At 47.3% G+C, this 288358-nt stretch overlaps 1 long non-coding RNA gene across 1 annotated transcript; it reads left to right on the top strand.

Moving 5' to 3' along the window:
• The first annotated feature begins 273431 nt into the window (after window positions 1-273431).
• On the top strand, window positions 273432-277170 carry LOC146857639 (uncharacterized). The gene is made up of 5 exons (XR_014979936.1): window positions 273432-273544; window positions 273646-273734; window positions 273837-273900; window positions 273996-274087; window positions 274557-277170. It is a non-coding gene; the product is annotated as an uncharacterized LOC146857639 (long non-coding RNA).
• Window positions 277171-288358: the final 11188 nt, after the last annotated feature.

Below are 288358 nucleotides of genomic sequence, written 5' to 3'. Positions count from 1 at the left end.
CCTCGATGTTGGTGAGGGTTTTGCCGTGGGCATGGAGGACATTAAGGATCGCAGCCTGACCAACCTGCAGTTGCCGCTGGATGTCCACAGACTCTGCATTGGCGGCAGCAGTGGAGACAGGGGCAGGGGGTGCGGTGCCTGGCAGGAAGGAGACATGCTGTGACCGGGCACGCTGGGAAGGGACACGAGCAAGTGGGAGGCGGCTGGTGGAAACTGAGGGGGCGGTGCGAGGTGTTGTTTCGCTGTCAGCTGCTGGTGCAGCCTCCGCCCACTCGGAGACATCGTCCCCGGACCTGTCAGCTTCGTAGTCTGATGTGCCAGTCGACAGGTCCTCGGCCACACTCTCCTCCGCCTCTGTACCACTCGATGTGCCAGACCCGATGTCACGGCTGGCACTGGTGCTCGGTCCCTCCGCCTGGTCTGTGTCCATGTCTCCCTCCGTGTCCCCCGACGATGCTGTGGGCAGGGTGGAGAGACAGAAATAATCAGACATCTGTACACATCTGTCACATGAGTCCAATCCACATAGGTAACATTGCATGGCCTGAAAAGGAAGATCCCTAACATCTACTGAACAGGGTACCGATGTAGGGCATGAAACACACAGTTGGTTGAGCCACCATGCCACTGAAATACCATGGAGAGCATGAGACAATAGCTAAACACAGGAAAAGGAGTCTGACATAGCACCCAGGCCCTGGGGACAATCCAGCACTGCATCTGCACCACACAGCGTTGGCGAAAATACCGATGACCAGGGACCATATCCATGAACTTGAGACACATGCTGCATAGGTAATGCTGAAAACATGCACAACATGACTCTGTCACTGCACATTGCGTGTGTGTCCAGACACATCACACACTGCCCAGACCCAGCAAGTGGTAATCAGGATTTAACACATAGGCATTGCCCGCCCCAACAAGACCCTACACGAGGCAAATTGTTGAGACACAGGTGGCACCAACATCTCATAGTCTGGGTGATACACACAGGGGCAGCCAAAAAGCGAGATTGAACGCCAAACAGCCAAGGTGCGCCTGTACAAATAATGTGGTACCAGTGCCCATCCTCAGATGAGTATAGCAAGACACACAGGCACTGGCAACTGTGAGTATGAAGAAGGACAATCATGTCAGGCTGCACAGTGGACACCTGTACAAAATAGCATGTCTATATACATGGTGACAGGGGACAATGGCAGAGAGCACAACTTACGCTGTAGACACTGACAGTGGCCACGTTTATGATGACACATACACCACTGAGGAAAAGGTGCCCCAGGGGACAGTAGTGGGCACGCAACTACATGCTACTGAATGGTAATGACTGCAACACACGTCACCATCCCTGCACTATGTGTATCGCACACTCATGCACATCATGTCACAGGCCACTACATGGGACATGCGCGCTGTAAGGCATGACACATGAGAGACCAACTCCCATGTCTGGAGTCAGCATCAGTGCCAACTGATATGGAACCCACATGCAGTGAACTTGACAGTGCACAGGCAATGTCCCACAACCTGTTACACACCACCCCCACACATGATGCTACAGACATTGTTCCCGTGGACAAAGCGCCAGCCTACATTACCCTGTGAAGGAGTGACTACACACAGACCAGGGAACACATTGCAAGGAGGGGAAGGGTGGCAGGGGCACAGCGCTATACTGGGGCAAACAGGATCTGCACAGCACCTTTAAACCCTGCCAGTGAATTCATGCTACTGTGCCCTTACAAATGCCGGTGACACACAACAAACACACATGTACCTACCCCCTTCCGGCTGCTGCATCGCCTGTAAGCGCCTCTCCAGGTCTGGAAAGACCACTGGCAGCACACGCCTGTGGAGGTGGCTCAGACGGCGGCGGCCGCGGTTCTTGTGGCTCTCAGGTGAGTCCCCCAGCAGGAGCCGTGCAATCCTCCGCGTCCAGCACCGGATATCCTGCCAGCGTTTCCTCACCTGGGGCAGGCTCCGCCTCCGACCATCCACACGCCTCACGGCACTGACGGCGGTCAGCCAGATCTGCTCCTTGGCAGTGGCGCCTACCTGTGAGGAAGAACAAGTGACACCACATCAATACACCAGCCACATGTCACAGAGAGACATATGTGTACAAATTAGCTGGTTACAACACGGCATGTCATGCAGCCAACGCATTGCACCTTTGTCATAGGGACATCATCCCCTGGTGAGGGGAAAAAGCACTACGTGCCACAGTGTGTACACAGGTGGAATGATGGCAATGTCACAATCAATGATCAAGGCTCACACTGTGCATCACACCCACCCCTCCTGTCTCAGGGCACTGCTGGTAGTGATAGGCACACACCCCTCCTGTCTCAGGGCACTGCTGGGAGCACTCTGTACCCACCCCTCCTGTCTCAGGGCACTGCTGGGAGCACTCTGTACCCACCCCTCCTGTCTCAGGGCACTGCTGGGAGCACTCTGTACCCACCCCTCCTGTCTCAGGGCACTGCTGGGAGCACTCTGTACCCACCCCTCCTGTCTCAGGGCACGGCTGGGAGCACTCTGTACCCACCCCTCCTGTCTCAGGGCACTGCTGTTAGTGATAGGCACACACCCCTCCTGTCTCAGGGCACTGCTGGGAGCACTCTGTACCCACCCCTCCTGCCTCAGGGCACTGCTGGGAGCACTCTGTACCCACCCCTCCTGTCTCAGGGCACTGCTGTTAGTGATAGGCACACACCCCTCCTGTCTCAGGGCACTGCTGGGAGACATCAGGCACCCCCCCCCTGGGACCCCCCCGACAGTACATGGCATGTGTGTTACACCTGGACGCAATGGCAGAAGTCACAGTCACAACATAGGGACAGTCTGTGGCAGTGGCCTATGCACTCACCTGATACCCTGGTCGCCCATACAGCATGGGGTACTGTGGGAGGATCACATCCAGCAGAGCCATGTTCTCCTCCAGGGTGAATGGCTGTGTCCTCTCCACAGCCCTTGACATGGTTCCAGAGAATCAGTAGCAGCAGCTGGGTCGACGAATGCAAAGATGTGCAGGCAAGTGCTCCCTCATGGGACCTGGCTGCCTTATATGTGCCCTTCTGCCCAGTCTCATGCACAGGAGTACAGAGAGATTGGTCACTCACATTTGCATCCTATGTTTCCACCAATCCCTACAAACCTAGCAGTCTGTGTGTTCTCTATCGGTTTCATTCTCCTGCATGATGTCAGCCCCACAAACACATTGCAACAAAGTAGACAAATTCCAACTGACTTCTGCTGTGCACCTTCCAGAACAATTTCGAATTTTGAACTTGGTCTCCATGACAACCAGCATGCATGTAGGCCTTAATACTTGTCCCCTATGTAATTTGGAGCATCACACACAGGTACGGTGCGTGTGGGGGCCCTAGGGCACCCCAAATGCATGGCAACGGCCCGTACATGCATGCCTACCCTCTCCATCACTATGGGTCTGCACGCGTATGCGTACCCGTAGTGGTACGGACCGTACACTCGCATCTACGCTCACTATCACTATGGGTCTGCACGCGTATGCGTACTCGTAGTGATAGTGAGCGTAGATGCGAGTGTACGGTCCGTACCACTACGGGTACGCATACGCGTGCAGACCCATAGTGATAGTGAGCGTAGATGCGAGTGTACGGTCCGTACCACTACGGGTACGCATACGCGTGCAGACCCATAGTGATAGTGAGCGTAGATGCGAGTGTACGGTCCGTACCACTACGGGTACGCATACGCGTGCAGACCCATAGTGATAGTGAGCGTAGATGCGAGTGTACGGTCCGTACCACTACGGGTACGCATACGCGTGCAGACCCATAGTGATAGTGAGCGTAGATGCGAGTGTACGGTCCGTACCACTACGGGTACGCATACGCGTGCAGACCCATAGTGATAGGGCCGTACACTCGCATCTACGCTCTCTATCACTATGGGTCTGCACGCGTATGCGTACCCGTAGTGGTACGGACCGTACACTCGCATCTACGCTCACTATCACTATGGGTCTGCACGCGTATGCGTACCCGTAGTGGTACGGACCGTACACTCGCATCTACGCTCACTATCACTATGGGTCTGCACGCGTATGCGTACCCGTAGTGGTACGGACCGTACACTCGCATCTACGCTCTCTATCACTATGGGTCTGCACGCGTATGCGTACCCGTAGTGGTACGGACCGTACACTCGCATCTACGCTCGCCATCACGATGGGTACACATACGGCAGCACTCCCACAGTGATTTGGGAACATGCACAGGCCCTCTCAGCAGCAGTACGGTGGATTTTACACATCACTGTGGTGATAGGCGACACACATGTAGGAATAGGGCGGACATACTTGTCCATGGATGGACATACTTGTCCAGGAATGGACATCAAGGCATCGTCTGTGCATTACCACATGTGTGGGGCACAGGTGTCACAGGCTGTGATGTGGAACATGCCTCCTGAGTGGAGAAGGCACCAGATGTATGATGAGATGTGTACATGTGTACTGTGTGAGGGTGCAATGTGTGCCAGGCATGCCCTTGACTCCTTTGACATGTGTGCATGTGGGACTGCGCACTTGGGGTGAGCGTCACTGGCATGGCACCGACACCAACACACGGAAGTGTCCCATGATGCCAGGTACAGGGGTCATGACACATGACTTATCACTACCCACAGTGCACAATGTGACTATGCCATATATGTGTCCGGGATTTACATCAGGTTGATGTTGTAGCACCCTCAAAAGCTGCAGCCGTTGCAGCAACCAACATGTGGCTGTGTGTAGATTGTCATTGCACACTGTTCCCAACACCATGCCACATGTGTTCTCGGATGTGAGGTGCACATGTATGCAAGGGACACGGAGTAGCGTGACAAGGCCATGTCAGCAAACTCACAAGGAATGTGTGGTGAGTCATGACATGTGCACCTTCATGGCAAGGTGTGTGGGCTGGACTAGTGTAATGTCATGTGACCTGTGGCTCAAGTGTTCCGCTGCCAGTCTCTGCAATCGGCATCACACTTCTGCTGATGTGTGGGTGTATGTCACTCCTGTCTTGCGTCGGGCAGTGCACTTGCACTGGGACACAGCTATTTCCATGGCGTGGCATGGGGAGGTTCTCAATCACCGTGTGTAGCTGGGTCTTGGAAGGAGTGTCACCTTGCATCCATACGTGTCCTGGGCATGTAGCACATGCCTGACTCCCTATGTGGCATGTGTGTATTGCCAGATTTACATGTGCTCAGTAGACATGAGTTGTTCTCGTAGTGCACTCACTCTTCCTTGTCACTTCCAAATTACTGCAGAGCGCCTCCTGTTGCCCGAAGAATTCCAGACTTGGCCACCATGCAGGAGAATGACAGGATCCGGCTCTACCGCTTCACCCAACCGTTGATTCTGGAGCTGACGGCGAGACTGGCACCACACCTGCAACCGCAGCACAGGTATCCTACGGCACTGACACCCCAGCTGAAGGTAATGGCTGCCCTACATTTCCTTGCCACGGGTACCTTCCAAAATACCATAGCTCATGTTGGTGGCATGTCCCAGAGCATGTTCAGCGGTGTGCTGCATGATTTCTTGGAGGCCATGTTGATTCACCTGGATGACTTCATCAAGTTCCCAACCCCTGAACAGATGACTGAGGTCAAGCGTGGTTTCTATGCCCTGGGAGGGATGCCCCATGTCATTGGGTCCATAGATGGGACACATGTAGGTTTGGTACCACCACACGCACGGGAGGTGGCGTACCGCAATCGGAAGCACTACCACTCCATCAATGCCCTTGTGGTGTGTCTGTCCAACATGGTGATTTCACATGTCTGTGCTCGTTTCCCAGGATCAGCACACGATGCCTACATCATGAGGCGTAGCGGGATGCCTGATATGATGATGCAGCTGCGCAACGAACGAGCATGTGTTGTTGGTGGGTACAGTCTGTCTGTCCTGTATTCTGTTTGGCCGAGCAGCACTACCGCTTCGCCAGTTCTAACGATATCCATGTGCTTTCCATTTAGGGGACGCTGGCTATCCCAACATGCCTTGGCTGCTGACACCTCTCCGCAACCCCATCACGCCGGCCCAGCTCCGCTACAACACCGCCCATGGCCGGACAAGGCGAGTGATAGAGAGGACGTTTGGCATGCTGAAGAGCCGATTCCGGTGCCTCCACAAGACCGGCGGCGCACTCCCATATGCCCCGGCAAAGGTTTGCAAGATCTTCATGGTCTGCTGCATGCTGCACAACATGGCAGTTGAAAGAGCTGTGCCACTCATCCTGAATCAACATGACGAGGACCATCCACCCGTGGAGGACGAAGGGCTTGGCAATGGGGCTAGTGATGTGGAGGATGTGGAGCCGCAAGAGGACATCCGGACTCGGCTCATACGCGACTTCTTTGCTTAGTGGTGAGTACCAGTGTCTGAGTGTGCACGCCTTGGTCCCCGTGTGGCATGTGTTGTGATGCGTGTCTCCACCTGCATGTATGGCACGTGAGTCAGAGGTGTGCGTGGGTGTGTCACTGGAGTGATGGTGGCAGTGATGGTAGTATTTCCCCACTCGTAATTGTGACCTAGCATTTTTTCATCCATACATGTGTCGAGTCAATGCACATGCAAGTGGCTGTGCTCTGTGTGGCTGACTTCTTGTGTGTCTCTCTTCCCCAGGTACCTGCGCATGCCGTCTTCTGGTTGCATTGTTGTGGCACTGCTATTCCTCATGGACATGGCATCGTGGGCTGACTCAGCGTTACAGGCACGGACACGTTTGGAAGTCTCCATGGGGTAAGGGATGCATCTGGGGTGTATTGGGTGTGGCAGTTGTTCACGATGTGTGCACACTGGCCAGGTCGGTGTTTGGTTCCTCTGCAGACATGTGGCATCCCCATGGGACACAACATGCAGCTGGGTACACCTGAATAGATGGGCTGCCTGGTTGTCAGTCATCAGTGATGGGATAGTGGATTGTGATGAAGGCATCAATGTGTGTGACACTGCCCTCGGACACATACGGTTAACATTGTCTTGACATGGCGTGGGACTTCCACATCAGCGGATGTATGGTGTATGGCAGTCTCTCCGTGAGCAGCTGTGGGTATTTAGCTGTTAGCCGACACTTGTGTGCCAGTTCCATGGCTATCACGCATTTGTGCTGCAGAAGGGGGGTGCCAGTGTTTGAGCCACATGTTACTCCACATGATGTGTTCATGTGTACTTCAAGTTGCCTCTGCAATCCCAAAAACATGACTATTAAAGGTGTCCCTATGCCTCCAAGGTGCCTCTGCTCAGTCAATGCTGGTGTGTTGGCACGGTGCATCCTGCATGTCTGGCATGGTATTCCCAGATTGTGGCTATGTGTCAATGTGTCGAGTGGCAAGATGCAAGCTGTGTGTGTGTGCTGAGACTGTGTATTGGGCATGATGTCCATGACTGTGTGGGTAGTGTGACATGTGCCATCCCCATGCATCCAACGTTGTCCAGGCCCCCATTCTCTGCATCCACCGGACTCAAGCTTGCAGGACATGGTTCTGCCACCTGTCTACACGTACCTGGGTGCCCCCCAGGACACGGGCCAGGTTCCCTGACCTCTGCGGATGACTGTTGCTGTACTCAATGTGTCTGTCAGCACGGTTGTTCGGCCACCCCCTCAGCTGGTTCTGACCATCACGGGTGTGTATGGTGCTCCATGTCTGTCTTGCCTAATAAACTGTGACCCATGTGTCCTGTGCCAGACTCAGGCCCCAGGGTGTGGATGGTTGAAGTGAACAGATGACTCAGGCATGTTTAGACTGTACAAGACACATGTTAGGTAATAATGCTACCAGCAGGCATCTACTCTTAATAGTGTGATTTATTATGGGGGGGGGGGGGGGGGACAAAGTGAGGGGCTTTCCGGGATTAGGGAATCCAAAGTTCAGTAGGGGAGTTGGTGTCCTTGCCATTGGAAATCCTCAGAGTCCATGCCACAGTCTTTGTCAACATTGGTCAGCCAGTGACCAGCAGGGCCATGTGGCAGAGAATGTCTCTTGATGCTGTGATGCTGTTGCTCCAGTGGGCCAGGTGCCAGGCCAGGTGTCCTGGGAGATGGTGATGTAGCAGCCACCCTCACGGTCCTTTCCGTGGACGACCCGGCTTCCTGCGGGGAACCTCAGCAGCAGGCCGTGACGACGTCTGGGATGCTCCGTCGGATGTTTCCTCCTCCTCCTCATGATCCCTCCCTGTGGGTGGTGATGTTCTCCGCCTTCTGGCACAGGGAGGGTCGGCCATGGTGTCGGCCATCCGACGGAGTTCAGCGTGAATCCCCTGGGACGCCGTCACTTGCTCAGCCTGTCTGTCCTCCATCCTCCGTTGGTGTAGCTGTAGACAGGCTATTAGCTCCGCATGTTGCTGGGCCTGCTGGACCTTGATCCCCTCGAGGACGGACACAACCTGGGCCATGCCCGTGGTGTCCTGCCGGTATGAGTCCAGGATGTTACGGACATGTGAAAATACCGGATCCCCAGCCAACTGGTCAGGCTCGCGCCTCCGCCGTCCTCCACTCCCACCACCCCTGCCCACTTGCGTCTGGCCTGCACTTGTGGGCACATCGGGTCTCCGGGACCCCTGAGGGGTGGCATTGGCGTTGTCGCCTGCCTCCTCCTGGGTGCCCGGGACACCGTGTCCCTCCTGGCGAGCCTGGCTGCATTGTGGTGTTGGGGCAGGGATCCTGGGTGTCTCCTGGGATGTGGCAGGAGTGGGGGTGGTGGTTGGCACGGTTGTACCTGACGCAGGTGCTGCAGGTGGTTGGACACCAGAGGGGCCAGGTCGGTCGGGGTCGTCCGCAGAGTGGTGAGAGTGGTCGCTGCCGGTGGGATCGGTCTCCTGCAGATCCGGGTCCTGTGAGTGTTCCCCCCCAGTGTTGGGGGGTGCAGCACGACGTTGACCTGTGTGTGAGAGAGAAAATGTTAATTTGGATCCATGCAACATCCATGTTTCATCCGTTACAAAGTTGGCACATTTCCTCTTGGAATTAGGATCTGTCTTGCATTCCACTCACAGTGCACTTGTGCATGTGTGTGTCCCTTGGGCACCAATTTGGCCCCTTTAACTATGTGTGGCACAGTCTTACTTGCTGTGTCAAGTGTGACTGCAGTCAGCAGTGGAGTGTGCATGTGTGCCGAGCTATGCATTTGCGCCTTCCTTGTAGCACTGTACATGTGCACATGGAGTGGATCCACACACTCATATGATGCAGGTGGCTGTCCTTGTGCTCGTGTACAGGTTGTGACATGGCCCTGCGTTTTGCCATGATGAAGAGGGGGGGTTCTGGCACTGGCCACCCTTGTCTACATGCACGCAGTCCACCTGCTGACGAGCAGACATTCCCACACACCACAGGACTGATTTGCTCTCCCTGTGTCTCCCTCCTTCTCTGTCCCCCTCTCCCTCCCTCTCTGTCCCCCTCTCCCTCCCTCTGTGTCCCCCTCTCCCTCCCTCTGTGTCCCCCTCTCCCTCCCTCTCTGTCCCCCTCTCCCTCCCTCTGTGTGTCAGCCTCCTCCCTCTGTCCATCTTCCTGTGTCTCCCTCCCTCTCTGTCCCCCTCTCCCTCCCTCTCTGTCCCCCTCTCCCTCCCTCTGTGTGTCAGCCTCCTCCCTCTGTCCATCTTCCTGTGTCTCCCTCCCTCTCTGTCCCCCTCTCCCTCCCTCTCTGTCCCCCTCTCCCTCCCTCTGTGTGTCAGCCTCCTCCCTCTGTCCATCTTCCTGTGTCTCCCTCCCTCTCTGTCCCCCTCTCCCTCCCTCTGTGTCCCCCTCTCCCTCCCTCTCTGTCCCCCTCTCCCTCCCTCTCTGTCCCCCTCTCCCTCCCTCTGTGTCCCCCTCTCCCTCCCTCTCTGTCCCCCTCTCCCTCCCTCTGTGTGTCAGCCTCCTCCCTCTGTCCATCTTCCTGTGTCTCCCTCCCTCTCTGTCCCCCTCTCCCTCCCTCTCTGTCCCCCTCTCCCTCCCTCTGTGTGTCAGCCTCCTCCCTCTGTCCATCTTCCTGTGTCTCCCTCCCTCTCTGTCCCCCTCTCCCTCCCTCTGTGTCCCCCTCTCCCTCCCTCTCTGTCCCCCTCTCCCTCCCTCTCTGTCCCCCTCTCCCTCCCTCTGTGTCCCCCTCTCCCTCCCTCTCTGTCCCCCTCTCCCTCCCTCTGTGTGTCAGCCTCCTCCCTCTGTCCATCTTCCTGTGTCTCCCTCCCTCTCTGTCCCCCTCTCCCTCCCTCTCTGTCTCCCTCTCCCTCCCTCTGTGTGTCAGCCTCCTCCCTCTGTCCGTCTCCCTCCCTCTCAGTCCCCCTCTCCCTCCCTCTGTGTCCCCCTCTCCCTCCCTCCGTGTGTCACCCTCTGTCACCTTGGCCCAGCTTCCTGGGCACACACTGTTAGCAGATCTTTGAGTGGCCCTTGGCCTGTTGATGTGAGTTTGTTTCTGATCTCCAGGCACCCATTTTGTCTGCTGTGTGTCTGTGCGCTGCTGCTGTGGTGGTGTGTGCTGCCACTCTTTCACACTGTTGGCTGTTCATTAGCTGCTGGCATGTGCAAAACAGTGCCTTCACCCCCATGTGTTGATGCAAGGCATCCGCCATTTGCTGGCAAGTCATTCCTGTGTTGGGACACAGTGTTTGTCTGGCTGTGACCTAGGCCATATGGGCAGAGGGCATTGTTGTCTGCTTTGGAGTCGCACTATGTGATTCTTGGTGCCCAGCCTCCCGACATCCGGGTTACCGTGTCATGTGTTGTTGTCTTCTGTGGCCTGTGACTTGACATTGTCCAGCTGGGTGCATGGGGCATGGTGGCAGCAGTGGCATGTGCCTGCTCATGGAGTGTGGTTGAGTAATGCGATGGCTTGTGGTGGTTGCGTGCCTGTTATTAATTTTGGTTGTGGTTGCAGTTCCCCCCATGTGAGGTGCGTTGTTTGTGTACTCACCCGGGTCTCGGAGTCCTTCTACTCCTTCAACTGCCTCCACCGGCAGTATGGCCATCACCCTCTCCTCCCAGGGATGGTACTGTACGGGTCTGCGGGAGGGCCCTCCTCCGGTGGCGTTGGCCTGGTCGTGTTCCTCCTGTCTCTTGGCTCTGACCCTCCTCCGCAGATCGTACCACCTGTTCTGGCAATCCTGCTTGGTCCTCCTGGTGTCCGCAACAGCATTCACAGCATCGACGATGGTCTGCCACATGGCTGTTTTGGCTGCCTGGCTGGTGCTTCTGACCAATGTTCCAAAGATCTGTGGCTCGACTCTGAGGATTTGATCAACAAGGACCTCCAACTCTCGGTGACTGAACTTTGGATTCTTGGTAGTGGGCATGGTGAGGGGTGTGGGTGGGGATGGTGTGGGTGTGGGGGGTGTGTGGATGTTGGGGGGGGGTGTGGATGGTTGTGTGTGTGTGTGAATGTGATGAGAGGGTGTTTGTGAGGGTGGTCGTGTGAAGGTGTGCAAGTGTAAGATGTGGTGTCGCTTGTAGTCTGGTTCTGTGGTGTCTGGCAGCAGTGGGTCTGTTGCAAAGGCTCATGGTTTGTGTGTGTGGGCCCTTTTTATTGGTCCATGGGTGGGTGTGGCAGTGTTTGAATTTTGGGTGGGTGTGTTATAAGGAGTGGTGGTGTATTGGGCCTCTGTTTGTTTTTGACAGTTGCAGGTCAGTGATTGTGTTATTTTAGTGGTTGTTGGCCATGTTTAGTGGCTGTGTGCCTTTCGAATGGTGTATTGTTGAGTTGTTTTGTTTTGTCCTTGTTGTGTACGTGCGTTTTGAGCGTGTGTACGGTGTGTACATGGGCCATTTGGTTGTACGATTTGGTCCTTGTGTGTGGCTTTGTACGACTCGTACATGCGGTTGTGATGTTGGGGCATGGGGTGCGCTCCGTACTTAGGAGGTTGTGTTGGGGGTGCGCCAGGAACGTACTGGGGTGGGGGTACGACTGGAACGTACTGGGGTGTGGGTAGACGGGGCTATGACACGTCCTGGGGTGGGGGTGTGGCTCGCACGTACTGGGGTGTAGGTACACGGGGGGTACGACACGTACAGGGGGGGGGTGTACATGGACGGTGGTACGACACGTACTGGGGTGGGGGTACGACTGGAACGTACTGGGGTGTACATAGACGGTGGTACGACACGTACAGGGGTGGGGGGGTGTACATTGACGGTGGTACGACACGTACAGGGGTGGGGGTGTGGCTCGAACGTACTGGGGTGTAGGTACACGGGGGGTACGACACGTACTGGGGTGGGGGTGCGACTGGAACGTACTGGGGTGTACATAGACGGTGGTACGACACGTACAGGGGTGGGGGGGTGTACATTGACGGTGGTACGACACGTACTGGGGTGGGGGTGCGACTGGAACGTACTGGGGTGTACATAGACGGTGGTACGACACGTACAGGGGTGGGGGGGTGTACATTGACGGTGGTACGACACGTACTATGGTGGGGGTACTACTGGAACGTACTGGGGTGTGGGTAGACGGGGCTATGACACGTACTGGGGTGGGGGTGTGGCTCGAACGTACTGGGGTGTAGGTACACGGGGGTACGACACGTACTGGGGTGGGGGTACGACTGGAACGTACTGGGGTGTGGGTAGACGGGGCTATGACACGTACTGGGGTGGGGGTGTGGCTCGAACGTACTGGGGTGTAGGTACACGGGGGTACGACACGTACTGGGGTGGGGGTGCGACTGGAACGTACTGGGGTGTACATAGACGGTGGTACGACACGTACAGGGGTGGGGGGGTGTACATTGACGGTGGTACGACACGTACTGGGGTGGGGGTACGACTGGAACGTACTGGGGTGTACATAGACGGTGGTACGACACGTACAGGGGTGGGGGGGTGTACATTGACGGTGGTACGACACGTACTGGGGTGGGGGTACGACTGGAACGTACTGGGGTGTACATAGACGGTGGTACGACACGTACAGGGGTGGGGGGGTGTACATTGACGGTGGTACGACACGTACTGGGGTGGGGGTACGACTGGAACGTACTGGGGTGTACATAGACGGTGGTACGACACGTACAGGGGTGGGGGGTGTACATTGACGGTGGTACGACACGTACTGGGGTGGGGGTACGACTGGAACGTACTGGGGTGTACATAGACGGTGGTACGACACGTACAGGGGTGGGGGGGTGTACATTGACGGTGGTACGACACGTACAGGGGTGGGGGGGTGTACATTGACGGTGGTACGACACGTACTGGGGTGGGGGTGTGGCTCGAACGTACTGGGGTGTAGGTACACGGGGGTACGACACGTACTGGGGTGGGGGTACGACTGGAACGTACTGGGGTGTGGGTAGACGGGGCTATGACACGTACTGGGGTGGGGGTGTGGCTCGAACGTACTGGGGTGTAGGTACACGGGTGTACGACACGTACTGGGGTGGGGGTGCGACTGGAACGTACTGGGGTGTACATAGACGGTGGTACGACACGTACAGGGGTGGGGGGGTGTACATTGACGGTGGTACGACACGTACTGGGGTGGGGGTACGACTGGAACGTACTGGGGTGTACATAGACGGTGGTACGACACGTACAGGGGTGGGGGGGTGTACATTGACGGTGGTACGACACGTACTGGGGTGGGGGTACGACTGGAACGTACTGGGGTGTACATAGACGGTGGTACGACACGTACAGGGGTGGGGGGGTGTACATTGACGGTGGTACGACACGTACTGGGGTGGGGGTACGACTGGAACGTACTGGGGTGTACATAGACGGTGGTACGACACGTACAGGGGTGGGGGGGTGTACATTGACGGTGGTACGACACGTACTGGGGTGGGGGTACGACTGGAACGTACTGGGGTGTACATAGACGGTGGTACGACACGTACAGCGGTGGGGGGGTGTACATTGACGGTGGTACGACACGTACAGGGGTGGGGGGGTGTACATTGACGGTGGTACGACACGGACTGGGGTGGGGGTACGACTGGAACGTACTGGGGTGTAGGTACACGGTGGTACGACACGTACTATGGTGGGGGTACTACTGGAACGTACTGGGGTGTGGGTAGACGGGGCTATGACACGTACTGGGGTGGGGGTGTGGCTCGAACGTACTGGGGTGTAGGTACACGGGGGTACGACACGTACTGGGGTGGGGGTACGACTGGAACGTACTGGGGTGTGGGTAGACGGGGCTATGACACGTACTGGGGTGGGGGTGTGGCTCGAACGTACTGGGGTGTAGGTACACGGGGGTACGACACGTACTGGGGTGGGGGTGCGACTGGAACGTACTGGGGTGTACATAGACGGTGGTACGACACGTACAGGGGTGGGGGGGTGTACATTGACGGTGGTACGACACGTACTGGGGTGGGGGTACGACTGGAACGTACTGGGGTGTACCTAGACGGGTGGGGGTATACATATACGGGGGGTACGTGTCGGACGTACGGGGGCTGGGGGGAGTGTTGGGCGCGTATGCGGGCACATGTCTCCATGGTTGCTATAGGTGTTCGGTGCGGACGGTGTTTTTTCCATACGGTTGTAGGCTCGGACGCACGGGATGGATCGTGATTCCTCGGTCGGACTTGGATTTTTACGTTTGTAAGGTAAATCGTCCGAGGACGTGTCGGACACATTTTCCGACCCGAGGACGTGTGGGGAATGATTCCCGGTGCGGTTCGTATGGACTTTTTACCATGCGAATCGTGATTGCCAGTTCGTACGGCACTTGTACGATTCGTACGGTAAAAAGACCCGATACGAGTCGCACGGGGGAATTTTTTACCGGATCGTGATCGGCACCCTAGTGTCAGAAGAGAAGGCTTGAAATTATCTATCTTTCAAGAAAGAGGTCAGCCAAGCTGCAACTGTTCCCTCAAGGTCTGCTGTTCTCAGTCCGTCGACAAGGAGGAGATGGGACACAGTATCAAAGGCTGCGCTGAGATCCAACAGAATCAGAGCGGCTGTACTGCCCTCATCCATTGTTGCACTCAAAGTATATTGGGATTTGTAGTTCCTCATTAACATGTGTTTTGGGTTAATAGTTAAGAATAAAGTGATTTAGTGAACAACATGAGGAATATTCAAAAGGCCTACTTTAATAGAAGTATCGAAGTACCGCAGGCAGGGTCCAGATTGCACCCCGCTGTTGCCAATAGTCCCAAAACGTCATGAGGATTGAAATAGGTTCTGAATTGTGCTAATGCATATGGACTTTTTGCGACAGACAGATTTATTAAGGTAAGTTATTAAAGATGCGTAACGTTTCTAAACATATAAATCTACGGTCTACGCGCCAATGGAAAATTAGTGATAGTGCATGGCAAACACGTTGTTGATTGACCTCAACAGTGTACACACTACTTTTATGCTTTTTTAATTTGCAATAGCAGACTGTGACGAATTATGAAAAAATTCAAGACGAACAAATATGTGACAGATTAAAAAGTACCGGTCAAAACTCATTAGAATAACACCAGTTCAAAGACGACTTCTCAGTCTCACTGCTGTATTCCAACAAACATTTATTTACTCAAGAAACCTAAGCTCCATAGTTCCAGACTGTAAGCCCAGCATCCACTGAACGTGCCTTTCTGAGTTTTGAATTGAATTGATATAAAATATCAGCGGCAGCGGGATCAGGGAATGCAGCTGCCCTGGCACCCGCAGGGTGCCCTAGAAGGTCGGGCCTCTAGTGTAGGGGTGGGCGGAATTTGTGAAATTCACTTTCGCAAATTATTGTGAAAATGTTAAAAATCTCCGCGAAGATGCGGAAGTTTTTTTCCCGCACGTTCGCGGTATTTTCTGCGTGGTCGATGCTCGCCAACTTACCCATGCGGTTGCTCGCGGGCGCGGCCATCTTGTTTTCACTTGTCTCGCGGTGCATGATCACGAGAAGAAAGACGTGATCGCGTGACGAATAACATTACTGCAGGCGCGAACTGTCGCGAGACAGCGCAAATGGCTACCAACAATCCAACATCTCCTGGAGAACGCGACCAGACCGGGAAAACTTGTCTGCGAACGTGGGGATTCAGGTAAGGCGTTTGCACGCAGGCGAGAATGTATTATTTTACAGCGCGAGCAAGCAATAAAATTTCCGGTAACATGCGGATTGCGGAAAGTTTGACATTTTTGCGCTCTCCGCGGAACGCGAAAATGTCAAATTATCGCAATTTCCGCAAGCGGAACGGAATTTTAGCCCAGGCCTACTCTAGTGCCAGCAAGGCACCGGCCCACCCCCCTTCTTCTAAGTATGGGGACCCCTCAGGGAGGAGTCCCCGTACTCTGGCAGCCAGGGGCTGCGGCGCGCAGAGCGTGTCATTTCTGGAGCGCGAGGAACGGGGGTTCCCCCACCCACTGGTCTTCTTCTTTTGCGCCCTGGATACGCCGTCTGACACACTGGGTTCCCTGGTCAGGCGACTCCTTGTGTGTCTTCGTTTGCCTCGTTTGAGGTCTATTGATCGTGACGTCGGTTTTCGGTTGCGGTGAGTGCGGGCTAGGAGGGGCCATTGGCGGGGGCCTAACAGCCTCCCCTTTCTTTTCCACTATTGAGGACTCTGTGGTCCCGACCCCCTGGTTGTTCCCTGGTCGGGGGCTTGAGGCGGTCCTGGGTTCCCGGGTATTGAGTTGGGTGGGAAGGGGGGTTCTGGCTCCGTGGCTGGTAACGGCCGTGCGACTCGTAATAGAGCAGGGTGTCATTAGGAGTCCCTCTGTCTTGCAAGTCCGCAGCTGCCTTTATCTTCGCTGCAACTTCCTAGTTGGTTGACATTGCAAGGTGCAGAAGTACTATTGCAGGGGAGCGTTGGCACCGTGCGAGTGGCATGGATGTTGGTCCGCGGCCTCACTGCTGCCCGGCCTCCGACCTGTTGTTGGAAGGCAAGCTGGGGTGGATGCCCTGTCTCATGGACATTGCGCAGTGGTAAGTGCATGCTTTGCATTTAAGGAGCCCTGAGCCAATCCCCGGCATCTTCATTTATGCAGATGAGGTTGCAGGTAAAATCTATTTCGCCCGCGTGTCCCTCCTTCCTGGGTGCCAGTGGGTAGCCTTGCCCCGCATGGGCACCGTGTGTCTCAGCGACCTGGGGGGGCTGATTGCAATGTCATCATCCTGTGTCGGGGGTCATCCTGCGGTTGGTGGACAGCGAATGCCACGTGGCCCTCCTCCGGGGGCCCCAGTGGGTGGCCTCGCACCGCGCGGTGGCATTGACTGACCCGGCGGCAAGGGGGGCCATCTCTGTGTCGGGCGCATCGGTCACTGGGGTAACCCGGGCACGGCGGCTATTGATGCGGCTGTTTGCTCGTCGCCTCCTAGGCAGCCTAGTGTAGCGGTTTGTTTGGTGCTTTGAGCCCATGTCGCTGGTCATCCAAGTCGTCCCACAACCTTGACGCCTTTGGGTCTTGCCCCTCGGGAGCTGCTGAATCCATTCACCGGTGAGGCATATCCATTCCCTCCTCTCCTGCCCGGTTCTACATTTGGGGCTGTGCTACTGGCCGCCTGGGGGGGGTTGGTCGGGCAGCTCCCGTTTACTCGGAGGCGTCGCCGCCGGGGTGCCCCGGGGGGTTCTGTGGAGGCTGGGTCGGTCCCGGGGGGTGGTTTTTGAGCCACTCCCTCTCCGTGCAAAGTGGGGGGGTGGATAGGGCCTACGGGGCCCATGACTGCGGTTGGTCCCCCGACTCTACAGCCAGCTCTCAAGGGGTGCCTTGGTTTGTAGTGTCATGGACATTACAGCGGTCATGTTCGCTCGGGTGAGGTGGGGCGCAAGGCTAGAGCAGCCGACGATAGCACTGTGAAAGTGGGCCGAGACGGCTGCCTACCCGACATCCTGTATGTAAAAATGAACACGCCATGTTGGTGATTTATAGACCTGAAAATCGAGTCACTCACTTAAATTTCTCAGAAGCAGTGATGGGTGCTACAATGGCAGGTTTGAATTATGCAACGACTGTCGGATCTGTGTCGGGGTATTCTGCAGGGGGGGCGCTAGGCCTGTGTGCCGCGTGGGGTACCAAGGATTCTGGCGGCATTGGGTGCGGAGGTTCATGCGGGGGCACCATCCATGGAGGTTTGGACCCGGAGCCGCCTGCTCCGGTGCCTGCTCAAGCATGCGGCGATCCCCCCGCGCCGTAATGATGTGCAATGCACCATGCATTCAAGCCCTCTGCCCCTGTGCAATAAATGTTGGTGCTTCTGCAGGTGCGACCCCCCCCGCCGGCTCCTCTCTTTTCTGCTGGCGGCCCTGTCTCCTACTCTCAACCCGTAGGCCATCAGGGCCACGCCCCGGGGGTGGGAGCCTCCCATAACGCAAGCGTGACATCGCTTTGGTTGAGGGAGCCGTGTTATTTCAAAAGGCACATAATAGGGTTTTTCTCGCGGATACTCCCCATCACATATTGCAAGTAGTGAGCTGCCGACGTGGAGCTGGTATGCCAGTTTCGAACACGGCGTCCGTACATCATCCTGCGATTCTGGACAAATCCCTCATCTACCTTACCTACAAAAGCATTTGTTTCCGCAGTGGGTGCCGCGAGTTGTGTTTCAGGCAGAAGGAAGGGCACAGGGGGAGAGACATGTGCTCCTTCTGCTAAGTGAAAAGTCCAGTTGCGCGGCAAACGACGAGGCACAGCGGTTGCCATGGCAGCAAGTTATCCAGCTTTGCAGTGAAGGCCCAGACCAGTTCACTCCATGAAAACAAGGATAATAGTTTACCACACTGTGACGCACAGCGGTTGCCATGGCAACACATTAACTCCTGTTGCCAGTGTGGGCCCAGCCAGCCGCTGCGTTTATATGAAGGCTAAAAGTTTACCACACATTTACCACTTATGGTCTCGCCCCTGCGGCTCTGCCTTGAGTGGGGGGGGGGCACACGGAAGGTAAGGGCAGAGGAATGGAAAGCGAGCTGGGTCCGAGGAATAATTTATGTATCCTCTGCATATGTATAGTTGCTAGGATTTAGCATTGGGCAGTCATTGCAGATCATCCACTCACCGGGGTGGCGACAGGTATCTCCGGAAAACGCCAGCCGGGCTGGCGGCTGGTGAGGGCACCATGTGCCCTTCGAGCCAGCGTGGGTAGGGCACCGCAACCTTGGTGTCTGTTCAGTCAGGCGTCTCGGACTCCGTGAAAGTCAAGTTTTCGTGCATTCTGATGTCTTCAGCGTCCAAGAAGTATATTTCTTAACGTGGGAACACCAGCTGAATATCAAAGGTCGTAAACAAGTGGCAGCGTTGCGATAGGACATAATTCGTAGATTAGCTGTATAGGAAGTTGTTGTATTACCGTTGAGGGCATAGAGTTCACGCCACAAGGTGGCACTGCTCCACGGTTTTCCCAAACATACACTGACGGGAATTTGTTACATGACTACTGTCTGGCAACTTTATCCTCCATCCCAAGCATTTTGCAGATGGAAAGTGAATAAAGTAATGGATGTGTAAATTCTCCAGTTGTCTCGAAGGTATGTGTGGCATTCTACACTGAGATGTTGCTAAGTAACATGTAACATGACCATGTCACATTGGAATCCCTGAGGTTATAGATTGTTGTAAATAGGAAAGTTCTGTAAAGTCAGTTGTCTGGAGTTATGCTGGCTGTTGGATGGGATCTTCTTTCATGGAATAAACTCACTACAACTTTATACCTGAATATCTGATTCTTTGGATATGGAGAATACTTCACTGGCGTAGTTTCCCCGCGCAGGATATGAACCTGCGCGGGGAAACCCCAATGAATCCGTTTTGAGGAATTTGTGCACATATAACCTTATGGTTAAGGTGGAGAAGTGCAAGTTTAGATCAAACGACATCAAGTATCTGGGACATAGTATTTCTGGGGATGGAGTGAAACCTAAATCTGATTTAATTGAGACCATTACCAGGATGTGTTCTCCCTCTGACAAAACTGAATTGATGAAATTTCTAGGCATGATAGAATACTATGCTAAATTTGTCATGGACTTTGCTGTGGCAACAGCGAACATGAGGCGGTTGTTGAGGAAAGGTGAAGAATTTGTATGGTCTGAGATGTGTGAGAATGAATTTATAGCTATTAAAAAGAAGCTTAGTCAAGCTCCTTCTTTAAAAAGTTTTAACCCTGCAAGTAAATCCATCTTGGTGACTGATGCGAGTGAAAAAGGTCTGGGAGCAGTTCTGAAACAACATGGGACCGATGGCATGCGCACAATAATGTTTATGTCAAGGAGTCTCAGAGATCCTGAGACACGATATTCAGTGGTGGAAAGGGAAGCTTTAGCGGTATCTTGGGCGGTCAAGAAGTTAAAGAAATTTTTGTGGGGTGTTGATTTTGAAGTCCATACAGATCATAAACCCTTGATTGAAATATTCAGTAAGAAAGGGTTAGACCTTATTTCTGGAAGGATAACTAAATGGATTATTGGCCTACAGGAATATAATTTTAATATAAAATATATTCCTGGCATTGAGAATGGAATTGCAGATGTGCTTTCACTCCTAGTTCCAAAGAGTAGTGTGTGTGAAGACTGTTCTGATGATGATGAGGAGGATGAAATAGTGTGCGTAGTAGATCATAATATTATTTCAGAAGAAAGGTGGTTGAAGGAATTAAAAGGTGATGTGACATTGAGTGAAGTGACATCTTTATTAAAGAAAGGGTGGATGTCTAGTAGAGAGGGGTCTGAAGCCACAAGATCTTTTTGGAAAATACGTAATGAATTATCGGTTGATAATAACTTGCTGTTTAGGGGAACAAGATTGGTTCCTCCTGCTAGCCTTAGAAAAGAATTAATCGATCTAGTGCATGTGGCACATTCAGGTTTGTCAAAAAGCAAAGAGAGACTTCGCATGTCATATTGGTGGCCTGGAATGGACAACATGATAGAGAGAATTATTAGGGACTGTGTTACTTGTGCTGTGAGTGATAAAAATAAGAGTGTTCATGTGCAACCTATGGTCTTGAGGAAACGCCCTAATGGTCCATGGCAGGAAATTGCATTGGACATTGTTGGTCCTATTCATGAGAAAGGTTCGCAGATTTACATTTTGGTTGTTATTGACATGTTCTCTAGGTGGCCTGAGATTTTCTTTCTATCGTTGATCAATACTTCTAAGGTGATTGAATGCTTGAAACTCCTATTTGCTAGAGAAGGGTTCCCAAAATCAATATTGTCGGACAATGGTGTCCAACTGGTTTCGAAGGAAATGGAACAATTTTTAAATGATAGAGGTATTATTCACAAGACCTCTGCTCTCTAATGCATGCTAAGGCTAGAAGATGAGAAGGCTAAATCAAGAAAGGCTTATTTTGATGTGAAAAATGCAGTAAAGAAAACTAAAGTAAATGTTGGTGATTGGGTCAGGATTAGATGCCCAGGGTTGTTGGGGAATTCTGGGTCAAAATTCATGAAGCCCATCAAAGTAATTAAAACATTTAGTAATGCTATCCAAACGCAAGACCACAGAATTTGGAATTTGAATAGAGTTTTTGTATGTAATAATATGCTAAACTTAAATGAAGAGTTAGTTTCTGCTAAGGATGTGGAGGACAAGGAGTTAAACTCTCAAAGAAAGTCTTCAAGAATGGTTAAAAAACCAAGTTATCTTGCTGATTTTGTTTGAGGTAATTTTGCAGCTTTTATTCTAGGAAGGGTGATGATGGGCTAGGTACAAAGGTTAGGTACAAAGGTTAGGTTGTGTTAAGATAATCTAGAGGTTAGCTTTATATTAAGTTCTTTTGGAGTTTTAATAATCTGATGTGCTTGTAGAGTTTTAATAATTTGATGTGCTTGTATGTTCTAATAATTTAATGTGCTTGTATGTTCTCTTATGAGGAAGGGAGATGTGTGGCATTCTACACTGAGATGTTGCTAAGTAACATGTAACATGACCATGTCACATTGGAATCCCTGAGGTTATAGATTGTTGTAAATAGGAAAGTTCTGTAAAGTCAGTTGTCTGGAGTTATGCTGGCTGTTGGATGGGATCTTCTTTCATGGAATAAACTCAATACAACTTTATACCTGAATATCTGATTCTTTGGATATGGAGAATACTTCAGTATGTTTTCCCGTAGACCATCGGGTGAGTTCAGCCTGCAATTCGGAAGCAACGGCACAATTGCATTAGTAGTGTTTACTTAATTATATTGCCAGGTAGGTGAACTGGACCTCAGCGGTCGCCACGTCGATGCATTCTGGGCAAGGTCATGAAGTAGCCCTTCAGCGACACTGTGACGGTCTGAATTGATCACCCAGGGTGACCTCTTCAGAGGCACTATGCTTTGGCCGGTCAGCAGGCATTTGCGCTTCACAGTATTATGAGGGATGGTAGGTCCGGGAAGGCGGGATGGCCTTAAACTGGAGCGGTGCCGGGGGCGCTTTATGGTTGAAATAGGGTGAGGTGCCGGGTGCGCCCAATGGCCGAAAAATGATGAGGTGCGCTGTGGCAGAAAGGTCTGGGCAGTTATGTTTTATGAAACCAACAATGGCTCAGTGAGCTGAACGCTCTTAGGGGGAACCTGAGGTGTTTTTGCAGGTCAAAAGTTCGATTCCTCGCAGGTTTGAATCTGTGACTGACACCTGTGAATAGCTATAGCAGACAATGACCTGAATTGGTGTTGAGCAAGCTTAGCGTCTGTCCTTCTCCCCAGTAACCAAAGGCAATTGCAGCATTGCAGCTTGCAAGGTAAACTGGTAAAGACAGAAGATTGACAGAATTTTGGACATTTCTGGTATTAAAGTCGCTTTGTATGGCAGGCGCGTGGCAGAGGTACATCATACAGTGGTGCGGGTAGGTGCACCAGGCCACGTGAACGATCGAGGTTGCAAGGATAGATAGCTGGGGGGTCACTGGGAACAGCGATCCCGTAGACAGACCGCAATTTTTTTGCCCCGGCGAAGCACACTAATACCCCTGGGTCGAGTTACATGCACGATGCCACAGCTGGTATGACATGGTATGACCTCCAAATGAAGGGTAGGAAGGTCCGTGGACCTCTTCGCTAACTAGTATTCCCCTCATGTCGAGGCGGGTGTGATTTCTCATACGGTATCAGGTTCCACTCCTGCAGCAGTGGGGAGTTGAGAGAGAGCACGGCACAGCGTATCGGTGCTGCTCTGAACCTGGGGCACGTGCAGAGGATGCATTGCTATGGTTTGGGAGCGGTTTTCTCATGCCAACTACTGTTCTGGCCGATCGGGGCACATATTGTCAGAGGCTGCAAGACACCATTTATATCAATGTTATTTACATTAAAAGGGGCCCAACGAACAGACAATAATGTGCACAATGCATTCCGCACTCTCGGACAGGGGCAGGACCAGTGTGGAATTTGAACTGATTGGACTGTGCTGTTAGTCCTCTCAAAATTTCACTTGCATTCATGAACGAATGAGGCCCCATGCACTGAGGGAAGGGTAGATTCAAAGATACGTCTGCGTATTTGGAAATGCCCTTGTAGGTATTTACAAGGTAGCCACAGTTGTTGCTTCATTACCTCATGCAACTACCAAATGGTGACAAAGTGACATTAGGACTTAGTCACCCTAGAATGATATGCACAAACTGGCACACGGTGCGTTAGGGTTGTGTCACACAGAACTGGGGGGTGTCTCATAGGGCACACTCACTGTCTGTGGTAATGGTATGGGATAATTATTGTTTTACTCTAGGAAACTGATCTTATGCCCAGGTTCTGTCTGCCTTTGCCACTGGTTACCAGCCCAATAGTGGGAAAGAACAATTTTACACTTACTCTGGGAATTACAATGCAAATAGAGGCGCTGCGAAATGCTGAGACTGCATGGGGCAATTTGGTTTGAGGGCCTTTATGAGGAACATCTGCTGGCACCATATAGAAACAGGTACCATGTACACTGGGTGGGCATTCCTCTGCAACCAAGGGCAGGTTTCAGGTTGCTTCAGTTAAGACATGTTCACCCACGTTTTAGCCAGGGCAGCAGGCGGGTGGTGGTGGTAGTTGTCATCGAACAAGTGTGCTGCAGTGCCAAAAAGTTTGGGAAACACTGCGGTAGAGCCAAATGGTGACAGGGTATTATAGACCATTTTGCATTCCCAATATTCAGGAAAGGGCAGGTATTTGGACAAGATGTTCCCCTCTGGTTCCCACAGATTTGTCTGCCCCCCGGGTTATCCTTCAATGGGCTAGAACCTGAGACTGGAAGGGGCATCTTCTGCTACCGGTGTCCCAAATACGTTGATAGTCAACGCTGGGGTAAATGTACCAAGAAGGGCATGATTACTACTTGGGTTTTCCCTACGTTTTGGGGTCAAACTAGGTGTGAGCATTAAGTTTAGAGTCCTTGGGAAGCATCCAGCATTCCTTCAATCCAAGTAAGGGTAGTTAGCGATAGATAAGTATACGCGAGTGGGTAACAGACACCGGCTGTTCAGCGACATCGTGCCCCGGGGGCACGCGCGCGTCACAAACACAGAGCAGCAACCAGAAGGGTGCTAAGTGGCAAAAACCAGTAAATAGGTTTAAGATGTGTGTCTCGGGCATTACAGCTGTGTGAAGCCAGTATCATTTAGAGGTACGCCCAGGTGAAAATTGGGTGCTTCTTAAGGTTCTCATGACCAATACAGTTTGTGGTATCTCCCAGCGGATCCACTGAGAGTGTACTGCAGCTAACATGAAACTGGGAATCTGGGATTCCGACACTTTTGCGAGTTTGGCAGCAGGCGGGTGGTTGTAGTTGTCAGCTAACAAGTGTGCTGTGGCGCAGTAAAGTTTGGTTAACACTGCGTTAGTGCCATAGGGCGACAGGGTATCATATACCTTTTGGAGTCCCAAGATTCAGGAAAGGGCAGGTGTTTGCACATTTGTCCCCCCCTGGTTCCCACAGACTTGACTGCTCCCTGGTTATCCTTCTATGGGCTAGAACCTGAGACTAGAAGGGGCATCTTCTGCGACCGGTGTCCCAAATATGTTGATAGTCAATGCTGGTGTAGATGTACCTTGAAGGGCGTGATTACTTTGCGGCCTGTCCCAAGTTTTGGGGTCAAACTGGATTGGAGTATTAAGTCCACAGTCCTTAGGAATTATCCAGCTTTCCTTCAGTCCAAATAAGGGCAGTTAGCGATACATCAGCGAGTGGGTAACATACCCAGTTCTCAGCGACTTCATGCCCCGGGGGCACGCGCACTTCACATAAACACAGAGCTGCAACCAGTAGGGTACCAAGTGGCAGCATCCAGTATATCGGTTGAATATTGTGTCCCTCTGGTCTACAGCTGTGTGGATCCGGTCTCATTGAGGGGTACGGCCAGGTGGTAATTGTGTGCTTCTTAAGGTTCTCATTACCAATACGGCTTGTGGCAGCACACCACGCAGATTGTTTAAGGGTCATCCTGGGCCGCATTTACTCAGCCCAGTAGTGGCGTTACAGCTGGGTGGAGCCAGTCCCATTTAGTGGTACGCCCGGGGGAAAATGGCGTGCTCCTTAAGGTTCCCATGACCTAGGCAGTGTGTGGCCTCTCCCACATCAAGTGTTAGGCACTGGATTACAGACAGTGCGCCCTTATCGAATCGGACAGATTCTCTGAGCGGGTATGCCTAGGGTGCTTCACCAGAGGGAGCTGAGCGTTTGAAATTCCCATAAGGAATAAGGGATGCAGGGCAAGTGCGGGAGGGCAGCCGTGGTCATTGTCTCATACGCCTGTTATGGACATGCCTGTGCGCATGGATTTAGCAAGTAAAGGGACCGTGCCAGGGTTAAGCATAATCCCCCTCCCCCGTATAGACTAAACTGGCAAGCGGGGGAAGGAACGGTCTTCTAACATGTGAGCTGCTGTCCCAGAGATGGGAGACACATGTATCCAGTCACACACGGTGCTAGATGGGCGGCTGCCAGTGTGATCAGCAAATAGGTGGGCCATCGTGTGCCAGGGTGTCTGAAACTTTCCCGCCCTGAGTGGGACGGGCTGAGTCATGTGACGCAGTGGAACTTTGCGGCGTGAGGTGAATAGTGCTTGGCACAACTTCACAGGCACAAAGGGCGTTTTTGTTTCATCAGACACCAGCTGATCCAAGCTAACGTCTAGGGCTATTGGGATATAGATGGGGCATCGATAACCAGTAGGGATGTTCTCTTTCATCTAGATTTGCAGGAGGCTCTAGACAGGAGAGTTAGCAGGCAAGACTATAGCTATTTTGATGGGGGGCACTGGCGGCGACGATGGCCGCCTCCAGAGCTGTGGCGGAGTTACAGGGCGATCTGGAAGCAAATGGATACCGAAGGGTACCTCTGCGCGGCACCATAGGGGGTGCTAGAGCCCAGGAGCCTCATGGGAGGTTCCTGGAAAACCGTGTCGGTGCCCCGTTAGTCCTTCTGGCGGTTGTGGGCCTGAACCACCGGGGGCTTGCCTTCCTACGCTCCGCCCTGATAGGGGCATGAGTAATAAGGGACCGTGATCCGGGAAGAGGATCACCGAAGGAGCAGCACAGATGGGGTTAGCCCCAGTGCTGCTTGGCTCATCAGACGGGCAGGCGGCCCAGATGGTTGCCTGCCCTTGGATCGCCCGTAATATAACCAACCATATTACATAACGGTGTATGTAATAAACCTGCAGCAGTTTTTACCCAAACTAAATTTGTGTGGTGTGTTTTATTTATGCGTAGAACATGCATGCTATTGTGGGGGGGGGGAGTGTTGCCTACTGCTGGTGCTAGACAGCCTGCGCGGGACTGGTCAAGAGGAAATCCAGGTAATGTGAATAGTCTTTTGTGTGTGTCTTTGCCTTACAAGGTTTCCATCACGTGAACACAATCTTCCTCGCCAGTAGTGGTGGAGAGGAGAGGGGGGCGGGGCAATGGGACAAGAGCTCCATTTGGACTGATCAGCGTAAAAACCAGAAGTGATAAAAGCAAGGTGATTAAGGCTAAAATCGCGACAGGCCACAGAACACCAACAGCCAGCCAGGGTTTCAGAATGACCATCAAATAACATTATCCCCTTTATTTTGCTATGCATATTCCTTGCGAATATCCTGAACATGTGACATCTAAGTGCTAGTCAGCACCCTGATACTGTAGGAAACAGCCTTCATCTTTAATTGAGGACCGGCCAGTGTGTATTGTAACATGCCTTCTGGCATGTTTTTTTGTGTTGAAATGCTATTTTGCTTTGCTGCTTTTTTGGAGTGTGTGAAATTGTGTAATACTCAATAAAATTTCACAAAAATTCTAAGAAATTTTACAGAATTGCACTTTTTTGTGTGAAATGTTGTTGCTGGTAACTTGCATGAGTTTTCTTATGTGAGAGCATTCTTGGGTTAGATTCAGAGTTTGTCAGACGTGTTATTCCATCACAAACATATCTAAATCACGACCTTCGGTTACCTGCACTAGACTTGTTAGAGCAGAAATTGTCACTAGGCAGGGCGTTTTCTTTGCAAACCATCTCCGATGCAAGGAACTTAGGGGCATATTATCAAGCCAGGCGATAAAATTATCACCACTCTAGCGGCAGAAATCTGCTGCTAAAACGGCGATAATGGGCTTGTTAATATACTCTATGGAATTCCAATTGAAGCCCATGTTAGATGTCCTTCACATTTAACATGGGCTTCAATTGGAATTCCATAGAGCATATTATCAAGCCCATTATCGCCATTTTAGCGGCAGTTTTCTGCCACTAAAGCGGCGATAATTTTATCGCCTGGCTTGATAATATGCACCATAGATAGAATTGAATAGAGCAAAATATCAGTAAATTGTGGACATTTTAGGGAATTTTGCTTTTGTAATTTAAATGACTCGAGACCTTGACTGAGCCACTTATTTTGTGATTTAACGTGTTAGCATGCATCATCAAGCTATGTTGCCACATCATGCAATATAAATACTGAGATTAAACATTGTTTATTACGCTGAGTCCTACACTTCCTCATCGCAGCCATTACATGAGCGGGCTACACACCCCTGGAAACAGGTGCCGTACAAGCAATCTCATCCCTTTTCTAGATTATTGCCTATAAAAGGTATTAGAAATATTACCTGCTGTGTTTACTCCTGTCTCCCTAGTGTAGCACCCATTTTACTTGCTTTTCATATAGGTGGTGTTTGACAAACCTCCTTGTTTTCTCTCTCTGTACCATATTCCGATATTAATGCTTTGATTGCTCAGGGTCTCTACATTGTAGAGTTTGCTTGAGGTTCTGCAGGGCATGTGGCCTTTGTGAGCTGTTTTGCAGGATGTCACAGGAAGCTTTGCTGTTTAAGTGTAAGCGTTCCCTTCTCCACCCTCATCCTCTTAACTCCAGCGCTTCCTCGCTTTATGAGAGTAGATCTCTACGGGATGCTGTGGAATGAGTAAGAGGTGATGACACTTGTGGTCTGACTCTTTCCAACTGCTTCTGACAGGTAAACTGCAGAGTGGGTCTTGGTGGCAGGAGCACAGATGACTATGAAGTAACACAGATTCTTGTCATACAACTGCATTGAGTGTGAGTGTAGTAAAGTTTGCCACTACCTCTTTGGTTGCATGATCCTTTTTTCCGGGCATGTGGCACTTGCTGGCGGTCTGTGGCTTTGGTGATTAGAGTGAGCGGGAAGTGCTTATCAATATCCATGAATGTGTCCACTGAGGGCTCTATGCCCTCTGTCCTGTTCATGGTAGATAGTATCTTTCATAGTTAAAGCTCTATAAGCATCTTCACATGGATCACACTCGTCCCTTCATCCTCTTTCTTTGTGTACACATCCTACACATCCTTCATGTGCCCCTTGCAGAGGCTACGCAGCTTCTAGTCCTGCGATGTCAGCTAAACAGCGGTGTTTAGTCAGACTCATTGAGTGTGTTTTTGAACTAGTGGTTCCTATTTGCACCTGTCACTAAAAAACCAAGCATGGGCATGGATGTTGCTTCTGAAGTTCCAGAGGATGGCATGTATGACACTGTGGAAGGTAACTCACTGGGTGAATGTGTACTTGGAGAAATGCTGGCCAAGATCATGGCCAATATCAGTGCTAACTTGGGGCACCAGTGTGTCATTTGCCTGCTTGTCTTCTGGTTGCTGAAGCATCCAGCAGGTAGGAACCTACTGGAGTGCCTGGCCTTCCACTCTTATCAATCATCCGGACACTGATAGCAAAGCACTGGGCAGAACCCATGGACACAGTAGGACTCTGTGAAGGACAGAATTTAGATCCTCCTGTGGAATTCAAGAAAGATTTTTCTGAGATTCTGAAACCTGATTTTGCAACTGGGCTGGGGGACGACTATTGCCTCAAGGCATACCTCTGAATTAATGGGGGAAATCATTTGAAGAACCATATTTTGACACTTATATATCTCAAACTGTGTAGCAACTCTTTCCTCACTTTCAGGCCCAGTCGGCTAGTTGGAAGAAGATGCAAACTGTGTTCCCATCTTCAAAGTCATAGAAAACCAACCACTGTTTCCCTCAGATATTACTGTTTCAGCAGTACTCACCCATCATTAATACTAGTTGAGAATACAGAAGAGTGATGCATGTCAGAAGTTTCTATTCCTTAAATTGCCCTTTATGTGTCAGAACCTTAGAGAAGTGGTTACGCAGTCTGCATAGAACCCAGAAATGACCCCAGAAGCCACCGGGAGATGTCTTACTACACAAGTCTAGCCTGCTTCTCAATTTGCCAGCCACTGTTGTTTTTCCCCTTGACAGTTGAGGAAAGTGAGGGGTTCATACCAATCTGGTAAAGGGTGTTCCTCCTATACTCCCATCAGGGATCTCTGATGATTACTGAAGCATTCCAGTGCGAGTTGGCAATGTAGATCTCCTTCCGTGGGGACTGTCGAGGCCTCACCTCACTTGGAGACTAATGATCCTGATTACTTGGTTTTACATAATTCCAAGGTGGCTAAGGCATAGATTTTACTGAGTTGTTCTCAAATCAGGCACATTCCGGCATGATGAGCGGTAGAAGAGCATTATTGATGGAGAAGATTGTTGCGGAGATCTCCGTATGGTGAAGTGATGTATAGTATATAGAAAACTGTAAAGTTAATAACATTTGGGAAACGTCAGTAAAAATATTTTTACAGGAAATGTTAATGTATATCATTTTATATATTTATTTTAAATTTAGAACAAACTTGAAAAAATGCCACAGCACTATTATTTTAGGAGAAGCACTCTCCAACAATTATTAAATGATAGATTTTTTAAGAGACCGGTGTCAAGATTTACAAAGGGCTTGCATTGCCCTTGTGTCATGCAAGGTGATGCAAAGCAGGGGGCGCTAGGTGGCGCACATGCAAGATGGCCGCACACCTGTGAGGCTCGGGAAGCTTGGCGATGAAATCTGGAATTTCTCCTCATATCTACCAGCTATAGTTACAACCTGCCACTGTCTACTTGCTCGCTGGACCACCCGGTCACACTGGGGAAAAAACTGCGGCTCTCGCAAATTCAGGCGGTCACCTATGGGACTTTACGTGCTGCGGGCGCAGAAGCAGGCGCCATAACTGGAGACCTGGTGGGCTGCTGCACCTCTAGCCCAGGGGATGCCACGTGGGGATAGGCCTGACCTTCAGCGGATCCATGCCGGAGCTTCCCTGCCACACGCAAGCCTCTTTCGTGCTGGTGTGCTCCCTGCCGCGCTGCTGGCACTTGCATTTCTAGACGCCTGTGTCTGCAATCGGCGGAGAGACGGTGAGGCACACGCAAGCTGTGGGGCATTAATCCTTGGCGCGAGGCCCGCCATTTCCTCACCCCATACAACTGCAGCAGGCGCGTGAGTGAAGGCGTGCGAGGTACACTCCTGCCCCCCCGGGGATATTGCTGCCAGATATGCCGTTCTATTTTGTTTTTTATTTGGGACCTGCTACGCACCTCACCAACCCGGGAGACACATCGGTGAGTGAATGCCTGACATATTTTTCCCCGCACTGGCCCTTTATGATCGGCCTGCACAGCCTCTGCCCTGCTTCAGTGACACTGCACCGACTGCCCTCCATTTCCATGCTGCTACCACGAAACCCTGCATGTCCACTTCTACGCAGTAGGAGACCGGCAGCACTGCTATCTACACTGAGCTCACACCAATGCTTATCTGTCCCTAGACATTGATGAGCAGACATTTTGCCACCCACCAAGTCTGTTCCAAACCACATGACTTTACGTGTGGCCTGCTTTCAGATACTCGCTCATCACTCCTTGCGGCGCGCTGAAGTTAGGGGCATTTTTGATCGGTGGGAACCCAAGCTGCGGTTCATTTTTAAATGCGCTGACTGAGCGGGAGACTGCACACTGTTGCCTGCCTCCAGGCGGTGGATTCCTTATTCCTGCCACTGCGCTTCTCTACGATATTCTAACTCCCGGTGACACCCCTTTCTCCTATCCTGCTGTGCAGCTTCCTGCACTTGCAACGCCTACATTACGTCCAATTTGATGTCTGGGTGACATCTATCCGCCCATACTGCTACATCGCCTGGGCATTCGGAGAGGTGCAATGGGGAAGCCCGATGGCCGTCAGCCTAAACTGACCTTTAACACCAAAAAGGCCGCAATGCGATCAGCCTCTGCGGACACTGAACCCGTCAATATGGACCAAGCACAACCACCCTCACAATCTTCTGAAGATGAAGTTAAGACGTTGCTCCTGGCTGTCCAGCATTGTCTGTCAGATCTGTCCGGGAAGACGGATACAATGAACAATCACCTGGAATTTCTGGTACAAAAAGTAGACAAGCATGATGGGCAATTGAAGGAGGCTGAATGCCGCATATACAAAAATGAAGACACCACTTCTCAGATGCAAGCTCAGGTAACGCAAATGGACAAGTTATTGAAAGTCATTGCGGCTAAGAACGAAGATATTGAAGCCATGAGTCGTCGCAATAATGTTCGTATAATAGGCATACCTGAGAGTACGAATACAAGGCGCATGGAGGACTATATTGAGCGTCTTCTAAAGGGCTCCTTTGGTGCAGATTCTTTCTCACCGCATCTAGTGGTTGAGTGCGCACATTGCTCCCTAGGGCCGCGGCCTCCACCACGCAAAGCCCCGAGACCCATAATTGCCCGACTTCTTAATTACCAGGACCGTGATTTTGCACTTCAGAAGTCCCGCAAACTAAAACCACTGCAATTCGAAGGGAATACATTCACCATTTATCCAGATTTCACTCTGGCGGTACAGGAGGCATGCCAAAAATTCCTCACTGTTAAGCAGAAACTTCGCAAGGCTCAAATAGAGTATGCCCTCCTATATCATGCGAGGCTTCGGATTACACACGATGGCGAACATGTCTTCTGCACGAATCCGCAACAAGTGGAAGATTTTCTAAAAACTGTCTCGAACCGCTCGCCGCACCACGACCGCACATCCAGATCTCCTTCACCATTCAGGGGCTGAGCGGGAGCAGTGGGTCACATGCTGTGATCGCCCGTTGCAAACCACACTCGCCCTTGATGAACTGCGCCATATTGTAACGAGACGCTGCTACCCTACGCATCATTCACCTCTCTCTGCTGGGACCTTTGTCAACCCCCTCCAGATGGTCCTTTACTCCTGCAGAATGGTCACGAACAGATAAGTGGCCTAGGGGCTTTGATCATTGACTGTGGTATAGATGCATGCTTAAATTGCCTCGTTGTATTGTTTGTAGATCTAACTGACACATTACCAAGCACCCTTCCCCTCCACATCACTCTCCCCCCCAAATGGGTTGACACCTGGGGACTGCAGTGCAGTTAGAGTTGTGACACGGGAAGGGATTACTGCCCCCCTGGTACCCACCCCATGGGAGATCCCCGCGTTATATTTATCTTTCTGCTTTTTATTGTTGTGTTTTTTCCTTGCTCTGCTGGCCTATTCTGGCTAGAGAAGGTTGGCCGCGATGTTGGGAGATGTTGGGTGTGCAACAATATGCACGCACGATTGGGGTGCCGTTGTCGGTGAGGGTGGTATTGATGTTAGTAGTTTGTTCTGATGCTAACTCATTGTGGGTTTTTTATTTGGGCGGAGGGGATGGGATGGGAATGTTCTTTATTGCTTTGTTACATATTGGACAACTGCAGCTCGACATGCCAATTATTATGTGAATGGACACATTACCTTTCGACAACAACATGCTCGCCATACAGCTTCATCATACCTGCTATGACAACACAAACTGACCAACCTTGCATCAAATTAATCACATGGAATGTCTGGGGTCTTCGTGACACTCGTAAACGGAGACAAATATTAGCGTATTTAGATAGGCACCACATACAAATTGCTTTGCTCCAGGGAACACACATGGACCCTCGACGCCCTTCCTGCTACGGCAGTAAATGGGCCTCTGCACAAGCGTTTTCCTCCTACTCGACATACTCATGTGGCACGCTTATATTAGTTAAGAGAAATACACCATTCATACTGGGTGGCACGTATGGCGACCACTCTGGCCGCAGCTGCATACTCTAGGGTTACATTGGGCACACATTCGATCACCCTAGCTTGTAGTTAAGGTCCTAACTTGGATGACCCTTACTATTTCACCACTCTCTGGGGACACATACTTAAAATAGGCTCCACACATGTCATATGGGGTGGGGATTTTAACACGGTTATATGCCCGACCATGGACCGATCCAACCCCCTTCATCATCATTATACCAACGCTCAAGAGGCCCTGTCTGGCCTGTTTACGGAACATGGACTTGTGGATACTTGGCATTATGTACACCCCACTGATAGGGAAGGCACCTTTTATACAGCAGGGCACACAACCTGGTCTCGGTTAGATTACTGGGTCTGCTCCCGTGGAGTGACCCTCTGGATTCAATCTGCTAAACACTTGGCTCGCACATACTCAGATCATGCGCCGGTGTACCCAGAAATAACTCCCCCTAACTCAATTGCCACCCCACGTTTCTGGAGGCTGGTACTGGAAGCGCTTTTGGATACTGTCTTTCAAGCTGAAATAGGGGAAGAAATTACGGATTGTTTTACTAGGAATAAGGGCTCTGTCGAACAGGTGGGTACGCTTTGGGAGGCTTTTAAAGTTACTGTCAGGGGCATATGCATGTCCAAAAGCTTTGGGGTGCTCTGTGACATTAGGACAAACTTATGCCGCCTAGAGACCGAGATCAAACAACTTGATATGGATATGTGGAATGCCAATTCAGGTGCCCAGCAAGCCACGCTCTGTGAAAAGCTCACGGACTACACTGCTACTGCAGACCGGGAGGTGAAGTTCGGAGGCAAATATTTCACCGCCCATCGATACGGGGAGAGTGAGAGGCCTGGCCGAGCATTGGCGAATGCTATCAGGCAACCTCATTTTTCTAGCTATATCTTAGATGTGATAGATGGTGAAGGGATACGCCATAGGGATAGTCTTGACATATTAAACACATTTGCTGCATACTATACAGACCTATATAGCTCGCAACGCACCTCCCCCCGACTTCACTCAATACTTAGAAGATATAGCTCTTGGGTGGCTAGGTGACTCTCAGCGAGAATTTTTAGCAGCGCAATTTGAAGATGATGAGCTGCGGGAAGCCATCATGCAAATGAAGTCAGGGAAAGCACCGGGTTCCGATGGCTTTCCCATTGATTTTTATAAAACTTACATCGATCAGCTGCTCCCAGTATTGAAAGAGGTCTTGTTTTCCCATAATGTGGTGTGATGAGGATGCTAAATATTTGGGGATCCACGTCACGGCTTTTTGTGATGAGATAATGCGGCTCAATTATGGGTGTGCAATGGAACACGTCACAGGCTGTATCAATCGATGGATTGCCCTTCCTTTAACTATGGCTGGTTGCATATCCCTTATCAAAATGGTAATTCTCCCCAGATTTTTGTATCTATTCCTTAATATTCCTTATGACCCTGGACGACACTTTTTCGCCTCCCTACAATCGGAATTGATTCGATTGGTGTGGGGCAGTAAGCAACCGCGCAAACTGTGGGACACACTAATGCGGCCCTACTCACATGGAGGCTTCGACATACCTAACTTTGAATTATACTATATATGCGCTCAGGCACATTATGCCCATTTTTGGTTTCATCCACCTCGCTATACTCTACATGTCGCCACTGAGCATTGGCTTTCAGATCCTGTCCCACTAGATGGCATACTCTTTCTAATGTTGAGCCTCGAGGGCGATGTCCAACTTCCGTAGACTGTACGATAGAAGCCTGGTCCCGCATATTAGACCGCACTCATGCGCCCTGTCTATACTCCCCCTCCTTCCGCGCACCTGTCACCCAGAGATGTCACTATTACAAGAAGGTCTATTTAAGAAATTTGCGCGTACACGAAACATTCATTGCTGGGGAGACCTATATGTTAGTGGCAAATTCTGCTCTCTCCAACCACTATGCCCTGACCCACCATCTACCATGGAAACATTTTTATATGCTCGCCTTCATCATGGAATTGAAGCCTGTAACCCTGCATACCACTCTGAGCTCGCCACACTGGCCCCTCTGCATCGCGTCCTGCATGCATCCACTGCCTCACACTTGGTGTCCACACTCTATATATTGATGCTAAATATCCTCCATGCGCAGCTCGTGATAAATGGGCGGCGGGATTGGGACAAGACCTCACTGACGCACAATGGTTATTCTGCTGCAAGCAGACGGAGCAGGTCTCCTCCAATATGAGACTCCAAACTATCCATTATAGGTTCCTACATCGCAGCTACTGCACTCCGGTTAGACTCAATAACTGTGGCTTGCGGGACACAAGCAGATGTGACAGATGTAAAACAGAGCATGCTGAATTCCTGCACCTTGCTTGGGAATGTCCAGAGGTACATACCTATTGGCGTCAGTCCTCACGGCTCTGGACTCTATGACTTTCATGCCTATTTCTCGATCTCCACTTATAACCCTCCTAGGATACACTGAACAAATCCTTGCCAAGAATCGTAAATTTGTGTCCTTTTGTCTTGTACTGGCTAAGCGACGAGTGGACTGCAGATGGGGTCGGGGACGAGCGCCCAAATTTAAAGATTGGCTAGGAGATATGATTCTATGGCAGAACCAACTTTGCACTTATGCTGAATTACTCCCTCGCTCCTCGCGTCCTCGAGATATTTGGGGTCCACTTCAGACATATTTGCTGGAATATCCTGTCAACACTACAGACGTGTCCTGAAGCCTGGTCCCACTTCCCTAGGATTGCTCCAGCCAGCGCATGTTGTGGTCTTCCCTTGCGGTAACCCTGCAGGGTCATACTTATTTTACCGATCTACCCTGACGTTCCAAATATGCTGCAGTTTGCTACGGCGACTATGAGAATGTTTTTGTCTCTTTACTATTCCTTGGTAATGTATGATTGTCCTCACTGCTTGATTATATTTGTTCCTGCTGATACGTATGTAATCTGATTTATGATAATTCATATCTGCTCATGTTATTGCTGTATATTCACTACTCTTGCCGAAACTGTGATTGTATGCCATTGATGAAAAGTTCAATAAAAAATTTAAAAAAAAAAAAAAAAAGTGATGCAAAGCAACACATGCCCTTAAATGAGATCTACTAAGCCCCGCAAAGCCACCTTGTGTTGCTCTGCGTGGCTTAGTAAATCCAGAGCACTGCAAGGTAGTGCAAATCTCTGCCTTCTGTTACTCTGCATTGGGAAGGTGTTCCATGGATGGAGCATGGGTGTTCCCATGACTTTTGATGCAATCCCAGATTTACTAAGGATTGCATCAAAATTGTATGCTTTTCCAACATAGGAATAACGAGGAGAAATATCTTAATTTCTGCCCGTTATTTCCTCTTTCTTCCAGTGCTGCATTGTGCAGCACAGGTAGGAAGAGGAAAAGGCCTCTAAGGATTGTTTTTGATAAGGACGGTATCCCTTCCTGCACAAAAAATATCTTATCTGTAATGCATGCACCCTTACATGATGGTGTAAGGAAGCCTGCTTTGGTGCTAGCCAGCACTCAGTGCACCAGCGCAGAGAGAGAGAGACCAGGAATGCATCATATCTTAGTAGATATGGCGCATGCCTGCTCTCTCTCCCTGTCACGCAATGCTGCACAGTGCAGCAAGCTGTCCTGCTGTGTTGTGTGACATTTTGCTACATCTACCCCCAGGTACATGAGACATCTGGCAGGCACAGACCAGTGCTCAAGCCACTGCAGTTCTTAAATCCTAATGATAGATTATGGACCTGATTCACAACGGTAAATTACACTTTTCAGCAAGTTTACACTTCGTAGTAAGTTTACTACTTTCGGTATTCACAAACTCCCACTGTAAAAGTGCCACAAAAGTGAAAGTTACATTTCTCCCTCCATAGAGCAGGGGCAATTGGCTTACTCTTCTGTGGATGGGTGATGCTCCTCCCTAAACCCCTTCCTGTTTCTCCCTGAAACCCTCTTACTCCACTCTAATCACATCCTCTTTAGCAGTAAGTCTGACCCTTTTCTCACCCACTTCCCTGTTTCCTTCCCATATTTACTACTAAAATATATTCTTACATGTGCAGAGGCTCTGCAGTCGAGGTGGGAAACTCCACACACTAAAGTATAGGCAGAACATACATTTTGTAGAACGTTTTTTAGTACTTTGCTTAGTACTACAAAACGAACTACAAAGTGCAGTTTGAGAATCAAACCCTAAGCGTTAACTTAAATTAAACAATGGCAAAGCTAAACTGCTAAGAATTAACAAAGCAATACACAGCACACCCCCCTTCCTAAATTTGAACAATGTAAACATTCTGAGAAATTCGTAACTCCATGATGTGACCATTGAATGTACAGAAGATAAAAACTCTAGGGACAATTCCTTGCATATATCTAAACGTCCAATTTTTTGGGTCTTCTTTCGACTCGAAAATGGGTTTCAACACTCACACTTTTATTAGAATCAACAGGGCTACTGAGTGAACCTTTCCCAAGATCCCCACCAGCATGCCAGTGCTTCCTTTTCAATAGTAGAGTACGTGTTTGCATCTCCTTTCAGTTTAACAAGTTTATTTGCATAGTTAAATAAAACCATTGCAATACATATATCCCCCGTGGAAGAAAATCCATCAAGTATAGCAATAAAACTTCTATGATCTATCATTTCCTCATTTATTGTTAAAACCATTCATTAATAAAGAAGTGCGCAAATCTGCGGATAGGTGTTCCATTATTAAAGTAATAATCGACCAAAACTCTAAGCTGAGTAAAAACCGATTACAACCACCAGTTATTTTACCGTGGCATACCTGACCATTCGCCTAAAGACTGAGTACAGAGGCAGAAGAGGATAGGTGGCGTGTGGCTACTATAACCTTACGGCTTGGATCAATGGGTAATAGAAAAAAGTGCTAGTGATCTCCGCCAATAAAGGAGGCATGCTGTGCAAAGAGGTTAGTTTAAAGTGCAATAATGGCAGTCAGAAAACAGTGTATTTAATCTCTGAATGATATGGTATATCCAACTCTTATTATTCATGCCACAATTGGTTAATGCAATATGAAAGTGCAAATGTGCCTTAATTTTGTAAAGCCCCTGCATATCACCCCTTTAATTATTGCCATAGGTGCCCCAATGGCTGCGCTGCCGCCCTACTCGCTGGGACTCGCTGCTTCTTTATGTTCCGCGGCCAGTACCTCATTGTCCATTGTCCTAAGAAATATTACCAATGCACAGTTCAGTCTTAGGTCAAGGTCCATAGGATTAAAGCATGCAATAGAGGACTCTCTGCATGATGTTATCCCTCTCTTGATACAGTCTTTGCATTGGATTTTCCGATGATCATTCAGGGTAGCTTTGCAGACACAACACATGAAAAATGCCCTCTGCTGCTTGTCCTCAGAGCCTGCAGAGGTCCCCGCTTTCCTTTCTTCTCCTAGGCAGATTGCGTTTTGATACAGGCAGTATACCCAGTCTGAACTTCAAAAACTGCTCCCTGGTGTCATTGTTATAAGGTAGCGCCAAATACCCGTGGGGGGGGGGATACCTTTGTGTAATTGCTGAGTGTTAGCCAGCCATGGCTTCTCCTTGCCAGCAACTGCTTGCCTCCCAGAAGAGACAATGCTTTGGCATTTCGTGTTATTATTGTTTTCAGTTCGCTGTGGCTCAGATATGCGGCCCATATTGATGAAAGACCAAGGGTGATGAGTGACTTTTGTACCAAAGCTCTCATGGGCCAAATGTTTCCAGCCAAAGGTGGTGGCCCAAGGCCCCGTTTTAGCGAGTTTAAGACTTTGGCAGCAGTTCACAAAATTACCGTGCCTGCCCAAAGTTTGTTTTACGAGGCCAAAATCCAACCTACTTTGTGAAGGAGACGTGTATACTGGCAGGTGGAAAATAGACTTAAAGATTCTTGAGACTGTGTTTACCAGTAACATGCTGTCCCGACCCCTGAGAGCCTCACTCCCATAGGCCACTGTAGGGAGAACTTTGGCTTGTGCCACGTGCAGGATCTGGCAGAGCGAAGAACCCTTCATCTTCCTGTGCAGCAAGCCCAGTCCAGCCGGAAATGCTTTGTCTTTTTTTTTATTTCTTCTATTTGAGTTGCAAAACTTTGTTTAGAATTAAATAGTACTCCAAAGTATTTGAACACATTGGCTGATTCCACCCTTTCATTTCCCAGTTGCCAAGTGTAGTTGTTTAATGTTTTCTCTTGAAATGTTAGAATATGCATTTTGTTCATGTTTTCGGTCAACCCATTGCTGCTGGAGTATTCTAAGGTTGCTTCCAAAAGACATTGCAGCCCCACTCTTGTCCTACTGACCAGAACAAAAATATCTGCATACAGAATATTTGATAGTAAAATTTCTCCCATTTTTGGCGCACGACTGTTGACTCTGTTTAATAAGGGAGTTAGGTCAGAGAGGAACAGGTTAAAAAGGGTTGGGGCCAGCACACATCCTGTTTTAGTTCTTCGCTTATTGGTTTCATTCTGGACAATCGGGAACCATTCCCCAGTTTCATCCTGATCAACGTGTTTGTATGCAGCATTTGTTGTGCTCTAAGATGGCTGCCAGGCATTTTCCAAGTTGCAAGCTTTGACCATAATTTGTTGCTGCTCACCCTGTCAAATGTGGATTTATAATCTATAAAACATAAGTGGGCAGGCTGTTTGTAATACATTGCCTAGTCGCTCAGCAGGGCGAGGGTCATGATGTTAGTTATTGACCCTGTTTGCTTACTGAAACCAGACTGGTTTATTGGGATTGTGTGATTTTCCTAAAACCATGTCTGTACTTCCTCCAGAATGGTTTCTGCAAAGTATTTTGCTTCGCTGTCTATCTGCGCCACTAGGCGGTAATTGTCAGGCTTACCTTTCTCTCCCCCTTTGGCTATTGTTGAGATCACTGAGCCATTCCATGAGGCAGGGACTGTGCCGCTTTCTAGGGTAAAATTATAGAGTGGTTCTAGCTTCTTTGCCCAATGGGATGGAATTTCCATGAAGATTGCTGGTGTGATCCCATTTTGACCCAGGGCCCTTATTTGGCATCCTTTGGAAATTTGCTTTTCGATGTTCTGCAAGCAAATTGATATTTTGAGTTCTGTCTGGCTTTTTGGAGTATGCGAGGATTTAAATCTCGAGATAGTATTTAATGAAAAAATCGTAGAGTGGCATGATCAAAATATATGGAGACAGCTCCCATCGCCTCACAGGAGAATCGGTGACAGGGATGTGTGCCTTTTGGATGCCCCTGCTGGAGCTCGTATTGCAGAGCTCAGGAGGGTCTTCTCAGGTCTGCTCGCTGGCCATGCCCCCTCAATATTTTTTAATATAACGTTTTTATTGGAAGCATATGGTGGCCACGTTTATGCAATGGCATATTTTCATTTTTTTTCTTTTTGTGGCAGATGAAAAACTGTTACCATAGGTGCCACCTAGCCAAGGCCAGCTGTATTGGTGTAGCCAGTGCTTCTTGCTCTATGTCGCCACGCTACCTGTGAACAATACATCAAATGTTTGTTAACTTCCCCCATCAGTTGCCCGTCAGTTCTTTCGATTCGTCTCCTCCTCTTATCTTGCATTATTGCCAGCTAAAATTACCTCAAACGCACGCAGTCAAATTTTCATGAACCCAAAGTTGCTTCACTACTTCACATGTAATTTATCATCAGAAATAGATGGTATTTCCAAACCACACCCTCCGTATCTTCTGTGGAGACCTACCTACACCACGTATAATAGTTCTATGTGTTGTAGTTTTCCGTACAGTGCCCACTCTCGAGATTTTAAAAGTTATAGCTCCTTTAATCCTGAATATGGGTTAAGGGAAGCATTGTGAGAATGGCATGTTGTATTTTCTAAACAGATTGGATGCTTCTCAGGTTTGGTTCTCTGGGCCCCATTTGTACCAGTGGATGCTATTGAGATCCTCCTTAAATAGGACTCATTTTATTCAGGAATTGATCTTTGTGGATAGGAAACAACGGTTTTATTCACCAGTGGTGATTTCTGAAATATTGCCATACTCGTTCTCATATTCTACAGCTCTTTCTGCGGCCAGTGAAATAGTCAAAAACAATCAATGTACCATTAGCTTCCTGTAGATAAACAACATTGTAGCATTTTTGAACCTCTGGCCTTAATTGGCTTATATGTACATTATACTGCAGGGATATCAATGTGAATGTGTGCACAATATCACACGCTAATGTGTCTTCCAGGTTAAAGTTAAGGCAAGTATTATTACACATTAGTCATACATTTGTAGTGGATGTATTTAAATCTAAAAAGGATCTAGCATAGCACTTCAGAAACTCTCTAGCAAATTTCAAAATTGTAGAGTCTTTATAGATGAATAGTTTTGTTGGGGAACTATGGTCATTTCCAGATATAGATTAAGTATATATTACAAAAACAGTTAAACACAGATCTCTCCATACTATTAACCCTGCTGTCTTAAGTGGGATTGCTAATTTATCCTTCAAGCATTCCGGGGCTCCCATAGAGTCCCAAATAGGAGCTAGACTACAGTAATAATTACGCCCAGTACACTGCTTAATTCTGAGCCACATTCATGCGGCGGCCAAAAGGACCTTCAACCTTATTTTCTTGAAGTACTTTTGATCCCCGATCTTAAAAAGGAAACCCTCAAGTGGTAATCCCGCCCCCTTCAACATCTCAGCGAACATAGTACGCTAGGAGAGAGATCTGTAGGAGATGGGTAGAGGCTGCACCCCCAACTCATTCAGATTGGTTATCTCGCTCTATAAGATTTCTAAGATAGATCTGGGCAGACTACAGAATAGTAAGAGGGAAGTAATATGGGAGGGTTTGCTTAATTGGTCTCAGCATTAGTTATTTTGTGGTCAACTTCTGGGGATATATGGTGTATGTTGGTCACGTTTTCGAGCTTAAAACATCTTCTCTGATCCTATGATTATGCCTCGTTGGATACTCTAGGACCGGGTCGGGTCTCGTTGGGCGATCAAGTTACCACCTTGTACGGACCTTGACCAACAGTCATTTGTGGTCTTCCATTACACAAGAGTGAGACCACCTCTTTTCTATGAAAGGGGCATGCAAATTTTTGTGGGATTGTCACATACCGGTAGGCGGGCATTGTTCTCCGGGCCCCTCCAGCTCAAGTGCCTACGTCTCTTGGTATCGAGTCACGGTATAGACATCCTACTTTTTACCAAATGCGGTCTGAGGCGGATGAGGATTAAAAAAGAAAAAAAACTGAAATGAAAAAACAGTTAAACACACTGGTTTACCATTTCTCCCTTTAAATAACAAAGTAAAGCACAGTCTCAGTGTTTGTTACATAAAATTGGCCTCATTTGCAATATTTTGACGCATGGCAGCGCAGCAAGCCTTCTTGCTATGCTGCCTTGCTTCAAAAGTAAAAGGCAGGAATGTGTTGCATCAACAAGATTCGGCTTATTTCCGTCCTTCTTTCCCTGCACCAGCGCACAAACAGCAGTCATGCACCAGTGCAGACACTCTTGCAAAATGACGCAAGGGTGTCTGCGCTGAAGGGATGATTGTTTTTGTGGAGGAAAGGAGACCATTAAAGGCATGTTCCTCTTTCTATGCGTAGAACATGGAAAGAATTAGGAGAAATATAGGTATTTCTCCTTGTTGTGTCTCCTTACTCCTCCCCTGGGAGGTGTAGGAATCAGACGCATTCCCAGGTTTACCAAATGTTGTAAATGTGGGAATGCGTCAAGTTCCATGGATGTTGCGTGGGAACCCCCACAGCAACAATCATGCAATGCCCCTGTCACGCAGAGTTATGAGTGAAAGGGAAACATATTTACAAGGCCATGAAAAGTCATGCGGGGTAACTTTATATGGTCTTGTAAATGTGGGGAAGCCCATTGCACCGCCGGTGCATAAAAAAAGTGATTCCCCTGGCACAATGGGCTTATAAATAAGCCCCACTATATTTTGCTCTGGACTACGCTGCTTGCCCTGTAATGCACCAATTTACACAAACGTGACTTTGAAGCAGCTCAGCAGTGGCAGTTGCTCACAAAAGTTGCACCAACACTCAAATGGCAATTGCATTTGTGTGCCTATTTGAAGCATGCCTATACAATGCAGAAATATTTTGGTACCACTCAGTCATGACAAGTATTTGTATGACTATAGCTAGGTGCATGAAGTCCAGTGTGGCCTCTCCACCACTGGAATGGAAGAGTTTTTTATGCTCCTATTCGATAGCATCACTTAGAGATTGGATCGCATTGCATTGCATCCGTCAGCTTGTTTTATAGAATATTTGCACGTACAGAAAAAGTCCTGCCTCTGAAATGCCTCCAGGGGCCACAAGAGAATTGATGAAAAGATGATTGCTAAATGTTGGTTGTCTGGGTGGTAAATCGGTCATCCTCTCTTAAAGTATTACAGGAAATCTCCATAGATTAATTTGTGTGTTGTAAGCTGGTCTTTAAATTTAATTCTGGCCTCAACTGGGAGACAGTGTTGCTTATATAAAGCCCACACTATGTGTTTGCTCGATTAGATAATTAAAATAGCGCAGCTATGTTCTGGGCCACTTGAAATTCCAGTAGGTTTTCATTATGTGTTCCAATCATAAGCACGTTGTAGTAGTTCAAATTCAACCCTGTGCTGCATCTAGCAATTGGGGACCTGTTTTGTTTAGTTAATAAAGGACAAAGGACAAACTCTTCAGGGTAGGCTTAGATGGTAGTTTATGGATCAATCTATAGAGCTAGATTCCCATTGCATTGCTCTATAAGAGTCAAAATACACTGACTGTGCCTTAATCATTTCCTTGAGTTCATTTTAGATAACCACTTATTAGAATATTGGATTGTTGGGTGCTCCTTTGAAGACCATGAAGTGACTCTGGGCTAATAATGGCTGGTACAAGCCCTCTGCTCCAACATTCCAATGTTTGTCTCTCTTTTTCTACCTTTTTAATTAAGAAATTTCTACCCTCAGTGGGTTAAATGTTAAAATTGCCTTATAGCCCTTCTGCCTCAGGCTATTCCGAGGCTCAAGCCAATAAATTGGGCTTAACAACGTCTACAGCCCTTGGCAGTTGGCAATAAGGCCATAGTAAGACATTTATCTAAGCTGTATCCCCTTTGCTGCTTCACCAGAGCCAGTCAGTAAGAAATCTCATCTAAATTAATTCAGACCCAGTCACCTATCTGTTCTATGATTGAAAAATGTTCATACACTGGATCCTTTGAAAGGTGAAACCCCACCCATTGGCTATAGTTGTGAAATACCACCTTCCTTTCAAGTAATAAGTAATAAATTGGTTGTAAGTAGATATTAAATAATAACAGTAAGAGACAAGATGTCACATCCCTTGAAGATGTGAAACTGGATAGCGAGGCTAATCCCACCTTTTCCCCTTATAGATTAATCCATCTCCTCCAGATTAAGTGATTTTATTTCTGACAAAACTTTGAAGTGAACAGCATGACTTCTCTGATTCATTCTTACTGTAGGGTTTAGAGTACTAAACAGCTATTTGTATTTGTTGCTGCATCAACTCACTTCAAGTGGAGGCCATCACAGGGATGGTGGCCTGCTGGGTCACAAGGCCGCCATGTTTGTGATTGGCTTTCAATAGTAAACTTTATTTTTTTTAAATGCAGCCCATTTACTGTAAGGGAAGTGGGAACTCAATTAAAAAGAAAATTTTACTTAAAAAAAAAAAAAAAGCTTGTTTGAGAGGATGGGCTACCACCTCAGTTGGGGGGCAGTAACTTCTCAATGGTTTACAACCGCTATTTCGACTGCTACTTCGGTCCTAAACCGTGCATACATTTGGATAGGAACATCTGTTTGGAAGCAAACCCTACAAACACTCCCTTCCAAACAGTGATTCCTAATTTATTTCTAAACTCCTTTTAGGAGTCGGAAAAAAGTTACCAACTCCTAAAATGCATTCAGTACATTGCAAAAAGTATGTTTGACCCTAAATGTTCTTCACAATTTTCCATCATGTTCTTTCAACACATATCTATCTCTATTTTGTGTTTCTTAGTCTACTGTCTCATCCACTGTTATTTCTATTTTTTGGTTTCAATTTCCACACAGCCGTTTTCATTATTTTATTATAACATAAATGCTAGCAAATATTCTAGAAGCATAGGGCCTGTTTACGATGGCAGGGAGACCGCAACCGAGGGCTGTCGGTGGCGATCTCCCTGCCATCGTAAACCAAGTTTACCACCCGCCCGCCTGTCACGGATCCAACGGGCTCAAATAGTACGTTGGTCCATCGGAGCCAGAGTAATGCCTTCAATGGTGGCAGTGCCTACCAGGCACCGCCGTAGGCATTATGATGTTCCGCCGGCCCATGAACCCGCCATGAAAAGGCTGGCAGAAAGGGACATTGGGGGCCCCTAGTGGGCCCCCCTTACCCCTTGCCCCCCTGACACGGGACCTGGGGGGCACCTATGGTGCCCCCTTACATATTCCTTCACCTTGTGGCGGGCACTGCATGGTGCCTGCCAAGTAGTGCAGGGATAATTAAAGTGTCCCTATTTTGCATTGCAGCGGGTGCTGCCGCTAGCAGCACCTGCGACAATGCAGACTATAGGCATTGTGACCGGCGTGGAGGCGGTTGCATCGTAATGCCTACTACGGGACCGCCGACAGCCTGTCTGGTGGTCTTGATTCCCGATAGGGTGGCACGCGGACATAAGTCCGCCTGCCATCGTAATCACCCCCACAGTTTCAGAGTTAGTGGCAATTTCTTAAGATAATTCTCTAAAACAGAGACAGTCAGATTCTTTCTATTCTGTTATTTGTTTTCTTATTCTTGATATTGGCTTTGTCTAGCACCATAGTATAGAGGATACTATAATCAGATTAGTCTCTGAAAATATCACAATTTTAGCTGGAATGAGATAAATCAATCTAGGATCTTGCCCTTTGTATTATTTGAGGTGAAGTGGCAGTTTTTATATCCTTGGACCCTCTGCCCCCTGTCTTTAGAGATGCCAGTATCATTCTCAGCATCTGATGGAGGAGATGATATAGGGTGCTGATGGTGGTATTTGGAAGACTGGGTTCTATGTTTATGATGTTCATAAATATTTTGGTGACTTTCAAAGTAAAACTGTTTTTCAACCTCATCGTGTTCTCAGTGGTTCTTCCTCTGCTATTGCTCACCACATTTTCCAGGCTGACAGAGCCTATAAGAGAAAGCAAATTCTTGTGAAGATAGAGATTTTTTATGCATCAATGCTTCTTGTTTAAGTACAAATAGTGGTGACAGTGGTCAAACAGTTCAGCTCGCACATCACAAATTCAGGGTACGTATAATGACACAGTTTCAACATGTGCTCAAATGGACATATAACACTATGTCACCTATCTTGTGTTTAACAAATTTAAGAAAGACAAAACCTTCGAATATTCATAACATAATAAGATTTCCAGAGCACCACATAGCTAAAGTATCATGGTCCATTAATCCAACAGGTCCAATAGTTGTCTTCAGAAAAACTGGAAGTTAGTAGGGAATGGATTAAGGTCCAAATAAGAAGACACTGTGTAGTTCTGTAGTTCCAAAAGCTTTTATTTCTTAAACACTCAAATTGTTTGGAACCAAAAATGAAAAAGCCAACACGTGTTTTGTCGTTTGATGACTTTTCAAGGCTCAAAATTCTTACGGAGCCAACATGCTCCAAATAGCATTTAGCACTGGAAATGTTTTTATTCAAGCGAGCCTCAGAGCCCAAGGACTGGAATCAATTTATAAAAGATGAATTCTCAACTGTGAATTTTACAGTTCTCAGAAGGATTCTGAGTACATCAAAAAAGTGCTGAAGTCAGAAAAGCAACATCATAGTGAAGAAGTTGCTACATCGATGGCTGTGATAAGCCTATAATTATCATTTATTTCGGTTGCAGCACCGTTCCAAGTCCCGTCAGTATGCAATTACCCTTTTGTAACTTACTTTGCTATTTAATATTTTATATTGTATTACTGACTTTTTGGATGATAATTAGCACCATTTTATTCTCACTATTATAGGGATGTCTTCTTATAGGATGCCTGATTTACAATGTCTTTAATTTGGTATAACCACTGTATCTCAGTTTCTTGTGTTACATGCCAGTCCACATGCCATAAAGCAATTTCTGGTCTGTTGCTTGTCATGTGGTGTATGTGGTACACAAATGTATGTAAGATCACATCAATCCCCTTTTAGGGATCACCATGTTAGCGAAGAATTCTCAATAGTATGGGCAACCGTGCTAGCGTGTGACCCAGACAACAGAATTAGTAAGTGTAGGGGGATATTGTATATCATCCACTGATATCCTCACTGTTGTGTGTATACTTATTATGCATTGGTACCTTCATTAACCTGTGACATTTGTCCCAACTTCTTTTATTAATTTAGCCTTGCTTCAGCGTTGTACTAATTTTACTTTTATTTAGCACCAGATATGAATATAATGACATTTGGTGAGGCCAAGCATGTGATAGTAGCACAAATGTTCAAAACTCTTGGCATAGCAGTAATTTAGTATTGCATGACATTGCAGCCCATGCTTCTGTGCTTTTGCTCTCATCCTCTACCAGGTCACACCCTACTCAACCCCCTCTTCCAGTTGATTCTGCAGATGGTACGTAATGGTTGTTTCAGCTTGTGTGGACCCTCACTATCATATCCCTACCAAGATGTAACCCAAAAAAACAGGGCTTTGGAATCCACATTTGTGCATGTCAGCCACACATTAGTACCAGTAAGAAACCCAGGGTTTAGCATCAGGGTACTCTTTACCACAACAATGGCACACACCAGTCTAAGTATTTCTGTTATTGCTTGAGCTCCAGGAGTGTGGCCTTTCATGAACAGCTCCCTTATCAAGACAGCGAAAGACTTGGAAATATAGAAACTTCATTAGATGGAATGTGTGACACACTCTTCATTGAAGGAAGCCCAACTGCTGTAAAGAAGATAACCAGGAAGCTGTGTAGATTCTGAAAGCAACCTACATCACCACGGTCAAGCTAGGTACCCAAAGCTGCCCTGGCAAATGTGTCAACCCAGCCCCTGTTTGGTGAATAGTGAGTCAAGCGAGCGAACCTAACCACTACATGGAGGGTTGGAGGGGGTTCCCATCCCCAGAACATTTGGGCGAAAATGGGGCATGCTACAACACATATTTTAGTATAAATTCAATTGTATTAGCTTTTAAACTATAGTAAACGATGACCTTACAGTGCACCAGGACAGGGCAATCTTTTTGAGGCCCTTCAAAGATTCCTTCACTATCACCTTCCAACAGTGCCCCGTATCTGTTCATTTCCCCTCTCTCATATGTATTTCATTTGTGGTATAGTGCCTCTCATTCCAGTGTAGGGTGTCGAAGCACTTTATATCACACACATGCAGAGACAATGAATCATCCATGTGTAAATCAGTATATACAAAATGTTATAATAGACAAAGGGGATTACAATGTGTAGGAGTCATGCGTCATCCATACTGATAGGCATTTTCTAAGAGTGCTTGGTCTGGAGAAGCACAAACTCAGGATTCATAATGTAAAACAGTGGTTAGGATTGGCTTTCCTAATAAGAATTTATTTCTACCCAAAGAAACCATTAGCAACATTAGGCTAATGAAAGACTGGGGGAAAAAATAACTTTCTAACCTGTACCATGTAGTTTTCATGCAACTCTTTGATGACACTTCATAGCTCACTGTGCTAGATGATGATTGTAACTTATGAACTGTACAGTAATAAAGGGATCTGTGTGACAAAAGCAGTAACCCACTAAGCTATGCACATAAACTACTGTTCTGTGATCTGCATGGTACACATCCTTTGCAGCAGGCATATTAACCCTCTGCGCTACCTTAGAGGAGTCAAAACTGCCACTCGACAAAATACTCTCTCCAGCAGGTACATTAATCACCAGAGTTATCGTGACACTTTTATTGTTGCCTCAAAACTCCTAGATCTACAAAGAACTCTACAGCGGGTGCTTCCAAAATTGCTGCACTGCTACAAAAATGCCCCCAGTAACCAAACCACCCCCCACCCTTCCAGACTCCTGAGGAAACAACTGATGCCGGGTACAGCCAGTACAACCATGTACATCACCTTTGTCAGGTACGGGTAGAGGGTTCACACTATGGCAACTGTGGACTGCCCTTCCTCTATTCCTATCACTCCCGCCACCACCCCCAGTTTGTCGCACTAGTTATCCTAACGAACCTTGAGCTTGCTCACACTGCTTTCCTGGCCTAGAAATTGTTGGTGATTGCTCGTGCTACCCAAGCGTTCATACAACATAAGGCAAGGCAAAAACTGTGCAGGAATTGCGAAGATATCCACACTTGTATACATTCCTGTAGCCTTACTGTGGCTGACCAAAGGTTCTGTATATGTGTGTAACATGGGGTGCAGGAAAGACCAAAATTGGCCCTTTTATTGTGTTACTTCCAAAGAATTTTATCACAATCATGTGGACTAAAGAACTAAGTCCGATTGTGATCCCTGCACGACTGCTGCCTTGCTATATGCTGCAGATCCGAAGCCCTATGCATTACACGATGGTAGTCCTATACATCACATGGCACAGGGATCTTTATGAGTGAGAACCAGTGATGATCTGTTGACCTTTTCTGTAAACTTGTGCCTAACTACCATCTCATCTGCTGCCTTTGTGACCAATATTAGGCTTCTGACTTTGTTGGGTGGGTTTAGCAAGTGGTACTGGAATTAAGTCTATGAGACAGACCATGCTCAGGACCTGCATGGGAGAGTGTAAAGAGCATGCATCTGCTCTCACTCATTAGCGAGCCTCCCTGCCATCCAGCAGGACTGCGCACCATTCTGCAGCATCACTACCTAAGTTCACATGACGTCAGGTGATATGAGACCGAACAACTCGAGTAATTTGTTGATGTAACTGTACTGTCCGCAAGCAGCTACCTGACCACAGAAAAGCATGTAGTTGCTTATGCGGGGCCTTTACAAGAATAAAGAATAAAGGAAATCTATTTACCTAATTTCGGCTCATATTGTTTCCTTCTATGGATATGTGCATTTCATATTTGTAATATTTAGTAATGTGTTAGAAAGTTAGTACTTTTTAGGTTTGGGGTTAGCCAAGACCTTTTGAGTTTATTCAATTATGTGTATAATATACTTACATAAAGGTTTTTTTAGCTATCTCTCTTCAATCATTGATCAGTTCTTGTGCCTCTCACATTTTGCTCCACCCTCTACAGTATACAGTATGGGGCAATGGGTCTGCCTACTTCAGCCATAGGCTAACTTCCCTTTGAATGGCTGCATTTAGCACTTTTAAAACGAGAACATCCACACACAAGGTAGTTCCCTTCAGTGCCAGTGCTTTTATTTTTCCATTATTACTTTAGTGTTACCTGTCTTTGTAGGGCTACCAGGTGAGAGCACAGTGCACATCCCACTTCCACATTTATCAGTTCCTGTCTTCTGCCAATGCTGTTGTTAATTCCTTTTGAGGTGGCCTTTGTCTATTTATCTGATTGCTGCTTTTTCATACCATACCAGCAGCTCACATGAACACTGAATATAACCTCTTTGCAACTGTAAGGGCCTTATTCCAGCAGGACATCGGTGGTGGGCCTACCAACATCTACAGAAGCATTCTGACTGCCGGATTCAGATCCTACGGCAGGAGGCATTGAGCGGAGGGACCGACCGGTGCTTTTCTGACAGGCTCAAGGAGCCCATCGGGGCAGCGGTGGGACCGTAATCCCTACAATAGGGGCGGTGCCTGCTCAGGCACTGCCATAGGGATTACACTGTCAGTTTTCCTCTGCCATTTTATGACAGTCCAACCGCCATGAAATGGCAGACGGAAAGTAACTTTGGCGGCCCCAGCAAGGCCCCCTCCCCACTGGGCCTCCGCTATGAGGCCTGGGGGGCACTTGTGGTGCCCCCCAAACACCCATGCACTGTGTGCCAGGCACCACGTGGTGCCTGGTACACAGTGCATGGATGTTTCAAAATATGCCTTTTTCAATTGCAGCTTGTGCTGTGGTCCTTTTACGGGCCACAGCACCAGCTGTAATTGAAAAGGGTATATTTCTGACTGACGTGCTGGTGGTCGCATTGGAATACGTGGGGTGGTGAAAACGCAGACTACTAATCGGGCAGTTGCACTCCCACTGCGCTATCAGTCAGACGCTTGTTGGACAGCCATCATAATAAGCCCCTAAGTTTTAAACAGATCTTTTTATTCATTTTCAGTATAAAACAACACAAGTACATTCGGTGTCAAAGGTTATGCCAAGGGTACAACAAATAACAGATGCAGTCTCCACTCCAACCCTGGGTCGTGCCAGCCGGTCTCCGAAAAGGACCCACTGGGGTATTAGCTGTAAGTATGTAACAGGGAAAACGCTAATCAGGGAGGAAGTGGTGGGACTGGGAAGGAGGGGGGTGGAAGATGAAAAGGGGAGAGGACAAGGAGGTGGGATGGTGTGACAGGGTCGCATTGGCATTCCCAGTTCCCCTAACTTGTGTATGGTCTTAGTTCTGGTATGAATCAAAAAAGTTGAAGGGCCCTGAGCCTTTGTAGCGTGAGGCTATGAAATTCAAGCTTGGACATATAATCTATGAGTGGCTGTCATAGGTGGGTGAATTTTTTGTCTGTGTTTGCTAAGCTGTGGGTGATATGTTCCATGGCTAGGGTCTGCTTCATCTTGTGTAACCATAAGGATGAGGATGGATGTTCTTTTCTCTTCCAGTAGATGGCAGTCAATTGCTTACCTGCTTCTGTCATGTGACGTGCGAGGGTCCAGTCTGAGCCTGTTATACCTGTCATATCAGTCCCACGCATCCCCAGGAGGACTAAGGAAGGATCAGCGGGGGTAGGGTATCCCAGGGTGGCTTTGAAATGCCACAGAATTTCTTTACAGAACAACTGGATAAGCATACAACCTCACCACACATGGTTGAAAGTTTCAATCTTTTGGTTACACTGCCAGCAGAGGTTAGAGGTCCTGGGGTACATACATTGAAGTCTGGCGGGCGTGAGGTACCATTGGACCATCATTTTACACGCCGCCTCCCTCTGCGGGTTGCTGCATAGGGATTTTGGTATGGTCACCCACAAGTGCTCCAAGTCCTTGGTGGATATGTACTTTCCCCAAGTCCATCACCAATCTTGTTTGGTGTTGTGAGTAGCACAGGTTTTAGAGTCTTGGATAGTGCGGTAGGTTTTAGATATTAGCCTCTTTGAGCCCTCAAATGCTCGGACCAGCTTATCAAAATGGGTTAATGGTCTAGTGTCCGCCACTTGATTGAGGGGTGTAGTACCCAGTGTCTAAGCAGGCAGTACTGGAGTTGAGACTTCTCTGTAATATGGAATTCCTGTTTGCACTGCTGAAATGATTTAATGACATCAACCCGGAAGAGGTTGTCCCTGATCCTACAATCTCCCTTTTCCCACTCTGTGAAGGTAGCAGGGTGGATGGCTGGGAGGGGAGTAAAGTCTGGGTTTCTAGCAACTGATGTGTTTGGGAAATGGAAAAGTTGCGAGTCCCTTTCTCACAGCTATCTGATCTCAGAGGTCTAGGACCGTCTTTGTGGGGGCATTGATATAAGCTCTTTTGGGACGTGTATGTCTCCGTAACCATGCTAGGTCCCACAGTGGTCAGCAAGTCGCTGTCCAATCCATGTGCAGCCACGTAGTGTAAAGAAAACTCTACCCCGACAACCCATCCCCTCTCACTGCCCTAAAGCCTAAAACACTGCCCCTTTACTTACACTACCCCCTATCCCCGTGCTGTCCCTTAAACTACCTCAACCCCTTCCACTGCCCCATTACTTCCACTTACCGGACCCCCCATCCCCCGAACTGTCTCTTAAACTACCACAACCCCTTCCGCTGCCCTGAAATCTACCCGAACCCCAGCCGTAAAAAACTACCCCGACTTCTCATCCCCCCCACTGCTCTAAAGCCGAAAACCCTGCCCCTTTGCTTATACTACCTGACCCCGCCCCCAACCCCGTGCTGTCCCTTAAACTACCACAACCCCTTCCGCTGCCCTGAAATCTATCCGAACCCCAGCCGGAAAAACTACCCCGACTTCTCATTCCCCTCCCACTGCTCTAAAGCCTAAAACCCTGCCCCTTTGCTTCTACTACCTGACGCCCTGACCCCTGTGCTGTCCCTTAAACTACCCCAACCCCTTCCACTGCCCTGAAACCTACCCCGACCCCCCAGCCCCACTCACCTCACCACGGCGTCTTCCTGCTTCCGTCTTCAATGTCTTCTGTCCCTGCTGCAGGTCATAGACATAGAAGTAGGACTACGGTTTGCAGTAACCATCGACATAAAGGTAGGACTATTTGACAGCTGCCATGGACATAGAAAAAGGACTATAAAGACAGCTCCCTCCACAGACCGAGATGAAGCATTACAGACGACAAATCAGAGGTCTTTTATTGGCTGTAACCATTAATTCCATTTAAACAGACTTTGCCTCAACATTTGCTATAGTTGGTGACCACGGCTTTAGTGCTGGTGGCGCCCTGTGCGACAGTGTTTGTTGGCGCCCCCCCAAGACCACCTCCACCACGGATTCTCTCACTAGCACCCTTTAACAGTGACCAAGTCTCCATAACCACACTCTCTCAGATGCATTGAATTAGTTATATAGCGCCACTCATACCAGTGTAGGGTGTCCGAGCACTTCGCATCACACACACATTACACAGAGACAATCAATCATGCATGTGTAATCAGTGTATAGGAAATGTTACATAAGCCAAAGGACTAAAAGTGTAGGGAGTCACATGTCATCCATACTGGTAGGCAGTATAGTTTAAGAGTGCTTTGTGTGGAGAAGCACAAACGCAGAGTTGAAAAAGAAACAGCATAGTTGGGAGTTTTCTTTAATAATAAGAATCGATTTCTAGCCAAATTATCCCTTTTTGCAACATTAATCAATGCTCTAATAATGTATACTTTGCAGTGTGTATGCAGTTCTAGGATGAAAGTTAATAGCTCACTATTCTATATCAGGACTTTAAGTTATAAATTGCAAGTAACAAAAGGATATCTCTTTTGAAAGCAGTAATCTGCTGATCTGTTTACATCATACGCACTCTGTAATCTACTTGGTACAGGTTCTTTGCAGCAGGCATGTTAACCCTCTACACTAACTTCACCGAAGTCAAAACTTCAACTATACAAAATGCTGATCTCTCTCCAGGAAGATTATTAATCACACGAGTTATCTTGACATTTATGTGAGGCCTGGTAATTGCTGGGGGTAAAGAAACGCTGCAGCAGGTGCTTCAAAAGCATAATAAACTTTAAAACACGGCGCCCCCAGGAAGCCAGCACCCGGTGCGGTGGCACCGCTCGCACCGCCCTAAAGCCGGCCCTGGACACGAAGTACAAACAGGTTACTGTTTCTAAACAAGGATATAAGCAGGTCCTGCAAGTAGGCTTTTACAAAATAAAGACATTCAAAGACGCACTGCCATCAGTAGCTGTTGGAGCAGGAGCGCTGCATTAACAAACAAGGTATCTCTGGAAGCACCCTAAGTGACCGGCATTCAGGTGTGAATGTATGCAGATTGCATCCTTTGACTTCTTGGCCTGGAGACAGAGGTCACATTCAAAGCGCTGAACCTCGCGCTGTGGAATGAAAGGAGCACCTCTCCCCACCCCCCATCCCATTCAAAGCCCGATTTCGCTTCCTGCTACAACGCTCACCTAAACGTCACGCTTTAATCAGTGCAAAGAGAGCATGCACGCGCATGCTCAAACAACCGAAACAAATGAAAAACCGGGACATTTGTATGTTTAACCCGGACACTGTTTAAAAACCCGGACATTTCATTGAATTGGAGAAAAGTGTCGGGACACGGGGACACTTCTCCAAAAACGGGGACCGTCCGGGGAAAACCGGGACGTCTGGTCACCCTATCCCTGCAGCAGCTAGACCGCCCACTGCCTTAACCGCGCATATGTGTGGTTTAGCCATAAGGGTGGTTAAGGCAAGCGCGGTTGCTCTTGCGTGTTCCCTTTTGTTTCCCTGTGTGTATTATTACATTCCTGCTTGTTTCTCTCCCAATGCACAGCACTCCATTAAATGTGTTTACCTTGTGCTTTAGAAGTATCCACGCATAAGTACAGGCATAACGAACCCTTGGAATTCCCCATCAGCAGTATTTGTCTCTGCCACTCGTAACATTTTAAACAAATGCAATCTTTTGATCTTCTTTGACAAATACTCCCTTTGTGTATGATTAGGTTATTAAATATCTATTAGCCACATCACTGCCAGATACCGGCTAGAGTAGACTGATTAAAGCGCATTTCTGCTGTGACTCTCTGAAACGTTATTACACACATTTCAAACCCGCGATTCAGACTACAAAGATGCCTGCTGCTTAATTAACTTTCCTTCTCATTGAACCAAGGCCTCTTTTGTATGGCCATCCTCGAGAGTTTGCCTTCAGTCCCGGCTCATCTCACGACAAGTCTTAGTCCACTGTCAAACCAGGGGGGACTCTTCGAACATTCGGGGAGAGTCAGATTTCAGGATTTGAACCACGGGAGTCTCATCCATGATAGAGACTGTTATTGGCAGTTTCGTGGTCTGTCCACACCGGACCTTGGATGTACCATGCTCCCTAGATTAAAGTGTTACAGTAAACAGCTGTTGAGCTGTTTCTGCAGGCTCACCTTCTACTGTCCTTCCTCGGGAGTTCCGGACTCATCCACGGGTACATGCAACGGGCCATCACTACCCTCAGTCTACGCTAGTTTCACTGATGATTAGGAAATTCAAAGCCCAAATATTTTGGAAGACCTATAATCCTTGTGTTATTTCATAACAGAATTTGCGGTTATGGTTTTTAGCTCATTTTGATGGGCGGCCATTAGTCTGTCATCGCATTGAATCCTCCTCGCAGTTAACCTAAGAACTTGATTTAAAAAACAGAGAAGCTGTGTTGATGGTGTATGCGCAGGCTAGACTTTCATTGTCTCCAGACATTAGCAACTGCTTATCCAATCTTGGCATTATTCCTTTTTTATCTATTGTTTTGCAAAAGTACAAAATGATTTTAACAAACATGTTTTCAATTCTCCTGTGCAGAGTCTTGTAAGCTCTGCGGCCTCCCTCTTTTCTACACTGAAAGTAAACAGTACCTCTCCATGCCTGTGCCATTGTCTGGAAGACGGATTGCAGACGTTGAATTGCATGTCCCTTTGTTCAGTGAGACCACAGCAGGAACACATAATTCATTGCCAAAGTTTAACATCTTGGCAGAGAGGGCGAGGCACACATTTTAAAGAAGCACACTTGATACTGGGCAAAGCTGAGGGGTGGTATTTAGAGTTAATCTGTATATCCTTACTGCCTCGGAGCGAGATAATCTTTCTGAAAATGAAAAAAAAAATATTCACTTTTGATTTGATTTGCTGTGAGGTTGAGCCAAAACGAATTCCTACAAAAATAATGTACTGTTCCTGAACGACCAGAGAGGGACTGGTCCTCCATCACTTGCCCGCTCCAAAACTGTTCAGCATCCTGGCCTCAGAGATAAATATACTATTGGGTTCCAGTGAGCCGGTCTCTGGCTGAAGTCTGTCACTTGGGTGCCGATCACGATCCGGCAAAAACCGGGTACGAACCGTCGGACGGAGCATAATTTCCGTCCGACGCGTACCCGGTCGTCAATTTTTACAAACAAGGAATTACGATTCACACGGGTACACCATTACCGTACGAATCGTAAAAAAGCCCGACCGACCAAAAAAAACCTACCAATGCGATCCGGAAAAGCGCAGACCTGACGTCGGGACGCTCGCAGCCAGCCATTCACGACCCAGGAATTACGATTCGCACCGACGTCACCCCGCACGGTGAATATTTTGCGGCAGCCAAAAACTGCCGGGAAATCAGGACGACGCGAACAAGGACAACCAGTACGCGACGGACAGACGACGACGCGAACAAGGAGGACCAGTACGCGACGGACACACAGGACGACGCGACCAAGGAGGACCTGTACGCGACAGGACGACGCGATCAAGGAGGACCCGTACGCGACAGGACGACGCGATCAAGGAGTACCAGTACGCGACGGACAGACATGGACCCGAACCTACGAGTCATCCCTGCCCTCATAGCAGTCCACCTCCTCTACAGGTTACGACGCAGACACCGCAGAAGGTCAGAATAACTAAGGGAGGGGGGAAAGTGGGGTGGGGTGGGGGTGGCACGACCAGGGCAGGCCACAAAACAACCACATAAGTCACACACCACACATGGCCTGGACATACCTGACTCCCATGCCCTGGTCACCACGAGGGGGTGGGGGCGTGTCCTGATAAGCCAGCGACCGCCACAACGGAAGTCCGTCACCACGCGAACCGGCAACACAACCAGACAGGTACGTCCCGTACCCACGCCTGAAGAGCGTGGGTACGAGTCGTACCACACCCACACACACGTCACCCCAACAATGGCGGGACGGATCGTACCCACGTGGCAAAGGCCTGGGTACGGCCCGCACAAGCATCACATACCGTGGGGACGGATATGTACGGACCCTACCCCCACCCCGTATGCATGGAGCGTACCCCCACCCCAACAGTGTAAGTACGACCCATACCCCCACCCGCGTATGCATGGAGCGTACCCCCCATGCCAACAGTGGAAGTACGACCCGTACCCTCACCCGCGGACCCACGGACCGTACCCCCACCCCAACAGTGTAAGTACGACCCGTACCCCCACCCGCGTATGCAAGGAGCGTACCCCCCACCCCAACAGTGTAAGTACGACCCGTACCCCCACCCGCGGACTCACGGACCGTACCCCCACCCCAACAGTGTAAGTACGACCCGTACCCCCACCCGCGTATGCAAGGAGCGTACCCCCCACCCCAACAGTGTAAGTACGACCCGTACCCCCACCCGCGGACTCACGGACCGTACCCCCACCCCAACAGTGTAAGTACGACCCGTACCCCCACCCGCGTATGCAAGGAGCGTACCCCCCACCCCAACAGTGTAAGTACGACCCGTACCCCCACCCGCGGACTCACGGACCGTACCCCCACCCCAACAGTGTAAGTACGACCCGTACCCCCACCCGCGTATGCAAGGAGCGTACCCCCCACCCCAACAGTGTAAGTACGACCCGTACCCTCACCCGCGTATGCAAGGAGCGTACCCCCCACCCCAACAGTGTAAGTACGACCCGTACCCCCACCCGCGGACTCACGGACCGTACCCCCCATGCCAACAGTGTAAGTACGACTCGAACCCTCACCCGCGTATGCAAGGAGCGTACCCCCACCCCAACAGTGTAAGTACGACCCGTACCCCCACCCGCGGACTCACGGACCGTACCCCCCATGCCAACAGTGTAAGTACGACTCGAACCCTCACCCGCGTATGCAAGGAGCGTACCCCCCACCCCAACAGTGTAAGTACGACCCGTACCCCCACCCGCGGACTCACGGACCGTACCCCCACCACACCAGTGTAACTAGACTCGTACCCTCACCTCGAATGCATGGAGCGCACCCCCACCGTGTATGTTCCAAGCGTACATATCCAGAAATAGGAGGTGTGTGTGCAGAGTCCACCCAGCAGTGCCCAGAGGCAGGAGGGGTGTGTGCCTATCACTCCCAGCAGTGCCCTGAGACAGGAGGGGTGTGTGCCTATCACTCCCAGCAGTGCCCAGAGACAGGAGGGGTGTGTGCCTATCACTCCCAGCAGTGCCCAGAGACAGGAGGGGTGTGTGCAGAGTCCTCCCAGCAGTGCCCAGAGACAGGAGGGGTGGGTGTGGAGTCCTCCCAGCAGTGCCCAGAGACAGGAGGGGTGGGTGCAGAGTCCTCCCAGCAGTGCCCAGACACAGGAGGGGTGTGTGCAGAGTCCTCCCAGCAGTGCCCAGACACAGGAGGGGTGGGTGTGGAGTCCTCCCAGCAGTGCCCAGACACAGGAGGGGTGGGTGCAGAGTCCTCCCAGCAGTGCCCAGAGACAGGAGGGGTGTGTGCAGAGTCCACCCAGCAGTGCCCAGAGGCAGGAGGGGTGTGTGCCTATCACTCCCAGCAGTGCCCAGAGACAGGAGGGGTGTGTGCCTATCACTCCCAGCAGTGCCCTGAGACAGGAGGGGTGTGTGCAGAGTCCTCCCAGCAGTGCCCAGAGACAGGAGGGGTGTGTGCAGAGTCCACCCAGCAGTGCCCAGAGGCAGGAGGGGTGTGTGCCTATCACTCCCAGCAGTGCCCTGAGACAGGAGGGGTGTGTGCAGAGTCCTCCCAGCAGTGCCCAGAGACAGGAGGGGTGTTTGCAGAGTCCACCCAGCAGTGCCCAGAGGCAGGAGGGGTGTGTGCCTATCACTCCCAGCAGTGCCCTGAGACAGGAGGGGTGTGTGCAGAGTCCTCCCAGCAGTGCCCAGAGACAGGAGGGGTGTGTGCAGAGTCCTCCCAGCAGTGCCCAGAGACAGGAGGGGTGGGTGCAGAGTCCTCCCAGCAGTGCCCAGAGGCAGGAGGGGTGTGTGCCTATCACTCCCAGCAGTGCCCTGAGACAGGAGGGGTGTGTGCAGAGTCCTCCCAGCAGTGCCCAGAGACAGGAGGGGTGGGTGCAGAGTCCTCCCAGCAGTGCCCAGAGACAGGAGGGGTGGGTGTGGAGTCCTCCCAGCAGTGCCCAGACACAGGAGGGGTGGGTGCAGAGTCCTCCCAGCAGTGCCCAGAGACAGGAGGGGTGGGTGTGGAGTCCTCCCAGCAGTGCCCAGACACAGGAGGGGTGTGTGCAGAGTCCTCCCAGCAGTGCCCAGACACAGGAGGGGTGGGTGTGGAGTCCTCCCAGCAGTGCCCAGAGACAGGAGGGGTGTAACACATGTGTGTGAGGCCGGAATTACCCACATCCATACTGCCTACAAGGGAACATGTCCCCATGAACTCATGTCAACAGACTCCACACACAAGTACAGTGATCACCAAGGATGCCACGATTGTTGCAGGTGGAGACATGGCCATGCATGCATGGCCAAAGTAGAAGGGCTCCGTCACACACACAGCTCATGTAGACACTGCTCTGCGCTAAACATTGTGAACACCCTGCAGGGAAGAAATCTGGGTACACAGAGGAAGGAATACACCCTGGGACAATTGCACCATGCAGTAACTGCTTACATGACCAAAGGAAGTTAGCCAACACCTTGTGATGGCACACAGATCCCAGGGTCCCCCCAATGAGCAGAACACTACTACATATCCCACACACCCAAACCCGTAAACACCACCCAAAACCATGTAGCAGCCCCACCAACACCAATACCACCATAGCAGTAGTGTGATAATGAAAACAAAATTAAGCTTTATTCAGCATGAGCACAATGTCCGTGGATCGCAGGCAGTTCAATATTCACAAAGCCCATAGGGCAGTCAATGATTCGCAGCTGGATGGGGGACACAGTGGGATGCGTGTCCCCTACCTTGCCTGCACAGTCAAATGACATCGTCTTCCATACTGGTGAGGGCATCAGGGGGGGGGGAAGCACCAGGCACCGCAGGGACATCAGGGCAAAGGGGCGTCGTTGTGGGTGCAGGGATGGAGGACTCAACCACAGGGGGTGTGTCATGGCCAAAGGCGGAGGCCAGGATGGCACTACACACCTTAGCAAGGTCCTCCAGGGACTCCCCTGCACCCGAAGGGACCTCATGCCCCAAGGAGGGGGGGGTCAGAGGGATGGGTCGCAGCGCCACCGGGGGAGGGTGGAGACAGGGGGGGAGACTCAACCACCCTGACCGAGGACTTCCTTGACCGCTTGCGTGGTGGTGTAACTGTGGGGCTCAGGGACAGAGCGGCCATGAAGGAGTCCTTGGGGGAGATGTGGCCAGGAGAGCTGAGGGGAGGGGATTTGGAGGGAGTGGACTGGGTGGAATGCGGACTCCCACTATGGCTGCGTGTCACACGTTTGCCCCCCGACCCAGTGGGTGTGCCTACCTCACCCAGTGTGTGCGTGTCAGGAGGAGTGCGGTGGACCTTCCCTGCTGGTGTGGTGCCTGTGTCTGTTGATGTGGGTGCATGCCGACGTCTGGGTGTACGTGGGACAGGCATGGGAGTGGGAAGTGTGGATGGGGCAGGGGTAGGTGGGGGGAGGTCGCGCTGCAGGAGACCCACTGCTGCAGTCAGTGTGGAGTCTATGGACCTCAGCAAGTTGCGTTGGTCAGCCTGCGATGAATGAATGCCCTCCAAGAATGCCTCGATGTTGGTGAGGGTTTTCCCGTGGGCATGGAGGACATTAAGGATCGCAGCCTGACCAACCTGCAGTTGCCGCTGGATGTCCACAGACTCAGCATTGGCGGCAGCAGTGGAGACAGGGGCAGGGGGTGCGGTGCCTGGCCGGAAGGAGACATGCGGTGACCGGGCACGCTGGGAAGGGACACGAGCAAGTGGGAGGCGGCTGATGGGAACTGAGGGGGCGGTGCGAGGTGTTGTTCCGCTGTCAGCTGCTGGTGCAGCCACCGCCCACTCGGAGACATCCTCCTCGGACCTGTCAGCTTCGTATTCTGACGTGCCAGTCGACAGGTCCTCGGCCGCACTATCCTCCACCTCTGTCCCACTCGATGTGCCAGCCCCGATGTCACGGCTGGCACTGGTGCTCTGTCCCTCCGCCTTGCCTGTGTCCATGTCTCCCTCTGTGTCCCCCGACGATGCTGTGGGCAGGGTGGAGAGACAGAAATTAATCAGACAGCTGTACACATCAGTCACATGAGTCCAATCGACATAGGTAACACTGCATAGCCTGAAAAGGAAGATCCCTAACATCTACTAAACAAGGTACCGATGTAGGGCATGAAACACACAGTTGGTTGAGCCACCATGCCACTGAAACACCATGGAGAGTATGAGACAATAGCTAAAGACAGGAAACGTAGTCTGACATAGCACCAAGGCCCTGGGGACAATCCAGCACTGCATCTGCACCACACAGCGTCGGTGAAAATACCGATGACCAGGGACCATATCCATGAACTTGAGACACATGCTGCATAGGTAATGCTGAAAACATGCCCAACATGACTCGGTCACTGCACCTTGCGTGTGTGTCCAGAAACATCACACACTGCCCAGACCCAGCAAGTAGAAATCAGGATTTGACACATAGGCATTGCCCGCCCCAACAAACCCCTACACGAGGCAAATTGTTGAGACACAGGTGGCACCAACATCTCATAGTCTGGGTGATAAACACAGGGGCAGGCAAAATGCAAGATTGGACGCCAAACAGCCAAGGTGCGCCTGTACAAATAATGAGGTACCAGTGCCCATCCTCAGATGAGTATAACAAGACACACAGGCACTGGCAACTGTGAGTATGAAGAAGGACAATCAGGTCAGGCTGCACAGTGGACACCTGTACAAAATAGCACGTCTATATACATGGTGACAGGGGACAATGGCACAGAGCACAACCTACGCTGTAGACACTGAGAGTGTCCACGTTTATGATGACACATACACCACTGAGGAAAAGGTGCCCCAGGGGACAGTAGTGGGCACGCAACTACATGCTACTGAATGGTAATGACTGCAACACACGTCACCATCCCTGCACTATGCGTATCGCACACTCATGCACATCATGTCACAGGCCACTACATAGGACATGCGCGCTGTAAGGCATGACACATGAGAGACCAACTCCCATGTCTGGAGTCAGCATCAGTGCCAACTGACATGGAACCCACATGCAGTGAACTTGACAGTGCACAGGCAAGGTCCCACAACCTGTTACACACCACCCCCACACATGATGCTACAGTCATTGTTCTCGTGGACAAAGCGCCAGCCTACATTACCATGTGAAGGAGTGACTACACACAGTCCAGGGAACACATTGCAAGGAGGGGAAGGGTGGCAGGGGCGCAGCGCTATACTGGGGCAAACAGGATCTGCACAGCACCTTTAAACCCTGCCAGTGAATTCATGCTACTGTGCCCTTACAAATGCCGGTGACACACAACAAACACACATGTACCTACCCCCTTCCGGCTGCTGCATCGCCTGTAAGCGCCTCTCCAGGTCTGGAAAGACCACCGGCAGCACACGCCTGTGGAGGTGGCTCAGACGGCGGCGGCCGCGGTTCTTGTGGCTCTCAGGTGAGTCCCCCAGCAGGAGCCGTGCAATCCTCCGCGTCCAGCACCGGATATCCTGCCAGCGTTTCCTCACCTGGGGCAGGCTCCGCCTCCGACCATCCACACCCCTCACGGCACTGACGGCGGTCAGCCAGATCTGCTCCTTGGCAGTGGCGCCTACCTGTGAGGAAGAACAAGTGACACCACATCATTACACCAGCCACATGTCAAAAGAGAGACATATGAGTACAAATTAGCTGGTTACAACAAGGCATGTCATGCAGTCAACGCATTGCACCTTTGTCATAGGGACATCATCCCCTGGTGAGGGAAAAAGCAGTACGTGCCATAGTGGGTACACAGGTGGAATGATGGCAATGTCACAATCAATGATCAAGGCTCACACTGTGCATCACACCCACCCCTCCTGTCTCAGGGCACTGCTGTTAGTGATAGGCCCCCACCCCTCCTGTCTCAGGGCACTGCTGGGAGGACTCTGCATCCACCCCTCCTGTCTCAGGGCACTGCTGTTAGTGATAGGCCCCCACCCCTCCTGTCTCAGGGCACTGCTGTTAGTGATAGGCCCCCACCCCTCCTGTCTCAGGGCACTGCTGGGAGGACTCTGCATCCACCCCTCCTGTCTCAGGGCACTGCTGTTAGTGATAGGCCCCCACCACTCCTGTCTCAGGGCACTGCTGTTAGTGATAGGCCCCCACCCCTCCTGTCTCAGGGCACTGCTGTTAGTGATAGGCCCCCACCCCTCCTGTCTCAGGGCACTGCTGTTAGTGATAGGCCCCCACCCCTCCTGTCTCAGGGCACTGCTGGGAGGACTCTGCATCCACCCCTCCTGTCTCAGGGCACTGCTGTTAGTGATAGGCCCCCACCCCTCCTGTCTCAGGGCACTGCTGTTAGTGATAGGCCCCCACCCCTCCTGTCTCAGGGCACTGCTGTTAGTGATAGGCCCCCACCCCTCCTGTCTCAGGGCACTGCTGGGAGGACTCTGCATCCACCCCTCCTGTCTCAGGGCACTGCTGTTAGTGATAGGCCCCCACCCCTCCTGTCTCAGGGCACTGCTGTTAGTGATAGGCCCCCACCCCTCCTGTCTCAGGGCACTGCTGGGAGGACTCTGCATCCACCCCTCCTGTCTCAGGGCACTGCTGTTAGTGATAGGCACACACCCCTCCTGTCTCAGGGCACTGCTGGGAGACATCAGGCACCCCCCCCCCTGGGACCCCCCCGACAGTACATGGCATGTGTGTCACACCAGGACACAATGCCTGAAGTCACAGTCACAAGATAGGGACAGTCTGTGCCAGTGGCCTATGCACTCACCTGATACCCTGGTCGCCCATACAGCATGGAGTACTGTGGGAGGATCACATCCAGCAGAGCCATGTTCTCCTCCAGGGTGAATGGCTGTGTCCTCTCCACAGCCCTTGACATGGTTCCAGGGAATCAGTAGCAGCAGCTGGGTCGACGAATGCAAAGATTTGCAGGCAAGTACTCCCTCATGGGACCTGGCTGCCTTATATGTGCCCTTCTGCCCAGTCTCATGCACAGGAGTACAGAGTGATTGGTCACTCACATTTGCATCCTATGTTTCCACCAATCCCTTCAAACCTAGCAGTCTGTGGGTTCTCTATCGGTTTCATTCTCCTGCATGATGTCAGCCCCACAAACACATTGCAACAAAGTAGAAGAATTCCAACTGACTTCTGCTGTGCACCTTCCAGAACAATTTCGAAATTTGAACTTGGTCTCCATGACAACCAGCATGCATGTAGGCCTTAATACTTGTCCCCTATGTAATTTGGAGCATCACACACAGGTACGGTGCGTTTCGGGGCCCTAGGGCACCCCAAATGCATGGCAACGGCCCGTACATGCATGCCTACGTTCACTATCACTATGGGTGTCCTCGCGTATGCGTACTCGTAGTGGTACGGACCGTACACACGCATCTACGCTCACTATCACTATGGGTCTGCACGCGTATGCGTACCCGTAGTGGTACGGACCGTACACACGCATCTACGCTCACTATCACTATGGGTCTGCACGCGTATGCGTACCCGTAGTGGTACGGACCGTACACACGCATCTACGCTCACTATCACTATGGGTCTGCACGCGTATGCGTACCCGTAGTGGTACGGACCGTACACACGCATCTACGCTCACTATCACTATGGGTCTGCACGCGTATGCGTACCCGTAGTGGTACGGACCGTACACACGCATCTACGCTCACTATCACTATGGGTCTGCACGCGTATGCGTACCCGTAGTGGTACGGACCGTACACACGCATCTACGCTCACTATCACTATGGGTCTGCACGCGTATGCGTACCCGTAGTGGTACGGACCGTACACACGCATCTACGCTCACTATCACTATGGGTCTGCACGCGTATGCGTACTCGTAGTGGTACGGACCGTACACACGCATCTACGCTCACTATCACTATGGGTCTGCACGCGTATGCGTACTCGTAGTGGTACGGACCGTACACACGCATCTACGCTCACTATCACTATGGGTCTGCACGCGTATGCGTACTCGTAGTGGTACGGACCGTACAAATGCCTGTACGCTCGCCATCACGATGGGTACACATACGGCAGCACTCCCACAGTGATTTGGGAACATACACAGGTCCTCTTAGCAGCAGTACGGCGGTTTTTACACATCACAGTGGTGATAGGCGACACACAGGTAGGAATAGGGCGGACATACTTGTCCATGGATGGACATACTTGTCCATGGATGGACATACTTGTCCAGGAATGGACATCAAGGCATCGTCTGTGCATTACTAAATGTGTGGGGCACAGGTGTGACAGGCTGTGATGTGGAACATGACTCCTGAGTGGAGAAGGCACCAGATGTATGATGAGATGTGTATAGGTGTACTGTGTGACGGTGCAATGTGTGCCAGGCATGCCCTTGACTCCTTTGACATGTGTGCATGTCGTACTGCGCACTTGGGGTGAGCGTCACTGGCATGGCACGGACACCAACACACGGAAGTGTCCCATGATGCCCGGTACAGGGGTTATGACACATGACTTGTCACTACCCACAGTGCACAATGTGACTATGTCATTTATGTGTGCGGGATTTCCATCAGGTTGATGTTGTAGCACCCTCAAAAGCTGCAGCCGTTGCAGCAACCAACATGTGTCTGTGTGTAGATTGTCATTGCACACTGTTCCGCACACCATGCCACATGTGTTATCGGATGTGAGGTGCACATGTATGCATGGGACACGGAGTAGCGTGACAAGGCCATGTCAGCATCCTCACAAGGAATGTGTGGTGAGTCATGACATGTGCACCTTCATGGCAAGGTGTGTGGGCAGGCCTAGTGTAATGTCATGTGACCTGTGGCTCCGGTGTTCCGCTACCAGTCTCTGCAATCGGCATCCTACTTCTGCTGATGTGTGGGTGTATGTCACTCCTGTCTTGCGTCTGGCTGTTCACTTGCACTGGGACACAGCTATTCCCATGGCGTGGCATGGGGAGGTTCTCAATCTCCGTGTGTAGCTGGGTCTTGGAAGGAGTGTCACCTTGCATCCATACGTGTCCTGGGCATGTAGCACATACCTGACTCCCTATGTAGCATGTGTGTATTGCCAGATTTACATGTGCTCAGTAGACATGAGTTGTTGTCGTAGTGCACTCACTCTTCCTTGTCACTTCCAAATTACTGCAGAGCGCCGCCTCTTGCCCGAAGAATTCCAGACTTGGCTGCCATGCAGGAGAATAACAGGATCCGGCTCTACCGCTTCACCCAACCGTTGATTCTGGAGCTGACGGCGAGACTGGCACCACACCTGCAACCGCAGCACAGGTATCCTACGGCACTGACACCCCAGCTGAAGGTAATGGCTGCCCTACATTTTCTTGCTACGGGTACCTTCCAAAATACCATAGCTCATGTTGGTGGCATGTCCCAGAGCATGTTCAGCGGTGTGCTGCATGATTTCTTGGAGGCCATGTTGATTCACCTGGATGACTTCAACAAGTTCCCAACCCCTGAACAGATGACTGAGGTCAAGCGTGGATTCTATGCCCTGGGAGGGATGCCCCATGTCATTGGGTCCATAGATGGGACACATGTAGCTTTGGTACCACCACACGCACGGGAGGTGGCGTACCGCAATCGGAAGCACTACCACTGCATCAATGCCCTTGTGGTGTGTCTGTCCAACATGGTGATTTCACATGTCTGTGCTCGTTTTCCAGGATCAGCACACAATGCCTACATCATGAGGCGTAGCGGGATGCCTGATATGATGATGCAGCTGCGCAACGAACGGGCATGTGTTGTTGGTGGGTACAGTCTGTCTGTCCTGTATTCTGTATAGCCTACCAGCACGACCGCTTCACCACTTCTAACGATGTCCATGTGCTTCCCATGTAGGGGACGCTGGCTATCCCAACATGCCTTGGCTGCTGACACCTCTCCGCCACCCCATCACGCCGGCCCAGCTCCGCTACAACACCGCCCATGGCCGGACAAGGCGAGTGATAGAGAGGACGTTTGGCATGCTGAAGAGCCGATTCCGGTGCCTCCACAAGACCGGCGGTGCACTCCCTTATGCCCCGGCGAAGGTCTGCAAGATCTTCATGGTCTGCTGCATGCTGCACAACATGGCAGTTGAAAGAGCTGTGCCACTCATCCTGAATCAACATGACGAGAACCATCCACCCGTGGAGGGCGAAGGGCTTGGCAATGGGGCTAGTGATGTGGAGGATGTGGAGCCGCAAGAGGACATCCGGACTCGGCTCATACGCGACTTCTTTGCTTAGTGGTGAGTACCAGTGTCTGAGTGTGCACGCATTGGTCCCCGTGTGGCATGCGTTGTGATGTGTGTCTCTACCTGCATGTATGGCACGTGAGTCAGAGGTGTGTGTGGGTGTGTCACTGGAGTGATGGTGGCAGTGATGGTAGTATTTCCCCAGTCACAATGATGACCTAGCATGTTGTCATCCATACATGTGTCGAGTAAATGCACATGCAAGTGGCTGTGTTATTTGTGGCTGACTTCTTGTGTGTCTCTCTTCCCCAGGTACCTGCGCATGCCGTTTGCTGGTTGCATTGTTGTGCCACTGCTATTCCTCATGGACATGACATCGTGGGCTGACTCAGCGTTACAGGCACGGACACGTTTGGAAATCTCCATGGGGTAAGGGATGCCTCTGGGGTGTATTGGTTGTGGCAGTTGTTCACGATGTATGCACACTGCCCCTGTCGATGTGTTGTTCCTCTGCAGCCATGTCGCATCCCCATGGGACACGACATGCAGCTGTGTACACCTGAATAGATGGTCTGCCTGGTTGACAGTCATCAGTGATGGGATAGTGGATTGTGATGATGGCATCAATGTGTGTGACACTGCCCTCGGACACATACGGTTAGCATTGGCTTGACATGGTGTGGGACTTCCACATCAGCGGATCTATGGTGTATGGCAGGCTCTCCGTGTGCAGCTGTGGGTATTTAGCTGTTAGCCGACGCTTGTGTGCCAGTACCATGGCTATCACGCATTTGTGCTGCAGAAGGGGGGTGCCAGTGTTGGACCCACATGTCACTCCACATGATGTGTTCATGTGTACTTCGAGTTGCCTCTGCAATCCCGAAGACATGACTAATAAAGGTGTCCCTATGCCTCCAAGGTGCCTCTTCTCAGTCAATGCTGGTGTGTTGGCACGGTGCATCCTGCATGTCTGGCATGGTATTCCCTGATTGTGGCTATGTGTCAATGTGTCGAGTGGCAAGATGCAAGCTGTGTGTGTGGGCTGAGACTGTGTATTGGGCATGATGTCCATGACTGCGTGGGTATTGTGACATGTGCCATCCCCATGCATCCAACGTTGGCCAGGCCCCCATTCTCTGCATCCACCCGACTCAAGCTTGCAGTACATGGTTCTGCCACCTGTCTACACATACCTGGGTGCCCCCCAGGACACTGGACTGGATCCCTGACCTCTGCGCATGACTGTTGGTGTACTCAATGTGTGTGTCAGCACGGTTGTTCGGCCACCCCCTCAGCTGATTGTGCCCATCACGGGTGTGTATGGTGCTCCATGTCTGTCTTGCCTAATACACTGTGACCCATGTGTCCTGTGCTAGACTCAGGCCCCAGGGTGTGGAAGGTTGAAGAGAAAAGATGACTCAGGCATGTTTAGACTTTACAAGACACATGTTAGGTAATAATGCTACCAGCAGGCATCTACTCTTCATAGTGTGATTTATTATTGGGGGGGGGGGGGACAAAGTGAGGGGCTTTCCGGGATTATGGAATCCAAAGTTCAGTAGGGGAGTTGGTGTCCTTTCCATTGGAAATCCTCAGAGTCCATGCCACAGTCTTTGTCAACATTGGTCAGCCAGTGACCAGCAGGGCCATGTGGCAGAGAATGTCTCTTGATGCTGTGATGCTGTTGCTCCAGTGGGCCAGGTGCCAGGCCAGGTGTCCTGGGAGATGGTGATGTAGCAGCCACCCTCACGGTCCTTTCCGTGGACGACCCGGCCTCCTGCGGGGAACCTCACCAGCAGGCCGTGACGACGTCTGGGATGCTCCGTCGGATGTTTCCTCCTCCTCCTCCTGATCCCTCCCTGTGGGTGGTGATGTTCTCCGCCTTCTGGCACAGGGAGGGTCGGCCATGGTGTCGGCCAACCCGACGGAGTGTAGCGTGAATCCCCTGGAATGCCGTCACTTGCTCAGCCTGTCTGTCCTCCATCCTCCGTTGGTGTACCAGTAGACAGGCAATTAGCTCCGCATGTTGCTGGGCCTGCTGGGCCTTGATCCCCTCGAGGACGGACACAACCTGGGCCATGCCCGTGGTGTCCTGCCGGTATGAGTCCAGGATGTTACGGACATGGGAAAATACCGGATCCCCAGCCAACTGGTCAGGCTCGCGCCTCCGCCGTCCTCCACTCCCACCACCCCTGCCCACTTGCACCTGGCCTGCACTTGTGGGCACATGGGGTCTCCGGGACCCCTGAGGGGTGGCATTGGCGTTGTCGCCTGCCTCCTCCTGGGTGCCCGGGACACCGTGTCCCTCCTGGCGAGCCTGGCTGCATTGTGGTGTTGGGGCAGGGATCCTGGGTGTCTCCTGGGATGTGGCAGGAGTGGGGGTGGTGGTTGGCACAGTTGTACCTGACGCAGGTGCTGCAGGTGGTTGGACACCAGAGGGGCCAGGTCGGTCGGGGTCGTCCGCAGAGTGGTGAGAGTGGTCGCTGCCGGTGGGATCGGGCTCCTGCAGATCCGGGTCCTGTGAGTGTTCCCCCCCAGTGTTGGGGGGTGCACCACGACGTTGACCTGTGTGTGAGAGAGACAATGTTAATTTTGGTCCATGCAACATCCATGTTTCATCAGTTTCAAAGTTGGCACATTTCCTCTTGGAATTAGGATCGGTCTTGCATTCCACTCACAGTGCACTTGTGCATGGGTGTGTCCCTTGGGCACCACTTTGGCCCCTTTAACTATGTGTGGCACAGTCTTACTTGCTGCGTCAAGTGTGACTGCAGTCAGCAGTGGAGTGGGCAGGTGTGGCGAGCCCTGCATTGGCGCCTTCCGTGTAGCACTGTACATGTGCACATGGAGTGGATCCACACACTTATATGATCCAGGTAGCTGTCCTTGTGCTCGTGAACAGGTTGTGACATGGCCCTGTGTTTTGCCATGGTGAAGAGGGGGGGTTCTGGCACTGGCCACCCTTGTCTACATGCACGCAGTCTACCTGCTGACGAGCAGACATTCACACACGCAACATGGCTGATTAGCTCTCCCTGTGTCTCGCTCCCTCTGTGTCCCCCTCTCCCTCCCTCCGTGTGTCAGCTTCCTCCCTCTGTCCGTCTCCCTCCCTCTCTGTCCCCCTCTCCCTCCCTCTCTGTCCCCCTCTCCCTCCCTCTCTGTCGCCTTCTCCCTCCCTCTGTGTCCCCCTCTCCCTCCCTCCGTGTGACAGCCTCCTCCCTCTGTCCGTCTCCCTCCCTCTCTGTCCCCCTCTCCCTCCCTCTCTGTCCCCCTCTCCCTCCCTCTCTGTCGCCTTCTCCCTCCCTCTGTGTCCCCCTCTCCCTCCCTCCGTGTGTCAGCCTCCTCCCTCTGTCCGTCTCCCTCCCTCTCTGTCCCCCTCTCCCTCCCTCTCTGTCCCCCTCTCCCTCCCTCTCTGTCGCCTTCTCCCTCCCTCTGTGTCCCCCTCTCCCTCCCTCCGTGTGTCAGCCTCCTCCCTCTGTCCGTCTCCCTCCCTCTCTGTCCCCCTCTCCCTCCCTCTCTGTCCCCCTCTCCCTCCCTCTCTGTCGCCTTCTCCCTCCCTCTGTGTCCCCCTCTCCCTCCCTCCGTGTGTCAGCCTCCTCCCTCTGTCCGTCTCCCTCCCTCTCTGTCCCCCTCTCCCTCCCTCTGTGTCCCCCTCTCCCTCCCTCTTTGTCCCCCTCTCCCTCCCTCCGTGTGTCACCCTCTGTCACCTCGGCCCAGCTTCCTGGGCACACACTGTTAGCAGATCTTTGAGTGGCCCTTGGCTTGTTGATGTGAGTTTGTTCCTGATCTCCAGGCACCCATTGGGTGTGATGTGTGTCTGTGCGCTGCTGCTGTGGTGGTGTGTGCTGCCACTCTTTCACAATGTTGGCTGTTCATTAGCTGCTGTCATGTGCAAAACAGTGCCTTCACCCCCATGTGTTGATGCAAGGCGTCCGCCATTTGCTGGCAAGTCATTCCTGTGTTGGGACACACTGTCTGTCTGGCTGTGACCTAGGCCATATGGGTAGAGTGAATTGTTGTCTGCTTCTGAGTTGCACTATGTGCTTTTTGGGGCCCAGCCTCCCGCCATCCGGGTTACCGTGTCATGTGTTGTTGTCTTCTGTGGCCTGTGACTTGACATTGTCCAGCTGGGTGCATGGGGCATGGTGGCAGCAGTGGCATGTGCGTGCTCATGGAGTGTGGTTGAGTCATGCGATGGCTTGTGGTGGTTGCGTGCCTGTTAGTGATGTTGGTTGTGGATGCCGTTCCCCCCATGTGAGGTGCGTTGTTTGTGTACTCACCCGGGTCTCGGAGTCCTTCTAATCCTTCGGCTGCCTCCACCGGCAGTATGGCCATCACCCTCTCCTCCCAGGGATGGTAGTGTACGGGTCTGCGGGAGGGCCCTCCTCCGGTGGCGTTGGCCTGGTCGTGTTCATCCTGCCTCTTGGCTCGGACCCTCCTCCGCAGATCGTACCACCTGTTCTGGCATTCCTGCCTGGTCCGTCTGGTGTCCGCAACAGCATTCACAGCATCGACGATGGTCTGCCACATGGCTGTTTTTGCTGCCTGGCTGGTGTTTCTGACCAGTGTTCCAAAGATCTCTGGCTCGACTCTGAGGATTTGATCGACAAGAACCTCCAACTCTCGGTTACTGAACTTTGGATTCTTGGTAGTGGGCATGATGAGGGGTGTGGATGGTGGGGGGGGTGTGGATGGTGGGGGTGGTGTGTGGATGGTTGTGGGTGTGTGGGTGTGGTTGTGCAGGTGCGTGTGTGTGTGAATGAGATGAGGGTGTGTTTGTGAAGGTGGTTGTGTGAAGGTGTGCAAGTGTAAGGTGTAGTAAAGGTTGAGGTCTGGTGCTGTGGGTTGTCTGTGGGGTCTGGCAGCAGTGGGTCTGTTGCAAAGGCTCATGGTTTGTGTGTGTGGGCCCTTTTTATTGGGCCATTGGTGGGTGTGGCTGTGTTTGAATTTTGGGTGGGTTGGTTATAAGGAGTGGTGGTGTATTGGGCCTCTGTTTGTTTTTGGCAGTTGCAGGTCAGTGAAGGTTTTGTTTTAGTGTTTTTTGGCCATGTTTAGTGGCTTTGTGCCATTCGAATGGTGTATTGTTGTGTTGTTTTGTTTTGTCCTGGTTGTGTCCGTGCGTTTTGAGCGTGTGTACGGTGTGTACATGGGCCATTTGGTTGTACGGTGCTGTCCTTGTGTGTGGCTTGGTACGACTCGTACATGCGGTTGTGATGTTGGGGCCTGGGGTGCGCTCCGTACTTAGGAGGTTGTGTTGGGGGTAGGACTCGAACGTACTGGGATGTACATACACGGTGGTTCGACACGTACAGGGGTGGGGGTAGGACTCGAACGTACTGGGTACGCGGTGGTACGACACGTACAGGGGTGGGGGTAGGACTCGAACGTACTGGGGTGGGGGTACACGGTGGTAGGACACGTACAGGGTTGGGGGTACGACTGGAACGTACTGGGGTGGGGGTACACGGTGGTACGACACGTACAGGGGTGGGGGTACGACTGGAACGTACTGGGGTGGGGGTACACGGGGGTAGGACACGTACAGGGGTGGGGGTACGACTGGAACGTACTGGGGTGTGGGTACACGGTGGTACGACACGTACAGGGGTGGGGGTACGACTGGAACGTACTGGGGTGTGGGTACACGGGGGTAGGACACGTACAGGGGTGGGAGTAGGACTCGAACGTACTGGGTACACGGTGGTACGACACGTACAGGGGTGGGGGTACGACTGGAACGTACTGGGGTGTGGGTACACGGTGGTATGACACGTACAGGGGTGGGGGTACGACTGGAACGTACTGGGGTGGGGGTACACGGGGGTTGGACACGTACAGGGGTGGGGGTAGGACTCGAACGTACTGGGTACACGGTGGTACGACACGTACAGGGGTGGGGGTAGGACTCGAACGTACTGGGGTGGGGGTACACGGTGGTAGGACACGTACAGGGGTGGGGGTACGACTGGAACGTACTGGGGTGGGGGTACACAGTGGTACGACATGTACAGGGGTGGGGGTACGACTGGAACGTACTGGGGTGGGGGTACACGGGGGTAGGACACGTACAGGGGTGGGGGTACGACTGGAACATACTGGGGTGTGGGTACACGGTGGTACGACACGTACAGGGGTGGGGGTACGACTGGAACGTACTGGGGTGTGGGTACATGGGGGTAGGACACGTACAGGGGTGGGGGTACGACTGGAACGTACTGGGGTGTGGGTACACGGGGGTAGGACACGTACAGGGGTGGGTGTACGACTGGAACGTACTGGGGTGTGGGTACACGGTGGTACGACACGTACAGGGGTGGGGGTAGGACTCGAACGTACTGGGATGTACATACACGGTGGTTCGACACGTACAGGGGTGGGGGTAGGACTCGAACGTACTGGGTACACGGTGGTACGACACGTACAGGGGTGGGGGTAGGACTCGAACGTACTGGGGTGGGGGTACACGGTGGTAGGACACGTACAGGGGTGGGGGTACGACTGGAACGTACTGGGGTGGGGGTTCACGGTGGTACGACACGTACAGGGGTGGGGGTACGACTGGAACGTACTGGGGTGGGGGTACACGGGGGTAGGACACGTACAGGGGTGGGGGTACGACTGGAACGTACTGGGGTGTGGGTACACGGTGGTACGACACGTACAGGGGTGGGGGTACGACTGGAACGTACTGGGGTGGGGGTACATGGGGGTTGGACACGTACAGGGGTGGGGGTAGGACTCGAACGTACTGGGTACACGGTGGTACGACACGTACAGGGGTGGGGGTAGGACTCGAACGTACTGGGGTGGGGGTACACGGTGGTAGGACACGTACAGGGGTGGGGGTACGACTGGAACGTACTGGGGTGGGGGTACACGGTGGTACGACACGTACAGGGGTGGGGGTACGACTGGAACGTACTGGGGTGGGGGTACATGGGGGTAGGACACGTACAGGGGTGGGGGTATGACTGGAACGTACTGGGGTGTGGGTACACGGTGGTACGACACGTACAGGGGTGGGGGTACGACTGGAACGTACTGGGGTGGGGGTACACGGGGGTAGGACACGTACAGGGGTGGGGGTAGGACTCGAACGTACTGGGTACACGGTGGTACGACACGTACAGGGCTGGGGGTAGGACTCGAACGTACTGGGGTGGGGGTACACGGTGGGACGACACCTACAGGGGTGGGGGTACGACTGGAACATACTGGGGTAGGGGTACACGGTGGTACGACACGTACAGGGGTGGGGGTACGACTCGAACGTACTGGGGTGGGGGTACACGGGGGTAGGACACGTACAGGGGTGGGGGTACGACTGGAACGTACTGGGGTGTGGGTACACGGGGGTAGGACACGTACAGGGGTGGGGGTACGACTGGAACGTACTGGGGTGTGGGTACACGGTGGTACGACACGTACAGGGGTGGGGGTACGACTGGAACATACTGGGGTGTGGGTACACGGTGGTACGACACGTACAGGGGTGGGGGTACACGGGGGTAGGACACGTACAGGGGTGGGGGTAGGACTCGAACGTACTGGGTACACGGTGGTACGACACGTACAGGGGTGGGGGTACGACTAGAACGTACTGGGGTGTGGGTACACGGTGGTACGACACGTACAGGGGTGGGGGTACGACTGGAACGTACTGGGGTGGGGGTACACGGGGGTAGGACACGTACAGGGGTGGGGGTAGGACTCGAACGTACTGGGTACACGGTGGTACGACACGTACAGGGGTGGGGGTAGGACTCGAACGTACTGGGGTGGGGGTACACGGTGGTAGGACACGTACACGGGTGGGGGTACGACTGGAACGTACTGGGGTGGGGGTACACGGTGGTACGACACGTACAGGGTCGGGGGTACGACTGGAACGTACTGGGGTGGGGGTACACGGGGGTAGGACACGTACAGGGGTGGGGGTACGACTGGAACGTACTGGGGTGTGGGTACACGGTGGTACGACACGTACAGGGGTGGGGGTACGACTGGAACGTACTGGGGTGGGGGTACACGGGGGTTGGACACGTACAGGGGTGGGGGTAGGACTCGAACGTACTGGGTACACGGTGGTACGACACGTACAGGGGTGGGGGTAGGACTCGAACGTACTGGGGTGGGGGTACACGGTGGTAGGACACGTACAGGGGTGGGAGTACGACTGGAACGTACTGGGGTGGGGGTACACGGTGGTAGGACACGTACAGGGGTGGGGGTACGACTGGAACGTACTGGGGTGGGGGTACACGGGGGTAGGACACGTACAGGGGTGGGGGTACGACTGGAACGTACTGGGGTGTGGGTACACGGTGGTACGACACGTACAGGGGTGGGGGTACGACTGGAACGTACTGGGGTGTGGGTACACGGGGGTAGGACATGTACAGGGGTGGGGGTACGACTGGAACGTACTGGGGTGTGGGTACACGGGGGTAGGACACGTACAGGGGTGGGGGTACGACTGGAATGTACTGGGGTGTGGGTACACGGTGGTACGACACGTACAGGGGTGGGGGTAGGACTCGAACGTACTGGGTACACGGTGGTACGACACGTACAGGGGTGGGGGTAGGACTCGAACGTACTGGGGTGGGGGTACACGGTGGTAGGACACGTACAGGGGTGGGGGTACGACTGGAACGTACTGGGGTGGGGGTACACGGTGGTACGACACGTACAGGGGTGGGGGTACGACTGGAACGTACTGGGGTGGGGGTACACGGGGGTAGGACACGTACAGGGGTGGGGGTACGACTGGAACGTACTGGGGTGTGGGTACACGGTGGTACGACACGTACAGGGGTGGGGGTACGACTGGAACGTACTGGGGTGTGGGTACACGGGGGTAGGACACGTACAGGGGTGGGGGTACGACTGGAACGTACTGGGGTGTGGGTACACGGGGGTAGGACACGTACAGGGGTGGGGGTACGACTGGAACGTACTGGGGTGTGGGTACACGGTGGTACAACACGTACAGGGGTGGGGGTAGGACTCGAACGTACTGGGATGTACATACACGGTGGTTCGACACGTACAGGGGTGGGGGTAGGACTCGAACGTACTGGGTACACGGTGGTACGACACGTACAGGGGTGGGGGTAGGACTCGAACGTACTGGGGTGGGGGTACATGGTGGTAGGACACGTACAGGGGTGGGGGTACGACTGGAACGTACTGGGGTGGGTGTACACGGTGGTACGACACGTACAGGGGTGGGGGTACGACTGGAACGTACTGGGGAGGGGGTACACGGTGGTACGACACGTACAGGGGTGGGGGTACGACTGGAACGTACGTGGGTGGGGGTACACGGGGGTTGGACACGTACAGGGGTGGGGGTAGGAGTCGAACGTACTGGGTACACGGTGGTACGACACGTACAGGGGTGGGGGTAGGACTCGAACGTACTGGGGTGGGGGTACACGGTGGTAGGACACGTACAGGGGTGGGGGTAGGACTCGAACGTACTGGGGTGGGGGTACACGGTGGTAGGACACGTACAGGGGTGGGGGTACGACTGGAACGTACTGGGGTGGGGGTACACAGTGGTACGACACGTACAGGGGTGGGGGTACGACTGGAACGTACTGGGGTGGGGGTACACGGGGGTAGGACACGTACAGGGGTGGGGGTACGACTGGAACGTACTGGGGTGTGGGTACACGGTGGTACGACACGTACAGGGGTGGGGGTACGACTGGAACGTACTGGGGTGGGGGTACACGGGGGTAGGACACGTACAGGGGTGGGGGTAGGACTCGAACGTACTGGGTACACGGTGGTACGACACGTACAGGGCTGGGGGTAGGACTCGAACGTACTGGGGTGGGGGTACACGGTGGGACGACACCTACAGGGGTGGGGGTACGACTGGAACGTACTGGGGTGGGGGTACGCGGTGGTACGACACGTACAGGGGTGGGGGTATGACTCGAACGTACTGGGGTGGGGGTACACGGGGGTAGGACACGTACAGGGGTGGGGGTATGACTGGAACGTACTGGGGTGTGGGTACACGGGGGTAGGACACGTACAGGGGTGGGGGTACGACTGGAACGTACTGGGGTGTGGGTACACGGTGGTACGACACGTACAGGGGTGGGGGTATGACTGGAACGTACTGGGGTGTGGGTACACGGTGGTACGACACGTACAGGGGTGGGGGTACGACTGGAACGTACTGGGGTGGGGGTACACGGGGGTAGGACACGTACAGGGGTGGGGGTAGGACTCGAACGTACTGGGTACACGGTGGTACGACACGTACAGGGGTGGGGGTACGACTGGAACGTACTGGGGTGTGGGTACACGGTGGTACGACACGTACAGGGGTGGGGGTACGATTGGAACGTACTGGGGTGGGGGTACACGGGGGTAGGACACATACAGGGGTGGGGGTAGGACTCGAACGTACTGGGTACACGGTGGTACGACACGTACAGGGGTGGGGGTAGGACTCGAACGTACTGGGGTGGGGGTACACGGTGGTAGGACACGTACAGGGGTGGGGGTACGACTGGAACGTACTGGGGTGGGGGTACACAGTGGTACGACACGTACAGGGGTGGGGGTACGACGGGAACGTACTGGGGTGGGGGTACACGGGGGTTGGACACGTACAGGGGTGGGGGTAGGACTCGAACGTACTGGGGTGGGGGTACACGGTGGGACGACACGTACAGGGGTGGGGGTACGACTGGAACATACTGGGGTGGGGGTACACGGTGGTACGACACGTACAGGGGTGGGGGTACGACTGGAACGTACTGGGGTGGGGGTACACGGGGGTAGGATACGTACAGGGGTGGGGGTACGACTGGAACGTACTGGGGTGGGGGTACACGGGGGTAGGACACGTACAGGGGTGGGGGTAGGACTCGAACGTACTGGGGTGTACATGGACGGTGGTATGACACGTACAGGGGTGGGGGTAGGACTCGAACGTACTGGGGTGTACCTAGACGGGTGGGGGTGTACATACACGGGGGGTACGTGTCGGACGTACCGGGGCTGGGGGGAGTGTTGGGATGCGTATGCGGGCACATGTCTCCATGGTTGCTATAGGAGTTCGGTGCGGACGGTGTTTTTTCCATACGGTTGTAACCTCGGACGCACGGGATGGATCGTGATTCCTCGGTCGGACTTGACTTTTCACGTTTGTACGGTAAATCGTCCGAGGACGTGTCGGACACATTTTCCGACCCGAGGACGTGTGGGGAATGATTCCCAATGCGGTTCGTATGGACTTTTTACCATGCGAATCGTGATTGCCAGTTCGTACGGCACTTGTACGATTCGTACGGTAAAAAGGCCGGATACGAGTCGCACGGGGTAATTTTTTACCGGATCGTGATCGGCACCTTGGTGCTGAATCCTGACGCATGTGAGTGACACAAGTATACCCCTTGAATATTATTTGGTTCCACGGACAGAGCAGAAAATAGAGAACAACTGAATCTTTGTAGCACTGTCTTTTCAAGGTCCCTCAAAAAGTAGTCTGCCCTACACTGTTGATTTGTTTCAAACTATGACGCTAACTTTAAATGTCAGCAGTTTGGGTGAAAGCAAGGCGAGGCAGTACCAGTTTACCAACTCACTTCTGACATGCTTGAGAAGGGCAGGCTCTGTTTCCCTCCCTTTAAAAAAAATATACATATGTCTCTTATGACTATCCATACTCCATATTGACACCACCCAGAGAAAGAACTGAGAGCCTGAACCAAATGAATATTTATAAACTTTTAAGATATTTCTGCTTCTCTGAAGCAAAACAATCTGTAGACCTGTGGAAAGGAAACATTAACCAACATAGGGAGCTGTCTGTGAGCTTTGTCAGAGTGTGGCCTGTGTTGCAAGTGAAGGTGTGTGGACGGTCACTGGTGCATGGAGGTGCTGAGAGCACTTCCTGTTTAGATAGAGAGAATGGTCGAAGCCATCGTATGGAATTGTTACGAGGCCACCATGCTGAGCTCAAGAAGGGTCAACTGTTGCAGAGACTGTCTCTTCACAAGACAAGAACTGAGACAAAAGGGTTCCAGGTCCCTGATCATGAATGACTAAGGAATGTGGAAGACAAGTGCAGCTGGGATTCCAGTCATGGTGCTGGCTTTGTGCGCTTTGCTTAAACGATTGCTTCTACAACCATTAGATTAAACCATAGTTTCCGAAAGAATTAGATCAGCAATGTCTGACTATTTCAGCCAGCACTATTGTAAATGTAGGATTGCACTGCAGTGATGTACAAAATATAGGCCCCTCTTTGATATTTCTGGAATGATGGCCGAGTTGCAAGAATATTTACTTATCTTTACATTTTTGTAACCTGCAGAGCCTAGTAAAACTTGGTGGAATTTGCTCAGGAAAAAATTTAAAATTCCTTGTTCTCCGTCAGAACATAGAAATTTCTTTACTGCACCCAGTCAATATCACACTCTCTAGATCATTGTTGACTAGGTGCGGGTGTAGGGCACAAAACGTAGGCCAAGGGAGAGTGAGGACCTAAGAGGTTTGACATTAATGTCATCACACATCCCAGTAACTTTCTGCAACATTTCCAGCAGCCAAATGCTAGAGTACAAAGGCAGTAATGCTCGATGGGAATAAAGTAACCACCATTTATTCTCCATCTTGACCAGAGCTCTGCTGCCTCAGGCTGGCTTTATGATATACAAATACCCCATGCATTCATACATACATACATATGTATGTAAAAATTCAGGAAAAGGGCTGCTGGAAATGCATTTCTTGTGTGCGCAGGGTCCCCCACATTTCTTGCACCTCAAAATTCTACCTCAAAAGAACGCTCACATTTGATGAATTGGAGATGGTGTTAAACCTTAATTTCATGACACAATGTGTCCCTGAGGTAAGGCACCTCCCACTACATCAAAATATCAGAAATTCAATTGTGAGAAATTGGGTTGTTGGCTGTGGGACGTGAAAACTAATTCAAGCAACATCTACAATCCTTGTCAGGCTGAACCACAAAAATTCACTAACTTAACCTGTGCTTAATCCTCTGGTAGCTAGGCACAAAAGCAGTCAGGCTTAACTTAGAGGCAATGTGTAAAGTATTTATGCAGGACACAAACAGCAATACAGAAAACAGAACACAAATAATCCCCCACCAATTAAGAAAAGAAGAGTAAAATGAAAAAATATATTTGAGACAAAAAACAACAAAGGTCCAATCAGTAGAACTGAAGATATGAAATTTTAGGGGTTTAAAGAAAAGTTACGCTAAGAAGCATAAAGTGCCAATTGCAGTTATCTGGTCTTGGTGGACTGGGTCCAAGCCACAAGTTTAGGCTGACCATAATAGAGCACAGGCTGGATGCAGGACTGGATGTGTCCTTGTGCATGAAGATGCGAAGTCCGAGCATTGCCACGCATGACATGGGAGTTGAGGAGCCATCGAATGGAGCTGCGATGCGTCACACTGAGTTGAGGTCACTGGAGGCGTTGATGGGAGCTAGTACTTAAATTGAGGCCTCGTTGACAAATGTTTGGAAAACTAACAGTATTATATGTTAAAGGAAATTTGTACAAAAAAGAAAATTTGACCAATATGTGTGTGTACATGTGCAATGAAGAGTAAAACTACATTCAGTACATTGTTAAAGATGCACCAAAACATAAATGCACAACATATTTAACAGTTTTCCTCCTCTGTGTATTCTATAATCACTAAAACTCACATTAATACAATTATAACATACCCTTCATCACTTTCTATTTCCTTCAAGGTGATTCTTCCATCAAATTGAGCTGATTGTAAAATTGATTACTGGAATCCTCCATTTCAAATTCTTATTGATTTCTCTTGGATGGACCTCTTTTCTCTTTATACCCAACTTTTAGAAGCAGCAACCCAGAAAATCTGAATAAGAGAAACAGGACAATTACACAAATCAAAACAATGATTACAGGCATCAAAAACAACCTAAACATACCACCATCCAAACTATCAAACTAGTCACCAACTTTGCTAAATCCATTTCCTATCTCACTAACCCAGGAACCTACTGTTTCCCACAAGCCATGCTCATTTAAAGCTTGGACTTCACGAGAAATGTAAGTGTTGTTTGACACTTTGGGGCCGATTCCGGCCGCAAAACGAACCGACGACACGGACCCGGACCGAATTCCGACCGACATGGACCAGCGCCGTACGGCCCGTGCAGTACGATGCAACGCGTGTGAATTACAACCGACACGTACGGAATACAAGCCGTACGACCGAGCCGTAGGCAAAATAGTGATCCTGCCGGAAAACCGATGCGATTTTCACCGACCGACACAAACCCGGAATGAACCCGGCCGACCCGTACCCGCGATGTACGATTAGCGCAGTACGATGCAATGCATGTAAAACCAGACCGACTCGCACGGAGACCAAGCCGCACGACCGAAACGCACAGAGAACTGGGCACACAATCAATAGAGACCGCCGCGACCGACGCGTACCAAACACAGAAGACAGGCAGCGTGAATGAGGCGGAGAAGCCCGCACGAGACAACAGCAGCAGCGTCCATTTCCGTCACATGAACGTCTCTTTCATGAATACAAAACACAAAGGAAAAAAGACATAAAAAGTACCAAACAAGCAATGACAAAGCCAATAAGTACCAAATAAAAAAACATGGGACAAAGACACACCCAAAAATCCAACTATATAAAGGACTACAATCACTACCATCATCCCTTGTAAACAGGAGGCACAGCCAGCAGCAAACACCAGTACACAGCAACCACAGACACACTCACAACTCACTCATCACACAACTAACAAACCATCAGCACCTCATACAAAAGCACACACACATACACACAGCAAAACCAACACCAACCCACCATCAATTGCACCCTCATGCACACATCACTCACCACCACCACCCATCACCATGCCTCCAAAGAAGAATCCAAAGTTCACAGATAGTGAGTTAGAAGTGCTGGTAGACAAGATCATCAGAGTAGAGCCACATTTGTTTGGTACATTGGTTCAAAGGACCCCCATCTCACAGAAAACCAAGATGCGGGTGAGGATTGTGGACAAGGTGAACGCCCAAGCACCAGCAAGGCGCACAAAGGACGACATCCAGAACAGGTGGCATGACGTGCGCAGGAGGGTCAAGAAACTCACCGAAAAAGATCACGCCCTGAGTCATTGCACCGGCGGTGGCCCTCCTGCCAAACCAGTCTACTTCAGGACCTTGGAGGAGAAGGTGCGGGTCATCCTACCACCAGAGAGCGTCCATGGCCTAACACACATCCCAGAGCCTGGTGAGTACACAAACAACATGCCCAAGATTGTGTGGCAAGGGGACAGTGAAACCATGCACCGCAAGCAAAGCTACACTAACCAATAGATAATCAGCCCGAGATGTGTATGCCAGTCACACAAACACAATACCTGCCATCTCAGAGTGACTGGGAACTGTGTCATGACATGCACCAACCTACAAACAAATTGAGCAAGCCAGTGGCACTAAGCCAAATACACCCTGCCAGAGAATTTGCCACCACAAACACACCACCTCACAGTGCAGCTGACTGTCATGAAGGAATAGTGGGGATGCAGGTGAAGTGAGTGTAGCCAAAAGCATGATGGGGCCTGTAGTCACAGATAATGCACACCCTCCTGATTGGCCCATCAAGACCTCTCAGAAACATGCCCACATCACAGGGAGTGGAAAATGACTGACAAGATGGCTGACAGTGGGTCCTGTTGTGGGGAGCACAAGGCCCTGCTAGGGGTTGTGTGCAAATCAGAAGCAGGACACCACTGACTGACATCCTGAAAGACAACTTGCACTCCCTACAATGGAAGCATGTTTCATGATGGGAAGGAGGACTGACAGCCCTGACCATACTAATCAGCATGGGGAGACACCTCCCCCTCAACACAAACTCCACACATCTCACCGGGTACAATGCATTGACACACACCTCATTGAAATATCAGCAAAAGATACCCCGTACTGGGTGCTGCTGTGTGAAGCACAGGGGCTCACTTGGGACTTGTAGCCAAACAAACACCAGGATTTCACAGTCCGCCATCTTGCCATTGCTGTCACACCCCCTCACAGGGAAGCAGAGTCAAGAGGGAGGAAGTATGGGCATGCTGGGAAGGGGGGTGTAGCCAAGAGTATGATGGGAGTCACAGTCACAGACAACCTACACCCACCCACATGGCCCAGCAAGATCAAACTGAACCATACTCACCTCACAGGGAGGGGAAAGGGACTGACAAGATGTCTGACACTGGGCTCTATTGTGGGGAGCACAAGGCCATGCTGGGAAATGGCCAACAACAAACATCAGGACTACACAGTCAGCCATCTTGCCATTGCTGTCACACCCCCTCACAGGGAAGCAGAGTCAAGAGGGAGGAAGTATGGGCATGCTGGGAAGGGGGGTGTAGCCAAGAGTATGATTGGAGTCGCAGTCACAGACAACCTACACCCACCCACATGGCCCAGCAAGATCAAACTGAACCATACTCGCCTCACAGGGAGTGGGAAGGGACTGACAAGATGTCTGACACTGGGCTCTGTTGTGGGGAGCACAAGGCCATGCTGGGAAATGGCCAAGAACGAAATCAAACTCTGTCTGTGAAAAGCTGGGAAAAAGCAGTGTACAGGCAGGCATCTGTTTGAAAAGTAGAAAATGTCATGTTTGTGAACCAACGATGCATGTAGAAACATAAATCACATTGTGTGTCTCTTCCAAACACAGGTGGTGCTGGGCACCCAGCACCAAATGACGAGGCTACCCAGGCCCAGACTCTGGTGGACACTGAGCTCTCTGGTCTGACTCTCTCACTGTCCTCTTCGGATGACGACGACCAACCTGGCCCCTCCGGTGTGAGCCATCATGCAGCACCAGCAGCATCAACATCTGCCCCCCCGTACCCACACCTCCAGCATCTGGACACCGAGAGGGCACCCCCGCCAACACGGACAGACCAAGGACAATCAACACCCACAGCACAGGGACACAGGACCCCCCGGAAGCTACAGCCAACACCACCAGCAACACCACCCAAGGGGTCCCAGTGTCACCTGTGCGTACCGCCGCTGGTCCTGCCCGTGTGGACAGGGGTGCTGGGAGGGGTGGGAGGCACAGGGCGCGCCTTGCAGAGGGGTCTGGACTGCATGATGACCCCCAACGCAACACGAGCAACACGAGCAGGTCACCCACCATGCCCGCATAGAGGCCAAGTGGGATGACATCACTGCGGTGCATCAGGACATACTACAATGCCTCCGCCAGATCAACACCAACCTGTCCACACCCCCCTGTGTGCCCACAACATCTGTCGCAACACCATCTGCCAGCGCCACAGGGAGGGAGGAGGACTCTGACGGAGAGTCCCCTGCACTGCAGAGGCCTGCACATGAGGATCCCCCCGGAAGAAGAGGGGTCTTCCGAAGAAGGACATGTGAGAGGCAGATGTCCCAGCACATCCCCCAGGGCCTCCAAACCTGTTCTGGACAATGTTCTTTGTGCGCAACCCGTTCACCTTGTCCAATCGCACACAACTCGCCCACATGACATGGAGGGTTTATGTTGGGCCAATGTATCAGATGACTGTGGACTTTACTCTGGACATTTCATCTACCAGCACTTCCAACTCCAATGTGAACTTTGGATTCCCAAACCACTGTACAGCACCCACCATCCTGTGCACTTCCCTCACAAATGTATGTAAATAAACTCACCAGTACACCATACTTGCCTCTGTTGTGATTCCAACTTGTCATGTTCAGGGAGATGTCGATCTGCCACACAACACAGTGCATGCCAAATACTGCAACAATGTGACCAACGTAAGGTGAGTCATGGGGACATGACACATGTGAGGGACACACACCACTATGGCAACACAAAACATACTCACCATGGCCATGTTACTCATCACACACAATGACGTTGACCTGAAACACATTTTCATGCACAGACACAACACCAAGCCCAGTCAGTGGTAACAAGTACACAGGTGAGGTAAGCAGATGTCACTCAGATGTGGGAAGACAGACAACACACATAACAAAGCATAGCACAGGTTCATTACACATCAGCAACACGTTTATTCCACACTAGTTGCACGGTAATTCTACGTAACAGTGGACACACGCTCCCAATGTGTTGGAGAATGGAAGTCCAGGGATGTGTGGTACATCAGTTGATGGGAATTGTCAACTTCCACACTGGTGTTGGCTTCTGGGTGTTGGGGGTCAGTGTTGACCACACAACAGGCAAAGTACCCTGGGAAGGACAGACAAGATCCAGTCAAAAGCACAGAAGCACAGGAGAGAAATGCAATAAACATGCACAAAACATGTTGCAAAACACCTACACAAACACTAGTTAGCAGTACTACCCTATTGTGGAGTACACACCACCTGAATGGACACATCACAGCATGCATCCAGTCAAGTGGCACACAGACACACTCAGACAGCAACAGAGCCGGCTCAACACATTCCAGGCTACCTCCATACATTCACATAACAACCCTGTAAACTCACATTCAGGTGAAGAAGTTGTTGATGAGCTGGGAGCGGAGGGCCCCTCCGGTCTTGTCCAGGCAGCGAAAGCGGCTTTTCAGGAGGCCGAATGTCCACTCAATCACCGTCCTGCTCCGACCATGTGCCTCATTGTAGCGCAGCTCGGCTGGTGTCACAGGGTTTCTGAGGGGTGTCAGCAACCACGGCATGTTGGGGTATACGGAGTCACCTACACACACAAAAATTAACAAGTAGCTGAGTTTTGTAGGAGTGCAGAATACAACAGTGACAAACACACACAATGAGAAACAGTCAGTGCACACCAACAAGCCAGGCATGCTGAGCTGGCATCTGTGACATCAGCGTTGCAATGCTACTACTCCTCATAATGTAGGCATCGTGCGCCGAACCAGGGAACCATGCACACACATGTGTGATCGACATGTCAGCAAGACAGACCACCAGAGCATTGATCGAATGGTAGTGCTTCCTGTTCCAGTATGCCTGCTCATGTGCCTGTGGTGGTATCAGGGCAACATGTGTCCCATCAATAGATCCAATGACGTTTGGCATCCTCCCCAGTGTATAAAAGGCATCCTTTATTTCAGGGAGTTCAGCTGGGTTCGGGAACTTGATATACAGGCCGAGGAATTGCAACATCCCCTCCAAGATATCGCGTAGCACCCGCCTAAACATCGTTTGCGACATACCACCAGCAGTAGCCACAGTGTACTGGAAGGTACCGGTGTCAAAGAAGTGCAGGGCTGCCATCACCTTCACCTCTGGGGTCAGTGCTGTGGGGTATGTCCGGCCAGGTAGCAGATGTGGCGCCAACTGCTCCGCCAACTCCGCAATCAGTGGCCTGGTGAAGCGGTACCGTCTGATGCAGTCGCGTTCCTGCATGGTTGCAAGGTCTGGGAACGGACGATTGACAGCTGGCGCCCTGCAGTACAGAGATGCACAAATGAAGATTGTCAGTTCATCCACCCATGTGGTCATGACCACGATCACTATCACATGTTAGTTCATGACATTACACAATGTACTGAGGTGTGTGCTGTTGGGCATGGATACATAAGTCACCTACAAGACCACCACCTCACATCTCAATTCCATATGTCCACATGAGTCCCATGTAGTGCAATGGCCAATCATCTGGCTGTGTCACCCAACCTATGTGCTGCTGCAACGTTAAAAAAACACACCACAGTGACAATTGAGGCCACATGTCTCCCAGGCATCACAGATCTTTGCCATGTAGAAACCCAGGCTCCCTGTATTGCCACATCAACACAGCAATGGACATAGCGTAACACGTACACACCACAAGGCAAGTGTAAGTCCCACAGGTAGTGGCCACTGTTGTTCCTGCCGGCCCTACATGTACGTCTCTTAGACACACACCCCATCAAGGTTGATGCATATACCACATCTGAGACACAACATGCACACAGACTGAGGGTGCACATTAGTATTGTGGCTACAGGTCTCACTGCGACGTACATGCCATCACCCCCAGGACTCAGGGTGTATGTGACATGTCCTAAACATATCCAACCTGACACTGTGGCCTTGACTCATGCCCATTACTGTCCAATTGCACATCACAGTGGTAATGTGCACAACACACAAAGGATTCTGCCCCCATGTACACGTGCACAGCCTGGGAGTGGCTGCACAAAGTGCCAGCTAAAAAAACAGCTGTGGCCCCCCCAAACACCCAGGGAATGCAGCCTTACATGCCATGGGACACTGTGTGGCCAATGCTGTAGTGTGGCAGGTGTGCACAGGTGTCCATGGCCAGTATATGTGTGTTGCATCCGTATAATCGTCACACTAATGAGGTCCGACGCGGGTGACAATGCGTACGCATTGCACGGGTCATGTCCGAGCCGTGCGTACGCTTTGTCATTGAATGCAATGAGGTCCGACGTGGGTGACAATGCGTACGCATTGCACGGGTCATGTCTGAGCCGTGCGTACGCTTTGTAATTGAATGCTATGAGGTCCGACGCGGGTGACGATGCGTACGCATTGCACGGGTCATGTCCGAGCCGTGTGTACTCTTTGTCATTAAATGCAATGAGGTCCGACGCGGGTGACAATGCGTACGCATTGCACGGGTCATGTCCGAGCTGTGCGTACGCTTTGTCACGAAATGCAATGAGGTCCGACGCGGGTGACTATCATGCATACGCGTCGGACTGGCATGGTCCGAGACAGATGTACGCCTTGGCCATTAAATCGTATGTAGACGGGTGCATGTGTATATTCAAAATACGTTTTGTACAGTCAGTTGAACGAGCCGGGCGCACCCATTGGCTCTGGACTGTCATGGAGATGGATGCGGATTCAAAACTTGTACGAGTTGTGCACTGGAAATTCAGTTGGATGCCTACAACAATGTAACATATACCACATCTGAGACACAACATGCACACAGACTGAGGGTGCACATTAGTATTGTGGCTACAGGTCTCACTGCGACGTACATGCCATCACCCCCAGGACTCAGGGTGTATGTGACATGTCCTAAACATATCCAACCTGACACTGTGGCCTTGACTCATGCCCATTACTGTCCAATTGCACATCACAGTGGTAATGTGCACAACACACAAAGGATTCTGCCCCCATGTACACGTGCACAGCCTGGGAGTGGCTGCACAAAGTGCCAGCTAAAAAAACAGCTGTGGCCCCCCAAACACCCAGGGAATGCAGCCTTACATGCCATGGGACACTGTGTGGCCAATGCTGTAGTGTGGCAGGTGTGCACAGGTGTCCATGGCCAGTATATGTGTGTTGTATCCGTATAATAGTCACACTAATGAGGTCCGACGCGGGTGACAATGCGTACGCATTGCACGGGTCATGTCCGAGCCGTGCGTACGCTTTGTCATTGAATGCAATGAGGTCCGACGTGGGTGACAATGCGTACGCATTGCACGGGTCATGTCTGAGCCGTGCGTACGCTTTGTAATTGAATGCTATGAGGTCCGACGCGGGTGACGATGCGTACGCATTGCACGGGTCATGTCCGAGCCGTGTGTACTCTTTGTCATTAAATGCAATGAGGTCCGACGCGGGTGACAATGCGTACGCATTGCACGGGTCATGTCCGAGCTGTGCGTACGCTTTGTCACGAAATGCAATGAGGTCCGACGCGGGTGACTATCATGCATACGCGTCGGACTGGCATGGTCCGAGACAGATGTACGCCTTGGCCATTAAATCGTATGTAGACGGGTGCATGTGTATATTCAAAATACGTTTTGTACAGTCAGTTGAACGAGCCGGGCGCACCCATTGGCTCTGGACTGTCATGGAGATGGATGCGGATTCAAAACTTGTACGAGTTGTGCACTGGAAATTCAGTTGGATGCCTACAACAATGTAACATATACCACATCTGAGACACAACATGCACACAGACTGAGGGTGCACATTAGTATTGTGGCTACAGGTCTCACTGCGACGTACATGCCATCACCCCCAGGACTCAGGGTGTATGTGACATGTCCTAAACATATCCAACCTGACACTGTGGCCTTGACTCATGCCCATTACTGTCCAATTGCACATCACAGTGGTAATGTGCACAACACACAAAGGATTCTGCCCCCATGTACACGTGCACAGCCTGGGAGTGGCTGCACAAAGTGCCAGCTAAAAAAACAGCTGTGGCCCCCCCAAACACCCAGGGAATGCAGCCTTACATGCCATGGGACACTGTGTGGCCAATGCTGTAGTGTGGCAGGTGTGCACAGGTGTCCATGGCCAGTATATGTGTGTTGCATCCGTATAATAGTCACACTAATGAGGTCCGACGCGGGTGACAATGCGTACGCATTGCACGGGTCATGTCCGAGCCGTGCGTACGCTTTGTCATTGAATGCAATGAGGTCCGACGTGGGTGACAATGCGTACGCATTGCACGGGTCATGTCTGAGCCGTGCGTACGCTTTGTAATTGAATGCTATGAGGTCCGACGCGGGTGACGATGCGTACGCATTGCACGGGTCATGTCCGAGCCGTGTGTACTCTTTGTCATTAAATGCAATGAGGTCCGACGCGGGTGACAATGCGTACGCATTGCACGGGTCATGTCCGAGCTGTGCGTACGCTTTGTCACTAAATGCAATGAGGTCCGACGCGGGTGACTATCATGCATACGCGTCGGACTGGCATGGTCCGAGACAGACGTACGCCTTGGCCATTAAATCGTTTGTAGACGGGTGCATGTGTATATTCAAAATACGCTTTGTACAGTCAGTTGAACGAGCCGGGCGCACCCATTGGCTCTGGACTGTCATGGAGATGGATGCGGATTCAAAACTTGTACGAGTTGTGCACTGGAAATTCAGTTGGATGCCTACAACAATGTTGCAATTCCAAGTGTTCCATGAAGGTGAAGATTTGAACGATGCGGTAGGCGTGTACGAGTCATACTTTTAAATGGATTGGCCAGATCATAGAATGCAAACGTGTTGGACCTATCACTTGGGACACATGGCACAGATTCTGCCTCTGCAGCACAGATATAAGGCTGGCTGGTTCCCAGGGAGCTCACTTGCCTGCACTACATGCTACTGGACCACATCCCTGCTACCACTGCTGCTGTCTATGCATCCTCTGGCTCCTGCTATGGCACGTACTCTGGAGAGGGCCCCAGCCTTCACTGAGGAGGAGAACCAGGTCCTGCTGGATGGGCTCCTTCCAGAGTATAGAAAGCTCTATGGGAAACCAGGGGAGCAGGTGAGTGTGCAGTCCACTGCCTTCCTAATTATGCATGTTGTCTGACTAGCAGTACTAGCAGTGTGTACACCAGTGGCAAGCATTTTCAATGACTACTTTCATCTCCCAAAGTGTGTAGGTACATGCAATGAACAGTTTTCCTGCTGCTAAAGTGCATTATTGCAAGCTTAAACTATCCAGGCATTGTTAACATGTCAGACATGCATGTGCTTTTGCAATCCCCATGGTTGCACTACCTGTGTAATTTATTTCCCTTTATGATGATGACATGTCTATCCAAATGTGTGCTGCAGCAATCTGGGGCATGTGTCTTAATGTACTTTTCACTTTGTCCTCCTCACAGGTTGATGCCCACCAGAAGCAGGCGATCTGGCTGACCATCGCCCGGGCTGTTCGTTCTGTGGGGTCTACAAGCACCGGATCCGTAAATGCCAGAAGAGGTGGCAGGACCTTCGGGGCTGGACCCGGAGGATAGCTAGAGTCCAACTGAAGCTGTCACCTCCACGCAGGAGGGGTGGACACTTGACCCTGACTCCCCACATGCTCCATATCCTGGCGGTGGTCTTCCCGGACCTGGATAGGCAGCTGAAGGCCAGACAGCAGCAGGAAGGGGGTGAGTCCATGTTTGATCTGTGTACTATGTCTGACATGCAAATAGCAGTCTTTTGTCCTGGTCACGCTTCCACATTACGTAGCTCTTGTAGTCCCAAACTCAGGTCCCTCATTTGTGTGATGCACCCTCCTCATCTGTTCCACAGGTGTGGCCCCTACAATCTGTTGCTTGTGTCACTAGGGCACTGTGTCCCTGCAGTCAGCTATGCTTCAGGTACCGGTCAGCATCAGTTCCCGTGAATCTGTTGTGTGTTTCATGGGTGGGTCAATTGTTTACACAATGCCTGAGATCTGACATGTGATCTGTGTGTGCCCTTGAGATGTGTACCAATTGCTGGTCTGACTCGCAACATGTGGCTGGGGTATTCCACACAAACCCATGCAGCAGGGGACTCCAATTTTTGGGCTTCAGGAGTATGTATAGCAAGTATGTCATACTTGCTTAGCCACCTGACTACTGTCCAGGGCCAAACACTGTTTCACTTAGTCCTGGCCAGTCATGCCCCCTCAAGGGCATTTAGAAACACTCTGTAATCCCACTCCTGTGTATGAAATTGCAGGTTGTGCTCAGTGACATGTGCCCTCAGGTGTCTGCCTCTGTGTCATTAGGGTCTGGCTTGTTGCTACGTACAACTGGGGTGTCCATGATTCAGAGGGTCAGCATGACTTCTGCAATGTGACTGTGAGAGACAAGACCTGTGTGACATATAGGTGTGTGATCATCTGACAGCGCACAATGGTGTATGCAACTGTGTCCTTCATGCAGCTGGGTTACATGCATGGCAGACTGTGATGTGTTAATGTACAGGGATTAGTGTTTGCTGCCACTCATATGTCTGATTAACATGATGTGGGGTCTTCAGGGTCCTGGATATGTTGTTTGCATGGGATGGGCAAGTGCGCCGGTCATCTGCTGAGTTTGCTTTACCCCAGAGCGAGGATTGTGAGTCAGTGCATATTGTTGTTGTGTGGATGCCCTGCCCCTGTGACAGGAGACAGTGTATCATCAGTTCAGGGTGTGTGGTGTTGAGGGTGGACTGATGTGAATGTTTGCATAGGTGGTCCCCTAGCTCCCGTTTGTCCATGGATGAGGGGCCATACTGAGTGATTTGTGTTTGTGTATGTGTGATGTACGTTTGTGGCACAGGACACATGTCTGGGTTTCTCAGTTTGTACGACATCTGCCTTTGTCATCACAGTGGAGGTGTCATGCATGCTTATGTCACCCCAATGTCTGTTCCCTGGGGGTAGTGGTGTTGTGTGTCAGTCTCTTGCTGTGTTAGTTGGTGTTCATTCCAGCTTGTGTCACATGTGTCTGTTGTGCTCCCTCTCATCTCCCAATGCCTGATTGCCCACTGAGGGTGTCCCAATGATGGTTTACTTTTGTATGGCTCTGTGTCCACATCTGTGTCACTGTGGTTCAGCCCCCCTCATGTGTTTTGTAGTTGCCTGTGGATACTGTGACACACACAGACACATGTTGTGTCCGATGTGCAGTGTGAGTTTGCCTGTTTGTGTTTGTGCATCTGCACCAGTGCATTGGTATTGCTGTTGTGGGCCTTTGTCTGGATGCTGTTTTTGTGATTTTGCATGCTGTCCCTGTGAGTCATTTCACATCATTGTCCACATTCATCCTGGTTGTTGGGTGCCATTGCTGGCATGGAATGTGAGTTTGGGAACTGACACCTACAGTCTACACATGTTGTTTTGATTGGTGTGTCTATTTTCGAGATGTGTGCATGCTTGGTGATGGTCACTTCTGCTGTTGTGTCATTGTACGCTGTATGCATTGTCAGCCCCCATGGGTGGTGCTTGTCTGCACATGACTGAGAGTGTGTTATGTTTTCACAGCACTGTTAGCCTCACCGCATCTCTGTGTGTATGGGACACAACCACTAGTTTGCCCCAGAAGTGTTTGATGTGTTGGGAGCAGGGATCATACATGCTGTTTGTTATTTGTAGCTTTGACCATGATGACACTTACCTTTTGGTCACTGTGATGAGGGGGGTTTAGTCCCCATCACCACAATGCTCGACATCTGCTGCATTTTGGGAGCCCCCACTTAACTTCTGTTCTACACAGTGAGGGGGTGTTCTTTTTACATTGCCACAGTGCTATGGTGGTGCTTGCCTTGTGTATGTCCCACTCATGTGTTGGTCACACATGTGCTGTTACTTACATTGTATGCTCACTGTTGTGGGCATTTGTCACAGACTACACACTGTTGTCATGATGTTAAGGGGGATGTATTTTGCGGACATACCTGATGTTGGAGTATGCTGGATGTGTTGCGCATCACCCATCCTATGGCTGGGGGTGGCTGTAGTGATGGGCAACATAAGCCCTATGGCTGGGGGTGTCAGTAGTGATGGGCAACATAAGCCCTATGGCTGGGGGTGGCAGGGGTGATGGGCAACATCAGCCATATGGGTGTGGGTGGCAGTGGTGATGGGCAACAGGTCCCCTATGGGTGGGTGTGGCTGTAGTGATGGGCAACATAAGCCCTATGGCTGGGTGTGGCAGGGGTGATGGGCAACAGGTCCCCTATGGGTGGGGGTGGCTGTAGTGATGGGCAACATAAGACTTATGGCTGGGGGTGGCAGGGATGATGGGCAACATCAGCCATATGGGTGTGGGTGGCAGTAGTGATGGGCAACAGGTCCACTATGGGTGGGGGTGGCTGTAGTGATGGGCAAAATAAGCCCTATGGGTGTGGGTGGCAGTAGTGATGGGCAACAGGTCCCCTATGGGTGGGGGTGGCTGTAGTGATGGGCAACATGAGCCCTATGGCTGGGGGTGGCAGTAGTGATGGGCAACAGGTCCCCTATGGGTGGGGGTGGCTGTAGTGATGGGCAACATGAGCCCTATGGCTGGGGGTGGCAGGGGTGATGGGAAACATAGTCCACATGGGTGTGGGTGGCAGTAGTGATGGGCAACAGGTCCACTATGGGTGGGGGTGTTAGTGGTGCTGGCCATGCAACCCCTATGGCGGGCTGTTGTTAGTGGCCAGGATGTGGATCCCCTGTGTGTGTGTGTGTGCCATTTTACGGGTACGTGTCGTTTGTTTGTGTTGTAGGTGTCTGACTTACCGCCTGTGCCATCGGCGTCGGTCCCTGAGCCGGTCATAGATGTAGAGTACTGGTATGACCTGCGCGATGGTATTCATGATGTGTTTGTGTCGTACACGCTGCTTGTTGCTCCGTCTCGTACCCGCTGCAAGCTGGTCAGTCTCGTAGCCGTGGATTGAGTTGTGGCGCGAATCATAGCTGATATGCTTGTTTTCCGGATGCTGTGACGTGCTGACAACCCGTCCGGCATGTAGGAAGTACGCATCGTACTTGTGATGCCGGAAACTGCTATGGATACTGCTTCTGGGCGACTCGGTTCATCTTTAGGAGTTACGGCTCGGACGGAGAATGGGGCTTGATTCACAGCCTACGTGTCGGTCATGTTTTTGGCAGTTATGCGCATCGTACTTACTCTACAGAACGGACCCGCTCCGGGTACGTGTCGGTCACTCGGTAAGGCTACGTACAGCTGTGCGACCGGCTATCGGAATCGGCCCCATTGTTGTTAATAACCCTACTATTATTTGGTATGAAGTTGCAGCACTCCCTAACCTTCAGAAGAAGCATATCTGACAGTAAGCAGTTTTGCATTATCATTGCTCACATTGCTTTTAATTCAGAATTGATCTGTGTTAGGCCCCTGGCATGTTTAGCAGCAAGCCAGTTCACAAGTAAAGACAAGCGTCTGATTTTCACATCATCCATAGCCACACCAGGAGATAGAATCACAGCTCCTAACATTTCAAATACAATATGCCCCAAACCATGTTTCCTTCTTTCAAACCAACACTATCATTCTCTCCATTGTCACTATAAACCATGGACATACTTAAGCAAAATTACAGGAGCCTACCCAATTAGGATAGGAAACAGATTGAAATAAATAGTCTTACCAAACACATAATACATTTCTCTCCAAATCAGTACTTAAACAATCAGGAAATCTCCATTTGACGCCAGTCTCACTGGTTTACCTATTAGCACTTCATGGGCTGAAAGACCAGTTTTTTATGTGATGTACATCTGATACTCATCAAAATAAGGGGAAGAGCACCAGGCTACTTTAGACTAGTAGAGACACACAGCTTATTTTGCATGGTCCCATTCAAACTCTCAACTACACAGGTTGATCCAGGGTGATAAGTACTAAGAAACCTGAGGCCATTCTGGAGAGCTGTACAAATCCTTTGCAAAATTTCATTTTTAAAATGAGAACCATGATCCTGCTCAATAGAAGTCAACAGTTCAAAATGGGATATTACCTTTCTCAGCAGAAACGTGGCAACTGTCATGCTGTCTAATCTCTGGGTGGAATAGGCCTACAATAAGCAGACAATCACAAGAATGTACTTAAGACCATTGTAAACTGTCATCTCTATGAAATCTTCTTGAAGTATGGTAAATGGATCTTCTGATTTGCCAATATGGTTCTCAAGAACAATAGTCTTCTTACCCAAATTATTTATTTGACAAACTAGGCATCGATGACATAAATCTTCTGTAACACCCCTGAATTTAGAATTCAGTCCATACTTAGTAAAGATTCCTGTCATAGCATCCCTTCCCCGCATGTGACTGATTATGCCAAGATCTGGCCATACTGTTCAACATCGAATCAGTGAAAATATATTTATACTCAGGAGTGATCCACACGTCTTGAAAATTCTTTTTTGCAACCCCACATTTCACACCTTCTTTTCTCAACCTGTGGATTTTCTCCTGGATGTCCCTCAGTTCACCCAAGAAAGTCTGTATTGGCTTTAGCAAGCAATATTTTCCATCTTCTGCCCTGTCAGCAGAAATCTCACCTGATTCATTTTGCTCCATCTCTTGAAGCATAATTAGCATAGTTAATATTGCAGTTTCATTCTAAAGTGCACAGTGTCTAGCTACCCAGTCTGCATATTTATTTGCTAATGTGCCCATGTCTCTTCCAGTATTACAAACAGTACACTTGACCACTGTAATTTCCTTTAGCATTTGTAATGCTTCCAACAAATCAAGAATATGGGAACCGGAGGCGTGGCTACGCGTCGGCGAAGATGGACGCGCAGTGAAAGAGCACGCAGTCCCTAGCTCCCACCGCCACATAAATCCGCCTACAAAATCCGGAAAAGAGGTTGGAAGGTTCAGCCAGACTATGGAGAAACTGTCGGTGCTCCATCAGTCGAAGGCTGCCATCACCAGCAGCTGTGCGAGGCCGGAGGCGAAAACACTGCTTGGGCCCGAATGCGAGCTGCGCTCATGAGTGAGGGGTGGAGCTGCACAGGAGATTGAGAGCCACAGCAGCCAGGACATGGAGGGTGTGTTGGTACGACACGTACAGGGGTGGGGGTACGACTGGAACGTACTGGGGTGTGGGTACACGGGGGTAGGACACGTACAGGGGTGGGGGTACGACTGGAACGTACTGGGGTGTGGGTACACGGGGGTAGGACACGTACAGGGGTGGGGGTAGGACTCGAACGTACTGGGATGTACATACACGGTGGTTCGACACGTACAGGGGTGGGGGTAGGACTCAAACGTACTGGGTACACGGTGGTACGACACGTACAGGGGTGGGGGTAGGACTCGAACGTACTGGGGTGGGGGTACATGGTGGTAGGACACGTACAGGGGTGGGGGTACGACTGGAACGTACTGGGGTGGGGGTACACGGTGGTACGACACGTACAGGGGTGGGGGTACGACTGGAACGTACTGGGGTGGGGGTACACGGTGGTACGACACGTACAGGGGTGGGGGTACGACTGGAACGTACGTGGGTGGGGGTACACGGGGGTTGGACACGTACAGGGGTGGGGGTAGGAGTCGAACGTACTGGGTACACGGTGGTACGACACGTACAGGGGTGGGGGTAGGACTCGAACGTACTGGGGTGGGGGTACACGGTGGTAGGACACGTACAGGGGTGGGGGTAGGACTCGAACGTACTGGGGTGGGGGTACACGGTGGTAGGACACGTACAGGGGTGGGGGTACGACTGGAACGTACTGGGGTGGGGGTACACAGTGGTACGACACGTACAGGGGTGGGGGTACGACTGGAACGTACTGGGGTGGGGGTACACGGGGGTAGGACACGTACAGGGGTGGGGGTACGACTGGAACGTACTGGGGTGTGGGTACACGGTGGTACGACACGTACAGGGGTGGGGGTACGACTGGAACGTACTGGGGTGGGGGTACACGGGGGTAGGACACGTACAGGGGTGGGGGTAGGACTCGAACGTACTGGGTACACGGTGGTACGACACGTACAGGGCTGGGGGTAGGACTCGAACGTACTGGGGTGGGGGTACACGGTGGGACGACACCTACAGGGGTGGGGGTACGACTGGAACGTACTGGGGTGGGGGTACGCGGTGGTACGACACGTACAGGGGTGGGGGTATGACTCGAACGTACTGGGGTGGGGGTACACGGGGGTAGGACACGTACAGGGGTGGGGGTATGACTGGAACGTACTGGGGTGTGGGTACACGGGGGTAGGACACGTACAGGGGTGGGGGTACGACTGGAACGTACTGGGGTGTGGGTACACGGTGGTACGACACGTACAGGGGTGGGGGTATGACTGGAACGTACTGGGGTGTGGGTACACGGTGGTACGACACGTACAGGGGTGGGGGTACGACTGGAACGTACTGGGGTGGGGGTACACGGGGGTAGGACACGTACAGGGGTGGGGGTAGGACTCGAACGTACTGGGTACACGGTGGTACGACACGTACAGGGGTGGGGGTACGACTGGAACGTACTGGGGTGTGGGTACACGGTGGTACGACACGTACAGGGGTGGGGGTACGATTGGAACGTACTGGGGTGGGGGTACACGGGGGTAGGACACATACAGGGGTGGGGGTAGGACTCGAACGTACTGGGTACACGGTGGTACGACACGTACAGGGGTGGGGGTAGGACTCGAACGTACTGGGGTGGGGGTACACGGTGGTAGGACACGTACAGGGGTGGGGGTACGACTGGAACGTACTGGGGTGGGGGTACACAGTGGTACGACACGTACAGGGGTGGGGGTACGACGGGAACGTACTGGGGTGGGGGTACACGGGGGTTGGACACGTACAGGGGTGGGGGTAGGACTCGAACGTACTGGGGTGGGGGTACACGGTGGGACGACACGTACAGGGGTGGGGGTACGACTGGAACATACTGGGGTGGGGGTACACGGTGGTACGACACGTACAGGGGTGGGGGTACGACTGGAACGTACTGGGGTGGGGGTACACGGGGGTAGGATACGTACAGGGGTGGGGGTACGACTGGAACGTACTGGGGTGGGGGTACACGGGGGTAGGACACGTACAGGGGTGGGGGTAGGACTCGAACGTACTGGGGTGTACATGGACGGTGGTATGACACGTACAGGGGTGGGGGTAGGACTCGAACGTACTGGGGTGTACCTAGACGGGTGGGGGTGTACATACACGGGGGGTACGTGTCGGACGTACGGGGGCTGGGGGGAGTGTTGGGATGCGTATGCGGGCACATGTCTCCATGGTTGCTATAGGAGTTCGGTGCGGACGGTGTTTTTTCCATACGGTTGTAACCTCGGACGCACGGGATGGATCGTGATTCCTCGGTCGGACTTGACTTTTCACGTTTGTACGGTAAATCGTCCGAGGACGTGTCGGACACATTTTCCGACCCGAGGACGTGTGGGGAATGATTCCCAATGCGGTTCGTATGGACTTTTTACCATGCGAATCGTGATTGCCAGTTCGTACGGCACTTGTACGATTCGTACGGTAAAAAGACCGGATACGAGTCGCACGGGGTAATTTTTTACCGGATCGTGATCGGCACCTTGGTGCTGAATCCTGACGCATGTGAGTGACACAAGTATACCCCTTGAATATTATTTGGTTCCACGGACAGAGCAGAAAATAGAGAACAACTGAATCTTTGTAGCACTGTCTTTTCAAGGTCCCTCAAAAAGTAGTCTGCCCTACACTGTTGATTTGTTTCAAACTATGACGCTAACTTTAAATGTCAGCAGTTTGGGTGAAAGCAAGGCGAGGCAGTACCAGTTTACCAACTCACTTCTGACATGCTTGAGAAGGGCAGGCTCTGTTTCCCTCCCTTTAAAAAAAATATACATATGTCTCTTATGACTATCCATACTCCATATTGACACCACCCAGAGAAAGAACTGAGAGCCTGAACCAAATGAATATTTATAAACTTTTAAGATATTTCTGCTTCTCTGAAGCAAAACAATCTGTAGACCTGTGGAAAGGAAACATTAACCAACATAGGGAGCTGTCTGTGAGCTTTGTCAGAGTGTGGCCTGTGTTGCAAGTGAAGGTGTGTGGACGGTCACTGGTGCATGGAGGTGCTGAGAGCACTTCCTGTTTAGATAGAGAGAATGGTCGAAGCCATCGTATGGAATTGTTACGAGGCCACCATGCTGAGCTCAAGAAGGGTCAACTGTTGCAGAGACTGTCTCTTCACAAGACAAGAACTGAGACAAAAGGGTTCCAGGTCCCTGATCATGAATGACTAAGGAATGTGGAAGACAAGTGCAGCTGGGATTCCAGTCATGGTGCTGGCTTTGTGCGCTTTGCTTAAACGATTGCTTCTACAACCATTAGATTAAACCATAGTTTCCGAAAGAATTAGATCAGCAATGTCTGACTATTTCAGCCAGCACTATTGTAAATGTAGGATTGCACTGCAGTGATGTACAAAATATAGGCCCCTCTTTGATATTTCTGGAATGATGGCCGAGTTGCAAGAATATTTACTTATCTTTACATTTTTGTAACCTGCAGAGCCTAGTAAAACTTGGTGGAATTTGCTCAGGAAAAAATTTAAAATTCCTTGTTCTCCGTCAGAACATAGAAATTTCTTTACTGCACCCAGTCAATATCACACTCTCTAGATCATTGTTGACTAGGTGCGGGTGTAGGGCACAAAACGTAGGCCAAGGGAGAGTGAGGACCTAAGAGGTTTGACATTAATGTCATCACACATCCCAGTAACTTTCTGCAACATTTCCAGCAGCCAAATGCTAGAGTACAAAGGCAGTAATGCTCGATGGGAATAAAGTAACCACCATTTATTCTCCATCTTGACCAGAGCTCTGCTGCCTCAGGCTGGCTTTATGATATACAAATACCCCATGCATTCATACATACATACATATGTATGTAAAAATTCAGGAAAAGGGCTGCTGGAAATGCATTTCTTGTGTGCGCAGGGTCCCCCACATTTCTTGCACCTCAAAATTCTACCTCAAAAGAACGCTCACATTTGATGAATTGGAGATGGTGTTAAACCTTAATTTCATGACACAATGTGTCCCTGAGGTAAGGCACCTCCCACTACATCAAAATATCAGAAATTCAATTGTGAGAAATTGGGTTGTTGGCTGTGGGACGTGAAAACTAATTCAAGCAACATCTACAATCCTTGTCAGGCTGAACCACAAAAATTCACTAACTTAACCTGTGCTTAATCCTCTGGTAGCTAGGCACAAAAGCAGTCAGGCTTAACTTAGAGGCAATGTGTAAAGTATTTATGCAGGACACAAACAGCAATACAGAAAACAGAACACAAATAATCCCCCACCAATTAAGAAAAGAAGAGTAAAATGAAAAAATATATTTGAGACAAAAAACAACAAAGGTCCAATCAGTAGAACTGAAGATATGAAATTTTAGGGGTTTAAAGAAAAGTTACGCTAAGAAGCATAAAGTGCCAATTGCAGTTATCTGGTCTTGGTGGACTGGGTCCAAGCCACAAGTTTAGGCTGACCATAATAGAGCACAGGCTGGATGCAGGACTGGATGTGTCCTTGTGCATGAAGATGCGAAGTCCGAGCATTGCCACGCATGACATGGGAGTTGAGGAGCCATCGAATGGAGCTGCGATGCGTCACACTGAGTTGAGGTCACTGGAGGCGTTGATGGGAGCTAGTACTTAAATTGAGGCCTCGTTGACAAATGTTTGGAAAACTAACAGTATTATATGTTAAAGGAAATTTGTACAAAAAAGAAAATTTGACCAATATGTGTGTGTACATGTGCAATGAAGAGTAAAACTACATTCAGTACATTGTTAAAGATGCACCAAAACATAAATGCACAACATATTTAACAGTTTTCCTCCTCTGTGTATTCTATAATCACTAAAACTCACATTAATACAATTATAACATACCCTTCATCACTTTCTATTTCCTTCAAGGTGATTCTTCCATCAAATTGAGCTGATTGTAAAATTGATTACTGGAATCCTCCATTTCAAATTCTTATTGATTTCTCTTGGATGGACCTCTTTTCTCTTTATACCCAACTTTTAGAAGCAGCAACCCAGAAAATCTGAATAAGAGAAACAGGACAATTACACAAATCAAAACAATGATTACAGGCATCAAAAACAACCTAAACATACCACCATCCAAACTATCAAACTAGTCACCAACTTTGCTAAATCCATTTCCTATCTCACTAACCCAGGAACCTACTGTTTCCCACAAGCCATGCTCATTGAAAGCTTGGACTTCACGAGAAATGTAAGTGTTGTTTGACACTTTGGGGCCGATTCCGGCCGCAAAACGAACCGACGACACGGACCCGGACCGAATTCCGACCGACATGGACCAGCGCCGTACGGCCCGTGCAGTACGATGCAACACGTGTGAATTACAACCGACACGTACGGAATACAAGCCGTACGACCGAGCCGTAGGCAAAATAGTGATCCTGCCGGAAAACCGATGCGATTTTCACCGACCGACACAAACCCGGAATGAACCCGGCCGACCCGTACCCGCGATGTACGATTAGCGCAGTACGATGCAATGCATGTAAAACCAGACCGACTCGCACGGAGACCAAGCCGCACGACCGAAACGCACAGAGAACTGGGCACACAATCAATAGAGACCGCCGCGACCGACGCGTACCAAACACAGAAGACAGGCAGCGTGAATGAGGCGGAGAAGCCCGCACGAGACAACAGCAGCAGCGTCCATTTCCGTCACATGAACGTCTCTTTCATGAATACAAAACACAAAGGAAAAAAGACATAAAAAGTACCAAACAAGCAATGACAAAGCCAATAAGTACCAAATAAAAAAACATGGGACAAAGACACACCCAAAAATCCAACTATATAAAGGACTACAATCACTACCATCATCCCTTGTAAACAGGAGGCACAGCCAGCAGCAAACACCAGTACACAGCAACCACAGACACACTCACAACTCACTCATCACACAACTAACAAACCATCAGCACCTCATACAAAAGCACACACACATACACACAGCAAAACCAACACCAACCCACCATCAATTGCACCCTCATGCACACATCACTCACCACCACCACCCATCACCATGCCTCCAAAGAAGAATCCAAAGTTCACAGATAGTGAGTTAGAAGTGCTGGTAGACAAGATCATCAGAGTAGAGCCACATTTGTTTGGTAAATTGGTTCAAAGGACCCCCATCTCACAGAAAACCAAGATGCGGGTGAGGATTGTGGACAAGGTGAACGCCCAAGCACCAGCAAGGCGCACAAAGGACGACATCCAGAACAGGTGGCATGACGTGCGCAGGAGGGTCAAGAAACTCACCGAAAAAGATCACGCCCTGAGTCATTGCACCGGCGGTGGCCCTCCTGCCAAACCAGTCTACTTCAGGACCTTGGAGGAGAAGGTGCGGGTCATCCTACCACCAGAGAGCGTCCATGGCCTAACACACATCCCAGAGCCTGGTGAGTACACAAACAACATGCCCAAGATTGTGTGGCAAGGGGACAGTGAAACCATGCACCGCAAGCAAAGCTACACTAACCAATAGATAATCAGCCCGAGATGTGTATGCCAGTCACACAAACACAATACCTGCCATCTCAGAGTGACTGGGAACTGTGTCATGACATGCACCAACCTACAAACAAATTGAGCAAGCCAGTGGCACTAAGCCAAATACACCCTGCCAGAGAATTTGCCACCACAAACACACCACCTCACAGTGCAGCTGACTGTCATGAAGGAATAGTGGGGATGCAGGTGAAGTGAGTGTAGCCAAAAGCATGATGGGGCCTGTAGTCACAGATAATGCACACCCTCCTGATTGGCCCATCAAGACCTCTCAGAAACATGCCCACATCACAGGGAGTGGAAAATGACTGACAAGATGGCTGACAGTGGGTCCTGTTGTGGGGAGCACAAGGCCCTGCTAGGGGTTGTGTGCAAATCAGAAGCAGGACACCACTGACTGACATCCTGAAAGACAACTTGCACTCCCTACAATGGAAGCATGTTTCATGATGGGAAGGAGGACTGACAGCCCTGACCATACTAATCAGCATGGGGAGACACCTCCCCCTCAACACAAACTCCACACATCTCACCGGGTACAATGCATTGACACACACCTCATTGAAATATCAGCAAAAGATACCCCGTACTGGGTGCTGCTGTGTGAAGCACAGGGGCTCACTTGGGACTTGTAGCCAAACAAACACCAGGATTTCACAGTCCGCCATCTTGCCATTGCTGTCACACCCCCTCACAGGGAAGCAGAGTCAAGAGGGAGGAAGTATGGGCATGCTGGGAAGGGGGGTGTAGCCAAGAGTATGATGGGAGTCACAGTCACAGACAACCTACACCCACCCACATGGCCCAGCAAGATCAAACTGAACCATACTCACCTCACAGGGAGGGGAAAGGGACTGACAAGATGTCTGACACTGGGCTCTATTGTGGGGAGCACAAGGCCATGCTGGGAAATGGCCAACAACAAACATCAGGACTACACAGTCAGCCATCTTGCCATTGCTGTCACACCCCCTCACAGGGAAGCAGAGTCAAGAGGGAGGAAGTATGGGCATGCTGGGAAGGGGGGTGTAGCCAAGAGTATGATTGGAGTCGCAGTCACAGACAACCTACACCCACCCACATGGCCCAGCAAGATCAAACTGAACCATACTCGCCTCACAGGGAGTGGGAAGGGACTGACAAGATGTCTGACACTGGGCTCTGTTGTGGGGAGCACAAGGCCATGCTGGGAAATGGCCAAGAACGAAATCAAACTCTGTCTGTGAAAAGCTGGGAAAAAGCAGTGTACAGGCAGGCATCTGTTTGAAAAGTAGAAAATGTCATGTTTGTGAACCAACGATGCATGTAGAAACATAAATCACATTGTGTGTCTCTTCCAAACACAGGTGGTGCTGGGCACCCAGCACCAAATGACGAGGCTACCCAGGCCCAGACTCTGGTGGACACTGAGCTCTCTGGTCTGACTCTCTCACTGTCCTCTTCGGATGACGACGACCAACCTGGCCCCTCCGGTGTGAGCCATCATGCAGCACCAGCAGCATCAACATCTGCCCCCCCGTACCCACACCTCCAGCATCTGGACACCGAGAGGGCACCCCCGCCAACACGGACAGACCAAGGACAATCAACACCCACAGCACAGGGACACAGGACCCCCCGGAAGCTACAGCCAACACCACCAGCAACACCACCCAAGGGGTCCCAGTGTCACCTGTGCGTACCGCCGCTGGTCCTGCCCGTGTGGACAGGGGTGCTGGGAGGGGTGGGAGGCACAGGGTGCGCCTTGCAGAGGGGTCTGGACTGCATGATGACCCCCAACGCAACACGAGCAACACGAGCAGGTCACCCACCATGCCCGCATAGAGGCCAAGTGGGATGACATCACTGCGGTGCATCAGGACATACTACAATGCCTCCGCCAGATCAACACCAACCTGTCCACACCCCCCTGTGTGCCCACAACATCTGTCGCAACACCATCTGCCAGCGCCACAGGGAGGGAGGAGGACTCTGACGGAGAGTCCCCTGCACTGCAGAGGCCTGCACATGAGGATCCCCCCGGAAGAAGAGGGGTCTTCCGAAGAAGGACATGTGAGAGGCAGATGTCCCAGCACATCCCCCAGGGCCTCCAAACCTGTTCTGGACAATGTTCTTTGTGCGCAACCCGTTCACCTTGTCCAATCGCACACAACTCGCCCACATGACATGGAGGGTTTATGTTGGGCCAATGTATCAGATGACTGTGGACTTTACTCTGGACATTTCATCTACCAGCACTTCCAACTCCAATGTGAACTTTGGATTCCCAAACCACTGTACAGCACCCACCATCCTGTGCACTTCCCTCACAAATGTATGTAAATAAACTCACCAGTACACCATACTTGCCTCTGTTGTGATTCCAACTTGTCATGTTCAGGGAGATGTCGATCTGCCACACAACACAGTGCATGCCAAATACTGCAACAATGTGACCAACGTAAGGTGAGTCATGGGGACATGACACATGTGAGGGACACACACCACTATGGCAACACAAAACATACTCACCATGGCCATGTTACTCATCACACACAATGACGTTGACCTGAAACACATTTTCATGCACAGACACAACACCAAGCCCAGTCAGTGGTAACAAGTACACAGGTGAGGTAAGCAGATGTCACTCAGATGTGGGAAGACAGACAACACACATAACAAAGCATAGCACAGGTTCATTACACATCAGCAACACGTTTATTCCACACTAGTTGCACGGTAATTCTACGTAACAGTGGACACACGCTCCCAATGTGTTGGAGAATGGAAGTCCAGGGATGTGTGGTACATCAGTTGATGGGAATTGTCAACTTCCACACTGGTGTTGGCTTCTGGGTGTTGGGGGTCAGTGTTGACCACACAACAGGCAAAGTACCCTGGGAAGGACAGACAAGATCCAGTCAAAAGCACAGAAGCACAGGAGAGAAATGCAATAAACATGCACAAAACATGTTGCAAAACACCTACACAAACACTAGTTAGCAGTACTACCCTATTGTGGAGTACACACCACCTGAATGGACACATCACAGCATGCATCCAGTCAAGTGGCACACAGACACACTCAGACAGCAACAGAGCCGGCTCAACACATTCCAGGCTACCTCCATACATTCACATAACAACCCTGTAAACTCACATTCAGGTGAAGAAGTTGTTGATGAGCTGGGAGCGGAGGGCCCCTCCGGTCTTGTCCAGGCAGCGAAAGCGGCTTTTCAGGAGGCCGAATGTCCACTCAATCACCGTCCTGCTCCGACCATGTGCCTCATTGTAGCGCAGCTCGGCTGGTGTCACAGGGTTTCTGAGGGGTGTCAGCAACCACGGCATGTTGGGGTATACGGAGTCACCTACACACACAAAAATTAACAAGTAGCTGAGTTTTGTAGGAGTGCAGAATACAACAGTGACAAACACACACAATGAGAAACAGTCAGTGCACACCAACAAGCCAGGCATGCTGAGCTGGCATCTGTGACATCAGCGTTGCAGTGCTACTACTCCTCATAATGTAGGCATCGTGCGCCGAACCAGGGAACCATGCACACACATGTGTGATCGACATGTCAGCAAGACAGACCACCAGAGCATTGATCGAATGGTAGTGCTTCCTGTTCCAGTATGCCTGCTCATGTGCCTGTGGTGGTATCAGGGCAACATGTGTCCCATCAATAGATCCAATGACGTTCGGCATCCTCCCCAGTGTATAAAAGGCATCCTTTATTTCAGGGAGTTCAGCTGGGTTCGGGAACTTGATATACAGGCCGAGGAATTGCAACATCCCCTCCAAGATATCGCGTAGCACCCGCCTAAACATCGTTTGCGACATACCACCAGCAGTAGCCACAGTGTACTGGAAGGTACCGGTGTCAAAGAAGTGCAGGGCTGCCATCACCTTCACCTCTGGGGTCAGTGCTGTGGGGTATGTCCGGCCAGGTAGCAGATGTGGCGCCAACTGCTCCGCCAACTCCGCAATCAGTGGCCTGGTGAAGCGGTACCGTCTGATGCAGTCGCGTTCCTGCATGGTTGCAAGGTCTGGGAACGGACGATTGACAGCTGGCGCCCTGCAGTACAGAGATGCACAAATGAAGATTGTCAGTTCATCCACCCATGTGGTCATGACCACGATCACTATCACATGTTAGTTCATGACATTACACAATGTACTGAGGTGTGTGCTGTTGGGCATGGATACATAAGTCACCTACAAGACCACCACCTCACATCTCAATTCCATATGTCCACATGAGTCCCATGTAGTGCAATGGCCAATCATCTGGCTGTGTCACCCAACCTATGTGCTGCTGCAACGTTAAAAAAACACACCACAGTGACAATTGAGGCCACATGTCTCCCAGGCATCACAGATCTTTGCCATGTAGAAACCCAGGCTCCCTGTATTGCCACATCAACACAGCAATGGACATAGCGTAACACGTACACACCACAAGGCAAGTGTAAGTCCCACAGGTAGTGGCCACTGTTGTTCCTGCCGGCCCTACATGTACGTCTCTTAGACACACACCCCATCAAGGTTGATGCATATACCACATCTGAGACACAACATGCACACAGACTGAGGGTGCACATTAGTATTGTGGCTACAGGTCTCACTGCGACGTACATGCCATCACCCCCAGGACTCAGGGTGTATGTGACATGTCCTAAACATATCCAACCTGACACTGTGGCCTTGACTCATGCCCATTACTGTCCAATTGCACATCACAGTGGTAATGTGCACAACACACAAAGGATTCTGCCCCCATGTACACGTGCACAGCCTGGGAGTGGCTGCACAAAGTGCCAGCTAAAAAAACAGCTGTGGCCCCCCCAAACACCCAGGGAATGCAGCCTTACATGCCATGGGACACTGTGTGGCCAATGCTGTAGTGTGGCAGGTGTGCACAGGTGTCCATGGCCAGTATATGTGTGTTGCATCCGTATAATAGTCACACTAATGAGGTCCGACGCGGGTGACAATGCGTACGCATTGCACGGGTCATGTCCGAGCCGTGCGTACGCTTTGTCATTGAATGCAATGAGGTCCGACGTGGGTGACAATGCGTACGCATTGCACGGGTCATGTCTGAGCCGTGCGTACGCTTTGTAATTGAATGCTATGAGGTCCGACGCGGGTGACGATGCGTACGCATTGCACGGGTCATGTCCGAGCCGTGTGTACTCTTTGTCATTATATGCAATGAGGTCCGACGCGGGTGACAATGCGTACGCATTGCACGGGTCATGTCCGAGCTGTGCGTACGCTTTGTCACGAAATGCAATGAGGTCCGACGCGGGTGACTATCATGCATACGCGTCGGACTGGCATGGTCCGAGACAGATGTACGCCTTGGCCATTAAATCGTATGTAGACGGGTGCATGTGTATATTCAAAATACGTTTTGTACAGTCAGTTGAACGAGCCGGGCGCACCCATTGGCTCTGGACTGTCATGGAGATGGATGCGGATTCAAAACTTGTACGAGTTGTGCACTGGAAATTCAGTTGGATGCCTACAACAATGTAACATATACCACATCTGAGACACAACATGCACACAGACTGAGGGTGCACATTAGTATTGTGGCTACAGGTCTCACTGCGACGTACATGCCATCACCCCCAGGACTCAGGGTGTATGTGACATGTCCTAAACATATCCAACCTGACACTGTGGCCTTGACTCATGCCCATTACTGTCCAATTGCACATCACAGTGGTAATGTGCACAACACACAAAGGATTCTGCCCCCATGTACACGTGCACAGCCTGGGAGTGGCTGCACAAAGTGCCAGCTAAAAAAACAGCTGTGGCCCCCCCAAACACCCAGGGAATGCAGCCTTACATGCCATGGGACACGGTGTGGCCAATGCTGTAGTGTGGCAGGTGTGCACAGGTGTCCATGGCCAGTATATGTGTGTTGCATCCGTATAATAGTCACACTAATGAGGTCCGACGCGGGTGACAATGCGTACGCATTGCACGGGTCATGTCCGAGCCGTGCGTACGCTTTGTCATTGAATGCAATGAGGTCCGACGTGGGTGACAATGCGTACGCATTGCACGGGTCATGTCTGAGCCGTGCGTACGCTTTGTAATTGAATGCTATGAGGTCCGACGCGGGTGACGATGCGTACGCATTGCACGGGTCATGTCCGAGCCGTGTGTACTCTTTGTCATTAAATGCAATGAGGTCCGACGCGGGTGACAATGCGTACGCATTGCACGGGTCATGTCCGAGCTGTGCGTACGCTTTGTCACGAAATGCAATGAGGTCCGACGCGGGTGACTATCATGCATACGCGTCGGACTGGCATGGTCCGAGACAGATGTACGCCTTGGCCATTAAATCGTATGTAGACGGGTGCATGTGTATATTCAAAATACGTTTTGTACAGTCAGTTGAACGAGCCGGGCGCACCCATTGGCTCTGGACTGTCATGGAGATGGATGCGGATTCAAAACTTGTACGAGTTGTGCACTGGAAATTCAGTTGGATGCCTACAACAATGTAACATATACCACATCTGAGACACAACATGCACACAGACTGAGGGTGCACATTAGTATTGTGGCTACAGGTCTCACTGCGACGTACATGCCATCACCCCCAGGACTCAGGGTGTATGTGACATGTCCTAAACATATCCAACCTGACACTGTGGCCTTGACTCATGCCCATTACTGTCCAATTGCACATCACAGTGGTAATGTGCACAACACACAAAGGATTCTGCCCCCATGTACACGTGCACAGCCTGGGAGTGGCTGCACAAAGTGCCAGCTAAAAAAACAGCTGTGGCCCCCCCAAACACCCAGGGAATGCAGCCTTACATGCCATGGGACACGGTGTGGCCAATGCTGTAGTGTGGCAGGTGTGCACAGGTGTCCATGGCCAGTATATGTGTGTTGCATCCGTATAATAGTCACACTAATGAGGTCCGACGCGGGTGACAATGCGTACGCATTGCACGGGTCATGTCCGAGCCGTGCGTACGCTTTGTCATTGAATGCAATGAGGTCCGACGTGGGTGACAATGCGTACGCATTGCACGGGTCATGTCTGAGCCGTGCGTACGCTTTGTAATTGAATGCTATGAGGTCCGACGCGGGTGACGATGCGTACGCATTGCACGGGTCATGTCCGAGCCGTGTGTACTCTTTGTCATTAAATGCAATGAGGTCCGACGCGGGTGACAATGCGTACGCATTGCACGGGTCATGTCCGAGCTGTGCGTACGCTTTGTCACTAAATGCAATGAGGTCCGACGCGGGTGACTATCATGCATACGCGTCGGACTGGCATGGTCCGAGACAGACGTACGCCTTGGCCATTAAATCGTTTGTAGACGGGTGCATGTGTATATTCAAAATACGCTTTGTACAGTCAGTTGAACGAGCCGGGCGCACCCATTGGCTCTGGACTGTCATGGAGATGGATGCGGATTCAAAACTTGTACGAGTTGTGCACTGGAAATTCAGTTGGATGCCTACAACAATGTTGCAATTCCAAGTGTTCCATGAAGGTGAAGATTTGAACGATGCGGTAGGCGTGTACGAGTCATACTTTTAAATGGATTGGCCAGATCATAGAATGCAAACGTGTTGGACCTATCACTTGGGACACATGGCACAGATTCTGCCTCTGCAGCACAGATATAAGGCTGGCTGGTTCCCAGGGAGCTCACTTGCCTGCACTACATGCTACTGGACCACATCCCTGCTACCACTGCTGCTGTCTATGCATCCTCTGGCTCCTGCTATGGCACGTACTCTGGAGAGGGCCCCAGCCTTCACTGAGGAGGAGAACCAGGTCCTGCTGGATGGGCTCCTTCCAGAGTATAGAAAGCTCTATGGGAAACCAGGGGAGCAGGTGAGTGTGCAGTCCACTGCCTTCCTAATTATGCATGTTGTCTGACTAGCAGTACTAGCAGTGTGTACACCAGTGGCAAGCATTTTCAATGACTACTTTCATCTCCCAAAGTGTGTAGGTACATGCAATGAACAGTTTTCCTGCTGCTAAAGTGCATTATTGCAAGCTTAAACTATACAGGCATTGTTAACATGTCAGACATGCATGTGCTTTTGCAATCCCCATGGTTGCACTACCTGTGTAATTTATTTCCCTTTATGATGATGACATGTCTATCCAAATGTGTGCTGCAGCAATCTGGGGCATGTGTCTTAATGTACTTTTCACTTTGTCCTCCTCACAGGTTGATGCCCACCAGAAGCAGGCGATCTGGCTGACCATCGCCCGGGCTGTTCGTTCTGTGGGGTCTACAAGCACCGGATCCGTAAATGCCAGAAGAGGTGGCAGGACCTTCGGGGCTGGACCCGGAGGATAGCTAGAGTCCAACTGAAGCTGTCACCTCCACGCAGGAGGGGTGGACACTTGACCCTGACTCCCCACATGCTCCATATCCTGGCGGTGGTCTTCCCGGACCTGGATAGGCAGCTGAAGGCCAGACAGCAGCAGGAAGGGGGTGAGTCCATGTTTGATCTGTGTACTATGTCTGACATGCAAATAGCAGTCTTTTGTCCTGGTCACGCTTCCACATTACGTAGCTCTTGTAGTCCCAAACTCAGGTCCCTCATTTGTGTGATGCACCCTCCTCATCTGTTCCACAGGTGTGGCCCCTACAATCTGTTGCTTGTGTCACTAGGGCACTGTGTCCCTGCAGTCAGCTATGCTTCAGGTACCGGTCAGCATCAGTTCCCGTGAATCTGTTGTGTGTTTCATGGGTGGGTCAATTGTTTACACAATGCCTGAGATCTGACATGTGATCTGTGTGTGCCCTTGAGATGTGTACCAATTGCTGGTCTGACTCGCAACATGTGGCTGGGGTATTCCACACAAACCCATGCAGCAGGGGACTCCAATTTTTGGGCTTCAGGAGTATGTATAGCAAGTATGTCATACTTGCTTAGCCACCTGACTACTGTCCAGGGCCAAACACTGTTTCACTTAGTCCTGGCCAGTCATGCCCCCTCAAGGGCATTTAGAAACACTCTGTAATCCCACTCCTGTGTATGAAATTGCAGGTTGTGCTCAGTGACATGTGCCCTCAGGTGTCTGCCTCTGTGTCATTAGGGTCTGGCTTGTTGCTACGTACAACTGGGGTGTCCATGATTCAGAGGGTCAGCATGACTTCTGCAATGTGACTGTGAGAGACAAGACCTGTGTGACATATAGGTGTGTGATCATCTGACAGCGCACAATGGTGTATGCAACTGTGTCCTTCATGCAGCTGGGTTACATGCATGGCAGACTGTGATGTGTTAATGTACAGGGATTAGTGTTTGCTGCCACTCATATGTCTGATTAACATGATGTGGGGTCTTCAGGGTCCTGGATATGTTGTTTGCATGGGATGGGCAAGTGCGCCGGTCATCTGCTGAGTTTGCTTTACCCCAGAGCGAGGATTGTGAGTCAGTGCATATTGTTGTTGTGTGGATGCCCTGCCCCTGTGACAGGAGACAGTGTATCATCAGTTCAGGGTGTGTGGTGTTGAGGGTGGACTGATGTGAATGTTTGCATAGGTGGTCCCCTAGCTCCCGTTTGTCCATGGATGAGGGGCCATACTGAGTGATTTGTGTTTGTGTATGTGTGATGTACGTTTGTGGCACAGGACACATGTCTGGGTTTCTCAGTTTGTACGACATCTGCCTTTGTCATCACAGTGGAGGTGTCATGCATGCTTATGTCACCCCAATGTCTGTTCCCTGGGGGTAGTGGTGTTGTGTGTCAGTCTCTTGCTGTGTTAGATGGTGTTCATTCCAGCTTGTGTCACATGTGTCTGTTGTGCTCCCTCTCATCTCCCAATGCCTGATTGCCCACTGAGGGTGTCCCAATGATGGTTTACTTTTGTATGGCTCTGTGTCCACATCTGTGTCACTGTGGTTCAGCCCCCCTCATGTGTTTTGTAGTTGCCTGTGGATACTGTGACACGCACAGACACATGTTGTGTCCGATGTGCAGTGTGAGTTTGCCTGTTTGTGTTTGTGCATCTGCACCAGTGCATTGGTATTGCTGTTGTGGGCCTTTGTCTGGATGCTGTTTTTGTGATTTTGCATGCTGTCCCTGTGAGTCATTTCACATCATTGTCCACATTCATCCTGGTTGTTGGGTGCCATTGCTGGCATGGAATGTGAGTTTGGGAACTGACACCTACAGTCTACACATGTTGTTTTGATTGGTGTGTCTATTTTCGAGATGTGTGCATGCTTGGTGATGGTCACTTCTGCTGTTGTGTCATTGTACGCTGTATGCATTGTCAGCCCCCATGGGTGGTGCTTGTCTGCACATGACTGAGAGTGTGTTATGTTTTCACAGCACTGTTAGCCTCACCGCATCTCTGTGTGTATGGGACACAACCACTAGTTTGCCCCAGAAGTGTTTGATGTGTTGGGAGCAGGGATCATACATGCTGTTTGTTATTTGTAGCTTTGACCATGATGACACTTACCTTTTGGTCACTGTGATGAGGGGGGTTTAGTCCCCATCACCACAATGCTCGACATCTGCTGCATTTTGGGAGCCCCCACTTAACTTCTGTTCTACACAGTGAGGGGGTGTTCTTTTTACATTGCCACAGTGCTATGGTGATGCTTGCCTTGTGTATGTCCCACTCATGTGTTGGTCACACATGTGCTGTTACTTACATTGTATGCTCACTGTTGTGGGCATTTGTCACAGACTACACACTGTTGTCATGATGTTAAGGGGGATGTATTTTGTGGACATACCTGATGTTGGAGTATGCTGGATGTGTTGCGCATCACCCATCCTATGGCTGGGGGTGGCTGTAGTGATGGGCAACATAAGCCCTATGGCTGGGGGTGTCAGTAGTGATGGGCAACATAAGCCCTATGGCTGGGGGTGGCAGGGGTGATGGGCAACATCAGCCATATGGGTGTGGGTGGCAGTGGTGATGGGCAACAGGTCCCCTATGGGTGGGTGTGGCTGTAGTGATGGGCAACATAAGCCCTATGGCTGGGTGTGGCAGGGGTGATGGGCAACAGGTCCCCTATGGGTGGGGGTGGCTGTAGTGATGGGCAACATAAGACTTATGGCTGGGGGTGGCAGGGATGATGGGCAACATCAGCCATATGGGTGTGGGTGGCAGTAGTGATGGGCAACAGGTCCACTATGGGTGGGGGTGGCTGTAGTGATGGGCAAAATAAGCCCTATGGGTGTGGGTGGCAGTAGTGATGGGCAACAGGTCCCCTATGGGTGGGGGTGGCTGTAGTGATGGGCAACATGAGCCCTATGGCTGGGGGTGGCAGTAGTGATGGGCAACAGGTCCCCTATGGGTGGGGGTGGCTGTAGTGATGGGCAACATGAGCCCTATGGCTGGGGGTGGCAGGGGTGATGGGAAACATAGTCCACATGGGTGTGGGTGGCAGTAGTGATGGGCAACAGGTCCACTATGGGTGGGGGTGTTAGTGGTGCTGGCCATGCAACCCCTATGGCGGGCTGTTGTTAGTGGCCAGGATGTGGATCCCCTGTGTGTGTGTGTGTGCCATTTTACGGGTACGTGTCGTTTGTTTGTGTTGTAGGTGTCTGACTTACCGCCTGTGCCATCGGCGTCGGTCCCTGAGCCGGTCATAGATGTAGAGTACTGGTATGACCTGCGCGATGGTATTCATGATGTGTTTGTGTCGTACACGCTGCTTGTTGCTCCGTCTCGTACCCGCTGCAAGCTGGTCAGTCTCGTAGCCGTGGATTGAGTTGTGGCGCGAATCATAGCTGATATGCTTGTTTTCCGGATGCTGTGACGTGCTGACAACCCGTCCGGCATGTAGGAAGTACGCATCGTACTTGTGATGCCGGAAACTGCTATGGATACTGCTTCTGGGCGACTCGGTTCATCTTTAGGAGTTACGGCTCGGACGGAGAATGGGGCTTGATTCACAGCCTACGTGTCGGTCATGTTTTTGGCAGTTATGCGCATCGTACTTACTCTACAGAACGGACCCGCTCCGGGTACGTGTCGGTCACTCGGTAAGGCTACGTACAGCTGTGCGACCGGCTATCGGAATCGGCCCCATTGTTGTTAATAACCCTACTATTATTTGGTATGAAGTTGCAGCACTCCCTAACCTTCAGAAGAAGCATATCTGACAGTAAGCAGTTTTGCATTATCATTGCTCACATTGCTTTTAATTCAGAATTGATCTGTGTTAGGCCCCTGGCATGTTTAGCAGCAAGCCAGTTCACAAGTAAAGACAAGCGTCTGATTTTCACATCATCCATAGCCACACCAGGAGATAGAATCACAGCTCCTAACATTTCAAATACAATATGCCCCAAACCATGTTTCCTTCTTTCAAACCAACACTATCATTCTCTCCATTGTCACTATAAACCATGGACATACTTAAGCAAAATTACAGGAGCCTACCCAATTAGGATAGGAAACAGATTGAAATAAATAGTCTTACCAAACACATAATACATTTCTCTCCAAATCAGTACTTAAACAATCAGGAAATCTCCATTTGACGCCAGTCTCACTGGTTTACCTATTAGCACTTCATGGGCTGAAAGACCAGTTTTTTATGTGATGTACATCTGATACTCATCAAAATAAGGGAAAGAGCACCAGGCTACTTTAGACTAGTAGAGACACACAGCTTATTTTGCATGGTCCCATTCAAACTCTCAACTACACAGGTTGATCCAGGGTGATAAGTACTAAGAAACCTGAGGCCATTCTGGAGAGCTGTACAAATCCTTTGCAAAATTTCATTTTTAAAATGAGAACCATGATCCTGCTCAATAGAAGTCAACAGTTCAAAATGGGATATTACCTTTCTCAGCAGAAACGTGGCAACTGTCATGCTGTCTAATCTCTGGGTGGAATAGGCCTACAATAAGCAGACAATCACAAGAATGTACTTAAGACCATTGTAAACTGTCATCTCTATGAAATCTTCTTGAAGTATGGTAAATGGATCTTCTGATTTGCCAATATGGTTCTCAAGAACAATAGTCTTCTTACCCAAATTATTTATTTGACAAACTAGGCATCGATGACATAAATCTTCTGTAACACCCCTGAATTTAGAATTCAGTCCATACTTAGTAAAGATTCCTGTCATAGCATCCCTTCCCCGCATGTGACTGATTATGCCAAGATCTGGCCATACTGTTCAACATAGAATCAGTGAAAATATATTTATACTCAGGAGTGATCCACACGTCTTGAAAATTCTTTTTTGCAACCCCACATTTCACACCTTCTTTTCTCAACCTGTGGATTTTCTCCTGGATGTCCCTCAGTTCACCCAAGAAAGTCTGTATTGGCTTTAGCAAGCAATATTTTCCATCTTCTGCCCTGTCAGCAGAAATCTCACCTGATTCATTTTGCTCCATCTCTTGAAGCATAATTAGCATAGTTAATATTGCAGTTTCATTCTAAAGTGCACAGTGTCTAGCTACCCAGTCTGCATATTTATTTGCTAATGTGCCCATGTCTCTTCCAGTATTACAAACAGTACACTTGACCACTGTAATTTCCTTTAGCATTTGTAATGCTTCCAACAAATCAAGAATATGGGAACCGGAGGCGTGGCTACGCGTCGGCGAAGATGGACGCGCAGTGAAAGAGCACGCAGTCCCTAGCTCCCACCGCCACATAAATCCGCCTACAAAATCCGGAAAAGAGGTTGGAAGGTTCAGCCAGACTATGGAGAAACTGTCGGTGCTCCATCAGTCGAAGGCTGCCATCACCAGCAGCTGTGCGAGGCCGGAGGCGAAAACACTGCTTGGGCCCGAATGCGAGCTGCGCTCATGAGTGAGGGGTGGAGCTGCACAGGAGATTGAGAGCCACAGCAGCCAGGACATGGAGGGTGTGTTGACTCCCGTGACCAGGTGGACCAGCAGTAAGAAAACAAGAGGTGGCGGTGTGGGGGGAATCATGGAGTGCCTGCCGCTGTGGCACTGTGCAGACAGGTGTGGAGGCCACCCCAGATGGAGTGTGGCAGTATCGTGGAGCATGGCTTAGGCTCGCCAGAAAACCCCAGGCTCAATTGAAAGCCGCAGTCCGGACAAGGACACAAAATAAGTAAGGTGGGCTGTGTGATTTGACCCCCCTGGCCCCCAATAAAAGAAATGGTGCATACAGCCCTAAACTTCCTTTAAAAAGGGCACCCTGTGGGAGGCGGGTGCCTGGGAACTATCGTGAGTGCACATAACTCGAACAAGGCACGGCTCGGCCTCTTACACCACAAGTTTTCCCAGCAGGCCCTCGGCACCCTCTCATCCCGGACAGCATAAAGGGGGTGTTGAGGTATTATTGTGGACTGCAACTGCCTCCCAGAAAATAGAACGCAAATTTTACATATGTGGGGCCCTATCAGAGAGGCCCAGTGCGCCTACTCCCTGAACTGAAATACAACCGCAGAAGTGGGGGACAATCGCACTGATACGAATCAGAGTTGGGGGCCAAGGCGAGAGTGGGCGGCCTAACAGGGGGCTTGCGCACTGAAAAGTCGCTGCTCTAAGATCAGCAAGCTGCAATACCCAGACATTTCATTAAATATTGTGAGCAGAGTGCAGAATTGGAACAACAGGTAGGATCCACATCATTGGAAAGCACCACTTTTTTGGATTGAGAAGGTCGTGCCTTCCTCCTGGGGGAACCCCGACAGGCTGTGTGGGGCACAAAAGATTTGTGCCCCAGGGGCAGGAGGCATGTAGTACCCCCGGGGGTAGGGAAACCGATATGGGGGCTCGCAGGTGGCCCATTCCCCCCCATTGGTCGTGCAATTAAGTATTGTCCAGGAGCAGGGGAGCGAGGCGCACTCACCAAACCAAAATGGAAAAGTATGCCTCCTTGAAGACCGCGGACACTGACAGATATTAAATATGCGCCCAGAAGGGGTGTGGATGACCACTCCCAGAAGGATATCATGGATGCCATCACTGGTGTACGGGCGTCGCTTGAGGGTAGGATGGACTCTATAACAGCCGAAGTAACACTAATAAGGGCCGACCTCCAGAAAATATGAGACAAGGTTAAAATGATGGAGACAGTCACATCTGACCTCTGCCATGATTCTAAGTCAATGCAGCAGCAAATCAAAGACCTGCAAGTAAAATGATGGAAGACAAGCTGGACTATTACGAAGGGAGGCCATGCAGAAACAATGTTTTAATCCTTGGGGTGCTGGAACGAGCAGAGGGGCCAACACCTGATCCTTTTGTGTAAGAACTGATCACTCAAACACCTACAGCCCAAGAATCTCTCTACTTTCTTTTTGGTAGAAAAGGCGCATCACATCCCCGGGGGCACCTCCCCTGCCACTATTAGCTCGCCTTTTCAACTTTAGAGACTGAGATGTGGTATTACAAACTGCCCGCACTGCCACGCCTATCAAGACAATAGCGTAGTTACTTTCTTCCCCGACTTTACTGTACTGGTGCAAAAACAGAGACGCATCTTTCTGGACATCAAACATGGGCTTAGAGAAAAAGGACCTAAATACTCCATGTTGTTTCCTGCAAGGCTGTGGGTTGAGGCGGAGGGACAGGCCTGGTTCTTCGACACCCCGTAGTGGGCTCAGGAGTGGCTTGATGAATGGCGAAGGGTCAGTGGGAATGGCGCCAGGCAGAGAAAAGATCAATCACTGAGGAAGTTGGCAGTGCCAGAGGTACAATCAAAGTGAGAACACGAAGGATAAGACTAGAAATAACTGGTGCTGAGCACTGATTTGCTGACTGCAAAGCAGATTCGGAGAAGGCTCCAATCACAGATCATCGCAGAAGGAATGCTCAACTACTACGTCTTCCTAACTCAAGAATGAGTGACTTTCAGTCTAATTGCAGTGGTGTATACAGGGTGGGATCTCACTCTTCTTTTCCTTTAGTACCTTAGGTAATGGTGGGAGCAAAGATATGGGGACACTTTCTTTGTTAAATTTTCAAATGGGGTGACAAGCACTCTGTATAGTTGGGGATAGGGGACATTTTCTGCCCAGATTGCAGGGAAGCAGGGAGGGGGGTTCGGGGTTTCAGTTAGTTCTTAGAGATAGTTTAGATGACGCTGATTTACAAAGAGAAAGGGTAACATGCAATTCCTCCAGAACAAACTTTGGACTGAATCCAACAGCCTGTGTCCAGGTATTATTCACACATGCGAAAGGGATCTTGATGCTAACACGGCCGTCTATTGCACGAAATGAAAAAGGTAATAATAATGATGAGTCAGACTGTAAAAGACAGCATTAAACTCCTGTCTTGGAATGTGAATGGCATGGGGGATAAGCTCAAACGAGGAATAGTGCTCCAATACATAAAGAGACACTCACCGGATGTAGTTCTCCTACAGGAGATCACTTGGTAGGAAACAAATGTGAGGCAATGACTAAGTGGGCTAACAAGCTAGTGGCCCATTCTGCATTCACTACTGGATCCAGAGGGGTAGGCATCCCGATCAGGAAAAACTTTCCATTGATAATTGAACACACATGGACCGACAAACATGGGTAGATACATCGCAATTTCAGAGACAAGGGAGGGCACTACACTTATATTAGTATCTACATACGTGCCGCCGGGCCTCCAAGCGATGGCTTTTAAAGATTTGGGAGATCTATTGCTCACACTTCCCGAAGGGAGACTGTTACTGGGAGGAAACTTTAACTCAATATTCTCGGGGCGACTAGATCATCAACCCCGAAGGGAGGCTCTACCCTCCCAAACACAAATCCGAGACTTCATAAATGCTATGGGATTGGCCGATGTGTGGCGAATCAGACATACCACGGACACCCAATTCACACATTACTCTGGGGCCCAGGAGTGCCTTTCCAGACTAGATTACATATTTGTACCCTCGGACCAGGTAGGACCAAAAAGGAGGTGCACCACTTGGCGAGGGCTGTATCTGACCTTTTCCCCGTATGGGCACAAGTGGAGACAGGAGTACGACAGTCAGGGAGAGTGGCACCAATAAATCCCTGATACTTGAAGAACCGATCAATCAAAAAATCAGTGATAAGAGAAATAGGTTTGTACTTGCAAGAAATCAAAGGATCGGTCTGCGAGGCTATTAAAACAGTGATCATGGGCCACGCAATCTCCCCAGATAGCCGGGGTCCGTAAAGAGAAAACCGCTAAGCTTACCAGGTTGGAAGAGGAAATCTTACACCTGGAGGAGAGAGCGTGAAGAGATGAAGTGCCAGAGGTCAAACCTCTGCTGGAGATTAAAATTAAAGAATACTGAGACCTCGCCACAGATGCGGCTCGGGGCAACATAGGGCCTCGCTGTGTCGAGGATATGAAGCAGGGGACAAAGCAGGGAAATTATTGGCGTGGCTTGATAGAAGCGAACAGTCCAATAGAGTGGTGGCTGAGTTGAGGACCAAGTCGGAGTTACAATTGACTGAGTCACAAGAAATAGTAGACGGATTTGCGGATTACTTTCAGAACATATATAAATCACACACTATCTCCACAGGTGAGGATGCAGACGCCATATTGTCGGACTTGTCTCTTCCCACCCTCTCTGAGGAAGACTCCGGCAGGTTAGATGGCTAGCTCACACTTACTGAGGTGGAACGAGCGATCGGTGAACTACAGTCGGGAAAGGCAATGGGTCCCAACGGTTTACCCATTGAACTATAAAAGCTAGCCCCCAGCAAAATAGCACCGCACTCAGCTAAGATGTTTGTAGAGAGCCAGGAGTGGGGGGGACGCTTCCAGTTGATCAAAGACTGGCAACTATAGTGGTCATCCACAAGAGTGGTAAGGTCAAAAGTACATGCTCCTAATACAGACCGATATCCTTGCTCAACACAGAAGTTAAGATTTTGGCCTAATTATTGGCCACCCGACTCCTCGAGGTTATAACGAAACTGTTGCACCCTGATCAGTCTGGCTTTATGCCATTCAGAAATGCCTCACTTAACCTTCGATGGCTGCATGGTGTAATTGGCAGGACTGAGACACTGAGCGAAGACGCAGTGGTGGTATCATTAGATGCCTCCATGGCGTTTGACATGATAGAACGGCCTTATATGTACGCAGTCCTAAGAACAATGGATTTTGGCCGGAACTTCATCAGCTGGGTTAAGCTTTTGTATAGTGCGCCGCAGGTGGTGGTTATCAACAGGAAGTCAAGAGTGTTTACCCTAGAAAGAGTAACTAGACAGGGCTGCCCTCTCTCCCCACTGCTCTTCGCGCTGATGCTGGAACACTTCGCATGAGGATAAGGAAAGACTCAGTTATGAGGGGATTGCAATAGGCAGAGACATGGGAAGATCGTATCTCCCCGTATGCAGACAGCATACTTCTCTACCTCGCATCACTGAGATCCTCTATAACTAGAGCACTTCATATTTTTACAAACTTTGTAATTACTCTGGGTATACCATAAACTGGTCCAAATCAGTCTTTTATGTTTTGAGGGGCAACTTTCCACTGCTGTCTCGGGGGTACATAATAATGGAGGCAAAAGAAGGTTTTAAGTACCTCAGCATCTATGTCACCAAAGATCCAGTACAATATTATGAGCAAAACCTTCTGCCCCCACTGCTGAGACTTAAGAGCGATGTTCGCCACTGGAGGTCTGTCCCACTGTGACTGCTGGGGCGTGCTGCATTATTTAAAATGATGACACTGCTGCGTTTCTTATACATATTGCAAAAATTACCAGGACCGGTCCACGCAGGCTATTTCAGGAGTATTGAAGGTGCACAGAGGGAACTGTTGTGGGAAGGTAAACCGCCACAGATAGCGACTCAGAAACTAACAAGGGGATGGTATGATGGCAGCATAAGATTCTCTGACATCAAAAGATATTTCTAGGCGGCACACTTAGCACATATTAATCCATGTATTTAACCCCTTCCCCGCTCATGACGGAACCGTTCCGTCATGAGCCACGGTTGAGCTGTGCTCATGACGGAACGGTTCCGTCATGACACGCCCGTTGGCGGCCGCTCCGCCTGCGCGGCGCTGTTTCCCCGCCTGTGCGGGGGGACAACGCAAATGGGCGGAGTCATGACGGAACCGTTCCGTCATGAGCACAGCTCAACTGTGGCTCATGACGGAGCGGCTCCGTCATGAGCACAGGCCCACCGCGCTGCCCCCCTGCCCCCCCCCAGCGCTGCAGCGGAATGTCCGCAGCAGCGAAGGGGTTAATAATCCAATGATGACCCCGGTTACAGAATGGATAGATGGCTTCTTCTAGATGGGACCTATTCCAAAGTGCTCTATGCAAAGTCGCCAAGTACTAAATTAACGGGAGCAACCAGGCATACAGTTCAAATATGGCAGGCACACAGTGAATAAAAGTATGGTATGGGCTGGGAAAATAATGCAGGCCACTCCCCTGTGGGATTCAAAAGCGTTGGGCACTTTGAGAAACACAAGGGGCTTTGCTGGCTGGGACCTGATCGGGACCTCCCGGGTGGGTGACTTATTGAAAAAAAGTGGAGAGATCCCCTTTGCACAGCTGCAAAACGAATATGAAATGGCCAGTACAGAAACTTTTTGATACTTGCAGGTCCAACATGTGCTACAGGCGGGTATTCCAAAGGGTCAAACGCTCCCCGAGGCCTCCCCATTAGAGGATAAGATTCTAGAAGAATACATGCCAAGAAAGGTGATCTCTATGACATATCGAAAGTTGGTCAATAATATGCCAGATCCCCTCTTACAACTCCGTAAACACTGGGAGAGAGATAACACAGGGTTGGGAGTTAACGACTGGCAGGAAGCCCTTGCATCCCCTAAGGAGGTAGCAATTACATCGAGATTAAGGTTAATACAACCCAAGGTGCTACGTAGAACATATTTATCAAGTACGGTTTTAGTAAAAATGGGTTACAGGGACGACCCTGGGTGTGGTAGAGATTGTGTCCTAGAAGGAATATTTATTCATATCCTCTGGGAGTGTGTTCACATTCAAAGTTATTGGACAGTAGTGACCCGGTGTATGGAAAGTGTACTGGGGAAACAGGTAGAACCGAAGATAAATCTATGTCTCCTGAATGTGTGGGACCCCACTGATTTAAATGAGAAAGAGAAGGCCTGGGTGGCGCTGGGGATGACTGTAGCTAAGGGAAACACAAGGCGAGACTGTGGAAAGCACGCAAAGCACCTACGTTAGTAACTTGGAAGAAAGATATGGATTGGTGCATGGTAATGGAAAGAACAGTATATGAATCACGAGGTTGTCCCAAGAAATGGTCACATATATGGGCTAAATGGAACAAATACAGAGGGAACTTCTGTGAGCCACCGCAGGTATTGCAGCATCCTGAGCCTGACACGGACTGAGAGCAGATAGATAGATCAGTAGGATTAGAAGCTGGGATAGGGAGGGGGAACATGACTCATTCAAAAATATATTGTCATTTGTACTGCATGGAATTGCAATTGTATTGTATCAGAGATGTCATCAATAAAAATAATTGTTAAAAAAAAATTATAATATGGGAACCATTCCTGATGGGGATTACAGATTATGTCATAAAACCCCCTTTTGACCACAATTACCCGAAGCCATGCACCACTCCAAAACCATACCGGTTGTCTGAATAGATTGCCAGTGCAATCAACTCTGCCACTTGTGCTGAAGTTACATTGGGCAGGTGTGATGCTTCAAGAATTTCAGGGATATACTTCATAGGCAGCCTTTATTGCTCCACAATAGTCCCTCCAAAAAAGGATCTGCAAACAGAATCATATCAGCCATTTTAAGAAAAGTTTCTCTGAAGTCTGGTTTTGGTTTGATCCATAACTCGATGACATTAATACAGACATGCTCTGGCTCATCATCATTGTAGGAAGCTGCCTGTTTATATGGTATACCAAAAAGAGGTATACCGTGCAAAGAGTCCAGGTATTTCCTTATTAGTGGAGAGTGATTTGCTCTAGCATTCCCAAGGTGCTCTTTTAGGGGGTAGAGTGGTCGAGCAGCCTTAGGCTTATCAGAGAGGAGTGACATATGTTGCACACGCACAGACAATAAATGATATACACGACTCAATAAGGAGACCCACATCAATTTATAAAAACTACCCTTTATATAACTATAGGCACCAAGATCAATATAATCAGGGAGTTTTTTTTAAAAAATAGCAGGCCTAAAGAAAACTGATTTTTGATACTTTGAATTGTAATTGAAGCATTTTGTGGCAATGTTACCCTAGGAAGGAAACATACCCTGCATGTGGTCACAGGACCACATACCCAGGACTTAAGGTGAGTATGGGGCAAGGTCCAAGTCAGCACCAACAGGTCACCTCAGGAGGCATTGGGCTTCTGGTGCAGAGGTGTGTTTTTCAGCGTCTAGTGATTTTGATACTTGAAATCGTAATTGAAGCACTTCACAGTTAGCCTATGAAAGAAAAACATGTTTTTGCATTTGAGCACTCAACAGCAACTTTCAGGATCAATCTACTGGACTTAAGGTGTGTATGGGTCAGCATCAACAGTTCACTCTGGGCAGCATTAGGGAAGCGGGGGCAGCGGTGCCTTATGGCGTCGGGTCCATCTAAAAAGAGGCTGCAACCTTGGACTGGGGGACTAGTCGGGCTGAACCAACAGGGTAGGCTGAACTCTTGTGAGGCTCTGCTACATGGGAACACCTTTGGTTCTCTTCTCTAGGGGCCATGGGTGACAGGTGCGGAGGTGTCTTTAGGCAGCGGGCTTTCCTCACCTGGAGCACTCACGGTAAAGGGTGCCTGCAAAAACAGGTTGCAGGCAGTGTTCAAGAGTCCACAGTGGGCAAGTCCAAGGTGGGCTTTGTCTATGGATGTCTGCAGGGCCACGCTGGCACCATTGGCCTACTTCAGCTCGAGCTAGCAAGAGCTGGTGCAGTGGTGCTTTTTTGTGTCTGTTTTTTTCATTTCCGGAGTCTCACAGTCTTCTTTGGGGTGTCTGCAGGATGCAGGGAAACAGCTCCGTAGAAGTCCCTGGTTCTTTGTTGAAAGCAGGCAGGCAGGCCTCCCAGGCTTTGGAGGCACAGCAGCTACAGGACAAGATGACTTTTGGCAAACTCTGTTGGGAATAGCAGACAGGCTGGCAGGGCTGGCACTGGGTCAGTTGCTTCTTCCACAGTCTGTGATTTTGTGGCTCTTCATTGTCCTTCTTATTCACAGGTCAACAGGAATCTGATTTCCTGGTGCCAGGGGCCCCCTTCATACTGAATGTAGGGGTGTTTGCGGATAATAGGCCAATGGGACACATACCCTCAAGGTTACTATGCCCCCTATATGACCACTTGCTGGGGGAAGATGGCATAACCCTGTCCCTAAGATCCTAAATTTGCCATCACCAAGATGGTCACTTATGAAAAGTTGCATCCATGTCGTGTTTTCACTTTTGTGTGCACACAGACATGCAGTATGCAGTGGCAGTTTGGATGCACTTGGTGAGGGGTCACCTAGGTGGGTACAATATATGCAGCAGCCCTTGGGGACGCTCTTTTACCTCAGGCCCTATGTATTGGGGGTACCATTTACTAGGGACTTACAGAGAGCACTAAAGGTATTGCAATTGGAGGAAACTATTGCACCGTTTTGGGAAAGAGATCTGACACTGCGAGGGGACCTGGTTAGCCGGAGCCCAGTGAACTTTCAATCTAAATCAAATCAAATTCAAGGCAAAAAGTGGGTAATGACCATTACAAAAAGGCACTTTCCTACAATCATCATCATTGCTCTAGTCTTTGTCTTCATTGCTCTCTGAAACAAGATACATTATTTCAGGATTCATAAAACTACACCCTTTGATAGAGATGTTCTCAGCTGACTGTGTTTCTTGTTGATATGTGGTCATTTGACTGTTTGTCATTTAATCAGTCCGGATACGGGTTGGCAAAATCTCAGCTGAAGTGGAACAAACACAATTAGTGTATGTCCCGTCACAATTCCTTCATTTTGCTCAATTGCACTGTAAATAGCGGCAACCGCTTTCAGGCAACCAGGAGGAGCTACAGCTACTGCATCCAACACAGCTGATAAGTAGGCTATTGGCCCCATAACTCCACCATGTTTTTGTGTAAGAACAAACAATACATATCAGCCTTTCTCATGACAGATGAGATAGAACTCCATTTTATAATCAGGCATTACAAGGGTGGGTTCATTACATAATTTTTTTCTCAAAACTCAGATGGACTCAAAACATTTGTCAACAAATGGTACCGGATCTCTGTTATCACTTTGGGTTAGCCTTGTTAAAGGTTTTGCAATTAATGAAAAGTGTGGAATTCACTGTTGACAGTAGCCAACACTTCCCTGGAACTTCCTCACCTCCTTCTGGATGGTTGGAGGACCATCTTCAGAATTGTAGAAACAAGTTCTTTTGAGACTTTCCTTGCCTGCTTCTCAATGTGACGATCCAGATAAATAACTTCCTTCTTACAGTATTGCATTTTTGTATGGTGAACCGTGTGACCATTGACAGCTAGATGTTTCAAAAGTGCAAAAGAGCCAAGTTTACAATCTTCTTTTGTCTGAGATGCCACTAATAAGTCATCAACATATTGCAACAGGACAGAGTTACAGGGCAACTGCAAACTCGCCAGATCTTTCAGCAGGATCTCAGTAAAAATCAAAGGACTGTCAGGATACCCCTGTGGAATTCGACACCAAACCAGAACCTTATTTTGCACTGAAATGCAAAAAAGAATTTACTATCCTCATGCAGAGGAATGGAGATGAACGCTTGGCCTAAGTTGATAAATGTATACCATTTTGCATCTGTTGGAATCTGGAACAAAATTACTTCAGGATTCAGTATCATCAGACAACATGGAATCACAATTTTTATTATTTTTTAAAGGTCATGCTCAATTCTACATTTACCACTTAGTTTTATAATGCCCCATCATGGGAGAAATGCAAGGACTACCAAGCACTTACCGCAGAACAGATCGTTCAATTTTTTTTTCAGTGACGGTCTTCATTCCTTCTCCCAAACTGCATTTGGTTTTACATTAATCTTAACAAGCTTTGCACTTTTTATCTCTTTTCTTGTGAAACCCCACACCTCATCTTTGACAGTATGTCCTAAATCCAGTGGCAGATCATCTTTTTTCAGAAATGAGAATAAATGAACTCTTGAATCTTGTTGTTTAATTTTAAACACTGAGCCTTCATCCTGGGTTTTAACCGTTACACCATCTGGCACACAATAAATTGCACAATTCATCTTGCAAAGCAGGTCTCTGCCCAACAGATTTAAAAGACCTAGATCACAAAATGCAAACTGATAATTATCCTCCATTGCTCATATTCTAATGGGAACATATGCAGTAACCTTGTTGACAATCTGTTTATTGTTAATGTCAACAACTTGGACTTCTCTTCCCAAGAGAGGTAGGTTTGGAACCTCAACAGAATAAACCCTAGAGTGGGTAACTCCTATTTTAAATATGTTAAATAAAAAAAGAAACAGGGTTGCCACTCACTTCACCATCTACATAAGAGTCATTATGATCTATCTCCAGGACAGCACCAAGTAAGCAATGCTCTTTACTTCTCAGGCACCTGAAAATCATTATTCAGAATCAATGGATTCTGCTGGCACACTGGATTGGGTGGCATTTTGTTTCTCATGTTTTGCTGTATCACTGGAGCTACTGGCATATTCATACAGAACTGTTATTGTGTTTTGCACATTATGCACAGAAGTTGATTCTGATGGGGCTACTAGCTTTTGCCTGGATCTGATTCACATTGTGCTGCATCTGGGGAACAAAATCATTCTGGGTCCAATTTGATAGAATAACAGTGAAACTCTGCTGTGAGGTCTCATCAATCCCTGTGCGACTCCTTGGTTGATAACCAATTGCAGTGCAACTTCTATGTAAATCGAAAAACAATTGTACATCCTTTATCAATAAACACACAAAATTTACAAAATAAATCTTGTCTGCTCAACTTAAATAGGAGAAAATCAGTAAGTTAGGAGAAAACAAATCTTGCAAAAAACAGAAACAAGGCCAGTACCTCCACGGCACTTGTCGAACTCAATTCAAACTACAGCAGACTCAGGTCCAGCAGCAATTCACCTTTGACTAGTGTATTTACTCAAGTGCACCAAGAACAAATGATATCAACCTAAATTAGACAATTAACCCTCTGGAAAAAGAAATTGGCTCAGAAAATCCCTATCGGTTTGCATGTTGCACCTCGCAAAACACACTACCTTTAATGTAGACAAGGTCAACAATAACATCTCGAGATCTTGGAGATCTGATTACCAAACTAACTAATGAAAAACAAAACTTTTTGACAGAAACCAGAAATTAGAATACATTACAATCACAGTGATCAAACCACCAATTGAACACAGAATCAACGCTGCATAACCAAAAGCTTCACACATAGCAAAACAACCCATCATGCAATACAGACATTAAACACCGCCCTATTCAAACTTACAATTTGATTTGCTCAGATACAGCACCGCAAGTCAAGAACTCAGCACAAATCCACGAGAAAAATCCACACCGGAATGTCCACTAAAACTGGGGAAGGACAAAAAGGGGAATCCTTAAAGCAGAAAACAGGTGCTCTTAACTCACAACCCTCTGCTACCACAAATGTACAGACAAGGGGGTCCTCCGCAATTCTTGCACTCGGAAATTTTACCTCAACATAACACCGACAGTTGATGAATCAGTCGATGTTAAAGCGCAGTTTCATGAGGCAATGTGTCCCAAGGTAAGGCACTTTCAAAAACATCTAAATATCAGAAATGCTGTCAATTATGTAAAGGGGTCGCTCAATAACTAAGTTCTAGATCAGTAGAATACATTTAGGAGTTTTATTACAAAATTCTAACAATGCCATACAGAACAATTTCATGACGACGCTCAGCAAATTGAGCATTACAGAGTAGAGCAAAATCAATTATAGTCTCAAGTGGGCAGTAAAATCCATAGAAATAATGTACAGGCATCTTTAATAGAATCTCAAAGTCTTTGGGCCAAAATAAAGGGTTTAGGTAGGGAATCTTCTATAGAACACAACAGAAAATTAAAATTCATCATGCTGTGAACAAATGTACTACATTATTAGCAGATCAGAACACTGTTTCTGCAATAGTTAAATTGCCTAGTATAATGCCACTACATGAATATTGAGTCTCCCCACTCTATGCTAATGTCATCCGGCGATGGTAGAATAAACTAAATGGGTGAACAACAGCAAGCTCCTGTGAGTGATTAGGGGATAGTTAGCTAATGGAAGGACCTTGGAGATAGTTAGAATTGTGTGGCCATGCTGGGGATTAGATCAGATACTTCGTTATTCAGTATACAAAATATAACCATAAAATATAAAATACATTTGAAAATTCACATAAAATCAGTATTGGAAAACATCACAATAGGTATTTTTATTTAGCAATAATCAGTTTGTATGTCTGTCACAAAAGCCATACACACATACCTATTGCAGGGGTTCAACAGTTACCGTCCCCAAACCAGCCCGGGCTCAGTATCATTAACAAAAGTGCAACTGCACACAGAAAGTTAGTCAAAATGGGGATTAAAGCATATACTACAAAATCTTGCAAACCAGCCTATGATAAAAAATATATATAAACACAAGATATTGCAGGTGCAGCCAAGGGCCATGTCTCTCATTATAAAGTGCCTTGTGCAAATGTAAACACAGATATCTTTACAAAGGACCCATGTCTCTCATTATAATGTGCTTTATGTCAATGTAAACACAGATAGCAGAAAGAGCCCTTTGCAAAGTACAAACATAGCCCCAGAACAGGATTGCTTTGTCTCATACCGCATGTAGCATGTGGAGTGTTTATTTCCCCACTAGCTTCCTCTAACGAACAGCAGCAGAAATATAAGTATAGACCTTCAAGCAAATGTATTCTGTCTGTAACAGCTGCGGATAAAAAAGGGCTGGTCTGCGCCTTCTAATATTCTAGAGCCTAAGTAGTGGTATTAAAAACTCTTTCCTCAGTACAATATATAAGTTACAAAAAAAGAAAAAATGTAGCAAGGACTGATTAGTAAAGAAAGTGCACGGGCAAGGTTCTAGTAGGGTATCATGGTATGCAGTGCTGGGGTATGAAACCAAATTGTGAGCTGTACCAAACCTGAGTCTGATTAAGTAAAATCTTTGTGAGTCTGTGTTAGACCTGGCACCTTGGCGTGGGTCTCCCTTCCATTTTTTGCTGTTGCCTCATGTGTTTTTGCTGGTGTTAGATGCGTTGGGCACTGTGCCACTGCTGTCCAGTGCCACAGTGCAAGTGCTCCCTATTTTAAATTGATCTATGGATAAGTGATTCCATGATTGGCTGGTTTGGGTTACCTGTCAGACCCTAGTACAGTGCACCAGGAGTGCCCTGGGCTGGTAATCCAAATGCTGCTGGTGGGCTTGCAGCACCGGTTGTGCCACCCACAGAAGCAGTCTGTAAAAGTGTGTCTAAGGCTTGCCATTGCAGAGCCTGTGTGCAGTCTGGTACTGCCATGCTGACTGGGCAAGTGCACCCACTTGCCAGTCCCTAAACCTTCCTTTTTCTTCATATCAGACACCCCTATGGTAGGCCCAAGGGCAGGGTGCATTGTAAGTATAAGGTAGGACAAGCCCTGATGTGTGTGGCATGTCCTAATAGTGAATTACAGCCATTTTCGTTTTTCACTATTCCAAGGCTACCTGTTCCCCATAGGCCAGAATGGGCAGTTTGATTATTACATCTTATAATCCTAACTGACTCAGGGAACATGGTAGAAACTCGAGTTTAGTATGCCTGAACTCAGAATGATGAAATACATCTTTTAGTGAAGTTGGTTTTAACATTCTGTGTTTGAAAATACCCCTTTTAGAAAGTAGGTATTTTCTTGTCTAACCATCCAAACCTGCCTCTGCTAGGCTCTGTATTCCTTGTCTGGAGTTTGAGTGACAGGCGCTGGGGAAATTCCAGGAGACAGCGCGAGTCAGCACAGGGCTGAATAGAGAGATCTGCATCTAGATGGGTGGGAGGAGTTGCACCTGGGACCTGAATAGGGCTGTGCCTTCCCTCCACAATGCTGGCTCCACCTCCTGTGGTGCATCTGATGTCTCTGCCCTGCACTCTGAAAGGAAAGAAGGAGTCTTGTCAACAAAGTGCTCCAGGACTGACCAGAACTGGTTTGGACTAGGCAAAGGCCTCTCTGCCTTCAGAGAACAAAGAGAAACTGGGTATAAATATTGGGACCCAAACCCAAGAACTTTAGATCACTTTGGGAAACAAGAAGAAACCTTTGCTGAGGAGTAGAACCAGAAGAAACTGAGGAGAGACTATCCCTAAGCTGAAGTGCTGTTTGGGGGATTGGCCTGTAGTGGTTGCCTGACTGCCAATGAAAGGAGAAAGGACTTTGTGTGCACTTTATTCAACTTGTGAAGGATCTCCAAGGGCTTGGAAAAGAGCTTGCCTCCTGCTGAAGTCTCAGGGACAACAGACTTCACCCACGAGCTCCCCAAGAGTTCTTTGAAAGTGGCAGCTGTTTTGCGAGGCTTTCTGAGGGACTGCGTGTTGCAAGGAGCTGGAAGCGCGACTCATGAGCAAGAAGTGTGTCGCCGCACTGCTGCTGTCGCTTCACAACGAGAAAGCGCCTTGCATCGCCAGAGAAGAGGATCGGCGTCGCATCAGATGCCGCCGCATCACCGTGAAGCGTGTCACAAGGCCTGTCGCGGCCCAGAAGAACCGTTGAGTCATCGTAGGTTCCCCGAAGCGCCTCGCTGGAGAAGAGGATCGACGTTGCATCAGACGCCGCTGCATCACCGGGAAGCGTGTCGAGAGGGCTTTTCACATCCCGCATCATTGTTGAAACAACTCGCATCGCCGGAGAAGAGGATCGACGTCGCATCAGACGCTGCCGCATCACCGGGAAGCGTGTCGCAGGGCCTGTCGTGGCCTGAATCATTGTCGAAGCAACTCGCATCGCCAGAAAAGAGGAGCGACGTCGCATCAGACGCCGCATCACTGGGAAGCGTGTCACAGGGCCTGTCGCGGCTCTCATTGTTGTCGAAGCAACTCGCATCGCCGGAGAAGAGGATTGACGTTGCATCAGACGCCACCGCATCACCGGGAAGCGTGTTGCAGGGCCTGTAGCGTCTTGCATAGTGTCGCACCAAGAAGACGCCATCTTTGTTTCTTTGCACCAGATCTTCAACGCATCACCGTCCTTGCAACACTTTCGTTGTCTTGCGTTACGCATCTTAAGGTACATTGAACTCTGAGTGTCGCATTTACCATCTTAAGAGAACTAAACTAATTCTACCACTTTAAGTACAGTATTGTTGATTTTTGTCGTTTATGGTCTTGTGATAATTCTATATAAAGAATACTTATTTTTTATATAAAACTTGTGTTGTGTCCATCTGCAGTGTTGTCATTTGATTACTGTATTTGTTCACAAATGCTTTACACACTGCCTCTGAGATAAGCCTGTCTGCTCGTGCCAAGCTACCAAGGGGGTGAGCAGGGGTTATTTGAGAAGTGTACCCCCTTAACCTGACTAGATGCAAGGGTCCCTATTTGTCACAGGTACCTACCTATGCCAACTAGAGACCCCCAAATCTAACATTGGTGGTCAGCGGTGAGGATTCTGGACTTGCATTTGTGACTCATGTACAGTGATTGGTGAACACTACTTGTTAGTGCAGACCAAAACGCGACCACATACTTTTGGTAGATTGTTTTTTCTGGGACTTTCTATTGTTGCAAAGAACTGCCAAGTTTAACCACCATGGAGAAAGCAGCATCCATAGCATCTGTTGATCTTGAGTGGGAAGAGGTGAAACTGAAATTCTACACTGTCAAACAGCTGAAGCACTTTTGCAGGAAGTTCAAAGTTGCAATGACCGGTCTCTCCAAGAGGGATGAGTACCAGAAGGGGCTGAGGGCCTGGGTCGCAGCTCTGATGATGGGTCGCAGCTCTGATGACGAGGAAGAGGTTGAGAATATAGAGGAGCAGCTGGGTGGGCCAGTGGGTCCAGGGGGGAGAAGAGTAACTTCCCCAATAGGTAGCAGTATTTCTGCCAAAAGCCTGTCTCCAGAGGAGTTGGAGGACAGGAAAGAGTGTAGGATGCATGAAATGGAGCTGACCAAGCTCAAGTTAATCGGGCAGTTGGAATTTGAATTGCAAACTATGAAATTAGCCCTAGAAGAGAATAAAATGCAGTTTGAACATGAAAAGGTTTTGAGGGAGCTGGAATTGAAGGCCAAGAGCTTAGAGATTACTCCCTCTGGTGGCAGCACACCATCATTGCCTGTTGAATCCAGGGTGTATATTCCTAAGGATGTGGTTAGAGAGTTTTATAAGAATGATGACATTGGGCAGTGGTTTAAGGCCTATGAGGTAGCCATGTCTTCCCACCGGGTCCCTAAGAAGGATTGGGGAGCGAGGTTGTGGGGGTGGTTCCTTAGTAAGGGACGGGATACACTGTTAGACTTGCCTTCTGATGTCCATAATTCTTATAGCCCATGAAAGATGCATTAATGTCCAGGTATAGTTTGACCCCTGAATTGTATAGACAGAGGTTCAGAGGTTGCAAGAAGATAGAGAGCAGTACCTGGGTGGAATATGTCACTTTTTTCTGCAGAGCATTGGATGGTTGGGTGAAGGGTAGCAAAGTTGATGATTTTCAGGGGCTCCTTGATTTGATTGCATGGGAGCACTTGTCAAGTAATTGTTTTCCAGAGCTACGCGAGCACCTGATTGATAGTAGGCTGACTAATCCTAGGAAGCTTGCTGAGGAGGCGGACCGCTGGGTCAGTACCAGCGTCCACAAGGGTCACGTGGGAGATTCAGCCAAGAGTGGGCAGGGTTACCAGCAGAAGAGTGGGGGGGACAAGGGTAAACAGAGGGAGTTCCAAAGAAGGCCCCAAAGTAGTCCCCAAGGGAACCAAGGGAAAGGTTCCCAGCTTCCCCCCCAGAAACCATCAGGGGCCCGACAGGTCCCCCTGCTCAAGGGGGACCCCTGAGATGCTACAAATGTGGGGACCTGGGTCATAAAGCAAATGATCCCAGGTGCCACCATATTGGAAAGACAGCACCCCCTGGTGCAGCCCCCCGGCAGATGGCTAGTGTAGCCCTGGGGGAGGAGATGGGTGCCCAAGGTGGGTGGGGTCCCGCAGAGATGTCCCTTGTCTCTTTAGGAGACGGTGAGGTGGTTCCCAGGACCCAACTGCCTGACACCACTAAGAAATACAGGCAGTGGGTGACCATCAATGGCCATAGAGTGGAGGCTCTGAGAGATACAGGAGTCAGTGTGACAGCTGTCAGGTGTCACCTGATATCTCAAGAGCAAGTTGTCCCCAATGCATTTTACCCAGTTGTTGCCGCTGACAACACAGAGAGCCACTGCAAGGTGGCTCAGGTTCCCTTTGAGTGGGGGGGGGGTCTCTGGTACTCTTCAGGTAGCTGTGAGGCCTGCAATGCCTGTTGACTGTTTGTTAGAGGACGATCTGAAAAGCTCACCTTGGGCGAAGGTGGAGTGAAGTGCTCATTTGGAAATGTTGGGTCTGCCTGACTGGGCGTGTGTCACTACACGGTCCATGGCAGCCAGTAGGGGTTCTCAAGAGGACCTGGAGCCTGAGAGGGGGGCCCAGGTGCCTGCCTTAGAGAGAGGAGGCAGGGGGCATGGGAAACCGGTCCCCGAAGCTCCCACGGTCCAGGAGGAAGCAGACTTTGAGGGGGATGCCCTGGAGCCTACAGGGGAACAGGTAGCTGAACTGGGGGACCTGCCTGAGCTAACCTATTGGCAGCAAGAAGGAGGACTCTCCAGGGAGGAGTTCTGTGAGGAGCAGAACAAGTGCCCTTCTCTCGTGGGTCTGCGGCAGCAGGCTGCAGACCAGGCAACAGGTGATCAGTCTGGGTCACATTGGGTCTACTGGGACAATGGTCTCCTATATAGTGAGCCTAAGGTTGCTGAGCCTGGGTCAGCCCGTGTGCTGTTGGTACCCCAGCGCTTCAGAGCCTTCCTACTGGGGCTGGCTCATGATGTGCCATTGGCAGGACATTTGGGGCAGGACAAGAACTTTGAGAGGCTTGTCACCCACTTTTATTGGCCCCAAATGCGCAGGCATTCAGACACTCACTGCAGGACATGTCAGACTTGCCAGGCAAGTGGAAAGAGTGGGAGGAAGCAAAAGGCTCCTCTCCAGCCATTCCCTGTGGTCAGCACCCCCTTTGAACGGGTAGGTATTGACATTGTGGGGCCACTGGACCTCAAGACAGCCATGGGCAACAGGTTCATCCTGGTCTTGGTGGACCATGCCACCCGGTACCCGGAAGCCATACCTCTGAGGACAGTGTCGGCCCCCGTGGTGGGAAGAGCACTGATGGGAATTTCCTCCAGAATGGGATTCCCTCGCGAGGTAGTGTCTGACCGAGATACCAACTTCATTTCCAAGTATATGAAGTCCCTGTGGCAGGAGTGTGGGGTAACCTACAAGTTTACCACTCCTTACCACCCCCAAGGAAATGGGTTGGTTGAAAGGTTCAACCGAACCCTGAAAGGCATGATTATGGGTCTTGAGGAACCTATGAGGCGTAAGTTAGACGTCCTTTTACCATGCCTACTCTTTGCATACTGTGAGGTGCCACAGAAATCTCTAGGGTTCAGTCCCTTTGAGCTTCTCTATGGTCACCCAGCGAGAGGACCTCTGAGTCTGGTAAAGGAAGGCTGGGAGCAATCTCCCAGGAAACCTCCCCGGGATGTATATAGCTACATGCTGGCCTTCAGAAACCAGACTAGGCGTTTCAGGCAACAAGCTGAGGCGAATCTGGAAGCCAGCCAGGAGGAGATGAAGCGGTGGTATGACCAGAATGCCACTCTGGTAGAGCTTCAGCCTGGTCAGAAAGTGTGGGACCATGCCACCCGGTACCTGGAAGCCATACCTCTGAGGACAGTGACGGCCCCCGTGGTGGGAAGAGCACTGATGGGAATTTCCTCCAGAATGGGATTCCCTCGCGAGGTAGTGTCTGACCGAGATACCAACTTCATTTCCAAGTATATGAAGTCCCTGTGGCAGGAGTGTGGGGTAACCTACAAGTTTACCACTCCTTACCACCCCCAAGGAAATGGGTTGGTTGAAAGGTTCAACCGAACCCTGAAAGGCATGATTATGGGTCTTGAGGAACCTATGAGGCTTAAGTGGGACGTCCTTTTACCATGCCTACTCTTTGCATACTGTGAGGTGCCACAGAAATCTCTAGGGTTCAGTCCCTTTGAGCTTCTCTATGGTCACCCAGTGAGAGGACCTCTGAGTCTGGTAAAGGAAGGCTGGGAGCAATCTCCCAGGAAACCTCCCCAGGATGTATATAGCTACATGCTGGCCTTCAGAAACCAGACTAGGCGTTTCAGGCAACATGCTGAGGCGAATCTGGAAGCCAGCCAGGAGGAGATGAAGCGGTGGTATGACCAGAATGACACTCTGGTAGAGCTTCAGCCTGGTCAGAAAGTGTGGTCATGGCCCCAGTGGGGCCCTGCGTGCTCCAGGATAAGTGGACCGGATCATTTGAGGTTGTGGAGCGCAAAAGTCCGGTTACCTACTTGGTGGACTTGCGGTCTCCTACGAACCCCTCGAGGGTTCTGCATGTCAACTGCCTTAAGCCCCACTTGGAGAGGTCCCAAGTGGGCAAGCTCTTAGCGACAGATGGTGGAATGGAGGAGGAGACTGAGCCTCTTGCGGAGTCCGGACCTCCTGTTGGCGACAGAGCAAGATGGGTCAGTGGATGGTGTCAACCTCTCTTCCACCCTGACCCCTGAGCAACAGAATGACTGCCGTCAGTTGCTGGGACAGTTTTCTGATCTATTCTCCCTGATTCCCGGTGTCACTGATTGGTCCGTCCATGATGTGGACACTGGGGATAGTACACCTGTGAGAGACAAAACCTACAGGGTGACTGACAGGGTGAGAGCTTGCATCAAGGATGAGGTCTCCAAGATGCTTGCGTTAGGGGTGATTAAGTCCTCTAACAGTCCTTGGGCCAGCCCAGTGGTCTTGGTCCCAAAGGCTGCCGCACATGGTGCCACGCCAGAACTCTGGTTCTGTATGGACTACCGAGAGCTCAATTCAGTCACCAGGACTGAGGCGCACCCCATCCCCAGAGCTGATGAGCTCATAGATCGGCTAGGGGCTGTACGGTATCTCAGCACATTTGACTTAACGTCTGGGTACTGGCAGATCGCCTTGACTGATGGGGCAGGAGAGAGGTCAGCATTCTCCACACCAGATGGGCACTGCCAGTTCTGGGTAATGCCCTTTGGGATGAAGAATGCCCCTGCCACCTTTCAGAGGTTGGTCAACCAGGTGTTGGCTGGACTGGATGAGTTCAGTGCCGCCTACCTGGATGACATTGCAGTGTTCAGCGCCAGTTGGTAAGAACATCTGCTCCACCTCTGGGAAGTGTTGATGGCGCTGCAGAGGGCAGGCCTCACAATCAAGGTGAGTAAGTGCCAGATCGGGCAGGGTTCCGTGGTGTACTTGGGACACCAGGTTGGGAGCGGCCAGATGGCGCCCCTGCAGTCCAAGATTGAAACCATCCTGGCTTGGGAGCCCCCCAAAATCCAGACAGAGATGAGAGCCTTTTTAGGACTTACGGGTTACTCCAGGAGGTTTGTCAAGGAGTATGGCAACATTGTTGCACCCTTGACCGCTCTGACTTCCAGGAAGCAGCCCAAGACAGTGATTTGGACTGACACCTGTCAGGATGCTTTTGAGGCCATGAAAACTGCTATGTGCACAGCACCCGTGCTCCTGGCACCCAACTTCTCCGGAGAGTTCATAGTAGAGACGCTTCAGAGCATGGTGTGGGGGCTGTTTTGTCACAGATGAATGAGGAGGGCGTAGATCAACCCGTACCCTTCATCAGTATGAGGTTACTTCCACAGGAACAGAGGTGGAGAGCTATTGAGCGTGAGGCATTTGCTGTGGTCTGGGCACTGAAGAAGCTGAGGCCATACCTGTTTGGGACTCACTTACGGGTTCAGACAGACCACAGGCCCCTCAGATGGTTGATTCAAATGAGGGGTGAGAATCCAAAGCTGTTGAGGTGGTCCATTTCCCTACAGGGGATGGATTTCACGGTGGAACACCGCCCTGGTACAGAACACGCCAACGCTGATGGTCTGTCCAGATTTTTCTGCCTTAGTGATGAGAACTCCCAGGAGGTAGGGTAGTTCTCCCCACATTTCAGCTGGAGCGGACACGTGCTAGACCTGGAACCTTGGCGTGGGTCTCCCTTCCATTTTTTGCTGTTGCCTCATGTGTTTTTGCTGGTGTTAGATGCTTTGGGCACTGTGCCACTGCTGTCCAGTACCACAGTGCAAGTGCTCCCTATTGTAAATTGATGTATGGATTAGTGATTCCATGATTGGCTGGTTTGGGTTACCTGTCAGACAGTAGTACAGTGCACCAGGAGTGCCCAGGGCTGGTAATCCAAATGCTGCTGGTGGGCTTGCAGCACCGGTTGTGCCACCCACAGAAGCAGCCTGTAAAAGTGTGTCTAAGGCTTGCCATTGCAGAGCCTGTGTGCAGTCTGGTACTGCCATGCTGACTGGGCAAGTGCACCCACTTGCCAGTCCCTAAACCTTCCTTTTTCTTCATATCGGACACCCCTATGGTAGGCCCAAGGGCAGGGTGCATTGTAAGTATAAGGAAGGACAAGCCCTGATGTGTGTGGCATGTCCTAATAGTGAATTACAGCCATTTTCGTTTTTTACTATTGCAAGGCTACCTGTTCCCCATAGGCCAGAATGGGCAGTTTGATTATTACATCTTATAATCCTAACAGATTCAGAGAACATGGTAGAAACTCGAGTTTAGTATGCCTGAACTCAGAATGATAAAATACATCTTTTAGTGAAGTTGGTTTTAACATTCTGTGTTTGAAAATACCCCTTTTAGAAAGTAGGTATTTTCTTGTCTAACCATCCAAACCTGCCTCTGCTAGGCTGTGTATTCCTTGTCTGGAGTTTGAGTGACAGGGGCTGGGGAAATTCCAGGAGACAGCATGAGTCAGCACAGGGCTGAATAGAGAGATCTGCATCCAGATGGGTGGGAGGAGTTGCACCTGGAACCTGAATAGGGCTGTGCCTTCCCTCCACAATGCTGGAGCCACCTCCTGTGGTGCGTCTGATGTCTCTGCCCTGCACTCTGAAAGAAAAGAAGGAGTCTTGTCAACAAAGTGCTCCAGGACTGACCAGAACTGATGGACTAGGCAAAGGCCTCTCTGCCTTCAGAGAACAAAGAGAAACTGAGTATAAATATTGGGACCCAAACCCAAGAACTTTAGATCACTTTGGGAAACAAGAAGAAACCTTTGCTGAGGAGTGGAACCAGAAGAAACTGAGGAAAGACTATCCCTAAGCTGAAGTGCTGCTTGGGGGATTGACCTGCAGTGGTTGCCTGATTGCCAAAGAAAGTTGAAAGGACTTTGTGTGTACTTTATTCAACTTGTGAAGGATCTCCAAGGGCTTGGAAAAGAGCTTGCCTCCTGCTGAAGTCTTAGGGACAACAGACTTCACCCGCCAGCTCCCCAAGAGTTCTTTGGAAGTGCCTGCTGTTTTGCGAGGCTTTCTGAGAGACTGCGTGTCGCAAGGAGCTGGAAGCGCAACTCACGAGCAAGAAGCATGTCGCCGCACTGCTGCTGTCGCTTCACAACGAGAAATCGCCTCGCATCGCCTGAGAAGAGGATCGACGTTGCATCAGACGCCGCAGCATCACCGGGAAGCGTGTCGCAGGGCCTGTCGTGGCCCAGAAGAACCGTTGAGTCATCGCAGGGTCCCCGAAGCGCCTCGCATAACCGGAGAAGAGGATCAACGTCGCATCAGACGCCGCCGTATCACCGGGAAGCGTGTCGCAGGGCCTGTCGCGGCCCGCATCGTTGTCGAAGCAACTCGCATCGCTGGAGAAGAGGATCGACGTCGCATCAGACATCGCCGCATCACCGGGAAGCATGTCGCAGGGCCTGTCGCGGCCCGCATCGTTGTCGAAGCAACTCGCATCTCTATAGAAGAGGATCGACGTTGCATCAGACACCGCCGCATCACCGGGAAGCGTGTCACAGGGCCTGTCGCGGCTCGCATCATTGTCAAAGCAACTCGCATCGCCGGAGAAGAGGATCGACGTTGCATCAGACGACGCCGCATCACCGGAAAGCGTGTAGCAGGGCCTGTCGCGGCTCGCATCGTGTCGCACCAAGAAGACGCCATCTTTGTTTCTTTGCACCAGATCTTCAACGCATCACTGTCCTTGCAACACTTTCGTTGTCTTGCATTATACATCTTAAGGTACATTGAACTCTGAGTGTCGCATTTACCATCTTAAGAGAACTAAGCTAATTCTACCATTTTAAGTATAGTATTGTGGATTTTTGTCGGTAATGGTCTTGTGATAAGTCTATATAAAGAATACTTATTTTTTATATAAAACTTGTGTGGTGTCCATCTGTAGTGTTGTCATTTGATTACTGTATGTGTTCACAAATGCTTTACACACTGCCTCTGAGATAAGCCTCTCTGCTCGTGCCAAGCTACAAAGGGGTGAGCAGGCGTTATTTTAGGAGTGTACCCCCTTACCCTGTCTAAACGCAAGGGTCCCTATTTGTCACAGGTTCCTACCTATGCTAACTAGAGACCCCCAAATCTAATAGTCTGAAAATGGGAATTTAAGGTACGTTTCCATTGAGTCAGTAGAGACAGGAGGAAGATATCAATTTATCTTCTTCTTTCAGATCTCTTTCCCTTGTGGCTGTTGTTCACATGCAGCTTGAATTTCTTGTTTAATTGGTTTTTTGGTGATATTAGCCATTAGTAATGAATTCTGATAGCAATCTTCTCTCCCTAACATGGCACATTACTACTTCACATATCTCAACCACGTAAAAGCTGAGGAGATAAATCTTTTCCTCTATTTCCAGATTGCCTCATACCCTCTCACAACTGGCGGCTATGCGATTGAATCCACAATCGATTTACCTATTCTAGGCATGGGCAGCGTTTGGTTATAATTCATTTATCCTTTAATGATGAGCACATTTCTGCCATATTGATTACCTGATGGGCCTCACCTGTGTGTTTGCCCCTAGGCACTTAAATTATTGTTTCCACGTGAGTGCGGCTGATCGAAATATGTTTATAGTTAATTTCCAAATGGCAACTGATTCTCTCTCCTTCCCTCCCTTCCTTCTTTCCTCTTCGTTTTTAGTTCAGTAATTTTCTCTTGCCATAGCCTAACACATCTCAGACACGATTTGTAATGTCCTGATGGTCATCATGTAATTGTGTAAGGATTGAAACATCGTCAACTCTCTCGCAGTAACCCTATTTATGTATTGCTTAAACATTGGGGCAGAAATGCTGCTGTAAGTTTTTTTGTGAATAACAATTTTATTGATTTATGTCACACATTTATTACCTGAGTCCTTTTGTTTATAAAATGTTCTGCCCTTTATATTGTGTGTCTATACCTACCGATTTTGATGTATTTGTTTAATAAATGGGTTTTTAATTTGTCTAATCGACATTGAATCTGGGTATAATTGTTGTCCCCAGTAAAAAATCCTATACATGTTTTGTTTAGGGACCCTTGTTCCTTTACAGCAAATAAAGAGCGCAGGATCTCTGTGAGATGGTTCTAAAAAATGACCATTTGTCAAATGGGTCTCTATGAAGGCAGCTCTTTGGCTCCATCCTCAAGATGAGAGCATAATAAAGCCTGCAGTGGCATCGCTCTTTGTGGATGTCGACGCCACACAGGGTTCACCAACCAAACTACTGGACCTACGCTGCCACCAAGAACCTGATTAGATAAAAGACCTTTCTCAGTGTCCCCTACAAAGCGACAAGATGGGCTAGTAAGTCCGAGCCATTTCCGGTCCAGAGCCCCATTTCAAGACTCTATGCCCGTTGTAAAGGTGGGCGGTAAGGGGGCAGCCTCCAAAAATGCCGGTGTGCAGGCTGCTACCTCTCCATTCCCCTGCCACATTTTGCGTGAGGGTGAAGACAATGTTCCTGAGGAGTGGAACAGCTGCCGGCCTGGTGATAAGACCCAACATGCAGGAGGACATGATGCCAGTGTACATCGTGGTGGAGGGGCTGCCAAATGAAGGACCTGCCCACCAAATGCCATCACCACCAGCTTCCTTTCTGTCCATGACTGCCATATAAGCTATGGCTGTCCTAAACATAAGGGTCCTTTCAATGTCCCGGCACATGATGGGTATTAGTTGTGTGATTTCTAAAGACAGTCCCTTTTTTTGGGGCGGCAGTCTTCAGCAGTGGTGCGGCTAGCCACTTTGCGGTGGCTAGCGTGGCGGTCCTTGCTTTTGCTGCCCTGCGGCAAACACATGTAAGAGCGGTGTGGGAGGAGGCCGCTGCCCCCAAAACTCGTGCTGCTCCGGCTAGACCCCACCCCCCATTTATATCCCACTGGTCTTCAGGAACCACCAAGTGATGACAGGTCTGCCATGTTCGCACTAGAGAGAACCAACCTGCCACGTCATTTTCACCTCCTGAAGCATTTTGAGGAAAAATATCATTCAACTCTAGATTATGTGGCTGACCTGTTGCTGCAATGGGGCTATCCCTCCTCAACAGGGGGTCTGTGGATAGATATATATATACATGATGGCCTCTGTTTTGATAGCAGCGGGCAGGCTGGGACATTTGTAATCATAATAAATGGAAATGTGAATGACGAATGTGTGGCACCTTAATTACACCCACTAGGTTTAAAAGCATCCTTTGTTTCAGCGCGCACAGTTAATGTGGCTGTCGTCCTCCCTCAGCATGTGGCATGTGAAGGTAAGTAATGTTATTGCTCAACAAATACGGTGCAAAGACAATGCTTCTGTCTGTGTCACATGGACTTGTGTATGTATGAATCACTCTCAGATGGCACTCCTTTTGCGCAAAGAAAATATTTTTGAAACAGATCCGATTATTGTTAACTGACTGCTATATCTTCAGAGACATTTACAACCACATCATTAACAGAGAAAGCCTGCAGCTGTTCCCAAGACAGACCATCCCAGATTGCAATACCTATGTGTCTGTGCCGCTCATGGTAGAGAGAAAAGTGTAAGCAACTTGACACATATTACCGTCCCATGAAGCCACTGAGCAAAGTCCTGCAGTGTCCTTCAGCATACAAACACGAGGGTCCACATCATGTTGATTGCACCTGGAACAGGACATTTCGCACTGCTTCATGCCATTGTGAAGCAGCACCCAGCATGTTTGCAGGCGGTTTGCACCAAAGACCAGACGAAAAATGATATTTGTACAGATGGACCATTGAAATAAAATAAATTTTTGCTGGAGCGAATATTATTTTCAGACTGATGCAACACTGTCTATCACAAGTGCAAAACAGCCCAGCACCAGTGCAGAAGTGCCAATCACAGGTGCAGTTTACATTACCTGGCCAACAACGCCGAGGAGAAATTAGAAGAACACAACGCTTCTTGTACAGATAAGCACAAATCAGGAAACCTCTAGGCAGCTAGTTGCTGCATAAGTGCTTAAGGGGCGGGGGTACTTACTAGTGCACCACAGTGGCAAATTGTGAAAGGGCATTCAAAATGAAGGAAGGATGGGTCAGCCTGCTGCTGCCCGTCTCCTCCGTATCCCCCCAAATGGTGTGGGACACCAAGGAGCAGCCCCACGCTCTGTTTCCAACTGGTACAGCTGGGGCCTGGACCGCCCCTCTGAGCCCCATTGCATTTGGTGGGACATTACAGAGCTGGCACTTTGCCCTGAACGCACTTGCAAACAAGATGCAGGGCTCTAAAATACGAAGGGGGAGATTTACTAAGATTTTTTGCCATGTTTGCATCAGAAAAGTGACGCAAAATGGTGCAAAATCTTTTTTTCCTAATTTACTTTCGAGCGCTAAACTTGCTTCGCGCTGGAAATAACGTAAAAGTAATGCGAAGCAGCGCATTACCCTGCTTCGCATTACTTTGCGCCATGGGGGTGTGCCAAGGGTGGAGCATGGTGGTTCTATGCAACTAACCAAGTTTTCTCACACTAAACCCAATTTACCAAATACAGTAGATTGGGTTTAGCGTGAGAAAGCTGTGCTCTTTTAAACTATGAGCAAGGAAGGACAAATGCATTCATTTCTCCTTCCTTTTCCAACTCTGCATGCTTGCCGCTCTGTGCAGCATGCATACAAAGTGGGAAACGCTTTCCCTCATGTCTAGGCATAGTATTTTGTACAGGAAGATCCTTCCTGTACAAAACCTATGCTGGACTCACACACATACACACCCTAGCGCTATGGCGCTAAGGTGGTGTGTAATGCACAGCAGCTGTAATCAGTGCCAGCACAAAGGAAAGGGGAGGAGAGAGCCATATCTTTGAAAATATGGAGCTCTCCTGCTCCCTCTCTGTCGTACAATGCAGGGCAGCCTCGTGGAAGGCTGCGCTGTGTTGCGTGGCAATTTGGTAAATCTCCCCCGAAGTATGTTGCGGCCCATGGAGGAGCAGGGCAGCTTATAGCTATCCTGGAGTTCCGTTCGAACTTGAGAACAGAGGGGCATATTTATAAGCCCCTTGCGCCGCTGGTGCGTCAGTTTTGTGACGCACTGGTGCTGCAGTGTGGTGCTCCATATTTACAAGGACACGTAAAGCCACCCTCACCCGCGGTCGGTAGTAGGAGTACCTGCAGGGCGGTGATGTGGGGAGGGGGTGGGGCAGGGTGGGGGTAGTAAACTATGGATTACGGAGGTTTACAGGTAACTAAACATATAAATTAATAAAAACGAATTTTGTTGCGTGCACTGCATCCCCAAATGCGATGCAGTGCACGCAACAAAATTCGTTTTTATTAATTTATATGTTTACTTACCTGTAAACCTCCGGAATCCATATTTTACTACCCCCCACCCTGCCCCTCCCCACGTCACCGCCCTGCAGGTACTCCTCCTACCGACCGCGGCTGGCCACCCTGCTTGCCTTTTCATGTCCTTGTAAATACGGCCCCTTTTCACTCAGCACTTTGCGTGAAAGGGTCGTTCCATGGGTGCTGCTGTGGGTGTTCCCACGCAACACCCATGGATTCTGCTACATTGCCAGATTTACAACGTTTCATAAACCTGGGAATGCGTCAGAATCCTATGCTTCCCCAGGGGAGCGGTAAGGAGGCACAAAGAGGAGAAATACTTTTATTTCTCCTCGTTTTTCCTCTATTTATGAGTGTTGCATTTTACAGCACATATAGAAAGAGGAAACACCTCTCATGATTGTTTCTCTGCAGGAAGGTGTCCCTTACAGCACAAAACCAATCATCACTGCAACGCAGGCACCCTTGCAACATGGTGCAAGGGTGCCTGCATTGGCACATGGCAACCAATTGTGCGCCAGCACAGGGGAGAGCTGAGGGATACATCATATTGTTGTAAATATGACACATATTGCTCAGACAGTAACGCAGTGCTGAGCAGCCAAATGGCTTGTACTTTTTTGCTAAGATGGCCCAGTGTGCTGGAAAACCTATGACATGCCCTGCTTCACCGTGCCTCTTGGGACTCGAAGATCCATTGGGCAGTGGAGAAGAAACAAATATCATTGAGCTCTGTTCCCAGTTTTGAAGATGCTAGCAGCTTGTATCTTCCTTGCTCGTATGTAGTTCACAAAATACTTTGGAACATGGGAGACAAAGAAATATGCCCTCCATCCTTGGGCAAGGGTTGGTTGTCCTTTTAAATGATACCTTTGAACAAGCTGGGGGGAATAAATATATATCTAATACCCTCGGTAAACACTTGGGGAAAATCCGTATGCTACTCCCACCGTTAAGGCAAAGTTGGGGTAGACTGAAAAACGACATCCTGCCCTTATGCAAAGTGGAGGGAAGGCAGGCAATGGGACAACCCTTATCCGTGGGCAATGGGGCACTTTAAATATACCCCTCTACCTTGGGTAAGGTAGAGTGTGGGACACCACCCTCACCAATGGGCAAGATGGGGGTAGATTAAAAAACCTTTATACCTTCACAATTTAAAAAGTGGAATAATTAAAGGGAAGCAATGTCCCTCTTATTGTGGTAGGCAAAGCAAAGCAAGCGAGGAAAATGCATTATCATTGATAATGTTTTGTTGCTTTATTTGTTGAATAAAGATTTAAATATGCATTGGGAAAGCCAATAGGTCCTGCTACAAGAGGGATTTTGTCTGAGTCTATTTTTTTAGCTATGTTATACAGCAGTGCACAGTCGTGCAACATGGCTCACTCGAAGTACAAAAAAAGTGCCATGGTGCTTTCTCATGTAGGTGAGACCTATTGACTTTGAGAGTGTTATTTTGTTCTTTCGGAAGGATGCAGGCAACAACGTGGGAGGGGACAAGGCAGGAGGAGGCAAGCTACAACCCAGAGGGCGGGGCAAACGATAACATCAGGACAAATAACAAACAACGAGGCAGGCAACAAATGACTGGGCAAACAACAATCGAAGGGGCCAGCAACAAACAACTGGGGATGCAACAAATGACAGGGCAAGCAACAAACAACAGGGCACGCAGCAAACAATGCCACAGGCAACAAACAACAGGACAAGCAGCAACGCGGAGCGGGATGGGGGATGGAGATGATGTGCAAGAGATACCAAATTGTTAACAACAATATCCACCACACATATTACCCAGTGCAGTGGAGTAACAAAAGTTTAAGGGGCCCCCTGCAATATACACAGAGGGTCCCCTGCTCCGGAGGTGGAGATTCCGGCTCGATGGTGGAGATTCCGGCCCGATGGTGGAGATTCCAGCCGGAATCTCCACCATCGGGCCGGAATCTCCACCTCCGGGCCGGAGTCTCCACCATCGGGCAGGAATCTCCACCATCGGCCTGGAATCTCCACCTCCGGGCCAGAATCTCCAGCCCAAGTGTGGACATAAAGTTAGTATGAGTATGTGCATTCTGTGAATACCAAAAGGAGTAAGTGCCTTCTGTGAATACCAAAATGAGTAAGTACCTTCTGTGAATTCCAACATGAGTAAGTGCCTACTGTGAATACCAAAATGGTAGTAAATTTAGGATTTTGTAGTAAGTTAGTTCTGTGAATCGGGCCCTCCATTATTAAAATGAGTCCCTCGGTCTGACTCCAGAGAAACCGTAAATCGAACCACGGTATGAGTTCTTCCAACAGCAGTTTGGCTACAGTGAGACTGTCAGTCCTCCGTGTTGGATAGGCTTCTACCCATCAGGAGAAAATGCACACCATGACAAGGGTATATCTCAGTTTGTTACAGACAGGTTTCTCGTTGAGGTCCATCTGCATTCTTTTAATGGGCCTCTTGATCTGGCTGTGCAACTCATGGTTACTGGTGTTATTCTGCCTATATTCATTTGTTGGTAGGTCACAAACCCATGGCACAAATCCCCAGCCTTAACCCTGAATTGGGGATTGAACCAATTCTGTTTGAACAATCTAACAATGGCATCTCTCCCTATGTGTGCAGGATCATTAAAATGTCTAGTAATTGGGAACAGCAAACTGCCAGGCAACACAGGTCTTCCATCAGCTGTGACATAGATCTCATTTGGATTCTTGATACATCCTGCTCTGACCCATGCTTGTTGTTCACCTTCTAACATTTCCTCCTGTAATCTATTAATTTCCTTACTAGTATCAGCCACAGACTACAGAATAGCAAAATTTGCGTCCTAATAAGATTAGTTTGTGCATTCCTCCTTAAATGCACACGCCACAGTGGTGCAATACCAAGCAACCTCATTGGCATATCTATTGCCAGATGTTACATAATCATTTTCTCTCCTGTGGACTACGCATCTTACTATAGCAACTTCCAGTGGCAACTGTAAAGCCTCCAATAGTTGCATCACATTATCCCATTCCAGATGAAGTCATGAATCCCCTCTGTAACCACAACTGTCCGAAGTCATGGATCACACCAAAGCCATATTGACTGTCAGTAAATATTGTCACCCTCAATTGGTCTGAAAGACAGCAAGCTCTAGTAAGAGCAACCAGTTCTGCTACTTGTGCAGAAGTGACCCATGGAGCCAGGAGGCTTGCACTACTTCAAGAATTGTCCAGACAGCATAAGCTTCTCTCATGCTCCCCATGTTGTCTCTTAAGCACAGGCAAATATAGCAATAGTTGGGCTCATCATGGGGTTCATCCTTAATATCAGGTCTTGGCTTGGTGCATAAAACCATGATATCGAGATAGTCATGGACCTCCCCATCAACTTCATTTTTAGGCAAAGGTAATAAGGGAGCTGGATTAAGGGTCGAACACCTCTTAAGAGTATTACATTTTTAACATCAAAAATTAATTTCTCATACTTTGTGAGCCTGCTATTTGTCAGGCATTTAATTTTGTGCATGTGAACAGGACCATTAATGCAAGAGGATGTCCCATGACTGTACTCTCACTTCTATCAATACTGACACCAACCCCTGCAACTGCTTTAAGGCAGCCGGGCAGTCCTGTGGCTACATGGTCAAGGGTGGTCAAAACGTAGGCCACAGGTATACTGTAATTACAGGTTTACTGTAATTGTGCAATCCCAGTGCCTGGGCACGACAGAGACTATCTCTCAGCTCAAGGAATGCTTTCAAGCAATCGTTGCCCCATGGAAGCGGATCATGCACATCTTTGTGTGTCAGCCTCAGTAAAGGCTTGGCCATTGGAGAAAAGTTGGGTACCCACTGTCTACAGTAGCCCACCATTCCCAGAACCATTCTGACTTCCGTCTGCATGTTAGGCGGATTCATTTTCAGGATAGAAGTAATTCTCTTTTTTGACACCTTCCTTGCTCCTTTTGGACAGTACTCCAATTTGCTAGGGCACAACTTGTGTCCATTCTTAAAAAAATCATTTATCAAGGTTTGTATCCTGTTTACAGGCTTCTTGTGAACTTTACGCTCCTAACAGAGTTATAGGTCAATTTTAAAGACTCAATATTTTTCTTCAAGAACTGATTGAAAATTGAAGGGCTCTCAATCTACTCCTGTGGAAGTCGGCACCAAGCCAGAACATTATTCTGGAACCCAAATGAGAAAAGTAATTTACTTTCCTCATGCAAGGCATTAGAGCCAAATGCTTGACATAATTCTACCACCGTGAACCACTCTGCAGCACACGGAATCTGGAATAATATTACAGCTGGATTCAGTACCACAGGACAACATGGAAGAACAATTTTATTGATCTTTCATAGATCCTGTACAAATCTATACTTGCTGTTAGGCTTCTGCAAGCCCATAATCTGCAAATACAGAGGCTTTCCATTATCTAATGTAATGTAAATTTATTTTGTTTAGAGCACGATTACCCGAAGGTGTCTTAGCACTGGAGGATGAACATCAGAAAAAACATCAAGACTATAGCAGGACACTAAACTTTATTAGGTGATTCAACAAAAAGCCAGGTTTTTAGCTGCTTTCTAAAATGTAGCAGATTGGATTTGGAGTGTAGAGTTACAGGCAAAGCATTACAGAGTCTACGAGCACAGAAGGAGAAAGTCCTGCCACCCCATCTAGCTTTTTTTATTCTGCGGACAGTTACCAATCTGGCTGAGCTCAAGCTCAGGTTCTGGCTGAGAGCAAACAAGGAGAACTCTTTCTGAAAGTATACTGGTCCTGTCTGATGAAGAGCCTTATAGACCAGACACAGTGCCTTAAAATCTCTTTCAAAGTCCCTTGTCGAATCCTCGATTCAATCTTTGGGGGAATTCCAGCTACTGTCTCGTGTGTGAAATTGTATGGTGGAATTCTTGGATTCTCAGCATTGGGTTTAATTATTATTCAGACAGTTTCTACACTTTTAATAAGTTCGATGTCTATTCCTGAGAAATCCCACATTTCAGGTTTCACAGTATCTCCTGAATCGGAGGTAAATCCTCTACTGTCCTCACATGGAACAGGCCTGCCACTGCCCCTTGTATAGCCATTTAACATTCTCATCATGTGTTTGGAACTCAACACCATCTGGGTACGTACTATACAGTGTGCCCTGGCGGCACAATGAGTGTGTGCACCTGCTTTGAGTGCCCCTGGGGCACAATGGTATTATAGAAGGGGCCCGGACTCTTGTGCGTCCCCTTGCGCCATTGCTATCATGAGAGGGTGTTCCTGCATTTGCATGGGACGTGGTCCCATGCAAATGAGGGAATCAATTTGCCTCCACGCCCATATAACCAATGCAGGTTCTTCTTCTAAAGGCAGCCCTCTGGAGGTGCAAAGGGGGTCCTGTGGACCCACCCAGACATACCCTTCCAGGCTACTGCTGTCACTCACTGCACCCGCCTGCAGGGGGATCTCTAATCCCCTAAAACAGTGCTGATTGCCTCCTGCACAGTGAAACACAGAGCAGTTTTTAAGCAGCTGCCCCGTATTTCACTTGAATGCACTGCCCCCAGGGCAGCGTGAGTTTGTGGCTGCCCTAGGGAAAGCTCATTCACTCTAATACGGTGCACTTTCCTTGTTTGCGCCTGGTGCACCTTTTGAAAGGTGTCCCATGGCGGAAACAAGAAAAGTGTGCTGTGTCCAGAAAATGGCCACAGGTGTCCAGCGACAGTGCAATTTAACTCCCCATATACCATTTCAGGGTTCTCCTAACCACTATTTTGTTTAAACATTTGTAATAACCATTCATAATAGGAAAGCACTGATTCTTCAGATTCTTGGTTCATTTGATCTTAATCCAATCAAAACCCCTTGCTGGAACTTTTCCCTTCAGAAATGTATTGACTTCATCATACAATGTCATCACCGTATGAGATGGTGTATGAGTCTGTGGATTCATCTGTGATTTTTCCGTATAAGACCAGTTTACAGCTATCTTACATTCAGCCCATAAATCACAATGTCAAAAAAGGAATTCAAATCTGTCTACAAAACCTTTTGAATCTTAACAAACCTCCCAACGTTGGTGTACCATTGGGAAGGATTCTCTCTCATCTTGGAGAAATTGTTTGTAAACGATGCAAGATCTCCTTGACTCGTTGGCACATGAACATACCCTCCACCTGGTAGCTCTCTTATAGGGAACGTCTGAGCCTTATTTCCGTCTCCGGGTGCTGGAGGGAGTTTTCCATCCACCCACACACTATCTGTCTTCTTCTTTTTCTTTCCTTGTTTTTTTACTCACTAGCTCTCCAACCTGTCAAAATCTCTCCATTTGCAAATGCATTTAACCCCTTGTGTGCTCATGACCAGCCCAGCTAGTCATGAGGGACAGTGGAGCTGTGCTCATGACGAGTTGGGCTTGTCAAAACGGTCGCGTTCCATCCATGCGCGATTGATTCCCCGCCTGTGCGGGAGAATCAATGAGTGGGCGGAGTCGTGACGAGCTCAGCTCGTCATGAGCACAGCTCCACTGTGCCTCATGACGAGCTGGGCTTGTCACAAGCACAGCGCCGCCGCCACCCCCCCCCCCCCCCCCCCCGGCCGCAGGGGAATTACCCCCACGGCAAAGGGGTTAACTAATTCAGAAATATATAACCTTATCCCTGAGGATTACATAGTGATAATCACATCATGGTCTAGTTAATCTTTTTCTGCAAGGGAAGACTTCTAGAAAGATCTATGTCATGTTTTCTTGCCAAGTCTGATAACTTTTCATGTGTCATGGCCAGTGGCGACTCCTCCTAAAGTACGGAGGAGTGTCGCCCGACCTGCTGCGTGTGCAGCAGGTAAATGTAAATTTATAAAATGGCCGGCAGGATTTCTTAGACAGTGCGGAGTACGTATGTCGGATTGGCCGGCTGTCTTGCGATGGCCAGCCTGACATGCACACTTCAGACCGCACTAATCCCAGCAGTGTTGAACTGCCGTTGGATTGCAGCACAGGCCCCTAGCCTCAAAAGAAGAGCAGCTCCAGGATTGTCTAGGTTCGTGTTGGCTTTCACTTTTGTAGGAAGTAAACTCCTTTGGCCCAGAGAAGACCCTTCAGCCTCACGGCTCCTCCTGGCAAAAACATTAATAAGTGTATTATGATGCTCTAAAGAGAAGAACAACCAGAGAGAGTGAAGACAGTGCCACATTGGAAGGGACAGTCTTATCCGAGGATTACGGTTTAGAGGAATTTCTTAATTGTAGCCTGGGTTAGGGAGGACGGTGGCGGCTTTTGTTACTGTCTTAAGCAGGGATTTCCCCAAACACTGCATAGATCAGGGTGCAAAACTGCGTGCACCTCACTTGTGACACGCTCACATATAGTGGTAAGAGACTGTCTCGAAAGGGGGAGTGGGTTGGGTCGAAGTGACTTAGAGCTGTTAGGCTTCCAATAACTGCAACAACAAACTGAGCTGCATGTCAGGCAGGAGATGCATTGTAGACCCAAAGGGTAGCCAAGGTCTGAAAAAATAAAGGGTACTGGCAGCCATGATCAAAGTACATAATTTGAGTCGGGGTAAGAAGAGGGTGTAACAAGTCAGGATTCAGGTGCATCTGTGAAGCTGTGCATGGGGTCTCGGAACTAACACAGAAGGGAGTGATCTGCATTGCACCAGGTGCTTTGGCCTCAGTATTATAGGAGCAGGGATGGATTTAAAGTGACGTGCATTGGGACATCCATCTGCGAGATGTGCTCAGCATTGTATGTGCAAGGGGTTCTGCACGTACAGCACAGAGATGCACTGGAAAGACACGTTCAGGGTTTACTTTATTGGTTGATTTACTTTGGTGAGTTGTACAGCACAACATAGGGGCATATTAACAAGGGCTTTATCTCCGCTTCTTTGGCTTTAAAAGCCAAAGAAGCGGAGATAAAAATATCGCCCTATCAACAACAGGGTGCTAAGATGCAAAATCGCATGTTAGCACCCTTTATCACTACGCTTCCCTTTGCATCTCTAATGAGATGCAAAGTGGGCGTTCCAGAGCAAAATAATAGGAGAAATGTAGCTAAGCGACATTTCTCCTATTATCAATCTTCACGCTAACCCTGTTAGAGACAAAAAAGCAGCGCTAACCACGGTTAACGCTGCTTTTTTACGTCTTCTATTTTTCAGACTTAGCCATGTAATCCAATGGGAGGTGGATTACATGGCTAAATCCACCATGGGCTATCAACAAGGATATCCCTATCCTTGTAGGTTTATCGCTGCATTACCAGCGATAACCTCCCAAAATGCCGCTATCGCTGGATTTTTTATCGCCTAGGCGGTTACTGTTGTTAATAACGCGAAAACCAGGCGATATTATCCAGCGATAGCGGGCGTTAACAAAATTAACGCTAAGCGCCCTTAGCGTTAATTTTCCCTGTTCCTTGTTAATATGCCCCATAGTGCCCTATAGCAGATTGCTTCATTATGTTGAATGGCCTGATCAGTGATTAGTAGCAGATGGTGTTGTGTGGGCTCCATTCACAAGTAGGGGTGGATAGCTGTCCCCTCTGTGCAGGGGGTAGAAAGGGTACCAAGGAACCGAATGATGGAGAATTGTCAGGCACCTGCATGGGGCGCAGCACAGGAGGAGCTTGGGAAACTACTGGAGATGGAGGAGTTTCGACAGAGCAAAGAAAACAGTCAGTGCTAGAAGGGCGTGGGATGATAAAGGGCAAGACTGAGGTGCATCAATTCACATCAGTGAACGCTCAGTCTTAGGAGTTCAGGCAGCAGCTCAAGACTGAGGTGCATAATTTGAGCTTATACTTACTCTTCAATGCTAACATTGCAGTCAGAGGCAGCAGACACATTAGCAGGCCTTACGCAGTGCCTCAGAAACAGAACAGGCGTCTGGCCAGTGTGTCAGGGTTTGGGTACATCAGCAGTATTTAATTTATGCAGGTGGTTGACTGTGGTCGGGATTGGCACTGATTTTTGGGGACCAGGACTGATTTTTCATCATTTAACTTTGACACAGTGTGAAATACAGAAAAGAAGAAAATGGGGAAATAAGTAGGAAGAAAGAAGCGAGAGCCTATATACATATATGGGGAGAAAGATAGATAGTGCTTCATGTTACAGTTCTTCCGTTTCCAGATGCTGTAATTAACATGTCATTTGTGAATAAAATGGGATGAGTAGTTCTACTGCTTCGAACACCTAGCTCCCACCTCTGCCCACCCCAGGCATTTTTGGTCATTGGTTGTCCCCCAAATATTTTGGGTACCAGCCGCCAAATGTCATGGCTGTAAGCCTAGTGAAGTCTTTACTCACATATTTCAGTGTGAATTCTTGATACAGAGTCACATGTGAAAGGTCTAAACATTCGATAATCTCTTTCAATTCTAACTCTGCTTTTGATACATCTATTGGTCTAATTTTACCCAGACTCGTGGTTGGTGACTTGATTTCATCTGTGTCTCCTCTCTTGGGGATTCTTCAAACCATGGGGGGGAAATTTGCATCATCAATAGGTCCCATTCCACTCTAGGCAATTGGTGCCATGAAGACAACTCTTACTCCTTCTTTCACGGCCCCTACATTTTGTGATAGGCTCCAATCAGCAAGCAATTAATTCTGTGATGTTGAAAAAACCCTGTCATAGCCACTCCACTTACAGTACCTTGAACTGTAGGAATCAGTGCAAAAGTCACTGGGGCAAGTACAACGGGAACAACTGAAGTCTGAGCTGGTAAGGCTTGGGGCATCGGTGCAGGAATAGGCACAAGAGGTGTAGGAACAACCGGGGCAGTTACAGTAGTAGCTGTCTCAGTTGGTGCAACTGTACCAGGAAGAGTTGGAGCTGTCCCTGAAATCTGAGTCGTATTCGGGTCAACAGGGGCTGCGACAGTAGTACTAGCAGTAGCACCAGTTTGATCTGTAGACTGAGCAGCACATAGTGATGGACATGAGGACAACAAAGCATCTAAGAGGCCATCACTAGAGTCAATGTCAGTGCTAGACTTCTCTGAGGCATTGATGTCTTTGTCTTGAGGTACTCTTATCTTTTTAGACTTTTCAGTCATTAATGCAGGATACATCCTAGTTTCCTCAACAACACATTTCCTCCACTTATGCTGTTCTTGATCCCACTTAGCATCTGCATAATTGCATGCCACTCTCTTAGCTTCATTATGGTATTTATCTTTCTCCTTTGCATGTGCAGCATGCTCCCAAGCATTCAATGCCTCATACCGTGTGCATCTGTGGGAAGGTTTCATGTCAAACAATATTCCCCTCAAGTTCTCAATAACACTCACAATAAATGTGCCTTGCTGAGGGAATTGCAATGGCCCTTCTTCTCTCGGTGATCTTATACCATTGATGAAGCAAGAAACACAAATGAAGCGCAATCAGAGAGCAAGGGACCCCCTCTAAAAGGCATATAAGGTCTGGGAGTTAGAGGGGAACTGAACAGACAAATATGAAACAAGAAAAACTCCCCTGTGACCTATATTTCTTTTTCAATGATTAAATCTGGTATGGGTATCAATACATAAAGAACATCAAATCTTTATAACATACAGAAACACATTTTACTTTTTAAAGTTGTATTTATTATTCTTGTTGACTTCTTCTTTACTTTACCGGTGCATTAGATGCCATTTTTTGAAGAGATAACAATTTTTTTTCCTTTTTTATTAAAAAAAAAATAATATATATACATGAAATCAATTTGTTATACAAGGTTAAATACAAATTTGTCGGCGCCCAATTAAATAATCAATCTTCTATTCAACTCATTCATTCCTCACAATCATACAAGACACATATACACATCTAGATTTAATGGGAAACACAAGATGTAAACCGTTTCCACAAAGATAAGAAAAAAAACACCATAAGGTCTGGACACACGAGGTTGACGCGCGTTTCGGTGGGTTAACACAACACGTAAACCACCTTCATTAGGACTTTGTCCAAATTGGGTATAGTGTCGCACAGGCAGGCAAATGAGCAGGGGGAACAAGTTTCCTGTGTTATAAATTCAAAATCGAAGAATGGAGCAACGGAGTCTTCGTAACTGGTAAATATCAGTGGACTTTGGACACGTGACCGTCAGCATTTCTTGTCTGAATTAGTGCAAGACCATAGCAGGAGTTTAGTCACGAATATTATGAGTGAATATATTGCCGGATATACTTCTGTGTGTTATATGCTCTCTGACTGAGAGAAGTTGTCAGCCACAGTAAGAGATATTGACCCCTCAGTGTGGTCCACGATACTCAATAGCGGTAGCCTCCGATAACAATTCCAATATTCACAAATGGGTCCTTCTTACTGCTCTGTGTCCCTCCATTGCTCACAGGGGAGTTTTTCTTGTTTCATACACAAGTGAAGCCCTACATTTGTCACAATATAATGACAAATTTTTCCTTATGGCGGAGCTTCCTTTCCCCCACGGATGGGAACTCACACATTGCCCCTCATCAGATCTCAGGGGCTCTAAAACATTTCAACAATTTAGTAATGAAAATAAACTAAGTCTAAATATACATGGGTTTAGTTCAAAACACAATTCAATACAGAGACACACTTGTATCTAATCCCAACCTCGTTCTTTTCTCTGTGGACCTATTACAGCAGGACACTTAAGAATACAACAACCAATTCTAGTGAGACCCTTTGCACCAACTGTCCGATCCCAGGGTGGCACTCTCTGATGGAATCCTCACTCAATCATAGCAGTTCACCCTTCTTTACAATCTTCTGTACGTCAACTTCTACAAACACTAAAGCAAGCATAATAACAAATAATTATTGCTTGCTCCACAGAAGAATTCAAGGTAATCACTCACATAAGAAACAGGAATAAATAACACTTTCCAACTTCGATATACACAGATGAAATCTCGAGCAGCGGGAAAACAACTTGACTAATGTAGCTTTCCCTCTGCGCAATGGGGTCTACTAGCAGCAATCACTATTAGTACACTTACAACAATCAGTTACAGTTACCTAACTCAATTGTGTGGTTGGGCCGACACCACAAAACCTAGCAGACAAGTTAAACTATAATATACTCTTATCTATCCCGGGATATTGGAGTGCTGCAAGCCCAATAACAACTTCAACAGTTCATCATCAAAAGTATGTGCACATTTACAGAACTAGGCTATAAACAGCACTGCAACACAAAACACACAACTTCGACACAACACCATAAGTTTGACATAAACAATTGCGAGGCACAACCCTATTAATACTCACTCCTCTACCACCGCAAACGCATTTTGGAACCGCCAAAAGCCATCAATCTTCAAAGTTGTGCCACAGACTTTAGGGGCATAGGCAATTTGGGCTGGCGCAAGGTCCAATCAGGTCTAGAATTTCTGGACCTTTCTAGCTCTTTCTCTCCCATGACAAAACCATCACTATGCTACAACTAGATGGACCGGGGATTCTTAAATGTCACATGTCAGGTATAATCATCATACAAACACTACCACTGGTCATATGGACCTTTTCTCGTTGATGTGGAGAGAGTGTTAGGAGCAATCATTTACGTACATTTCCATAAACCGTGAAGATCAATGGGACTCCACAGGAAATGGCAAATAGATTTGAATAAATTTTAATAGATTTCCATTGTATTCCTTGGTTGTAGTATTTGTGTTATCATATGATTTCTATTTGCCAACATTTAGTTTCCTGCCCACAATCTGCTTCAGTCCTCTGCTTCTGCCCTTGCTTCCTTTCCTGCTTTCTTTAATTTAATTGTATGTGTTTACCTCTTACCTGTAAATCTCCTCCCTTGCAGAGAACACAGACCCCAGTTGACCAGGTCTTGTTTAGATCTCACATAGCTAGTCCCCGACATTTTCTGGAAGATTTAATCTGGAGAACAAGAAGGCCTCTGAGGGTGGTTTGTGGCTCCTAATTTTCTTGGGTACTGTTTGGCGGTTAACTCCAATGGGTAGCTTAGTGGCTGCCTGGTTATCCTCACCAGGAAACAGAATTCACTGAATGTAAATCTGAGAGGGAGCTTTACATAGGACTCTATTTCCAGATGGCAGTAGATCTGGAGATCTCCAATTGCTTCTCATTATTGCCTTGGGGTATCTGAAACATGCTATTGCCTATGCAAAAGAGAAAAGCCCTATGCCCCGGCAATACTGTATAGGGGCCTGCACACATAGCGGGTGCATTTATGGCTAGAGGATGGGATGGAATGAAGCTGGTCTCGGTACAGTGGGAGAATTATTCTCTGAAGGCTCAGGTGCAGGAACTAATAGAACAGTTTGGCCTACACAGGGTCTTCTCTATGGCAGAATAGGATGGTATTTAAAATTCCTTGGAATATTCAACACATAGTACCGGATTCAAATGCTCTCCGCCAAATGTTGCACACTAAAGAACAAGTTACTTACCGTCGGTAACGCTTTTTCTGGTGGATACAGTATCTGCCTGTGGATTCCTCACCTTTTGAATTACCCCTGCGCCAGCATTCCGCGGAAACTTTTTTCCTAGCTCTCCCACGAGGATGCCACAAAGACACGGCTCCGCTCGCGACTCCGTCTGACGTCATCGGAGCCACAAATAGACCCTGTCATCGTGCTGATGTCAGTTCCACCCATTTATTTCATGCCTCCGAGGCGAACGGGTGGACCAACATCATAATTGAAGTATACACAGTATACAATATAAACATAGATACACACAGCATAAAGAATAAAAGGAAAAGCAAAAACAAACTAGGCATTTCCTATGAACAAAACAAGGCATTTAAAATATACAGAAAAACAGCCATGTTAAATAAATCATAAAACCTTTGGTATACGAAGGTGGAAAACGGGGAGGCGGGTGGGTCAGTGAGGAATCCAGAAGCAGATACTGTATCCACCAGAAAAAGCGTTACCGAAGATAAGTAACTTGTTCTTCTGATGGATACATCTGCCTGTGGATTCCTCACCTTTTGAATAGAATCCCACAGCAGTCCCACTCCCAGAGGAGAGTGTCCACCAACCTATACCAAAAAATCTTGAAGCACAGAGAGTGCAAAATGGCCTTCCCTCCTAACCTCAGAATCCAAGCAGTAATGCTTCGCAAAGGTATGGAGGGAGGCCCAAGTTGCTGCCTTACATATATCAACAACAGGAACACCTCTATACAGAGCAGAAGAAGAAGACTTAGCTCTGGTAGAATGAGCTTTGATACTTTCAGGCGGTCCTTCTTGGCCAAGGCGTAGCAGATCTTGATGCACAAGAGGATCCACCTGGAGAGAGTCTGCTTGTGCACAGCCTTGCCTTTCATTCGCCCAACGTAGCCCACAAAGAGCTGATCGTCCAGCCTCAGATCCTTGGTTCTGTACACATAGAAACTGACAGCCCTCTTAGGATCCAAGCGATGAAGTCTCTCCTCCTCCTTGGAAGGGTGAGGGGGAGGATAGAAGGTAGGTAAAGTAATGGATTGCCCAAGATGGAAAGGAGTAACCACCTTAGGTAGGAAAGCAGCCCTGGTCCTGAGAACTATCTTTTCTGCATGAATGGTCAAAAACGGGGGTTTGGAACTAAGAGCCTGAAGCTCACTTACCCTTCTAGCCGAGGTAGTAACGATCAGAAAGACCGTTTTGAAAGAAAGAAGCCTCAACAGACAACTATGAAGAGGCTCAAAAGGAGAACCCATTAGAAAGAACAAGATTTAAATCCCACTGAGGAAAAATTAAAAGAGTGGGAGGAAACCTACTAGTTAGGCCCTTAATGAACCTCATAACAATAACAATGGGGGACTTAAAAAATAGATGGCTGGTCCTGCAAACATAGAAAAGCCAACAAAGCCAACACATGTCCCTTTACTGTAGACACAGCACAGCCCTGCTGGGCCAAAGTAAGGGAAAACTTAAGAATGTTAGACAAACTGGCTTTAAAAGGATCAATAGACCTCTCTCCACAACATTTAACAAATGTAGAACACCTAGAGGAATAAACCAATTTGGTGGAGTGTCTCCTGGATGACAAAATAACATCCACCACATCTGGTGGGAGAGAGAAAGAACTCAGGTTGCCCCGTTCAATCTCCAGGCATGAAGGTGCAAGCTCTGGAGATGGGAGTGTAGAACCCGCCCCTGCGACTGCGAGAGGAGGTCTGACCTGGGAGGGAGACGGAGTGGTGGGTGCGATGAGAGGTGAAGTAGATTTGTGTACCACACCCTTCTTGGACAATCCGGAGCAATCAATATGACTTGGGCCCGGTCTTGGCGAATCTTCCTCAGAACCCAAAGAATCAAGGGTATGGAAGAAACGCGTAAAGGAGCTGTGAACTCCAATCCAACTGAAACGCGTCCCCCAAAGCTCCCTGCATCGGAAACTGAAGACTGCAGAATGACTGGCACTGCGCGTTCTCGTGAGTGGCAAAGAGGTCCAACCGAGGAAATCCCCACATCTTGAAGACAAGACGGACTACCTCTGGATGAAGCCACGACTTGTGATTGGCTGAGTAATGCCGACTGAGACTGTCCGCTCGTACATTCAGCACACCGGCCAAATGATTTGCAAACACACAAATCTGACAGCCAAGAGCCCAGGACCAGATTCGCAGAGCCTCTCTGCAGAGATGAAACAACCCTACACCTCCCTGTTTGTTGATGTACCACATCGCTGTAGTGCTGTCCATCACGACCTGAATCGACTGACCGCGAAGGGACGGAAGGAAGGCCTTTTGTGCCAAACGAATAGCCCTCAATTCCAGAAGGTTGATGTGAGGCAACCTCTCCTCTGGAGACCAAAGACGTTTGACCTCCAGATCCCCCAGATGAGCACCCCACCCTAGAGTGGAGACATCCGTGATCACTGAGGACACCGGTGGAGGAAGTTGAAAGGGTTTACCTTGAGACAAGTTGCCCTGAACATTCCACCAAGACAGATCCGCTGCAGTTTCTCTGGAGATCCTGACTGACTCCCTGAGATCCCCTGCTGATACCACTGTCTGCGGAGACACCACTGAAGCTCCCTCATGTGCCAGGGTGCGTGGTTGACCAACAGAATGCAGGCAGCAAACAGACCGAGCAGGCGTAGGACCTTCAGGACTGGAACAACCGCTCCATCGTGAAACAAAGGAATAATTTCCCGAATGTTGAGAATCCTCTGCAGAGGAGGAAATGCTCGACACACTGTAGTATCCAGTACTGCCTCTATGAACAGGTTGCGCTGTGAGGGCACCAGGTGAGACTTGTGTACATTTATCAAGAAACCCAAAACGTATAACAGCCGCGCTGTTACCTGCAGATGATGAAGCACCTTCTCCGGCGACTTTGCTTTGAGCCGCCAGTCGTCCAGGTAAGGGAAAACAGGAAACTGCGGGCTTTCTGAGATGAGCTGCCACCACCGCATCACCTTTGTGAAGACTCGGGGTGCGGAAGTAAGTCCAAATGGGAGGACCGCAAACTGGTAATGTTGGGACCCTACCGTGAAATGCACGGTAGGGTAGGCTGCCCTGGCAAACACACCATACATCGCATTAAGGAACTGCAATGGATCTGTACCAGGCCCAGGAAAGGATAGGAACGGAGCCGTATCCTTATCCTCACAAGGCCGTGTAGGCGCCAGTGAAGTAGAGCCTAAGACTGAAGTCACTGGTACAGGCACAGTAGAAACCCTTGGTGCCGGTGAAGAGCTCGGCCCAGAAATACCCTTCGGCGTCAGTGAACGTGCCGGAGAACCTGTCGGTGTCCGAGAACGTACCGGAGTCACTGGAGGAGAAGGAGAAGGTGATGGAGAAATGACATCTCTAGTACGATGTCTCGGAGCCGGTGAGGACGATCTCGAAGCCCTACCCTTCGACGAATGATGTCGGGAACCATGGCTCCTCTTCTTCTTGTGCTTCTTCGACTTTGAAGCATGTGAAGTCGACGACCTCTTTTCTGCTTCCTTGCCTTTGCCATGAACAACTTGGCCTCACGCTCCTTCAAGGCCTTTGGGTTCATCTTCCAACAGCTGGTACAACCATCGACGTCATGGTCTGAAGATAGGCACCACAAACAGTCGTCGTGAGGGTCCGTGATCGACATATGACCCCTGCATTCTCTACAAGGTTTAAACCCTGACTTCTTTGACGCCATCACACTGCCACTTCCAAAGGAAACAGCAAAAACAAAGTTACTATCAAGAAATCAATGGAAAGCCCCAGAAAACCGTTATGCGTCATCGGCACAGAAAAAAGGGAACTCAGCACGTCAACGAGGTCTATTTGTGGCTCTGATGACGTCAGACGAAGTAGCGAGCGGAGCCATGTCTTTGTAACGTCCTCGTCGACGTGGGAGAGCTAGGAAAAATGTTCACGTGAAATGCTGACGCAGGGGTAATTCAGAAAGGTGAGGAATCCACAGGCAGATGTATCCATCAGAAGGATATGGCAGAGGGCTAGTCATCTTTTAGATGCATGTCTTTAGACATTCATCCCTTTACCACGCATGGGCCTGATTCAAAAAGGTAAACTTAGACGTTTGGTCTAAACTTAGATGAAATGTCTAAGTTTATGACTTGGGAATTCAGAGAGGGCATGCCATTTACGAGTAATGTCTTTATGTCCGTATTCAGGGCGGAGATCTGGCTCAGGTGCAAACATGAAGATAGTACTCATAAATGCCCATTGTGAATTCTGAAAGTCGTTAACTTAGACGTCTGGTCTAAAATTAGACTAAATATCAAAGTTTACCTTTTTGAATCGGGCCCCATGCCTTTACCATGTATCCTTTACTAAGTATGTCTTTACCGTGCTGATACCTTTGCCATGCATGCCTGCACCATACAGGACATTAATATATATATATATATATATATATATATTTAAAATCCATTTTTCAGCTAACTATTCATACAACAATGAATAGCTGCTTTGCACTTACACGTTATTATATAATTTTATTATATTTTAACACTTTTTACTGGGTGAACAACAATGCCTCTTTAATTCTACATCTACCTCGACAATGTACCAGTGTAACAACAGGTGGACAAATAACCCCAATACTATGTCCACTGAGCCAATAATTTTCTCAAGTGTAATGAAGTATCTCTTTTAAAAAATTGTTTTTAAAAGTATCTGTTTTAAATTTAAGATCTTTTTAACAAATGGATAATATACTCTTGATATTTAACACTGAATCAATTGGAAACCCTATCAGGTTATTTTACGCTGCATTTAAGCCATGATTTTAAGTGAAATAACTATTTAAGGTTAACCTGTTTTTGCATCTTTGCACAGCTCATTCGAATGCTATTTGCACTATGTTTTCATTCTGCTTGCACTGATCTAATAATGTAAATCTTGTTTGCATAAATGGACGTGATTGTCCCTGGAAAGGTAATTGACAGTTATCACACGAACATGTGTGTTATTCTAATACTGTTTTCTTGGCTAGTCCCTGTTAGAAAGTAAGCGCATTGTTGTTAATGTAATAATTTGGTTTAAAGCACTGGCACTTTGAAAGACACTTGCACTTTAAAAACAAAAAAAAAGCAATTAAAAAAATGGTTTAAAAGTCATGTGATTCATGACGAGCGCGTCATGTGATCAAGGCCCTCCGGGGCTGAAACGCGTAATGGCTGCTACACCGCTGTACTGAGGGGAAAATAAACGAAATTTTACTGCTGATTCTTTGTGGTCTACGCTCCTTTTGTCAAAGGGATTGAAGGAACTTAAGAGGAGTTCGGGTGATATATATATATATATTAACCCTGGGCGCGACACTACGCTTCGCCCACGTAGTGTACGTAGCGCTGCCTGCTTCGCAGTTTTCGAAGTAGGCAAAGCAGGCAGCGCCTACGTACACTACGTGGGCGAAGCGTAGCTGCCTGCCGCCCACCACCCGCCTCCCGCCCGCCGTACTTTTAAAAGCTCGAATAAATTTATAATAAAGCAAATTAGGCACTTACCTGACGCGCGGCGTCTCCCGGGGCTCCCTCTTCCTGTTTTTCAATTTTCCTGACAAATGCGCATGCGCGGACGCCCGCGCATGCGCATTTCTCGCAAGAAATGCGCATGCGCGGGCGTCTGCGCATGCGCATTTGTCAGGAAAATTGAAAAACAGGAAGCGGGAGCCCCGGGAGACGCCGCGCGTCAGGTAAGTGCCTTTAATTTGCTTTATTACAAATTTATTTTATCTTTTAAAAGTAGGGTGGGTGGGTGGCGGGTGGCACGTAGTGGGGCTACGCGAAGCGCGTAGTGTGCGTAGATTTGGGCACACTACGTGCTGCTTCACGTAGCCCCACTACGCCCACTACGCCCACCCTTAATATATATATATATTCACAGAAAAAAACATAGGTTTCAGTCACGTTATAGTTAGGAATTAGCATTTAAAAAACCTCAGAAATTCACTGAAAAAACCATAGGTTTCAGGGGTGTTATAGTTAGCTGGACTTTTCACTTGTACAAAACCATTGAAATTCCCCCGTTATAGTTAGTTCAGCTAACTATAACTCGCACGCCCGCAATGCACTGCTGATGACGTCACATATTACATCACTCATGACATGGTCAGTGACATCACTCATGACATCACTGATGACATCTCAAATGACATCACTGATGACATCATCCAGTGAATGTGTGTTTTTCTGAAAATTAAATATGTTTTATATATGTATATCTCAAGGTCGATGGAAGAATAAATGGGTATATAAGTGTCTAAATGGATGATTTGTTTTTGAAAAATTGATTGTGTAACTGACTGATTAAGTGTATCATAGTGAATACATGGCTTAGTGAGTAATGTTTAAATATGTAAATATCTGTATCAGTCTCTCACTTTGTGTATAAGTGGCTGCATGGGTTGGTGAGTAGCTACATGGGTGTCTATATAGGTTATTAGTTGGTTTTTTGAGTATCAGTCTGAGTGTCTGCATGGTTCGGTGGGGGGTATTACGTAGTGCATAGGTGCATGAATGAGTGACTCACTCTTTGTATGTGTTGAAGACAGCATGTGTGCAGGACTGTATGGGTGGATGAGTGTGTGTATGGGTGTGTTAGTGAGTGAATGACTGTCTCAATAGTGTCTTTATGAGTAACTACATATGTTTTAAACTAGTATATGTGACTATTGTTGTATATAAGTGAGTATATGTGAGAGTGAGAGATTGAAAGAGTTCCTGTATGAATAAGTATGTGTTTCTATAAGTGATTGTTTAAAAGACTAAGTATGTGTAAGTTTCCGTAGAAGTAAGTGTGGTGGTGTGTGTATAACTGTATATGCAAATAAAGGTATGTTTGATTCTTTATTAGCATGAGTGACTATGTGTGTGAGTAACTCTATGGATGAGTGGCATTGTGTAACAGGATGTATAGGTGTATGAGTACATATGATGAGTGAATACATGTATGAGTGACTGTATAGGACTGTTGGTGAATGAGTGGATGTGTATGTGGATCTTAGAATTACTGAAGAGGTTGTTGTAACTGGTATTGGTATGTCCATTGTTTTGAAAAGTTTAGTCTCTATTTTTGAATGTGTGTATCAAAGGTTATATTAGGGTGAGAGGAGGTCTGCCACTCTATCACAAGGATGATGTCATCAGTGATGTCATTTGAGATGTCATCAGTGATGTCATGAGTGATATCACTGACCATATCATGAGTGATGTAATATGTGACGTCATCAGCAGTGCATTGCGGGCGCGCGAGTTATAGTTAGCTGAACTAACTATAACGGGGGAATTTCAATGGTTTTGTACAAGTGAAAAGTCCAGCTAACTATAACACCCCTGAAACCTATGGTTTTTTCAGTGAATTTCTGAGGTTTTTTAAATGCTAATTCCTAACTATAACGTGCCTGAAACCTATGTTTTTTTCTGTGAATTTCAAAGGTTTTTTAAATGCTAATTTCTAACTATGCCTACAGAGATAGGACATGTGAAGAAAGAAGAAAAAATGCACAGAAAGAAAAAAAAGAAGTGCAGAAAGAAGCAACAGAAGTCTTCAAAGACGAAGAAAAGTGCAGGAAGAAGGATAACGTGCAGAAAGAACAAAAAGAAGAGCAGAAAGAAGCCTTGTTGCAAAATCATCCTGTACCCTCAACTTTTTCAGACGGATACTGGTGGTAACTGAGTCTGACTAACCAGTCCTAGAGCCAGTGCTATGTTAAAAGACACTTACAATACAGTGAAAACACCTACATACACTAGGGAACATTATGCGTTGGGGTCCCCCTGTGATTAGCATGACCTCCTCTGTAAGCCCCTAGGGCAGGGGGATTAAAACTACCTCTTAAAACAGGCCACAGGGCGTTTTTGCACACGTTAACTCAGGCCCCGTCCCCTCCCTTCACCACTGTGTAAACACGCCCTGTGTCCGTTTTTAGTTGGGAGATTAAGTTCATTTGAATCCTGAGGGTCCCTAGGGTCCAACTAGCCCACTAGGTACCTCCAGTAAGTGCCACAGAGCTGCGTTGCAGAGAGGTGTAAAAAGTGGCACGGCCTGGACCACCTCTCTGCAATGCAGCTCAGTGGCGCTTACTGGAAGCACTTGGTGGGCTAGTTAGCCCCCAGGGGCCCTCAGTATTGAAGGAAAATGATATCCCCAATTTAAAACGTGCCATAGTGCGTGTTTGCACACATCACCTCAGGCCCCGTCCCCTCCCTTCACCACTGTGTAAACGCGCCCTGTGGCTGTTCTAAGTTGAGAGATTAAGTCCCCTTGAATCCTAAGGGTCCCTAGGGTCAAACTAGACCACTAGGTACCTCCAGTAAGCGCCACAGAGCTGTGTTGCAGAGAGGTGTAAAAAGGGGCTTGGCCTCAGAATACCTGTCTGCAGCGCCGCTCCCTGGTGCATACTGGAGATGCCTGTTGGGCTAGTTGGTCCTCAGGGACCCTCAGTATTGAAGAGGAATTAATTCCCCAACTTACAACTCGCCAGGGGGCGCATTTGCAGAGTGCTGCAAGGAGGGGGCGTGGCCTCCGGCACGATGCCAGTCTTTTATTTATTTTAATTTTTTAAGAAGGGGGGCTGTGTGGTTCCCCTTCTTATTCTAATTTATTGGCCCTGATGACCCCATCCCCCAGGGCCTGTCTCCTAAATATATTTTTTTGACCCCAATCCCCAGGGCCGGCCACTGTTTTTTATTATTTTTAAAAAATATATATTTATAGACACACTTAGGACATGCTGGACAAACCGTACGTACCTATCACCATGAAGATTTGCGTGATATTCATTAAAACGCGACTTTGCATACAATGAATCCACGTGGAATGTATTTACACCACTAGTGAAGCTCTGACATGTCTGATGCCCTACCGTGCCTAATCCCGGTAGACACCCTTGTCGTTTATTTATACAAACATGGGTAGCTATTGACGGGCACATTTAATACACATGCACACCAAGCCAATCAAAGGGAATTCGACAAAAATTCGACCAAAACTATGCAAGAAACCCCCCTCACGGTTAATAAAACACACATCCACTGCCGGATGTGTAATACTTTTTATTTTACTCTCTGGAAAAGGGACGAACATCACTTGAGAGTCACAGCGCGCTCCTGGCAGAGCCCAATGCTGTGTTACACCCACCATTGCCTGCTGAGTGCAACACACCTCTGTGTTGTAGTCCACTAGCTAGTGCATATGCTATGACACTCTCTAGCCCATGTGCACTGTAACACCACCCCGTGAATATGTCATGCCACACTTGTCTTCGCACGGGTTTTATTGCCCCATCTAACGTGCCTTCCTTGATGCCTATGTTATAACGCACAGTGCTATGCCATACATATTACAATCTGGGATCCATATCTTTGTCACAGTGCATATGCAACGTTACACTCCCCAGCACATATTTTATATTACAACTTTAGAGACTAGTTAGGTTACACAACACTGCCCTGTGCATATTACACTCCAAGGCGCATATCGCATAGCACGCGCTAGTGCCTGTGCTATCTCGCGCTCTCCAATGAATCTGTCATTGCGCACAATGTATTGCATATTATATTTCACGCCCGGTTCATCTTATATCACACTTTTTGGTGCATAGTTTATACCATACACTATATCTAGTTTTCATTTTCAATCGTGCTCTCAGGACTATGTTCTATATAACACTGTGTTCACCTACCCTTTTCACGGGCATTACATTTTGCGATAGGGGGTGGAGGGTCAGGGGGTGTTTCTGCCAAGTGAGCCCTGAGTCACAGTCACAAACATCCTCTTCTTCCTGAATAAAAGTGAGAATATGCTGCATACTTGTTCATATTTTAAGTAGTTCGCACAGACACACGTGTTAAAAACAATAAGGTTCCTAATACCCGCCTACTCTGAACAGTTAGCTTGCTGCCCCATCCCCCTCCTCCCTATCCTCTGTTGTGTGAATCCATGGACTAGCCTCCTCCATCCTGCCATGCATGGTCTGATGTGCTGCCACTGCCCTCAATTTAGTATGATGTACAAGTCCACTCCTCCTGCCCTCCATTGCCCAATTCTATCCCCCATCATTGACCTCCTGCTTAAACTCTGTGCTTAGCTTGCTGCCCCTATTCTCCTTCCCCCTGCCCTCCGATGTCTTTGTGTATGCCCCTGCTCCATCCTTTTTGCCCACCATGTTCCATGGACCTGCCACTCCTATCTACTCTGAGTGTTCTGTTGAGCTGCTACTCCCCTCCCACCTGCCTAGCATTGTCAGATGACTGTAACCTGTCCCTGCCACCTCCACCCTGCCTGTCCACATGCCATGCCCCTATCCTCTTCCTCCTGTCCTACATGGTCCATTGTACTGCCACACCCTTCTGCCCTCCCCGGTCTGTTGTGCTGCAACTGCTCCTCCTGCCTGCCTCGTGCGGTCTGTTGTGAGGCCTCTTCCCCTGAACTTTCTTGTCTGTGCACAGGTCCTGACCCTCCCTTCTATCCTCCATCGTCCTTTGTGCATGCCCCTGCACCCTCCTTCTTGCCCATCATAGCCATTGTGCTACCACTAACCCTCCCACTTGCCATGCATGGTCTTCTGTGCTGCCATGGCCCCTCCCACCTTCCCTGTGTGGTCAGTTAGCTGCCCCTGAACCCCTCCCACCTTCCCTCCATGGTCTGTGTGTATGCCATCACAGTCTCACTGTTGCTCTTCATGGTGTGTCTTGCTTCTAGTGCCCATCCTGCCTGACCTCCATGGCTATCTTGCTGCTCCTGCCCTGCCCCCTTGCCCCCAGCCCTCTGTTTACATGTGCAGACCCCTACTCCCTCCCTCCTGGCTTGTCTGTTCCATTGTAATGTCCCTGATCCGTCCCTCCTGCCCTTTATGGTCTATTATGCTGCAGCTTTCTCTCCTGTCTGTCCATTATGGTCCTGCCTCTTGCCCCTCTGTTCTCTGTTGTCCATGTGCATGGTCCTGTCCCCTCCCTCTTGCTTTCTATGGATTGTTGTGCTGCACTTCCGTCCCGCATGCCCTGTGTGGTGTATTGTGCTGCTGCAAACCCTGATGCCTGCCCTGCAGGGTCAGTTTGGTGCACCTCTCCATGTCCCTCCTGTCCTCTGTTATCCAAGTCCATGTCCCTACCCCATTTCCTTCCATGATCCAATGTACCATACTTGCGAACATTTTGAACTTGGTAAGAGGGAGATTTTGAAAAAAAACTGGGGTATTGATTTTCCCCTTTGAGTTACATTGAAAAAGAGGAGATTGCAGACAGGAGACAGATAAAATAAAGCCCATTTGAGCTTAAAAACATTGGACGTTTCCTGGCTGAATCGGGTCTGTTGGCATGTATGGTTGTACTACCATTGCCTCTTCCTTCTGCCCACAATGGTCTATTACATTGCCACAGCCTCTCTTGCAAGTCCTGTATTGTTGGTTTGTTGCCCCTGCCCCCCTTTCCACTGCCCTCCATAGTCTGTTGTGCTGCCACGGCCCTTCCTGCCTGCTCAGTGTGGTTAAATTGTTGCCTTTGCACCCTCCTACCTGCCTTCAATTTTCAGAGTCCGTGCCCCTGGCCTCTGCCTCTCAACAGTATTCTAATGAACAACTAGATTGCTAACATTCTATATTTATTACAAAAGTGTGGAACGCCTGACGTCATCTTGATGTAATCAAAACTGTAATACCTAGAGCATTTCCTTTAGAAATTACATATATGAGAGGGTCTTATTGGCATCAAAATAATGGTTAGTGCTCTAAAAGACTAAAATAAGGACATATTTTCTGAGTTTTCAAATAGCGAGAAAGCACTTTTAAATTATTTGTTTCCTTTATGTTTTTTTATCCAGTTGACCACTTGATTAAATGTTGCACTTAGGGGAGTGGATGTGGTGTTACTTCCAGAACTGCAGACTTTGCAACTGGGGAACCAGGTTGGAGTTTCTGCTTCAGCACGACATTCTGTGATTCTGGTCAAATCACTTAGTCTCCCCATGTCTACAACCAAAATGAATTTGTTCTTGTGTGATGTAACCAATGCTCATGTAAAGCACTCCAATACCTGACAAGTCTGCACTATATAACACTGCAAAAACACAAAATAATAAGTGTTTTGCACACTTCTGTCATTGGGTTATATTTGGGCTACATCTGGGTGATTTTGGGCTACATTTGGGCTCTTTTGTCTCCGGTGGCCATCTTGGGAGATTTATTTGTTATGAAGTTTCCTAATTTCCTCATGTACTGCAGTCTCCTCAGTAGGAAATGCTTTCAGTTTTTTACTTTGATTCCATCATGAAGGTATTCAGATATGTCACACATTTGCCATAAATTCTGAATGTTAGCACTCTAGTTGCTCATTAGATCACTGTAGTAAAACCACTGTTCACCATGGAAGTCTGCTCCTGGTATTAAAAGTGCATGTTTCAGTCTGCATGTCAGAATTTTTTAATGAAATAGAAGAGGATTTGAGAAGTCACTCAAAATGTGCCCTCATTTTCTTTCTTCAGCATTAATCATAATTTCTATGGCAAAATGAACCCCCTCATTGTGTTCCTTTTTAAATTAAATGTTTTAAGTGTTACCAGTTTATTCCAATCAAGATGGCTTCAGGTGTGCCATACTTTTGTCATAATGAAGACAGTAAGCGCTCTAGTTGTTTTTAAGAACACTCTGGGACATTCTGTCATTGGGCTATACTTGGGCTACATCTGGGTGATATTTGGGCTACATTTGGGCTCTTTTGTCTCTGGTGGCCATCTTGGCAGACTTATTTGTTATGAAGTTTCCTAATTTCCTCATTTACTGCAGTCTCCTCAGTAGGAAATACTTTCAGTTTTTTACTTTGATTCCAAAGGCATTCAGATGTGTCACACATTTGCCATCAATTCAGAATGTTAGCACTCTTTTTGCTCATTAGATCACTGTAGTAAAGCTACTGCTCACCAGGGAAAACTGCTGCTGGTATTGAAAGTGCATGTTTCAGTCTGCATGTCAGAATTTTTTAATGAGATAGAAGAGGATTTGAGAAGTCACTCAAAATGTGCCCTAATTTTTCTTTCTGCAGCACTAATCATACTTTTTATGGAAAAATGAACCCCCTCATTTTGTTCCTTTTTAAATTAAATCTTTTAAGAGTTACCACTTTAATCCAAGCAAGATGGCTTCAGGTGTGCCATACGTTTATCATAAGTAGGACTGTTAGCGCTCTAGTTGTTCTTTGGAACACTCTGGGAAGCTGCAGTAGAACACAAAGGAATCAACTGACAGTCTCTGCCCTTGTTGGATGTACATGTTTTACTGAGAATGTCAGACTTCATTCTCACATGACTGAGAAAGATAATGTGAATTTACAGAAAATAAGCTCTCAGTTTAGCTTATAGATCACCTTCCAAACCTCTGTGGGAAAAGCATGAGAAAATATTTTTCTCTCAATCATGATATCCCAGCAGAAGGCTTTTTCACATGGTGAAATCACCTTAGAACATACCACAATTCCTAAAATGAGTATGGTACCATCAACAAATGATTTATAATGTAACTAAAGTCTTAAAACCTTCTATTAACTGCAATGCTTTTTAATGAGGTGCTATCATGTATATTGGTCCCAAGATGGCTGCCAACACTTCTTGGATGAAGTGCTGACAGCCAATCAGATCTCAGGATGAGATGTGTGGTTAGGCTCCGCCCAGATATATATATGATTTTACTTTTGATTTTCTCAGGAACTACTGAACAGATTGACACCAGACCTGCAAAAGGCACATCCCTGACCTGAGGACTACCTCTCTGCCAAATTTCAAGTAATTCTGTTCTGCTGTTCGGGCTGTACCTTGGACTAAAGGTCCCTATGGAAAATTGCATGGGGAAAACGGGACCCCCCTTTTTTCTCAGCCCCCGCTTGACGAATCCCCCCGAGACTTTCAGGGTAGGAGCGGAGCGGAGCGCCCCACCTATTTTGAAAATTTTGCAAGGATTCGTCAACTGGCGCCAAAGTTATTCCAAATAGAATGTTGCGGATTTCCTATGGAAACACGGTCCTAACTATAACTATCTACTGGCGACCGCCAGTAGATAATATATATATATATATATATATATATATATATATATGCACACCACCATCCTGAAGTAATCGACGTCTTGATTACACCAAACAGGTACGGACCACCGCATGGATAGTTAATTCTTCATTTTTATTTCATTTTTTAGCAGATTCAAAAAAAGTGCAAATGCAAGTGCACAATGCAAAATCAATACGAGCAAGTGCCCAGCATGACGCGTTTCGACTGCACACAGGCAGTCTTGTTCACATGACGCGCTGGACCTATCAGTGCACTTAAATAATAAATTTTAAAAAAGCACATGATTACCATTGCCCAATCATAGGAATTAGAGAATTAAGTTGTAAAACTGGTTTTGATGGTACCTCCCACAAGGGAGTCGTATGTTGAACATAAATAAGAAGCTAATACAGTACCAAACAATAATAAGAACATAGTGTTTTTATATTATGTAACCAGCCTATACAAATTCTTTTTGAAGGATTAGAGCCAAGGTTATTTACACACTTCTTGGTGAAGAATCTCTATTGGAAATAAATTTCCGCCAAATAAGTAACCACAATCACTGGCCTAAAACACAAAAAATATATGTATCAGATTCCGTATGCATGGTAAATCATTGTGTGCAAAAATAGTGCAAAAAAGTGATCTAGTGCTAAAGTGCATAATCATAAAATTTCAGTCAATCGAATGTAAACAATCAAACATTCAAAAATAGCAGCAGATAATCGACGTCCCTCATGTAGTTTCCTTATCTTAAATCTTTCAGTTAGTATCATCACGTTAAGTTGTCACGTCCCACTCTTCAGTATTAATACCCAGATGTTTCTATTGGCAAAAAAAGGAAAAATAAAAAGGAAAAATAAATTTACATATGTTTGGAAGCTAGTGATCATTTACTCATCACAGACACAATGTCTTAAACTAATTGGAGTTAGTTTTGAGTTATAAAGAGCCCCGAAACCAAATTGCCGGTCAGGATTGAATAAAACTGACAACTATTTAAGGAAATCATCCAACAAATCCAATAAAATCGGGGGTGTAAATCTTTTCTACTTCCTAAAACAAAACATAAACTAATGTGGGTATTTAAGAAGATATATAAAAATTCTTTTAATATATTTTATTATCAATAGCTATCGGTCAAGACAGAATGCATTATTTTTCCAAAAACTATAATATATAGAAAATAAAAACTGGACAAGATTCCCCAGGCTTTTAAACTGGCCAAAAGCTACTATCACCACTTAAGAGATCTAAAAAAATCTTTAAAAGTTTTTTTTTAAAAATCTAAAACTTCCAGAAAACTTTAGTCATAAAAAAGTAGATAAAAACCATTGATAGTAAATTTGGGATCCAAGATAGCATATTGAGTAATGTTAAAAGCCAGTTATTTATTAAAGAAAATTGTGCAAATCATCGCTGTTATTAAGACCGTTAGGCATTTTAGTGTCAAGTAGCAAAATAAATTCCGTTTCAATTTGTCTCAGTCTTTTTTCTCTATTGCCACCTCGAATATTCTTGGGCACTGCACTGATAACAAAATATTTGAGATCCTCAAGATTGTTGTTATGAACAAGTTTAAAATGTCGTGCCACAGGATAATTAGAATCTGAATTTACCACAGCTCTAAGGTGTTGTAGAATCCTATTAAAAACTTGCAATTTTGTGCTACCTACATACAATAAATGACAGGTGCACTCTAGAACGTAAACGGCATGATCTGTTCTGCAAGTATAATGTCCTTGTATTTTAATAGGTTCACTACCAAATGCAGTTAAATATTCAGTAGTATTTCTGCCAAACTTGCAAGCACGACATGAACTGCATTTAAAAAATCCTGATCTCAAAGTAAGCCAGGTATTAGAGATTGTCACTTCAGGACTATTTCTGACTAATGCATCTCTCATAGATGGAGCTCTTCTGAAAGTTAGACTGGGAAGTTTTGGTAAGACTTGTGACATGGAAACACGGTCCTAACTATAACTATCTACTGGCGACCGCCAGTAGATATATATATATATATATATATATATATATATATATATATATATATATATATATATATATATATATATATATATATATATATATATATATATATATATATATATATATATATATATCAGCGCGTCTCCTTCCTGCACCAGAATACGACTTGTAGATATATAGATATATATATTTCCTACTGGCGGTCGCCAGTAGGTAGATATAGTTAGGACCTATTTTCCATAGGAAATCGCAACATTCTATTTGGAATAACGTTGGCGCCGATTGACGAACCTTCGCAAAATTTTCCAAACTTTTGGCCTTCTACGGTCCGCTCCTATGCTGAACGGAATTACACCAAATTTGGCAAAGAGGTAGTCCTCAGTTCAGACTCGTGCCTTTTGCTTAAATGGTGTAAATCCGTTCAGTAGTTCCTGGGAAAATTAAAGTTAAAAAGATAGATATATCTATGGCCTCGGAGGATCCGAGCACCATCCCCGCACCCAGCGCGCACCCTGCCGTGCACGAGCTGTATTCTAATTGGCTGTCAACACTCCAGATCAGGAAGTGTTGGCAGCCATCTTATGCCTCGGTAGAACCGAGGCACAAGAAACCTAAAAAACAAATGCGAAAAATGCGACAAGGGGGCAGGGTAGAAACACCCTGACCCCCTAGGCCTGCTCAGGGGGTCCCACAAGGACCCCCAGGGCCAAAAAAAGATTTTTTTTAAAAAAAATCGCGAGATTCGGGCACCCAGCGAGAATTTCGGCCAAAAATTTTAAAAAAATTCAGCGCGGGCTACCGCACTGAATATTCTATTTTGCCCCCGGGGGCCAAATCCCGGGGGCATAATTTAAAAAAAAAAGTGTGGGGGGGTCCCAATCCCCCCACACTGCCCCGGGGACCGCCACCCCCCCCGGGGCTCAAAGATTGAATATGGGGGGGCTCACGGCCCTCCCGCAGCCCCGGGGACCGCCACCCCCGGGGCTTTATTATAGATGGGTGGGGGGGCTCAAAGGCCCCCCCAAGCCCCGGGGACCACCACCCCCGGGGCTCTATGTCAATGTATGCGGGATGGCTCATGGCCCCCCTGCAGCACCGGGGACCGCCAGCCCCCGGAGCTGGGTTGCAGAGTGTTGTAAAAAGGGGCGTGGCCTCTGAACACCTTTCTGCAATGCAGCTCCCTGGCGCACACTGGAGGTACCTGGTGGGCTAGTTGGCCCCCAGGGGACCTCAGGATTGAAGAGGAATTAATTTCCCAACTTAAAACGCGCCACATGGCATGTTTGCACACGTCACCTCAGGCCCCGTCCCCTTCCTTCACCATTGTACAAATATTCCTCTAAAATTCCTCTAAAATATTTGTACAATGGTGAATGAAGGGGGCGGGGCCTGAGGTGACGTGTGCAAACACGCCCTGTGGTGCGTTTTAAGTTGGGGAATTAATTCCTCTTCAATCCAGAGGTCCCCTAGAGGCCAACTAGCCCACCAGGTACCTCCAGTAAGCGCCACGGAGCTGCGTTGCAGAGTGTTGTAAAAAGGGGCGTGGCCTCTGAACACCTTTCTGCAATGCAGCTCCCTGGCACATATTGGAGGTACCTGGTGGGCTAGTTGGCCCCCAGGGGACCTCAGGATTGAAGAGGAATTAATTCCCCAACTTAAAACGCGCCACAGGGCGTGTTTGCACACGTCACCTCAGGCCCCGCCCCATTCCTTCACCATTGTACAAATATTCCTCTAAAATCAGACGAACTACGAATTCCGATTTACTCACCTGTAATCAGGAGAGAACCCAGGACTGCTTTTAGCGCAGCACTGACTCTGAAAAGTAATTCTAAGCGTACTTACCAGTAACTTGTATTTCCTTCCAAAGGAATCCATTGTCTGGTTTTCAGCAGAAAAGCTTCGAAGTGTCTATTTTCACAAACTAAAAATATTCCTAAAAAATCGTCTCTATGACTTAAACACATTCTTTCAACTGTTTACAGGAGGTTGGCCAGTGCTGGATCCAGGATCCACCACTGAGTAAGAGACACACTACTTACCTGCTAAGTGCAATTTCTGCCATAGGATAACATTGGTGATTCTATGTGAAAAAAAGTCTAAGTGTCAACTTTTAAAATACAATAATATCCCTTACAAAAAACTACTGTAACCAAAACGCTTTTACTCAACTGTTTACAGGAGATGTCCAAGGACTGAATCTAAGATCCAGTCCTGTGGTTAGAAAAGTAATCCATAAAGTAACTAATTGCCTTTAACTAGAAATTCACATTGAGCTCAACGTTGCTTTGTGTTTGAAATTGTGTTGCCCATTGCAACAACTGTAACTACTGTACTCAAAAGTCTGTTGCCTATTTGCCAAGTATTTAAACTAAAGTAATTCATTCTGAGAAAGTATATTTTGTATTGTAATGTATAATGTAATTATAATGTAATTAAAAAAATATATCTAAAAATAAATAGTTTTAAAAATGTAGTAAATCAGTATAAAAAAAATCAGTATAACAATTAATACATTAAAAATTGTCATTTACAAAACCTTTGAAATTCACTGAAAAAACCATAGGTTTCAGGCCTGATATAGTTAGGAATTAGCATTTAAAAAACCTTTGAAATTCACTGAAAAAAATCCATAGGTTTCAGGCCTGATATAGTTAGGAATTAGCATTTAAAAAACCTTTGAAATTCACTGAAAAAACCATAGGTTTCAGGCCTGATATAGTTAGGAATTAGTATTTAAAAAACCTTAGAAATTCACTGAAAAAACAATAGGTTTTAGGGGTGTTATAGTTAGCTGGACATTTCACTCGAACAAAACCATTGAAATTCCTCCGATATAGTTAGTTGTACTAACTACATCTCACGCGCCCGCAATCCACTGCTGATGATGTCACATATTACATCATTCATGACATGGTCAGTGACATCACTGATGACATCTCAAATGACATCACTGATGACATCACTGATGGCATCATCCACGTGACAATCAGATACACCTCATCATACACTAGTATAACCTTTCATCACTCACTGTAAAATACAGAGTGCCAGATTTAAAACCATTGACACACCAATACAAGTTTCTAAACACCCACTCAGTGATTCCTAGATCTATACACACATCTAATCACTTACCTATAGATTCACTCATACATGCTGTCAATGATCAATAGAACACTATCACTTGTACACCTATATCGACATTACACACCAGCACACATCCTAATCACTTATGAAGTCATCCTACTCACTTATGCAAACAATGGATCATACTTACTTTTACTTACCTATACACTTATAAAAACACCACTTCATCTATTCATATAGATAATAAATCATACTTAGTGTGTTATAAAAACACTATTACAAGTATACAGTTATCCATACAGTCACTCATACAATCACTGAGTCATATATATACTTATTTATATACAACAACTGACACATACACTGGATTTTATTTTCCTAGTTTGTTGGACATGTACCATTGAGACATATATTGGCTCATCACCACACCCATAAAGATATTCACTCACCCAAACAACTGTTATAACATGTAGTTTTAACTTCATATACCTACTGAATCAACTATTCACACATCTTTGGGCAGTCACACCCCCCCCACCGAACCACACACACATTCACTCTCCCATACAAATACTCAGTTAACTAATCAACAAATAATATAGACTTTCACATAGCTAGTAACCAACTGGTGCAGCAGTTTACACAACAACTTACAAAGTGATACAGATATTCACACAGTTTAGTCACTATCCAATATATTTAGTGAGACACTATAAATTAGTCAAGTAAACAGTCAATCACACTGCTACTAAATCCTCCATCCAGATATTTATATTTATATATCCACTCATTCTTCAATGCAAATTGCTATATATATATATAATACATATTTAAATACCGAACCAAACCACATTCACTGAATGATGTCATCAGTGATGTCATCAGTGATGTCATTTGAGATGCCATCAGTGATGTCACTGACCATGTCATGAATGATGTAATATGTGACATCATCAGCAGTGGATTGCGGGCGCGCGAGATGTAGTTAGTACAACTAACTATATCGGAGAAATTTCAATGGTTTTGTTCGAGTGAACTGTCCAGCTAACTATAACACCCCTAAAACCTATTGTTTTTTCAGTGAATTTCTATCGTTTTTTAAATGCTAATTCCTAACTATATCAGGCCTGAAACCTATGGTTTTTTCAGTGAATATAGATATATATATAAAACCTCCACGGGGAAAATCAAGTTAAATTAAATGGTTCCCCTGCATCCCCGGGGATCGGGGCACTTTAAAAATATATATGCGAGCAGGCAGGTGCCCACCCTCAAGAGGTAGTTGTTTGCTTTTTCTTGGTAGAAGCTGACAGCTCCCACAAAGCAAAGGCAAACATACCTCCGCTTTCTGCAAGCTGGAGCTCTGGCTTGCAGAAAGCGGAGTTTTCATCCGTTTCCCTGCACACAAATTTGCACACAAATTTGCCTGTGTTGGGAAACAGATTAAATAAATTGCTCTGACAGACAGGGAGCTGCCTTTCAGCAGTCCCTTGTCCGCGGGGGTCATGAGGCTTCCCCAGTGGTCCCACTGCACACTGGGTGTGTCTGTGATTAGATATGTTTGTGCCTGAGTGGGTCTGTAACTGAGTGCATGAGTGTCTGAGTGGGTCTGTGAGTGGGTGTGTTAGTCTCTGAGTGAGTCTGGGAGTCAATGCTTGAGCCTCTGAGTGGCTCTGTGAGTAGGTGTGTGAGTCTCTGAGTGGATATTTGAGTCGATGCATGAGCCTCTCACGTGGCCCCCCTCCCCGTAGTATAATTGCCGGACCCTGCAGGATGGGGTTCCCTGGTCCGAAATCGACTCTGGGAGGGGGCCCGTGCAGTCTCTGTCCCCTAATGAAAATTCGAAAATAAAGGTCAGAAGGGTACAGAAAGAGGCAAAATAAAGGTCAGAAAGGAGCCGAAAGAGGCAGAATAAAGGTCAGCAATGAGCAGAAAGAGGCAAGATAAAGGTGAGAAACAAACAGAAAGAGGAAAAATTAAGGTGAGAAAGGAGCAGAAAGGGGCAAAATAAAGGCCAGCAACGAGCAGAAAGAGGAAAAAAAGTGATCTGAAACGAGCAGGAAGGTGTAAAATAAAGGCCAGCAACAAGCAGAAAAAGGCAAAATAGAGAACAGAAATGAAGAGAAAGAGGCAAAATAAAGGTCAGAAATGATCAGAAAGAGGCAAAATAAAGGTCAGAAACTAACAGAAAGAGGCTAAATAAAGGTCAGAAATGAGAAGTAAAATGGCACGAAAATGAGCAGAGAAGCAAACATAACTCTGCTTTCTGCAAGCAGGAGCTGTCAAACAGTTCTGGCTTGCCGATAGTGGAGTTTTCATCTATTTCCCTTCATGCAAATTTGTGTGCAGGGAAACAGATTAAAACATTGCCTTTACAGACAGTGAGCTGCCTTCTTGGGGGGCCCTATCTGTCTGAACAATGTCGGCTCCTGCAAGATGTGAGGAGACGGCTGGGCCCGCAGGGGCCTTGAGGTTACCGCACGTCCCATTGTACACTGGATGCCCTAGGGGGATGCAGGTGAATTGCTGGGTACCAGGGAATGGGGTTCCCAGGGCCAAAATTGTCCAGGGAGGGGGCCACATGGCCCCACTTCCCATAGTAAAATGGCCAAGTCCAAGGGGATAAGGAACCAGGGGCTGCAATTGGCTCTGGGACGGGTGCTGTGCCACCCCCCTTCCCTGACGAAAATTAGATAATAAAGGTCAGAATGGAGCAGAGAGAGGCACAATGAAGGTCAAAAAGGAGCAAAAAGAGGCAGAATAAAGGTCAGCAATGAGCAGAAAGAGGCAAGGTAAAGGAGTGAAAGAAGCAGAAGGAGGAAAAATAAAGCTGAGAAAGGAGAAGAAGGAGGCAAAAAAGAGGTCAGAAAGGAGCAGGAAGAGGCACACTAAAGGTCAGCAATGAGCAGAAAGAGGAAAAAGGAGATCAGAAACAAGCAGAACGAGGCAAAATAAAGGCCAGCAATGAGCAGAAAGAGGCAAAATAAAAGTCAGAAATGAGCAGAAAGAGGTGAAATAGAGGTCAGAAATTAACAGAAAGAGGCAAACTAAAGGTCAGAAATGAGAAGACAAAAGGCATGAAAATGAGCAGAGAACAAGAAGAACACACTCAGATACTCATGCATCTACTCACAGAAAAACTCAGATACTCTCACAGCCACCCACAGACCCATTCAGATACTCATGCACCCACTCACCGATGAACTGAGACATGTACACCCACTCACAGACCCAGTCAGAAACTCATGCACACTTATGCACCCACTTACTCATACTCTCTCATCCACTCAGAGACCTATTCAGAGACTCATGCATCAACTTACAGACCCACTCAGAGACTCACTTACACACCTACTCACAGAGCTACTCAGAGGCTCAAGCACCCACTCACAGACCCACTTAGAGACTCATGCACCCACTCGCAGACCCACTCAGATATTCATGCACTCGGTTACAGATCTACTCAGACACACATGCATCCAATCACAGACCCACTTGGAAAGTCATGTACACACTCAAAGAATCACTCAAAGACTCATTCGCCTACTCACAGACCCCACACAGATGCTCATGCAGTCACTCACAGACCCACTTAGACACTCACACATCCACTCACAGACCCACACAGAGACTCATGCACCCACTCACAGACACACTCAGGCACTAACTCAGATACTCATGTACCCACTAGGACACTTGTGCATACCCTCACAGACCCAGTTAGACACTCATACACCCACTCACACACCCAGTGAGACATTTATGCACATATAGCCAGACCTACTCAGACACACACACCCAGTCACACACCCATTGAGACACTCACACACTGTCACACACCCACTGAGACACTGCTGCAGTCACTCACACACATATTTTTAAAGGTTACAGGTTACAGTTAGGACACAGAATTTAAAAAACCTTAGAAATTCACGGAAAAAAACTAAGGGTACAGAGACACTATAGTTCAGAAATAGAATTTAAAATCTGTTTAAAAAAGAGCAATAAGTGTATGGTAGTGCCTGGATGATTGCATGGCTTCATATGTAAAGCTTGAGTGAAAGAGTGAATGGGTAGTGCATAAGTGATTGTATGAGTGCATCACTACTGCTTGTGTGATTGGAGTAGTGCAAAGGTGATTGTAGCAGTGCACGTGTTAGTGCCTGGGTCATTGAATGAGTACATGGGTAGATACTGGATGATTAGAGTACTGTAAGGAAAGTGCATAGTGAATGTATAAGTGCTTGGGTTTTGGCAGAGTGATCGGATAAGTACATGGTGCTGGCTGGGTGATTGGAGGAGTGCATGGGAAGTGACAGGAGGAATGCTGGACTGCATGGGAACTACCTGGGTAATTGGAGGAGTGAATCAATAGTGTGTAGGTGGTTAGAGGTCTGCATGGGAAGTGCACAGGTGATTGTAGCATTGCACGTGTTAGTGCCTGGGTCATTGCATGAATACATGGGTAGTGACTGGATGATTAGAGTACTGCAAGGAGAGTGCATGGTGAATTTATAAGCGCTTGGGTATTGGTAGAGTGATTGGATAAGTATATTGTGCTGGATGGGTGATTGGAGGAATGCATGGGAAGTGACAGGATGATTGCTGCACTGCATGAGTACCACCTGGGTAATTGAAAGTGTGAATGAGCAGTGTCTAGGCAGTTAGAGAATTGTATGGGAAGTGCACAGGTGATTGTAGCAGTGCACGTGTTAGTGCCTGGGTCATTGAATGAGTACATGGGTAGTGACTGGATGATTTGAGTGCTGTAAGGAAAGTGCATGGTGAATTTATAAGTGCTTGGGTTTTGGCAGAGTGATTGGATAAGTACATGGTGCTGGCTGGGTGATTGGAGGAGTTCATGGGAAGTGACAGGAGGAATGCAGGAGTGCATGGGTACTACCTGGGTAATTAGAGGAGTGCATGAGCAGTATCTATGTGGTTAGAGGACTGCATGGGTAGTACACAGTTGATTGTAGCAGAGCATTAGTTAGTGTATGGGTCATTGCATGAGTACATGGTTAGTGACTGGATAATTACGGTTCTGCAAGGAGAGTACATGGTGAATTTATAAGTGCTTGGGTATTGGCGGGGTGATTGGATAAGTACATGGTGCTGGATGGGTGATTGGAGGAGTGCATGTGAAGTGACAGGGGGATTGCTGAACTGCATGGGTACTACCTGGGTAATTGGAGGAGTGAATCAGTAGTGTATAGGTGGTTAGAGGTCTGCTTGGAAGTGCACAGGTGATTGTAGCAGTGCACATATTAGTGCCTGGGTCATTGCATGAATACATGGGTAGTGACTGGATGATTAGAGTACTGCAAAAAGAGTGTATGGTGAATTTATAAGGGCTCTGGTATTGGCGGAGTGATTGGATAACTACATTGTGCTGGATGGGTGATTGGAGGAGTGAATGGGAAGTGACAGGGTGATTGCTGCACTGCATGAGTACTACCTGGTGTAGGAGAGTAGGATCTGCACTTATGTTGCCCCCACTTTTTTTCTGATGTATACACTGGTTTCTGGCTATAGTCTGGCTGGGCCCCTGCTAATCAGGGCCCCAGTCTCTCTGTTCTCTCTAAACGACTTGGTGTGGATATTAGATGCAATGTGGTACCTTATGAGCCCCTAGTATATGGTACCTTAGGTACCTAGGGCATTGTTACTTCACAGGCCTACCAGGGGCTGAAGCATGTATTATGCCACCCCTGGGAAGCAGACTCAATCTGACACCACAGGCCTGCTACAGCAGCCTGTGTGAGGTAGTGTTAGCACTCCTCACTGAGGTATAGGTTCCTATATCTCACCATACACACACACATATAAACCTATCAGCCACCTCCATGGCAGGCCCTATCAATCCTGAGGGCAGGGTGCTTGGTTTACTATGTGAGGTGGTGCCTCTGCATGAGCAGGTCCCCTCTGCAGCTACCAGATGCTATTCTCTATGACTGTTTGTGGATGCGGTTAAACCATATACTCTTAAGTGCATTATAACCCAACGGTAAATGCTAACTTTGGAATGACTGCATCAGAACATGTCGTGTTTGGTGTCAAACAACTTGGAATCATACCCCCACACCTGTAACTGGTGTGGGACTATGATCCCACCCTTCTAGAGGGGACGACATGTACCCACTGTACTTAAACGACAGAAATTTGAAAGAGCCCTGGCATCACAAAATGGATGCCACCTGCACAGACACTGGGCTGCCCTCCTGCTGCTGACTCAAACTCGCATTGGAGGAGGCCCAACAAAAGGCATCCTGTCACAGGGAGGTGTCACCGCCTTCCAGAAAGGATTTAGTGTATTGGAGCTGGGTGGGTGCACTCTTAGAGTGCTTTGAAGTCCTGCACTGGGGGAGCAGTAGGCTCCTCTGTGCATATGCCAGCTCAAACCGGTTCAGGGGCTACCTGTCCCTGCTCTGGGGTGAAACTGGACAAAGGGAAGTGGGTGTAACCACCCCCTACCCAGACCCTCCTAGAGGAGTGGTCATAGAGCTAGTCTCTCCCCTATCTTCACTATAAGATAGCAAGCTTTGCCATTGCAAATCAGATAACCCTGGACGACGCTCTACAAAGAAGAATCCTTGCCCTTTGACGTTCCACTACCTTTGGAAGACAGAAGAATCTCCCTTGGAGTCAAGGAGTGACTCCCCTGCTTGCCTGGCACCAAAAACCTTAATCAACAGTTGCAATCTTTCCCGCTCCCTTCGGAGTTCGAAGTCCCTGCTGCCCTGGAAGTGGATTTCCTGACTTCTCGACGGCCATTGTGAGTCCCCAGCAAAGCTGTGGTGAGTGGACCCCACGAGTGACGAGGAATAGCAATACCCAGGGACCGTGCACTATTGTCAAGTGCAATCCCTTCACGATGTTCTACGAACTTGTGCTTTGGGCCATTTATGGCCCAAGCCTCCAGCAGGTTTTGCAGCAAAAATCCGAGGCCTACCCTGTCCCGAGTGATCGTGGGCTCCTGGGAAGCATTTCCTGAAGAGGCGTCTTTGCGATCACTTGCCCATTGGCTTGTGGGTCCCCTAAAGACTTTTTTATCAACTAAAAGGGTTCTCCTGGTTGCTCAAGGCCTGCCCTCACTCACCTTTGCTGGGTGAGTCCCTCAGACCTTGCTGGTCAGCACCATTGACTTACTTCAGTCTACACAAGACTTGCAGTTGCCAAGGCTTGTTGGCTCCAATCTAGTTGCCAATACTGTCATCAGCTGCAGACGTCATGGTACACTCTGAATCCAGCTGCTAGTCATCGTCAATCCTTCCTGGACCTCGTGAGCGAAGAGACAAAACACCATTGACGACCTGAAATCACGCAACATCTGTGGTCATCCATCTTCCTGGCCACCGGTCACTGGCAAGTGACTTTGAACACTGTCCCTTCAATTTTCAGGTCTTCTGCATCTTGAATCCACCCTTGGATTCCAACGGACACTTCTACAGTCGACGCAAGCAGCAAATCTTCTTTGGTCTCCATAGAAAACAGCGACCCGACACCAAAGACACCTCTGCACCCGGCTTCCCTGGGTGAGGTAACTCGTGCATTCTGGTGCCCTAGTGTGTGTTGGCCCTCAAATTACTTACCTTGTAAGTGGCTTACTTGTTGACTTCCTCGAAGTATCCTAAAATTTTAAAAATCAAACCGCGACTTGCTCCATTGTAATCAATACGGAACCCGCGGCTGTGTTCACACACTGCACGCGTCTCCCGTGGGCCTGTTACTTACCTGCTAACACTGCAGTAGTGAAGCCCCAGCGATTCCCCAGGCCCTAGGCCTTGTCATTTTCCAAGTCGACATTGTTATACCATTTTTTTAGTATATGGTCTGGTACGCCCCTAGGGCTCCAGCCATATTTGTGCTTAATTTATTGTGAATCGTTGACATTTGAATGTGTACCTGGCTTCTAATCTCATAAAGAGATTAGTAGAGTGTGTCTAGTGATAAATACATATATATTTGATATATATACCTGTGTGGTGCCCTTTTCATTTGGTAAATCAAGAGATTATAAGGTAAAACAATCTGCTTTACATTCCTCAGAGACTTAGCCTAAAGGCTGCTCTCCACAGCTAACACTAGGATAGCTTTCTTTAAAAGGTTATCTTAAACCTATCTACCATAAGAGTCGAATTGGACTGGTGCAAGGTGGCCACTATAACTAGTGACCAGCATATGCCAGGCCAACTTCTCACACCTGGGTAATTGAAAGTGTGAATGAGCAGTGTCTAGGCAGTTAGAGGATTGTATGGGTAGTGACTGGATAATTAGTGTACTGCAAGGAGAGTACATGTTGAATTTAGAAGTGCTTTGGTTTTGGCACAGTGATTTCATAAGGACATGGGACTGGCTGGGTGATTACGGGAGTGCATAGGTAGTAACAGGGAGATTACTAAACTGTATAGTTAGTGCTCAAGGGATTGTAGAAGTGCAAGAGTAGTGCCTGGGTTATTGCATGAGTACATGACTAGTGACTGGATAATTAGAATACTGCAAGGAGAGTGAATGGTGAATTTATAATTGCTTGGGTTTTGGCAGAGTGATTGGATAAGGACATGGGACTGGCTGGGTGATTGGAGGAGTGCATAGGTAGTAACAGGGAGATTACTGAACTGTATAGGTACTGTTCAAGGGATTGTAGAAGTGCATGAGTTAGTGCCTCGGTCATTGCATGAGTACATGGGTAGTGACTGAATAGTTAGAGTACTGCAAGGAGAGTGCATGGTGAATTTAGAAATGCTTTGGTTTTGGCGCAGTGATTTCATAAGGACATGGGACTGGCTGGGTGATTGGAGGAGTCCATAGGTAGTAACAGGGAAATTACTGAAATGTATACTTACTGCTCAAGGGATTGTAGAAGTGCATGAGTTAGTGCCTGGGTCATTGAATGAGTACGTGGGTAGAGACTGGTTGATTAGAGTACTGCAAGGAGACTGCATGGTGAATTTATAAGTGCTTTGGTTTTGGCGCAGTGATTACATAAGGACATGGGACTGGCTGGGTGATTGGAGGAGTCCATAGGTAGTAACAGGGAAATTACTGAAATGTATACTTACTGCTCAAGGGATTGTAGAAGTGCATGAGTTAGTGCCTGGGTCATTGCATGAGTACTGCAAGGAGAGTGCATGGTGAATTTATAAGTGCTTGGGTTTTGGCGCAGTGATTAGATAAGGGCATGGGATTGGCTGGGTAATTGGAGGAGTGCATAGGTAGCAACAGGGAAATTAATGAACTGTATAGGTACTGTTCAACGGATTGTAGAAGTGCATGAGTAAGTGCCTCGGACATTGCTTGAATACATGGGTAGTGACTGAATAGTTAGAGTACTGCAAGGGGAGTGCATGGTGAATTTAGAAATGCTTTAGTTTTGGCGCAGTGATTTCATAAGGACATGGGATTGGCTGGGTGATTGCGGGAGTGCATAGGTAGTAACATGGAGATTACTAAACTGTATAGGTAGTGCTCAAGGGATTGTAGAAGTGCAAGAGTAAGTGCCTGGGTTATTGCATGAGTACATGACTAGTGACTGGATAATTAGAATACTGCAAGGACAGTGAATGGTGAATTTATAAGTGCTTGGGTTTTGGCAGAGTGATTGGATAAGGTCATGGGACTGCCTAGGTGATTGGAGGAGTGCATAGGTAGTAACAGGGAGATTACTGAACTGTATAGGTAGTGCTCAAGGGATTGTAGACAGGCATGAGGTAGTGCCTGGGTCATTGAATGAGTACATGGGTAGTGACTGGATGGTTAGAGTACTGCAACTAGAGTGCATGGTGAATTTATATGTGCTTGGGTTTTGGCGCAGTGATTAGATATGGCATGGGACTGGCTGGGTGATTGGAGTAGTGCATAGGTAGTAACAGGGAGATTACTGAACTGCATAGGTAGTGCTCAAGGGATTGTAGAAGTGCATGCGTTAGTGCCTGGGTCATTGAATGAGTACATGGGTAGAGACTGGATGATTTGAGTACTGCAAGGAGACTGTATGGTGAATTTATAAGTGCTTGGGTTTTGGCACAGTTTTTAGATAAGAACATGGGACTGTCTGGGTAATTGGAGGAGTGCATAGGTAGCAACAGGTAAATTAATGAACTGTATAGGTACTGTTCAAGGGATTGTAGAAGTGCATGAGTTAGTGCCTCGGTCATTGCATGAGTACATGGGTAGTGACTGCATAGTTAGAGTACTGCAAGGAGAGTGCATGGTGAATTCATAAGTGCTTGGGTTTTGGTGCAGTGATTAGATAAGGACATGGGACTGCCTGGGAGATTGGAGGAGTGCATAGGTAGTAACAGGGAAATTACTGAACTGTATAGGTAGTACTCAAGGGATTGTAGAAGTGCATGAGTAAGTGCCTGGGCTATTGCATGAGTACATGGGTAGTGACTGGATGATTAGAGTACTGCAAGGAGAGTGCATGGTGAATTTATAAGTGCTTGGGTTTTGGCGCAGTTTTTAGATAAGAACATGGGACTGTCTGGGTAATTGGAGTAGTGCATAGGTAGCAACAGGTAAATTAATTAACTGTATAGGTACTGTTCAAGGGATTGTAGAAGTGCATGAGTTAGTGCCTCGGTCATTGCATGAGTACATGGGTAGTAACTGAATAGTTAGAGTACTGCAAGGAGAGTGCATGGTGAATTCATAAGTGCTTGGGTTTTGGTGCAGTGATTAGATAAGGACATGGGACTGCCTGGAAGATTGGAGGAGTGCATAGGTAGTAACAGGGAAATTACTGAACTGTATAGGTAGTACTCAAGGGATTGTAGAAGTGCATGAGTAAGTGCCTGGGCTATTGCATGAGTACATGGGTAGTGACTGGATGATTAGAGTACTGCAAGGAGAGTGCATGGTGAATTTATAAATGATTTGGTTTTGGTGCAGTGATTAGATAAGGACATTGGACTGAATGGGTGCTTGGAGGAGTGCATATGTAGTAACAGGGAGGTTACTGAACTGTATACTTACTGCAAGGGATTGAGTTAGTGCCTTGGTCATTGCATGAGTACAAGGGTAGTGACTGGAGAATTAGAGTACTGCAGGGAGAGTGCATGGTGATTGTCAGACGTTGGCCTGGTATATGGTGTCCACTAGTTATAGTGGGCACCTTGCACCACTCCAAACAACCCCTTATTGATGATATGTCAAGGAAAACCTTTATTGAAAGCTATCCTAGTGGTAGCTATGGAGAGCACCCTTCAGGCTAAGCCTTGAAGGAATTTAAAGCAGCTTGTTTTACCAGTCTATAATCTCTTGAGTGGCAAAATAAAAGGAGACCACACCAGATATATATATAAAATGTATGTATTTATTACTAAACACACCCCTCTAGTCTCTTTATGAGGCTAGAGGCAAAAGTACATAAGTTACTTTTCAAAATATTACAGTAAAGTAGCACAATAGACATTAGGCCCTAGGGGTGAGCCAAACCATATACTAAAATAGTGGTATAAGAACCATGACTTAACTAGACGCAAGGCCTAGAGCCTGTAGAATTGCTGGGACCCCAAGGAACCACCCACGGTATAGGTAGTGCTCAAGGGATTGTAGAAGTGCATGAGTTAGTGCCTGGGTCATTGCATGAGTACATGGGTAGTGACTGCATAATTAGAGTACTGCAAGGAGAGTGCATGGTGAATTTATAAGTGGTTGGGTTTTGGCGCAGTGATTTCATAAGGACATGGGACTGGCTGGGTGATAGCGGGAGTGCATAGGTAGTAACAGGGAGATTACTAAACTGTATAGGTAGTGCTCAAGGGATTGTAGAAGTGCAAGAGTAAGTGCCTGGGTCATTGAATGAGTACATGGGTAGAGACTGGATGATTAGAGTACTGCAAGGAGACTGCATGGTGAATTTAAAAGTGCTTTGGTTTTGGCGCAGTGATTACATAAGGACATGGGACTGGCTGGGTGAATGGAGGTGTCCATAGGTAGTAACAGGGAAATTACTGAACTGTATAGCTAGTGCTCAAGGGATTGTAGAAGTGCACGAGTTAGGGGCTGGGTCATTGAATGAGTACATGGGTAGAGACTGGATGATTAGAGTACTGCAAGGAGACTGCATGGTGAATTTATAAGTGCTTTGGTTTTGGCGCAGTGATTACATAAGGACATGGGACTGGCTGGGTGATTGAGGGAGTGCATATTTAGTAACAGGGAGATTACTGAACTGTATAGATGGTGCTCAAGGGATTGTAGGAGTGCATGAGTTAGTGCCTGGGTCATTGCATGAGTACATGGGTAGTGACTGGATAATTAGAATACTGCAAGGAGAGTAAATGGTGAATTTATAATTGCTTGGGTTTTGGCACAGTGATTGGATAAGGACATGGGACTGGCTGGGTGATTGGAGGAGTGCACAGGTAGTAACAGGGAGATTACTGAACTGTATAGGTAGTGCTCAAGGGATTGTAGAAGTGCACAAGTTAGTGCCTGGGTCATTGAATGAGTACATGGGTAGGGACTGGATGATTAGAGTACTGCTAGGAGAGTGCATGGTGAACGTATAGGTGCTTGGGTTTTGGCGCAGTTATTAGATATGGCATGGGACTGGCCGGGTGATTGGAGTAGTGCAAAGGTAGTAACAGGGAGACTACTGAACTGCATAGGTAGTGCTCAAGGGATTGTAGAAGTGCATGAGTTAGTGCCTGGGTCATTGCATGAGTACAAGGGTAGTGACTGGATAATTAGAGTATTGCAAGGAGAGTGCATGGTGATTGTGAGACGTTGGGCTGGTATATCCTGTCCACTAGTTATAGTGGGCACCTTGCACCAGTCCAAACAACCCCTTATTGATGATAGGTTAAAGACAACCTTTATTGAAAGCTATCCTAGTGGTAGCTATGTAGAGCAGCCTTCAGGTTAAGTCTTGAAGGAATGTAAAGCAACTTGTTTTACCAGTCTATAATCTCTTGAGTGGCAAAATGAAAAGAGACCACACCATATATATATATATATATATAAAAGATATGTATTTATTACTAAACACTTCCCTCTAGTCTCTTTATGAGGCTAGAGGCAAAAGCACATAAGTTACGCTTCAAAATATTACTGTAAAGTAGCACAATAGACGTTAGGCCCTAGGGGTGAGCCAAACCATATACTAAAATAGTGGTACAAGAACCACAACTTAACTAGACGCAAGACCTAGAGCCTGTAGAATCGCTGGGACCCCAAAGGAACCACCCAAGGTAGTGACACAGGGGACCCATGGGGGCCATGTGCAGTGTAAGAACACAGCCGTGAGCTCCCGTTAGCTTCTATGGGGAAAGTCGCGGTTAGATTTTTTAAAGATAAAGGGCACTTAGAGATGGACTGGGACCAAACCCTCTTGGACTTAGACATTTCTAGGGTCAACACCCACGGGAGCACCGGAGTACTTGAGTTACCTCACCCAAGGAAGCTGTGTGAATAGGTGTCAAATGGTGTCGGGTCGCTTTGAAGTTTTCAATGGAAGCTGGCGAAGAAGTGCTGCTGCCGGGAAGATGCGAAGTGTCCGAAGAGATCCAAGCCTGGATCGAAGATGTGAAGAACCTGAAAGCAGAGGGGAAAGAGTCTGGGTCACCTGCCAGTGACCAGGAGCACGACAGTCGAATGCCCACCGATGTCGGGTGCTTTAGGTGAGATGATTGAAAGCTTGCGTCTTCAGCCACGAGGACCAGGAGGCGTCGAGGACAACAGGAGCTGATTTCGAGCTGTCCCACAAAGGATGTTGAGTGCTGCAGCGTCGGTATCTGGACTGGACATAACAAGCCTTGGCAACAGCAACCCATGCAGGAAGAGAAAAGATGCTTCGGTGCGGACCAGCAAGGTCCTGGAGACTACCCAAGTGATGGAGAGTCAGGGCACATCTGGAGCAACTGGAGAATCCCAATTATAGTCAGAGTTGCCTTCACAGGGACCCACCAGTCAACGTACCAGGGATCGCGAAGGAGCCTCGAGCGAAGACACAAAGCGCTTGCTCACGGAACACTCGTGGATTGTAGGCCAGCAATCTTTTGTGTAAAAGGTGCTCGTAGTCTGGGCTACAAGTCAACCAATGCACAGCCTCAATGGATGTCGAGAAGCTGATGCACTTGCAAATGTGCACGGTGTCCAGGGGTTTCGGTTCCACGGCACCCAAAATGGCTACGGGTCACAACTTTACTGGGGACTCGGGTCAGCCTCTGGGATGTCTGGAAACCCACCTCATGTGTTGCAAATTCTTCGGCGTCCGGCAGGAGCTTCAGAGATGCAGACCGGACAGATGCGTTTTTGGTGCCTGACAAGCAGGAGAGTAACTCATTTGCTCCAAGGGAGATTCTTCAGTCGTGTAGATCGTCGAAGTTCCTGGATTTCTGCATCAGAGTTTCGTCCAGGTGTAATCTAAAGTCCTGTAGCCAGGGGTTCCTTTCTTATACCCAAGGAAGGGGCTGGACATACTCTGGGGACCCACCTATGGGAGGGTCAGGAAAGAGAGGTGGCTACACCCATTTCCTTTGTCCTGTTTTGCGCCAGAGCAGGGGCTGGTAGCCCCTGCAACCAGTTTGAGCTGGACTATGCACAGGGACACCAAATGTGTCCCCAGTGCAGACTTCAAAGCACTCCTGGAGTGCACCTACCCAGCCCTAATCCACTAAGACCTATCTGGGAGGTGATAACACCTCCCTGTGACAGGAAACCTATTGTCCAGGCCTCCCCTGCCAGAGTTTCGGTCAGCAGCAGGAGGCCAGACTGATGTCTGTGGCTGACAGCATCCATTTTGTGATGCCAGGGCTCTGTTAGCTGGTACCGGGTATACCGGTGCTGTCATGTCTCTCCCTCTAGAAGGGTGAGATCATACTCCCACACCAGTTACTGGTGTGGGGGTATGATTCCAAGGTGTATGACACCAAATATGACATGTTTCCGTGCAGCTAGTCCAAAGTTAGAATTTACCGTTTGGTTATAATGCACTTAAGAGTATATGGTCAGGCTGCATCACAGACAGCCCCGGAGAAGAGATTCCGAAGGTTGCAGAGGGGCTCTGCTCATGCATGGGCACCCTCTCACACAAAACCAAGCACCCTGCCTTCAGGGTTGATAAGGCCTGCCATAGGGGTGACTGATAGCTTTATATGTGCAGTGATAGGGTGAGATATATTAAACTTATATCTCGGTAAGGGGTGCATGCACCACCTTACCCAGACTGCAGAAGGACTCTGTTGGGCAAGTGCAAACCTGGGACCAAAAGGTTCCAAATCTGCCATGTCCCTCCAGTGTTCCACCCAAAGGGACCCAACCCCCAGCTGTAGGGAGCCAAAGATTGACCCTGAGAGCAAAGTGCAACTCAGTCATGGAAAGAAAGGCATCTATGGTGACCAGTGATCTAAGGAAGCTGAGACCAACTTTATTAGGGCCTCATTTCTAGGCCTGGGCTAAAATTTCGTTCCGTTCACGGAAATTGCGATAATTTGACATTTTCGCGTTCTGCGGAAAGCGCGAAAATGTCAAAATTTCCGCATTCCGCAGCTTGGCGATAATTTGTTTCTTGCTCGCGCTGTAAAATAATACATTCTCACGCGCGCGCGATCGCCTTACCTGAATCCCTGCGTTCGCCGACAAGTTTTCTTGATCCGGTCGCGTTCTCCATGAGATGTTGTATTGTTTTTAGCCATTTGCGCTGTCTCGCGACAGTTCGTGCCCGCAGTGACGTCGCGCGATCACGTCTTTCTTCTCGCGATCATGCACCGTGAGACAACTGAAAACAAGATGGCCGCGCCCGCGAGCAACCACATGGGTAAGTTGGCGAGCCGCAACCATGCAGAAAATCTCGCGAATATGCGGGAAAAAACTTCTGCATCTTCGCGATATTTCCGCGTGTTTGCGATAATTTTTACCATTTTCGCGATAATTTGCGAAAGTGGATTTTGCAAATTCCGCCCACCCCTACTCATTTCCCTACTCAGACACCTCACCAGCCTTTTACTTTACCAACACATACCACATGTAGTAATTCCCCATGGTGGAGACCCTCTCATACCCTTAGGGTGAGGGATAACTTTGTGGAACATAAGACAGGGGGTAACCATGCTAGTGCAGGTACATCCTTATATGGCCACTTAGTCAATAAAGGCTCAACTGGGCAAGGTTAGCCTTATTTATAAGTGCTTTGGTTTTGGCGCAGTGATTACAAAAGGACATGTGACTGGATGGGTGATTGGAGGAGTGCATAGGTAGCAACAGGGAGATTACTGAACTGTATAGATGGTGCTCAAGGGATTGTAGGAGTGCATGAGTTAGTGCCTGGGTCATTGCATGAGTACATGGGTAGTGACTGGATAATTAGAATACTGCAAGGAGAGTAAATGGTGAATTTATAATTGCTTGGGTTTTGGCACAGTGATTGGATAAGGACATGGGACTGGCTGGGTGATTGGAGGAGTGCACAGGTAGTAACAGGGAGATTACTGAACTGTATAGGTAGTGCTCAAGGGATTGTAGAAGTGCACAAGTTAGTGCCTGGGTCATTGAATGAGTACATGGGTAGGGACTGGATGATTAGAGTACTGCTAGGAGAGTGCATGGTGAACGTATAGGTGCTTGGGTTTTGGCGCAGTTATTAGATATGGCATGGGACTGGCCGGGTGATTGGAGTAGTGCAAAGGTAGTAACAGGGAGACTACTGAACTGCATAGGTAGTGCTCAAGGGATTGTAGAAGTGCATGAGTTAGTGCCTGGGTCATTGCATGAGTACAAGGGTAGTGACTGGATAATTAGAGTATTGCAAGGAGAGTGCATGGTGATTGTGAGACGTTGGGCTGGTATATCCTGTCCACTAGTTATAGTGGGCACCTTGCACCAGTCCAAACAACCCCTTATTGATGATAGGTTAAAGACAACCTTTATTGAAAGCTATCCTAGTGGTAGCTATGTAGAGCAGCCTTCAGGTTAAGTCTTGAAGGAATGTAAAGCAACTTGTTTTACCAGTCTATAATCTCTTGAGTGGCAAAATGAAAAGAGACCACACCATATATATATATATATATAAAAGATATGTATTTATTACTAAACACTTCCCTCTAGTCTCTTTATGAGGCTAGAGGCAAAAGCACATAAGTTACGCTTCAAAATATTACTGTAAAGTAGCACAATAGACGTTAGGCCCTAGGGGTGAGCCAAACCATATACTAAAATAGTGGTACAAGAACCACAACTTAACTAGACGCAAGACCTAGAGCCTGTAGAATCGCTGGGACCCCAAAGGAACCACCCAAGGTAGTGACACAGGGGACCCATGGGGGCCATGTGCAGTGTAAGAACACAGCCGTGAGCTCCCGTTAGCTTCTATGGGGAAAGTCGCGGTTAGATTTTTTAAAGATAAAGGGCACTTAGAGATGGACTGGGACCAAACCCTCTTGGACTTAGACATTTCTAGGGTCAACACCCACGGGAGCACCGGAGTACTTGAGTTACCTCACCCAAGGAAGCTGTGTGAATAGGTGTCAAATGGTGTCGGGTCGCTTTGAAGTTTTCAATGGAAGCTGGCGAAGAAGTGCTGCTGCCGGGAAGATGCGAAGTGTCCGAAGAGATCCAAGCCTGGATCGAAGATGTGAAGAACCTGAAAGCAGAGGGGAAAGAGTCTGGGTCACCTGCCAGTGACCAGGAGCACGACAGTCGAATGCCCACCGATGTCGGGTGCTTTAGGTGAGATGATTGAAAGCTTGCGTCTTCAGCCACGAGGACCAGGAGGCGTCGAGGACAACAGGAGCTGATTTCGAGCTGTCCCACAAAGGATGTTGAGTGCTGCAGCGTCGGTGTCTGGACTGGACATAACAAGCCTTGGCAACAGCAACCCATGCAGGAAGAGAAAAGATGCTTCGGTGCGGACCAGCAAGGTCCTGGAGACTACCCAAGTGATGGAGAGTCAGGGCACATCTGGAGCAACTGGAGAATCCCAATTATAGTCAGAGTTGCCTTCACAGGGACCCACCAGTCAACATACCAGGGATCGCGAAGGAGCCTCGAGCGAAGACACAAAGCGCTTGCTCACGGAACACTCGTGGATTGTAGGCCAGCAATCTTTTGTGTAAAAGGTGCTCGTAGTCTGGGCTACAAGTCAACCAATGCACAGCCTCAATGGATGTCGAGAAGCTGATGCACTTGCAAATGTGCACGGTGTCCAGGGGTTTCGGTTCCACGGCACCCAAAATGGCTACGGGTCACAACTTTACTGGGGACTCGGGTCAGCCTCTGGGATGTCTGGAAACCCACCTCATGTGTTGCAAATTCTTCGGCGTCCGGCAGGAGCTTCAGAGATGCAGACCGGACAGATGCGTTTTTGGTGCCTGACAAGCAGGAGAGTAACTCTTTTGCTCCAAGGGAGATTCTTCAGTCGTGTAGATCGTCGAAGTTCCTGGATTTCTGCATCAGAGTTTCGTCCAGGTGTAATCTAAAGTCCTGTAGCCAGGGGTTCCTTTCTTATACCCAAGGAAGGGGCTGGACATACTCTGGGGACCCACCTATGGGAGGGTCAGGAAAGAGAGGTGGCTACACCCATTTCCTTTGTCCTGTTTTGCGCCAGAGCAGGGGCTGGTAGCCCCTGCAACCAGTTTGAGCTGGACTATGCACAGGGACACCAAATGTGTCCCCAGTGCAGACTTCAAAGCACTCCTGGAGTGCACCTACCCAGCCCTAATCCACTAAGACCTATCTGGGAGGTGATAACACCTCCCTGTGACAGGAAACCTATTGTCCAGGCCTCCCCTGCCAGAGTTTCGGTCAGCAGCAGGAGGCCAGACTGATGTCTGTGGCTGACAGCATCCATTTTGTGATGCCAGGGCTCTGTTAGCTGGTACCGGGTATACCGGTGCTGTCATGTCTCTCCCTCTAGAAGGGTGAGATCATACTCCCACACCAGTTACTGGTGTGGGGGTATGATTCCAAGGTGTATGACACCAAATATGACATGTTTCCGTGCAGCTAGTCCAAAGTTAGAATTTACCGTTTGGTTATAATGCACTTAAGAGTATATGGTCAGGCTGCATCACAGACAGCCCCGGAGAAGAGATTCCGAAGGTTGCAGAGGGGCTCTGCTCATGCATGGGCACCCTCTCACACAAAACCAAGCACCCTGCCTTCAGGGTTGATAAGGCCTGCCATAGGGGTGACTGATAGCTTTATATGTGCAGTGATAGGGTGAGATATATTAAACTTATATCTCGGTAAGGGGTGCATGCACCACCTTACCCAGACTGCAGAAGGACTCTGTTGGGCAAGTGCAAACCTGGGACCAAAAGGTTCCAAATCTGCCATGTCCCTCCAGTGTTCCACCCAAAGGGACCCAACCCCCAGCTGTAGGGAGCCAAAGATTGACCCTGAGAGCAAAGTGCAACTCAGTCATGGAAAGAAAGGCATCTATGGTGACCAGTGATCTAAGGAAGCTGAGACCAACTTTATTAGGGCCTCATTTCTAGGCCTGGGCTAAAATTTCGTTCCGTTCACGGAAATTGCGATAATTTGACATTTTCGCGTTCTGCGGAAAGCGCGAAAATGTCAAAATTTCCGCATTCCGCAGCTTGGCGATAATTTGTTTCTTGCTCGCGCTGTAAAATAATACATTCTCACGCGCGCGCGATCGCCTTACCTGAATCCCTGCGTTCGCCGACAAGTTTTCTTGATCCGGTCGCGTTCTCCATGAGATGTTGTATTGTTTTTAGCCATTTGCGCTGTCTCGCGACAGTTCGTGCCCGCAGTGACGTCGCGCGATCACGTCTTTCTTCTCGCGATCATGCACCGTGAGACAACTGAAAACAAGATGGCCGCGCCCGCGAGCAACCACATGGGTAAGTTGGCGAGCCGCAACCATGCAGAAAATCTCGCGAATATGCGGGAAAAAACTTCTGCATCTTCGCGATATTTCCGCGTGTTTGCGATAATTTTTACCATTTTCGCGATAATTTGCGAAAGTGGATTTTGCAAATTCCGCCCACCCCTACTCATTTCCCTACTCAGACACCTCACCAGCCTTTTACTTTACCAACACATACCACATGTAGTAATTCCCCATGGTGGAGACCCTCTCATACCCTTAGGGTGAGGGATAACTTTGTGGAACATAAGACAGGGGGTAACCATGCTAGTGCAGGTACATCCTTATATGGCCACTTAGTCAATAAAGGCTCAACTGGGCAAGGTTAGCCTTATTTATAAGTGCTTTGGTTTTGGCGCAGTGATTACAAAAGGACATGTGACTGGATGGGTGATTGGAGGAGTGCATAGGTAGCAACAGGGAAATGACTGACTGTATAAGTAGTGCTCAAGGGATTGTAGAAGTGCACGAGTTAGTGCCTCGGTCATTGCATGAGTACATGGGTAGTGACTGGATAATTAGAATACTGCAAGGAGAGTGCATGGTGAATTTATATGTGCTTTGGTTTTGGCGCAGTGATTAGATAAGGACATGGGACTGGCTGGGTGACTGTAGTAGTGCATAGGTATTAACAGGGAGATTACTGAACTGTATAGGTAGTGCTCAAGGGATTGTAGAAGTGCATGAGTTAGTGCCTGGGTCATTGCCTGAGTACGTGGGTAGTGACAGGATGATTAGAGTACTGCAAGGATAGTTCATGGTGAATTTATAAGTGCTTGGGTTTTGGAGCAGTGATTAGATAAGGTCCTGGGACTGGCTGGGTGATTGGAGGAGTGCAAATGTAGCAACAGGAAAATTTCTGAACTGTATAAGTAGTGTTCAAGGGATTGTAAAAGTGGCATGAGTTAGTGCCTCGGTCATTGAATGAGTACATGGGTAGTGCCAGGATGATTAGAGTACTGCAAGGAGGTTGCATGGTGAATTCATAAGTGCCTGGGTTTTGGCGCAGTGATTAGATAAGGACATGGGACTGGCTGGGTGATTGGAGGAGTGCATAGGTAGTAACAGATAAATTACTGAACTGTATACGTAGTGCTCAAGGGATTGTAAAAATGCTTGAGTAAGTGTCTTGGTCATTGCATGAGTGCATGGGTAGTGACTGGATAATTAGAGTACTGCAAGGAGAGTGCATGGTGAATTTATAAGTGCTTGGGTTTTGGCGCAGTGATTAGATAAGGACATGATAATGGCTGGGTGATTGGAGGAGTGCATAGGTAGTAACAGAGAGATTACTGAACTGTATAGGTAGTGCTCAAGGGATTGTAGAAGTGCATGAGTTAGTGCAAGGGTCATTGCATGAGTACATGGGAAGTAACTGGAGGATTAGAGTACTGCAAGAAGAGTGTATGGTGAATTTATAAGTGTTTGGGTTATATCGCAGTGATTAGATAAGGACATGGGACTGGTTGAGTGATTGGAGGAATGCATAGGTAGTAACAGAAAGATTACTGAACTGTATAGGCAGTGCTCCAGGGTATTAGAAGTGCATGAGTTACTGCCTGGGTCATTGCATGAGTACATGGGTAGTAACTGGATGATTCGAGTACTTCAGGGAGAGTGCATTGTGAATTTATAAGTGCTTGAGTTTTGGTGCAGTGATTAGATTAGGACATGGGACTGGCTGGGTGATTGGAGGAGTGCATAGGTAGTAACAGGAAGATTACTGAACTGTATAGGTAGTGCTCAAGGGATTGTAGAAGTGCATGAGTTAATGCTTGGGTCATTGCATGAGTACATGGGTAGGGACTGGATAATTAGAATACTGCATGGAGAGTGAATTTATATGTGCTTGGGTTGTGGCGCAGTGATTAGATAAGGACATGGGATTGGCTGGGTGACTACAGGAGTGCATAGGTAGTAACAAGGAGATTACTGAACTGTGTAGTTAGTGCTCAAGGGATTGTAGAAGTGCATGAGTTAGTGCCTGGGTCATTGCATGAATATATGGGTAGTAATAGGGAAATTACTGAACTGTATAAGTAGTTGTGTGAAGTAGGCCTGGTATATGCTGTCCACTAGTTATAGTGGGCACCTTGCACCAGTCCAAACAACCCCTTATGGATGATAGGTTAAAGACAACCTTATTTGAAAGCTATCCTAGTGGTAGCTATGGAGAGCAGCCTTCAGGCTTAGTCTTGAAGGAATGTAAAGCAGCTTGTTTAACCAGTGTATAATCTGTTGAATGACCAAATGATAGGTGAACCACACCAGGTTTATATATAAAATGTATGTATTTATTTCTAAACACACCCTACTAGTCTCTTTATGAGGCTAGAGGTAAAAGCACATATGTTACACTTCAAATATCACAGTAAATTAGCACAATATACGATAGGCCCTAGGGGCGGACCAAAGCTTATACTAAGAAAGTGGTATAAGAACCACGACTTGACTAGACACAATGCCTAGAGCCTGTAGAATCGCTGGGACCGCAAGGAACCACCCAAGGTATTGGCACAGGGGACCCACGGGGTACGTGTGCAGTGTGAGAACAGAGGTGCGAGCTCCCATTAGCTTCTATGGCGAAAGTCGCAGTTAGAATTTTAAAGTTAATGGACACTTAAGAGTGGACTAGGGTCAAACCCTTTTGGACTTAGATGGTTCTAGAGCCAACACCCACGGGAGCACTGGAGTACTAGTGTTGCAGGGATTCTGCTTATGCGCAGAACTATGCGGAGGAACCCAGGCCCTCAGTGAATTGCGGTGTACCAAAAACTCACCTCAAAACCCAGAACCCCTTATCCGGCCAGCATCAGTGTCCCATTCGTTATCCGAGGTTTAGCTCGGCGGTCCCAATGTATAGACATCCCAGAACAAGCGACTTAGTATATTTCTCAGGAATGGTGGGAATCAGAAATACCTTTTCGTAATTATTCTCGTACCAGTCCACAACAGAATAAACAGAGACACGGTAAAAGTTTAAAGAGTTTATTTTATAAACCTCGTGTTCTAAGATGCAGCAGTTTGGCTAACATTAGCAGACAAATGATTAAAATCAAAACCATCAGCATAGTTACAATACCATAGAAAATGAAAGGAGTAATCATACTAAAATGACAGTGGATCTAAGCCACCTTCCTTTCTCTAACACACTAATAGTATTGTTAGACTAATAAAAGGTCTCTAGGCTTGAATGGGGAACCCCATACCATAAAGATCAGCTCAGAGAGTTCACATCACAGGACCAGCTATGCTCTGCTCCTAGGAACGCTCTTCTTCCAATTGTAATGAAAACATGTAACACTGCAATATTAAAAGCGGCAAGATGGCCTTCTAACATCTAACGCGGTTATGCTAACTTAGCATTGTACATATGTAGATAACGCTCTTCACTACACCCCCCCTTGATGGCACCACTAACCAGTAGGGGCGCACTTGCAAGAACGCAGAGTTCTAGTTTGATAGAACGGAACCTAGAGGCATGAAATGTAAGTCCACATAAGGTAAGTGAAAAAGTTCGAAGAAAAAACAAAAAGAGAGAAAAAAGTGAAAACGGAGTAAAAAAACATGTAGAGGATTAAAAAAAACATCATTGAAGGACGCAGGATGAAATGAAAATACAACAGTCAATCCATCAATGTATAGGCACAATAAGTTGCAACAGCTTCCAAGAGAAAATCATTGGAACGTTCTGCAAAATTATCTGCCATCCAGTTCAGAACGGGGAAGGAACATACATGCTCCTCAACCACCGGAGCTTCCAGCACCAGACGAGGACAACTGGCGTGTTCCTCAAGATAATTTCTCGCTAAGAAGTCAATCGCAGCCGTTCCGATGTCCCAATTTCCAAGAACTCCATGCGCTGCTGCACAGGCTATAATCCCGACACCAGAACAGTCCAACTCATGAGCCACTAAGGGGCTCATTAGCCGATCATAATCCGGGTCAGGAGACACCGAGTTTGACAGACACAAATCCAGAGCCCATTGGAACGGACAATCTAGGCAATGAAAGACTGGCTGCACACAAGTAAAGTAGGCAAACTGGAAAGACAATCCATAGGCTACACTCAAAGTTGCCAATGGCAAAGTGCCATAGTATTCAAGCATCCGGTCACGAAGATGGAGCAGCCGGGACATGCTGTCATGTGACGCAAGTCGTGCATCCATAGCGCAGGGCGCAGATCAACAAAAGTATTCCAGCTATGAGGGCGAGAAGCAAAGGGAGACCTCCGAAGACGCTGGAAAAAATAGAATGAAAAAAGGCCGGGATCACTCCAAAAATAGTTTGAAAAGAGGTCACGTGGCCGGAGCCCACAATTTAAAAAAATGAGCAATGCCACTTGTGGACGAGGCATTAAAGATAGTCTGAATCAGAGTCCCAAAATGAAGTGGTAGATCAGTATTCAAAAGCGCTTGCACCTCAGTGCGCGTGTTTGCTACGTGAAGGACAAATGTTTCCCGGGATGAAGTCAACCCGACTTCTTTCTGAGACAATAGAGCCCTTATTCTGCTCATCTTGTTGAACTCTGCTTTCAAGGTTGGAATGGAAGGCCAGATGGATACATCGAGCCGGCCATGCGGGGGTGGGAATAGGACGTTATTACAGCAAACTACCCTCTGTGATACAGTCACTATGTAGGGAATTCCCACTAACATCTCACAGCAAGCTTCATTATTTAACAGCAAATAACTACCGTTAGCAAGCAGCGTAAAAGACGCCGTTATAACTGGCACAGGAATCCCTTTCAGGACGCAAGCTAAATTAGGGGCGTTCACATTACATGCACCATGCAATTGAATGTGCCTACACAAAACAGAGTGATCCGGAGTGGAAGTGCACACTTCACCTTTCAAGTAAACCTCCTTGCCGACTCTCACACATCTATATGTGAAAGGGAGTGACCAAACTTCGTGCAGGAAGGCGGTACCAAGTTGTTCATATCTGCCTAACGCATAATGTTTCATGCACAAACTAAACTTAAACAGGGGGAACGGTAACGTGATCAACCCATGTACAAGCCACACAGCAGAATTCAATTCAGCAACAGAGAAAGGCAAAGGTTCTAACTTTTCAATGTGTAGTAATGAATATGTAGCATCTTTCATGGACATTAACTGCTGTTTTGCAGTTAAATTAAAAGGAAGGAACAAAGATGAAATATTCATGTAATCCCAAGGGACTCTCCCTGGGCCCGATTCACAGAACTAACTTAAGACAAAATCCTAAACTTACTACCATTTTCGTATTCACAGAAGGTACTTACTCATTTTGGTATTCACAGAAGACACTTACTCATTTCGGTATTCACAGAAGTTAGGAGTCCGAAGTTTAGGACTCCTTAATGCCTTCTGTGAATACCGAAAGTCTTAAAATTAGGATTTTTCTCAGTTTAGGAGTCCTAAACTTAGGAGTCCTAACTATACTACTACTAAACTGAGAAAAATCCTAATTTTAAGGCTTTTGGTATTCACAGAAGGCATTTAGGAGTCCAAAAGTTAGGAGTCCTAACTTTACTACTACTAAATTGAGAAAAATCCTTATTTTAAGACATTCGGTATTCACAGAAGGCATTTAGGAGTCCTAAACTTAGGAGTCCTAACTATACTACTACTAAACTGAGAAAAATCCAAATTTTAAGGCTTTCGGTATTCACAGAAGGCATTTAGGAGTCCTAAAGTTAGGAGTCCTAACTTTACTACTACTAAACTGAGAAAAATCCTAATTTTAAGACTTTCGGTATTCACAGAAGGCATTTAGGAGTCCTAAAGTTAGGACTCCTAACTTCTGTGAATACCGAAATGAGTAAGTGCCTTCTGTGAATACCAAAATGAGTAAGTGCCTTCTGTGAATACTAAAATGGTAGTAAGTTTAGGATTTTGTCTTAAGTTAGTTCTGTGAATCGGGCCCGTAGCCTTTAAAGTTTGCAACGTCCATGCAAACTGCATAATAGAACGCAACTGATTTTGACCATGATACAATACAGACAAATCATCCTGCACAATGTCTACCACAGATGATACAATATTATCTAAGGTATAAATTCTAGAAGAGAGGGTGTTAATACTATTATCTATTACAGCCAACACTTTTTCCATATTGGCTTGATCAATAGCACGTAATCTGGATGCAGCCTCAATTTGTGATAACTTCCAAACTTCGTTATAAACCGCATACACCCATCGTTTGGGCCTGCCAACTGCAGGACCCTTAACAAAATCATTCAAATCTATTTTGTCATTTAATCGTGCTAAATGAAGTTTAACAGACGCTCAAGTGGAATGTTGCAGCCAAGACAGGCATAACTTCCCTACTGAGTAGGTAGTTACAGTGTGAGAAGATTCAAAACGGGGGTCCACACGAACCTGTGTATACCCCTGCTTTAAATCCAGAAACCTATGTTGACAGGAGTCTGAACTCGTTTGCCACACCAACCACCCATCCGGATTCAATTCAGAAATATTGAAGGACGTGTTGGAAACCTGTGTCTGCAACATAGCAAGAGATAGATCCGTATGATTACCCCAATTGGGATAAGCACCCACATCCGGAACGGAGGGAAAATTGACGTAGACAATCCAAACCAGGTTGCCTGAAAAATCGAGGAATTTAAAAACAACATATGATTCGGGATAAGACAGGCACGATGCAAAGCTTCTGTTCCCTGTACTTGCCATCGTTTGGAACCCCAAACCGATTTAGGATCGACTGTAGCTTTCCACAGATCATATCCGCCAATTGCCAACTCGTCCATAAAGGACTTGGAATACAACAATTTGGTGTGTGTCAGTCTAACTTTAGAAGCAGACTCAGGCGCAACTTTAAAATAAAAGGAGGCCGGATTGGACATACTAAAATCAGAAAAATAAGTGAACTTTTCCACTAACGTGGCAGAGCTGCCCATCCTAGGGGCGGGGAAGTGTTCCCATTGTGTATAATTTACAAAATTTCTAAACGTATTTGCTTTGTGTAGGAAATGCGTGCCATAATGTTGATAACAAAATTGCTCATCATAATTAGCAGTATCTAAATACAAATCCTCAGCATCAAATGCAGCATAATATTTCAAATCAGAAAACAGTGCTTCTATGGCTTGAACATCTCAATCATCTGTGTGAATGTTCTGCTTAACGACATCACCCATAGAAACACAAAATACATTTGGCACATTAATCACTTCAGTGGGGCCATGAATTTGAAATTTAACGGCATCCCAAGCGATCTCATCACGTACAGGCCAGGCAGTAATGTTCACAAAAGTCTGGTCCCTCTCCATAATGTGTGACGATGAGTGGGGGGACAAAGTTGCATTAATTAGTCGAATCGTAGACCTTTCATTCAGGTAGTGTCCATTGATAAGTCAAAAAAACACTACCACAAAGCCAATGGACATAAACAAAAAAAACACATATGAGCACCAGCCAAATATAAGTCCAAGGGGGTATTAAAAAATGTCTTTTGAACCAAGCCACAAAAAGTGAAACTTTGGACGGGGCAATGGAAGTCACAGAACGAGAATCAAAAAAGTCTTGTGAGAGGGCAACTGTGGTGGATTGTAAAACAGGCAAGGTAATATCCGCAGGATAAGCATACTCAACTTCTTCAAGCACACCACTAGGCATTTGTGGCAACAAGGGACCAGTAACGGCATGCATCTCGATGGCAACATCAGGGACTGTGTCAGAAGCTCAGGCCACAACAGAATTTCTCAGCATCGAAGGGCAGGAAACCGCCGGAGTCATACTAAGAAGAATCGGCCACTCGCTGTAGTTTGACATTGTCAATCAAAATGTACCTGTTATCCTTTCGACCAGGAAGTGGAGGTAAAATGAATGTTCTAGTACCCTGCACTCCAAGCACAGGAACCGGTGCACGATAAGAGGGGCCAAACTCTTTCTTGTTCTCCACCTTCTCACGGACCTGATCACCAACTCGAGGTAGCCAGCCGACTACCGGAATCTGAATTTCAGCTTCAGATGAGGAGGGTACGTGTTCCTTCGCTAGACTGAAGATTCTGCAATACAGCACAGTGTTCATCTACGTCAAAGGGTGCGGCTGACGCCGCCATGTCTAGACCATCAAGGTCTGGAACAAACATCCGAACACCAAAGAGCATCATGCATGGGTTCCGCCCACCCAGAGACCTTCTAGGGAGATTGTTAAGTGCACGTTGTACGTCATACAAGTGGGCTAGCCAGTTCCGGCCAGTACCCAAAACTCTGTCTGTCAAAGATTGCTTTAAGTCACGGTTCATTCGCTCCACTACACTATTACCCTCAGGCCGGTATGGAGACGAAAATTTGACTTGGACCCCCAAATTTCTCATGGCCTCATTGTACGCCTTAGAGGCGAACGCCGGGCCCTGATCAGAATGAAAGGTACCACATGCAAAACTCCCAACAAAGACATGCAAATCTTTTATGACAGTGTGAGAATCAGCACTCCTTTGTGGCCACACCCACAGAAAACGTGTGCACGAATCAACTGCAACCAAGATGTATTTGTACGCAGTATCAGAGGTAAAAGGACCGCAGTGATCTAAATAAACACAACCCAATGGTTTATTAGAAATGTACAACTGAGTTTGTGGTGGGCGCGCCGCAGTCGAAGGTTTAATCTGCTGGCAAATGTCACAATTAAGAACATAAGCTCTGGCTTGTTTATACAAACCGCACCACCAGTAACGTTGTTGTAACAGAGATACAGTAGCTGCAACGCCGGCATGCGCGGACGCCATGCCCTCGTGAGCCGCTAATATCAAAGAAGGTCTGCAGTCTGCGTTGGGAATCAATCTGTCACCAACATCATTAATCCTCACTAATGGGACTTTATCAGGACTTAAGCGATAATGGTAACGAGCAGGGAAACCTCTCGGAGGCTTCGTTCCCTGCTCTGTAGCCGCAATAGCTGCCAAGATGTCATCATCGATCTTACTTTTGGATCTTGTAACTGCTGCTACTAAATATATCGCCACGGCTGTTTTTGCTGCCTCGTCAGCTAGGCTGTTGCCGACAGCATGGACACCAACTCGTTGGTGACCAAGAGTGTGAATTACATTCACTAGAGGCAGACGTTCTTTAAGATCTGCCACTCGAACCCAAAGCAGTTTATGCTTAATCGTGCTACCTTTGGAATTATGGTAGTCATTCTGAGACCAAAAATGTAGATTGTCGTTGTAACATTGAACACAATAAAAGGAGTCACTCACTATAAGGGTAGTGACTCGGGGATCAGCAAACTCTAGCGCTAGCACCAGAGCACGAAGCTCCGCCAACTGCGCGGTACAATCACCCAATGACTGCGTATGCACGACATCGGACTGGAATTCTCCATTTACGAAAGTACCGACTACAATTGCGCAAGCCGCTGAATAGGCGTGCTTTGATCCAGTTGTGGGTTGCGCAGAACCGTCAGTGTATATGACACAATGGTAATCCTCGAGCGGGCGCAAGGACAGAGGAGCCGGATGAACGAATTCATACTGCAAAATCTCTTGAGTCTGAAGTGCCGCGTCAAAGATAAAAGTGACATCCGGCGAGGTCAAGGAAGTGGCCCATTGTATCCACCTTGGATGCAAAGCTTTAGAATTCGGTACACTCGCTTTTGTCACCGCCTCAAGGGCACGATAGGGTGTTACCACCAACATGCGTTTTCCTTGCGACAGCGCTCGTTCTTTCAGAATCGCCATCTGCACTGCTGTCAGAACCTTCTAGACAGCGGAAAAACGCAGTTCAGCTGAAGTGTACAAGTGAGATTTGTAAGCAATGGGGACGGTGTCGCTCTCATTGAACGTTAAGTATGTGAAACCAACTGCGCCGGGCACTATTCTTATGACCAGGTTAGTGTGGTTATCACGCGTCAGTAAGTACTTAGAAGCAAGAAGATCAGCTTGCAATAACTGCAATATAGCTGAATGCTCTGGCAGCCAACAAGATTTGGAAAAAGTAGGTTGTATGAAGGCGTAAAGCGGCTTGATACGGTGGGCATAATCCGGGATGTAAGTTCGACCGAAATTCAAAAAACCCAGCAGGGATTGTAATTTCTTCAGTGAAGTAGGAGCACGGAGGCATGCGCACTTCTCTAGAAAGTGCGGAGCCAATCCTCGACCTTCATTGTTGAGTTCGTACCCCAAGAACAACACTGTATATTCCGCATTGTGACTTCGCAAAGTTGAATTTGTAACCGAAGTCTGCAAACAAAACAATAATGCGATCAACGCGACGAAGATGCGGGTCCAACTCGTCATCTGTGAGATAAATGTCATCCACGTACGAGTACGCATCCGGGTCTATACCCTGCAAGAGGGAGACCACACGAGTAGCAAAGACTCCTGGGCTGTTCTTATAGCCCTTTGGTAATCTTTTGAATTGTTTTTGTTTGCCACCAGAGGTGAACGCCGTCCACTCACTACTAAGAGAGGACAGGTTATGGCTGTAAAAGCCATTGGAAATGTCAAGTGTGGTTTTAAACCTCTTTCTCACGAGACTATCGACGAGAGCCGAACTGTGGATGTTCTCTACTGCACAGGTCCGGCAATGAGAGTTTAAGTGCCGGTAATCCAAAACTAGGCGGTACGACCCATCAGGCTTCGTCACAGTGAACAAAGGATTATTCATAGGTGACACACATGTTTCGATTACTCCTTGATATTCCAATTGTTCAAGGATTGACACGACGTGAGGTCTAGCTTCACGACGCATGGGGTATTGGGGTTGAGGTTGGGGCGTAGTCCGCAACGGAATCTCATGGCCGGGAGACAATTTATCCCAGTCCACCTGATTTCAATATAACGCAGGCGCTTGCACCTGAGCCCATTCCCCGGCGTACTTTTTAGCTAGGACCTTAGGCACTGTGTGTGCAAAGGACGGGAGGATTACCTCCTCCCCTCTAGGAGCATCTAAAACGAAAGCCGGGGGCCAATCTGCCTCCGCCAACAGAATATCATAGGTAGTGGTCAGATTATCCCCAAAAACCCCTTGAATTGTACGTTGTATGTCACCTTCAATTTGAATGACTATATTATACAGTCTATCAGGGGGAGACACCCGAGTGTCAGCAGTTTCAATATTCACAAATATATCAGTTGCTGTTGCCACCAGATAGGGACGCAGTGCTTGTCGCACTACTGTAACTTCCGCCGCGCTGTCTAGCAGCGTTAGCGCCCATGTCAGGTTCTGAAGCTGCGCCGGACCATCTGAGGCATACCTCGCTGTCAGTGCAGCAACTTTCTTCTTCTGAAACGGGGGTCTTTGACGTGCAGAGTCCTCTTGCTTGCCTTTGCCGTCAGTCTGTCGGGACTGCTCACGTGCTTGCGGGGCACCCCGACTTTTTCCAGCGCCTCCGCCACCGGTGTGTGAAGCCGATGTTTCCTGTGAAGAACGAGGAGAACGTTATTCAGAAACCTGAAATCGATCAGGTGACTTAATAGTAGCACGATCACGCAGATCATAAGTGCGTTCACTACCTGACTGTACTGGAGAGGCAGGACGAGACCCCTGTTTCTGTTGCTGCTTCTCCTGTTTTTTCGCCCGCCAACTTTGTTTTGGAAAATTAGGGCGTTCGTCCTTACCAAACGAGTTTGCCTTTGTCTGCTGTATTAAATCAGGTTTCTTCACAGTTGGTTTAACACCTAAAGTGCTACGACCAACTTGTTTATAGGCGTTCGCGATAATTTTCGCGAATTCCCTCGGCTTGTCGTCTTCGTTCACTGCGTCTAATTTATTAAGCACTTGGAATTGCATAGCATCTCCTTTGAGGTTGCCCAATATCATGGTAGCAACCACATCGAACACTCCGACAAGCCGCATTCCCAACTCAACAGCAGCCTCCGCACCATGATTCCCCTGAACACGTTTTATAACGGAGGGCAGTACCGACAGAGATGGAGTGCCAAAGCACTTCGAGTATGTCGCTGCAAAGACCTTACCCCAGTTCTCACAATCGGCCATATCTGGGACTAAGTCTTTCGGCAAAGCGATGGTAAGAATCCTGTGTTTCTCCACAGGAGTCGTACGCGGATAAACCGTTTCTATCTGGTCAAATTTCTCAGCAAGCCAATAAGGGAAATCATCCCTATTTTGGGGTCGCTTGCCCACAACCGAATTGACCATAACAGGCCTAATAACCACCGCGTGGTGGTCCGTCGGTTGTCCCGCAACAGCAGTAGCGACCACCTGCACGTTGCGTGACACGTACTGCACTAAAGCCCTATGTACTGTAATAAGGGCAGTGTGCAGTACACGCAACTCAGCCACCGTCACCTGTAGGTAGCGGGGATGAGGCGTATATCCAGCCAGTACCGGCCATGTGGCCCCTGCAATCGACAAAGGGCCCATTCTCGCCGGTACAACCGCATGGGGAAGGGCGCCATTAAACCAAATGCTATGCTGCCAGGCAGAAATAGGAATTTCCTGAGTCCTATATGGCGTATAGTTGGCTGGTATCTGCGTGGCAGTATAGGTGTGGAACGTATCATCGTCTTCACTCACTGCCGGCAAAGTAACCCAAGAGTAGAACAACTCAAACGGAAACAACGCATCGGCACTTACCACAAAGATCACAGCCATACCATCGTCCGGCACCCCATACTGCGCCAAATGACGTTTCAGGGGTGCCCAGCTATGAGCCAGAATATCGACCGCCATGAGGACACTAACAGTAAATCTACAATATATCAGTAGCACTAGGGTTCAGATTAAATAACCTTTTTAATGATCAAGCTTGAAGGAACCTATGTAGTCGAAACACAGGTAGGTCAAACCGTCACTCCCGTTATCCGGAAACCAGAGTGAGGGTGTTGTGGACTAATCCAAGCACTACTAAGGCGTCTCAAATCAATAGACCAAACGTTAGGTGCGCCATGTTGCAGGGATTCTGCTTATGCGCAGAACTATGCGCAGGAACCAAAAACTCACCTCAGAACCCAGAGCCCCTTATCCGGCCATCATCAGTGTCCCATTCGTTATCCGAGGTTTAGCTCGGCGGTCCCAATGTATAGACAACCCAAAACAAGCGACTTAGTATATTTCTCAGGAATGGTGGGAATCAGAAATACCTTTTCGTAATTATTCTCGTACCAGTCCACACCAGAATAAACAGAGACACGGTAAAAGTTTAAAGAGTTTATTTTAAAAACCTCGTGTCCTAAGATGCAGCAGTTTGGCTAACATTAGCAGACAAACGATTAAAATCAAAACCATCAGCATAGTTACAATACCATAGAAAATGAAAGGAGTAATCATACTAAAATGACAGTGGATCTAAGCCACCTTCCTTTCTCTAACACACTAATAGTATTATTAGACTAATAAAAGGTCTCTAGCCTTGAATGGGGAACCCCATACCATAAAGATCAGCTCAGAGAGTTCACATCACAGGATCAGCTATGCTCTGCTCCTAGGAACGCTCTTCTTCCGAATGTAATGAAAACATGTAACACTGCAATATTAAAAGCACTCGACTTTCAGGTATTTGCAGCTGCGTGCGTGTTATGGCTAAACTAGTGGGCCGATCAGAAATACCTTTTCGTAATTATTCTCGTACCAGTCCACATCAGAATAAACAGAGACACGGTAAAAGTTTAAAGAGTTTATTTTATAAACCTCGTGTCCTAAGATGCAGCAGTTTGGCTAACATTAGCAGACAAACGATTAAAATCAAAACCATCAGCATAGTTACAATACCATAGATAATGAAAGGAGTAATCATACTAAAATGACAGTGGATCTAAGCCACATTCCTTTCTCTAACACACTAATAGTATTATTAGACTAATAAAAGGTCTCTAGGCTTGAATGGGGAACCCCATACCGTAAAGATCAGCTCAGAGAGTTCACATCACAGGATCAGCTATGTTCTGCTCCTAGGAACGCTCTTCTTCCGAATGTAATGAAAACATGTAACACTGCAATATTAAAAGCACTCGACTTTCAGGTATTTGCAGCTGTGTGCGTGTTATGGCTAAACTAGTGGGCCGATCAACCTGAACTCAACAACATGCACCGTCTAGCGACCCAGACTGTTTCTTTTACACTGTGTACAGACCAAGGTCGCTGCTCACTGTTTGGGATGTTAACAACAGACAGTTCTCATGTGAAGCAAAGTCGAGTAAGCATTTCTCAATTGAATAACATGTGACTACAGTGTCGTGTGCAAAAGCAGCAAAAGTGGCAAGATGGCATTCTAACATCTAACGCGGTTATGCTAACTTAGCATTGTACATATGTAGATAACGATCTTCACTACACCAGTGTTACCTCACCCAGGGAAGCCGGGTGCCTAGGTGTCGAATGGGGTCGGGTCGCGCCGTCGTTTTCAGCGGCAGGAGACTGAAAAGTGCTGATGCCATAAAGAGGAGAAGTGTCTGAAGAGATCCAAGGCTGGATCGAAGATGTGAAGAACGTGAAAGCAGAAGGGACAGAGTCTGTGTCGCTTGCCAGTGACCAGGGGCACGATAGACGAATGCCCACTGACGTCGGGTGCTTCAGGTGTGAAGAGGGGAAGCTTGACTCTTCATCCACGAGGACCAGGAGGCGTCAAGGACAACCAGAAGCTGGATTCAAGCTGTTCCACAAAGGATGTGATGTGCTGCAGTGTCGGTGCCCGGATTGGACACAACAAGCCTTGGCAACAGCAACCCACGCAGGAAGAGAAAAGATGCTTCGGTGCGGACCAGCAAGGTTCTGGGGACTCCCCAAGCAATGGAGAGTTGGGGCACATCTGGAGCAACCAGGGAAGTCCAATTAAAGTAAGAGTTGCCTTCACATGGACTCACCAGTCAACAGACCAGGGATCGCGAAGGAGCCTCGAGTGAAAACACAAAGAGCAGGCTCATGGAACACTCATGTAGCCTAGGCCAGCATTATTTGGTCTAAAAGGTGCTCGGGTCTGGGTTACAAGTATCCCAATGCACAGCCTAACGGAACGTTCAGAAGCTGATGCACTTGCAAATGTGCACGATGTCCAGCGGTTCCGGTCCACGGCACCCACAAGGACTACAGGTCCCAGCTTTGTGGTGGACTCATGTCCGCCTCTGGGAAGTCTGGAAACCCACCTCCTGTGTTGCAAATTCTTTGGCTTTCGGCGGGAGCTTCGGAGATGCACACCGGACAGATGCGTCTTTGGTGCCTGCCAAGCAGGGGAGTAACTCCTTTACTCCAAGGGAGATTCTTCAGTCATCTAGTCATGTAGATCGTCGAAGTTCTGGGATTTCTGTAACAGAGTTTCATCCAGGTGTAATCTAAAGTTCTGTAGCCAGGGGTTCCTTTCTTATACCCAAGAAAGGGGTTGGACATACTCTGGGGACCCACCTATGGGAGGGTCAGGAAAGAGGGGTGGCTACACCCATTTCCTTGCAACCGGTTTGAGCTGGACTAAGCACAGGGACACCAAATGTGCCCCCAGTGCAGACTTCAAAGCACTCCTGCAGTGCACCCAACTAGCCCTAATCCACTAAGGACTGTCTGGGAGGTGGTAACACCTCCCTGTGACAGGAAACCTATTGCCCAGGCCTCCCCTGCTGGAGTTTCGGTCAGCAGCAGGAGGCCAGACCCATGTCTGTGGCTGGCAGCATCCATTTTGTGATGTCAGGGCTCTGTTAGCTGGTACCGGGTATACCGGTGCTGTCATGTCTCTCCCTCTATAAGGGTGGGATCATACTCCCACAGCAGTTACTGGTGTGGGGGTATGATTCCAAGGTGTTTGACACCGAACACTACATGTTTCCGAGCAGCCAGTCCAAAGTTAGCATTTACCGTTTGATTAAAATGCACTTAAGAGTATATGATCAGGCTGCATCACAGACAACCCCGGAGTAGAGATTCCGAAGGCTACAGAGTGGCTCTGCTCATGCATGGGCACCCTCTCACATAAAACCAAGCACCCTGCCTTCAGGATTGATAATTCCTGCCATAGGGGTGACTGATAGGTTTATATGTGCAGTGATAGGGTGAGATATAGTGAACCTATATCTCAGTAAGGGGTGCATGCACCAGCTTACCCAGGCTGCAGTAGCAGATCTGTGGTGTCATTTTGGAGGGCTTCCCAGGGGTGGCATAATACATGCTGCAGCCCATAGTAGGCCTCTGGGGTACCTATGCCCTAGGTACATAGTATACCATATACTAGGGACTTATAAGGGCACCCCTGAATCCAATCTATGGTGTACCAAAGGTACATGGGATCAATTTAGAGACGAAGCAGCTAGGCTGGGGTCCTGAATAGCAGGGCCCCAGCCAGACTAATGTCGAAAAACAGTGAAACATCAGCAAAAAGTGGGGGTAACCATAAGAAGCAGATCCTACTATCCTACAGTAGTGCTCAATGGATTGTAGAAGTGCATGAATTAGTGCCTGGGTCATTACATGAGGACACTAAGCATAAATGCGACTGTATGAATAGAATCTGAACACATAGATACATCATTACATACTATCTGCTCTTTCCCCAGGGAGGTGGCGGTCCCCGGGACTTCGGGGGCCCATGCGGTCCCCAGCATATTAATTTGAGAGTGCCCCCGGGACCTGGCCCACCTGGGAGCTTTTTAAAAACGACAGTTGAGGCTTCTTTTTTTTGTTTTCTCGGCAGGAGTCGTGACCCCAACACGACTTCTGCTGTGTTTTAAAAAATATATATATATATTTTTGGCCCTAGGGGTCCTTGTGAGACCCCCTAAGCAGCCCTAGGGGTTCTGGGTGTTTCCACCGTGCCCCCTTTTCTTCATTTTACACTTTGTTTTACTGTTTTCTTGTGACTCAATTCTACCAAGTCACAAGATGGCTGCCAACAGTTCCTGGTTTGGAGTGTTGGCAGCCAATTAGAATGTAGCTCGTGGTGGAGAGGGTACCCGAACCCACCTTTGCCCTAGATATCAATATTTTTTCTTTTTCTAATTTCTCCGGAACTACTGAATGGATTTACACCATTTAACATAAAGGGCTCTTTCTGAACCAAGAGCTACCTTTTTGCCAAATTTGGTGTAATTCTGTTCAGCAGTTCGGGCTGTAGCTTTGTCTAACGTTTCCTATGGAAAATTACATTGAGAAAACGTATTTTGGGACCCCCCTTTTTTCTCGGCCCTCACATGACAAATCACCCCGAAACTGTCAAGACAGGAGCTGACCGGAGCGGGCCACTAGTTTTGAAAATTTTGTGAGGATTCGTCTACTGGCGCCAAAGTTATTGGGAAAACAAAAAACGCTTTTCCTATGGAAACTAGGTCTTAACTATAACTGTCGGGCCGTAAGTCGAAGATACAGTGATTTCGACTCCTTGTGAAATCACAAGCTGCGCCTGGCAGCAGTCCCTGGCTTCGTCTGCAATTGAGGCGGACAGGACTTAATTCAACATCTTGAAAAATGAAAGTGAACAGCTGCCGCTAATACCAGCATTACTCCCGCCACTTGAAGGAACGGGGCCTCTCGAGTGCCACTGGCAAGCACTCATAGATAAATCCAAAAGAAAACACCTCCTCCGTGATGAAATGTTGAGAGGCCACCTGAGGGAAAACATGGAGACCCTTTATTTAAAACAGCACAAGCATAATGCAATTTGGTATAAAAACCTTCCTCAGATGCTGCTGCTGCTACTAGGTGTATTACTCCTCCCTCGTTTTTAAGTGTCCTGCATGACCCCCATTGGAGGGCGTATACCGACCCCAAGTCACATGGATGCTCTCTCACTGCAGTCCAACATAGACTACAGTACCCAGAAAGCACTATTGCTGACTGAGTGCTGCATGGGGAAGGCAAAAATAATCAGGGAAAAAAACGAGGTGTTTAATGGAAAGTCACGGTTTAAAATGATGTTATCAGGCTTCCTCGAGTCCCTCAAACGTTCCAAGCCCCTGGTGCAGATTATTGTTGGGCCGTAAGTCGAAGATACAGTGATTTCGACTCCTTGTGAAATCACAAGCTGCGCCTGGCAGCAGTCCCTGGCTTCGTCTGCAATTGAGGCGGATAGGAGTTAATTCAACATCTTGAAAAATGAAAGTGAACAGCTGCCGCTAATACCAGCATTACTCCCGCCACTTGAAGGAACGGGGCCTCTCGAGTGCCACTGGCAAGCACTCATAGATAAATCCAAAAGAAAACACCTCCTCCGTGAAGAAATGTTGAGAGGCCACCTAAGGGAAAACATGGAGACCCTTTATTTAAAACAGCACAAGCATAATGCAATTCGGTATAAAAACCTTCCTCAGATGCTGCTGCTGCTACTAGGTGTATTACTCCTCCCTTGTTTTTAAGTGTCCTGCATGACCCCCATTGGAGGGCGTATACCGACCCCAAGTCACATGGATGCTCTCTCACTGCAGTCCAACATAGACTACAGTACCCAGAAAGCACTATTGCTGACTGAGTGCTGCATGGGGAAGGCAAAAATAATCAGGGAAAAAAACGAGGTGTTTAATGGAAAGTCCCAGTTCAAAATGATGCTATCTGGCTTCCTCGAGTCCCTCAAACGTTCCAAGCCCCTGGTGCAGATTATTGTTGGGCCGTAAGTCGAAGATACAATGATTTCGACTCCTTGTGAAATCACAAGCTGCGCCTGGCAGCAGTCCCTGGCTTCGTCTGCAATTGAGGCGGACAGGAGTTAATTCAACATCTTGGAAAAATGAAAGTGAACAGCTGCCGCTAATACCAGCATTACTCCCGCCACTTGAAGGAACGGGGCCTCTTAAGTACCACTGGCAAGCACTCATAGATAAATCCAAAAGAAAACCCCTCCTCCGTGAAGAAATTTTGAGAGTTGACCTGAGGGAAAACATGGAGACCCTTTATTTAAAACAGCACAAGCATAATGCATTTCGGTATAAATATATATATGTATTACCTACTGGGGGTCCCTGGGGGCCAACTAGCCCACCAGGTACCTTCAGTAAGCGCCACAAGGCTGCGTTGCAGAGAGGTGGTCCAGGCCACACCCCATTTCACACCTCTCTGCAATGCAGCTCTGTGGCGCTTCCTGGAGGTACCTGGTGGGCTAGTTAGACCCCAGGGACCCTCATTATTCAAGGGGACTTAATCTCCCAACTTAAAACCCACCACGGGGTGTGTTTGCACAGTGGTGAAGGGAGGGGGCGGGGCCTGAGGTGACATGTGTGCAAACACGCCCTGTGGCGCGATTAAAGTTGGGGAATTAATTCCCTTTCAATCCTGAGGACCCCTGGGGGCCAACTAGCCCACCAGGTATCTCCAGTAAGCGCTACAGGCCTGCATTGCAGAGAGGTGATCCAGGCCATGCCCCTTTATACACCTCTCTGCAACGCAGCTCTGTGGCACTTACTGGAGGTACCTGGTTGGCTAGTTGGACCCCAAGGACCGTCATGATTCAAGGGGACTTAATCTCCCAACTTAAAACGGCCACAGGGCGTGTTTGCACACATGTCACCTCAGGCCCCCCCCTTAACCACTGTGCAAACGCGCCCTGTAGCGCGTTTTAAGTGGTAGTTTTAATCTCCCTGCCCTATTATGTACTAGGGCCTTACAGATTAGGTCATGCTAATCACAGAGGTATCCCAACGCATAGTGTTCCCTAATGTATGTAGGTGTTTTCACTTTATTCTAAGTGACTTTTAGCATAGCTCGGGCTCTAGGCCTGGTTAGTCAAAGTCAGTTACCACCAGTACCCATCTGATAAAGTTGTGGGCACAGGATGATTTTGCAACAAGGCCTCTTTCTGCTCCTCTGTTGGTTCTTTCTGCACATGTCTTGCTTCTTCCTGCACTTTTCTTCGTCTTTGTGGACTTCTGTTGCTTCTTTCTGCATTTCTTTTGCTTCTTTCTGTAAGTTTTTTCTTCTTTCTTCACATGTCCTACCTCTGTAGGCATAGTTAGAAATTAGCATTTGAAAAACCTTTGAAATTCACTGAAAAAAACATAGGTTTCAGGCACATTATAGTTAGAAATTAGCATTTAAAAAAACTTAGAAATTCACTGAAAAAACCATAGGTTTTAGGGAAAATTATATTTAGTTGGACATTTCACTCGCACAAAACCATAGAAATTCCCCCGTTATAGTTAGTTCAGCTAACTATAACTCGCGTCCCCGCAATGCACTGCTGATAACATCACATATTACATCACTCACGACATGGTCAGTGACATCACTGATGACATCACTCATGACATCTCAAATGACATTACTGATGACATCACTGATGACATCATCCATGTGATAATTTGATGCACCTTCTCTCAACCTAATATAACCTTTGATATACCCACTCTAAATTACAGACTGCCATTCTCAAAACCAAAACACATCAACACCAATAACTACATACCCACTCACTGAATATTAGGTCTATACACACATCCACTCACTCACTCACTTGTACAATCACTCATACTTATGGTCACTCAGTACAGGACTATCATATGCACTCATACACCTATATAGACACTCACACACCGTCAGTCATCCATAGAGGTACTCACACACCTAGTCAGTCATGCAAATAATTAATCACACTCCCATTTTCTCACCTATAAAGTCATACACACACTAGCTCACTTACTCATAAAAACACTGGCACATTCTTATGCTCTTATACAATCACTGATACAAGCACACACTCATCCATACAGCCACTCTCACAATCACACACTCTCACTTATAGCCATTTAAATACTCTAACACACATATATACTGCCTTTCACATATGTAGTTACTCACACATGTACCACTGAGATATACATTCACTCACTAACACATCCATACACACACTCACCCACCCATACAGTCAATCACAGATGCACTCTTGAAAACATGCACCCAGTGAATCACCCACTCACACATCTATGCACAGAGGCACACACACCCCGCCCACATAAACACTCAGGCACCCATACAGATACTCAGACAACCAATCAATAACCCATATAGACACTCATGTAGCTATTCGCAAACCCATGTAGCCGCTTACACACCAACAGACAGACGGATACAGACATTCACACAGTTTAGTCACTAACCCATGCATTCAATAAGATACGTTTAATCACTCACTTATCGAGTCAGTCATGCACCTACTAAATCATCCATTCAGACTCTTATACACCCACTCATTCTTCAATATGCCTTTCCCTATATATATTAAACATATTTAAACTTTACAGAAACACACATTCACTGGATGATGTCATCAGTGATGTCATCAGTGATGTCATTTGAGATGTCATCAGTGATGTCATCAGTGATGTCACTGACCATGTCAGGAGTGATGTAATATGTGACATTATCAGCAGTGCATTGCGGGGGCACGAGTTATAGTTAGCTCAAATAACTATAACAGGGGAATTTCTATGGTTTTGTACGAGTGAAATGTCCAACTAACTATAACTTTCCCTAAAACCTATGGTTTTTTCAGTGAATTTCTAAGGATTTTTAAATGCTAATTTCTAACTATAATGTGCCTGAAACCTATGGTTTTTTCAGTGAAAATATATATCAATCAATCAATCAATCAATCAGAGAGTTTTAAGCGCACTACTCACCCATGAGGGTTTCAAGGTGCTGGGGGAGGGGGGGGGGCAGCAGTTCTGTTCAGTCGAAAAGCCAGGTCTTGAGAGCCTTCCTTAAGGTGCTCAGGGAGGGGGCGTGTCTGAAGTTGATAGGGAGCTCGTTCCAGGTCTTGGCCGCGATGTAGGCGAAGGCTCTCCCCCTGTTCTGGCTCTGCAGATGCGTGGGTTTCAGCGAGGGAGAGGTTGGTGGAGCGGAGGTTTCTTTAGGGTACGTGGAAGGTGATTCTCTCGTTGAGGTATTGGGGTCCTATGTTGTGGAGGCATTTGTAGGCGTGGGTGAGTATCTTGAAAGTGATTCTCTTCTCGATGGGGAGCCAGTGGAGCTTCCGTAGGTGCTGGCTGGTGTGCTCTTGTCAGGGGATGCCGAGTCTGGCTGCAGTGTTCTGTATCGTCTGGAGCTTGTGGAGTAGAGACTTGTTGATGCCGGCGTAGAGGGCGTTTCCATAGTCCAATCTGCTGGTTATGAGTGCATAGGTGACTGTCTTCCTTGACTCGGGGGGGATCCAATTGAAGGACTTTTGGAGGATGCAGGGGCTGTTGAAGCAGCTGGATGTGACGGCGTTGACCTGTTTGTTCATGGAGAGGGAGGAGTCGAGTGAGATGCCAAGGTTTCTGGTTTGGTCCATGGGGTTGGAGGGCTGCCTAGTGCGGTGGGCCACCAGCAGTTGTTCCATGCTGATGGGGTGGTTCCGAGTACAAGGACTTGTGTCTTCTCCGAGTTGAGCTTCAGGCAGCTGTTGCGCATCCAGGATGCGATGTCCTGCATTCCTTCCTTGGGTCCTTGGTGAGGGAGAGGATGAGCTGGGTGTCATCGGCGTAGGATACTATGCTGTTGTCTGACGATGGCTGCGAGGGGGGACATGTAGATGCTGAAGAGGGTTGGGCGAGAGATTGTCCCTGGGGTACTCTGCAGCTGATTTCCGTAGGTTTGGAGAGGAAGGGTGGCAGTATGATTCTTTGGCTTGTGCCAGTGAGGAATGAGCTGATCCATTCGAGGGTGGTTCCTTGTATGCTGGCGCCGTGTAGTCTGGTGGCGAGTGTGCGGTGGGAGACGGTGTTGAATGCTGCTGACAGGACGAGTAGCCCATCAGGGCTGTGGTGTGGCCTTGGTCGAGGAGGGTTCGGATGTCATCTGTGGGGGCGGGTAGGGCCGTCTCGGTGCTGTGGTTGCTGCGGAATCCAGAATGGGAGGAGTCAAGGATGGAGTTGTCTTCGACAAACTTAGTTAGCTGTGCGTTGACGGTCTTCTCAGCGACTTTGGCCATGAAGGGGAGGAGAGAGATGGGCCGGTAATTTTTAGGTCCGTGGGATCTGTTGAGGGTTTCTTAGGCAGGCGGCTGACTTCTGCGCGTTTCCAGTCGTCGTCACAGCAGCTGAACCAAAAAGGGGAAGTTTTTTGAAAATGCCAAAGTTATATACATGTTATCTACTGGCGGTCGCCAATAGGTAGATATAGTTAGGACCTATTTTCCATAAGAAATTCGCAACATTCTATTCCCAATAACTTTGGCGCCAATTGACGAATCTTCACGAAATTTTCAAAACTTTTGGCCAGCTCCGGTCCGCTCCTATCCTGAAAGTCTTGGGATGATTTGTGTAGTGGGGGCTGAGAAAAAAGGGGGGTCCCAAAACGTGTTTTCCCCTTGAAATTTCCCATAGGACTTTTAGCCCGTGCTACAGCCCGAACTGCTGAGCGGAATTACACTAAATTTGACAAAGAGGTAGTCCTCAGTTCAGACTCATGCCTTTTGCTTAAATGGTGTAAATCCATTCAGTAGTTCCTGAGAAAATCACAATTAAAAGTACATATATATCTATGGCCTCTAAGGGTCCGCGCACCCTGCCGTGCATGAGCTGTATTCTAATTGGCTGTCAACACTCCAAATCAGGAAGTGTTGGCAGCCATCTTGTGCCTCGGTAGAATCGAGGCACAAGAAACCAAAGAAAAAACCTCGCAAAACGTGCAAAGTGGGCAGGGTAGACACACCCTGACCCCCTAGGCCTGCTCAGGGGATCCCACTATGTCACTTGAGATGTCCTCAGTGATGTCACTGACCATGTCATGAATGATGTAATATGTGACATCATCAGCAGTGGATTGCGGACACGCAAGATATAGTTAGTACAACTAACTATAACAGAGGAATTTGAAGGTTTTGTATGAGTGAAATGTCCAGCTAAATATAACACCCCTAAAACCTATGGTTTTTTCAGTGAATTTCTAAGGTTTTTTAAATACTAATTCCTATCTATATCAGGCCTGAAATCTATGGTTTTTTCAGTGAATTTCCAAGGCTTTTTAAATGCTAATTCCTAACTATATCAGGCCTGAAACCTATGTTTTTTTCAGTGAATATATATGTATATATATATATGTACTTAGCTTGCATGGCGAGGGCTTGCATGATAATGGCATCTGCGCGGTAAAGGCATGCATGTTAAAAGGTATTGTGTGGTAAAAACTGCATAGTAAAGATTGTTTCCCTTTTAACCTTTCAGCCTAGAGACTAATCTATTCCAGATGAGAAGTAAATGTGAAATGGACATAGGTCTTACCTGTAGTAATAAAGATTGGCAGAAAACCATGGCCTATCTACACAAGTTCTCCCCTAAAGTCCATTTTAAATATAGTCAATTTCACATACTACATACAGCAACCCTTACCCCACGTAGGCTTCACTTGATATACTCCAAAGCTTTGGATGCTTGCCCCGGATGTCATGCTCCACAAGGTGATATCATTCATGTGTTCTAGAGCTGCACAGTAGTGCAGCGCTTATGAGTGGACATGCTGAATGATTTCACACAAGTCACACAGCAGACAGAACACCTACAAAAGTGCTTATTGGGCTTCCTTCTCTGGAAGAATGACAAAAGGTTTACTACAAAGTTTATATACCTTACTTTCCTACATGCTAAGAGAACTATGTAAATAGGTAACCCACCAACCCCAGTTAAGGAGAAATACATGGTAAAGTGGCACTAAGGGAAAGAGGAGTCCTCTCTCCTTCCGAATGGTGTCCCTCATCAATTTTTCTGCCTCAGGGTGGTTCAGCAGATAGAATGTGTGCCGTAGTCAGGGATCGGGCCGCTTGTGGGGAAGTAGTCCTGCGCTCATCCGGAGTCCCTTTCCAGTGGCCTTGCCGATGCCGTATTCAGAGTCACGTCCACGCACAGTCTGTGCGAGTAAGTGCGTATCCGACCAGAGCCCGCCCTCACAAAACCAAGATAGCAGCGAGGGGTAGGACAACAAAGGATTTCGGGTGCGGGAGACGATAGACAGAAGCCTCTTATGGCTGATCTTGACACTGTGGTATGCTCCTAATTGCCTTTTGCGGGGTCTCCATTCTTCGGAACTTTTAAATATTGACTTTGGACTTGCACCCATTTTGAATTTCCCGGTGGCTAACACCCACGTTGGGCTTCTTCTACCACCACTAGAAATAGAAGAATTACAAACTGTGTGCTTCTTGTCCTGGATGGCAAATCTTCTGGAATGGCCTGTGCTAGGATTTTACCTTCAGATGGGGCAAACTCATGGCCACAGAGAGAAAACAGACTGTTCCCTAAACTGATGCTGTTTGTTCCCATTTAGTACTATTTCTCTCTTTGTCTACTTCCCTTGCTCCTATCCCCTCTCCCCTGAATCTCTCCCCTTGCCTGCTACACCGCCTAGCCCCTGTCCTTTGTGCCCTTTGACTAAGCACTCCTTCTCCCCTTGTTGGGGAAAGATCCAATATTTATACCCTGGAGTCTCAGCGAACCAGCTGAGAGAGTACACAGCGCCAAGGGAGCCACTCACAGCTGAGGTATGGTATGGCACCCCTTGCCAAAGCACTCCCTCTCCCCTTTTTGGGGAAGGATCCAGTATGTAGGCCTTGGAGTCTCAGAGACCCCTCGGGGAGAGTCCACTGCGTAAAGGGAGCCTCTCGCAACAGAGATGGGGAAAGGATACTACTTTCCCTATGATCACAGCTTACTGGACTTTGGACGCAGCTTTGACTCGTCCACCGGTTTGTGTCCCCGTCGCCCTCTCCCTCCTCTTTCCATGCTGTGTCTCTCAACCTCCCCTCTTCTTTCCTGCCCTCATTCTCTGTCTACTTCACCTGCTCCTACCTCCCCTCCCCAGATTCTCTCCCCTGCCTGCTTTTTTCCTTACGTATATGTGCTTATTGTTTATCTCGACATTACATGTAACTATGTTGTCATGCTCTTATAACTGTGTAACCTTTGTAACAATGTAACCTGCAACTATGATCTGATACTCATGTAAAGCGCTCTGTTAACTCCGGGTCTAGCCAGCGCAATATAAAACCTTTAAAAAATAAATAAATAAAACTATGTGAATGCATTGGAGATCATCTTGTCCCCCTACAAGCTGCCTGAAGAAGGGAGGTCACCAGGTGGGCACAAGCCAAAAGCATGGCTCTCTGAAGCGAAGAAAAAAGGGACTGATTGCAGATTCCTTCATTCTTTCATTCTTTCTTTCCCACCTTCCTCCTTCCTTTCTTCTCTTTCTTTCCTTTATACTTACCTTCTTTCTCATTCACGTTCTCTCTTTTCTTCACACTTTCCATCTTTTTCTATCTTTTTCCTTTTTTCATTCCTTCTTTCCCTCCTTCCTTCTTTGCTTCATTTCTTGATTCCTTTCTTCTTTCCTTCCTTCCTTTCTTCTTTCCTTCCTTTACTTCATTCCTTCTTTCTTAACTTCTTGCCTGTTTTCTCTCTTGCCTTGTTCCTTTCCCTCCTCCTTTTTTCCTTCTTTCTTGCCTTCTTTTCATCTTGTTTACCTTCTTTCTTTACAGCCTTTTTCTCTGAAAGGCAAGAGGCTGGCAACCAATGCCAGCCTTTTTTAGGTCTGAGTCAGGCAAGACCTTTTGATTATACATCCATTAGTCTGTGGTTGCGTCATCAGTGGCGGCTCCTCGAGGGAGTGCTGCGGGGCAGTGGGGTGGGGGAGGGGCAGGGTGGGGGTAGTAAACTCCGGCATAAGGCCGAACGGAGTTGAGTACAAAAATAATTAAATTAAATAAATTACATTGCGCACGCTGCAACGCCAAATCAGCGATGCAGCGTGCAATGTAATTTGTTTTATTTATTTATTTATTTACTCAAATCGGTACGGCCGTTTGACGGAGTTTACTACCCCTCACCCTGCCCCTCCCCTGCCCCGCCTCACCACCCTGCAGCACTCCCTCGAGGAGCCGCCACTGTGTGTCATTCACATTTTTCTTCCTTCCACTGTAGCATGCATCAAGGGACAATGTGCCATACCCTTCTTCTATTGGCTGACTTATGACATTCTTCCCTTTCACAAGGAGCACATCCGCATACAAAGTAGTTCCTTTCAGTGCCAGGGAGTTCTATTGTAATGTCTGTGTTTTTTTAGACCAAAACATTTTTGCCTGTAGCCAACTTTTTTTTGATTGATATGGGCCTAGCAGTTTTTTGAACAGCATAGTTTTACAAAAACCATGACAAAACAAAACAAGAACTGTCAAAAGACCTATTGACTTTTATTTTTGTTATTGTTTTTAGCTGTCTAACCCTCTATATGTGTCAGTGTGCTCGGTTCTCATGGTGGTGGAAGTCACAAACATAAACTGCCTCAACTGTGTTTAAAGTACTCCTGCCAGACAATTGGTACTTCCATCATCTCTCATCCTGTTCAGTTCTAAACTTCTCCTTGGCTGTATTTGGTTTTCTGTGTGAATCCTTGTTGTCCCATTGCCTTACAAAGCCGTTTTTTGGGGGTATCTTCAATGTCTTGGTTATGAACTTGACATTTGTTATTGGGGTCAGCTGGGCTCTAATTGGAAGAAGCTGGTTCTCCCTTTGGGTTTGCTTATTTTTTAAGTTTACTTATGCTGCTTAACTGATGCATCGTAGTGTGATATGTGATTTTTGCTTTAATGAATAGCGCCTAATTGTCGCCAGCAGTTGATAGAAGCTACCTTGCTTTGTTGAAGCAAACTATACCTGTGTAACATCTCACAAGCTCCGCATATTGTTTACTCACATTTATTGATGCATATTTTGTTTTCTAAAACATTGCTGTAAAAAAATTGAATCAGTCGCAGTGAGCGCTCAAGGAAGCTAATTTGCGGGTGTAAAAAGCTGTTGGCTTCCCGACAGGCCCTAGGAATTGTGGGGAATTCCTGCACCACCGTGGCCTTCCACCGAGGCCTTAATGCTCTGCTTCAAGAGTCCTGTTATTTACTCAGGGTTGTTTTACCAACACGGATGTAGCATGGCAGTAAGGATTATGAATTTGAAGATATCATGTTTTTCACATGAAGAGTTAAACGTTGAGATTAATTCATACTTAAATAGGTTTTCTCGGTGTTTTCAGCTTTCACCCATAAAACTGTTCTTTCCTTTCCGAAAAGCGTCTTCTCACTGTTGTATTTTGAAGATAAACAAAGCACACTGTGACTAGCACCTCGGGTTGTTTGCTTGGCTTTTGCTGTCAGGTTGAGACTTGTAACACTTTAAAGGTGCATTGTGACAGCCAATACCTAAGAAAATCCTTCTTTTGTGGTGTGCATCCTCATACGAACAGAAGTCGGCCGTGTGCCACGAGACGACTGGAAGCCTTGCCGTGCCTCCGAGCCAACTACATTATCCAAACTAAACAAGTGTTGGCAAAGCCAAGAGGTCTCACCTTGTTGACCTATTGCCTCTGCCAATGCTGATTGCTAATGCTGCTCAGCATCGGCAAAATGAGAAAAAAAGAGGCAAGGAAAGGCCACTCTTGGTGATCTTGTTATTCTGTATATGTGCGCCTACGGAATGATGTGGATACCGTTTAAAATATATTTTACTAGAGTAGATGCTCTTATTGCAGTGCAGAGCGGCCTGGCAGCAAGTGGCAGCTGAAGACCCTTCCCCAAATTTTTTTAAAGGACCACAACTTAGGGGGAGAACCAGGTGGTATAGTTGTGGGGTGTGTGGAAAGCAACAGAGTGGGAGGCAGGGCCGGACAGGCCACAGGCCATAGCGGGGTCACTGGGTCCGGTTTTGCAGCAGTGATTAAATATCAACCACCTGTAACAAATGCAGGAGCGGTGCTTTTTACAAGCACCCCCCCCCCCCCTCCTAGGGGGGGTCGAGCAGCAATCTGCCAGGGCTGGTTGCTATTCCCAGTCCGGCCCTGGTGGGAGGGGAGCAGGAAGCATGGGATGCTTCCAAAAGAATGTTTTGGAATGGAGGCGTAGTCCAGCAGCAAATGGCAGATGCCAGGCTCTCCCAAAAATGTAAGAACAGAGAAAAAAGTGCCCAAATGAGGATGAGTGGTCGGAGAGCAAAGGAGAAGCAAATAGGGGCGAGTGAAGAGTAAGCAACGAGGGTGGGTATCAGCGGCGGCTGCCGGCAATCAAAACTGGTAGGGGTCAAAGGGGGAGGGTTCCAGGGAGCCTGTGGGTTTTTCCCGACCCGGCTGTGGAACACAGCTGGGTTGGAGAAACATAAGTGAGCATGTCTGTTTGGCTGGCCTTAGACGGCTAGCCAAACTGGGATGTGCTCTTATAAGTGCACAGTACTCCTCCCGGCCCTGCCCCTCCTGCCGGACTTAAGCAGCCCAGACAAAGATAAATGAAATGATAATAACAGTATGCTATTTTTGTTTTATTTATCATTTTATGGTGGTGAGGCGATGCTCCTCCGCCATTTCAGAGGAGCCGCCCCTGGTGGGTATATTTGGCAGTAAGCAACACAGAAACTAGAGAGAGAGAGAAAAACATCTACTCGTGAGCAGCACAAAAGACAAAGAGCAAGAAAGCGCATCCACACATAAGAGGCTTTCCCTTATACAGGGGCGTAGCAACCAATGGTGGAGCAGATGGGGTGGCACCAGGGCCCAGAGACCTGGGCGAGTCCATTACATTTTGATAATTGCTGCATTTTGCTACCCACAGCAGTCAAGGGGCCGTTTTCCTTGCCCGCACCAGGACCCATAGCTTCCTTGCTACGCTACTGCACCTGATGCGAGACCTAAAAGTGGGATTTGACAGATGTGCACTGAACAACCACATTCAAGGGTAAAGTGACTGTGGCAGTTGTGTGTAACAACATGTCAGTTTAACATTTTATAAAAGGAAGTCACTCCAGACAATAAATTAATTGCACTGAAATTGAAACACTCTTGCCAAGTGAAGACAGACCCGGAAAGAGGTTTTACTATTTGTTTGTGTACGTAGCTTGCAACAATATCGGGATTTTGTTCTGAATATCAAAAGCGCACATTCTTTTTGTCCAAGGTACCTGAGAGAGAAACCCCTTCGTCTCTTTGATACTCCCTGTGCTTTCAATGTTCTTGCTGTAGTGGGGGTTGAAAGGAGTGTCTTGGCCTGAGCTCGGAATGCAAACAGCCTTATTTGAATTGCTTTCTTCTGCTAGTCCTTATGTCTCAATTCCCTGCTGACTAATTATACAAAATGTAATACATTTCTTTGTGCTCGAAAAACCTGCAATGCTATGCTAGGTTCAACAATATTCGGCAGCTGGTCTTACACCGATTCATGCCTGCAAATATATATATATATTTTTTTTTACCGTATTGATTCGCGAATGAAAAGCAGCCTCTTCTTCCCCCTGGCAACACGTGATGAAGTCGAGGGTCGCCCATTCATGTAGCAAGAAATGAGATTTTCATCTGACTTTAATGAAAAGTGAATTCAACTCCGGAAGGCATTATTTAGCCGACACACTCAAATGTTGAACTTGGATGGGTTCCAGGAGCTTCTTTGTGTTAGTGAGTGTTGGATAATTTAAGAAATTTCGTTTTCTGGCGATCTTTAGGAACAGATTTGAGACAGGTTCTCAGGATTGTCATCTGGGTGCATATTTGTCGACAGGGAACGGAATTAGCTAAATACCACTTTAAGAGAAGCAAATGCAACATTAGAGCTACAGACATAAAAGTTTTACCCTGTGGTGCTTAATTGGAAGTGGAACTGAAGCAGTAGATTTTGGAAAATCTCCTGATCAGCGATTGACTTGCCAAGTAAAAGTTTTTGAATACTGTGAAAAACTAAACGATAATTAGTTTACATATGCTTTTTCTTTTTTAAAGGATTTTGAGACAGCAGTAGACAGTTTATGAAATTTAATTTTCTGTGTTGTTTAGGTTTTATACCACTCACTATTCATACCATGCATTGAAATTTACAGTTGTGATCTACTGTAAAAAAAAAAAATGCATGTCAAATTTGTGCCTGTTTTTTTAACTATGACTGTTTCGACACTTTCATGAAATAGGCAAAGTTAAAAGAAAAGAAAAAAGTGTGGCATCTCGGTGGTTCACATGATGGTAAGATTCTGGAAATCATTGTATATAATGTTTCTGATCGCTCCTAATTGGGCTATTGATCCTCGGCAGGCTGTTGATGAGGTGTGTGTATTAAAACCGACTTACAGATCTTATCCTGGATCACCATGTATTTTTTATTTTTTTGCAGGCAAGAGCTGCACAAATCTTGGCTTGCAGCACATTTCTTCTGCATGCAAGATATTGCGAAGGTGACAATCTTTGAACCAACATTAAATTGCAAAGTTAGCCATGAATTAGGACTACTTTTTAAAGGCATCTCAGAAGACATGACTGCAGCTCCCCTCAATCTTTAGCACCAGTAAGCATCCCTCAGCCAGCTCACTCATGCCCACCTTTTAGTCATCTCAGCCCAAACATTTGATGGTGACATCACAGACACTCTGCCGCTTCTGATTGGTCTTAGCATGTTCCCTGAGTGAAAGCACCTCCAACATTCACATAGACAATACCCCAGTCCAAATGCAAGCAACAAAAAAATCAAATTTGGAATCTGGTCCAATGAAACACCCAGAATAATGCATAATTCAGAAACAGCACAGCTGCAACCCACATCTACTAGTGTTATGTATCTGTATATCACAAATCAACAAACTGTCCAGGTACTAGACTTGCACCCTCCTCATACCTCCTGTTTTTCCTCTGGGGTCTCCCACCTCGGGGGTTATATTAATTGTTTAGTCCGTTCTCCTCCTATATGTTTTCCTAACCCATCAAAGGCTAAAGAAATGACAGAGATGCTGTGGCAGCTGGGGTTCACCAGGCATTCTCCCTCCATATTGGGATGATGCCAGTCCGCATTCAGTTCCAAGGACTCCATTGAGGTCCTACATTCTGGGGATTAGATGTGGTAAGGTCAGATAATCTGAGACAGGTGATTTTTTCACACTTGGAGCATCAAACCAGATAGCATACGCTCCCGCATCCCAGATGTAGGATAGTCTATGCATAAGGTGACAGGGGCAGGTAAAGTAAAGTCCATGCATGAGGTGACAGAGGCAGGTCAGGGAAAGTCCATGCATGAGGCGATAGAGGCAAGCATAGGAAAGTTCATGCATGAGGTGGAAGAGGCATGCCAAGGAAAGTACATGCATGAGGTGACAGAGGCCGGCAAAGAAAAGGCCATGCATGACGTGACAGAGGCAGACAAAGGAAAGTCCATGCATGAGGTGACAGAGGCAGACAAAGGAAAGTCCATGCATGAGGTGACAGAGGCAGGCAAAGTAAAGTCCATGTGTAAGGTGACAGAGGCAGGCAAAGGAAAGTCCATGCATGAGGTGACAAAGGCAGGCAAAGGAAGTCCATGCATGAGGTGACAGAGGCAGGCAAAGGGAAGTTAATGTATGTGGTGCCAGAGGCAGAGATAGGAAAGTCCATGCATGCGGTGACAGTGGCAGGCAAAGTAAAGTCCATGCATGAGGTGACACAGGCAGGCAAAGGAAAGGCCATGCATGTGGTGACAGAGGCAGGCAAAGGAAAGTTCATGCATAAGGTGACAGAGGCAGGCAAAGGAAAGTCCATCTGTAAGGTGACAGAGGCAGGCAAAGGAAAGGCCATGCCTGTGGTGACAGGCAGGCAAAGGAAAGGCTTTGTATGAGGTGACAGAGGCAGGCAAAGGAAATGCCACGCACGAGGGGCCAGAGGCAGACATAGGAAAATCCATGCATGAGGTAAAGAGTGGAAAGTGATTTGTATTTAATTAATTAATAAATAATTAGTTGATCATTAATATCAATTAAATATTTGATATTTAATTAGGGCAACTGTTTATATTTTTTTGTATGTGGACTTCACTTTTATAGGGTTAAGGTGTGGGGAGTAAATAATTTAATTTACTTTATAATTAGTTCTTAAATACAATTAGTTTTTTTAATTGAAAATAAGTTTTAATTGTGTAATTAAATTTTTTTACAGTGTCATTTTACCTGTGGTTAGTGGCGGTTATAGGGGTAAAGTGTGGGATGTTTATTAATTTATATGAGTTTTCATTTATTTTTTAATTAATAATATTTCTTCAATTGGTAATTAATTATGTTAATTATGTAAGTACATTTTTAAAAATGTAGATATGGGTTGTGAATTGTGTGGTGTTATAGGGTAGGAAAAAAAAGAAAAGTAAATTTATGTAATAATTAATGTTTTTGATTCTAAATAATTTCTTTTTAAGTTTAGAAAGCTTTATTAAATATCATAAACCAAGTAAAACATCAGTACAAAAAAAAAATAGACCAAGGCAATGTAATAGAACAATGGGAAAAAAAAACTAAATCGTACAATCTGAAAAAAGTGCCATAGAAAGATAGAGAATATACATATGTAAAAAGCATTTTATGGTTTTGAGTAATGGGTAGGGAGGGTAGAGAAGAAAGGAGAAAAAAGGAGGGGGAGGGGGGAAAAATGTAACCATTATACAGAATAAACATCATATAAGTATAGTAAGCTAATAAATGAATAAACATATTAGGAGAAGCTGTATCAATAACATGTGCAAATGAAAAAAAAAGGAATAAAAACAGCTATTTAAGGAACAGTTTGGGAAAGAAAATTAGTTAATGGCAACCATAACAAATCCTTTTTGATCAAAAGGGGTACAGTAGTGGCAAAAGCACGATCCATTCGGTGGTGATGACATAATAGATTCCACCATGCATTATATGAGATCTTGGAGGCATCTTTCCAATTGGTCGTAATTATCTGTAGAGTAATGGCTATATACAAGTCAATAAATTTACGAACATTAGCAGAAACATTCCATATAGGAGCCATACCACCTAAAAAGATATGAACAATCTCAAAAGTGTGGTCAGTAGCTAAGATATCGTTCAGTTTAGACCAAACACGGGACCAGAGGGATTTAACCAACGGGCAGTGAAAAAACATATGCAAAAAGTCACTATTCTCAGAGGGGCAAGACCAACATTTTTTAGAGTCAATCAATTTAAAGCTATATAAATCAGAAGGGGTAAAAAAAAGTTTATTATAAAAAAAATACAGAGTCTGTGTGGTACTGGCAGAACGTGAAGCAGTGTGCAACTTTAACCATAAAGAGTTCCAAACTTGGAGAGGAAACTCTTGGGCTAGGTCCAATTCCCAGGAGAGTTCAAGCTTGGACTTAATTCTTGCTACAGGGGAACAAGAAAGTAACTTGTAAATAGCAGCAGCTTTAAGGGGAATAGAGAAGTCCGGGAGAGGGAAAATGGTTGAACCAGTAGTGGAAAGTGAAGCGCCCTGAGAAATAAAAAGATCTAAAGAGTTCTTGAGCAAGGGATACTGAGAGGATACTGAGAGGAATGAACATTAGAGAAAAGAATCTCGAATATCGGAAAAGTCGCGCAGGGAGTTATTAATAAGTAAAGAATCGAAAGTAATGATGCCTTTATCTATCCATTCTTTCCAGAAAAGTGCTATGTGATTAATCATAATGGATTTGTTGTACCAAATTGGGATTGAGGAATGGAATTCCAACTGCGAAAAGGAAGAGCGAAAGACAGAGAGGGCGAGTGCCTTAGAGTGTCTAAAGATAGGAGTAAGAAAACGTTGTGGAGGACGAGATAACCGGGTAGCCGTAACGAATGAAAAAGGCGAGAGCTGGGCAAGTTCTATAGCGCTCCAGGCTGTTAGAGGGGGGTCAGACAAGTCAGATAGAAAAGGCCAAATCTGTTTCAGAGTAAAAGCTGAGTGAAACCGAACAATGTTGGGGAAATTCACTCCACCCAGATCTTTAGGTTGCTGAAGACGAGAAAGAGAAATCCTTGCCTTACGTTTATTCCATAAAAAGGAGGTAAAAATACGATTAATAGTTTTAAAAAAATAGAGTGGAAGGGAGATTGGAAGCATTGAAAGGTAAAAATTGACTATAGGGAGGAGCATCATTTTAATAGTGGCGAGCCTCCCCCACCAGGATAAAAAAAGGGGAGACCAACGTTCTATAAGGGAAGAGAGTTTTTTGACAATATCCTTCTGGTTAAGCTTTACCGTATCTCTAATGGTGCTGGCATACAGAATACCTAGACATTTAATGTTAGCTGAGTTCCATTCAAAACCCGAACCCTGAAACATATGAGGAAGGCAAAATTTATTAAGTGGCAAAACCTCAGATTTATCTATATTAAGTTTATATCCAGAAACCAGAGAGTACTCTTGTAACAGAGAAAAGAGTGCGGGCAAAGAGGTGGACGGGTTAGAAATATAAAGCAAAATATCGTCAGCATAGGCCGTAAACTTAATATCCATGTTACGAAATTTGAAGCCAGCATACAAAGATGAACGACAAATTTTTTCTAAAAAGGGCTCTAGCGCAAGAATGAAAAGAAGAGGAGAGAGAGGACAACCCTGTCTAGTGCCTCTATGCAAAGAAAAATAAGAGGATTGAGACCCGTTAACCCAAATAGAGGTGGAGGGAGCAGAATATAGTAGCTTAACATAACGAATAAAGGGAGGACTAAAGCCATGCCAACGCAAAGCACCAAACATAAAATCCCAACAGACTCTATCGAACGCTTTCTCAGCATCTAAGGTAATGGCAGCGATTGGGAAGTCCATCTTTGAGGCCAGGTGAATGATGTTAAGGAAGGTTCTCGAGTTGTCAGTGATGGATCTACCTTTCACAAACCCAGATTGATAGATATTGATAAGATCAGGGATAACCTTGTTAATACGAGAGGCCAAAACTTTAGCATACATTTTACAGTCCGTATTAATCAAGGAGATGGGTCGATAATTTTTGCATAGGGAGGGATCTTTATCTTTTTTAGGGATTAAGCATAGCATAGCCTGCGTGAAAGAACCTTGAGATCTCCCTTGAGCCGCAAAGGAAGTAATCAAAGAAAATAAATGAGGTAAAAGAATATCCTTAAAATGGAGATAAAAACGAACCGTGAAACCATCTGGGCCCGGGGTTTTATCCTTGGGAAGAAGAATAATAGCATTAAGTAGCTCCTTTTCTGAAGGAGGAACGTCGAGTGAAGAGAGATCCACAGACCTATCCGAAGGCCAGGGGAGGTACTGAAAAAAGGAGTCTATTTGAGAAGGCGAGGGAACAGATTCGGGCGTATAAAGTGTAGAATAATATTGAACAAAACAATCAAGAATTTTGTCATCAGTATGCTGAGAAACTCCATGGGAATCGGAAATAGTTATTATTTTAGATTTTTGTTTTTTAATTTTTAGATAGTTAGCGAGAGACTTACCAGCTTTATTGCGCCCGCCATACATTTTGGAATGAAAATTGAGGAGGGTGGTACTCGCAGAGTCCCAAGAGTGCTTGTTAAACTGCATTTTTGCTTTGATGAGAGAAGATAGTGATTCTGAGGAATTAGTGGTGAAATAGAGATGCTCTAGGTCTTTAATTTGTTTAAGAATTTGGGCTGACTTTGAAAGAGCTGCTTTCTTTTTTCGTGAGACAAAAGCAATAATAAAACCTCTGGCAGCAGCCTTGAAAGAGTCCCAAATAGAGTGAAAGTGAGGAGTGGAGTGAAGATTATTTATAAAAAAATCCTTTGCAAAAAATGTAAATTGCTCAACAAACTGTGAATCTAGGAGGAGCGAGTTATTGAAGCGCCACCGCTTAGAGGTGGGAGTAGGTGAGGGAAAGTCCAGATCAGTAATAACCGGAGCATGGTCAGATATAAGAATTGAGCCTATTTCTGAATTAGCCATAAATTGGAATGAATGCTGTGTGAGAAAAATATAGTCTATACGGGAATGTGAGGAGTGTACTGGAGAAAAAAAGGAAAATTCTAAGGTATCGGGATGGGAAAGTCTCCATGAGTCAATAAGACCTCTGGAGGAGATAGCATTAAAAAAGGACTTTTGCATTTTGTTGGGGACATATCTGGTGTGTGATTTGCGATCTAAAAATGGGTCCATTAGTTGGTTACAATCACCACCTACAATCAAATTATCACTCGCATGAGAGGATAGAAGTTTAGAGAAGTCCCTCCAAAAGGTCAAATCTACCCCGTTAGGGCCATAAACATTACAAAAGGAAAATTGTGTATTATTAACAGTAACATCTAAGAATAGCCATCTACCACAAGTGTCATGGGATTCATTGTGCAACTGAACAGATAAGGACTTATGAAACAAAATAAGAACACCATTTTTACCATTTGCTGCTGGAGAACAAAATGCCTCTCCAACCCATTGTCTACGCAATGACGATAAGTCTTGAGAATTAAGGTGGGTCTCTTGTAACAGTGCAACATGACATTTCAACCTTGCTAAATGAGATAAGACATGTTGTTTTTTAACAGGGTTGCGAACTCCTTTAACATTCCAAGAAATGACACGAAGACCATTCATTTGTGCAAAGAAAGTAAGGATAAGCCGAAAGGAGTATGGAATTTAGGACAGACAAGAGAAAGAGAAGCAAACTGAGAAAAAAAATGAAATGCACAGGTGCCTGAATAAATAGTAAGGGACAGAAAAATTGGAGCAGACAACAGCCGCAAATACGTAGGTGAAGATATAAAAGAGAAGAAGGAAAAAGGAGTACCATGAACAGAAAAAGAGAAGAGGAAAATATGGTGTGTATCAGATAGTGAAGAGGTTGCCAGACGAATAGAGATGACAGGAATAAAGAGGTATGAGGAATGGGAGGACAAACAGCAAAAGGAGGGAAAAAGCGAAAAGGAGGGGGGAAAGGATAGGGAGAAGGGTGCAGGGGTACAGAAACCCCCAAAAAGCATCAAAAGGAGGGTGGCAAAAAGCCAACAAACTTTAGCCACGGAAAACAGTTGAACAAAAAACATTACTGTGAGAGGGGGGCGACGAAGACCAAAACAGCCGCGCAAGAGAAGCATATAAGAGAACAAACCACCGTAGAAGTATAAAAAGAAACTGATAGACAAAAGACTATAAATCGGAAAACTAGAACAATATAAAAAGCAAATAGGACAAGCGAAGGAACTTACCAAACATCTAGGGAAAGAGACGGCAACAGAAGGGGTAGACACTGTAAACGGCGGGATGGGACAAAAGGATGACCATGACAAGAAAACCACAAAGGGGAATCCTGCAAAACAAAGGAAAAAACAAGGAATGAGCACAAAAAGTACAGGAACTAACCAACTTCTAAGTAAACATTTGAGCAACACAGGATAATCCTATACTTTTAAGAAGAAAAAGAAACAACTAGGATTTGCTCAGTTCCATAAGTTCTCCCTTGTGGGTATGAATAAACTTCCGCAGGTCAGCAGGATCCTCAAAGCTATAAGTTCTTTCCTTATAGGTCACTTTGAAAAAACAAGGGTGTATTAAACCATAGCGTGCGTTCATAGATCTCAAAGCCGGTCTGAGGTCCAAGAATTCCTTTCGGCGGGAAGCCGTAGGCTTGGAGACATCCTGAGTGAAAAAGACCTTGTGCCCAGACCAGATCATTTGCTTATGTTGCTTGGCGGCCTGGAGAATCATCATAAGATCTGAGTAGAGGAGGAAATATGCTATGATTCCATGAGGTTTAGATGCAGAAGATGCATTTCTTGGCCCCAGACGATGAGCACGTTGTATTTTAAAATCTGAGGATTTCGGGAGGCCAACAATTTGAAGAACTTGGGATTTAAGGAATTGAATCATGTCCGACCCCTCTGATCCCTCAGGAATACCATAAATGCGCAGGTTGTTGCGCCTATTGCGGTTTTCCAAATCTTCCGCCACTTTCTTGAGCTGGCCAACTTCTTTGGTGAGAGTGTCAACTTTAGTGACAACATCCTGTGCATCACTAATCCTCTGCTCCACCTCAGACAGTCTCGTATCCATACTAGACCACTTATCGTCTAACCTCTGAAGCGTGGCAGCAGTGTCCGTGATAAAAGGACGAATAAGGCGCAACTCCTCCATAATATCCTCAAGAGTGAGAGGCAGTGGAGATTTATTTGGGGAAGGCGGGTCTTTTTTGGTGCGTTTAACCGAAGGGTTGCTTGAGTCCTTCCTTCCCCCAGAAGAGCCTCCGTGAGGCTTGGTAGAGAGTACGCCCTCCATACTGACAGTGCCGCAACCAATTATGGCAGAAATAAACAATGGCGGAATACAGGCAGGACCGCAGAAAAATTGCGTAGTCAGCAGCAAGAGGAGGAGTAGCAGACGATGATAATATCAAGGTTTAACACAGCGGAGGGTATTGGGACACCTGAGACACCACTGGCTCCCTCTTAGACAATCTGAGGAATCCACAGAGGCCACCAGAGAGACCAGGCGCCAACAGATAATTGCTCAGAAAGAAGGCAGAGGGTGAGCAAACGCAGCCACCGCCGCAATACCACCAAAAAACATCAGGAACCAGGCTTAAAGATTCAGTGGCAGCGAAAAAATAGCAAAAAAAAACGCTGAAGAAAAAAAACAAAAACAAAATGGCGGCCGTCATCTGAGGGAAGCAGAAAGAACGCAATTATGGTAACGAAAAGACCGCATTTCGGTCAACAAAACTTGCCAAGGCAGTCCCTGCAATGTCCCAAAGCCGAATCCATGCTCAAAACGGAGCTTCGTTGCCTGGAAGAGGTGCCTTCAAGCTCGAATCGGCGTTTCTCGAGCGGAGCTTCTCACCCGGCGGCCATCTTAGATCGTCGCGCCGCGCGCTCCCCGATTCTAAATAATTTCTAATTACAAATATTTATTTGAAAAATATTTTTTATTTTATTTAATATAATATTTGTAGGTATGTGCCTTATGCATTTAACATTATAATATGCTTTTTTAAATTTGTATTAATATTAAATATATTTGTATTTTCATTTTTAAAATATTTGCATATTTATTTACTTATTTTGTTTTTTTTAAATATTTTTGTTGTTGTTAATATTTTATTTGTTATTAATTTTGAATTGACTGGAGTGAGAAAATTAATTGTTACCCCTCCGCAATCCAACACTTTCCCTACTGTTACAATTATTGGAGTGGGAATGGTACATTGTATCTCTCTGTAATCCAACAATTTCTCCACTGTTGCACTCACTAGAGTGGGAATAGTAATTTTTACCCCTCCGCTATCCAACACTTTTCCTACTGTTGCACTCATTAGAGTGGTAATAGTAATTTTTACCCCTTCGCTACCCAACACTTCCCCTACTGTTACATTTATTGGAGTGGGAATAGTAATTTTTACCCCTCTGCTATCTAGCACTTTCCCTACTGTTGCACTGACTGGAGTAGGAATAGTAAAGTTTATTCCTCCGCTATCCAACATTTTTCTATTGTTGCACTCACTGGACTGGGAATAGTAATTTTTATCCCTCTGCTATCTAGCACTTTCCCTACTGTTGCACTGACTGGAGTAGGAACAGTAAAGTTTATTCCTCCGCTATCCAACACTTTCCCTACTGTTGCACTCACTGGAGTGGGAATAGTAAGTTTTATCCCACCGCTATCCAACACTTTCCCTGCTGTTGTACTCACTGGAGTTTGAATAGTAATTTTTACCTCTCCGCTTTCCAAGACTTTCCTTATTGTTGCACTCACTGAAGTGGGAATAGCAATTTTTATCCCTACGCTATCTAACACTTACCCTACAGTTGCACTGACTGGAAAGGGAATAGTACATTTTATTCCTCCACTATGCAAAACTTTCCCTGGGACACAGCTGTTACACAACGCAGTCATTACAACGCACTACCTTTACAACGCACTTATTACAATGCAATATCCTTTACATCACATGCCATTACAACGCAGCCATTACATTGCATGTCACTACAACACATGTCATTACAACGCATGTCACTACAATGCATGCCATTACAACGCATTATAAGGTAATTAATGGGGAATAGTAATTTTTACCCCTACACTATCCAACACTTACCCTACTGTTGTACTCACTGGAGTGGGAATTGTAATTTTTACCCCTACACTATCCAACACTTACCCTACTGTGGCCCTAAACGTATTATACACTGTAATGATATGCGTTGTAATGGAATGCGTGGTAATGGAATGCATTGTGAATGTAGTTTCTTAAAACATGTGTTGTAAAGGATGTTGCAATGTAAAAACTGCTTTGTAAAGGCATGCCTTGTAAATTTTTGCGTTGTAATGTCATACATTCCTTTCCCTACTGTTGCACTCACTGAAGTGGGAACAGTAAGTTTTATCCCAGCGCTACCCAACACTTTCCCTATTGTTGCACTCACTGGAGTGGGAATAGTAATTTTTACCCTAACATTTTCTCTACTGTTGCACTGACTGGCGTGAGAATAGTAAATTGTATTCCTCCGCTATCCAACACTTTCCCTACTGTTGCACGCACTGGAGTGGGAATTCTCAGATTGACCACTATGCTAGCCAGCATTTTCCCTACTGTTGCACTCATTGGAATGGGAATAGTCATTTTTACCCGTCCGCTATCCAACAATTTCCCTACTGTTACACTCACTGGAGTGGGAATAGTAATTTTTACCCCTCCGCTATCCAACACCTTCCCTATTGTTGCACTCACAGGAGTGGGAATAGTAATTCTTACCCCTCCGCTATTCAACACTTTCCCTACTGTTGCACTGACTGTAGTGGTAAATTTAAGTTTAAAGATTTTTAAATAGTTTAATGTTTTAATTTCTAATAGAATGTTTTTTTTAAATAAATTTTATGTTATTGGTATATATATATATCTATTACCTACTGGCGGTCGCCAGTAGGTAGTTATAGTTAGGACCCTGTTTCCATAGGAAATCCGCAACATTCTATTTTGAATAACTTTTGCGCCGGTCGACGAATCTTCGCGAATTTTTCAAAATAGGTGGGGCGCTACGCTCCGCTCCTACCCTGAAAGTCTCGGGGGGTTTCTTCAAGCGGGGGCTGAGATAAAAGGGGGGTCCCAAAACGCGTTTTTCCCATGCATTTTTCCATAGGACCTTTAGACACAGCTACAGCCCGAACGGCTGAACAGAATTACTTGAAATTTGGCAGAGAGGTAGTCCTCAGGTCAAGGAAGTGCCTTTTGTAGGTTTGGTGTAAATCTGTTCAGTAGATTCTGAGAAAATAGCCTTTAAATCAATATATATATCTGAGCCAGCTTACGGTGCGCTTACCGTATGCGTACGGTGACGTGCGCGAGCGCGATTCTGATTGGCTCTTAGATCTTAGTAAACATTCGAATCGGCCGAAACCAGGAAGCGGCGGCCGCCATTTTCTTTCTCGCACTCTGAGTAGGGCAGCATAAATGAAGCCCAAAAATGGGTAAAGGGGCAGTATATTGAAATAATAATCACCCAGCAATGATATACGGGCCCCCAAACAACCCACAATGCCAAATAACTTTTTTTTTTTTTTTTTTCGAAAAATCGCTGATTACGCTTACCGTAAGTGTACGGTAAAAAAAAAAAAAAAAAAAAAAAAATATCCACACTCTCCCCACCCCATGTGCAAATGGTGCCCGAAGGGCACCATTTGTGCATGGCTTATGAAATAATTTAAATTAATAAACAAAACATTTCACAACGATGCGCATAATATGTCCCCCATGTGCGCACAGTGCGCGAAGCGCATCGTGCGTACATGGCCCATCTCGCATAATGTGGGCACGCGGTGCGCGCAGCGCACCGCGTGACCACCGTGCGTGCATGGCACTAACTGCGTAAAGTGGGCGCGCGGTGCGCAAAGCGCACCGCGTGCTCACTGTGCGCGCACGGTGCGCGAAGGGCACCGTGCGCGCACGGAACGAACTGCGTTAAGTGGGCGCGCACGCCACGAATGGCGCAAAGTAAGTTAGCATTTAAAAAACCGTACAAATTCACTGAAAAAACCATAGGTTTCACACACGTTATAGTTAGGAATTAGCATTTAAAAAACCTTGCAAATTCACTGAAAAAACCATAGGTTTCACACATGTTATAGTTAGCTGTACATTTTACTGATAAAAAACCAATAAAATTCCCCCGTTATAGTTACTGTAGGCAACTATCACTCACGCGACCGTAATCCTCTGCTGATGACATGTGTCTTTATGAAAAAAAAATATTTGTAATATATGTATAGCTAAAATTTAATGGAAGAAGACATGGGCAAATAAGTGTCTAAATACAGTATTAGCATCAGCAGAGGATTACGGTCGCGTGAGTTATAGTTGCCTACAGTAACTATAACGGGGGAATTTCATTGGTTTTTTATCAGTAAAATGTACAGCTAACTATAACATGTGTGAAACCTATGGTTTTTTCAGTGAATATATATATGAACAAGGCCGCATGTCTGGCGGCCGAAACGCGTCATTTGGACCTATGATGTTTGAATAAACTACACTTACCTGCATCATTGCTTAAGGAGTCTGAATCCTGGTTTTGCGCCATTCTGGATGGTCGCACTTTGGGATCTCGTTGTGAATATATATATATATATATATATATATTAGATATTTATAGATAGTTATAGTTAGGACCTATTTTCCATAGGAAATCCGAAACATTCTATTCCCAATAAGTCTGGCGCCGGTTGACAAATCCTCGCGAAATGTTCCAAACTTTTGGCCAGCACCACTCCGCTCCTACCCTGAAAGTTTTGTGGTGATTCGTCAAGCGGGGGCCGAGAAAAAAGGGGGGGGTCCCAAAACGCGTTTTTCCCATGCAATTTCCCATAGGATTTGTTGTTGCAGCTACAGCCCGAACCGCTGAACGGAATGACACCAAATTTGGCAAAGAGGTAGTCCTCAGTTCAGACTCATGCCTTTTGCATAAATGGTGTGAATCCGTTCAGTAGTTCCTGGGAAAATTAGAGTTAAAAGTATTTAAATATCTATGGCCGGGGAGGATCCGCGGACCCTACCCGCACTGAAAGCGCACCATCCCCGAACAGAGCGCGCACCCTCCCGATCACGCGCTGAATAATAATTGGCTGTCGAGTGTCTGTCTACATTTGAAACCAGGAACTGTTGGCAGCCATTTTCTGCCTCGGTAGAAGCGAGGCTGAAGAAGCAAGGGGAATAAGTGTGTAAAACATATAAAGGGGGCAGAGTGGAAATACTCTGACCCTCTAGAGGTGCTCTGGGGTCCCATTTTTTTTTTTTTAAACGGCGGAATGGGCGCACAGTGCGCGCATACTACCGCGTTGGGTGCACGGATTCTCTTGCGTTGGGTGCGCGGATCCCACAGAATTTTTTTTTGAAAAAAGACAAGAAATCATTGGTTGTATGACTACTTTCTACACTGAAAGGTAGGGTGTATATTTCTGTTTTTTAAAGGTATGATTATTATTGGTTGACAAAAACAGATTGTAAGGAACATTATGGTGCCGATTCGGATCCTGGAAAAAATTTCCCCATACGAATCGTATCCGGGATTTTTACCGTACGAATCGTACAAGTAGCGTACAAACTGCCAAGTACGATTCGTATGGGAAAAAGTCCATACGAATCGCATTGGGAAAATATCCCCACACGTCCTCGGGTCGGAAAATGTGTCCGACACATCCTCGGATGATTTACCCTACGAATCGGAAAAATTAAGTCCGACCGCGCAAGTACGATCCGTCCCGTCCTTCCAATTTTACAACCGTGTGGAAAATACACCGTACGGACCGAACTGCAATAGCAACCATGGAGACATGTGCCCGCATATGCGCCGAGCCCCCCCCCAGACCCTGCGGATGTACGTGCCGTACCCCCACCCGTGTATGTGCACTGTACATACACGGGTGGGGGTACGACTCGTACATACACGGGTGTACATACACAGGTGGGGGTTCGACTCGTACATACACGGGTGTACATACACGGGTGGGGGTACGACTCATACATACACGGGTGTACATACACAGGTGGGGGTTCGACTCATACATACACGGGTGTACATACACGGGTGGGGGTACGACTCGTACATACACGGGTGTACATACACAGGTAAGGGTTCGACTCGTACATACACGGGTGTACAAACACGGGTGGGGGTACGGCACGTACATCCGCGGGGTCTGGGGGGTGTTTGGCGCATACCGGGCCCCCAATTCCGCTCGCATCGCGCCGTACTTCGCTTTTCCGGCACTTTTTGGGTGCCGTAAAAATATTGCCGTCCGGACTGGTGTCGGTTCGAATCGTACTTCCTTGTTCGTGAAACGGAGCCTGACTGCGTCCCGACGTCACGTCGGCGCTTTCCCGGATCACATTTGTATGTATATTTTCGTCGGTCGGTGTTTTTTACGATTCGTACGGAAATGGTGTTTCCGTGCGAATCGTACTTCCATGTTTGTAATGTTTTTTTACCGGGTACGAGTCGGACGTAGAAAACCCTCCGACCGACGGTTCGTACCCGGTTTTTCCAGGATCGGAATCGGCACCTATATATGATAAGCTGATATGTTGAAAAGTCAAGCACACTTCCTGTCTTGTATTAGCAACATTGTGTGCTGAACTTGTGACCTGTATGCTCAGTGCAGTGTTCCATGAGCTGTTTCTATGGTAACAGGATAGAAGGCAGATTGGGGGAAGGGTTGAAATGTATTTCAGTTGGAAAGGGTTGAAATGTTTAACCAATAGAAATGTGTGTTTGCTTTTGGGTTTATGTGTGAAGGATTGTGATTTGATGTTTACATGTATATGTGTGGAAAATGAAAGGGAAACTTTTCCATTCTTTGTTTTTGCTGAGAGGTGCACAGTGCAGAGATTCTGTAAAAGAAAATATGGTGAGTGGCTGATATACTTTTTAATCTACAAAACAACTTGAAAGGTGAGTTATTTAATTGTGAGGGGATGTATGTAGACTATTTTCATTTTAATCAGACTAATGTATTTCTCCTGCTAAAGTGTAGGGAGTACTTTTTTCTCTACAATCTTATTGACAGTGTGTGTGCATGTAGAAACTATTCTGTGATAATCATTTGTGTTTTTCATGTGTTTGCAGACAGATAACTGTGCTGTATTTATATTTTGGTAGAATTAGAAACCAGTCATTGTTTATGAATTTGTGAAATGAGTTATGTTATGTATCTATACTAAAATGTAGTACTTCTTGTAGATGAAGAAATGTGTTTTGGTATAGTGCAAGGGATAGTGTTGTTTGTCTAGAATCACACAGTGAGTATGTGTGCATTTGGGAACCACTGTGAGAGAAGCATTTGGTAACATTGTGTATTTGCTGACAGATAACTGTTTTAAAACCTGTCATGTTGTCAAGTTTTAGTAGCATTAGAAGCCAGTGTTTGCTTATGCATTGATAAAATAAGTCATGCTTTGAGAGTAATGTGCTGTACTTTAATATGTAGATTGTGTGTAGTCTCCTTACCCCTTGCACAGTAGTGAATGAGTTTTGGTAAGCTGCTAGGGATAGTGTTGCTTGTCTAGAATCACACTGTGAGTCTGTGTGCATTTGGGAACCACTGTGAGAGAAGTATGTGGTAATATCGTGTATTTGCTGACAGATAACTGTTTTAAAACCTGTCTTGTTGTCAAGTTTTAGTAGCATTAGAAGGCAGTATTTGCTTATGCTTTGATTAAATGAGTCAGGCTTTGACACAAAAGTGCAGTCCTGAAATATGTAGATTGTGTGCAGTTCCCTTACCACTTGCACTGTAGTGAATGAGTTTTGGTAAACTCCTAGGGATAGTGGTGCTTGTCAAGAATCACACTGTGAGTTAGTGTGTATTTGGGAACAACTATGAGAGAAGCATTTGGTAACATCGTGTATTTTCTGACAGATAACGTTTCAAAAACCTGTCATGTTGTCAAGTTTTAGTAGAATTAGAAGCCAGTTTTTGATTATGCTTTTATTAAATGAGTCAGGCTTTGACAGAAAAGTGCAGTCCTGAAATATGTACATTGTGTGCAGTTCCCTTATCAGTTCCACAGTAGTGAATGATTTTTGGTAAAGTCCTAGGTATAGTGGTTGTTGTCTAGAATCACACTGTGAGTCTGTGTGCATTTGGGAACCACTGTGAGAGAAGAATTTGGTAACATCGTGTATTTTTTAGCAGATAACTCTTTTAAAACCTGTCATGTTGTCAAGTTTTAGTAGCATTAGAAGCCAGTCTTTGCTTATGCGTTGATTAAATGAGTCATGCTTTGACACTAATGTGCTTTACTTAAAAATGTAGATTGTGTGCAGTACCATTACCTCTTCTAGACTAGTGAATGTGTTTTGGTAAACTGCTAGGGATAGTGTTGCTTGTCTAAAATCACACTGTGAGTCTGTGTACATTTGAAGCCGTGGAATGAGCCCCGCTGCTATGCGGACCCAGGGTGAGCGCCAACCGGCGTAACCTGAATTGGTGCAGGCGCTGTTTAATAAGACACAAATATGCGTGCAGGATGGAAATAGACTGTATCCAGCAACCCACTGTGGTGAATTGACAAAATTATGATGCGAATGTGAAGGACACCTCAGAGATGGAATACAATGGCACTACAAGTACTGGGAGGCCTCATGAGTGACCACACCCTGATGGGCTGGTACTGGAATAGAACATAAGTGCCAGGAAAAGTCTCTTTGCATTTTTGAAAGGAGCTTTTGATGAAGTGCACACAGCACGAAACGCGTCGGCTCGAACTTCTTACTTAGCTGAAGGCACACTTGTTAGATCTGGGGGTCTCTAGTTGGCAGGGTAGGTACCACTGTCCAAGTAGGGACCCTTGCTTCTAGTCAGGGAAAGGGGGATACACTGTTAAGATAACCCCTGCTCACCCTCTAGGTAGCTTGGCCTGAGCAGTCTAGGCTATCAAAGGCAATGTGTAAAGTATTTGTACCAACACTCACAGTAACACAGTGAAAACACCACAGATTTACTCTACACCAGTTTTAGAAAAATAATGTATCTTTACTAAAAACTTCACAAGACCAAATACTACAGACAAACCAACATACAATTAAAAAGGTTACTTTAGAAATAGTTCAAGAGTTTGCAGAAAGTACTCCAGGATGTCAAAATCAGTGTCCTGCACAATGCGACTCTCAATGCACAAAATGCGACACTTTCGTGCCCAACAGTACCTGTAGTTGGGATAAGGTTCCCAAAAGATATAACAAGGAAGATGGCAAAGGCGATGCGATACTCCTGAGATCCTGGGGAGGCTTTGCAGCAGCCATGCTTCACGCAGCAGAGGTGGATGCGCCGGCTCTGATCTGTAGGGGGAGGATGCGATGACTTTGGCTTTCGTTGCGTAGGTTTCTTAGGGGAAGCTTCACGCACAGGTTCGATGAGACACTCTTCGATGTGGTGTGATGCGTGGCGCAGCGTTGCCTTCCGGCGCCGCAACTCTCGATGCGCCACGGAACGGGACTCTGCGTCGACGCACCCGATGACTGGAGACTTTTCACGCACCGGCAGTGGTGCATCTCGCAAACTGGTTTTGCGACAACCCTCGCAATGGCCGGAATCTTCACGCTTCGGGACGATGCTCGACGCACTCGGCGATGCGGGGACCCTGCGTGTTGCGATGGTGCCGCGATGAAATTTTCCTCGCACTCTTGTCTTGCGACACGCAATCGGATGATGCGTTGGGTACCAGTCACTCTTGTTCACGCTTCTGCTTCCCAGCTCCCCAAACACAGCAAAACGACCTCCTGAGGCCCCAAGACTGGGCAAGCACTCCAAGGCAGGTCAGAACTCTCTCAGCAGAGTTCCAGGGGAGCTGGTGGTGAAGTCCTTTTGTTCCTGGGACTTCTTAACAGGGAGCCAGCTCTTCTCAGGCCCTTGGAGATCAGAATCAAAAGAAGGGGACACAGCAAAGTCCTTCCCCTCTCCTTGGCAGCAAAGCAAAACAGCAAGCAGGCAGTCTTCTCCTCTTCAGTCCTTTTCAGCTTTCTCCTTGGCAGAGGTTTCTTCTTAGTTCCAAAGTGATCTAAAGTTTAGGTGTCTGGGGTCCTCTTCTTATACCCCTCCAAGTCTGTGTCTCTCTTTGTTCCAGTGGGGGGATTTCCCTGCTCAAACCGGTTCCTGGGTGTGCTCTGCTCTGGAGCACCTGGTTCCTTTCAGAGTGAGGGGCAGGTTCGTTAGACGCTCAGCAGGAGGTGGAGCCTTCTTTGTGCCAGCAGAGGCAGAGTCCTCAGCCTGGCCAGCAGGGGGTGGAGCCAGCATTGTGTTTGTCAGGGGCAGCCCTATTCAAACCCAGGGACTACTCCTCCCACCCATCTAAAGCAGATCTCCCTATTCACCCTGCTGCTGACTCATCCAGGCTCCTGGAGCCACCTAGCCCATCACATGACACCAGTCAGCCAACCAGCACACAGGCACACAGGAAGGTTAAACAGGAGAATAGCTACTTTCTAAAAAGTGCTATTCTCACACAGTGAATTTAAAAACCATCTTGCTAAAAAGATGTATAATTAAATTCTGAACACAGAGATACCAAACTTGGATTTTCTATCTTGCCCTTATGGGAAGATAGGCATGTAAACAGCCTTCCCCATTCTATCCTATGGGCAAGATAGCCTCTCAGCAGTGAAAAACGAAAATGGCTGTAATTCACTACCAGGGCATGTTACACACCTCAGTACATGCCCTACCTTTCAGATACACTGCACCCAGCCCAGGGGGGTACCTAGGGCCACCATAGAGATGCCTGACATGTACAGAAAGGGAAGGATAAGGCCTGGTCAGAGGGTGCACTGGCCAGGTCGACATGGCAGTCCTGGACTGCACATAGGCACTGCAAGCAGGCCTAAGACATCATTTTAGCGCTACTCCTGTGGGTGGCACAATCAGTGCTGCAGCCCACTAGTAGCATTTGAATCACCAGCCCTGGCACACGCAGTGCACTTTACTAGGGGCTAACAGGTGAAACAAATATACCAATCATGGATAACCAATCAATATAACAATTTATACAGAGAGCATATGCACTTTAGCACTGATCAGCAGTGGTAAAGTGCTCAGAGTCCTATTGCCAACAACCACAGGTCAAAAAAAATAAAGGAGGAAGAAGCAAAAAGTTTGGGGATAACCCTGCAAAAAGGGCCGTTTTCCAACAACACTGTTTTCACCCATGCAGCGGTCTGATTAAAGAATCAAGAGGCAAATCTTACCTGAGTGGGCTCTTCAGTTTTGTTGGGCATTTTGCGTGTATATATATATATATATTCACTGAAAAAACCATAGGTTTCACACATGTTATAGTTAGCGGAAATTTTACTGATAAAAAACCAATGAAATTCCCCCGTTATAGTTAGTGCAGGCAACTATAACTCACGCGACCGCAATCCTCTGCTGATGCTAATACTGTATTTAGACACTTATTTGTCTTCTTCCATACATTTTTAGCTATACATATATTACAAATATTTTTTTTTCATAAAGACACATATGTCATCAGCAGAAGATTGCGGTCGCGTGAGTTATAGTTGCCTGCACTAACTATAACGGGGGAATTTCATTGGTTTTTTATCAGTAAAATTTCCGCTAACTATAACATGTGTGAAACCTATGGTTTTTTCAGTGAATTTGCAAGGTTTTTTAAATGCTAATTCCTAACTATAACGTGTGTGAAACCTATGGTTTTTTCAGTGAATTTGTACGGTTTTTTAAATGCTAAGTTACTTTACGCCATTCGTGGCGTGCGCGCCCACTTAACGCAGTTCGTTCCGTGCGTGCACGGTGCGCTTCGCGCACCGTGCGCGCACAGTGAGCACGCGGTGCGCTTCGCGCACCGCGCGCCCACTTTACGCAGTTAGTGCCATGCACGCACGGTGGGCACGTGGTGCGATGACAAAGCAAGAAAGCACGTCAACAAATCTGTTTCTGCTTTCCTCCGTGACTATGGTATGGGTGCCATTTACCACAACAACTTGCGTTATGACATGCAAGACATTTATAGAGGAGATGGTGTGCACTTCAATGATGAAGGGAACAGAGTCTTCCTCTTGAACCTTAGACTCTGCATCGGTACTTACTTGTAGGTACCACTAAAAAATCATTTCATAAACACAACGGCTCTTTTTAGAGCCCCCTAATATCTAAACACTTAAATCTGATTTTCATTTTTTTTTTTTTTTTTTTCTACCGTACGCTTACCGTAAGCTTACCGTACGCGTACCCCGTGATTTTTTTTAAAATCAATAAATGTTTTCTTTGTACTTTTCTGTCCTTCTTTGACCCCCTTACAAATGTTAGGGGGTCTGTAACTCTCCTCATTGCCCCCTTTCCTTGTTTTCACTCTTTTTTTTCAGAGTGAAATACACAAAATGGCGGCCGCCGCTTCCTGGTTTCGACCGATTCGAATGTTTACTAAGATCTAAGAGCCAATCAGAATCGCGCTCGCGCACGCCACCGTACGCTTACCGTAAGCGTACGGTAAGCGTACCGTAAGCGGGCTCAGATATATATATTGATTTAAAGGCTATTTTCTCAGAATCTACTGAACAGATTTACACCAAACCTACAAAAGGCACTTCCTTGACCTAGGGACTACCTCTCTGCCAAATTTTGAGTAATTCTGTTCAGCCGTTCGGGCTGTAGCTCGTTCTAAAGGTCCTATGGAAAAATGCATGGGAAAAACGCGTTTTGGGACCCCCTTTTATCTCAGCCCCCGCTTGACGGATCCCCCCGAGACTTTCAGGGTAGGAGCGGAGCGTAGCGCCCCACCTATTTTGAGAAATTCGCGAGGATTCGTCGACCGGCGCCAAAGTTATTCAAAATAGAATGTTGAGGTTTTCCTATGGAAACGTGGTCCTAACTATATTTACCTACTGGCGACCGCCAGTAGGTAATATATATATATATATATATATTGTTCAGTATTTGTCTCTTTGTATACTTTACATATATAGTTGCCAACAATATATTCATTCAACATCAAACATATACACAAACAATTAGCTTAGCTTCTCTTCACTGATCAAAATTCATATGATTTTAATATGGATATTTTATCAACTTTTAAACTCTTTTTATAACAATCGGTGATTGAATTTCTTCAGGAAATTTTTAAGCACTTGCACTTTTCACTCTGTTTACATATTTATATATTTATTGTAAACTGCGACTTTTGCTCATTTGCCTAAGTATGAATATTTATATGTATATTTTTAACAATCTGACAAATAATATTGTGAAACAATGTTTACATTTAGTAATTTTGCAAACAACGGCATATCGAGTCTGTTTTCTCACCGTTATATAAGCTTTGATTGGCCGTATGCATGTCATGTGATCAAGACAGTGGTTCACTGTCGAAACGCGTAATGCTGCTATGCCAGAATTGCTGATAACCTAAGCAATAAACTGCACTGAATACCAGAACACGCTGTGGTCCGTACCTGTTTTTCCTGGGATTCTCAGACAAGACAGGACCGTGATACTTTGTATATATATATATATATATATATATATATATATATTATCTACTGGCGGTCGCCAGTAGATAGTTATAGTTAGGACCGTGTTTCCATAGGAAATCTGAAAATTCTATTTTGAATAACTTTGGCGCCGGTTGACGAATCCTCGCGAAATTTTCAAACCTAATGGGGCGCTCCGCTCAGCTCCTACCCTGAAAGTCTCGGGGTGATTCGTCAAGCGGGGGCTGAGAAAAAAGGGAGGTCCCAAAACGCGTTTTCCCCATGCATTTTCCCATAGGACGTTTAGTCGAAGGTACAGCCCGAACGGCTGAACAGAATTACTTGAAATTTGGCAAAGAGGTAGTCCTCAGGTCAGGCATGTGCCTTTTGCATATATGGAGTCAATCTGTTCAGTATTTCCTGAGAAAATTGCAGTTAAAAGTACATAAATATCTATAGACGCGCACCGTGCGCGAGCGTAATTCTGATTGGTGGTTACATGTCAGTCAACATTCGAATCGGTCGAAATCAGGAAGTGTCGTCCGCCATTTTGTTTGTTTTGGGTGCGACAGTGAAAAAGAGAGGTGGCGAACGTGAAAAGGGGGCAGGGTAGAGAGTTCCTGACCCCCTAGCCTTTGTCAGGGGGTCCCTGAAGGACCCCGAAGGGTGAAAAAAACATTTTATTTTATTTTTTAAAAATCGCGGGGTGCACGCACCGTGCGCGCATGGCGAAAAACCTTAAAAAAAAATATATTAATAAATACATAACTTAGCATTTAAAAAACCGTACAAATTCACTTAAAAAACCATAGGTTTCACACACGTTATAGTTAGGAATTAGCATTTAAAAAACCTTGCAAATTCACTTAAAAAACCATAGGTTTCACACATGTTATAGTTAGGTGGACATTTCACTTGTAAAAAACCAATTAAATTCCCCCGTTATAGTTAGTTCAGATAACTATAACTCGCGCGACCGCCAGTCTATCACAAGGATGATGTCATGAGTGATGCCACTGACCATGTCATGAGTGATGTAATATGTGACGTCATGAGCAGAGGATTGCGGGCGCGCGAGTTATAGTTATCTGAACTAACTATAACGGGGGAATTTCATTGGTTTTTTACGAGTGAAATGTCCACCTAACTATAACAAGTGTAAAACCTATGGTTTTTTAAGTGAATATATATATATATATATATCCAGATTTTTCCAAAAGGAAGGTGAGGAAAGCACTCCACAGCCGTTTGACTCATACAAAGTCTTTTATTAATGCGTGAACCGGCTATTTTACACAGATAAACTTGTTTCCTCCTGACGCGTTACGGGCCACCCGGCCCTTGATCACAGGATACGGAGACGCTGAGCACCAGCGGAACAAGATAATTCAAACCTTTTAAGCGAGTGTCAATCACGCACCCTTGATGGGAGTTGACACTCGCTTAAAGGGTTTGAAGTGTGTTGCTCCGCTGGTGCTCGGCGTCACCGTATCCTGTGATCAAGGGCCGGGTGGCACGAAACGTGTCAGGAGAAACAAGTTAATCTTTGTAAAATAGCCAGTTCACGCTTTGTATAAGTGAAACGGCTGTGGAGTGCTTTCCTCACCTTCCTTTTGGACAAATCTGGTTACATGTGCAATGGCAGTCCTGCCGCAGGGGCAAGCACCATCAAAGAAATGAAGTGGAACCGCTGGGGCATAGAACTGCTCGTCGCCCCAACACGGTAACAGCCGTTTTTTATCATGGACCGGTGACATTACACAGAGGCCCACTGAAGGGCTTGACAAGAATTTTAAAATCAAATGTATTTTAAAATCGATAAATTGACGGAGGAGAGCAGTGCACGCCCACTGGAGGACATTAAGGAATGGTCAAGACACTGCATTTCCCAGAAAGCAATGCAAAATAATTAACTCACCAGAGAGGCCCCACCGAGGGAGCGTGATTAACACTCGCTTAAAGGGTTTGAAGTGTCTTGTTGCGCTGGTGCGCGGCGTCTCTGTATCCTGTGATCAAGGGCCCGAAACGCGTCAGGAGGAAACAAGTTAATCTGTGTAAAATAGCCAGTTCACACGTTAATAAAAGAATTCTTATGAGTCAAACAGCTGTGGAGTGCTTTCCTCACCCTCCTTTTGGGCAAATCTGGTTAAACACATATATATATCAAAAAGAAACGTGCACTCTTACAGTAGCGTCGAACAGGCCACACCAACTGCTTCCAACAAATCTTTTTATTTCAGTAAAAGCCAGACAGGTATTACGCGTTTCGAGTACAACGACTCTTAATCATATACCACTTGCTGCTATTGCGGTGGGTTCGTTTAGTTTTTAAATACGTAGCTATTAGACATGGAAAAGGGACATTCTTCCAATTTTTTAAAGGACCAGTCAATTTTAATTGTTTTTCAGAATTTTGCCACATATCTTGGGTGCAACGAGGGTAAGTACAATTATAAATTCAGGTTAGTCCACTTAACCCCCAAATGGTTACACATTCCATGTTTTCCTTCGTTGCACAATTTCCTAGACTCTTCACAATATTTCCGGGACTCACAGCCAGGATTTGCAGGAGGAATTCTTCCTATGCACTTTGTGCTTGTGACCACTTCGAAAAAGCTGACTGGAAACTGCAGAGAAACACGGTGGTAGTGGGACTTCCCTTTGTATACTGTGCCCGAGGTATAGAACTTTTCCTTTGAAGCAGTATTGCACTCGCACAGTAAAAATGTGTGAAGTTGTACCAAAATCGACATTGGAAACCAGAAAGGCAATAAGGACTGTTGTGAAGCATTTTGGGAATTGTAGTCCCGGAAATATTGTAAAGAGTCTAGGAAATTGTGCAACGAAGGAAAACATGGAATGTGTAACCATTTGGGGGTTAAGTGGACTAACCTGAATGTATAATTGTACTAACCCTCGTTGCACCCAAGATATGTGGCAAAATTCTGAAAAACAATTAAGATTGACTGGTCCTTTAAAAAACTGGAAGAAAGTCCCTTTTCCATGTCTAATAGCTACATATTTAAAAACTAAATGAACCCACCGCAATAGCAGCAAGTGGTATATGATTAAGAGTCGTTGAACTCGAAACGCGTAATACCTGTCTGGCTTTTACTGAAATAATAAGATTTGTTGGAAGCAGTTGGTGTGGCCTGTTCGACGCTGCTGTAAGAGTGCACGTTTCTTTTTGATTGTTAAGAGGTGTCTGACACACCTGAAAACGGTCCCACGATCCGTTAGGCAGAGGCATTCCTATGTGTCACGATATGGTGAAAGGAAGCTCGGAGCTTAATTGAAAGGGATGCCCGCCAGCTGCGACATTGAAAATAAACTAAGCTACGATGGAAGGGCCCCACTGAGAGGCCCGCCCGAACTTGGGGAATGAACTTTACTCACAGCCAGGATTTGCAGGAGTAATTCTTCCCATGCACTTCGTGCTTGTGACCACTTCGAAAAAGCTGACTGGAAACTGCAGAGAAACACGGTGGCAGTGGGACTTCCCTTTGTATACTGTGCCCGAGGTATGGAACTTTTCCTTTGAAGCAGTATTGCACTCGTACACAGTAAAAATGTGTGAAGTTGTACCAAAATCGACATTGGAAACCAGAAAGGCAATAAGGACTGTTGTGAAGCATTTTGGGAATTGTAGTCCCGGAAATATTGTAAAGAGTCTAGGAAATTGTGCAACGAAGGAAAACATGGAATGTGTAACCATTTGGGAGTTAAGTGGACTAACCTGAATTTATAATTGTACTTACCCTCGTTGCACCCAAGATATGTGGCAAAATTCTGAAAAACAATTAAAATTGACTGGTCCTTTAAAAAAACTGGAAGAATGTCCCTTTTCCATGTCTAATAGCTACGTATTTAAAAACTAAACAAACCCACCACAATAGCAGCAAGTGGTATATGATTAAGAGTCGTTGGACTCGGAACGCGTAATACCTGTCTGGCTTTTACTGAAATAAAAAGATTTGTTGGAAGCAGTTGGTGTGGCCTGTTCGACGCTGCTGTAAGAGTGCGTGTTTCTTTTTGATTGTTAAGAGGTGTCTGACACACCTAAAAACGGGCACACGATCCGTTAGGCAGAGGCATATATATATATATATTCACTTAAAAAACCATAGGTTTCACACATGTTATAGTTAGCTGTACATTTCACTCGTGAAAAACCAATGAAATTCCACGTTATAGTTAGATCAGGTAACTATAACTTGCGCGCCCACAATAAACTGCTGATGACGTCACATAGTACATCACTCATGACATGGTCAGTGACATCACTCATGACATCAATGATGACATCTGAAATGACACATTGTGGATTGCGGTCGCGCAAGTTATAGTTACCTGATCTAACTATAACGTGGAATTTCATTGGTTTTTTACGAGTGAAATGTACAGCTAACTATAACATGTGTGAAACCTATGGTTTTTTAAGTGAATTTGCAAGGTTTTGTAAATGATAATTCCTAACTATAACGTGTGTGAAACCTATGGTTTTTTCAGTGAATTTGTACGGTTTTTTAAATGGTAAGTTATGTATTTATTTTTTATTTTTTTTTCTGGTTTTTCACTATGCGCACACCCTGCGCACACGGTGCGCTTCGCGCACCGTGCGCGCGCTGTGGGCGCTCGGTGTGCGAGTCCATGCCGTGCGCGCCTCGCCTTTTTTTACGCAGTAACATTTGTTTTTTTCTCCCTTGTGGGTCCTTTAATTTATTTAATAAATGTGATTGTTACTTCTTTATTTATTTATTTTTTATTTTTTTTGCCGTGCGCGTACGGTAAGTTTACCGTACGCGTACCCCGCAATTTTTTTTTTAAATCATTACATTTATTTTTCGTCCTTTTGGGTCCTTCTTGGACCCCCTGACAAACACTAGGGGGTCTGCAACTCTCTTCGTTGCCCCCGTTTCACGTTCCGCACCTTTGTTTCTCAGTGCGAGAGACAGAAAATGGCGGCCGACACTTCCTGATTTCGACCGATTCGAATGTTTACAGTCATGTAACCACCAATCAGAATTGAGCTCGCGCACGGCACCGTACGCGTACGGTAAGCTTACGGTAAGCGCACGGAGCGCGCTTACAGATATATATATTGATTTAAATGCTATTTTCTCAGGACCTACTGAACAGATTTACACCAGACCTACAAAAGGCACATCCTTGACCTGAGGACTACCTCTCTGCCAAATTTCAAGTAATTCTGTTCAGCCGTTCGGGCTGTAGCTCTGTCTAAAGGTCCTATGGAAAAATGCATGGGGAAAACGCGTTTTGGGACCCCCCTTTTTTCTCAGCCCCCGCTTGACGAGTCCCCCCGAGACTTTCAGGGTAGGAGCGGAGCGTAGCGCCCCATTAGTTTTGAAAATTTCGCGAGGATTCGTCGACCGGCGCCAAAGTTATTCCAAATAGAATGTTGCGGATTTCCTATGGAAACACGGTCCTAACTATAACTATCTACTGGCGACCGCCAGTAGATAATATATATATATATATATATGTGTGTGTGTGTCGTAAATGGAGATAGTCCCTCTTGATCACCCTGGGTGTAAATTCTTTATACACTATTATTGAACCCAACCAAGGGATAAAAGCATGAATGCATTTCTTGAGCATCAAGCATATAAGTTATCTAGTCAATACCCTGATGCTTGCAGAAATGATGATGCTATGTTTAACCAATAACATCTTCATGTTTAATGGGGAGCTCTTCAAACAAGTGCTCTGCACGGCCATGGGCACGTGCTTTGCACCCAGTTTTGCGAATCTCTTCCTAGGCATGTGGGAAGAGGAGATCCGGAAAGAGAGTCTATTGCATCAGGATTTTGAGAAAGTGGTAGTCTGGTTGAGATTCATAGATTATTTATTCATCATTTGGAGAGGAAGTGAACTAGAAGCTATGAACTTCATTGAGAAACTTAATATCAACTCATATAACATAGTACTCAGCCAGAACATGAGCAGGCAAAATATCGAGTTTCTAGATTCCAGATTCGAAGTACGACAAGGCAATCTAACCACCAGCCTTTTTCGTAAGGAAATAGCCGGTAACAGTCTTCTTCATGCCCGCAGCAGCCACCCGGATGCCCTCAAGTGGAGCATCCCCTATGTGGAGCTGCTGAGGGCAAGAAGAAACTATAGTACCGATGATGCCTACAATGCCGAACAGTTAGCCATGCTTGACAGATTCAGAGCACGTGGATATCTGGAATGGGTACTACGTAAGGCTATCCATAAAATAGGTGAGATTACTAGACAACAAACCTTGGAAACACCTGAAATAACCAATAACAACACTGACACCAGGCTCATCCTGACATTTAAAAGGAATTCTCACAAAATACAAAAAATACTAGCTGACCACTGGGACATCCCAAAGAACGACCCAACGGTAGGACCAACCCTAAGTGATAGACCCATGATCACATACAGGAAGGGCTGGAGTCTCAGAGACAGCTTGATATGAGGCGACATCACAGAACCACATGTGGCCAATACACATAATCTCAAAGGCTTCTTCCCCTGCCGACACTGTAATGCCTGTAGATTCAGCCACCTGGTCAAAGAATTTAGAATTCCAGGGTCCAATACGAACAAAAATATAAGTCAGTTTCTAACATGCAGCAGCAGCTTTGTCATATACGTCCTAGAATGCCCCTGTAGAAAAAAATACGTAGGCAGTATGACCTTAATGGTCAAAAAGAGAATTTTGGAACATCTCAGGGCCATCACTAACAAGGATATACATTATCCGGTGGCCAGGCATTTCCAGGACCATTGCCAATTTAACAGCTCACTCGTCTGCTTCTAATCCATTGAGCAGATAAATGTAGGATAGAGAAGTGGGAATAGAGAGTTAGCATTGTTCAAGAAGGAGTCCAAGTGGATCCTTGATTTGGGAAACAAGATTCCTCGGGGTCACAACTTAGACGAGGAGTTAGCAACTCACTTGCAAGATAACTGAGAGTCCACAAGTTTGTTCCCATGCATCTGCATGTATGTTCATTGTTCTCTGTTTCCTCACTTTAATATGAGAACATTGTTTTTATCATTAGATCTAACTAACAATATTTTACTTCACAATAGGTGTATCCATGCAACTCTTTGATTTAGTGTTTCCTCTGTCTTTTCCCACAGGAGGAAAGGAAGTGACCCACCGCACTTGCCGGACACTCATGGATTCCCTACCCTTTTCTTTCCCGGGCCCGGGCTTACACTTTGGATAAGTTAAGAATTTTTTAACTCACTTGGAAACTGATCATTAAGTGTTCTTGTCAATTGTCTATCACCATGTTTGTTTTATAAGGACTATCTTTGAAATTGCCACTTGGCGAATGAATTTAGCATTTCAGTGACACGGTCATATGATATACACAACATTGCATTGTAATTAACGATTTCCACGGCTAGCCATTTGAAAAGCACTTCGTCCATGGTTTGAGCAGGCGAGCAGTGCTGTATTGAACTTGTATATATTGTAGATATTGCACGCCCGCATGATGTGTCTCTTTCCACGTGGAGCAGGTATTTGCAGCATTATAAACTACATGCTGGCAATAATTAAAATTGTTTTAAAATTGAAGTGCTATATTGAACCTGCACATACTGTGTATATCGCATGTTAGCATGATGTGTCCTTTTCCACTTGGAATAGCAATTTGCAGTATTACACACCACAAGCTGACAATTGGAATTGTTTGACAGAAAACTGTCCCAATATTTGTTTTGACAATTTATCAATTTGTCGATCTGTAACCTAAGTGATAAACCTTTAAATAACTAGCATGTATTTATTTTGCAGCCATGCAGCAGGTCTGCATACATGGTACTGATCCCTCGTTCCAATGTAAGATAACATGTTGTAATATGGCCGCTGTGGTTACATTGCTTTCTGACCTCTAAATAACAAGAGTCCTTTGTTTATTTCACTTTTCTATGTAATGTACGCTTGTTCAATCGCTCAGTGTGTGATCAAGGCAGACTGCCAAAATGCGTAGCAATCTGAGGATTAAAGCCAGTTTTGCACTTGCAAAAGTCTTTTGAGTGTGCACTTTACTCAAACGTTTTCTGCTATATAGATAGATAGATATATATGTAAATTTCTATATGATTTTAAAATTATAAAAATAAATTACAATTAATTGTTTTAAAGTAAATATATATATTTATATGTATTATTATGTATGGGTGTTTAACTTTTTAAATTACATTTGTTTGCTATATTTTTTAAAAGGCATTTAAAATCAACTTAATTTTTTTAGCTAATAGTATATTTATTATTTATTATTTTATTTTATATATTTATATCAAAATCGATATTTTGCACAACTGTATTTTTAACATCGAAATGTTTTCTGTTTAAGTATAGGGAGTCGATCTTTTTGCATTCTATATTTTTTATCTATATTTTTTACATCTGTATTTTTGACATCAATATCTTGTCAGTGAACCTAATTGTTCACTCCCCACATCAGTCCTTGCAGAGAGCAGCGCACAGTAATCAATGTGTCTTTAGTTAAGGTATGAGAGGCACTTAGAACTCTCTCAGCCACTTAGAACAGCCACTTAGCACTGCCTGAGGCCCTGAGGTCAGGAGTTGGTGGGATGGAGGAGGACTAAGGTAAAGTAACTCAGTCCTGTCTCCCTATGCTTGATGGACAACTTTGCCACTTAACTGGATTCACATTTTCACAACTTTTTTGTCAACATTTCTTTATTCTTATTTACCAAGAACAAAAAAGATAACAACTATCTCTAAGTGATCACAAGAAGCCTGAGCAACTAACCGTGGTAAGTGCTATAGAGAATGACTGAAATAAGTACATAACAAGGCACCACACAACCCGTCTGAGGGGCCTTAAAGGTTATATTGCACTATTTGAGATTAAGAACATCCCACTTTAAAGTAATTAATGAGGATGGGAATGTCCAATCTCTTATATTAGAAAACGAATACATCCGCTAACTTCACCGAAGGTCTTCTATTCCAAACACTCTAGAAGATTCTCATTTAGTTACAGAGTAGAGGTGAAATATTATCGAGATGCAAGATGGTATTCCAATCAAAGATACAATAATTCAATATAGGACAGTACATCACTCTTCACAAGACGTTACCAACAAAACAGGGAGCCCAAATAGCTTCGAAAACATGCATTGGGGCTAGTAGAGAATGGATACATTTTTCATAAAATACCATAATTGCCATATCATGCAGCCAACCCTTGCGTGTCGGTGGAGCACAGAGCTTCCAGTGCCATAAAATGCCAATTTTGGCTACTGACTATGTCATGTCCAGCCATCACTTCATGCGGAGGGTCATCCCTGATACATCAGTACTATCATGAAGTTGGGTCAGTGGAGGTGTGGGATGTAGTGCCAGCTCTTTAGTCAAGTTCATAGTAAATAATACAAAAGCTGTAAGTAGTGAGCAGGACCAGATCAAGTGCCTTATATCTCCATTCTGATCTCCAGAAGTCAGAGGTATGAGCTAGGATAGCCATAAGTAACTTTTGAGTTGTCCCATACCAAACATGCAACAATGTAAAGAAACTAAATTTCAGTCTCCCTTCTCGTAGACCACAATCATGGGTTTCAAGAAGATCAGCCCAGTCCTTACCTGAGTAAACATTTTCTGGTCTCTGCTGCTATTTCCTTTGCAGGTGATTGCATACTGGTTAGGAAAGAATCTCCTCCAAAAGAGTTTTATATAAACCTGAAAAATCCCTTCATAGTTACTACTTTGTTTAAAATATAAGAGTACTGGTGAGTCGGGCAGTGGATTTGATAAGGAAGAGAGCACATGACTTAGGCAATCTTTTACATGGATGCAGCACCAGATCTGTCATGGGTCTTGTTGGAAACCAAATTAAAGATCTGTAAAAGATTTTATGTGGGTATCCACCAGCAGCTGTCCTAGTGAATGAATTCCTTTGTCAGAACATTCCTTCCAGTTAATCATAGAATTACTAACTCGAATTGCTGCATCACTCCAGCTGGGTGCCTCGCCATGCAGGTGAGCAGGATTTTTTAACTGTTTATGGACAGTCGGCCAACCCTGCATTGTTTCTAAGATAACTGGATTCGTATGGTCAGATGACGTTTTTAAACATCTATATGTTGGTCAGATGCCCCTCTACCTACTTGTTGTTCAATAGGGTCCTAGTCCGGCTTTTCTAGGTCACTGGAGAAAAATTATGCTAGATGAGCAAGATGCTGTGTTTTGTAATAAAGATCCAGATCAGGCAAGTGTAGGCAACCCAAATTGGTATCTGCACCCAATTTGTATAGTTTCAGCCGCGGCTTCTGATCTACCCAGACAAAGTCTTTGACCTCTCTGCCTAACTTGTGTAGCAATGGTATCAGTGATATTCAGAATAGATAGTTAAATTGGGGAATCGTGATTACTTTAATTGGCTATAGCTTACTTATAGCGACAGACTCAAATAAGACCATCTCTTGAAGTTTGTCATTATTTTAGATAATAGGAGATCAACATGTTTACATGCTGCAGCAAGCATATCTCTTCCAATAAATACCCCCAAGTACTTAATCTTATAAGATGACCATTGGCACAGTAGGCATAATGTAACATCTAATATTGAATGTCTATTTGTAAGATGCATTATTATAGCCAGGGAGGTCCCTGGTTGTGTTACGAGCGGCAAAATATTGATAGAGTTCTCATATTTTCTGGGTAAATCCGTTTTTAAAGACATATTTTTTGCAGTACCATAAACAGGCAGGGTCATTTGAAACGCTTTCTCCTCATCTAGAGATACTGCTAATCTAGAGTACTCTGTGCTCAGTGCTTGCCATTTTAAGTGTGAAAGTAGCCTCAGATGATAGGTAGAGGTGCGTTGTGGCACGAAGCCAGATAGATTTTTATATATCAAAATTGGCCTATACTTCTGCAAACATTCTGCAAGGACTTTCACCTGTATTTTAAAATCCAAACTGATCAATGAGATAGGCCTAGATCTGCAGCAGAGCCCAGGATCTTTATCAGGCGTCAGAAGCAGAGTGACAGAGGCACTCAGGGAGAATACTGTCCTTATCATTCATCCCCTAAAAGATATTACAAGCTAATGGCGCCAGTATCTGAGCATTGGGCCTGACAAAATCCTAAACTTACTACCATTTTGGTATTCACAGAAGGCACTTACTCATTTTGGTATTCACAGAAGTTGGGAGTCCTAACTTTAGGACTCCTAAATGCCTTCTGTGAATACCGAAAGTCTTAAGGTTAGGATTTTCAGTATTCACAGAAGGCATTTAGGAGTCCTAACTTTACTATTCCTAAACTGAGAAAAATCCTAACTTTAAAACTTTCGGTATTTACAGAAGGCATCTAGGGGTCCTAAAGTTAGGGCTCCTAACTTTACTACTCCTAAACTGAGAAAAATCCTAACTTTTAGACTTTCGGTATTCACAGAAGGCATTTAGGAGTCCTAAAGTTAGGAGTCCTAACTTTACTACTCCTAGACTGAGAAAAATCCTAACTTTAAAACTTTCGGTATTCACAGAAGGCAATTAGGTTTCCTAAAGTTAGGACTCCTAACTTCTGTGAATACCGAAATGAGTAAGTGCCTTCTGTGAATACCAAAATGAATAAGTGCCTTCTGTGAATACCAAAATGAATAAGTGCCTTCTGTGAATACCAAAATGGTAGTAAGTTTAGGATTGAGTCTTAAGTTAGTTCTGTGAATCGGGCCCTTTGATCTTATGGAATTTTAGAATTCAATAGGAAAACCATAAGCTCCCGGAGCTTTCTCAGAGAGCATATTTTGTTTTGCTTATTTTCTCTTAGGACATGGCCATTTCTAATGCATCCACTGCTTCATCTTGCAGGCGTGGAATTGTGAGATGGATAAAGAAGGTTTACTCGTTGCCAGTTTCCGAGGAGTATAAGTCTTTATAGAATGTTGCAAATTCTTGCATAAAATTGATTGGTTTAGTGCGTAAGCCAATTGGAGTTCAAATTGTTAAAACAGTACAGGTAGCTTTCATCTGTTTCAAATTTTGAGCTGATAGCCATCTGGCTGTTCGCTTTCCTCATAGTGCTTGAATTACAGTCTTGTCAAGGCTTTTTCAGCTTTGGCTGTGAACATCAAGTTCAAGGCCAGTTTGGCTTGAGTCAATAGTTGAGTGCGCAGCATTGCCTCACTGTGGGGCAGATTTACAAGAAACTGACGCATCTGTACAGATGGGTCAGCTTCCCTGAGCCTCCATATGAAACCCTTGCGCCGCCATGGATGCGCCGTATTTACCGTACGGTAAAGATGCGTCACATTGTAGATTGGCCGCATTGTTTGCGCCACCATTGCATCAATAAAAAGAGACACAATGGCGGCGCAAGGAGGCGCAAGGGGCTTGTAAATCTGCCCCTTTGTTTTTACAAAGCCATGTAAGTCAGGCTTTGCGTGGTTTGTAAATCCCAAAAAGTATTTTGTGCTGGGTCTGCACCCATAAAGTGATGCAACCCCAAGAAAAATTATAGTAAATCATAGTAAATCTGGCCCAAAGTGTCTTGTATAACTGCAACGTAATGGAATGAGCAAGTTCGATGCATTTAGTGTGTATGCATTTGTACAAAAACAGTCATGTCTGTGAAGTCACCCCTTCATTAAGAGGATACACCGCTTATTCACTTAAACAGTTCATGGGAATGCATGCACCACAAAACAATGTTTTACCCTGCACCTGTGATGCACAAGTACTACATGAAAATGGAAACTCACAAGTGCCATTAATGACCCCTGTTTATTAGATGGCAGATCCATATGCACACACGCACACACCCACGCATGCACACACACACACACACACACCACACACACACACATTATTTCATTTCTTCCCCTTTGTTAGGGATGGAAATTAAATAGGATGAACTTTCTAAAGTCTTGCAAATGAAATGCGGTCCCTGATCTCGCACGAGTGCCATTGAATCTGCTGATGTAAGCACTCCCCTGTCCGTCCCTCACAAATCACCCCCCTGAGAGGAGGCAGACAATTTTTGGGTGCAATGCTTGAAATGCTTGTGCAAGGCTGCAATTCTGTCAGTCACCCAATAGTATCCACACCATGAGTATGTCTCGTCTGCAGATGCCGTACATGCACATTGTGGTTCGTAGGACAAAGAGTCAAACAACTCGCACATCACTTCTGTGTCTGGAATATTTAGAAAATGTTCCTTATTGCCTTAAAGGTGTTCCTGAATTATTTGTTTTCCAGTATGGTAAGGGAGGTCTATAGCCTAGGAGAACATAATGCAGCTATACCTATCAGCTTTAACACCTATTTAAAGGAATCGAAACCAGTGGAGACTGCCTCGGAACAGGTGCGGTTTGTGGATTAAAAAATAAATAAACGTACATTCTCCGCCGCACACCTCTCCTCCATCCTTGGTCTGCTGGAAGCACTGGAAGCACCAGAAGCACCCAGGGTTCCGGAGTGTCCCAACCAATCACAACGCTACAGGAGCAGTGTCGTGATTGGTCTGAGCATCCTGTTTGTTTGTACTGGTAGCCTGGGCATGTTCTCCATGGGGCTGGGCTGTTTACAGCCCCATGGAGAACATGCCAAGTGCGCATGGCAGTTTGCCCCGCCCTAGAGGGCCGGCCAAACCGTCATGTGCACTTAAAGGAGTGAAAAACACTTCTCCCCTGCTCTGGCGTCACAGAGCCCAGCCCGTCGTGACTCCAGCATAGAAAATACAATGATAATAACGTCCTGTTATAATGATTTCATTTTTATTTTTATTTTTTGCACTGCTGAAATAGCAGTGGGGCGATGCTCCTCCGCCTTAGCGGGGGAGCCGCCACTGATGAATCCTGTTCAATTTATGTCCCTGTAATGGGGGGTTTTACCCTTCGGTGCAATGTACAAAGCCAAAACTTGTGTTTAATTTCTTGAATGAAAATTAATTTTCAACTTTATTGTGAAGCAACGGACACACAGTGTTTAGAACATAACATTTGCACCATATAATATGTAGCAATTATCCATGTGTTTATATTTCCATAGAAATCAGATTACGCTTTTAGAATTACACCTATATATGCACAGCTCCTCTGACATGTATTTGATTGCCATTCACTGTGAGTTGCCATTTCGGACATGAAGACAAGCACGTTCATTACCATCTTGCGCCTGAACTTCCACATGGAATCTCACTGTCGCACTCATTGGAAAACAATATGGCTAACAGACATGCTACCATCACTGGCACAGTATATTCTGCACACAATAGTTAAGTATAAAACGTCACCAATGTTGGACTTAAATGGATTGATCTAGATTTGGCCATACAATAAAGGCTCTGCCATTCCCACAAAGGAATTAGCATTCCTCACAAAAGGCAATGAAAAAAGATGATTACGGCTCCACATAGCACATTCCTCAAGATATTGGCACTTGTCTTTTAATTGGCATAGCTGCTTGTAAACGCAAGTGAAGCATGGGGGGAAAAATACCACAATCCACAAAAATCTTTAATTAATTTCTTCAGGAACTCTTGTTATGAAGATGGAATTATTTTTGGCAATCATAACAGCAGAGTATGCATGGATCTTCAGTGTAAGGGGGCCAGTGCCCTTTAGTCAATTTCAGTTTAATACCATCCAGAACACACAGTACACATCCAGAGTGCTCACACAACCCGGGTTTGTTTAAGCATTGCAGATCTTGGCAGCGCAATTGCCAACATATTGGCCGTTTCCTTTATTGAGTGTAGTCTTAGTTTACTCAAGAATTCTGGTATTTGTAGTGTTCAATATTCTCAGTTAGTGCTGTTGAAGTGGGGCATGGGGCCAGGTGCCACACTGTCCTAGTGAAATCTTTAAGGAATAACCAATACATTTTTGCTGGCAGATACATTACTACTCTCCATTTCCTGGACATCTTCGCATGCAGTTCATGCTTTCAGACAATTATCAGAGAATACAATTCAGACATTTTCAGGCGAGGGTGCCAGAGCACTCTTCCCTTAGTCAATATGAATTTAACGCCAGCTATTGGTATCATCAGACCACATATGAGCTGCAGGGGATATTTGGAGAGAAACGTTGCACATATCTCTTTCCACTGTACTTTTTTCTCTCGCACACCAACTCCATCTCTGATTAACACAAATATACAAAGATCAACACTGAGCGTAGAATATTCCACTAATGCACCATTTGCATATGAAATAAAAAAATTAATAGCCCTGGGCTAAAACCCCAACAGAAGTAGCAGATCACTAAGTCTTACTGATAGTATTTACATTTTACCAGGCCAATGAAAAACTAGCTGCCCTTTTAGATTATTTTGAGGACACTTGGATCAGACACATTAATCGTTCTGGTCACAGGCACCTACACAAATACAGATCACTTGCCGGAATGTATGCTGTAGTAAGCTTTTCCAGGAGGCAAAAACAATCAAAGAAGGAGAAGGGTGACACTCTTGGGAGGCGCCACTCAATACTACACCAATTCATTGAAATCCTTAAAAAACAAAGGGGCATATTCTCAAGGACTTATCGCCAAGTTAGCTGCACTTTATCGCAGCCAAAGTGGCGATAGTTTTATCGCCCTATTCACAAGTTGGTGCTAACAGCTGATATCGCCAGTTTTCCTGCGATACCAGCTGCTAAAAACATTGCCATGGATGACACCGGCAACTAATGCTAATGAGATGCAGAGTAGGTGTTCCCGTGCAAAAAGCTGCGACAACACCACTTCGCAACCTTCTCAACGACCAGCCAGATCAGCAATAGGATAGCAAAACATGCAATAAGGCGCGTTAGCAGCAGGGAATTAACACCTGCTCTTTCCTGGTATCAAGTCGTACGATAACCTGCACCAGAAATGGGAGCCCAGACCACAGCCACACCAGAAGAACAATAGATGCCATGGAGCTACTGATCATGCAGCTCGGAGCCCCAAGAGGGCCACAAAACCCTCTGCAACCACACCCAGGCCTGCCCCCCCCGAACCCTTCTATGTCCCCCCAGGACTACCACAGAGGCAGCGCAGACAAAGCCAGCGGACCTTCAGAAAACGCACCAGCCTCACAGACTTAATACCAGAGGATGTCATTGCCCACTACAGGCTCAAAAGGACAACCATCCTCCGCATCCTGACCATCATTGCCCACAGGCTGACGGTACCAACACAGCAGACAACCAACTCCCTCCGCAGACAAAGCTGCTGGCTGTGCTGCACCTGTTGGCCTCTGGGACCTTCCAACCAACAACTGCCAGAGTCGGAGGAGTCTCACAGCCAGACCTATCCAAGTTCCTCACACATGTCTTGGATGCCATCATCAGCTTGATATCCCAGCACCTTTACTTCCCACACAATGCGTAGGAACAGCTGGAGACCAAGCAAGACTTCTACGCCATAGCTGGCTTCCCGCCCGTGTTGGGGGCAATTGACTGCATACGTACTCCTTGTGCCCCCTGCCGCCACATGCATTCCATCAATGTGCAGGCAATAGTGGACCACCATGGACTCTTCACCAATGTCGTCGCCAACTACCCAGGCAGTGCGCATGATTCCTTCATATTCCGACAGTCCATCATCAACCAGCGCTTTGAGGCTGGCACCTATGGGAATGCATTGCTCATTTGTAAGTACAAAATGAACACACCACACACCTCAACTCCACAATCATGCAACTCACAACTCTGGGAATGCACACATTACAAACTCACATACAACATGCCAAACAACATGCCCACCTACCAGACATGACAGCACAACTTACTGTGGTAACCTGGGCTAGCCATGTACCCAAGCCATCAATAACCTCAGCCACACAATAACAGAATGAGGGGAGAGGTGGGAACCAAGTATGTGCGAAGGAGGCAAGTGACCCATGAATGAGAATGTACACAATGCCAAGTGTGGCGTGGATGTGCTGGCCAGACTCCAGTATGCAGACCACAGACATGTCCATGTCGACATATACTGCTGGTGTTTGGAGTGTAGTGGACAGTGGACGCAACCATGTAACTGCAGGCAGTGGGGAAGATCGCGGAAATGTAGCTTGTTACGTCCCCCCCCTGTAAGCATGAGCGGAGTGGGCTGGCCCGGCGTACACCAGGCCAGCATAGGGGTGTGAATATAAAGCCCGTTGCTCTGGGCATGGTTCTCTTCCGGAATGGCCAACGTGTCTGCCAGGGCGGCGCCTCTTAGACTGCCACGAGGCCGATGCCGTGAGCGGTGGTGCCTGTGATCCTGTGCGCCTGCTGCACCCCAGGCTGCTGGTCCCCAGACCCGTCTTGGCTGCCCCTGCGCAACCAGGCCTCACTTCTCACATGCCGACACTTTAAGGAAGCCAACATATTGTTAACACAGAGGTTACCCTAGACGCCTAGGGCCCGATTCACAGAACTAACTTAAGACAAAATCCTAAACTTACTACCATTTTGGTATTCACAGAAGGCACTTACTCATTTTGGTATTCACAGAAGGCACTTACTCATTTCGGTATTCACAGAAGTTAGGAGTCCTAACTTTAGGACTCCTAAATGCCTTCTGTGAATACCGAAAGTCTTAAAATTAGGATTTTTCTCAGTTTAGTAGTAGTATAGTTAGGACTCCTAACTTTAGGACTCCTAAATGCCTTCTGTGAATACCGAAAGTCTTAAAATTAGGATTTTTCTCAATTTAGTAGTCCTAAATCTAAATTTAGGACTACTAAATTGAGAAAAATCCTAATTTTAAGACTTTCGGTATTCGCAGAAGGCATTTAGGAGTCCTAAAGTTAGGAGTCCTAACTATACTACTACTAAACTGAGAAAAATCCTAATTTTAAGACATTCGGTATTCACAGAAGGCATTTAGGAGTCCTAAAGTTAGGAGTCCTAAACTTAGGACTACTAAATTGAGAAAAATCCTAATTTTAAGACTTTCGGTATTCACGGAAGGCATTTAGGAGTCCTAAAGTTAGGACTCCTAACTTCTGTGAATACCGAAATGAGTAAGTGCCTTCTGTGAATACCAAAATGAGTAAGTGCCTTCTGTGAATACCAAAATGGTAGTAAGTTTAGGATTTTGTCTTAAGTTAGTTCTGTGAATCGGGCCCCTAGTCAAGAGATCTATGAAAAGAGCGTGGTACTCCCACAGGGAAACACTCCTGGAACCCAAACCCAAAAAAGTCCTATCAAGGATTACTTGTGTTACCACCTTTTGCCCCGCTACCAACAACATAACCAAAGTAGTTAAAAAACACTGGCCACTTCTGACATCCATAAACATCACTAAAGAAGCCCCCCTTTTTTCCTTTAGGAGGGGCCGCAACATCAAAGACCATCTGGTTAGGGCCCAAAGACCTATACCCAAAAACAGTAGAATTAAGTCTTTTATTGGAATGCCTCCTGTTATAGGCCATTTTAAATGTGGTAACTGTGCTGCATGCCATTTCACAACTAACACCAAAGTATTTCAATACGACACTGGCATGCATAATCTGAATTTCTTTTCTAACTGTAATTCGACAAATGTAATTTATTGCATCCAATGTCCATGTAACCTGAAGTATATAGGCCAGACAACACAAAAAATCAAAGCCGGAATTGGACAACACAGAAGCAGAATTCGCTGCCAAGTTACACTAGCCCCTTTGGTGGACCACTACATTGAAAAAGGACATACTGAACAGGATATCAAATGGCTAGTGATTGACATGCTTCATCCCAACAACAGAGGTGGCGACCCCAACCTCATTCTAAACAGACTGGAATGTAAATGGATGTTCAAATGTCGTTCGATCGAACATGGCCTGAATACTATTGATGAGTGGAATATGATTCTGTAAAATACTATTCTCTATGCTGAATTTTACTCCATACGCGTGACAATAGAGTCTCCAGCTCACATGCTCACTGTACCATCTACTATGACGTTCATGCAATTTTGCGTTAATTATTTAACCTTTTATAAATTTCTTGAATTAACATTACATTAACGTGTTGTATACAAGCGGCTATCTGTGTATCCATATTGCTATGACTGGTCAACCCTGCATTTTGTTTAATTCAGATAGAATTTTCCTTCTCATGTCAGCCCTACATAACTGCAGCTATTCCGTATATTCTCAATGCTGCATCATTCGTTTTTGCATCCCTCAACCAACATGGCTGCCCCTGACCCCGCTCAGGCTACAAGGTTGATGCACCACGCTTATGGGCCACGCATGCGCAAATCCACTCCTTAGGCTTCATTAGCATGCTCCGCGTTTACACACGTCACACGCTATGGAATATTGCCAGCGCGTCTCACTCCGGGATTTGCTCACTTCGGATAAATCATTCCTCCAAGTAAGTTAAACTCCTGCGGACACGCCGCCCGTGTTGCGGTTCCTTCACCCTCTCAATTTTCCTTTTTTTCGCCCTAAGCAATACCGCGACTCTTGACTCTACCTACGTGTCTTTTCCTCAACACGGGCTCTTGCCTCCCGTTTAGGATCCCTCGGCCAATTAAGCTTGATTCTTCGGACCTTACCCTTGGTATTATTCACGTAGTAAGTCCCCTTGTCCTTACCACGGATTGCCGCCTTAATTAATCTTCATGCATGGCGCGACATCTCACCTTGCACGCCTCAACTGTAAACCAGGTGCACCTCTTAACCACACCTATCCTCCCGCTACTCAACTTATACAAAGCAGCTTAACTGACGATTTTCACCTTCACCGGCGCCGTATTGATAGGAATGTTCCGCCTTGAATTTGAATTTTTCCTATCGCCGTAGCATCACATTAACTGCTTCTATGCTTCGTTCCTTTGGCTTTTAGGAATAACGCTTCAAATTTCACGCATGGCGCAACGTCTCAACTTGCACGCCTTTCCTTAATACCAGGTGTAACTCATAATCACACTAAGTCCTATCCGCCCGTTACTAGACTTCCGTACAGTACAGCGTATACAAGGCACCTTAACTGACGACCTCCACCTTCACCAGCGCCGCATTGATAGGAATGCTCTGCCTTGAATTCTATTCCACTTGCCCTAGCATCACATTAATTGCTTCGATGCTTCGTTTCCTTTAACCTTTAGGATTAACACTACCACACTACTATTACAACAAACTACTAATTCACCGCAACGCCAGTGTTTATCAAGTCATACTTTTAGGACACAGAACTTTATTAATTGACTACTTTCCATTATTTTAGATCCTACGTGCTCGCACTTTACACTGTCCTGATGATGATCTTGAATTACTAAGATCGAAACGCCGTCGACTACAATTTCAAAGTTCCCTTAAACTGTCTAAACTACTTGGGTTCTTTTGATCTGTTTTTCAATGCGATGTAAAGTTTTTTATTGTCACTAAACACTTCACTTCACGCACCCTCACTTATGTATGTGTGAGCACTGTATATAATGTATACTCTTGAATTGCAAAAATGACAGAAACGGAAGCTACTCCATTTCATGATGTCAAATAAAATGTGATGCCTTCCTCTATATTTCTGTGTACTTGCATATAATTCTGAACTGGATCCGCCTTTGGTTCAATATATCAATGAACTCAATTGAATTATTCTCAAACTTAACAATTGTAGCCTCGCTACCTGAGGATCCTTGACCTCACCAGACCACTGTTTTGTTAACCCCTTCAGTGCCCATGACGAGCTGGACTCGTCATGGGCTGCGGTGGCGCTGTGCCCATGACGAGTCCAGCTCGTCATGAACTCCGCCCGCTAATGCAAAGCGCGGCACTGGGCGGGGAAAGGGGCGGGCATGCAAGGGGTTAAACTACCTACTTACCCCAGGTCACAAACGTGCGGGGTCCCCTTGTTTTTGAAACGCACATGCCGACACCTGCATGTGTCAAAGAGGGCCAACCACGTGCCGGTGCAAGCTCCAAGCCCGAGGGCCGCGACCTTGGCAGCCTCCTCAGACCAACACGGCCTCCGCGACACAGGCCCCCAGCACTCCTTTCTCGTTGACGTACTACACCGCAGCCTCCGGCCTACGCTGCGGTCTAGTAGGTCACACTTTTGAAACTGAGTCTTAATTTCATGATGCCCGAGTTCATATGTTAATGGCAGCATTTATATCACTGTACCCCTTTCGATCTGGTGCCACCATCTCTGTGCATTGCAAGCCAACAACACTGTCTGTGGGCCCTTGCTGACCACTGCCTTCGGCCTACACTGCGGTCCAGTAGGTCACACATTTGGAACGGAGTCTTGATTTTTTAATGGCAGAGTTTATACCATTGTACACGCCTCATCGCAGACTGCATCCCCTTTCAGCTCTGGTGCCACTAACTTTGTGCACCAAAATTCATGGACACTCTCTGGTTGAACTTTGGTGGCATCTGGGTCTATGGCCTGGGGGTGGTCTTCATCATCATGTGGCTGGTACTGATTTGGTGTTAAACATGAGTCTGCAGCATCCATCTCCTCCATTTTGCCTGTTTCAGCTTGGTTCTGCCCTCTGCATCATGCCCTGGAAGAACACCTTCTACTGTCCTCCAAAACACTCCGCGACATTCAGCTTCGACATCGACGAGGACCCGCTCAGCTCTCGTGGCCCTACCTCAGCGCACTGCAAGTCACTGTCCTGTGGCAGTGTGCCTGTGCCAGCCGCAGTGCATCCGAGGCCACTAACTCTGTGCAGCTCAAGTCATGGACCCTTGCTGTTTGAACTTTGAACTTCTGATTGTCTGATCACTGTTGTAGTTGTTTCCAGCACCAACCACTCCCTGAGGGCTGGCTTACACTCACCCCACACCCATCCAGCACAGGCGTTACTGGACATGTGACCCTGGCAATAAAAGGGGCCAGACGCACGTGCCCGTAGCCAGTTCCACAAACTATCTAAGTGTGTCTGTGTGGTCATTATGTATGCGTGAGGGCCTCGGGCCCTACCACATTACATTGTGCTGTGTACAGCGGACGCAACCATGTCACCTCAGGCAGTGGGGAATGTAGGAGAGTAGGATTTGCTTCACATGGTTACCCCCACTTTTGCTGCTGTAACACTGTTTTTCGACTTTAGTCTGGCTGCTTCCTCTCTAAATTGATTCCATGTACCCTAGGTACATAACATATTGGATTCTGAGGTGCCCTTATAAGTCCCTAGTATATGGTATACTATGTACCGAGGGCATAGGTACCCTAGAGGCCTACCAGGGGCTGAAGCATGTATTATGCCACCCCTGGGAAGCCCTCCAAAATGACACCACAGGTCTGCTACTGCAGCCTGGGTAAGGTGGTGCATGCACCCCTTACAGAGATAAAGGTTCACTATATCTCACCTATCACTGCACATAGAAACATATCAACTGAAGACTCCAAACAGTTAAATATCAATGGTCAAATACACTACCAAAGAGTATTACCGAACTGCAATTCTAAGAATGCTATTTATTGCATAAAATGTCCATGCAATAAATATTATATAGGCCAAACAACACAAGCCCTAAAAAAACGGATATTACAACACAAATCCAGGATTAAATGCAAAGTACAGGGAGCACCTTTGGTACAGCATTTCCAAAATTTAAATCATTCAGAAAATGACATAAAGTGGTCCGTTCTATGTGTGATCGGAAATCAGAAAAGTGAGAACCTCCAAATTTAACTAAACAGATTGGAAGCGAGATTAATTGAGAAATACCATACTGCTGTAAGGAGCCTTAATGACAGGGATGAGATTTGGGCACTTTTACAATAAATTGGTTTTCATTGTATGGAGAGAATGACAATATGGATCAGAAGATTGTAAGGAGTGGCGTTCCAATAATGGGTATTAAGGCACTATCACCAATATAAGAAATTAATTCTTGGATTTTCAACTATCTTTACTTTATTTTTATTTTTATTTTTCTTTTCTATCACCCTTTTAGTTTTGTTTAATGTATGGGTGTGGATTGAGTTATTTAGAGAAACATTGATAAGAGAAGATATCCCCACTGTGTAGATAACGCTATGTGAGAAACCTTTATCGAAGATAATTTACTGTCAGTGATGATATATTAATAAGTACCCTATTATTCCAAGAGATTAGATCATTGAGATGATTGTTCCAGTTCTGTAGATATTTGGTCATATAATATGGAATTGTCTAGGTGCCTTAGCACGTTTAAGTGTGGGATTAGGCGCGACAGCCTTTAGAAATAATAGTCCGCTTTTGACATCCATTGGAACACATTGGTCCGTTTTTAGTGTCTAATACCATCGAGTTTATATGGAGACTAACTTCCGCGTTATGTGCGGCGGCTCGAATGAAGTACGCGGTAAAAGGAGAGAGGACTTTGAGCTCGATTTCCCAGTAATAAAAGGTATGTTTATAGCATCAGGCGGTATAAAGACATAATGTGAACCTTTGGAGGTATGGAGTGAAATTCGATCGAATAAATGAGCTTCCCCTTTGTTTATGTAGAGTGAGGTCACCAGAAATAACCCGTCACTGAGGGGAATATATGGGAGAAGGAGACAGAAGGAAGAGCATTATTTCGCAAAAGAAAAAAGGTACTTAAATATGACAATGCTATAGAAATACATAACGCAAGCTTTGGAGATATTAAGCGAGGATGGACTTATGATTTGGTGTCCCTTTTCGTTGATTGATAGTGATGTTGCCGGTAAAGAATCGCTAATAGCAGAGAAAGAAAACACACGCATCTTGAAGTACAAGGTACGAGTAGTAGGTTCCAGAGGTTTAAATCTGAATGTTTAAAGATTATATCACACACATAAGTAATAGATGTTTCCATGTGTTTTTTGTATTAGGTAAAAAAAGAATAAAATATAAAAGAATATATCTTCAAAGAGAAGCCCCCTAGAATTTCAGTTCGTACTACGAATCTCCCGCTTTTCATTCAGTAAGTAAAGGAGTTTACTGATAAACAGTAATTTTCAGTAGGTAAGAGATACATCCTACTACACTAAGTTGCCTTAAATAGTTGGAAACTAATTCGGCAAAATATAGGGATATCGTTGTAGTGTATGAGTCAGTGAGGCAATTAGATATAGTCAAGAGTGGTATGCTTTGTAAATAGGTGACGTTTTGTGCATGCCTGAACACATTAAATTAGTACTTTCTCAGAGCACACACTTTGTTTGAGCACATTTTCATTTTGAGCAATTTGTAAATACATCATTCTTTCCGCAACATAGGCACAATATATGGTGTGTTAACTTAGTGGTTGGACGCCTCTTCAGATAAATACTTTAACATAAATATTCGAACATTTGTTTGACACACGAATTTGTGGTTCCCATGAATGTATATATGTAAATAATGATAACATGTTGTGCATATCGAGTAAAAAAGGTGTATTTAACTTTTAGGTTGAATTCCGAATTTACACATTCAACTGCCCTAGTCCTGAAGAGGCCTAAAATTATTACGGCTGAAACGCGTCGACATATAATTGGAAGACACTCAGATGAATTCAAATATGATTATATAGATACAAAGAATACTCTATGAATATATGGTTGAATAGACAAACCTTTGAGTTTCTCCAAAAAAGTGATCTCCAACATTAAGGAATGCTGTTATGACAAAGTATTGAAAGCATCCAGATCAACTAATAGGGCAATGAGACATTGTATAAAATGTAAATATGAAATATAAATATGTGTATATATATATATGTAGAATTTGTTATATATATTACAAAAAATAAAATAGCAATGATTGTTTTTGACATTTATTAGTCAAAGTGTTGATATTTTTGTGCCGGTCTCCCCCCCTTTTTTTGACATAGGATTTAAAATATTTAGATTTATCAATGAAAATAACTTGAACAGAAGAGATAACTAATCTACCTCTTTATTGAATAATATTTTGGATCAATCCCGAGGCATTATTTTCTGTTATAACTCATAGAAACATATCAGTCACCCCTATGGCAGGCCTTATCAATACTGAAGGCAGGGTGCTTGGTTTTGTGTGAGAGGGTGAACATGCATGAGCAGGGCCCCTCTGCAGCCTTCGGAATCTCTTCTCCGGGGTTTTCTGTTATGCAGCCTGACCATATACTCTTAAGTGCATTATAACCAAACGGTAAATGCTAACTTTGGACTGGCTGCACGGAAACATGTCGTATTTGGTGTCAAACACCTTGGAATCATACCCCCACACCAGTAACTTGTGTGGGAGTATGATCCCACCCTTCTAGAGGGAGAGACATGACAGCACCGGTATACCCGGTACCAACTTAAAAGAGCCCTGGCATCACAAAATGGATGCTGCAGCCAAAGACGCGAGTCTGGCCTCCTGCTGCTGACCAAAACTCCGGCAGGGGAGGCCTGGACAATAGGTTTCCTATCACAGGGAGGTGTCACCACCTCCCACACAGGCTTTAGTGTATTGGAGCTGGGTGGGTGCACTCTGAGAGTGCTTTGAAGTCCTGTACTGGGGGCACATTTGGTGTCCCTGTGCATAGTTCAGCTCAAACTGGTTCAGGGGCTACCAGCCCCTGCTCTGGCGCGAAACTGGACAAAGGAAAAGGGTGTAGCCACCCCTCTTCCCAAACCCTCCCATAGGTGGGTCCCCCGAGTTAGTCCAACCGCTTCCTTCGGTATAAAGTAGGAAGCCCTGGCAACAGGACTTTAGATATCCCTGGACGAAACTCTGCAACGAATCCTGGAACTTTGACGCTCTACTCAAGACTAGAGGACTGAAGAAATCTCCCTTGGGGTCAAGGAGTGACTCCCCTGCGTGGCAGTCACCAACGAGGCATTTGCCGGTCTGTATCTCCGAAGCTCCCGACGGACTCCGAAGTATCTTCAGCCCAGGAAGAGGATTTCCAGACTTCTCAGAGGCCAACCCGAGTCCCCAGCAAAGCTGAGACCTGCAGCCCTCGTGAGTGACGTGGAACCGGAACTCCTGGATACTGTGCACATTTGCAAGTGCATTGACTTCTCGACATCTCTTGAAGTTGTGCTTTGGGTTACTTGTAGCCCAAGCCCGAGCACCTTTTGCACCGAAGATTGTAGGCCTACACTCCACGAGTGTTTCGTGAGCCCGCTTCTTGCATTTCCGTTCGAGGCTCCTTCGCGATCCCTAGTCCTTCGACTGGTGGGTCCCTGTGAAGGCAACTTTGATTTTCCTTGGGCTTCCCTGGTTGCTCCAGACATGCCCTGACTCCCAACCATGTGGTGAGTCCATTAGACCTTGCTGGTCTACACCGAAGCATCTTTCAACTTTCTGCGTGAGTTGCTGTTGCGAAGGCTTGTTGTGTCCAATCCAGGCACCAATGCTGCAGCACTCCACATCCTTTGTGGGACAGCTCGAATCCAGCTCCTGGTCATCCTTGACGCCTCCTGGTCCTCGTGGCTGAAGAGTCAAGCTTCACATTCTTCACCTGAAACACCCGACATCGGCGGGCATTCATCTATCGTGCCCCTGGTCACTGGCAAGTGACCCAGACTCTGTCCCCTCTGCTTTCAGGTTCTTCACATCTCCGATCCAGGCTTGGATCTCTTCGGACACTTCGCATCTTCCCATCAGCAGCACTTCTTCACTAGCTACCATTGAAAACGACGACGCGACACCATTTGACACCTATGAACCTGGCTTCCCTGGGTGTGGTAACTCGAGTACTCCGGTGCTCCCGTGGGTGTTGAACCTAGAACTGTCTAAGTCCGAATGGGTTTGGTCCTAGTCCCACTCTAAGTGTCCCTAATCTTTAAAAATACAACCGCGACATTCCCCATAGAAGCTAACGGGTGCTCGCCGCTGTGTTCTCACACTGCACATGGCCCCCGTGGGTCCCCTGTGTAACTACCTTGTGTGGTTCCTTGGGGTCCCAGCGATTCTACAGGTTCTAGGCCTTGTGTCTAGTTAAGTCGTGGTTCTTATACCACTGTTTTAGTATATGGTTTGGCTCGCCCCTAGGGCCTAACGTGTATTTGTGCTACTTACCTGTAATATTTGAAGTGTAACTTATGTGTTTTGACCTCTAGCCTCATAAAGAGACTAGCAGGGTGTGTTTAGTAATAAATACAAATATTTTATATATATACCTGGTGGTTGCCTTTCATTTAGCCATTCAAGAGATTATAGACTGGTAAAACAAGCTGTTTTACATTCCTTCAAGACTTAGCCTGAAGGCTGCTCTCCATAGCTACCACTAGGACAGCTTTCAATAAAAGTTGTCTTTAACCTATCATCAATAAGGGGTTGTTTGGACTGGTGCAAGGTGCCCACTATAACTAGTGGACAGCATATACCAGGCCAACTTCTCACAGAGAAGACCTGGGACATGTAGCTGTGTTGTACCCCCTTGTAAACAGAGTGGGCTGACGTACGACAGTCCAGAGTAGGAGTGTGGATAATCACCCCAGGGCTCTGGGCGTGGTCAAGCTTTGGCCTTGCCAAGGAAGTAACTAATAAGTGTGTCTCTGTTGTAGTGTCAGCGCCACCCGTCCTGCAATGGTCAATGTTGCAATGGAGCATCCCCCCGGAATACGGCCTGGCCGAAGGGATAAATGAAGGAGCGCAAGCCCGCTCGGGGTCCGGGATTATACATGCCAACTGTTGTGTGTGTCGCTATTACCGCAGCATAAGCCAAAGGTCTACCCTCAATCGCATTGCAAGTTCAGCCAGCCATGAACTCTACATCTGTGTCTGCCCTATCCATACCATAGGCCTACACACACGTGGCTGCCTACCTTCAACGCACAACATCACAGTGTTGTTGTCAGGCTTGTGGACATGCGCAGAGAGGCATGACAATGGTGTGCCGTAGGTGTGCAAGTGATGTGACCACGCTGCGCACACTAGTAAATAGGCTCGGGGGAGGGAGGTGCAACAGTGAGGCTACGTAATACACATTGATGTCGCTTATTTGCTACAAGCAGTACATGTCAAACAGGAATCACTAAGTCACACATATCACACACCAATGAACCAGTGAGCCTGCCAACACATCATGCAGAACCAACTATGGACTCATGTCTCTCTGCATCGTCACAGGTGATCAAGGATATGCACTGTGCCCTTGGATGATAACACCCCTCCGGGCCCCAAACACACAGGTCCAGAGGCCGTACAATGCGGCCCACAATCGCACCAGGGGCATCGTGGAACGCACATTTGGCATGTTGAAGTCACGTTTCAGGTGCCTGGACATCACAGGTGGAAGGCTCCTGTACAGCCCAGACATTGTGTGCAAGATGATAGTTGCATGCTGTGTGTTGCACAACATATGTGTACGCACCAATGCTCCATGGATACAAGTGTCAGATGCACCGGACGATGATGAGGAAGATGAGGCAGGTGGACCACACCCCACTGCAGCTGCAGCAGGAATAGCTCATAGGAACACAATCATTGACAATTTCTTCACATGAGCACTTCACATTGTCACAGTCCTTAGCAATCATGGGACAGAACAAAATGACCAAAGGCACAGCATGTGCAAATAAATTAATTACAACACATTTCCTGAGTGCATGTCACTCCTCTGTACAAGCACATCACTCTGACAAGTGAAAGTACAACATGTAGTGCTAACAATCTCAAAAATTGAAAATAGATGGTTGGTGTGTCACCTCTGTACAGAGAGGCTGTTTGGGGTGTCACGTATTCGAAATGCCATTTCTGTGTGTCAAAGATAGTACGGAATCCCACTCATCAGCATTTCACATGTGTCCCAAATCTTACATATAGGCTGTCATTTGTGACCTACAATAGACAACAGGTCTTCTTTTGGGTTCAGATATGTACCACCATGATGCAGGGATGCACCCTGTGACTCAAGTCCCATGACATGAGCAACATGGACGTTAAGGGTAATCACTGCCCCTACATTCGTCCATACTTTCATACTTGATTAATCATAGACATGACACATCTGTGTGTATTACAATGTATTATTCACGTTCAGTGGAGTGTTGAAGCTGTCTTAGTACTGGGTCATGCAGACAACATTTTACAATGTTGCCCCGAGGAGGGCCAGCCAGAGTCCTTTAGGGATTGACAAGTTACTAGAAAGGTGAAGAGTCCAGTACGCATACTGATTGCTGTGTCATTGTTATGCAACTAATATATGGCAGTCCATGTCGAGGTGCAAGGTTAGTGTCACAGAGTGTATCGGGGACAGTGGGCATGATGCAGAGGGCAGAACCAAGCAGAAAGAAGCCGTATGGCGGAGATGAATGCTACTGCTTCCTTCTTACCACTAAGGCAGATTCATCCTCATCTTCGGCCTCTGACGATTCATGTGCCTCACATGTGGGTGGTGGTGTTTGGTCTGCAGCACTGTGTGACGCTGACACATCAGAAGCCGGAGATGTGGATGTAGAAGTAGCAGCAGCATTCATCTGCGCAATGTCGTGTGGCATCACTCTCATGATGAGGATCTGCAGGGCATGGACGATCTTACAGCTTTCTCGTGTGCGGCCGTGGTAGCCATTATTTGTGCCTGCATCCACTCCATGTTCTCCATGACCCTCCTTATGTCTCCCAAATCACGGATGACATCACTGTAGCCACTCTGACTAGACAGTAGTTGTTGCCTCCGAGTCATGACTCCAGCGACGCCATCCATGGATTGTTGGAGGGCCTGGGGTGGACTGTGGGTGTCCGTTAGGGAGTGTAAGTGGTGCTTGATGGGACTTAGACACCCACGTATGGCATCTAGTTTGGCTGCCATGAGTTTGAACCCCACCCGCATATGTTCAGCCAGCTCATTCTGGCAGTCTAACACACAGCGTTGGAACGCCATGTGTTCTTCGGTGAGGTGCTGGGAGCCAGACGTAGTGGTGGGACCTTCCTGCTGTGTGGTCTGTGCAGGGGGTGGGCTCACCTCAATGGTGCTGGACTGCCCTGCTATTGGAGGTGGGGTGTGGCGGGTGTCCATGAACCGTTGGAGTTCATCGTAGTCGATGTCCTGGGAGTCGTCTCCATCATCACTGATGTGATGTAGGGTCTGCTATACAGGAGGTGTTGATTGTCCCTCTGCAATGTAAAGGGGAGATGAAATATCACAGTCTGTTCCGTGTATGTTGACGCATTGGCAAAGTTTACATACAGACTGCATGACAATGTACATTGTGACTGTTTGTGAGGAGATGCCTATTTGATGCAGGACAGTGGACATTTGTACTACATCATGGATGTGGGGTTGTACTCATACATTGTCATCTCACAGTTTCCTGTTATGCCAGATGTGATTGGCCATTTTGTACACACATGCGGCACCAGATGTGTCCTGTGTTCAGTTGTGAAAGTGTTGCAGTTTGTACCACATAGTTGTCAATGTTGAGGTGCTCTTATTCTTACGTGTGTGCGCTGCATTGTGGGTGAGTCGCCCCTGCAGCTCTGATTTGGCTGCCCCTTATCCCTTTCAGGTGGTGTGCCTTTGACTTCTGTGCTTCTACAGTGCAGAGATGTAGCGGACTTGGGTAAATTGGGCTCTTGATTGAGTTGTGACTCTTGGGCGTGGTTTGTCCGCAGTTGTGTTGTTGACGTCAGGGGTTGTTTGTGCACATGTATGTGTCAGAGTGTGACCTGCTCCTTTACGGATGTGGTCCACACTCAGCCACCTCAGTGTTGTGGCATGCACAATGTCATGATGATTGGACTGCAGCCATGCTAATCATCATGTAGTGTCACTTGCATTGTCAGTGTGAATCACAAATACGCATCTTTGCTGGGTTTCACACGTGTGCCTATGTTGGTGGTGAGATTGGTGATGTGTGGGGTGGGACCCCTTTGGGCACATGGTGGACGGGGGCCTACTTGGTGTTTGTATGTGTGCTGCAGTGTGCCACGGGGATCAGGGACATGATCCAGAGTCATTGTGGGTGTGCTCTACTTAATTGTGCATGTGTGCCATTGTGCCCATCTCCCCCGTCCTCCCAGTCCCTAGTCGGTGCTCACCCTGTTGAGGTTGTGTCGGGTCATGTTGAGCACTGTCCGGATCCACAACTCCTTGGCACCGTATCCTGACTGATGACCGTGGCCACCATTTTCTCCATGTCATCCAGCTCCTGGTGTGCCGCTGGACCCCCACCTCCAATCTGCTTTGCTGCTTACATGTTGGCATCGAGTTTCTTCTTGGTTTTGCCCTTCACATCATTCCAGCGCCTCTTGACCTCTTCCATTGTCCTCCTCAATGCTGCAACTGCATTCACATAGTCCAAGATAGTCTGCCATATTTGCGTCTTTGTTGCCAATGACACGTTGGAGGTGCCGAACAGTTATTGGTAGTGTTCTATCACCTCCGTAATGATGACCCTGTTTTCCTGCGGACCGAACCGCGTCTTCCTCTTCCTCTTCTCTTTGGCCTTCCCTGACCCCGAGGTTCCTTGCTGGTCGTCTGTGGGGCTTGTGGGGTTCGCGTTGTCCTCTACACTCGGTCTGGGTGCATCCGTGGTGCTACTCAGTTTTTTTTTTTGCCTTTTTTTTTTGTTCTGCTTTTATAGTGCATTTTCCCGCATGACGCTTGGGTATTTCAGGCCTGTTGCTGGTTATCGCTGATTTTTGTAGCGCGATTTGGGGCATCGCAACTTTTTCGCGTTCGTGTTTCGCAGTCACGTTAATTTTAACGCGGTCATTTGGCGCGTTATCGTGAGACTATCGCATGGTGCCGCCTGGTTGAGAATACAACGTTAACACAGTGTTATTTTCCCGCGATAGACTGCGATGTGCAAAGTTGAGTTAAGCTAATTTTGCGATGATTAGCACACGTTCTTGAGAATATCCCCCAAAGTCTCCAAGAATTAAAAATCCCGAGCAGAACCTCTAACACCCGAAGTAGCCAAATCAATAAAAGAAATGCATGCTATACTAGCCACGAAGGTACACCTACTTGAAAACAATCAAAGGATTCCATTTCTCAAATCAATAGCGATCTCACAACTCTTAAAAATTCACAACACAGTAAATAAACCATCAAATCAATACCTAACCTGAATATAAAGTAAAACATTTTAAGTAAAATATTTTAATAATTAGTATAATATTTATTTATTTAAACGTGTTTGGAATACGTACAAAACTAAAACAAAACTGAAAAACTGAATAAAATAAAATAAATATAGTAATTATTTAAAAACAGAACACAATAGGAATAAATGGAAAAACTGAAACCAAAAAAATGTAAATGCCTAGCAACCAAAGAACATAAAATACCAGCAAAACATCTAATAAAGTAAACTTTAAAAAAATGTATTTCAAGGTATAACAACAAATTAAAAAGTTCATAGAACAACACAAATACACAAAACATAAGAATACATTAAACACAAGTTAAAGATGCATATACTGTACCCAACAATTCAAATGAAATCAAACAAAAATGTAACTTATAGCTCAGTAGCTAAAGTCCATTCTTACATTCACTAAGGGGAAGGTGTTCCTAGGGGTCCCCCTGCATTTTTCGAATGGGTTACCATCTCCTTTGGGACGCCAGTAAAATATCAATGCTTCAGACCAGATTTTGATTGCAAAAGATTGATACATTAGATACCAATTTGGTATTTGGAAGAGATGACAACAATACACCACTTCCAGATACCGAATTGATGACCATAAGGAATTCCGTTCTAGGAGTCTGAAGGGATTAGCAGATAAGAAAAAGCATTTTAACGGTCACAAATGCCAAATTGGAGTGCAACTGTTTAAATGCTTAGTACATGTGCCCCCTTATGCCTTCAATGAAAGTAAAATGGTAAAAGAGTGGCAAGGTAGACTCCGAGGGGCCTGATTCACAGAACTAATTTAAGACAAAATCTTAAATTTACTACCATTTTGGTATTGACAGAAGGCACTTACTCATTTCGGTATTCACAGAAGTTAGGTGTCCTAACTTTAGGACTCCTAAATGCCTTCTGTGAATACCGGAAGTCTTAAAGTTAGAATTTTTCTCAGTTTAGGAGTAGTAAAGTTAGAACTCCTAATTTTAGGACTCCTAAACTGAGAAAAATCCTTATTTTAAGACTTTCGGTATTCACAGAAGGCATTTAGGAGTCCTAAAGTTAGGACTCCTAACTTCTGTGAATACCGAAATGAGTAAGTGCCTTCTGTGAATACCAAAATGAGTAAGTGCCTTCTGTGAATACCAAAATGGTAGTAAGTTTAGGATTTTGTCTTAAGTTAGTTCTGTGAATCGGGCCCTCAGAATTTAAGGATCTGAACATCATGGTCTGGGCTACTAGCAGTAGTAAAATAACAGATTTTCCTAACCAGGAGTCTAGAAAATTAAACAAGAAAGACGGCAGAGTTTCAAAAGCAGAATCAAAGAACTACAAACAGTGAAGCTAGGTTATGCTCCAGCTACACATAATATTGCAGGTAAACCCCACTCACTTAAACTCTGTCAATAAGACAATTAACATAAATACATTTGTGTTGTCATGCAGTAAACCATTCCTGAGGATCATATATGCAAACACTCTCCGAAACCTGCAGAGACTAAGCCAGGTAACTGGGAGATAAGGATTCTGTACCTTGATGTGGGCTTTGAAGCTGAGAGCCATGCCCAGGCGGGGAGGTCTGGATTTGTGCCAACTCCCTGAAGTGCCAGAAGACCGCATATTTGCATCCAAGATGTCTATGCTTTCATTGATAGACATTAAAAGTTGGAACCATAGTTAGGGATGAGAGGAACCTGGTGATCATAAATAGACCAAAAATTATGATTACGGACTCAAGTGATGCCCTATTGAAGAAGGACCTATCATTGCTCATATGCTCATATGCAAAGTGATTCTTGCGACATGGGCCAAAACCGCCAATTTGGCAGTAGGCTGAGTTTCCAGATGGGGCTAAGACACAGGCTGCATCATATTAGTGTGCCACAGTAACATTCAAAGGTTTTTAAAGGAGACATGAAATAACACCGCTACAGCAGCACACTCAGTCTGCAGCTACGGCTTTAAATAGTAAAATAAAAATGAAATGTAAATGTAAGCTTGAGATAGTATGGCTATGCCACGGTATGATAACCACAGGGGAGTGCTGGGAATGCTGGCCTCACAGAGTTGATGAACGTGAGTGGACAGCATGAAATATGTGAAACAGATAATGATACACTGGTGGACTTTTGTGCGCCAATGGGTGATGGACACAGAAAGGGTTGAACAGATTAGGTTAAGATATAGCCGAAGTGGGTAGATTAGCCACTCTAAGGAAACTGGTTGGAAGAGGTTGCAGATAGACACAGTTGAGCTAATTGGAAATGCAGGAGTGTGAAGAAAACAAAAATTGTAGATGATTTTGATGAAGCCTGATCACAAGAACAGACCTCAACATGAGTGGGTCTAAAGAGTTAAGCAATTGCTGCGGTATAGTGTGGAGGAACCGGCAATGTAGGAAAACGAACATATGGTGGTGACAAGAGCAGTACAATATACATAAGTTGGACTAAAGAGAATAGACAGGTGCAAGATGAAAATAATGAGCACACATGGGAGGAAAAAAAGAAAAGAATGGTATCAAGGGCCCAATGCAATATTAGACATGAGTGGATGACTTTCAGTGGTGATGGGCATGGAGGAGGATGCAAGAGACAGTTTATAAACACAAAACAAGAGTGATGAGCCCATGGGGGTTGAAGGCAGCAGGGAAAAGCCTATAAGCATGAAAAGGGGATAATAGACAGGAAGACAGGTTCTGTGACTGCACACATGATAATTAAGTGTGGGAGAAATGTGAAGGACTCATACCTGAAGATGGCATATCCACAGTGAAGAGAGTCTGTGACAATCAATCAATCAATCATAGTATTTATAAAGCGCACTACATACCCGTGAGGGTCTCAAGGCGCCGGAGGCTGGGGGGGGACGCTACTACTGTTCGAAGAGCCAGGTCTTGAGAAGTCTCCTGAAGGTTAGGAGGTCTTCAGTCTGCCGCAGGTGGATGGGGAGGGTGTTCCATGTCTTGGTGGTGAGGTGGGAGAATGATCTGCTGCCGGTGGTCACTCTTCGGATGCGGGGGATGGTGGCAAGGGCGTGGTCTGTGGAGCGGAGCTGGCGGATGGGGGTGTAGAGGCTGAGTCGGCTGTTGAGGTACGCTTGTCCGGTGTTGTGGAGTGCCTTGTGTGCGTGGGTGAGGAGCTTGAAGGTTATCCTCTTGTTGATGGGGAGCCAGTGCAGTTCTCTCAGGTGGGGTGTGATGTGGCTGTGGCGGGGGATGTCGAGAATCAGGCGGGCGGAGGCGTTCTGGATGCATTGGAGCCGTTTCAGGAGTTAGGCCAGGGCTCCTGCGTAGAGTGCGTTGCCGTAGTCCAGTCTACTGCTGACGAGGGCCTGGGTGACCATAGCATGCAGAGGGTGTTGAAGCAGGAGGAGGAGATGGTGTTGACCTGCTTCGTCATGGAGAGGGTGGAGTCGAGGATGACCCCTAGGTTGCGTGCGTGGTCGGTGGGTGTGGGGGGTGCTCCTAGTGCAGTCGGCCACCAGGAGTCATCCCAGGCTGAGGGGGCGGGTCCGAGGATGAGGACCTCTGTCTTGCCCGAGTTCAGCTTCAGTCGGCTGTTTCTCATCCAGTCGGCGATGGCCTGCATTCCTTCGTGGAGGTTGGTTTTGGTGGTGTGGGGGTCTTTGGTGAGGGAGAGGATCAGCTGGGTGTCGTCGGCATAGGAGATGATGTTGAGGTCGTGTCGTCGTGCTACGTGGGCGAGCGCGAGCGGTGCCATGTAGACGTTGAACAGCTTTGGGCTGAGGGATGAGCCTTGGGGGACGCCGCAGATGATCTCGGTGGCTTCGAGCGGAAGGAGGGGAGGCGGACGCTCTGAGTTCTGCCGGAGAGGAAGGAGGTGGTCCAGTCCAAGGCCTTCTCTTGGATTCTGGCGTCGTTGAGGCATGTTCTTAATGTGCGGTGGCAGACCGTGTCGAAGGCGGCTGACAGGTCCAGGAGGATGAGGGCTGCGGTTTCTCCGTTGTCAAGCAGGGTTTTGATGTCATCGGTGGCGGCGATCAGGGCAGTTTCGGTGCTGTGGTTGCTGCGGAACCCGGACTGGGACGGGTCCAGGATGTTGTTTTTTCTTCGACGAAGCTGGTCAGTTGTTTGTTGACGGCCTTTTCAATTACTTTCTCTGGAAACGGGAGCAGGGAGATGGGTCGGAAGTTCTTAAGGTCCTTGGGGTCCGCCTTGGGTTTCTTGTGTAGGGCGCTGATCTCTGCATGCTTCCAGCTCTCTGGGAAAGTCGCTGTCTCGAAGGAGATGTTGATGGTTTTCCGGAGGTGGGGTGCGATGGTGCTGCTGGCTTTGTTGAAGATGTGGTGTGGGCAGGGGTCTTCCGGGGATCCGGAGTGGACGGTGTTCATGAACTTGATGGTGTCGTCATCGTTGATGTTGGTCCAGGTCAGCAGGTGGTTGGTGCGGGTGGTGGTCGTGGGAGCGGGGGTCTTGGCGGTTGCTGGGATGGTGACGGCGTTGAAGCTGTTGTGCATGTCTGCGATCTTGCGATGGAAGAAGGTGGCCAGCGAGTCGCACAGGTCTTGAGACGACGGGATGTCGTTGGTGTTGGAGCTGGGGTTGGAGAGTTCCTTCACGATGCTGAAGAGCTCTTTGCTGTTGTGTGCGTTGTTGTCTAGGCAGTCTTTGAAGGAGGTCCTTTTGGCAGATCTGATGAGGTGGTGCTGCGGGTGGCTTTCTTGTGAGCTGTGTAGCTTTCCGGTGTTTGTTCACGGGAACAGTTCTTTTTGAGTTTTCGGCAGATTCGCTTGGAGGCCTGCAGGTCTTCGGTGGACCAACTCTTGCTGGTGCGGGTGTTGGGGGGTTTCTTGAGCAGGGCGAGGGTGTTGGCGCAGTCGTCGATCCACTGTCTGAGGCTGCGCGCTGCGGCATCGGGGTTGGTCGGGTCTGCGGGTGCGCTCTGGGCAAGGGCGGTGGTAAGCTGGTCCTCGGTGACCTTGCTCCAGTTGCGGCGAGGCATCTGTTGGGTGTGGTGGTGTGTGGTGGGTTTCCGGAAGGTGAAGTGGATGCAGCGGTGGTCAGTCCAGTGGAGTTAGGTGGTGTGGTTGAAGGAGACGTGGGTGCTTGCTGAGAAGATGGGGTCAAGCGTGTGGCCGGCAGAGTGAGTGGGTGTTGTGACGAGTTGTCTGAGTCCGAGGTTGACGAGGTTGTTGATCAGGGGGAAGAGTTGGAGTCGTTGTTGTTCTCGAGGTGGAAGTTCAGGTCCCCGAGGAGGATGTAATCTGTGGAAGTAAGGGCGTGTGTGCTGATGAAGTTGGCGATGGAGTCGCTGAACTGCGGTCGGGTCTGGGGGGGTCTGTAGATGAGGGTGCCTCTGAGGGTGGTGTTGGGGTCAGTGTGGATCTGGAAGTGCAGGTGTTCAGCGGTGCTAAGGGTGTCGTCGGTGTTGGTTGAGACTTTGAGAGTGTTCCTGTGGACGATGGCGATTCCTCCTCCTACTCCGTTGCGGGTGATCTTATAGCCTTCTGGGATGGCTATGGCGATGTCGGGTGCCGAGGAGGGGTTCAGTTAGGTCTCCGTCAGGAAGGCGACGTCTGGGGCGTTGGTGTCGAGTAGGTCCCAGAGTTCGACGGCGTGTTTGCGGGCAGAGCAGGTGTTGAGCAGGATGCATCTGAGGAAGTTGGGTTCTTCGGTGGCCGGGTTGGAGGGTCAGATGCTGGTGAAGCTGCAGTTTCGGCAGGAGAAGGGTCCTTGGGTGCGCCTCGGGGCGGCCAGGCAGCAGGTGCATGATCGTCCGTCGTTGAGTGCGTGGAGGGTGTTGGAGTCGTAGCGGAGGCGGGTGACGTGGTGTTCGCGGGGGCCAGGGGTTCTGGCGCTGGGCGCAGACCAGGCGCGGATGGGCGCAGACGGGCTTGCCTTAGGCATATATGGGAGTTGGTAGGGAGGGAGGAGCAACTGGGACGTGGGAGGTGGGGGAAGCGAATGGGCAGTCAGGGGGGCAGGGCCGCAGGGGAAGCAGCGGCGGGAGCGGTGCTGGACGAAAAATGAAGGGCACAGAGGCAGAAGGCACAAAATTAGAGGGGCAGCGAGGGTTACAGAAGGCAAAAGGCACAAAATTATAGGTGCAGCGAGTGTTACAGAAGGCAAAAAAGGTTACTGAGATGCGGGGCAGCGAGGGAACAGAAAGCAAAACGGGCAGAGGGAAACGGGGCAGCGAGGGGAACAGAGGAAAAACCGGGCAGAGACCAAGTGCAGGCAGCGGGGGAGGACAGAG

Source organism: Triturus cristatus, chromosome 3_2, assembly GCF_964204655.1.
Source record: "Triturus cristatus chromosome 3_2, aTriCri1.1, whole genome shotgun sequence".
Taxonomy (NCBI): domain Eukaryota; kingdom Metazoa; phylum Chordata; class Amphibia; order Caudata; family Salamandridae; genus Triturus; species Triturus cristatus.
Note: the sequence above shows the minus strand (reverse complement) of the source record. Positions and strands in the feature narration are given on the sequence as shown.